Source organism: Pomacea canaliculata, linkage group LG4 (genome assembly GCF_003073045.1).
Source record: "Pomacea canaliculata isolate SZHN2017 linkage group LG4, ASM307304v1, whole genome shotgun sequence".
NCBI lineage: Eukaryota > Metazoa > Mollusca > Gastropoda > Architaenioglossa > Ampullariidae > Pomacea > Pomacea canaliculata.
In genome coordinates, this window is record NC_037593.1 from 16649876 (window position 1) to 16902595 (window position 252720).

Consider the following 252720-nt stretch of genomic DNA (forward strand, 5'->3'; position numbering starts at 1 on the left):
TTAACTAAAATTGTGTAAAGAAAACAATGTGAAAAGGTATAAAACCATGACTCGAAGTGTGCGATGAGAAAGTGTGAAATCATGTTCGGAGCGAAATATCGACAGCATTACTTTGCACGGAGGGCAATCAGCAATCACAAGACTCATGATGACGATTGGCGAGAACGAAACTTTAAATCGTCTGTCAAGACGAAAGGACGCCATGTTATGTGTGCATTTTCATTACTGTATTTTATTGGCAAGAATGTTTGTATTCGCGAAAACAGTTTCATTTGCACTGATCAGCCTGCCCGACTTGTTTCGCACATCTCCCTCCCTCGCTCTCTTCTTTTTTCCTCCCAACCAGTACCGTGCGTGCAAGCAATACAGTATTCTTCTACCTGTGTGTACATTAGACAGAAGCTTTATATCCTTATTCAGCCACCACCCAATGTTTACCAACAGTTTCAACGCAACTTTCTGAAGGCGGGTGTTAGGCCCCGTGTTTTGATCCGTGGAAATACAATACTCTTGACGATTCCTTTCACCCTTCCCCCACACCTCATCTCCCTCCTTCCCCCCACACATTACTTACTCCTGTTAGCAAGTTAGGACACGATGGCCTCCCCGGAACTCAAATGTTTAGCACTTGGAGTGCCATCTGCAGATGACTGTTAAGTGTTCACTGAGAGAAAACAAGTTTGCTTCGGCGTTAGTCGATGAAAAGAACCCCCTACCTCCCCAAGCAATTTACTGCACTTATTTCTAAGACAGAGTCATGGCTGTTCCATTCTGTGTTCTTCCATGTGTGAACATTTGCATAAAAACTGAAAAGTTCTATTTATTTGGTTCGCCCTCCTTTTACCTTTCCCTCCGCCCTCCCATTTCATCGTTCATTTATACTTTCAGTTAAGTTTAAATATCAACAAATGTTATTTTACGCTTTATACTTGCGCTTCTCACTAATCTCAGCAAGGCTGTTTACTGCCGCATGACATTCTCTTCAGTTGAGCGAGCTCCAGACTAGGGATTTCAGTTAATAATGCCCTACGGGAGGTGAGGGTGGGGCGAAAGAGGGTGTAACTCTGAATTACGAAGTTGAATTAATTGAGAAGTTCCAAACAATCCTTACTCTCAGAAATATACCTGTCTGTTTCATTTCCGAAGAAAACCTTTCAATAATTTTAAGTTTTCCTAATAAAGGTTATGCAAATCTAACCTTTTAAATATATCCCCCGGTCTTTTGTGTTATGGTTACTGGCATCCTGTTGGCAATATTCATCCAAGCACTTAAAACACTGCAGAAAGACATTAAGATGTCTTTTGAAAGTTCGCCAAAGAAATTTATAACTGGTGCAATTTGACATCCTGCCAAAGCACACAGTTGGGTTGTAAATGACATGCCAAATAGATGTCAATAAAAAAAAAGTATTATCAGCAGAAGATGTTCATTCAATCCAAGAGCTTCCTAAGTACTGTTTAACAAACTTCATAAGAGTGGTGTCGTGTGATGAGAATCAGTTTACCTTTATTTACATATTTACAATCTCATTTCATAGATGTCACACACACACACTACTATGTGTTCAATAGTATTATTTTCAGTCTTCCTAATCCTCGGAACATGCTGCTGCTTGATCATTGATCAGCAGGTCAGCACTCACACTATCAAGATGTATAAAAGATTTATTGCCTAGACCTTGAAATCCCCTGTGTCAAATATGTCACAATAGCTGGCACTGTCGTTGATGATTTTATTGATCCATGTGAGGACCCCCAGTAAACGTAGGTGAAAGTATAAAGCTTGGAAATCATTATTTATTCCCCACTGCTATTTTTTAACTGAAATTGAAAGAACTGTATGTTTTTATTTTGTATCTTATTTCAAGATTTTTATGGTCTCTGTTCTAAATTATCTCTTGCATTTAGAATTAGAAAACACTCACATGTGTAGCTCATACTTACATACCACAAGAAACGTGGTATATCACTACCTGCCTCTGTTCCCTTTCAACCTCAACAGGTGTCCAGTTTGTGCACAAGCCCATCATAAAACAAACACTACAGCTTGGTCTGCATGGATAATGATCTTCGTGAACGGTTACCTGGTAAAAAATTTCTTACTGCAGAACTTGTATCCCAAAGCAAGACCAAATACCTTCCGAAAAAAAAATAATACTTAAAAAACACCAAAAAACTACTAAACTGATGTTCATATCTCTCAAAGCTTTCCACACTTTCTTAATCTTATAAAACTTGATCTGCTCAGCAGATTCACTGAAATATCACTGATAGGATTATAAGTTTTAAAATAAAACACACTTATACAAAGTTTTAACTAATTACAGCATCCTTTTTCTTCATTTTCTTTTTGATTCCAGTGCGTCTGTACTCGGAACGCTCTTCCAGGTACTCCTCTTTACATTTCTCCTTAAACGCTGGATCCTTGTAACTGCAATATAAGAGTTGATTCTCAGTGAAGCAGCATGAAAACAGGGACAAATGATGACAATGAAATCTGACAATACTGTGACAGAATCTTTGTATTACTAGTAGTGACAATGATTATCAAGTTAACAGTTCATAAAATGCCTCACCTAAGTTTCAACTACTACAAGCTGCATTAGAACACTCAAAAAAACAAAAAAAAAAAAGGACTGAAAACAAAAATGCTAATGATGATATTTACTTAATCTTCTTTGCACTTAAGGTGGTACATAAGGCATCCACTAGAAGCATCCAGCAAGTTTAGCCATGCTGGTTTCTTTTGACTGACCAAACTTCCTCTTGCCAACAGCTGTCCAATGAAGGACTATTTTGAGTGATGCCTCTAGTTTCATTCTGCACACATGCCCTAGTCATTTCCATCTTCTTTTGGGGATTATGGTTGTCATATTGTGCAGCTGGCTCTTGTAAGGATTTCTTCATTAGTAATTGTGTTAGGCCAGAATATTTTGAAGATTTTCCTCAGACATTTTTTGGTTTGACTGAGGTCATTGTGGCTAGTTTCTGCCTGATTCTTTTACAGCAACCAATAGTAATGACAGCAGGTCAGCTGTCAGGTTGGGAACGTCCTTTCAGCTTTGGTCCCCAGCAGTTATAATTCCAGTTACCTTGTCTGCCTATCCACTGTAGCCATTTGATGAGCTGTCTCTTGTTTCAGTTTCCATAACTGTATCTTTTGTGCAGGAATGAACTCTTAGTCCATTACCCAACCCCCGGAAACCTGGAGGACCAGTGAACCTGCCAGCAACTCATGCATCTGTCGGTATAGTTGTAAGGGTCATCGAGACATGCATGCTCTATGACCACGGCAAAGTGGTGGTTCAACAGGGGGTGATGATAAGATACCTAATAGAAATATGTTTTGTTATAGTACTACTTGTGCTTGTTGTTCACCCTCTTTGTCTCACACATGTACAAACACACAGGCCTAGTTAGGTGTACAGGCACACATATTTCCCCACCCCAACAATCCCTCCCACATATATTGAAAATATATATGTGTGTGTATGCAATTGTGTGTAGAACAAGTTGTTAAGTAAATATCTGTTGTAAATGGAAACAATAACAGATAGCAACATAATTCTTACCCCAAAAAACACTTCTGAATTTCAAGGGAGATGCATTAAAACTATTTGCAATGATTGTCGTTGACAATAAGAAAATGCCACTTCAGTCAATTTTCATCAAATTAATATTTGGTACTTTCCATTAAATCTAAACGTCATTCATCATCAACACCACACCTTAATTACACTACTCGACCATTACCATTAGTGCCAAAAAAAAAGGACAAATAGTTTTAACATTTTGAGCAGCAAATACAAGCTCATTCAGTGTTCTAACACACTGAATGCAATGACAGGGAAGCAATATTCAAACAAATAGTAGTTGAAGCAGTCACAAATGCAACAATCTTATTAAAAGGGTCTGATGAGGCACAGTAAAATGCTAAAAAATATGTTCATGCTCCTTTTTAGTGACTATGTAGAGTCTGCACGCATAACATAACATAATTTTCTTCAAAATGTTCTTAAATTCATGGAAAGAAAGCATAGAGGCTTTTTTTTAATTAAAAAAGTTTGAATTAGCCACAGAATCAATTCATCTTGGTCCTAAACTTACGATGCTGTAAGGCACTGCTCAAGATGCTTGGCAACAGCTCGACACATGAACGGTAAAAGAACTCCTTGGTCCTTGGCACAGTCTCCAAAATCTGAAACATTTGATTTTATCTGTGATAGTCAATTTAAGTGAAATACATTTAATGACTGTTGTAAAATGCCACCACCATTTCTTACACTGGCCTGGAATATAACTGTAAATTAACCCATTAACAAAATTAACTCCTACAGAAACAGCATCAAAAGACAATTTGTTCTGTTTTCCGATTCTTTAGAGATCTAGGTATCTTCAACAAACATTTAATAAGAGGCCCATAAAAATTCTTTAAATCGATGTTCTTACATGAAATGATATGACTTCAAATTCACATATTATAAGTTTTTTTAAATAAAGTATTTCTCAAAGCTACACAACACAAAGTTATAAACATAAATTCCAAAATGTTTAAAAAAAACTAATTGAAGAAAAAAAACATTTTAGCTGTTTAAGCTCTTCGTATACTTTAAACCCACACCGACTGAAAAAATCAAGTGCATTGTGATGCATGGTTTTCTGTGGTGTTTGTATCTGGCTTGGAATAAAATAAAAGAGAACATAAGAACAAAAAAAAAAAATTTAATTTATTTTACTGCACAGAATATGGTGTAAAAGTAGGGCATCATCAATACTTTCAGCATGTTCTTTCACATAAGTTATCATCTTCCTGTAAAATTTTGTTAAGTATAAAATGAAATATTCTTCTGTCTACATTAAATGTTTGTGCTGTTTGACTCTTCAGCCTACTTATTGTTTCATATAGATGAAGCAAGAGTAAATCTAACTAGTACCTGTGCACGTGTACAAACTAGGACTAACCTTTGACTTCTTTGGCACACCTTTCTTTTTTTGCCTTTTCTTTCATTTTTTGAGGAATCAATATTTCCGTCTCGACATGCCTCAAAGATTTGTCATCAGGATCACCTGATAAAGAGCACAAAGCAAAATACATGATTTACATTTTGTTTAAAATAATGGAAACACCCATTTGCATTTCAAATGTAAAATTATGGTAAAATAACGGAATTAACCAGCTGTACAATATCTGAGATCTATGTGTGGGGTGCAATAGCTTATCAATCTTGATTATTTTTTTTAAAAGATTTAACGATTTTTAAAGATATGCAAATAAACAGATGAAAGAATATATTCAAGAATTTATATGTTGACAATATGCAGGCTTCCCTCATATGTATATATGATTCATTCTGTAACATCAAGCCTACAAATATTACCAATTCATAAAGCTTTTATACTATCAGAATAAAAATAATTAGTAGTGCTTACTGACATCTAAAGATGCATTATTCAAGGACTATCTTCATTTATAGTAACTTCAAGTGTACTTGTTGCTAGATTTTGATTCAAATTATGTTGCAAAAGTTAAACAATAGTTTTGAATTATAACTGCATTACTAATTCTGATAAGTTTGTAACTTCTTATTAAAGTTGCTGATATATTTTTGCTTCTGAGTGACCTTGGTCAAACACATAAACAAAACAAGATGGTGAAAATAAAATCGTTCATAGCATTCGTCTTCAGATTATCGTTACTGTGTTGATAATTGTTTCTGTTTTGTTTAGATTTTATTAGTGATTCTTGGTGGCCACAACTTTGCAGAATTTGTACATATTTTTGGAATGTAATGAGTCATGAGGATGGTCAGCTGCTCGCATCACTTTTTTCAACAGAAAATAAAAATAACTCCCCTTTACTCCTATGGACATTCTTTCATTACTCATCTCTCAACCTTTCTTTTTTTTTTTTGCCTATCAATACGCAGTCATCCAGGCATGTCCCGCAGAATCTGATGTGGATACTAACATCGTCGACATCAGCTGCATCTTACTCTAACTGGACGCCAACCTTGTATGTAATATTAAATCAGTTAGCCAACAAACGCCGTAAAACTACGCAAACAATGCATAAATCTATGACAAATTTTCCAATTGAAGTTACCAAGCCCATGTGGTCCACCACCCATAGTCCCAGGCAGCACGACATTCTCCTTGGCAAGCGAAGCCATCTTTGCTTGCGTGACTTACGTCCCTTTAAAAGCACATATGTAAAGGTGGTTCCAGACTTGAAAAGCATGGATAAAAGTTTGACAAAGTCTTATAAATTTGGAAAAAAAAAACTTTTTCATCGATATATCTTATATGTTCAGTGGAAAGAATGGTGGGGAGGGGACGAGGGCTTGAGAGAGACCGATGTTATATTATGCATCTGTTGACTATCACAAGAGTTAATTCCCTTCCCATGGAGAATAAACAGCTGCTCACCCAAGATGGCTAAGATGCCCGCTTGTCATTACTGTGGAGAAGGGGTAATGATTCAGACCTCGTATCAGGACCCTTATTGCATATGACACTTGTTTCGAAGGGCTGGCTGTCAGGGTTTTCTCCGGGTATTCGGTTTTCTTCACTATTCCCAACGTAGTGCGGAATAATCGCATGGTGGAGGGGTATATTGTAGTAACATTGTAACAATAATAATAAATCAACCATGCAACCTAAGATCATTCGTCTGTGCGATTGTGTTTCTCTGAGTGCCTCAATGCTAGACAGTAATTTGTAATATGTGTTTGTGAGAGAGAATTTTGTTGAAGATAAAAACTACACACATAGATCGACTTATATTTTACTATGACTTTCGTGCACATTTTCTATTAAACGTTCGTCTCTTATTTATAACTTTATAATGTTTTTTGGATTTCAATTATTATATTGCAGAATTTAAAATTGTTGTTAACATGTTTTCTCTAATTCATAACAATGGTTATAGCACGAACATGTTTTAATAGATTGCTGGCAGGCCGGAAAACTTCGCATGAGGCTAAGCGTTGGTCTCGGCAGACAGACAGCAATTAATCCACCTATACACGTCCATGGTTAAATATATAAACCACATCAAATACATGCTGTATAATATATTCTTCCACATCCTTAATAAAAATTAACTTTCTCTCTCTCAGAGTTAAATGATGATCACGCGCACACTTTGATGGAATGAACGAACGAAAAATAATACTGTACAATGAAAAATAATAATAATAAAAAAAAGGTAATGTCGGGGAGAAGAAACAGAAGGAAATAAAAGAAATAGAAGAGGAAAAACATGTCACCGAAAAAGACGAGATGGGAGATAAAGTCATAATGAATGAAAACTGACCGTAAACGATTTACGTCAAGGTCGACAAAAAAATCTGATCTCTTCGACCCTAGAATTGGACACCTCTAGAACTAATCCACAAATAACATGACTCGTGCTGTTTACAGCTGCTATCAGCATCTTCGTCAAGGATGGCATAGCCTTTCTCGCTGACGTCCAGTGTTCTAATAGACTTCATTCAACATGATAAGATTAATGGGCATCTTTTCGTTCTTCTTTTTCTTCGTTATTTTCGTCGTCAACGTACGTTTGTTTGGTGGGCGGGATTCAGCGACTTGCTACAGTATGACTATAGGATTAATGTCTAGAGGATAAGATATAACCTTTGGAGAGTCAAATTTTTATGAAATTATGGATTTTTTCAAGAAAATGATTAACTCTAAGCGGTTTTGTTATGTTATAAACGCAATGGCACTGTTTTGACTATTCATGTAACATCTGAAATGAAAAAAAGCGGAAGATTATTTTTACTGGATATTTTAAATTGTTTGCTCAAAATGCACTATTTTCAGCAAAAAGTTTTGGAAAGCAAAACAAAATACCCACAAAAATATTTGGTAATGTGTATTAATTTTGGTCCTGAAGTAGATCAAGGTACATAACTTATGTCCGTCATTGATAAATTGTAGGTTTGTTAATTACCTCCCCTTTCTTTCCATTACAACAGTTCAATTTCATACATTTCATACTTTTGAGAAAACACAAATAACTTTCACACAGAAAAGAACTTATTTAGTACATTAAAACTTTACTGAGCTATTGTCTTCTAGAAGGTAAACGTATGCACTTTTTTTAAAAAAGATTTTTGTATTTGCATGGACACATAGAAAACTCCAAATAAAAGCATTCTTTCCCCTTGGTTTCGTTAACGCTGGATGAATGACGCACGGGAAAGTGAGTCTCTGAATGATAGAACGGATCTGATTCTCGTCAATCAGTTATTTACTTATTGTGACCCTTCTCGGTTAAAGCAAATGATGGATTAGGTTTCGGCTTGACCTGATCTATCAACTAGGTCACCCACATGCAGATTTCTTAGGGATTGGTGTCAACAACCTTTGACCCTTCTTGCCTCTTCTGAAGTATTTTTCTTTACGGACAGGAGATTGATAGAAACTAATGAATGAGCCTAACAATATTTTAAGTTTATATTTGTGTGACGACGGAGACGATAATAATGGCGATTTGGAGAATTGGGGGTAAAACTACTGGTGGATAAGAAACACTAAATTTGGCATTTCCTCTTCGAATGTTATTAGGCTGTCACAAATTAAAATCTTTTTGTAAAGGAAAAACGATATAAAGAAATATTTATATTACATGAGTGAGCAGTTTATCAAATTATCTGAATTAACGGAAATCTGTGCAAATCTTTGTCATGAAAATGCTGTAACATAAATCCTTCAGCAGACAATCACGGAATCATATGATTTCTTTTTTCACGGAAATTAAAAAAACACACAACAAAATTCTTGTGTAAAAGCAAAGAAACAAAATAAAAAGCGAAAATACAATAACGTTACTAAAATCTTGACACTATATCAAATTACACTAGGCAGGAATAAATACTGGAAAGAGTAAAGAAGTTACTATTTCTGATCTCATGCCTTTATTAATGGTTTAGAGACACGTAGCGGTAGGTTTCTTCTACTAGCCATTCTCAGGACTAGTTACTGACCTACTTCACTGATGCCTACGTGTGAGTTGGACATGAACCTAATTAACAGACTGTTGTCCACCTAGGCCGTTTAGCGGTTGCACGTGGTGATCTGCCACGTATACACGTGCGACTGACGGCAACAGTTTTTTTTTTTTTTTGTGGAAGGACCAAAAGATGCTGACAACCTGGTGCAGTCACCAAAAAGTCCTTCTAACCTGGCGGTTTTTACATGCATTCCGTATAACTATGACATTATGCTAGGCTAAAGAAAAAGGGAAACAAGCGAAATGGTGTACATTTTCTTCAAGACTAATTAATTTCTCAAATCTACAAAAGCATCTTCGTCTTATTACAATTTTTTTTTACTGATTAACAATTGTTTATGCAATCTTACAATTCTGTTGACTCTTGCACCCACTTAAAATTACGTGCTCAGCACAATATTTCATCGATGACAATCAAATATTTTATTTTATTTACTGAACAGATAAACTAAACATTCTGGTCGTACACCAACCAGTCCAAATAACAGTCATTTTACAACATATGAAATGCAGATCAAAGTGAGAAAAGTGCTCATAGAAAGAGGAAACAGAAAAAAGTAGGATCAAGAGAAAGAACACATTTTATCATATGTCAAAATGTTGTGGACTTCATGTGGCTTACATGTAACTTAGAATATCTGAACATGAATATATATACATATACAAACACATACACACTCTCTTGTTCACACATATATTTACGTATGCACGCGCGCATCGTCAAAAAAACAAAACAAAACACACACACTCATACAGACACATCCCTTCTATCGTCCAAAGTCACTTAACATCGAAGTAAAAAAGGTCAAATGTCATACCATCATGGTTACTATCACAGTCCCTCCCCCTCCCCCTATCCCTACCCCTACCCACTCTTGAACCGCGTGATGGGCCAGTCCTCCGTCTTTCGTATCAAGGTCAGGTGTTGTGTTACACTGGCGAATGGGTATAAATGCCGGACAGTCTGGAGGGTCTGGCAAGCTCTTCCAGCTCCGGAAGACTGCTTTCCACTGTTCCCTGTAGCGGTGGTCTGCCATCGTCAAGATGACGTCCCTACGACAGGCGCTGCTGCTGCTAGCACTTAGTGTGCAGGTGAGCTCTTCATTCCTACTCTGTGTTTTTCTGTCTTCCAATCTTCATTTCCAGGTCTGCATTATTGTTCATGTCCACTTCCATATCAATATATGTCAATATTCATTTGCTTACCCAAATCTGCAGATGTTCGTCTCAGTCTGTGAGGTTTGCCCACGTTTCTTCGTTGCCATCTCGTAGTCAGAGTTTTTGCCGTCAGTTTTATATTTCTTTAGCTACTCGCTTGCGACATGAACCATGCACATATATTCTGACAGTATTTCGTTTTGTTATGTTTTCGTTTTTGATAAATCTACCTCGGGCAGCGCAGGACAAAACATGTGCTAAAACATTCTTTGTCTTCATTATCGGGAAGTTTGACACGTTCCCTTGCTTTACTTGTACCACTCTTTGTTCTTCCCCTGCAGCCGACTGATAGAAATGTTGCTTTCGGAAAGTAAAGAAAACTATCTACACGTTTCATAAAATAGTGAGGTAAAGCAGAAGTAGACAGCGGTGAACCATGTTCAATGCAAAATGTGGCGGCAGTGAACAGGACTTGAGTGCAGAGTTACTCTCCCTTAAAATCGATTCATCAAATCTCTTTGTTCATCTTTGTATTTGTTCCTCCTTTTCTACTCTGGTGATTCATATTTTACTTGCTAACACGTTTTTGTTTTATTTTATTCCTTGCAGATTGTTTTGCTATCAGGTATGTATTAATTCATGTTTTATTTCTTCCATTCTTGTGTTCGATTATTTTTGGGCCCAACCCACTTCATAGCAGTTTAAGCCCTTGATGGTTTTCTTCATATCGTTTTATAGCAAATCTATCCTTCTAATAAACTTTGTACATATCATGTAAATATTCCCTCTTCAAACTGAGACCGGACGTTATGTGATTGCACGAAAAGTCGTTAAAGATGGCAGCTTTAAAAAAAAAGTACGTAAGCAACGACAGTTTCGACATTCGTTGACACATTGTCAAATAGTCTGTGGACATCACTGAAACATTTATTTCCATTTCTAGATACTACTTTATTTTTACTAATAACTTTATGCAATAAACGCTATGAACTATCAATTTTTAGACTTATTTTCAACAGATATTTTCTGTCTCACCAGACTTTCATAATGGAATTGTTAGACGGAATTTGGTAATTTCTTTTTAGAAAACAATATGCTTGAATGATGTTTTATAACTTTGTTTCAATGTGTTTAAGCTTGCTAGAGGCAAACTAAATAAATAAATAAATAAATAAAAAACACAACCAAAAAAACAAAACAAAACAAAAATCCAAGACATTTTTCCTGTCTGAAAAAGGCTATTGCAGTATTTGTTCTTTCTCCCTATATAACCCTAGCTGTTGACCGTGGTGAAAAATTCCAACAAACGCATGATTAAACAACAAAAAAAAAAAACTCTCGAAAGTTTACAGGTGTAACTGGTTTAGTAGTAAGGACCTTTTCTGACCACAGCTTCCCTGGTGCGTAAGAATGTAGACCTTTGTCGGACCAAGAAGTGTTGAGCCTGGAGACCTACCTGCGAGAGCTTGAAGATGACAGCTCGGTGAACGGTTATCAGAGTCTGGCCGCCTTCCATGGCGAGCCTTCCATGTGCACGGACGACGAAGGACACCCGGTGGCCTGCTGTGTGCACGGTATGGCCACCTTCCCCCAGTGGCACCGACTGTATGTCGTGCAGCTGGAGCAGACCCTGGCCAAGAGGGGCCTGGCCGATATCGGTGTGCCCTACTGGGACTGGACAAAGCCCATCACGGCCTTGCCGCGCCTCGTGCAGGTCAGATCTTATTTTCTTTCTTTAATTATTTTACATATCTTCATTTATTTGTTTAAGAAAGAAAGACAATAATAAAAGAAAAAAAAAGCTAGAAGTGAGAGAAAACTTCTTCAATTAAGAATTGAACATGAAAGAAATGGCAGGCATTTGTTCTTGCAGGAGCCTATCTTTAAAGACCCTAAAGGAGGTATCGGCCAGAAAAACTCTTGGTTCTCCGGTGAAATCAACGTGGACAGCCTGCACACGAGCACTGCTCGCGCCGTGGACGATCGCCTTTTCCAGAGCGTGGCGCCCGGCGAGAATACCCAGCTGTTCGAGATGATTCTCGACGCCCTAGAGGAGGACGACTACTGTCACTTCGAGGTACAGTTCGAGGTGGCCCACAACCACATCCACTACCTAGTGGGAGGCCGTCACGACCACTCCCTGTCCACGCTGGAGTGGAGCGCCTACGATCCCCTCTTCTTCCTGCACCACTCCAATGTTGACCGTATCTTCGTCATCTGGCAGGAGCTGCAGAAAAAGCGCGGCAAGACATACGACCATGCTGACTGCAGCGTGGAGCTCTTCTCCCACAAGCTGGAGCCTTTCGACAGGGACACGAACCCTATTGAGCTGACCCGCACTTACAGCGCGGCCAAACATCTCTTCAGGTGACGATTTCGTGCCCACTCCTCTTCATTATTTTTTTCTGTGACCGTATTTATGAACCAGAGGTAACCCGTTCCCGAGAATTTCCTTTCTTTCAGCTCTCGCAAGCCCTCTGTAATTAGTAGCATACGGACGAGAAGATATATTATTATCTATGTATCCGCTAGTACCAAACACTAGGTACCCCTAAAGTGGTGAACTGGATAGCTGAATAGTCAGAGCGCTGGCGTTCAAACCAAGCCAAGAGGCGCGCAGAATTTATACCAGTGTGGTGCAGAAAACATCCTTCCCCAGTCGACTCCACTGAATTGGGGAATGTTAAAGCATCGAGAAGGCTAGGAAATGGCCACCATATCGCAAAAAACTGACCCCTAGAAAAGCGTGGTCTCGAACACCCACCCTCCCCCACCTCCTCCTCCAACCTTTACTTTTTTACCTTTAATACCGAGGACAAAAATTACCTCTGCTTCTTAACTTGGGCCCTGGAGAGTAATTAGCTCTAATTAATTTTTAAAGACATTATGGTGATCATTTCCAGACATTAATAGGAGACAGACCTAATTTCTGTCCTTAAATTAAAATGTAGGAGATAACAGCAGATTAATATTAAAGAAGACGTATTTAGTACTGACATTACCCACATTGTTTGAGGCTACTGCCATGAAATGCATGCAGCGCAGTTTAACTGTTGATGTTGTGGTTGTGTGTAGCTACCGACAGCTGGGCTACGTGTACGACGATCTGTCGCTGAACGGCCTTGAACATCGAGCAGCTGTACAACCTGCTGGAACAGCGCCGCGCACGAGAACGAGCTCTGGCCAGCTTCACCCTGCACGGCCTTGGCTTCTCCGCCAATGTCCGGGTCAAGGTCGGTAATGATGCTACAGTAGAAACTTTGATTCTTTTCATAAACAAAGCACTTACATCTTAAGCATTAGCAAATGTTTAATAATGTGAGAAGAACTATAGTGAGAAATTATTTCATCTTAATGCGTGTCTGACTGGGACAGAAAAAAATGGTCAAACCGTTTACCCTTTCTTCTTTGACAGGTGTGTGACCACGATGAGGAGGACGACTCTCACGATCATTGCGAGTTCGCAGGTGACATCTTCATCCTGGGCGGCGCCAACGAGATGCCGTGGGAGTTCAACCTGCCCTACCACTTCGACATCAGCAAGGCCGTTGAGCGCCTGGGCAAGAAGCTAGGAGGTGACTACATCGTGACGGCAGAGCTGTACAGCGTCAATGGCACCTCACTCGACCCCAGCCTCCTGCCCAGACCAGTGGGTGTTCACAGACCTCCGCTGGGTTACACTGACCGTAAGTAAATCTGCGTCTGCTACATTTATAGCAAGGAACATATGCCGTGTGATCTTACCTATTCTTCAGCTAGGAGTTCATCGTTTTCCAGAATACTTCATCCGTAAGCCACTCAGTACTTATAAGTATGTCAGCTAGCCAATATATTGGTCTGTCAGAGGTTTCTTAGCTACAATCCAATAAACGTGCCTCTGACAATTTGTCTCTGTATCTATGTTTTTCAGTCATTGTTCTTCTTTCTTTTCTTTTATTTGACCTCCTCGCTCCTCATAACCCGGACTTTTTTTCTTCAGCCAAGCCGAGCGAATCGGACGTGCAGAGTGCCAATGTCGTCATCCGCAAGGACGTCGACACGCTGACGGACGAGGAGGTGTACGAGCTGCGGCAGGCGCTGTCCCGCTTCCAGAACGACTCGTCTGTAGACGGCTACCAGTCTGTGGCCGAGTTCCACGGGTTGCCTGCCCGCTGTCCTCGCCCTGACGCCAGGGTGCGCTACGCTTGCTGCGTCCACGGCATGGCCACCTTCCCGCACTGGCATCGACTTTTCGTTGTGCAGGTCAGTTTACTAGCGACGAACTTAGAGAAAGGAACGAGAATGGGTTGGAGATAATCAAAAGTCATGCTTATTGCTTAGGCAGACACTGCCTCAACTTTTCTTGTTCGTATTTGATAGCTGCTAGGAAACAAAAAAACTAACTCCACAGATAACAATCGAAAGAATCAGGGTGTTGCATAATTTCATTAACTGCGCTATTCGTTTTGCAGAAAAGTATTTTGACGAATTAATTATAGTTCGTCAAACTTGACATATTGAGGAAAGTCTCAAAAAAGAAGAATTTATCCAAAAATGAATAAGTTTGGTCCTGTTTCATGTGCAGGTGGAGGATGCTCTCAAGAGGAGAGGCTTGCATTTCGGTATCCCTTACTGGGACTGGACGCGGCCCGGAACCACTGTACCCGCCATCGCTAGTAAAGAGACTTACGTAGATCCTAACAGCGACAGCTCGGTGCACAACCCCTTCTTTAACGCACCTGTGGCTTTTCTTGGAGAGACTACCTCCAGACAGGTAAATCGGCATAGTAATGGAATAGCAGTGCATTATTAGGAACGAACACACCTGCTGTTAAGAACAACTGTCTGCTAAGCATCTATGTCTATATTGAAGTATATCTTGTTGGCATAATCTCTATATCTGAGTGTGCTCCTTACAGGTCCAGGCTGAATTGTCGACAAAGCCAGCATACGGAGACCACACGGCCCTGTTTGACGGCATGCTGCTGGCCTTTGAGCAAAGAGACTTTTGCGACTTCGAGGTACAGTTTGAGGTTGTACACAATCTCCCGCATTTCCTGGTGGGTGGCTTTGCACCTTACTCCCTGTCCACCCTCCACTACAGCGCCTTTGACCCCATCTTCATCCTGCACCACTCCAACGTGGACCGTTTGTGGGCCATCTGGCAGGCGCTGCAGATCAAGAGAGGTCTTCCCTACAAGGCCCACTGTGCCCACACCATGACCCACGAACTCCTCAAACCGTTTGGTTTTGCTCCTCCTCTCAACAGCAACGAGAAGACACACTCGCACGCGCGCCCTTCCGCCGTCTATGACTACGAACACGAACTGGGCTACGCGTACGATAGTCTGCAGTTCGGTGGCATGACCATCGACCAACTGGACCACTACATTGATGAGCGACGTGCTCGGGACCGAACCTTTGTGGGTATTCACCTCCAGAATATCGGTGTGTCTGCCCGCGTGGAACTCTTTGTCAAAGGACCAACAGGTAAGAGTTTTCATCTTTACGACTTTTTTCTGACAAATAAATGCACAACTTCCACACCAAGACGGTCTGAAATCTCAAACATCATAATTCAATTCGTCTGTCATGTGTTTGAAAGGACGAACAAATCCTTTCGTCTAGATGGCGATGTTAACTAGAGCTTATATCGCAAGTATCCTGAAAAATCCCCTAGGTTTATTTTCTGATTAGGTCTTATTTTTGGGGAGACACAGTATATCGTATGTTTAACGAAGAATTGAAAACTTAATGTGCGGGCTTTTATTTACTTATTGCGCAGGGGATCCTACAAAGCAGCCACGTTGGCTGTCCTTGGTGGCGAGAAGGAGATGCCCTGGAACTTCGATCGTCTCTTCAAGGTAGAGATAACTGACGCTCTCAGTGCCCTGAGTTTGAATTATGATGACAATTACAAAATCAGCCTGGCTATCAAAGATGTCAATGGAAAGGACTGGCCTGAGAACACTTTTAGTCACTCCACAATCATTCACGAGGAAGGAACAGGTAAGAATCAAATACCTCCAATGTCTGTCTGTCCGTCTCTCAATACTCTTACTCCTACGCGTGCGTGTGCGATTCTCTGTGTGTGTGTGAGAGAGAGAGGGTTGGAGACATAAAGAGAAAGATAAAAATACCAGGGAGATCTGCAAACCTGGTTTCATTGCAAAACGGTTTTTAAATATGTTTAAATCTAGATTTTCTTTGTTTATTTGGGCTCCCTTTATTTTAAATTTATTTTTGTTATGCTGTCCTTTTACAGAAACAGAAATGGCACTTGATATAAGCTAGTAGACAGTTCCTCATGCAATCATAAAAATAACACATTTTAAAATACATCGCATAATTTCTTTTTACCAGTTTCTAGGAAAACTTTTTCACCCCAATATAGCGCATTTATGCAATAAATCACATGTTAACTGTTCTTTTTTGAATCCGGAAAGAAAATGAGCCAATCAAAACGCGCTGACAATTTCTGTGCTAGTATTTTTATGCCACTTAAACAGGAGGTTGCGTTTTTCTAATAAAAACAATTATAAACCACTTCATAACAAACACTATATAGAAAAATTGTTTTAAAAATGTTTAATGGATAACGAAACCCTCAAAGCAAAATTTCCAAGTAACGCATTTAAGAAAAATTACAGTTCATGCGGAGGACGGCGAGCACCAAGAGCTGCACGTGCGCAGTGATGTCAGCAGCCTGACACGTGAGCAGGTGCAGAACCTGCGCGAGGCTCTACATTCTCTAGAGGAAGACACGTCTGTCAACGGTTTCGGCGCACATCGCGGCTTTCCACGGCCAGCCCAACTGGTGCCCGTCCCCGGACGCCGAGAAGAAGTTCGCCTGCTGCGCCCACGGCATGGCGGTCTTCCCCCACTGGCATCGTCTGCTCACCGTGCAGGCCGAGAACGCGCTCAGAGCTAGAGGCTTCCAGGTGAGTCAGCGAAGAACACTTGACACATAACTATACCTCGACAGGAGAGGAAAACAATCATGCAGACGGCTAAAGATTTCCATAGGAAGATGTCGTTTGAATGTAAATAAGCAGGTTTTCCAACAAGATATCTAAAAAAAAAAACCAAACAACAACAAAAACAAAAAAACAAAAACAGACACCTCTATTTAACTAAACTGATTCAAAACATGCGACTAAATAAAAAGGTTTCGACTATTGTTTCAGGATGGTTTACCATACTGGGACTGGACACTGCCGATGACAGCCCTGCCAGAGATCGTTGTGGGCGAAACGTACGTCAACCCTGAGACGAGTTTATCTGAGGACAACCCGTTTCACCACGGCATCGTCAATGGCCACAAAACGACCCGCAGCGTGCGAGACGAGCTCTTCGAGCAGCCCAAGTTTGGCCGCCTGACCAAGATCGCCGAGATGGTGCTTCTGGCCTTCGAGCAGACAGACTTCTGCACGTTCGAGGTGCAGTACGAGATCGCCCACAACTACATCCACGCACTGGTGGGCGGCAACGAGTCCTACTCCATGGCCTCCTCCGGTACACAGCTTACGATCCAATCTTCTTCCTGCACCACTCTAACACTGACCGCATCTGGGCCATCTGGCAGGCTCTGCAGCACTACCGGGGACTGCCGTACAACTCTGCAAACTGCGCTATTGCCTCCCTGCGCAAGCCGTTGCAGCCTTTCGCTCAGACCAGCACCATCAATCCCGACCGCATCACGCGCGATCACTCTGTACCCTTCGAGGTCTTCGACTACGAGCGCAGCTTCCAGTACCGTACGACAACCTCGAGTTCAACGGCTTCTCCATCCCGCAGCTGCAACGCGAGATCCTGCATCGCCAACACGACGAGCGAGTCTTCGCCGGCTTCATGCTGCACGGCATCGGCCAGTCGGCGCTCGTCACTCTCGACGTGTGCGAACCCAGCGGCCCGTGCCACCCTGCGGGTGAGTTCTACATCTTGGGTGACGAGTACGAGATCCCTTGGCAGTACGACCGTCTGTTCCAGTACGAGATCACAGACGTATTGGCGAAGTACAAGCTGGAGGCCAACGACCGTTACAGCGTGCAATACTCCGTCATCGACCTGGACGGCAAGAAAATCAGTAGTGACATCTTCGGCAAGGTCACTGTTGTCGTTCGACCTGGATCAGGTGAGATACCAATGGGTTGATGCTCATGAGAACTTTAGACCATTGCTTTCTCCTATAATTTGTCAAGAGAATTTTTCATGGATAATTTGATCACTTTAGTCTTTCCTTCCATGTATTATTTTCCCCAAGCTGTTGCCGTTCTCTTCTTCTCTCTACCTCTGTTATTTATCTTTTTTCTTTAAATTCAAGAAAAAAGAGAATATTGTCATTTTAGTGCAGATTAACGTACAGATTGATTAACGATTATAACCGCAAAGACGTGGCAAATTCTGTTGTATTTCTCTGAACAGAAACCAAGAAGGGTGAAGTTGACAAGAACATTGTGGCCGCTTCTCACATCCGCCGTAACCTGGAGGATCTGAGTAAGGGAGAGGTGGAAAGCTTAAAGAGCGCGCTTAAGCGCATGCAAGACGATGGAACCTTCGGGAAGATCGCCTCGTTCCACGGCTACCCCGGCCTGTGCACGCACGAAGGCCGCAAGGTGGCTTGCTGCGTGCACATGGTTCGGCCACCTTCCCCCACTGGCACCGGCTGTATGTTGATCAGGTGGAGAACGAGCTTTTGGCCCACGGCTCCGCTGTCTCCGTGCCTTACTGGGACTGGACACAACCCATCCGACAGCTGCCCGCACTCATCAACGAGGCCTCCTACTTCAATTCTCGCACCCAAAAACGTTGGAGCCCAACCCTTTCTTCCAGGTCAAGATCCCCGGCATCAATCAGGTGACCACCAGAGACCCTCAACCGAGCTCTTTAACAGCGACTACCTCCTCAACAACGTCCTGCTGGCCTTGGAGCAAACCAGCTTCTGCGACTTCGAGATCCAGTTCGAGATCGTGCACAACGCCTTGCACTCTTTGGTGGGTGGTCGAGGCTTGTACTCCCTCAGCTCACTGGACTACTCGGCCTTTGACCCCGTCTTCTTCTTGCACCACGCCAACGTGGACCGCATCTGGGCCATCTGGCAGGCCCTGCAGCAATACCGGGGGCTGCCGGACGACAAGTCAGACTGCGCCCTCAATGTCATGCGACAGCCGCTCCGTCCCTTCGATGACAAGGGCCAGAACGACTACGACCTCACTAACCGCTACAGCAGACCCATCGACATCTTTGACTACAGCAACCATTTTGACTACCACTACGACACCCTCAACTTCAACTCGTGGACCATCCCTCAGTTGGAGGAGGTGCTGAAGAGACAGAGAGCGCAGGACAGGCTCTTTGCCGGATTCCTTCTGCACAACATCGGCACCTCCGCCGATGTCCAGCTCTTCATTTGCGTCGCCACTGGCAACGGGGAGCGGAACTGCAACCACCCTGCAGGATCGTTTTCTGTCCTCGGCGGTGAGACAGAGATGCCTTTCATCTTTGATCGTCTTTACAAGTAAGTCTCCCTTTTTATAGATATATTTCAATATTTGAATATTTTCTCTTTTTTTTTTCTTACATAATACTAAATTTTCAACGCAAGTAAGGTAGTCTCGTTTGTTGCTGTGGTTACATGAGTGGCTTTGTGTGCTGGATGATATAATCACACTGCATTATTGACGCAGGTTTGTCCAGTAGGAAATACAGTGACTCAGTAGATCAAGTGTTAATCACAGTACTCTGTTGACATAGGTACGACATCAGTGACCCAGTACGAAAGCTGGGCCTGAAACTGGACAGCGCTGGCGACATTGATCTTGAGATCAAGATCAGGGCGTACAACGGCTCCTACCTGGAATCCAGCGCTCTTCGGAGACCTTCTCTGATCTTCGTACCTGGCGAAGGTAGGAATCGGAGACCTTAGTGGCCTTAAACATACGTGGTTTTCCCTGTCCTCAGTGCCGTTATCTTCCCCGATTAAGTTGATACATATTTCTGCCGGACAGTTCCTGGACGGTCGTTGGAAGTTTTCTAGTCCAGCTCAGGACTGAAATGATCAAGTCTAGGCTCCACAGCCACAGCGATGACAAGACATCAGCTATCCTTAATATTCTCAATGATTAGCAAGAATATCTCTCCACACTGTCATCTTTTTTTACGTAGAATTCACTAACCGTGTATGTTACTTGTTACAGACAACAGCCAAGACCAGACAGGCAAAACCGAAAGACGATTGATCAGAAAGAGCGTGACGTCACTGACCATCGGCGAGCGGCGGTCCCTTGTGCTGGCCCTCCAGAGCCTGGAGGAAGACAGCTCCGCCACTGGTTTCCAGGCGCTGGCCTCCTTCCACGCGGTGCCACCCCTCTGCCCGTACCCTGAGGCCAACCAGCGTTACGCCTGCTGCGTGCACGGCATGGCCACCTTCCCGCAGTGGCACCGACTCTACACCGTGCAGTTTGAAGACGCACTCCGACGACGAGGGGCCCTCGTTGGCATCCCCTACTGGGACACCGTCAACCCGCAAGAGTCAGTTTGGGCACCACTTTCACTAATGCTATTTAATATTCAAACAAATTCTTCAGTCTTTCATGCTACATTTTTCTCTACATATATATTAAATAAAGGAGTAACGTTCATAGTTCTTGCATTTTGTAGCCAGTGATTTCAAAACACTGCAAAATAAATAAGAATTACCATTGTTCTCAGTTCTCTACCCGCGTTTTTCAACGACGATCTACCATGACCCAGTGCTCGACGTGGACATCCCCAACCCATGGGCTGGAGCTGCCATCACGTTCGAGAACACTAAGGTTGAGCGTGATTTCCAGTTGGACCGTCTGTCTGATCACGGCGAACACGGCTACGACAACTGGCTGTGGAAGCAATTCCTCTTAGCCCTCGAGCAGGAGAACTACTGCGACTTTGAGGTACAGTTTGAGATCGCCCACAACGCCATCCACGCCTGGGTGGGCGGCAGCAAAGAGCACAGCATGGCTCACCTGCACTACGCCTCCTACGACCCCATCTTCCTTCTGCACCACTCCAGCACTGACCGCATCTACGCCCTCTGGCAGGAGTTGCAGCGCCTGAGAGGTCATGACCCCAATGAAGCCAACTGCGCGCTGGAACTCATGCGGGAGCCGCTCAAGCCTTTCAGTTTCGGTGCACCGTACAACCTTGACCCCATCACAAGAGAGTACTCCAAGCCAGAGGACGTCTTCGACTACAAGAGCCACTTCAACTACGAGTACGACACCCTGGAGCTTGCGGGCATCAACGCGGAACTGCTGCTTAGCATCATCAACAAACAAAAGGTGCAAACGTCTGCTGTTAGCCTTTTTTAGCATACAAGTATACAATATATCGTTCACATCCAAACCTTTTAAATTGCAGAGGCAGAACTTTTCCTTCGTTCCTTTAAGATGATCACGAAAGCAAGCTTTGAATAGCGGTTACGTGTCATCACGGCAAATATTTGCGTTACTTATATATGTTGACTTCCTATGTTTCAGGAAAAGTCGCGAGCATTCGCTGGCTTCCTTCTCGGAGGAATTAAAACTTCTGCCCACGTGGACATCTTGGTGTGTACATCTGAGGACGTGTGCACGGAGGCCGGCGACTTTGACGTCCTGGGCGGCACGGCTGAGATGCCCTGGTCATTCGACCGTCTCTACCGCTATGAGATCACAGAGGTGGGTGCAGGTGTGGTGTTGAGTGCATGTGTTTTCAATCACTAGATTCATTTAGTAGTTGCTCTTGTTTGTTGTTTTGACATCATACCATAATTCAGTTGTCCACCACTGTAACAGAACTCTTGATGCTTGCATACATACTCTGTAACAACACTATCGGTACATGTTCACCCATTGTAACAGGTGCTGGAGAAGAAGGCTTGAGCGTTGACGACGCCTTCACAGTTAAAGTGCAGCTCCGAGCTCTCAACGGCTCTGAGTTGAGCTCCAGCCTCATCCCCACTCCCTCCGTACTCTACGAGCCTAAGTCACGTGAGTACCAACACCCTGTATAAAGACACACGTGTCGCGCCATTGCACATGGCGAGCGTGATGGGATTGAGATGCTAGTTGTATGAGCAACTTAATTGTTACAGTTACTGGCTGTTACCTTAGGCGGAAGAAAGTTAAAATATGGGTGACAGCTGCACACTCACCGAAAAAGAACACAACGGGTAAAATAACGGACATAATCTTTTGATGACTGGTCCATATAGACAATTGCAAGATCTGTGGACCAAACAGACATGCACGTGCTTTCACATAATGAACTTACCGACTATGTTTGTGTGTGTGGTTGCAGGAGTAACATCGATTTACGAGCTACCCCCGAACCGAGTGCGTCACGAAATCTCACACCTTGATGCTCGCGGCATCATGAGCCTGAAGGCTGCACTCAGTGATCTTGAACATGACGAGGGCAAGAGCGGCTGGCAGGTAACTATGACAATTTATGGCTCTATAGCTTATAAACAATAAATAAAATGATCAAGTTTATGAGGTGACATGAACACAGGGTCTAACACTCAATACTGCTTGAAAATTATTCGTCCATGTTAGAAGATTTTGAAACTTTGAAAAATAGAACCCTGAGAATTCGATATCAGAAGACTTGAGCCATACTCTCGGTTGAAAAGGGTTCTACGCATTACACGGGTGTTAATCGTTAACTGTTTATTGTAAACATTGCACAAAAAATCTGTTAGACACACACACACACACACAGAGAAAAACCGCTTGAAGAAGAAGTAATTAAGCGGATATTTGAATATTTCTTTGGATGGCATGTCATTGTCATTGCCATTTCCATTGCTGGACTGGACAGCTGCAATATGTTGTTCGAGAATGTCAGATAAATATCCAACCACTTAAAAACTCCTTGGAGTAATCTGTTTAATAGACACCTTCTTCTTTAGTTTTTTTAACACAATGGTACATAAATTTGTACACGTGTTGAAAGGAAACATGTTAGAATGGTTGTTATTCTGTACAGGCACTAGCAGCTTTCCACGGAGTGCCCGCCCTGTGTCCTTCACCTGATGCGCCCAAGTACGCCTGCTGTCTGCACGGTGTGCCCACCTTCCCCCACTGGCACCGTCTGTACACCCTGCAGGTCAGTGACCTCGCTGTCAGCAGCTTTGTTTGCATCTGGTTGCCATAAACAAACACGTGATCGCTGAAATTTCACTGGTTGTTTAGTGACAATTTGGTAGTCTTAATTCGCATTACACAAACATTTTTCGTACTGCTAGTGCTACTTATAATTAGAACTGGAAACTTTCAATTGTAAAAGAGCATGACATGTTTTCTGGAAAAAACACTTTAAAATTTACTGAAATAATTATTCCAGAGATTTAAATTACATAATATAAATTGTGTCCATACATTAGATTAATTTTTTTTAATATAATTTATATTTTTTCTAAAACATTTTCAGATACGAGTCTGCAATAAAAAATAAGAAAGATAATTATTTTAAGAACAGCTTAATTACAAGTTAGCACCTGTATCTCATTACGGGTAGGTTTGCGGATATTGCGCTGCTGAGCATGTCATCACTGTCGTGACTGTTTGCAGGTGGAGCAGGCGCTCTTGAAGCACGGTAGCACCGTGGCTCTGCCCTACTGGGACTGGACGCTGCCCATCAGCCAGCTGCCCTCACTCTTCACCGAGCAGACCTTCTACGATGCCTGGAAGGACGAGGTATTGGAGAACCCCTTCGCACGTGGCTACATCAAGGAGTCTAAGGGTTACACCGTCCGCGACCCCCAACCCGAGCTCTTCAAGCTCTCAGCTGACGGCAAGCACTCCGTCCTCTTTGATGAGGTTTGTATGCATGTAATAACAATGGTTCAATACATGCATTTTGCTTGATGTAGTGGTGGAGAGGTATGCCTAAAGAGACATGATCGCGTTTGTAAGTTTAAGACCCGTAGCTGGGCAAAACCCGGCAACGACCATCAGTCTAACGGACTCCGTCGTGTGTTACTGACTAGGTGCTGCTGGTGCTGGAGCAAACCGACTACTGTGATTTCGAAGTGCAATTTGAGGTGACCCACAATGCCATCCACTACCTGGTGGGCGGCCATCAGTCCTACTCCCTGTCGTCGCTGCATTACTCCTCCTACGACCCCATCTTCTTCACCCACCACACCTTCGTGGACAAGATCTGGGCCGTGTGGCAAGAGCTGCAGAAGCGTCGAGGCCTTCCTTACGACCGGGCTGACTGCGCCGTCAACTACATGAGCGATGCCATGCAGCCCTTCAACTCCGAGGACCTCAACGAGAACGCCTTCACGCGCGCTCACGCTCTGCCGAAGGATGTCTTCAACTACCAGGACCTCAACTTCCGCTACGACGACATGAAGCTGGGAGGTCTTAACCTGGACGAGCTTGAGGAGGAGATCCGCCAGCATCAGAGCAAGGCGCGAGTCTTCGCTGGCTTCCTGCTGCACGGCATAGGCACGTCGGCGGAAGTGAGGTTCTCTGTGTGTCAAGAGAATGGCAAGTGCACGCGCGCCGGCGCCATCTTCGTCCTCGGCGGTTCTCTGGAGATGCCTTGGGCCTTCGATCGTCTGTACAAGTAAGTCTCGGCTGTCAGACCACTCTTAGAGTATGTTATCGCCATTGAATATGTCCAGAGACGATTATTTCAATAGTCAGAATGTTTTTAGACGAATGCTGCTGTAGCTCAAACATTGAAACCTTTGTAAGTGGACTGTATTTGTGATATCGTTGGCGCAGACACTTTCTAATCACGGGAGTTTGATTCTGTCCTTTAAAGGTATGACATCACCGACACTCTGAATGAGCTGCATATTCGTCCCGAGGATGTCTTTAATGCCGAGGCACCCTTCTCCCTCCGCTATGAGATCATCGCTGTTAACGGCACCGCACTGCCACGTTCTTCGCTGTCCAAACCCACCATCATCTTCAAACCGGCCGTCGGTACGTGAGCGTGATACTGTCATTCTGCAGCAGATTTGATTCAGTCTTACTACCGTGTCCATGGTATGATTTGCCTGAGAACAGGTGAAGCACTCGTTGGTGTGTAAACTATGTCAATCGTTTTGTTTTTTGTTTTTACAGGAGCTCAGGCTGAAGAAGCTTCCTATTCCGTGTCCGGCATTGGTGTCCGTAAGAACATCAACACTCTGACTGTGGCCGAGACAGAGAGCCTGAAGAAGGCCCTGAGAGCTGTTCAGCAGCAGAGCGGCCCTAGAGGTTACCAGGAGATCGCCGCTGCTCACGGCTACCCTGGCTTGTGCAAGAACAACGGTCACAAGGTGGCCTGCTGTCACCATGGAGCAGCCAGCTTCCCGCAGTGGCATCGTCTCTTTGTCGTCACCCTGGAGCGCGCGCTGACTCTGCAGGGCGCACGCGTGGGCATCCCGTACTGGGACTGGACGGAGTCCTTCACTTCACTACCGAATCTCCTTACCGACAAGGACGACAACCCCTTCGAACATGGCGAGATCGCTTCTCTAAACGAAAAGACAACTCGTTCACCTCGGCCTCAGCTCTTCAGTGACCCCGAGCGAGGCGAGGAATCCTTCTTCTACCGCCAGATCCTCCTGGCCTTCGAGCAGCGCGACTACTGCGACTTCGAGGTGCAGTACGAGGTCACCCACAACGCCATCCACTCCTGGATCGGAGGCACAGTCCTTACGGCATGTCCACCCTCGAGTACTCGGCCTACGACCCATCTTCTTTATCCATCACTCCAACGTCGACCGGCAGTTTGCCATCTGGCAGGCCCTGCAGCGCTACCGTGGCCTGGACTACAACAGCGCCAACTGCAACATCCAGGAGCTGCGTCAGCCACTGGAGCCCTTCAACTGGGACAGCAATCCCAACGACTTCATCCGCGAGAACGCGCACGCTGTCGATGCTTTCGACTACGATCAGTTCAACTACCAGTACGATGACCTCAACTTCCACGGACTGACTATCCCTCAACTGGAGGAGGTCATCGAGAAGAGAAGAAGCGAGGACCGTGTATTCGCCAACTTCATGCTTCAGGTAAGTGTCCATGATGATTTATTCTCTTTCTTTTATCAACAGGTAATTGTGGTGATTTATTGCGTAATGCTCTCATAACAACATATACAACTTTATGCTTTGGTTAAGTGTTTATTATTTTCTCATTTATGTTATGAATCTTGCTCACTTTTTTATTGCTGGACGTATACATTGGGTCTCAGTATTTGTTATTTTAAAAAAATATTTTTGCCTTATTAACTTCTTTCTTATCGTCAATCCTCAAACCTAACTGACCACTGGTAAACGAAAGAAGAAGAAATTTTTAGACCTGATTGTCAAATAACCTATAAATAGATTGCTTTACACGGTAATTAAATGAAATATGTTACTTCTTCACAAAGACAACCGTGAAGGGGAGAAATAATTATTTTTTAGATCGTGACCTAGAAAGTCTTCAAAATTGATTCTCGTCTCTCCATAGTGATCAATAGTCTGTCTGCATCTTACATATATTCCTTTACATGGAATATTTTCAAAGCTTTAAAAAAAAGTCACAGATAAATTACAAATGACATATCTCTGTCAGGGTTTCAAAGCCAGCGCTGATGTGACCTTTGACCTGTGTGACGCCGACAACCACTGCAGCTTCGCCGGCACCTTCGCCGTGTTGGGCGGGCCTCTTGAGATGGACTGGCACTTCGATCGCCTCTTCCAGTATGACGTCACTTCCGTCTTCAACCAGATGCACCTGCGTCGGACTCTGTCTACCACTTCGATGTGCACATCACGGCTATCAACGGCACTCAACTGGCTCGTCGCTGCTGGAGTCTCCATCCGTCAGCTTCGTGCCGGGCAAAGGTCAGACTAATGTCTTGCTGCATGTTACACGTGTTGTGTCTATCGTGCTGCTGTACTGCTCGTACCTATCACCTGCAAGGTGTTGATTAACCTGCTCATCTTACAAATCAGCGTAGGTTAGAAGATTTTCAAGACTCGGGTCAAGACGGCGATGTCCTTTGTGTCTGTGCAGGTAAGACTGGCAGCCGGGCTGTGGCCAAAGAAGACCCGCAACCCACGAAGACCAAAGATGTCGTGCGATATGAGGTGTCCGCCCTTAGCTTGGAGCAGGTACGATACCTCGGGTTTGGCATCTATCTGGATTCTATATTTGAGTAGATAGTGCTCCATCTAACTGTAATTTTACTGTGTTGTATGGCTATCAACACGGGTCTGTACACTAAGTATGTTCCTTTCAACTGCCTTGGATGATTATATAAGAATATAATTTATTTTTTCTGGATGTTTGTTTACCCGATATTCCGCATATAAACATGTCGAAATCATAACACAATAAGAAATTAAACAGTTTTGTCAGAGTTTTAATTATTTTCTTTTCCACCCATTTATCACTGGAAAATGTATCGTACACATACTGACCAAAAGCTACAGACTGAAGACTAGTGCAGAAAAGCCGTCACTGTATGTTGACCTCACTGACCTGTCTGTTTGTGTCCGTCAGGTGAGCAACCTAAAGAACGCGCTGTACAAGCTGCAGAACGACGACGGTCCCAACGGCTACGAGGCCATCGCCAGCTTCCACGGCGCACCCAAGCTGTGTCCGGAGAACGCCACCGACCGCTACGCCTGCTGCACGCACGCATGCCCGTCTTCCGCACTGGCACCGCCTCCTGACGTGCAGTTCGAGATGGCGCTGAGGGACAAGGGCGCTCTGATCGGCATTCCTTACTGGGACTGGACTCGCCCGTCCAAGGCTCTGCCTTCGCTCCTCACCAGCACCGACAACAACCCCTTCTCCACGTGAGTAGCCCGCACTGGATCCTTCGGGATCTTTCCTGCGACTGGGATCGTCAAATGCTTGCATACTGTGTCGAGAGTGTCAGAGGTAGCAACACTCACTGATGTCTTGTCACTGACGTGAATGAAGTCTTTCTTATGCAACATAGAAAATTGATATACGGATGCGTACTTACAGTTACCAGATCAAGTTCGCACAGCACGAGGTGACAAGGGACGTGCAACCAGGCTTGTACAACCGCCGGCAGCAAAGTGGTCTCGACTCCTTGTTCTACCAGACGCTGGAGACGCTGGAGGAGACCAACTACTGCGACTTCGAGGTGCAGTTCGAGATGCTTCACAACACCATCCACGCGCTGGTAGGCGGCCACGGCACATACTCCATGTCGACATTGGAGTACTCGGCCTTTGACCCCTTCTTCATGATCCACCACTCCAGCATCGACCGCATCTGGCAGATCTGGCAGACCCTACAGAAGCTGCGCAACGCTCCTTCAACTATGCTCGCTTGCCTCAGAAACCTCTACCGCCTCTGGAGCCTTCAACTACGAAAGCAAAAACCCCAACCCCGTCACCCGCGCCAACTCCCGACTGTCCAGATCTTCGACGCTTCTAAGTCCACTATAACTTCGACAACCTCAATCTAAACGGCACAGCGTGTCCGAGATCAACACCATCATCGAGAACCTTCGCGACCGCGACCGCGTGTACGCCGGCTTCGTCTTGTCCGGAATCGGGTCAGCGCCACGGCCAACGTAAAACTCGTGCGCAAGGTGGCGACCCTGTGACGTGGGGTCTTTCTACATCCTGGGCGGCGACGGCGAGATGCCTTGGGCCTACGAACGTGCGTGTACAAGTATGACGTCACTGATGCCTTGGAGAAGCTGGGCCTTAACGCCTACTCCAACTTCGGTTTCCAGGTGACGCTGACCAAGTATAACGGCGAGCAGCTGGACGCCAACCTGGCCACCCCTGTTGTCATTTCTCGCCCCGCCCATGCCGACTACGACGTCCTGATTGTGCCATTATTCCCAGAAAACCAACTGCCTCCTAAGGTAAGCATCCTGCGTGACCAACGGATCTCTGCTCTTTAAAAGTACTAGTGTGAAAATATTATTGTGGAAGGTATTTTTGAGAACGACTTAGACAGCTAATGTAAAACGAAAGATTCTTTTCATGCGACAGGTGGACCTACCACCGTCTTTTTCTCCTGACCAGGTGTTGGACAGGTAACGTGCAGGTGGACATTGTGACTTTGTGTCTTTCATGCTACAGGTGATCGTCAGCCGCGGCACTCGCGTCCGCTTCCACTACACGGTCTCCGACCTCAACGCAACGTTAAGGAGGTAGGCAGCTACACCAGCCTGTCCCTGTGCTCCATCCCCCCTGGCGACGCCAACTCTTACCAGTCTGACGTCAACTACAGCTGGAGCTGGAGACTACTTTTTCGTCTCCTCCAACAAGACTCGGTGTCAGCAGGGCAAGCGCGTGCAGATCAGCATCGACGATGAGTAGATGGCCTCGGGTCTTCTTTCGACAGGTCAGCAACAATACTGAAAATTTACTTTATTCTCTTTCTCATTCTTCGTCTGGTTGTGTGTGTGTGAGAGAGAGAGAAAGTGCATGAGAGAGAGAGAGAGAGGTGTAAAGGAAAGCGTGTTTCTGAGATGTGTGTTAAAGGGATAAAAAGTGTGCGTGTGTGTCTGGTTGTGTGTCCTTGTGTACGTGTGACACAGAAAGGATGACCCCTTCACTAACCTTGTTTTTTCCTGTGGGCAGGTCAAAGGGTAATTCGCCGTGTCATTGTCAACGATTGGCCAAATTACTCCTCTTGACGTCACTGTCGTTTTACTGTAGTTTTCTGTTAGCAATGCTGACAGTGTCTAAGTGACTGTTATCGTCACCTGTAACGTGTTTAGTCTTGCTAGAAATGTGAATAATAATGAAGGCAATAAAATGTTGGAAATTGTCAAATGTCTTGCTTTGTTGTGATTCTTGATGCATGCTCTTGAATGTTTATGCTGAAACCAGTGTTCAATAAATTTCCTGACGATGAAAGAAAGAAAGGAAATAAATATATTGTGTTTATTGTGGGCTGGACTGAGCAAGCACAACATTGATTGCATGTCCGATGACTTAGTTATCCACGAAAAACCGGTTTTACACGCACGCTTGCACACAGAGCAAAGAGAGCAAGCAGTCAATATATATATACACACAGCCTTAAACATATGTTCCTGTGTGTACAACTTTCTTGTGCTAAATATTGAATTTTTCCCTTTACCTACAATCAGAGCAGTTGCTGTTATAGGTCGTGTTAATTAAAAAAAAACCTTTTTAGCCAAACAAAATTTAGATAGATAAAATCTCTCGTTTATGCATTTCGTACAAACTTTGAGTGTTGATCCTCACCTGTAAGCAATCGTTCTTAACCTGTAAGCTTTCTAACACAGTTTAAATGGGCGGATGACTTAGTTCCCCTCTCCTCGAAAAAAAGGTCGAGCATCTTTCTACGCCACTGGTCTGGTCAGGTGAACATGCAAATGTAACATTACCTGATGGTGTAGGAGTTCCTTGGTGGCCTTTGATCGGAAACTGTATCTGTATCTAAAATTCAGGACAGGTACATGTGAAAATTACTTTACGGTATCAGGTCAGGTCAGGTGGGCATTGACTATGCTCAATACAAATGTTGACAGGTAAAAACAGGTAATTATCTGGAACTTGTACGCTTCCTTCAGTATTTCGTTTATCCATCTTCTCGTGATTTATTTCCTTACACTTCAGTACCCAATGTTCTTCCATCAAAGAAGTCAATAGTTTATGTTGTATCTTTCAATCTTTTTGAAAGTAGTGTGTCTGAGGTAGTAGGGGAGAGAGGGTACGCTCCTGGATTCGTGTTTTAACCCTGGCTGTCTCTGACCCTTCTCCTCCAACTGTTGTAACAGGTTGAGTCAAATCGACCATTGCTGAACTTTCTCTGCTCAGCACCTCTACTCTCCTTTCATAAAGATTCAATCTAGTCCTGTAACCACAACATGCGCAAAAAATAGCTAGCACTGAACCTAATCCATAAACCTAAGAGAAAAATTCATAGTGAAGTTAGTCATCACTTGGCAACGCGTGCCTGAAATGGAAGTGATCAAGAATTGCGATAATGCGAAGAAGTAACAGTTCGTCACATATGCCGGCTGCTCAAACCGGTTTTTTTTTTCCCTTTTTCTTCGGTTTAAGAGAGAAAAAGTAGCCTGCACTAGATGTTGCTCCTGCCACGAAGGCTTTCACCCAACTGCTGTTCTTGACGGTCGTGGTGGGAAAGTACATCATACACCGAGTTGTGATTTTCCGCTACAGGTGGTGGTGGTGGTGGGGGGGAATGAGAGGGATGGTCGCAGGAGGGGGTTGAGGGAGGCAGCAGATGGTGATCATAGGTGTTGGGGCCCTCCTCACCTCGTAGCTCGATCGTGAGTCTTGGAGGACTATATACCCAGTCCAGGTTGGATGATATGTGTGTGTGTGGATTGGTGGTGTCATGTGGTAAAAGCAACCCAAGGTCCAGCCACGTCGATAAGACAGAGATCCCCTTACGTAATGAAACGGATCGGGTGTACCGGTTCAGAGAGGAGTTACATGAGGTAGATGGCTATCAGGTACTAGAGCAAGCCAAGCGTGAACGGCTGCCCATCCCAGGTGCTAATGACGTCTGTGGCCGATCGAGCGTCTAGAGGGATTTGTTTGCACCTAAATGGCAGAACTTAAGGCCCTCGCTTAAAAGCATCCCCACTTGGAGGCTGAAGCTAACTTTGGGAATAAAAAATTCTTTCAGCGTTCATTGCATTTATCATTATTTGTAAAGTGCCATGAGCTTGCCCATAGGGCTGGGATCTTATTATTGGTGAGAGTTCTGTCCCTTCGACTAACAGGCTGAGGGGATCTGTTATCCTTGATTTTGTTTATGCTTTGCGTTAATAATTGAAACACATGCAGTGTTAAAAAATGCAATTATCTTAGCTAATCGGATTAATATAAAAAGGAAATAATCAATAATAAGACATATTTTAATCATTTACAACATATTTTTCCCAAACAATTCAAATCAGCAATACAGTCATTTGATGCAAACAAAAAGATTTTAAAGCCCTGTTATAGCAATGTATAAGTACATGTGTGTGCAATAAAAGGGGTTTTACAAATTATATTGAGACAGGCTTTAATTTTGAACTGTGGCTTCTAATATTACTTGCAGGTTTATAACAGCTTTGCTCCATCGTTAGCAGAATTCTCACTTGAAAGATTTTTTTAAACACTGCCGTACTAAAGAAATATTTGTTTTCTTGTAAATCACAACATTTCAAATGAGAAAAAATCGAATTAAGTTTTAACATGAATAATATACCATAGCAGCAACTGTATTTTAAAGTATTGAAATATCTTTAAAATACTATTTATAGCAGCAACTGTATATTAAAGTATTGAAATATATTTAAAATACTATTTAGACCAGCAACTGTATATTAAAATATATTAAAAATACTATTTATAGCAGCAACTGTATATTGAAGTATTAAAATATTAAAAATATATTTATAGCGAGCAACTGTATATTTAAGTATTGAAATATATTTAAATACTATTATTAGAGCAGCAACTGTATATTCAAATATTAAAATATATTAAAATACTATTTATAGCAGCAACTGTTTATTGAAGTATTGAAATATATTTAAAATACTATTTAGAGCAGCAACTGTATATTAAAATATTAAAATATATTAAAAATACTATTTATAGCAGCAACTGTATATTGAAGTATTGAAATATATTTAAAATACTATTTAGAGCAGCAACTGTATATTAAAGTATTGAAATATATTTAAAATACTATTTAGAGCAGCAACTGTATATTAAAATATTAAAATATATTAAAAATACTATTTATAGCAGCAACTGTTTATTGAAGTATTGAAATATATTTAAAATACTATTTAGAGCAGCAACTGTATATTAAAGTATTAAAATATATTTAAAATACTATTTAGAGCAGCAACTGTATATTAAAGTATTGAAATATATTTAAAATACTATTTAGAGCAGCAACTGTATATTAAAATATTAAAATATATTAAAAATACTATTTATAGCAGCAACTGTATATTGAAGTATTGAATATATTTAAATACTATTTAGAGCAGCACTGTATATTAAGAATATTAAAATTATTTAAAAATACTATTTATAGCAGCAACTGTATATTAAAGTATTAAAATATATTAAAAATACTATTTATAAAAGCAACTGTATATTAAAAGTATTGAAATATATTAAAAATACTATTTATAGCAGCAACTGTATAGGGATAAGGTGTGTCAGTGACGTCAATTAAAGGTCAATGCGTGTATATGACGTCAACAAATTTTGACGTCAGAAAGCAGGAAAGGGGGAGTCGAGGAGCAGACATGTCTGTGTGAAGCTTAAAATAAAAGACGACCGGTCGAAAGTCATTTGTGAGTAACAACAAGTATTGATTGTTAGTATGGATTGTTAGTTGAATTTTGATGATACTTAATGCTATTTCTTATGCATGTGAAATGTTTAAAAAAAGGAAATCACCAATAGATCATTTGTTTTTAGTGTTGAAAAAAATCGCGTCCATGTTACAAGCCTGAGATGGTGAGGTTGAGACAGATCTGTCATTTTGTTTTATTGAAATTGAAATTCAAACAAATTCCTAGCAGATGTAAAATACAATTGAGCAAATGAGACTTTTAAAAATAGTAATAAGTGCAATCTTACTAATATAATGTGCACACAGCAAACACACATCCAAACTATACTAATCTACACGAAGATACAAAAACCAATAAAATTATTAAAATAAAAAAAAAAGAATGCTGTGTGAAAGCTGTCCAGGACTTGACTAACATCCAACAAGATATACCAAAACTTACACAACTTGAACTAAATCTGCTAGATCACTTTAGAAGAAGCAGGTCAGGTTGTTAAAATATGCGTAATGGGAAAAGCTCAGGGAGTGATGGACTTACTATGGAATTTTTGTACATGTTTTTTTTGAAACAGGTCCTTTCATTGTTAGATCTCTTAATAAGGGTTTTATTAAAGTTGAATTATCTTCTACACAAACAAGTGTAATCATATGTATTCCCAAAGCAGATAAACCTAGAGATCAAATTAAAAACGGGATTATATGTGTCGAACTTTAAGCTATTATGATTAGAAAAAAATACATATATAAAAGGCATAAAAATCCAAAATGTCGAAAGTAATTGTACAATATACAGACGATACAGAATTGACTTTGGAGGGCGAAAGACAGTCTTTTGGATAATCAATGAATACGTTATAATAGTTTGAAAAAACAGTGTTAAAACATAGCATTCCATAAACGTGTCCCAGCGGATCACACATTAACCAGCTTGTCCACAGAATAAGCATCGACATTGGCAGAAACAGTTCAAGAACACAGTTACACAGCTTACGTCCCGCCATAATGTCGAAAGCTGGAAAGAAATTGGATGCCTTGGTAACGCATGCATTCTTCTTTGAGGATTGAAACCTCCGATTTCGGTTTAATGTCATGATAACAGGTTCATCCTACCGCTTTGCTTGAGGACATGGCGGCCGACCTCCGCAATGAAGTCAGTCCCTTCCTTTAATGTCTTAGGCGTCTCCCATGACTTAGCCGGCTTTGGATAGGTCACGTGCACGGCGTGTACATCTGTGACGTTGAACGGCAGCGTCGATTTTCTGTCGTCCATGCCACGTCGGAAGTCCTTCTCCCATGTCGGGTGGCATATGTCGATGTAGCATATCACCTATGAACAGTTAAAAATACCCCACCCCAATGACTCGGTAATCCTAGAGTGTGAGCTATTACTTTACAGGCAAGTACCACGTTCAGTTTCAGGAATAAAGGTCTGCGACATCACTATGAGAGGATACACTTTGTGACACAAATTGTGTTTACACATACTTCTAAATAACATAATTATAGTCTCAGCTGATGTCTGTTTATTGCTGGCGTCTGTCAGTTTATGATACTGTTTGTGATCCTACTTATCAGCTGTCACCTTTAAGCAGCTGTGAACACAGTACAATCAGCTCTCACCTGTAAGCGGGTATAGACGTACATCTCGTCGGGGTAGTGTTCATACACCCGGTATGGCAACTGGATGGCTGTGAAAGCTGTATGTGACTGCCGGTAGTGACGAAACGTGGTCAGCCAATGACGTAACCAGGGAGCCTGAGGTCGGGCCATTATGACACCCAGGTTGAAGGAGTCAGGCCAGGAGTTATAGGCTGGCCAGTCGAACGTGGCCACGACCGGGTAGTGTAGCAGCCAGTCCGGCACCCGACTCGTCCACACGGCGTCAGTGTCCATGTAGGCTCCACCGTAATTCAAAAGAAAGATGGCCCTGCCCGCACGAGAGGGACAAGGGCAAATATGATGAGGGCGGCTTGGTGATAGTGGTAGTGAGCGGTGAGAATGATTATGCATATTACGTGAGACAGAGGGGGCAGAGAGAACAAGTTAGCGACGGAAAAAGACGAAAAACTGGCAAATGAATGAACACAAGCATACAGACAGACAAGTGGACAGACAGGTGTTAAGAGAAAGACTTCGGGGACAATTTCAATTATGTAAAATTAGTTGAATGAAAATTCATCAGTAAAGACAACATCCGTAAAAACATTTTGTTTCAATGCTTACAAATTTTACACCCTACATATAGATTCTTCTTCAAAGAGATGTTTCTAGAACCAGTGACGACATGTTTAAGAAAGCAGTTTCTAAAAGAAAGCTATGCTTACCTCGGGGAAAAATTGAGAATAAGACATGAGCTGCTAGTTGATGAATATTTAGGCAGACATACTCTTTTGTAGCTAAGTTTTTTCCTAAAATTGTTGAAAAGTTCTTTAAAAAGGAGATTTATACAGATAATTGGTCCAAATCTACTTTCCTTACTTTGTTTCAAAGGAAACATTTCGAATAACGTTCTTAACTATAGACTATAGAGATATTTTTCTTCGTGACATAATTAGTAAGGTGTCTATAGATTTATAATTAACAACAGATTAAAGGAATAGATAGCATAAAATAACATATAGTGCTATGAAAATGTAAGTCTTGTTTTAAGAGAGGCTATTTAAACCTTTATTTTATGTTTTTCTTTGCTATGGGGTGGGGTGGGGGGGGGGGGGGGGTTTTGTACAAAGCCAGGGTACAAACTACAAAACAAAATGTTCCATATATTGTCAACCTCTTTGCCACGTTAACATTTGAGTTTAGATGCTCATACATTAAATAATCCAGTCTATAATTAGATTCCTTGTGAAGTGCTGAATAAAAGTTACTGGTTTATTGAAATTTTTGAGAATGTGTGTGTGTGTCTCCTAACCATGAAGAGTTAAGTTACAGCTTTCTTGCCCTCTTGCCTAGGAATATAGGGGTACTCAGCAAGGGCAACGTGCAACACACATCTGATAGTACTTTTTTCGGTGTCATACCTCTGAGAGGTCGCTTTGGCCTGAAGAATAGGAAAGGTTCATCTGGAACATGGGAGTCGGCCTCTTCGGTTCTGAACGAAGGTAGGTGACATTCTCCGAGCGTATAAGCTGTTCTCGCATATTCGCCTTCAGGTTCCACGTGTGCCCATGGACATACACGTGTTCAAAGCCCCGACGTAGAGGGCGCTGATCATGCTCAGGACTTGGAGAAAGGCAGGTCACGGTCGCTGGCGTGAATTGGGTCAGCTTCAGCCCACACGTCTTAGTGCCCGCGATCGCGCGGGAATGGGTCGGATGGGGTCAGGAGGAAGGGCAAGTATCGGGGAAGCGCTGTTTTTTTGCCCGTTTTTTAAATACAGCCAAGGACGCCGCTGCCTGCGTAACGCCGGTCTCGCTTGCACACGTCACGGGCGGACTTGATACGCTCACTGTCGACTATGATGCTTGAATTCGTCAACAGGTTGCCGTGTACTGCGTTCCGCTTGTGACGCAAGAGGCTTGGGCTGTCTTGACGTCAGGAGATAGTCATGTGACTTTCGCCTGGTGTTGTTGGAAGCCACGCTGCCACCGCGATACAAGCACTCCACGAATGACGTCTTCGCCAGACAAGTGTCCCAGACCAAACGGCATGTTGTTGTACCTTCCTGTAGGCCAGACGAGCGAAACTACAGGGCTAGTTTTCGCCAGAATTCATTTCCTCCTCTCGGCTCGGCGCAAAGCTTCCATTTTCTTTCGGACACTCCTTCTAGCCTGTCTTTTCTCCCACATGTACCGAGATACTAATTGAAGCTAGTCTGGAATATATGTGGGACGGTAGTATTTGAACTCGTTCAAAGCCTTGAAGGTGTTGTGTAGAGGTTTTCAGAGCTCTTGCGCAGGGTGTGCAGAAAGATTGTATCTTCTGAGGCTCGAAGAATCCGTGATGAGGGGAGAACAAGGTAGTGTCGACAAGGGAACTGCTGTTACACACACAGATAGTGACACGTCCGAGGCAGCCTTAGCGAAACCGAGGGCTTAGGTCCACACTGGCCAGTGTCTTCGCACGAAACTGAGGGTCCCGGTAAAAGTGGGCATGGCGGAATTCCTTGTCAGGGCTTTTGAGGAGGAGCAGGAGTGATAGGATGCGGGTCCCGATGGAGGGAAATGTGAGGGCAAGGGGACCTCAGATTTTTGTCTTCTTTAGTCCAGACACAGGCCCGTGGTCTACTTGTCATTCTTTATTTCTATGTATTTCCTTTAAAACTTCACTCGCACCTGTCTGCTAGGCTAGGACTATATCTAGATTTTCGTGGAAGCCCACGAAACTGCGGCTATAGCCCAGCAAAATAACTCCGAACACCACTGCTCCCAAAAGTATTTTCCGGTAGTTCAGATGCATGCGAGCCATTGCTGTTGACCGGAGATCGGAACGTTGTCTCTGCCCACAAAAAAAGTCCTCTAAACTTTCCAAAACAACTTCTGTACTGATTTAGTACTGGAGACATGTTATTAGACTGCTGCCTAACTAACTAGAAGATGGTGTTTGTTACTTGCATAGTGTCAATTGATTTCAAAAATGGCGGCGAGCTTTCTTCACAGTTACAATTCTTACATTATCGTATTGCTCAATAATGTCATAGTTTGTATAACTCGAAGGATTTTACACTGTAACATTTTGTGATTTGCATGAACCTCTCCTTTAAATGCCGATGGGGTTTTACTTTGAGTCCGTCTAAGGGACTTTCACAACACATGCAACAAATACCTGCGGGTTATACGACCGAAGTGCCTTCGTGTTTAAAGACGGCCCGTTTGGCAAAGCTCTTTTAACGAAATTTGTGCGACATGTATTTACAGTAGTGGAGAGGATGTTTATCTTTTATGACACAAAGAACAGGTTACACATTAGGCCCTCCTCGGTACACCCCGAATATCTATACCCAAGGCCTTGCCCAGCCGCCCAGCACACATTCAGAGACGGTGACAAATATCTCAAGGATCGAGCGACAGTGCAAATTCATTCTCAGCGAACAACAACACGAAAGATAAAACAAATGACAGCGTATTCAAAACAAGTAAAAAGAGAAGAAAATAAATGCATACATATCGAACGGCCGAGCCACACACAGAAACAGCGCAAGAGTAGGCTTGATACCACACAAACACAACAAATAATTCTTAGCAACCCCTGATGACACTATCAACTAACGCTTCTCAATCAGATACCTCTCCCCTTCTCTCTTACTTCATTCTTAACTTACCTTGTTAACTTGATCTAGGTTTGAGGGAGTTTGAGACAGCTCACCAAGCGAGATTAGACGTCACAAAATTCAGACCATCTTTGAGTGCCTCACATTTAACTGTTTTGAAAATCTATTAAATACATTTTGACTTAATTACCTCCACCAAAACCTCACAAACAATTAGTTAATAACCGTAATTTTATTTACGTACTACACCTATTCTGCTTGATTATAAAAGGTAATATTGAGCTTAAGACAATAAGAAAGATACCGAACCAAAGATAACAAGTACTTCTATACTCTGGAAGGACACAGTATAGTCTGCATTTTACATAATAGTCTTGGGAGCAACTCAAGTTCTAATTCAGCGAAGAAATAATTTATTCTATTGCTGCTTGACAACCCTGGGCGATAAGTCATCTGTAGAAAAGATTTTAATTCCATACTGAATTCATGCAAGTCAAAGCGTGGATGTAACGGCCAACAATACTACATCACTGCGGCTGCTGAATGGTTGGCTTAACAATATAATTCTACTAATGACGATTGCGGATTACATGCATATAAGATTTGGAAGAGATTCCAGTTATGATTGAATATATTTATATATATATTTTTAAGAATGGCATAAAGTTTTTTTAGTCAGGACGAAAAAAACCGAAACACATTTTCTATTTATCTTTCCCTGTCATTCTGAATTTGCCGCAGAGAAGAAAGCTTAGCCCCCCCCCCCCCTAAATTTTTATGAGTATATTGATGGGCGGTCGACAAGACACGGTTCTGTCCTGTGCGAAGAATCCATGACTTATTTATCGCCCGAAGCAGGCGTAAGTGGCGGTCCTTGTCAGCTGCCGTGTTTATTCACGTGCTCTGAACCACAACGTACTGACACAACCCCAACGTACTCACATAACCACACCGTAAAACTGAACAATACCACAACGGTATTAGAACCAACCACAGCGTTACTTGACCAACACAACATAGCTGACCCAACCCAACGTACGTGAAGCAACCCAACACACCGTACTGACACAAACACAACATGATACTGACAGTCAGTAAACTACAGAATACTAGACACAACCACAACATTTACTGACACACCACAACCATACAGCAAACACAACCACAATGTACTGACACAACCACACCGTACTGACACAACCACAACGTACTGACACAACCACAACAAAGATACTGAAACCACAATGTCGTGAATGACACATCCAACACCGTAACACCGTACTGACACAACCACAACCGCAACACAAGATTACTGACAAAACACACACCGGACACACCACACCACGCAAGCCTGCTGCAGCTACGAGTTTTTTTCAGCACAGGACGAACGAAATGTTTGAAGTCTTTCGGGTTTGATTTTATTGCGATGCAACTCGTCAGTACCGGTATTACCCGATATCCACCACCCGAAATATGTGGGGTAGGCTCGGCCTGTCCAGAGCCGGCGTTAGGGGGATGCGGCGCCACTGGAAACTACTGATCAATGTATTAGGGGTTCTAATAATTATATTAAGAAATGTTTTCATAACAAACCAATAAATTTTTCCTACAATTCTGTTGTCTTCATCAGTTTCAGAACCATAAAGTAATGTGGGTTGCATTTGCAAACAAACATTTCAAAAACAGAGCTGAGCTGCAATTATTAAGGGCCAACAGTACCCAAAGAATTATTTACAATACCAAACCAAGCTTTAGAGGCAAGAGTATGTGTAAAAACAACGAGTGGATATAGTTATCTGAAGTTATCTGTACATATTAACGATCTTATGTTGTTTATCATCATAAATCCAGTTTACGTTTTTAGCAATAAAAGTCCAATTTCGAAAAAAAAAACCATTACATTTATCTATATTAACCACAAAGAGCTCCTCTTTAATCATTTTCTTTTTTTGTCCAGCTTTTATTCCTATTCGCTTTTTGGCAACAGGACACAAAAAACTGATTTTGCGGACCCTCTACTGTGTCAGACACTATATCATAAACAGTATAATAATTAACCGAATCACCTCAGACGAAAGCTGAATTTCCTATCGACCTTTTTGTGGAATTTTAATAAACTCATAGATAGACAAAGAAAGTGAAATAGGAATACAAATGTTCCCTTGTTTAAGACCTCTAGGACAGAAGTACTCCATATATATACTCTAATCCCCCCCCCCTTCTCCATCTCTTACTCTAGCCTTGACAGCATCATACATAGTTTTAATGGCTCTGTACATGTTTCCATGAATACCATTCTTTTGGAGTACATACCATAATTTCCAGCTAGTTACAGAGTCAAAGACTACATAGTTTTTTTTGTGCCTGACCAATTGCTTTTGTATGAGTGCCATTGGGGTAAATATGTGATCTATTGGACTATGCTTTTTCCTTTAACCGGCTTGTTCTTCGCCTATTTTATTCTTTTCCTAACAGGCTCTCCTTGATGTTTATGTTTCTGTGGTTGCTTCCATTGGGATAAAAGTGTTGGACCTTCGTGTTTACATGTGCTTCTGCTGCCTTCTTCCACCTCTAGTGTGCAACAGGTCTGTATATAATGTAAATAATGTATGTGGTGTATATAATGTGTATCATTTTATTTGAAGTGCGGACTGTTTGGAGCAGTTGGCTGAATTCCACTCCGCCATGTTTCACTCTCTTCAGCAGCAACCTTGAGCTGCATTGAAAAAAATTGAAGTGCTGATCTCCCTCTTGCAGTTTCCTATGATAACATTTGTTTATATTCTCAAGATTACTCAATATCTCCCCAGTATTCTTCTGATGTCACTAACCTTATTCGCTGGAGTCGTTACCGTTATATCTACAGTCATCGCTCTTTACTTCCGGAACGCAGCGAGTCCTCGTGTTGTTCTTCCTTCTACATCTTTGTGACTATTCTGTGATCTTGTTTTACATCTTTGTTACTATCTTGTGATCTTATTCAGCACAACGAGTCCGACTTTGGCTGAGATAATGTGCTTAAAAATTCCCAGTTATTATTATTATAGTTTTATTCTGTTATAAACTCTACATTTAGAACTAGTTACGTGAAAGAAAGATCTTTATTTTAATGCTTGGAAATAAGTAAAAACAACTTAGATATTCGTTATGACCTTTTTTGGTAAAATAGTAAGAAAAATAGAAAATAGTTTAAGAAAAATAGAAAATAGTTTAAGAAAAATAGAAAATAGTTTAAGAAAAATAGAAAATAGTTTAAGAAAAATAGAAAATAGTTTAAGAAAAATAGAAAATAGGTTAAGAAAAAAAAAGGATTAAAAATAGTGTACTAACCTGCTGGTTCTTTTAAATTAAAATGACTATAAAATGTTTAAATACAGATAAAGAAAGACTTAGGACTGTATTGCATGTCAACAGAAAGCTATAATATTTTAAAGTAAATAAGCTGTAACAACAACAGACTCACAAAACGAGAAGAAATGTTTAAGGCTAATTAATTCTGTTTCATTTAAGCCTATCAGCAAGTTGAGGTTTATAATGAAAATTATTCGTCAGTGACAAAATCAGAGTACAATGTTGCAAAAGTGTATGGCGAAAAGAAAAGAGCCCTAACATTCGTGATCATTTATTGCTTCGCTCGTTAAAACTGCTAAGAAAAGCATGATTAGTATTATTAAATTACAAAAAGCTCCATTGTCACTAATTACAAAGCAGGTGACACAGACATAATTTTATTTTCTTGCAAGCGAAACTAAAACGGAGTATCAATTGAGTGACCTCTTTTCAAATGTTCGTTCTTCCGTAAAAGTACATTCGAGAAACCTCGAGTGTATTCAAATGGCAATGTCCAGAAATTCTTCATTTTCACTAATTCTGAGTACAGCAAAAGCAAATTTGAAATCAGTCACTGTCTTAAGGGATGGTTTATGAAAAACCCTTTTGGAGAGTAGATAGAGGACACATTCGTAATACATATTAATCTCAAAATGGCTAACATTTAAGATTTTCGCGACATTTCATGGCCGTGTTTAGCCTTGAACAATCTCTCATGCTCTTTGTCTATCTTCGTTTATTATCAAGTTTCATAAAATTTCTCAGCTTCTGTGCTTAAGTCCGAAAAAAAAATTGTACCAGTCGCAGTACTTACGGTTTGGTTGAGTTCAACCTGTGTCTCCAGGCGCGGATGGATCCGTGATCGAAGCGGAAGGACACAAAAGACAAATTTGACATTTACAAGGTGGCCTGAGTACGAAGATACACATATACATACACAGTGACAATGTATCCCGAGTGTCCCCGTACAAAGATCAGGTACATATTTGGTGGGGAACTAAAACTTCCATCACAAGGTGATAGGAGGAGCCGTAACATCCAGTCAGGTGGTACAATCCACAGACCAAAGAGTCCTGCGCTGAAAACACCTGGCGGTAGTTACCTTTGGGTATGGGTGCACAATCCTCTCCCTCGCCTCGGTATCTAACAGAGGAGTTCACAAAGGTCGTACAATGATCACGTGATCCATTCGTTGAAACGGGAAAACTCAACAAGCGACACAAAGTCATGCTTGTTTGCAGAACTGTCGAGTTATGCACACACCACACAGTCATATCAAGAAAAACAAGTGTTTTCCAGGCTAAACCTGTAACTAATATGTCACATAAAATGCTAGCGCATTTAACCATCTTTCGTGAAAAATTACATCAAAATTAAAATGAATTATTTTTTTCTCCCTCGCATTCTTTAATGTCTATATTTAACACTATTTGTGTCAAATATTTTAAACAATGCGATCATCTAAAATTTATTTCAAAAGGCTTTCAACAGTAACATGTACATTGGTATTTCCCTGTAGGGGACATCTGCTGACAGGAACAGTTGCTTTGGCGTAATATAACCTCAGCTGCTGGCTCGGTGTTAAAACATCATTACCTACCCCACCCTACCCTCGTGTGGCGAGGATACCCTTGTCATTCGAAGCCAGCGGAAAGAAAATCTTTAATAGTTCGACACACGTATCGCTTTCAGTTTCTCGTTCATGGTCACATGTAAGGGGTTAAAATTATTTGTGGCACTGATTAGTCCATGACAATGTAACGATGTAATCCCCTTTATATACTGTCCTCGCATATGAGCGAATGGTCTTCTCGGAGTATCACATCGTTAAATACATGACACACACATGTATTTAACGATGTGATACTCCGAGAAGACCATTCGCTCATATGCGAGGACAGTATATAAATACAGTGAAGTAATATGCTGCGAGACTACCTTTCCCTCACATGCAAGGAGAAACATTATCTTTATGGACATGTCTCGTCACTTGGTGGACATAACCTGTTGTGCAATGGCTATCTCGGGGACAGGTTCAGATCATGACACCGCGACAGATTGCACCAGACCTGTCCTACAGGCTGTGGAGACCAGACAATGCACTCTCCTGTCCTGTCGTTGGCTCCACCCGCTACTGTCACTTCGAGGAAGGAGATTACCTGGCAAATCAGAGCTGACAGGGCTGGAGTACTACCCCTACCCCTACCCTTAAGGTCTAAGCCATCAACTATTCCAAGAGCAGCCTGACACTCGACTATAGGGATTATTTTTTTTTTACAGCAGTACTCAACTTTCAGAATGCAGCATTGCAGCACGACAGGTCCGTCAAGCTGGCAGCAGCAAAAAATATGGGTGCATAGTCTTTTGTTCGTGAGATCGTCTAGATTGTTCTGTTTACAGCTGTGGTTGAAAGGGTGCAGCGAGGTGTAACAGCATGTTTGGTGTGGACAAAGACCTCGAGTCTTCTAGAAAGTAGTGTTTGTTTCTGCGTGCTTGCGTGCGAGTGCAACTGCATCCGTATTTTAAACCAGGTCTGGCTCTGGTTTCCTTTTGTGTTTTTACAGGTTGAAGCAACTCGATCTTGACCAACTCTGTACCACCAATCTGTGATATAATCTTTGCACATTGTGTGCATGTCTCTTGCCTGTATTTTGTTATCAGACTGTTTAATTTTCTTTGATCTATATGCATTAGTTGCAGGAGTGTACCTATTTCTTACATTTGTGTCTTCAACCTGTATAATTTTCTTCATCCCAAGTGTGTATATTACACAGTGTACATAATTCTTTACATTTATATGTTGCTAACATGTATTGTTTCTCGTGTGAATATCGTGTTTTTCATGGTGTGTACATTTATATTTCTTTTGTTTATTATTTATATCCTCTTGAATATAATTTTTCCTTTTACCTAGAATAGAGAAATGTTTACTACATGTGACTGTACAGTTGTGATCGTGTTGCCTGCACACATTTAAACAGAACACATGAGTATAAAACATAACTGGTTTAAATGAGGCATGCTGTAAATGCCAGCCATTTTAATAAATTATCCAGAAGACATGCTTATGAGCTAAACCCTTGCTAAACAATAAGGTTAGTTGTAAAATAATAAAAGAACAGAAAAATTAGCCCCATAATCTTCTTCATTGACTCCACTATCTCAGAACCGAGTTTGATGTCATAGGTCACCATGTAAAACAAAATTATACACACACTAATTACATGATTTATGACAAATGGTTGTAAATTCTTTATTTACTATGACTTCATCCCCAAGAATCATATGTATTAAAAACTTACAAATGTGACAGCATCAAAGGTTTATTTGGCTTTTATATGTGGTGACTCTTCAGCAGTGAGAATAAGTCATGTTGTTAAATTTTTTATTAGCAGACTGCAGTCAAATGTATTCATAAACGATGAAGTAAATGTTTCTCAAGTTAGTTTTTAGAAAGAACTTGTAGCTAACAATTAATTTCACTCTGCAAACCTATCATCATTTGTTAATAAATATTTAATAATGACCTGCACACATTTTCCCGCATATCAAATGCGTAGCATGCATTTATTAACCTTATCTCAATTTTAATTCTTGTACAGTTGTTTAATTTTAGTTGCCTGTATTGTTATTTTAGTCATTTTAAACTGACTTAAACTAAAACAGTTTTCAAAAGTAAAACAGACCTACCAGCAGAGAAAAACAGAAAATACATTATGACTTTCCAACAACCTAATATTTTCTGACGCATTGGCAGCTTGTGATAATATTGTGGTCCATGCAGTGTAATAATGCTTGATCTCAAAGGTTTCCCCAGGAACATATCACATGACTTCACATACTTAAGAAATCACATCTTGATCCACCATTCTTTTTTTATTATTGAAATTAAAATAAAAATGCCTGAGAATGATGCGAAAAAGATGAGTAAATAAAGCTTTCCAAAATATTAATGTAGCCATGGTGAGATAATGTGCACATAGAAAACATACACCCACTTTTTCATCTTGTCATTTTAAAACAAAGTCAAAATATTAAAATTGAATTAGTAAAACATAGCATTCCATAAACATGTCCCAGCTGATCACCCATTACGAAACCTTTGCGCAGATGAAAAATTGACATTGATGCATGAATTGACAGATGCAGTTAAAGGACAGTTACACAGAATACGTCCCGCTACGTCGTTGAACGTTGGAAAGAAAGTGGCTGTAATAGTAACATATTCCAATCTTTGGAAAAAGGTTGGTACCCTCCTTATAGTTCTTGGACGCGTCAAATGACATGAAGTCTTAGAGGTCACGTGCTAGGCATGCAGTTCTGTAACGTTGAACAGATTTGTCGGTTTATTGTCTTTCAAATCTCATTGAAAAATCCTTACACGACGCGCGCATACTTTCTCAATTTATTTTACCTTCAAGTACTACCAATGTCCTTTCAGAGGTCTGTCATTGTAACAGGTGCATCCTGCCGCTTTGCTTGAGAACATTGAGACCGAACTCCGCAAAAAAGTCGGCCCCCTTCTTTAATGTCTTCGGCGTCTCCCATGACGCAGCGGGCTTTGGCTGGGTGACGTGCATGGCGTGTACATCTGTGACGTTAAACGGCAGCGTCGGTTGCTTGTCGTCTAAGTCTCGCATGAAGTCCTTCTCCCACGTCGGATGGCATATGTTGTGGTAGCAAATTACCTATGAACAGTTTGAATCCACTAGTCAAAGGTCTAAGGACTAAGTACTATTTCTTTTCTTATGACTATAAAAGCTCGGTGCCAAATATTATTTCGCGGAATATGCAGTAACCATCTTCCGTTTCCGACATACAGGTGTACACATCAGCGTGAAAACATGCGTCTAATTCACACGTGTCCCAACTGTCGAAATGCATCTAGCATTGACAATGTAAAGATATTACAATACACATTACATGTAACTAACTTCCTTCAGTTTATGATAATGTTTGTGGGTCTAATTATCAGATCTCACCTGTAATCGGCTGTAGACGTAAAGTTCATCGGGGTAGTGTTCATACACCCGGTAAGGCATGAGCGTAGCCGTGAAGCCAGAATCTGACAACCGGTAGTGACGAAACGTGGTCAACCAATGACGTAACCAGGGGGCCTGTGGTCGGGCTAGCAAGACGCCCAGGTTAAAGGTGTTAGGCCAGGGGCCACTTATTGGCCAATCGAAGGACGCGACGACAGGGTAGTGAAGCAGCCAGTCCGGCACCCGACTCGTCCACAAGGCGTCGGTGTCCATGTAGGCTCCGCCGTAATTCAAGAGCAAGATGGATCTGCCCGCACGAAAAGGAAGACTAAAGAATTTGATGAAGGTCGTTTGATGAAGAGAGATGATGTGGTAGTCAGTAGTTATAATGGTCTGAAGGTTATGCGAGACAGAGGGAGGAGAGAAGAATATGATTTTGAAGAAAAACGATAAACAGGCAACTGACTGGACACAGGCAGGAAGAAGGCAGACAGAGAAGGAGAGAGACAGATATTAAGGACCAAAAAAATTCTGAGAGTGAACGACATTTACATTCTTGCTTCCTCACTATCATATCTGCACAGCCCCCTTCCCCTATTCTTGGCTCGTACGCCACTGACACAGCAACAGACTTTTCTTAATACCTGAGGAAGTCGCTGCTGGCCTGGAGATTAGGAAAGTCCATCTGAAACATGGGAGTCGGCTTCTCGATTCTGACGAAGGTGACATTCTCAGAGCGTAGCTGTTGCCACCATTCGCCTTCAGGTTCCATGTTGCCATGGACATACACATGTTGAAAGCCCCCGACGTAGAGGGCGCTGATCATGCTCAGGAACTTTGAGAAGGGCAAGTCCAGGTCAGCGGCTGAGGGGTTCTTCTTCAGCCACACGTAGTGCGCGATACGCGGGATGGGTCGGCTGGGGTCAGGAAGGGCAAGTATCGGGGAGCGCCTGCCGTAATACAGCCAGCGAGCCAGCTCCGCGAACGGCGTCTGCCCTTGCCACAGTCACGGGGATGTACGTCACTGTCGACTATGATGCAATGAATGTCGTCAACAGGCGCCGTGTACTGCTCCGCTGTGACGCAAGAGGCTTTGGCTGACTTGACGTCACGGAGATAGTCATGTGACTTTGTGTTGTTGAAGCCACGCTGCGCGATCAGCACTCCACGACTAACGTCCTCGCCAGACAAGGCCAACCATAACGGCATGTGTTCTATTCCTGTAGGCAGACGAGGAATAAGGGCATTTTCGCCCAGAACAATTCCTCCTTCTGTCGGCAAGAGCTCCAACACAGCCTTCAGTGAGTCTTTTCTCCCACAAGTACCAGAGACCTGAAGCAGCTGGAAATTGGGGACGGAGTATTTGAACTCGTCAAACCAGGTGTTGTAGAGGTTGCCGTCGTTTTGGGGCAGATGGTCGTGCAGAAAGATTACCTTTGAGGCTCGAAGAATCCTGATGGAGGAGAGGAGAACAAGGTAGTGTCCAAAGAGGAACTGCTTGTCACCGCACCACAGATAGTACACTGTCCGAGGCAGGCCTCCCAGCGTGAGACCGAGGCTTAGATCCACACCTGGCCAGGTGTCTTGGACGAAGAAGTCACGGTATAGAGGCATAGCGGCACCTTTTGATCCCTGAGGGAGGTCTGCGGGGGATTCTGAGGGGAGGGGGCTTCTGAGGGGGAGGGACTTCAACTTTATTTTTATTCCTATGAAAAATCTCACTTTCGCTCTTTAATCGAGTGATTTCTTTTAAACTTTCCTCACAGTTCTGCAGGGCAAGACTAGATCGAAAATTTTTCTGATTTATCAAAAACTGCCCAGCTGCCAGCAAAGCAAGCACGAATATCGTCGCTTTGAACAATATTCTCCGGGTGTTTGGAAGCATACAAGCCATTGTTGTTGACTGGATCGATCCTTTGTCAATGTTTCTGCCCAAACAAAGCATACATTTCGTCAGAAAATTTTTGCAAACATTTCTTAAATGTAAAATCTGTTAAAAATCTTTAGACATATCTTATTCTTGTACTAATATGTCATATTTTCTAATTGCCTGAAGCAATCTTTTTTTCTGCATTGATATTTGCTATCTTTGCCCATAAAATTTTACTTTGAAATTGTCGAAGGGCCGTTAATAACAGGGATAATACCGACGGGTCAAACCCCCGTTGCACCAAACTATCGTTTTCAAGGTTTTTTCAAAGACTTTAATAAACTTGCTATATTGACCAAAGTTCTAAAACGTTTGCTCCATAACATTTGGTTTACCTCCATGCAAAACTTTGTGAAACTTAGTCGAACGTTCAACGACAATTACCCTCAACACCCCCTTTAAAGATGGGCGTGTACTCCTCTCGGGCTTCATTTCCAGGGCACTCTAACAGTCAACACATATAGTGGTCTCTCATCTACCCGAGATAAGTGACAAGACAAATTTATTCTCTGTGACGGATAACCGCACTTACTTATGGTCAATACAAGATAAAATTTAGTTAAGATAGGTAAAAAGAAAGAAGGCAAGATACATATACAAAATTAAAATGTTTTTTTAATATTCCCTTAGATGATGCATTAAAATCACTGATTTTATTAAGTGTTTAGGCTCTTGATCGTATTTTGCGAGTGCGAAAGCAACACAGGACAGAGACGTGATACCACAGGTAAACAGACACTAATGTATGGGACAATAAGTACATTCTAGAGAGACATGACAAGCATTGCATACAATCAGGCGTTTAACGGGAAATGTAGCAAGTAGCACACATTATCAAACATGGACGATTGTAACATTATAGATGATGGCCATGTAAACTACTTGCCACACGTAGTCGCAAAGTGTCCGGTTAAGAAAGTCCCTCAAAAAGCTGCTCCGCTGTAAGACGTGCACGTGAGACTCGCTTTCATCAGACTGATGCTGACGTGCACACGCCCCGCACCCCCCGCCTGTTACTAACCGTCAAACGTTCGCAGTCCGGCATTGCAGCGCTGCGCAGCCTCAACGTCCACTGACGCAGACTACGATGGGTCGCACGTTCTGCGCTCATGAGATCGTTCTCTTGGCAGCTGTGGTTACAAGGGTGCAGCTGTGTGTAGCATCATGTTTCGTGTCGATCAAGAGCTCGAATCTTTTTTTATAGTGCTCACTTGCGCGCGCACGTGTGTAGCTGTCACCTTAAAACAGTTTGCCTTTGTATGTTATCACAGATTGCATCCAATCGACCTACACTTTTTATTGCCACTCTCCCTTTAGGCTTTCCCTTTCATGGTGTGATCTTTATCCTGGTAACTGCACCTTGTGAGTTTTAAAGACCAACCCGAATGGTTCACTTTGTTTTTGTTGTTGTTGTTTTTTTTTGTTTTTTTTTTGTTTTGTTTGTTTGTTTTGCAAATTTCGATAGATATAGGCGACATAAAACTAACCTGTAAATTTTAGCATCTCCACCGTTCATTAATTATCCGGTAACAAAGTACGCGATTTGTACCTGCGATCAGCCATTTTAAAATAAAAATTTCTGTAACCTCATGAAGTTATGTTAACATAATATACACAAGTAATTAATAAAAATAAAACTACCTCTCGTTTCACATCGAACGTTGTACTAAGACTATCAGGAACAGCACCAGCATGGTAACTGACTCTGCCATGTTTGTGGCTGGTAGCAGACGATTAGCCCGACCACTAGCGCTACGTCACGTCCGGTATTTCGGCTGCTTCAAGTAAGCGATCGCATTTTTTATTAAATATATCGAAAATATATCTGTTTAGGATTTTGTGTTCAATGTGTTCATTTTTAACAGGAAGGAAGTGTTTTAAGTGCGATTAGTTCCAGCATTTGGGTTGGTCTTTAAAGGCCGATGTCGAAGTGGACGTGTTTTCAAATGGTTTATCCCGTGGGAGGGAAGGTAAGAGTACACAGTGGTGTACCAGCGGTCAGTTTTCCCCGAGGCAGGGTGGCGATCACAGGCGATAAACCAAGCAATAAAACGTCTTTGTCAGCAGAGTACTTGCTGTTGGCGTTTAAAAAGCTGGAGTGAAATGGTTTGCAACTGTCACAGTCAGGGTTAGGACCGACAATTGAATGTATTCTCCATCAAATAAAAAGAAAAATAAGGGAGAAAGAGATGAACAGCGGAAATGACACAAATACAAAGACAACTGAATATTAAAACTTCATTTTTAATGCTTTCGTGTATCTGTTTTTAAAAACAAAATGTTCATAGCAACCGGAAAATAAAATAATAATACTTCAGTGTGAACACTAGCGTACATGCACGTCACACTCAAAACTTGGGTGGAATGCACACACAGACCGTACATGTCAGCACGGACTACAAGCCAAATATTGATATCCCCGCTTATGGGGAAAGAAAGATAAGAGATAAAGAGACAGACAAAAAAAGCAATAAAATTAAAGTTTGAAAATTCAGTTGTTTTTATGTTTGTGTCAGTTGTGCTCTTCATTCTTCCTTCCTTCATATATTCTAGTTTTGCTTGTTTGTGGAGAATACACTCAGTCCTAACCCTGACAGTATGTTCAGATAGAAGTCGTTTCGCATCAACGCTCAGACCCTACAGCAAGTACAATGGTCGGGTGAGGGAGACGTTTTATTGCCATGCTAGTCGGCGGTGCGTGTGATGTCCACCCGGCCTTTTGTCCGGGTAGTAATTGAAGACGACTGGCCGCTAGCATTCCGCACGGCGTGTACTCCTACCTTCCCTCGCATGGGCAATACCACTCATTTTCCCCAGGTGGGAAGATATCGGCCTTTAATACCTAGCTCTAAAAATAAGACAAAAACCTAATAGGAAAAAATCGTTTAGTGGCAATTTCTGTGGCTGAAATCGAAGTGACCAAGGACTGCGATAATGATGTAGAGAGGCAACAGTGCTTCCACTCACCTACGCCGGCTGTTCAAACCTTTTCTGGCCTTAAGCAAAAAGAAAAGAATTACCTGCACAAGTTGTTCCCCTTACACAGGGATGTCACTAAACTGTTGTTGTCGATGGTGATACTTGCATTATTCCTAGCTTCTGTGATTTTTAGTTTTTGTTATTTTTAGTAAGATTCTCAGATATCAGACAGTTTTTCGTATTATTCATAATTAATTCATAATTATGTGTGTAAATATAAATGTTAGCAATATAAAAAAGTGCAACATTGCTTAATTTTTTGATAAACAGTTGATTTATATGAATTAGACTGTTGAAAAGTATTTTATGTATGTTTTAAAATTTTTTACTTAAAATTTTTATTCATTTAACATTTGCGTTATTAACTTAAACATTTTAAAGCCAAACACAATACTATTTTTGTTTGAATGTCCGAGTTTACTTTTCTGTGGTATCATTGTGCAGATCAAGAAGTTGAGTGGATTAATTGTCATCTTTACAGCCAGCTGTGTCCGGTTAACATTTCATAGACAGCTTTCACTGTTTCTTGGTTTCAGGCGAAGCTAGAAACTCAAATGTTATTGGAAGTAAATGTTAAGCATGTGAAAAATCTGTTCAACGTTTTGCTGTAGCTTTTATTTTTAGTTACTCTTAATAAAGTTTTCTCTTTTATTTTACTTTTTTGGGGGTAAACGTCTCATTGAAGGGAAAAAAAAGCCTTCGGAAGAATGACGTTAGCGACCTTGACGGTCCGCGCTAAGTAAAACCTCCGTTTCAATCTTTGCCACATATGAAACCTTGTTGTTATGATGAATGATGTTATAAATGGCCAAATGACCCTTGGAGAGAAAAAAAAATGGTTCCTCACCCCAAAATTATCATTTTAAATAAAGGGAGATAGTCATACATTTCCCCAAGAGTGACAGGCCAGACGTGCAGTCCCTTTGCTCGCATATTTTTTTTTTATATAGATATTTGAGTGATGTCCCTTCGCCTAGCTGGCTGGACGGACCAGCTCTCAGTCGTTTTGTTTTGTCCATGAATCTACATCGAGTCTGAATGTCTCCTCCTGATCTGTGATGTTTGTTGCGCCGTCTTCTCTGTTCTGGGATTTTTTTCACTGCTTGTGCTGCGTCGTTTCTTACCATCGACAAGGGATGATGTACTGCTGTAACCAGTGTGGTGTCTTAGTTTGTAACTCTGTGCGTAAATGAATACATAAGGGAGGCAACACTGGATCCCTTAGGAATTGTTCCTGTTACTTCTCCTTAATTAAGGTTCTGCAGACTAATGAACCCTAAGGTAAAGTAAATGTCTTTTCAAATTGCGATAACAATCGCAACTATACAATATAAAAAGTAGAATTAGCTGGGCTATTCAAATGAATATTAAAAAGACATTATCATTGCTAAGAAATATGTAAAGCAATTATAAACGTTTAAGATATAACCATATAAACATTTCGAATTTAGACAGGTACACAGAACAACAAAATGTTAATAACTTGTTTTGGCAATATATAAGCAATTATATACAAGAAATGGAGTTTTATAAAGACAGACTTTAATTTTGAATTGTGGCTACTTGTAACATTATTGCATTATGGACAGGTTTATAATAGGTTTGTATATTTTTATCGTGATGAAGTTTCCTTAGAAAGATCATTGGGTTGTTTTTTTAAACTAAACACTGCCATAATGAAAAAAATGTTTGTTTTTTACAGAGTGGTAAATTATTGCAATGCATGACGCTTATTTCATTTGCACTGAATATTAACAAACATTTTCGATCATGAATAAGTGACAGAAAGGTGCATTTAAATATCAGATCAACAGACTTTATCAAACTTACGTGCTGCTTGTGATAATATTGCAGACTTTTAATTGTAATAATGCTTTATCTCAAAGATTACCTCAAGAAACAATCATGACAGAACAAATCGTATTGTTAAAGTATTAACATGTATGAGTAATACTATTTATAGCAGCAACTATGAACGATTTCAAAAGAAGTCAAACCCATAAATTGTAGTGAAGTTAACAAGCTGTGTAATTTTTAAAAAATCTTCCTTTATCAATGAAACTGTAAATACTAACATAAGCAGCCTTTTTTAAAAAATAGGATTGTTTGCCATGACAACCATTCAAACACCATGTTCACCGCCAACAACAGCCAGATCAAAGAGTAGTTTGTGTGAGGTTTGTCACTGTCACAAGTAAGCGTCAACAATTGTCTGTGTAAGTGACAGCATATCTTTAACAGTATTTTCGAATGCATAAATCATACAAAATCGGTCTTATTTTGCATTTAGAGTTTTATTTTGAAATAAAGTCCAACATTGTAGCAAATGTGTGGCCAACTCCACACTCTTGAAAGTTAAGCAGAGCATTGCTGATTATTCAATTGGTGAACACCATGAACAGTAATTAGAACAATAAATTTGCAGAGCATCCTGCAAAGAAAAACATTTCAACATTTCATCTACAACTGTCCATTTCAACTGGTGATACACTTTTTCTTTAAAGCAGATTCATGATTTTATTATTGACATGAGAATTTCAATTTGAATAAAAACCTTTTACTTAATCTCTTGTAGACAAATTAAGCCTCAAGTAAAGTAATTGTAACTAACCTAAAGCTAACCAATACGAATTAAAGTAGAACTTTTTGGAAATTTAACTGTTCTTCGCTTAGTGATTTATGTCAATGAAGTAAATAAAATCGTAGAGGAAACTATTGCACAATATGCGATTCAAATATACATAAATGAAAAGTTAAATCAAATACTTTGTAATAAAATACAGTTTAGTGTGTGAGATCAAACACTCATAGAAGTTCTGTTCATGTTAATAAGAGGACAGACAATATATGAAAGAATGAAACAAAACCACATCAGTGAGAGAAAGAATATTGGAAGAAAATACAAATTGAATTGAAATTAAAGCTTATTTATTATAATTCTGAAGAAGAAAAAAAGATGTGACAGATCTGCCATTCTGTTTCATTTAAATTGAAATATATATAAACAGATATAAAGAAATAAGTGTATCAAGCTTTTTCGAAATGTCAGTAAATTTATTCATACTGAGATGATGAGCACATTAAAAAAACCACACTCAAACAGTATACTAACCTACAGTAAGTCCTTCGTCTTGTAAGTTCTAAAAAATCAAACTATTAAATTTAAAATTATTGAAACATGGCATTCTACTGCAGGTTAAGCATTTACATTAATGTACCATTGAGAGAAGCAGTTCAAGGACAGTTACACAACCTAGGTCTCGCCACGAACGCTACAAAGAATGTCTGTCATTGTTACACGTGCTTTCTTCTTTTAGGATGATGTGGCAGATTTCGATTGAAACAAGTCAGTGTGTTATGACAACAGGTCCATCCTACCACATTGCTTGAGGACATGGCGGCCGACCTCCGCAATGAAGTCAGTCCCTTCTTTTAATTCCGTTGGCGTCTCCCATGACACAGCCGGCTTTGGAGCGGTCACGTGCACGGCGTGTACATCTGTGACGTTGAACGGCAGCGTCGATTTTCTGTCGCGCATGACACGTCGGAAGTCTTTCTCCCACGTCGGGTGGCATATGCCAAAGAAGCATATCACCTATGAACGATTACAAAATTACCCACCTCATTTTTTAGAGGTCTCAGGAAAGTACAGATTTTTTATGACTGGGTAATGCTAGAGTGTGAGCTAGTACATCACAGAATATGCAATAACCACCTTCCGTTTCCGGCATAGAGGTCTACAACATCACCATGAAAGATGATACTCCTTGTGACGTAATGTACACAACATGTAATTCACCGCTGATTTTACTATGTGATAATAATGGTGGGTCTATTTATCAGCTCTCACCTGTAAGCGCGTATAGACGTACATCTCGTCAGGGTAGTGTTCATACACCCGGTATGGCAACTGGATGGCCGTGAAAGCTGTATGTGACAACCGGTAGTGACGAAACGCGCTCAGCCAATGACGTAACCAGGGAGCCTGAGGTCGGGCCATTATGACACCCAGGTTGAAGGAGTCAGGCCAGGAGTTATAGGCTGGCCAGTCGAACGTGGCCACGACCGGGTACTGTAGCAGCCAGTCCGGCACCCGACTCGTCCACACGGCGTCAGTGTCCATGTAGGCTCCACCGTAATTCAAGAGAAGGATGGCCCTGCCCGCACGAGAGAGAGGCGGGCAAATGCGATGAGGGCAGGTTGATGATAGTGATAGTGAGCGGTAAGAATGATATGCATATTACATGAGAGAGGAGGAAGAGAGACTAAGTGACAGGCAAATGATTAAACATAAAAGGAAAAGAAGGCAAATAGACAATGGGACAGACAGATGTTAGGCTTGCCTTGGTAAATAATGAGATATCAGCTGTTTGTTGTAGATCAATTAGAGCAGTCCTGTTCTATTGTAGCTGAGCTGCTTCTGAAATTGTTTAATGGTATATTTAAAAAGGACATTAATCCAGGTAAATTATTTGTAAGTACTTTGTTTACCTTGCTTTAAAAGGGGTATTTCAAATGACGCTAAAGGGGAAGCAAGCTGTAGATTGACTCCATCCAGGCACACATTCACACAATACCTGAGGAGGTCGCTGTTGGCTGGAAGAATAGGAAAGTCCATCTGAACATGGAACTCGGCCTCTCAGTTCTGACGAAGGTGACATTCTCCGAGCGTAGCTGTCGCCACCATTCGCCTTCAGGTTCCACGTTGCCATGGACATACACGTGTTGAAAGCCCCCGACGTAGAGGGCGCTGATCATGCTCAGGAACTTTGAGAAGGGCAAGTCCAGGTCACCGGCTGAGGGGTCAGCCTTCAGCCACACGTAGTGCGCGATACGCGGGATGGGTCGGCTGGGGTCAGGAAGGGCAAGTATCGGGGAGCGCCTGCCGTAATACAGCCAGCGAGCCAGCTCCGCGAACGGCGTCTGCCCTTGCCACACGTCACGGGGATGTACGTCACTGTCGACTATGATGCAATGAATGTCGTCAACAGGCGCCGTGTACTGCTCCGCTGTGACGCAAGAGGCTTTATCTGTCTTGACGTCACAGAGATAGTCATCGGACTTTGTGTTGTTGAAGCCACGCTGCGCGATCAGCACTCCACGACTAACGTCCTCGCCAGACAAGGCCAACCATAACGGCATGTGTTCTATTCCTGTAGGCAGACGAGGAATAAGGGCATTTTCGCCCAGAACAATTCCTCCTTCTGTCGGCAAGAGCTCCAACACAGCCTTCAGCGAGTCTTTTCTCCCACAAGTACCAGAGACTTGAAACAGCTGGAAATTGGGGACTGAGTATTTGAACTCGTCAAACCAGATGTTGTAGAGGTTGCCGTCGCTCTGCGGCAGATGGTCGTGCACAAAGATTATCTTTGAGGCTCGAAGAATCCTGATGGAGGAGAGGAGAACAAGGTAGTGTCGAAAGAGGAACTGCTTCTCACCGCACCACAGATAGTACACTGTCCGAGGCAGGCCTCCTAGAGTGAGACCGAGGCTTAGATCCACACCTGGCCAGGTGTCTTGGACGAAGAGATCCCGGTAGAGAGGCATAGGCGGCTTCTTTTGATCCTTGGGGGAAGTCTGCAGGGGTTTCTGAGGGAAAGCGGCTTCAACTTTATTTTTATTACGATGAAATATCTCACTTTCGCTCTTTAATCTAGTGATTTCTTTTAAGCTTTCCTCACAGTTCTTTAGACTCGATCGAAAATTTTTCTGGTGAATCAAAAACTGCGCAGCTGCCAAAAAAATTACCCCAAACAGCGTCGCTCTGATCAATATTCTTCGGATGTTTGGAAACATAGCAGCCATTTTTTGACTGGATCGAACCCTTGTCATTGTCCCTGCCCAAATAAAACACATTTGGTCAGAAAATTTTTGCAAATTTTCTTAAATGTAGAATCTTTTAAAAATCTTCAAACACATATCTGATTCTTGTTTTCTGAAATGTCATATTTGCTAAATGCATGACACAATTTTTTTTCTGCATTGATCTTTGCTATGTTTGCCCATAAAATTATACTTTGATCCTATTGAACGGCAGTTAATAACAGGAAAATACTGAAGTGTCAAACCTCCGTTGCACCAAACTATCGTTTTCAAGGTTTTGGCAACGACAGAGACGGGACAGAGACCTGATACCACAGGCAAACAGACACCAATGTATGAGACACTAAGTACATTCTCGAGAGACATGACAAGCATTGCATACAAACAGGCGTTTAACGGGAAATGTAGCAAGTAGCACACATTATCAAACATGGACGATTGTAACATTATAGATGATGGCCATGTAAACTACTTGCCACAGATAGCCACGTATTTGACAATCTGTCCGGTTAAGAAAGTCCCTCGCGAAGCTGCTCCGCTGTAAGACGTGCACGTGAGACTCGCTGTCTTCAGACTGATGCTGATGTGCACGTGAGACTCGCTGTCGTGAGACTGATGCTGACGTGCACACTCCCAGCGCCCCCTCCCCCTGTTACTAACCGTCAAACGTTCGCAGTCCGGCATTGCAGCGCTGCACAGCGTCAACGTCTACTGACGCAGACTAAGATTACTGTACGTCTATTGTGAATGATGATGGGTCTAGTGTTGACCCCCTTACATCAGAAACGCTCGATATTACAAGTTCGTCTGAGAGTCAGATAGTTCAGACTCAATTGTTATGTGGCCTTCTCAACGCCCAGTCGGTCGTCAGGAAGGCTGTGGACATTCACGATATGATTATTGACAAGTCACTGGATTTGCTGTTGCTCACTGAGACGTGGCTTAGGGAGGCTGGAGATGAATTTGTTATTAGGCAAATCACTCCTGTGGGATATTCGTTCATTCACAATCCCAGGTCTGGAGATAGATGTGGTGGTGGGATTGCTGCTGTATACAAGAAATCCGTGCTTTTGAGGCCGTTGGTGTCAGAAACGTTCAAGACTTTTGAGTCACTCAGTTTTGCCCTCACTCGTGGTTCACTGACGTTTCATGTCTTGCTTCTATATCGCCCTCCTTACTCTAGAAACAACAAAGTGACTAATTCAGCGTTCTGTGAAGAGTTTATTCCCCTGGTCTCCAACCTAGCTGCTGCCAACAAATACTTGTTAATTCTTGGAGATGTGAATCTTCATTTTGATGTGCCATCTGACCCTGATACGAAGAGACTTTGTCAGCTGTTGGATTCCCTTGATCTTGTTCAACATGTCAACTCCCCTACCCACTGTAAGGGTCACACCTTGGACTGGGTTATTGCGAGACCCGGCCATCACACTGTTAGGTCTATTGTTGTGGAAGACCTGCAACTTTCGGATCATTTTCTTGTGTTTGTTTACTACCAGCATGTCAAGGCCTGGCTTACCGAGAAAGACTGTGTACACTAGAAATGTGCGGGCATGGACTCTGATTCTTTTCGTACTGAACTTCAGCGTTCTGCTCTCCTGGTCTCCCCTCCTGACAATGTGGATGAGCTTGTGGCTCTGTACAACAGCACCCTGACTGCTCTTCTTGACAAGTTTGCGCCTGTGAAAAAGAGGTGCATTACTGAGCGTCCTGATACTGCGTGGTTTACTCCAGAGGTACGCCGAGCCAAGAAGGTCAGGCGTCAGGCGGAGCGCAAATGGCGCAAGAGTAGATTGGAGGTGGATCGTCAGATTTATCGCCATACAAGGAGCCAGTGTTCAGCCATCATTGTCAAAGCTAGGTCGCGGTATGTTATGAATATTCTAAGCTCTGCAGTTTCTGATTCTCGCAAGATGTTCGCAGTTGTGAATGGTCTCCTGGGTAAAGATGTGACTCAGCCTGTTCTTCCAGAGATGGATGATCAGATCGCTGCCAGTACACTAAGTGCTTACTTTGAAGACAAGATAAAGACCATCATGGACAGCTTCAGTGACTCGGTTGCTACTGTGGAGCAAACCAGTGACTTGTTTTGTGGCACGCCCCTCTCTAACTTTCAACCAGTGACAGAGGATGAACTAATTGAAATTAGTTCGGCGTTGTCGCCCAACCACGTCTGTGGATGATCCTATCCCACTAGTGTTCTTCTCCAGCACCTTGACATTCTACTTCCTGTACTAGTTCGCATAGTCAATGCTAGCCTTTTCTCTGCCTCTGTACCCAGACAATTTAAAACAGCCGTGATCAAGCCTATCTTAAAGAAGCACAACTTGGACCCTAGCTTGTGTAAAAACTATAGACCTGTGTCGAATTTGCCTTTTGTTTCGAAACTTGTGGAGCGTGTCGTTGCTCAGCAGTTGACATTCCACCTGGACCGCTACAGCTTATTGGATAAATTCCAGTCGGCGTATAGACCCAAGCACAGCTGTGAGATAGCCCTTCTGCGTCTTATGAACGATCTTCTGTGCAGTGCGGATGCAGGGAAAGTGACTCTTGTGGTCCTCCTGGATCTGAGTGCGGCCTTCGATGTCATTGATCACACCACTCTACTAACTCGTCTCCAGATGGAGGTGGGCATTGGTGGTCCCGCCTTGCAGTGGTTCCATTCCTACCTCAGTGATCGCACACAAAGGGTGATGGTCAATCAAGCTTCTTCAGTGACAGTTCCACTGCTGTGCGGTGTCCCGCAGGGCTCTGTTTTGGGCCCGGTTCTATTTTCGATTTACACATCTCAGCTTGGTCCTCTCATTGAGAAGCATAATGTGAACCGTAAGATGTTTGCAGATGACACTGAACTCTATTTTTCATTTAGTACTGACAGTGAGGCGGTGCGTGAGGCAGTTTGTGCTGTAGAAGATTGTTGCTTAGAGGTCAAGTCATGGATGCTGAGGAATAAACTCAAGCTTAATGATGAGAAGACAGAGGCGATGCTATGTGGTTCCAAGCTTAGCCTTAGTAAAGTCTCTCTAGACTCCATCCAAGTGGGTCAAGCTAGAATTCCTCTCTCCAGCTCCGTACGGAACCTTGGACTCTATGTTGACAATCTTCTAACTATGTCTGATCATGTCAGTTCTGTAGTCAAGGCGTGTTATTTCCATATCCGCACTCTTGGACGACTCCGACCCAGTCTTAATAAGAAGACTGCAAATGCAGTTGCTGTGTCCCTCATCGGTTCTACATTAGACTATGCCAACAGCTGCCTCTGGGGGATTTCAAAGAGCGAGTTGTCGAGGCTACAGCGAGTGCAAAATACGGCTGCGAGGATAGTGGCAGGAAAGAAAACAACTGACCATATTACTCCTGTACTTCGTGACCTACATTGGCTTCCTGTGGAGAAGCGAATTGAGCATAAATTGTTAACCTTAACCTATGGCTGTCTTCATGACCTTGCGCCTGCCTATCTGCAAGAACTCATTCGCTGTTACCAACCCCAGCGGAACCTTCGTTCAGCAGCACACTTCAGACTTGAACGACCGAGTGTTCAGTCAGGGAATGCTAATAAGAAGACTGCGGGTTTCAGATCCTTCTCCAATGTAGCCCCGCTTTTGTGGAACTCGCTTCCCCTCTCGACCAAGGAGTCTGATAGTATTGGATCTTTCAAGAAAAATCTGAAGACTCACTTGTTTAAACTTTTTTGAAGTTTTCATTTGACCTGCAGTTTGGTGGCTGCTGGGATCACCGCGCATTGAGCGCATCTTTGTGATGCGGATACTGGCGCGCTATAAAACTACATCATCATCATCATCACGTTCTGTGCTCGTGAGATCGTTCTCTTGGCAGCTGTGGTTACAAGGGTGCAGCTGTGTGTAGCATCATGTTTGGTGTAGAGTCTTTTTCTATAATTGTCACTTGCGTGTGTGTGTGCGTAGCTGTCCCCTTAAAACGTTTGCCTCTGGGTGTTAACCTTGTGCTGTTTTCACAGTTTGCATACAATCGACCTACACTTTTATTGCCACTCTCCCGTCAGACTTTCCCTTTATGATGGAAACTACACTTGTTGGGTATTAAAGACCAACCCGGATGTTTCGCGTTTTTTTTATAGATGATTTCGATAGATTCAGGCGATTTAAAACTAACCTGTAAATTTCAGCATCTGAAACTCAACCGTTAATTAATTATCTGCTAACAAAGTACGTGATTTGTACCTGCTAAATCTCCCTTTTGTGTCCTACGTCACGATAGTGGTCACACCAATCACCGCAGTCAACAACAAACAGACACAGAGAATGAGCGACATGTCAGATTCTACGTAAACATTTTTCGTGGTATGTTAGCAACTTTTTGGAACAGTCTATTAAATTTCATTGGCACATGAAAAATACGTTTACAAAAATGTCACGAAATGCACAAAAGAAAAAAACGATTGGATGATGATAATGATGATGATGATGATGATGATGATAATTATAATAATAAAAGGAATTTATATAGTGATCTAGCAGAATGCTGAATCCACCTTGCAAGAGAAAGGCTAAACATTTTTATTAGAATTTGTAAGTGGTTTACCTACCCTTTTGTGTTCTCCTTTTACGTATGCTCCTCTCGTCTTTACACTGGGCAGTTGTTACAAGCTGGCTCTGGACACTAGTAGTGGTGTTGGTTAGCGTTGCCGATGTACACGTGACTGTGGTGTTGTTATGATGAATGATGTTATAAATGTCCAAATGACCCACATTAAAGTATGGTTTAAGTAAAGGGAGATAGTCCTACATTTCCCAAGAGTGATAGTCCAGTAGTGCAGTCCCTTTGCTCGCATAAAATTTGTGATTTTCATCATAATGAATTTTCCCTAGAAAGATCATTGGTTTTTTTTTAAACTAAACACTGCCATAATGAAAAAAATATTTGTTTTTTACAGAGTTGTAAATTATTGCAATGTTTGACGCTTATTTCATGTGCACTGAATATTAACAAACATTTTCTATGTGTAAATAAGTGACAGAAAAGTGCATTTAATTATCAGGGGAATAGATTTTACCTAACGTACGTGCTGCTTGTGATAATATTGTAGACTTTTAATTGTAATAATGCTTTATAGTAAAGATAACCTCAAGAAACAATCATGACAGGATTCCACGGAAGAAATCGTATTGTTAAGAACATAAACATGTATGAGTAATACTATTTATAGTAGCATTTGTAGCGGAACGAATGCGTGTCAATGACGTCAAATTAATAGCCTGAATGCATATGTATGACGTCAACAGATTCTTTACGTCAGAGAGTGGGGAGTACAGGAGCGGGACATGTCGACATGGAGCTAAAAATAGAAGACGACCATTTGAAATTTTTTTTTTGAGTAAACACCAACACTAACATTGTGATTCTGCTGTCCGATGGAGGAACGCGTTTAAAGAAAGTTGAGAAGAATAGAAAGTTTTATTCATTCAATGAAAGTCAACTGTGAGGTGATTGCGGAGTTTTATACGAGACCGTGTGACTGTGCTATTGGTTGGATTGTGTTCACGTGACCAATGACTGGACTTCGTGTACTTGAAAGACAGTGTGTGGCCGGTGACTGACTGAACTACACAAACCTTTCTGTGCAACTGAAGACGACGAGAGAACAATGCAGATAATTACTGTGCGCCAAGAGTGATGTTTATAAAGAGTTTAATTTGTAGGGAATTATTTTTACTGAGGTGATCAGCATCCTTGGTGATCTTCCCTGGGATGAGTTGGTAAATGATTTTAACTAGATATTTGTTTATTGTTATAATAACAGTTTTATAGAAAAGCACTGACAAATCTTTAATTTTTGTGTTAAAAGGCTGTAACAGATCTGTTATTCGGTTTCGTTAAAATTAAAAAATAGAAGCAGATACAAAAAAATGAGTACATAGGGTTTTATAAAAACGTGAGTAAATGTAATTGTACTGACATAATGTGCACATAGCAAACATACATATACTAAAACTGAATCTTTCATTTTTAAGTTTAAAACAAACAAAACAAATCAAATTATTAAAAAAAACCCAATTATTTAAAAGTAGCATCTCTTCGCAGATTAAACATTTACATTGATGTACACATCTAGAGAAGCAGTTCAAGGACAGTTACTTAGCCGACGTCCCACCACTTCGTCAAACGCTAGAAAGAAAGTAACTGTCAGGGTCACACATGCATTCTTCCTTTCAGGATGATGTGGTGGATTTCGGCATAAAAAAGGTTCAGTGTCTTATGATAACAGATCCATCCTACCAGATTGCTTGAGGACATGGCGGCCGACCTCCGCAGTGAAGTCAGTCCCTTCCTTTAATTTCTTAGGCGTCTCCCATGACTTAGCGGGCTTTGGATAGGTCACGTGCACGGCGTGTACATCTGTGACGTTGAACGGCAGCGTCGGTTTTCTGTCGTTCATGCCACGTCGGAAGTCTTTCTCCCACGTCGGGTGGCATATGTCGATGTAGCATATCACCTATGAATTATTACAAAAATACCCCACCCCATTTGTTAGAGGTCTTGGGAAAGTGCAATTTTCTTTTTATGACTGGGTAATGCTAGGGTGTGAGCTATTACATTACAGAATATGCAATAACCACCTTCCATTTCCGGAATAGAGGTCTACAACAGTATCATGAAAGAGGATACACCTTGTGAATTAACTTTTATCAGCACATACATCTAATTCACAAATAGTCTCAGCTGATGTCTGTTATTATTTTTTGTTTGTTTGGTTTTTTTTTGTTTTTTTTTTTGCTGTCTTCTTTAACTTTGTCATAATAATGTGGGTCTATTTATCAGCTCTCACCTGTAAGCGGGTATAGACGTACATCTCGTCGGGTAGTGTTCATACACCCGGTATGGCAACTGGATGGCCGTGAAAGCTGTATGTGACTGCCGGTAGTGACGAAACGCGCTCAGCCAATGACGTAACCAGGGAGCCTGAGGTCGGGCCATGATGACACCCAGGTTGAAGGAGTCAGGCCAGGAGTTATAGGCTGGCCAGTCGAACGTGGCCACGACCGGGTACTGTAGCAGCCAGTCCGGCACCCGACTCGTCCACACGGCGTCAGTGTCCATGTAGGCACCGCCGTAATTCAAAAGAAAGATGGCTCTGCCCGCACGAGAGGGAGACGATGTGATGAGAGCGGCTTCATGATAGTGGTAGTCAGCGGAGATAATGATAGGCATATTGTACGAGACATAAGGAGGAGAAAGACTAAGTGACGGAGAAAGAGGAAGAACAGACAAATGACTGAACACAGGCAGCAAGAAGGTAGATAGGCAAGAGGACTAACAAATGTTGAGGAGCAATTAAGTGATTATGAAATCATTGCGGAATCATTTGTTATTATTTTCATTTAACAACGTTGCTGGCAAGCTCACTGGATTAATGCCATGAACTATTTCCTAAAAAAAAGTACAACTGTGCAATTAGATTGCATATTTCGATACATTATTACCCATAACTGGAAACCTTCACTTGAATTCAGCACACTAAAGTTACCTATCTGCTCATCTGTTACAAAAATTGTGTTGCACGGTGGAATTACCAACAGATTCAAAAAGGTCATTGTTAAGAAACGTAAATCTCCTTTTGTTTTAAGAGAGGCTAGGTTTCCTTTGTTATACCAATTAACACTTAAAAAACAATTTGTAATTACCATATGTAATGTCAGTTTTTAATATCAACCTCTTAACCTCATATTTATTTGAGTTTAGACGCTAGTACAGTAAATCATCTAGTCAATACTCAAATACTTAGTAAAGTCCTCAATAGAGTGTACACATCCTAACCCTGATGAGCCAAGCTACAGTCACAAGGCCATTACATCTGTAAGAAAAATATAAGCGAGCACACACACACACACACTGAAAGACATTTTATGGACTGTCAATACCTGAGGAGGTCGCTGTTGGCTGGAAGAATAGGGAAGTTCATCTGGAACATGGAACTCGGCCTTTCAATTCTGACGAAGGTGACATTCTCAGAGCGTAGCAATCGCCACCATTCGCCTTCAGGTTCCACGTTGCCATGGACATACACGTGTTGAAAGCCCCCGACGTAGAGGGCGCTGATCATGCTCAGGAACTTGGAGAAGGGCAGGTCACGGTCAGCGGCTGCGGGGTCAGCCTTCAGCCACACGTAGTGCGCGATACGCGGGATGGGTCGGCTGGGGTCAGGAAGGGCAAGTATCGGGGAGCGCCTGCCGTAATACAGCCAGCGAGCCAGCTCCGCGAACGGCGTCTGCCCTTGCCACACGTCACGGGGATGTACGTCACTGTCGACTATGATGCAATGAATGTCGTCAACAGGCACCGTGTACTGCTCCGCTGTGACGCAAGAGGATTTGGCTGACTTGACGTCACTGAGGTAGTCATGTGACTTTGTGTTGTTGAAGCCACGCTGCACGATCAGCACTCCACGACTGACGTCCTCGCCAGACAAGGCCAACCATAACGGCATGTGTTCTATTCCTGTAGGCAGACGAGGAATAAGGGCATTTTCGCCCAGAACAATTCCTCCTTCTGTCGGCAAGAGCTCCAACACAGCCTTCAGTGAGTCTTTTCTCCCACAAGTACCAGAGACCTGAAGAAGCTGGAAATTGGGGACGGAGTATTTGAACTCGTCAAACCAGGTGTTGTAGAGGTTGCCGTCGCTCTGCGGCAGATGGTCGTGTAGAAAGATTATCTTTGAGGCTCGAAGAATCCTGATGGAGGAGAGGAGAACAAGGTAGTGTCGAAAGAGGAACTGCTTCTCACCGCACCACAGATAGTACACTGTCCGAGGCAGGCCTCCCATCGTCAGACCGACGCTTATATCCACACCTGGCCAGGTGTCTTGGACGAAGAGGTCCCGGTATAGAGGCATAGGCGGCCTTTTTTGATCCTGCGGGGGCTTGTTAGGGAGAAGGACCTCGATTTTGTTTTGAGTCAGACAAGCCTTCTCATTTTCGCTCTTTAATCTAGCGATTTCATTTAAACTATCCTGACAGTTCTGCAGAGAAAGACTCGATCGGGAATTTTTCTGGATAAACAGAAATTGCCCAACTGCCAGCAAAACAACTCCGAACACCGTTGCTCTCAACAGTATTTTCTTGTAGTTCAGATTCCAGCCAGCCATTGCTGTTGCCTGGTGATCGGACCCTTGTCAGCTCTGCAAAGAATTGATATTTTATTGCTAGCGTAGATCAAGCGGGAATGAGGAAGAAATTACATTCATCGCTAAATAAATCGAAATTGTTGTGGATTATATCCTCTGCTTAGGCTCAACATTTGACCTCATTTCAGAAAGGCATGTGGACAATAAGAACACGAACTAATATTAATCCCTGGACTGATGGCAGTTAGCTGATAAAATGACGACATAGCTTCCGGTTTATTCACATTTCAGATTAACTACATGTACTAAAACGAGGCATTAGACGACATAGCTTCCGGTTTATTCACATTCTTTGTTCCGGCTCGCCGAGACTAACAGCGGATCACTTCGCAAGAGGCCAAGAGTGAGTCTCGGCATACAGACATCAGTCCATCAATACACGTCCATGATCAGACTATTTCCGTATCGTTATCACAATATTCATGTACCGACTGTAGTATTACAATAGATAACACAATTAACTTAGAAGATGAGGTTTGGTATATATGGCAAGATCAACATGAAGCAGAATTTACTGAATATTTTAAAACAAAGGCAGAGACAGAACTCTCTACCTTTTTAGCCGCTCTTGATAACAGTGTTGAAGATGGGTCTCCCTGTTTTGTGAATTTTTTTTTCAGAAAGCGGCCTACCCATGAAGTCAAAGCACACTGCACGAAAATCTTGGGCCCATCTCCAGAAAGTGAAACACGGAATGTGCACGTGCACAGGAAGTAAAACTCAAGCAGTAAGAATATTTAGGATGAGCAATATCCGGTCTGACTTACAAAAATACCTCGACCTCAAAAAGTACGTGCCAACATAAGTGTTGGCAGTTATTTTAAAAATGATATAGCCTTAAACTAGGTTTAGTTATCAAGGGGCTCAGCTTCATATGTATTGTCATCTCTGGGATCTTCATGTCTAGAATTCACTTTCGCATTTTCCTTTCGAGTTTTGCGAGCATCAGCTAATGTAGCAGCATCAGCATCCCATCTTTCTGAGCTCATAAATGAAGAGTGATGGGATGAACATCAACGTATATTTTTTGTCATTAATGAGATCGGTTCAAAAGCTATTTCATTAATAACACAAATCGCACACAGAACTGAATCCTCAGGAAAGAAGTCTGGAGGCAGTGTGACCTATTCATGGAGTTTTGTGATATTTAGCTTGAGTAAAACAATCTAAGTCACACCCACCCAACCTTTGTTATTTAGACAGTTTGTGTTTAGGAGTATGGCCACATATTTGTGTGTTTGATTGATACAGTCTATTTTCTCCTTTACTTGCTGATTGTCAGGGTATAGGTTTGACTTATCGCAAGGGAAAGTTACCAGTACACAGCACTACCCGACAAATCTTCTCTGATTCAATATCCTTGAAAAAGACTCATCACATCAGTTGTTCGGAGCAGGCTCCTGTTTTAAGCTGCTATTTTATAATTAGCCACAGGTTTGTACAAGTTTACATGCTTGATAATAGTTGGGATAAATTTAAAAATAAACACGATCCCGTTATAATATTCAGGTCAACCACTTTAGGTTTCTGGGCTCCATCATCTCCAAAGATCTGAGTTGGGAAGTCAATATAGTTTCTACTGTCAAGAAGGTCCAGCAACGTTTTTACTTTCTTCTGCAGCTGACAAAACTTGGCATAAGAAGGAATTAAATTTCTGGACGGTGATACAGAGTGGACTGACATTCTCTGTCACCGTGTGGTATGGCAGTTCCACCCAAAAACAGAAAGTCCTACTCGACCTGGTGTTGTATTGGCGATAACCTAACCCTCTGTGGGTACAGTCTACATCCACCCCAGTCTCTGCACGAAGCACGATTGTGACAGATCCTTCCCACCCGGCCAATGACCTCTTTTCTCTCATGACCTCTGGGGTCAGGTAAAGACTTGTCCCGGCCAAAACTTCTCGGGTAAGACATAGTTTCTTTGCGTTTAGCCTTCGGAGTAATTAGTAGAAATAAAAATTAGATTAATTAAGAACACGGCAATAAACACAAAGAATAGTTAGAATATGTACAAACATGGTGGTTGATATCTGAATTAACAGGTTTTTTTAAAAAAATAATTGTATTATATTGTGGCTAAAGCACTATCAACATGTGGTACATGTTTGTTTTTTCGGCATGCTTAAGATGAGTAGTACGCCTCTGTAGGTAATCAAAGGGTTTTGAACAGGTTTTATAGGAAGACTGAATGCCTTTCTTTGGAGATCTGAGGTAAGGTTGTTTGAAAGAACACTGCGATAATATTTCAGGTTTGTCTTGAGTATGAATATAAATATAAAAGCAAGGAAATAAGCGGAAAACATCACTGTCGTGTTATAAAACCACTCAACCCCTCCCGACCACTTCCTCTCACTGTAGAAGAAAATGTTGACAATAATGGCAGCCGATAAATCTTCTCTCTGCCAGCACACAGTAAAGGTGGAAGAGCCAGACACTAAAACACCGTGCCGGACTCTTTCACCTATGTAGGCTTAGTCATAATTTTGTCGTGTTTCTGCAACTCAATATCTACAATTATTACTTCACTAACGGCAGACAACTGTAAAGTGACTTTGTCATACTTACAACTTTTCCTTGATTCCAATCGCTCGTTATCCACGTTAATGAAGCTGGAATGGTGTAGTATAGTCTGTAGAGGACGCTCACAGTCACAGAAAGAAAGGAAGAAACTAAACCGCTCACATACCTTCGACCTTCTTTTCTGATTTGCGCACGGCACTAAGTGAACTGTGAAATGCTGTTTGGACGTTGCCATAGGAAACGAAAGACTCTTATTAGTGAGACTAGCAGAATTCAAATCTTCTTTTTTTTTCTAAACGCTTACACAGAATCGGCGGTGATTTCGACCGCAGAAGTCCGTTCACTAAGTTAAATCATCATTCTTTAATTTTTTTCTGTTGCAACGGCCACAGAATGGAAAGTAGTTCTCCTCCCTCCGCAAGTGACATGTTGAGAAGAAACCAGTGTCTGATAGTCACATTTACTAGTTCATTAAAATATGATCCTGGGCGATGAAACCATAATAAATGAGGAATTTGCAACCATTTTTTCTGAAATAATCTAACTTCACTCTAAGGGTAATTTTTTTGTTGTTGGTGTCTTATGGCATCAAACCTGTTTCAGGAGACAGGTGAGTCATTGCAGAAGACCCTGGAATAGTTTTTTTTTTCTTTATTATTCTACAACTAACCTTAGTGTATAACAAGGCAACTAGAATGTGAAAGAAACTCCTTTTTCTTACCTGTGTTGTTTTGAAAGTTTCTGCTCGCACACTCCAAGTTTCACATTTATTTACGTGTCAAATTAAAAATTACAAATATAATATGCTGGCATGTAATATAAAATTTTATCAGGTAAATATTGGTTAAATGGTGGTTAAATAATGGTAGAATCTTATGTCTCTCTACATAGCTTTAGCAGGAATATATGAATACCACAAATGCTGCTAATACATTTGCATATGGTAAATATTGGTCTTAACTGTAATAGTCAAATAAAAGTAATGATGCTTTAATTGTAAAAGTATCTTTGGTTTTGCTTTTGATATTGGTTTTCTAAAGTTCTTACAACGGGTGCAATTTACAAAATGCAACATGTAAACCAGTAATGTTTTTATACCAGTGTGTTCCTTAAAAATGTCTGCAGACAACCTAATCACAACTGTTAGGTTTGACATAATTAAAATTTCTTTTTCTGATGGTTTGAGAGAAGAGACTTGAAAACCATGAAAATGAAAACTATGAATGTACACACCTTGCAATGCATTCATTTGAGGAACATCAAGTTATTCAGGTAGGTGACACACAAATGAGTTATATACAAACTCTGTAGTATCTACATTTTAGACAAAGCACATTATACAGGTTAGAGAGAAATGCACACTACTGCAATACAAGCACATGCGAACATCTATATATATATATACAAATGTTATCTTGCAAGCGATACATGGTTTATAAAAGAAATCCCTTAGAGAGTGGATAGAAGACACAATAAAAATTCATAATATTTTTCTTCATCTGAAACTGTTTCAAAGATTTTTGTGACATTTCAGGGCCGTGTTTGGCCTGAAACAATCGCTAACTCTCTTTATCTGTTTTTTTTTTTTCACTATTCATACTAAAATTCCTTGAAAGTTCTCAGCATCTGTGCAAACGAAACGAGAGAAAAAAACAAAAAACGAAACAAAACAAAACAAAACAAACTTGTACCAGTCTCAGTACTTACGGTTTTTGGTAAAGTTTATCCTGTGTGTCGAGGCGCGGATGGATCACTGTTCGAAGCGGAAGGAAAGAAAAGACATTCACAAGGTACCCCGAGTATGAAGATCAGGTACACATATTTGGTGGGGAACTAAAACTTCCAGCACGAGGTGATAGTGAGGAGGAGTCGCAACATCAAGTCAGGTGGTACAATAACAGACCACAGCGTCCTGCGCTGAGAACACTTGGCGAGGCAGTACCCAGTAGTAACCCTTGGGTAGGGGTGCAATAGTCCCCTTCAATAAATCCTCAGATGACACAAAGGTCGTACAAGGATCCCGAGACGCACTAGTTGAACTCAAAAAAACAAAAAAAAACAAAACAAAAAAAACAACCTCAGTGTCACCAGAATCATAAAGGAGTTTCCATGTTTTGCCCGTAAAACTGTCGAGTACCCACAGCTTGTATAAAGCCAATGCATGTTCTCCAGGATAAACCTGTAATTAGTTTAGTTTAGTCCTTATTACTCCTCGAGGAGCATAGGGCCGCAACAACACCTCACCAGGGGACCCGGGTTTGGGCGGCGATCCTTAGTTGGGCCAGTGTAGCTCCGACGCCCTTTGATTCATTCTCTCACCTGTAATTAGTGCTTCACGTAAGATACCTGTCTTTTTCTTCTGCTTCCACATTCAACCATCTTTCTTTATAAAACTACATCAAATTAAAATAGATTATTTTGTTCGCCACTCCCATTTTCAAATGTCTACCTTGAACGCTAATTGTGTTAAACATTTTAAACATTATCTTTTTCAAAAGGCTGACACCGAAATGTTTTATGTTATACGGGCGCTGACATATTTAGATATTACAAGCACCATAATTTTACATAATACGAGAACTAAGTTTTCTTTCTTCTGGGCGAGGTCGGTCCGGTGTGGCAACGGTTAGCGCCTTTCACCAGTACGGTGAAGATTGACAGTCGTAAGTTCAGATCTCGTCTCGAGCACGCGGTCCTCTCTCTGTAGGTGGCATCTGTTTACAGGAGCAGTTGCTTTGACATAACACACCCTCAGTTGCTGGCTCGGTGTAAAACACCATTCCTCACCCCACCCTACCCTAGTGATACCCTTGTCATTCGAAGCCAGCGGCGGGAAAGTTTTTTTCTTTATAAGAGTTTGTCCGGATGAACACTACGCTTAGTCATTTTGGCACATTCTTTGACATTCAATCAACTAACACACGCATAGCTTTCAGTTTCTCACTCATGGTCAGTGGTTAAAATTATCTGTGGCACGGACTGGATATATGCTAGGACAGTACACAGCGAAGTAATATGCTGTGAGACCACCTTTCCCTCAAATGCGAGGAGAAACTTTATCTTTATGGACATGTCTCGTCACGTGGTGGACATAACCCGCTACCCTATATGTGTAGCAAATGGCTATCTCGGGCAAAGGTCATATAGACCGTGGAGACCAGCAAACACCCTTTTCTACCCTATCGTAGAGTGCACCCGCTAGTCGACCCCGAGGAAGGAGCTCACCCGGCAAATCCTTTCCTGTTATTCTATGGGTCGGCATGAGTCTCACCGGATATTAAAAATTCTCCTGACGCCTACTGACGTCTTAAATAAAAACGATATTCAGGGCAATACTTTCTCTCAAAGAATGGCACGAGGTAACTTTTCCGATTAATAGAATTTAGTTTAATAAAGCTGCCCCATACTTCGACCATTCAAGTGGCCTCCCTCATACCCTTTCAAGTTGCATGGTGTCACTACGCTCGGCCCCTGGTATGGACCCATTCATCGTTCCTCTCCCACTCAGCACCATCTGGTAATTTGCATATCAGAGGTGACAGGGCTTTGCTACTGCCCACACTGTAACACCAAAACATCGACTTTCCCAAAAGAGGCTGACACTAGACCAAAGGGATCTTTTTGAAAGTAGTGTTCGCTTGTGTGTGTGTGAGTGGGTGCGAAGGTTGCTGTCTCCGTGTTTTAAACTATTTCTTACTTGAGCTGCTTCTACAGGCGTTAGCTGAAGCAAATCACCTTTACCTACACTTTTTTTACCTCTACACCGGGGGTGGGCGAAGGTTTCTTTTTGGACAAAGTGTTAGACCTAATTATCTTGTTAGCAAAATATTACATTTATGTATGCAAATCAAAAAACAATATACCCTCTATACACGCCTTTTTTTGAAGATTGTAAAATACAGATATAATATAGAAAGATACCATAGTATTGTAGGTAATAAATTAGACCTATTTGAAGTTATGTGGAAACCATATCAAAAATTATTAATATAAGCACAATTAGTGGAAGCTGGGAAGTTCTCACTAGTTCTATCTTTCACTCCTTCTCCACATCTTTCCTCTCTACTCTTCCCCCCCCCCCTTCTATACTCAATGAATGTGTCTTGAGAATGAAAATGGACTTGTAATAATCAATGCAATAAATGTCATATATTTATGATGTGCTTATTGATAAAAAAAATCATACTATGATGATTGTAATCAGCAGATTAAAACAGTTCAACTTGTTGAACAATTATGATATACTGTGGGATGAACAACGATAGTTTCCATAACAGCTAGTAGGAAGCAGTATTGGTAATAAGACTGATACTTTCTCAAACGAGCTTTCATGAACACACTTCTCAAGAAAAATTATAAAAAAGCTCCCTTTTTGCCCTTTATAATTTATTTCTATGCACATTTATAGGATTAAAAAGGATAGCTCCATTAAAAGATGTATAAGCAACTTAAAAAAAGGAAATTATCACTGCAGTGGCATACTTCAAGCAATTATAAACTTAAAAAATATAAGTACCTCAGAACGAGGAATGTAGACAGTATACCCATACTACAGTCTTCTGATGTGAATAGCAAGATTTTAAAACCCTGTTCATGAGTAAATAAAGCTTATAAAAAATATCAGTAAATGTATCCATACTGAGAAAATGTGCGAATGACATAGTAAACATATACTCAGAGTAAACAGTATAAAAACTTAATGGACAGTCTTTAATCTTTTCTAAGTCTTTCTAAGCCCTACCCTTCTTCACCAAAAGATGCCCTTTCTGAGGTCTGTAACAGGTGCATCCTACCGCTTTGCTTGAGAACATGGCGGCCGACCTCCGCAAAAAAGTCGGTCCCCTTCTTTAATGTCTTCGGTGTCTCCCATGACGCAACGGGATTTGGATGGGTGACGTGTATGGCGTGTACACCTGTGACGTTAAACGTCGTCGGTTTCCAGTCGTATGACTCTTGCCAGGAGTCCTTCTCCCACGTCGGATGGCATTTTTCAAAGTAGCATATCACCTATGAACAGTTTGAATCCACTAGTCAAAGGTCTAACAAAAGATTGAGCAGTTTTCTCTTCTTATGACTATGTCTAAACTCGGTGCCAAATATTAGTTCCCATAATATGCAATGACGACTTTCCAATTCCAACATACAGGATTACAAACATCAGCGTAAAAGTTGATACACCTTTTGACATGTCTAGCATTGACAACGTAAAGATATTACAATACACATTACATGGAACTAACTTCCTTCAGTTTAGGGTAATGTTTATGGGTCTAATTATCAGATCTCACCTGTAATCGACTGTAGACGTAAAGTTCATCGGGGTAGTGTTCGTACACCCGGTATGGCAACATGATGGCCGTGAAGCCGGAATCTGACGACTGGTAGTGACGAAACGTGGTCAACCAATGACGTAACCATGGAGCCTGTGGTCGGGCTAGCAAGACGCCCAGGTTAAAGGCGTTGGGCCAGGGGTCCCAATTTTGCCAGTCGAACGTTGCCACGACCGGGTAGTGTAGCAACCAGTCCGGCACCCGACTCGTCCACACGGCGTCGGTGTCCATGTAGGCTCCACCGTAATTCAAGAGAAGGATTGCTCTGACAGCAAAAAAAGGAAGACTAAAGAATGTGATAAGGCCCATTTGATGAAGAGATAATGTGGTAGTCAGATGTGATAATGGTCGGCAGGCTACGTGAGACAGAGGAAGGAGATAAAAGTATTTTATTGGCAAAAAAAAAAAAGAAAAGATAAACAGGCAAAACTGAATAAACGCAGCAAGAAGGCGGACAGACAAGGAGAGACACAGATGTCAAGGATCAGAGTGAGCCAGGCAGTTACACATATCAGAACAGAGACAAACCTCCTCCGCAACACACACAGACAACAGTTGCGTAGGACGATATCTTTGTGGGGACAACCTCCATGCAGACAGAGAACGACTTTCACATTCTTGCCTCCTCAGTATAATTTTTGAGGCGGGCGCTGCACCCTTTGCCATCTGCTTTTTACGCCACTGACACAACAACAGACTTTTCTTAATACCTGAGGAAGTCGCTGTTGGCCATAGAATAGGAAAGTCCATCTGGAACATGGGAGTCGGCTTCTCGATTCTGACGAAGGTGACATTCTCCGAGCGTAGCTGTTGCCACCATTTGCCTTCAGGTTCCACGTTGCCATGGACATACACGTGTTGAAAGCCCCCGACGTAGAGGGCGCTGATCATGCTCAGGAACTTGGAGAAGGGCAGGTCACGGTCAGCAGCTGAGGGGTCAGCCTTCAGCCACACGTAGTGCGCGATACGCGGGATGGGTCGGCTGGGGTCAGGAAGGGCAAGTATCGGGGAGCGCCTGCCGTAATACAGCCAGCGAGCCAGCTCCGCGAACGGCGTCTGCCCTTGCCATACGTCACGAGGATGTACGTCACTGTCGACTATGATGCAATGAATGTCGTCAACAGGCACCGTGTACTGCTCCGCTGTGACGCAAGAGGATTTGACTGTCTTGACGTCACGGAGATAGTCATGTGACTTTGTGTTGTTGAAGCCACGCTGCGCGATCAGCACTCCACGACTGACGTCCTCGCCAGACAAGGCCAACCATAACGGCATGTGTTCTATTCCTGTAGGCAGACGAGGAATAAGGGCATTTTCGCCCAGAACAATTGCTCCTTCTGTCGGCAAGAGCTCCAACACAGCCTTCAGTGAGTCTTTTCTCCCACAAGTACCAGCGACTTGAAGCAGCTGGAAATTGGGGACGGAGTATTTGAACTCGTCAAACCAGGTGTTGTAGAGGTTGCCGTCGTTCTGCGGCAGATGGTCGTGCATAAAGATTATCTTTGAGGCTCGAAGAATCCTGATGGAGGAGAGGAGAACAAGGTAGTGTCGAAAGAGGAACTGCTTGTCACCGCACCACAGATAGTACACTGTCCGAGGCAGGCCTCCTAGCGACAGATCGAGGCTTAGATCCACACCTGGCCAGGTGTCTTGGACGAACAGGTCCCGGTAGAGAGGCATAGGTGGCACCTTTTGATCCTGCGGGGATGTCTGTGGTGGCTTCTGAGGGGTATGGAGATTTTCAGGTGTAGGGGGCTTCTGAGGAAAAGTGACTTTGACTTTATTTTTAGTCCGATTAAATATCTCACTTTCGCTTTTTAATCTAGTGATTTCTCTTAAGCTTTCCTCACAGTTCTGCAGAGAAAGGCTCGATCGGGAAATTTTCTGGATATACAGAAATTGCGCAACTGCCAGCAAAATAACCCCGAACAGCGTCGCTTTGAACAATAGTCTTCGGATGTTTGGAGGCAAGCCAACCATTGTTGTTCCCTTTGGATCGAACCCTTGTCAATGTCTCTGCCCACAAAAAAACCACACATATCGTCAAATGTCAAATTTGTTAAATATTTTGCGGCATATGTGATTCTTGACTGAAAAGTCATATCTGCTAAATGTCTAACTTAATTTTTTTTCATTGATTTCTGCTTATGTTCGCAAATTACCGACGTGTCAAACCTCCAGTGCACCAAAGTGTCATCGTTTTCAAAATTTGGACAATGCATTTAACGGACTAAGCATATTGACTAAAGTTCTAAAAGTTTTGCTCAGAAATATCTGGTTTATCTCCACGCACAACTTTGTGAAACTTAGTCGAATGTTCAACGCCCATTACCCCCAACCCCTTCTTGGTGGGACGTGTACAGGTCTCGGTCTGGACACAATTCATTTCCAGGCCACGCTAACAGTCAACACATATAGTGATCTCTCATCCACACTTGATGAGTGACAAGACAAATTTATCCTCAGTGACGGATAACAGCATTCACCTATTGGCAATACAAGATAAAATTTTGTTAAAATAGGCAAAAAGAGAGAAGGCAACATACAGACACAATTAAATTTTTTTGATAATCCCGTAGATGACGTATTAAAATCACTGATTTTATTAAGTATTTAGGCTTTTGACCATATTTTGCGCGTGCGAAAGCAACGCAGGACAGAGACGTGATACCACAGGTAAACAGACACCAATGTATGGGACACTAAGTACATTCTAGAGAGACATGTCAAGCATTGCATACGAACAGACGTTTAATGTAGCAAGTAGCACCCATTATCAAACATGGACGATTGTAACATTATAGATGATGGCCATGTAAAATACTTGCCACAGGTAGCCAGGTATTTGACAATGCCTCGGGTTAAGAAAGTCCCTGACGAAGCTGCTCCGCTGTAAGATGTGCACGTGAGACTCGCTCTCATCAGACTGATGCTGACGTGCGCACGCCCCGCGCCCCCCGCCTGTTACTAACCGTCAAACGTTCGCAGTCCGACATTGCAGCGCTGCACAGCGTCAACGTCCACTGACGCAGACGACGATGGGTCGCACGTTCTGCGCTCGTGAGATCGATCTCTTGGCAGCTGTGGTTACAAGAGTTCAGCCAGGGTTCATGTTTCGTGTGGATTAAGACCTCGAGTCTTTTTTATCGGAGCGCTTACTTGTGTGGTTGCGTGGCTGGCCCCTTATATCAGGTCTTACTGGGGTTGCATCTGGGTATTAACATTGTTATGTTTTCACAGAGTGCATCCAATCGACCTTTTCTACACTTTTTGTCGCCACTCCACGTGATGCTTTCCTTTGACGATTTTCTCTTGTAAGCTGGTAACTACACCTCCAGGGCATTAATAACTAGCTTTACAAACAAGCTACAAAAGTAACATGTGTGTGCCTCAAATCGAAGTGACCAAGGATTGCGATAAGAAGAGAAGCAAAAGTGAAGCCATTCACCTACGCCATCTGTTCAAACTGTTGATTTTGGCTTGTTTGTTTGTTTGTTTGTTTGTTTGTTTGTTTGTTTGTTTGTTTGTTTGTTTGTTTGTTTGGGTTTTTCTTTTTTTTAGCGAGAAGAATGGCCGGCACAAGTTGTCACCATCATCACAAGGGCCGTCACCGAACTGTCGTTGATGGGGGTAGTGGTGTTGTAGGGACAGGACATCATACACCGCGTTGTGATTTCTCACGTATTATTCACGTAATATGAATTTGTCGCTATGAAAAAAGGTCCTTTAGAAAGAATTTTGAATCCATTCGCTTCACATGGCAGTCACAAGTTGGCTAAAAACCACACAGTCGTCTCCAGGCAGGGAAGATCGACTATAGATATAACATACAGCAGGTATGATTCACCCAGAATCTACACAGTGACTGTCACTGCGCATGTCTGTCCTCTCTACCTTCACCAATGTGTCTCCCCTAACACTTCAAACTCACATGTTTTATACTATAACAGCCGAACATTCTACAGACCAAGTCTTTCCCACATTCTACTTACACTAGCACTTACACTTACGCCTTGCGTAGAAAGGTTTGACTGCTTCTTGATTTCAAGCATAGATAGAAACTCAAATTTCAGTGAAAGCAATAGCAAGAAAAATGATGGTTAAGATTGTGAAAACTCCTTTCGACTTTTCTGAGGTCTGTTTTTTTACTTAGTTACTTAGTTATAAAGTTTTCTGTTTTATCAAATCTGTGGGGTGGCAAACGACCGTTCTATAGCTACCAAGGCAGCTGCAGGTGGGATCCAAAGTTCTTTCTAAAGGACCTTTTTTTCATAGCTACAAATTTATATTACGTGAATAATAATAATATACATTTTAAGAGACAAGCAAGGAACGTCCATTATGGGATGGGCAGGACACATAGGAGCACGTGACGGGACAGACGCGGATGCTTCTCGTCATCTGCCGGCGGCGTGTGCGGTGACTCACAGGACAGTCAGGCAGGATGGCCGTCTATAGGTTGCAAAGGTGTCAACAAAACACAGGTAAAACTACGAATTGACCAAATATAGAACGCTAATTTTCCAGTTTATCATTTTGTATGGCCCGCGAATGATGCTACTCATGTTCAACTGTCCCTTGGAGGAAAAAGGAACCCCACCCCTGATACATTATTGATATACATACTAGCGTCGTAAAGGGAGATAATCCTACATTTTTCACAATGTAGTGAGCAGCCACTAGTGATGTCCCTTTGCTAGACAGCTGGTGTGATCGCGTTATTTCTATTTATAGGGAGGGGTTGGAGGTGTGGTTGTGGATGAAAAGGTGATCTGTTTTGAGACCATTATTTTTTTTTAATTCTACAATTCATGTACATACAACGCGTACAAATACATACACATATAATTCAATATCAATTTCAACTGAATATATGTAATAGAAATGGAAAGAGATAGCAGAAATAGCAAAGCAATCCATCTGCTAAAATATAAGCGAAAGTTTCATTAATCTGCCGTCTTCCCCTACTATGCGCAATAAAGAGGCAGGTGCCAAAGAAAGACCGGTTAAAGAGACCATTCTTATTATTATTCTATGGTTTTTCTTTTTCCTGTCATGAAGAAGAAGAAGGAGTTTTGTAACGCGCAAAATCCGAATCGTTGAGAAACGCTCAATGCGCCGAAAAATTGTACATAAAAGTACACAAAGAAAATCCACATTAGCAGCCATAGAAAACCAAAAGGAAAGTTCACACAGTGAAGTTGCACACAGTATCAAACGATCCGACGGCTAAAGAGGACCATAGTTGTGAGCGAACGATCTGCTGCTGCAAAGCGCATGACCACTACTCACAAACACAGGTCCACAAATCAGGAGAAGGATTGTGATCAACATCTACAAGCCACATGATGTAAGTGTCTTTGTGTTGCATTCTGCGAACTGACTGATCTACAGGCTGGATGTCGATATCTCGCGTGCTTCACTCACTGTCACAGCGAACTTGAGTTGTAGTAAAGAAAGTGAAGCGACGATCCCCTTTGTCATTGTATAATATGATAATATTCCTTCATAGTCTGAAGATGTTCTCAGTATATTCTCAAAATTTTTCCGATGTCATCGATCCTTGTTATCTGGAGTCGTCGCCGTGAGATCTACAGTGATCGCCCATATTAACCACAAATAACCACAAAACTACAAATAGTTTGCACTTCTTTCTCGTGGAACGGCTGAGACTCTCAGCTACCAGTGTTAGTAGCAACTGCGCAAAGGACGATTAGTGTCCGCCATAGAAGCAAACTCCGAGAAAAGCTCTTGTATCGGAAATATCGTGTGGCAACAGCCTGTCCTCAGTGTTCACAGAACAGGAAAACAGGGTCTTGTTATCTGCACAATGGTGGGGAGGTGATGTCGATGGTAAGGCTGACTGGCTGGTGTACAATCAACAGTTTAGCAAGTCGTCTGCCCTGGGCCCGTACTGGATCTCAACGGCCCTGAGTTCAGATCTACAGCTCGGAAAGCCATAGTGTCGTCATACAGTAGCAACGCAGAATAGAGCAATGATGAAATCACAAAGCAGAGGAAAACTGCATGAAAATTTTGAAAGCAAAGGACTGACTTGTGTGATCTTCAAGATCTTCAGAAAAAAACCGTTATGCAGAGAAGACCAGAAATCGACGGAAAATCCGAAATCGCAGAAGAAACCAAAGACAAATAGTCTTGCACAGCAACGACTAAACGAAAAAAAAAAAAAAGCACCGGGCTAACCAATGGGCACCAAAAACACAGCAAACTATTAAAAATGCAAAAATTGCGGAGAACCGCCTCCCTCAAAACCTGCCAGGCTAAGGGATGCTACTCTCTCAACACTGGTAACACACTGGTAAAACTACGGCTTGACCAAATAAACAATGCAAATTTTCCAGTTGATCATTTTGTATGGCCCGCGAATGATGCTACTCATGTTCAACTGTCCCTTGGAGGAAAAAGGAACCCCACCCCTGATACATAATTGATATACATATCAGCATCGTAAAGGGAGATAATCCTACATTTTTCACAATAGTGAGCATCCACTAGTGATGTCCCTTTGCTAGACAGCAGGTGTGATCGCGTTATTTCTATTTATAGGGAGGGGTGTGGATAGGTAGGTCGGTTATTGCATGCCTTTTTGCATGATCGCGTGATCTGTTTTGAGGCCATTTTTTAAAATTCTACAATTAACTTACATACAACACGTACAAATATATACACATATAATTCAATATCAATTTCAACTGTGTATATATATATAATAGAAATGGAAAGAGATAACAGAAATAGCAAAGCAATCCATCTGCTAAAATATAAGCGAAAGTTTCATTAATCTGCCATCTTCCCCTACTATGCGCAATAAAGAGTCAGGTGCCAAAGAAAGACCGGTTAAAGAGACCATTCTTCTTATTATTACTCTATAGTTTTTCTTTTTTCTGTCATGCCAACACTTTCAAAAATGGCGCAGTTTATGCAATTCGTATTGTGTACAAAAATGACTCAACTTTATCTTAATTTTTAACTTGGCCTGCTGCTTACAAGCTAACATTTGTAGAATAGGGAGAACTGTGAACTAAATTGCAAAAATGATTAGAAAAAAGTAGCTCAACAAAAAAAAAAAAAAAAAAAAAAAAAAAAAACAAAAAACCAAAACAAAAACCAAACAAACAAACAAACAAACAAAAACACTCCTAATCCAAACTCTATTGCCTTGATTGACAAACATTTAAAAGTCTGATAGGAATCTTGCTATATAACAGTGTCGCGTGTTGCTTGCTGCGGGGGTGGTCGAGGTATGGGGCAAGAGGGGGACGAACGGGGGAGTTGGTGCGATCGTCGTTTGCTCTGGTCAGGAGGTAGTAGATCCTCATCGGGGCACGCCATAAGTCAGGGGCGCCTACCTTATGGGGTCTTTTATTGCGGGTCCTGACTGAACAGGGGTGCGGGGATCCTATTAGAGTGGGAAGGGTGGATGTCAAACGTCGTACTAGTCCTATGCTGTTTATTTTCATTAAGACTTTGTAAGTTCCCATACGGGAACTAAAAAAGGGGAAACCAGACATAACTTAATATGAATCTTCAGTAGCTTGATGACGAAGTGTCTGCGCACTAACAATTTGTAGAACAAAGATCTTTGAAAGTAACAAAAAATGCCTCCAAAGAATCACACTTCTTGACAGCTAAAAGTTCAAGAGTGGTTTGTGTGAGACATGTCATTGTCACACAAGTAAACTTTAGCAATTGTCTATGCAAGGGACAGCATACATTCAACAGTTACTTTCAAATGCCTGGACAGATGTAAAAATGATGAGTAAATGAAGCTTTTAAAAAATATCAGTTAATGTATCCATACTGAAAAAAATGTGCCTATGACATAGTAAACATACACTCAGAGTAAACAGGATACAAACTTAATGGACAGTCCTTAATCTTGTCATTTTTATTAAAAAACAAAATTTTAAAATTAAATTAGTAAAACATAGCATTCCATAAGCGTGTCCAAACCTCCCATTACCAAGTCTTGCTCAGATTATTGACATTGATGTACACATTGACAGAAGGAGTTCAAAAACAGAATACGTCCCGCTACGTCGAAAGAAAGTGATTGTCATGGTAAACATACATTCTTCTTTCAGGGCCGATCTTGACCAAAAAAAGTTGATCACATCTTTTTAGTTCTTTCGACGCGTCAAATGACACGAGGTCTTATACAGGGTCACGTGCTAGGAATGTACATCTGTGACGATGAACAGATTTGTCAGTTCATTGTCTTTCAAATCTCGTCAGAAGTCATTACACGTTGCACGGAATACTTTTTCATTTATTTTACCATCAAGTGCTACCAATTACCCAACCTGTGCACAGTTGTAAACATAAGCAATCCAAGAACAGCGTTCTAATTCATGCCCTGTCGCTAAAGGTTAGACGTAGAAAATGTAAGTCTGTTTTCATGGCTGCCATAAACACACGTCCTATGTGATGCATATGGCCGGAGCTATCCCGTGAACATGCAATGCATGTTGTCATGGTACTAAACGTGTTCTCCCACGGGTTGGATAGATGTCCTACCCTACTTCACCAAAAGATGTCCTTTCAGAGGTCTGTCATGATAACAGGTGCATCCTACCGCTCTGCTTGAGAACATGGCGGCCGACCTCCGCAAAAATAGTCGGCCGCCATCTTTAATGTCTTCGGCGTCTGCCATGACGCAGCGGGCTTCGGCTGGGTGACGTGCATGGCGTGTACATCTGTGACGTTAAACGGCAGCGTCGGTTGCTTGTCGTATAAGCCTCGCTGGAAGTCCTTCTCCCACGTCGGATGGCATATGTCATAGAAGCATATCACCTATGAACAGTTTGAATCCACTAGTCAAAGCTCTAAAAAATGACTGAGTACAATTTTCTTTTCTTATGACTATGTCTATGACTATGTGCCAAATGTTAGTTCCCATAATATGCAATAATGACCTTCCGTTTCCGACATACAGGATTACAAACATCAGCGTGAAAGTTGATACACCTTCTGACGTACCTTTCGTCTACACATGCGTCTAATTCACACGTGGTCCCAGCTCTCGAAATGCATCTAGCATTGACAACGTAAAGATATTACAATACACATTACATGTAACTAACTTCCTTCAGTTTAGGGTAATGTTTGTGGTTCTAATTATCAGATCTCACCTGTAATCGATTGTAGACGTAAAGTTCATCAGGGTAGTGTTCGTACACCCGGTAAGGCAAGAGTGTGGCCGTGAAGCCAGAATCTGACAACCGGTAGTGACGAAACGTGGTCAACCAATGACGTAACCAGGGGGCCTGTGGTCGGGCCAGCAAGACGCCCAGGTTAAAGGTGTTAGGCCAGGGGCCACTTATTGGCCAGTCAAAAGACGCCACGACCGGGTAGTGTAGCAACCAGTCCGGCACCCGACTCGTCCACACGGCGTCGGTGTCCATGTAGGCTCCGCCGTAATTCAAGAGCAAGATGGATCTGCCCGCACGAAAAGGAAGACTAAAGAATGTGATAAGAGCCGTTTGATGAAGAGATGATGTGGTAGTCAGAGGTGATAATGGTCGGCAGGTTATATGAGACAGAGGGAGGAAATAAAAACATGTTATTGGCAAAAAAAGATAAACAGGCAATAAAACTGAATAAGCGCAGCAAGAAGGCTGACAGACAAGAAGGACGGAGAGGTGTCAAGGATCAGAGTGAGCCAGGCATATGAGAACAGAGACAAACCTCATCCTCAACACACATACACACACAACAGTTGTGTAGGACGATGTCTATGTCGGGGTGGGGACAAACTCCATGCTGACAGAGAACGACTTTCACATTCTGGCTCGTCAGTATCGTTCTTGAGGGGGCGCTGCCTCCCCTTGCCATCTGCTTTTTACGCCACTGACACAACAACAGACATTTCATAATACCTGAGAAAGTCGCTGTTGGCCTGGAGATTAGGAAAGTCCATCTGGAACATAGAACGCGGCCTCTCGATTCTGACGAAGGTGACATTCTCCGAGCGTAGCTGTCGCCACCATTCGCCTTCAGGTTCCACGTTGCCATGGACATACACGTGTTGAAAGCCCCCGACGTAGAGGGCGCTGATCATGCTCAGGAACTTGGAGAAGGGAAGGTCACGGTCAGCGGCTGAGGGGTCAGCCTTCAGCCACACGTAGTGCGCGATACGCGGGATGGGTCGGCTGGGGTCAGGAAGTGCAAGTATCGGGGAGCGCCTGCCGTAATACAGCCAGCGAGCCAGCTCCGCAAACGGCGTCTGCCCTTGCCACACGTCACGGGGATGTACGTCACTGTCGACTATGATGCAATGAATGTCGTCAACAGGCGCCGTGTACTGCTCCGCTGTGAGACAAGAGGCTTTGACTGTCTTGACGTCACGGAGATAGTCATGTGACTTTGTGTTGTTGAAGCCACGCTGCGCGATCAGCACTCCACGACTGACGTCCTCGCCAGACAAGGCCAACCATAACGGCATGTGTTCTATTCCTGTCGGCAGACGAGGAATAAGGGCATTTTCGCCCAGAACAATTCCTCCTTCTGTCGGCAAGAGCTCCAACACAGCCTTCAGCGCGTCTTTTCTCCCACAAGTACCAGAGACTTGAAGCAGCTGGAAATTGGGGACGAAGTATTTGAACTCGTCAAACCAGGTGTTGTAGAGGTTGCCGTCGCTCTGCGGCAGATGGTCGTGCAGAAAGATTATCTTTGAGGCTCGAAGAATCCTGATGGATGAGAGGAGAACAAGGTAGTGTCGAAAGAGGAACTGCTTCTCACCGCACCACAGATAATACACTGTCCGAGGCAGGCCTCCCAGCGACAGATCGAAGCTTAGATCCACACCTGGCCAGGTGTCTTGGACAAACAGGTCCCGGTATAGAGGCATAGGTGGCACCTTTTGATCCTGCGGGGATGTCTGTAGTGGCTTCTGAGGGGGGTGGAGATTTTCGGCTGTAGGGGGCTTCTGAGGAAAAGGGACTTCGACTTTATTTTTAGTCCGATGAAATATCTCACTTTCGCTTTTTAATCTAGTGATTTCTCTTAAGCTTTCCTCACAGTTCTGCACGGAAAGACTCGACCGGGAAATTTTCTGGATAAAGAGAAATTGCGCAACTGAAAGCAAAATAACCCCGAACAGCGTCACTTTGAACAATAGTCTTCGGATGTTTGGAGGCAAGCCAACCATTGTTGTTCCCTTTGGATCGAACCCTTGTCAATGTCTCTGCCCACAGAAAGCCACACATATCGTCAAATGTCGGATTTGTTAAATATTATGCGGCATATCTGATTCTTGATTAAAAAGTCATCTCTGCTAAATGCCTAAAGTAATCTTTTTTTTTTTCATTGATTTCTGCTTACGTTCGCAAAGTACCGAGATGTCTAACCTCCAGTGCACCAAAATGTCATCGTTTTCAAAATTTGGACAATGCGCTTTAACGGACTTAGCATATTGACCAAAGTTCTAAAACTTTTGCTCAGAAATATTTGGTTTATCTCCACGCACAACTTTGTGAAACGTAGTCGAACGTTCAACGACAATTACCCCCAACCCCCCCTTCTTGGTGGGACGTGTACAGGTCTCGGTCTGTACGCAATTCATTTCCAGGCCAAGCTAACAGTCAACACATATAGTGATCTCTCATCCACACGTAATGAGCGACAAGACAAATTTATCCTCAGTGATGGGTAACAACATTCACGTATGGTCAATACAAGATACAATTTTGTTAAAATAGGCAAAAAAAGTGAAGGCAAGATACACGTGTACACAATTAAATTTTTTTGATAATCCCGTAGATGACGTATAAAAATCACTGATTTTATTAAGTATTTAGGCTTTTGACCGTATTTTGCGCGTGCGAAAGCAACACAGGACAGAGACGTGATACCACAAGTAAACAGACACCAATGTATGAGACAATCAGTACATTCTAGAGAGACATGACAAGCATTTCATACAAACAGACGTTTAACGGGAAATGTAGCAAGTAGCACACATTATCAAACATAGACGATTGTAACAATTTAGATGATGGCCATGTAAACTACTTGCCACATGTAGCCACGTATTTGACAAAGTGTCCGGTTAAGAAAGTCCCTCAAAAAGCTGCTCCGCTGTAAGACGTGCACGTGAGACTCGCTCTCATGTTTCATGTGGATTAAGACCTCGAGTCTTTTTTATCGTAGCGCTTACTTGTGTGTGTGTGTGTGCGCTCGCGCGTGTGGTTGCGTGGCTGGCCCCTTATATCAGGTCTTACTGGGGTTGCATCTGGGTACTAACCTTGTGATCACAGAGTGCATCCAATCGACCTTTTTACATTTTCTGTCTCCACTCCCCGTCAGGCTTTCCTTTGACGATTTGCTCTTGTACGCTGGTAACTACACCTCCGGGGCATTAATAACTAGCTTTACAAATAAGCTACAAAAGTAACACGTGTGTGCCCGAAATCGAAGTGACCAAGGACTGCGATAATAAAGAGAGGCAAAAATGAAGCCAATCACCTACGCCGGCTGTTGAAACTGTTGATTTTGGTTTGGTTTTTTGGGTTTTTTATTCTTTTTCAGCGAGAAGAATGGCCGACACAAGTTGACACCATCATCACAAGGGTCGTCACCGAACTGTCGTTGATGGTGGTAGTGGTGTTGTCGGGACAGGACATCATACACCAAGTTCTCACGTATTATTCACGTAATATAAATTTATAGCTATGAAAGAAGGTCCTTTAGAAAGAATTTTAAATCTAGTCGCTTCACATGGCAGTCACAAGTTGGCTAAAAACCACACGTACAGTCGCCCCCAGGCAGGGAAGATCGACTATAGATATAACATACAGCAGGGATGATTCACCCAGAATCTACACAGTGACTGTCACTGCGCATGTCTGTCCTCTCTACCTTCACCAATGTGTCTCCCCTAACACTTCAAACTCACATGTTTTATACTATAACAGCCGAACATTCTACAGACCAAGTCTTTCCCACATTCTACTTACACTAGCACTTACTCTTACGCCTTGCATAGAAAGGTTTAAAATTCACTGCTTCTTGATTTCAAGCATAGATAGAAACTCAAATTTCAGTGAAAGCAATAGCAAGAAAAATGATGGTTAAGTTTGTGAAAACTCCTTTCGACTTTTCTGAGGTCTGTTTTTTTTTTTCTTAGTTACTTTTAATAAAGTTTTCTGTTTTATCAAATCTAGGGGGTGGCAAACGACCGTTCTATAGCATCCATGGCAGCTGCAGGTGGGATCCAAAATTCTTTCTAAAGGATCTTTTTTTCATAGCTACAAATTTACATTATATGAATAATAATAATATACATTTTAAGAGACAAGCAAGGAACGTCCATTACGGGATGGGTAGGACAGATAGGAGCACGTGACGGGACAGACGCGGATGCTTCTCGTCAGCTGCCGGCGCCGTGTGCGGTGACTCATAGGACAGTCAGGCAGGATGGCCGTCTATAGGTCGCACAGGTGTCAACAAAACACACAGGTAAAACTACGGCTTGACCAAATATACAATGCTTATTTTCCAGTTGATCATTTTGTATGGCCTGAGAATGATGTTATACATGTTCAACTGTCCCTTGGAGGAAAAAGGAACCCCACCCCTGATACATAATTGATATACATATTAGCGTCGTAAAGGGAGATAATCCTACATTTTTCACAATAGTGAGCAGCCACTAGTGATGTCCCTTTGCTAGACAGCTGTTGTGATCGCGTTATTTCTAATTATATTGAGGGGTTGGAGGTGTGGTCGTGGATGAAAAGGTGATCTGTTTTGAGACCATTATTATTTTTTAATTCTACAATACATGTACGAACAACACGTACATACATATAATTCAATATCAATTTCAGCTGTATACACATAATAGAAATAGAAAGAGATAATAGAAATAACAAAGCAATCCATCTGCTAAAATATAAGCACAAGTTTCATTAACCTGCCATCTTCCCCTACTATGCGCAGTAAAGAGGCAGGTGCCAAAGAAAGGTCGGTTAAAGAGACCATTCTTATTATTATTGTCTTTGTGTTTATATTGTATATAAACGGTATATTGTATCCGAAGTTGATGAAAACTTGTATAATATTTACCTTCATTTAAAGAATGTTCGTGCTTTTAACAGAGTCTTCTGGTCTCTGCTCTGCACTCGCCTCATAACGGACATAAATCTCTGGTCTGCTTGAAGATAAACATTCCCTTGTGTGAACTTCTAGAACGAGGCTAAAGCACAAATTCGCTTCCGGATTAGATATCAACACCAAGAAGAAGAGTAGAGGAAATGTTGATGGAGGTACTGAAGTTCAAGGTGTATGGTCTGTTGCGTTTTCAGTTTATTTAGTCGTCTGAAGTCGATGTCGAGAGTTTTGGTGAAAAAAAGAAAGAATTAAAAATTAACTAAGTAGTAAATTTATTGTAAGTATATTGTTGACTTTAAGAATTTTATCGCGGTTCCAGATACTAAACTGTTAAATGGTTCGCCGAGTTCGCGAAAGGAGACAGAAAACAGTTTATATATACATATCTCCGTGGCCTGACTTAACCCGGGTACACGTCTATAATTATGTGTCCTGAGCAGGTCTGACTCGAGGGTTGCAGGGGGAGTTGTTGTGAAGGGGGCCCGGCCTTGGTTAGTGGATTTTTCCTCTTCGTTTCCTTTTCTTCTTCTCACCAGGGGCCAAAAGAAGTCGTCTACCCCGGGGATCGTGCTGGGTGGCGGCGACCCTGCTCCTCAGTTACGTTATAACCGTTTTGTCAGAGTGGATAAAACATTCTTTTCATAAAGTTAACTTCTATAGTACGGGACTTGATGGCTTCGCTATGATTCCACAACGGAAGACACCAAAGAGATTCTCTTGACCCATGACCCCTTCGCTGTAATTTCACGAAATCCCTAGATAACCAGTGGGTGTGAAAGATAACAGTGTGTAGTAGCTGTTTTCCAACAAACTCTATAACTCATAGAGAGGAAAAAATCTGTGTTACTTGCAGCACTTGTTGAATTACTTGAGGCGTTGATTACTGAAGTAGGGAAGTTTAATTATCACAGTTCTGAATTCCCCACGGGGAGATTTATGCTTATTGAATATCCTCCTTGAATGTTTAGACAGTGTTATCTTTTGTGTGTGTGTGTGTGTGTGTGTTTACAATTTACATGTTCAAGAAAGCACATCTAGGTCTGTCATTCTGTTTTACTGAAATTGAAATAAAACGACGTCTGGGCAGATGTAAAAGAGATGAAGAAATAAATAATAATAATTAACATTATTAAACGTAACAGTACTGAGACGATGTGCCCACAACAAACATACACTTACAGTAAACAGACAATATACAAAACTGAACTGAACTGAAATGTTGGAGCTACATTCTGTGTGGCACACTAACATGAAAAAAAATAAAATAAAAAAAATTACAAAAAAATAACAACAACAACAACAACAACAACAACAACAACAACAACAACAACAACAAAACACAACCTTTTCCACAAACATCGCATGCAAACATTACATGTACACACTGTTTGTTACAGGTTAGTTTTTTGTCCAGTATCCCAGTGCATTCAAAATATTATCTGCCTCGAAGTTACACCTCGATAATATTCATCGATTGTAACAGGATGCAATCATCACAGGCCTCATAAAAAACCGAACCCTCTGGTCGTATTAAAGTGATAAAGTGTTCTTCCTGCTCCCTGCTACTTTTTTTTCTTAACTTATTGCAGTTAAAAAGTGAGCTTGATAGCCCGCTATTAGGGATCGGTTGTGAGACAGGACAGCCGGCAGAACATCGTGTTGTACACAAGGGAGCCTCTCACCCGTAGCAACCGGTGACATCAAATGAAGACAATGGACACAGCAATTTATATACCACCTACCCCCAGAACCAAAGCCGGGTTCAAAGCGCTTTACCCACATACAGGCTCACGAGTTCATTTTTTTTTAAAGATGAACATCAAACGCACCTTCATCTACAAACACGCATGCAAAGTACACAACAAGCGGAAAACAAACAAACAAACAAACAAACCCCGGGGTGAATGGAAAAGACAGCAACGGTTAGCCAGAGAGAGGTCAGCCGAGATTCAGATCCATGACATACAATTATCATAAACGCTTTAGTAACTGTGCCATTCATGATTATTATGATTGTGATTATTATGACTTAATATTATCATTAAAAAACACACTACTCTATAAATATATCAAAATATTATAGTTATCTACACAAATGACAAAGTAGACAAAGGTAGATAACATCAGATTTGCAAATATACATACGTCCTCGCTCCCTATATACTCCACATAGTTTTCGTATTTTCCACTTAAAGGGACACAAGGAAGTCCCAAGATGGAGTAGATACACAATTTCAGCTGTCCTGCAACAACTAAACGGGTGAAGAGGAAGAGTATTGAAGCTGAACTAGATGGCCAAACCTAGCGGACGGAAATGTACACCAGTAGGGTTGTACAATTAAATGCTACTGGCTTGCTGATGCAGATAGAGCCACTACAGATAATTCACTCGAGTGCTTCTCATCCTCCAGTTGACAACAAACGGCATTGCTGACGGCAAGAAACTGCAAAGATGATTGTACAGCTACGGGTACATTCAACTGCTTCTCATTATCCAGACAACAACCCCTTGGTGTTACAATAATATCACAAACGGGTAATCTTTCTGCACAATGGTCCGTTTGCGGGACCCATTTCCAGATCCATTTTGTTAATTTTTTTAAAATATGTCAGATAAGGTTGTTGGTTACAAAAACAAACTGTTGCCCTGTCTCATGTTACTGCTGTAAAGCCCATTTAGTTTAACTGGCGTCTAAGCTGAGTACAAACTGTGAGTAAAACTTCACTAACATCATCCTTCCATCTTAAAACACAATCAAAATCACATAAACCAATTTAAAAGGATTGTTCTTTAAGTAAAAAATGTTTGCAAGTCATTCTCCCTCTTCGATCGGAAAGTTAATTACTCTCAAACAAATCATTCTCCACTGTTTATATAATATTACCTAGGCAGGTTTTCCAATACTGATGCACCTTCACACTCTTCTGCCAAGACAAAGACGATTCTTAAGTTCTCCGCAGTCGCAAAGAAGGCTGGTCATCGGGAACAGTGGGTGGTGCACATACCCGGGTAAGGTGGAGGATTTGGCTTTCTTCCACGCAGTCACGTGCACGCCTGGCTAGTACCCTGCAAAATTAGCATGCTCCAAATCAAACACTTGCTAATTGCGACTAATTAGACTCCTTTCCTATTTATATATATAACAAACTTATGTCAGTTATACGACAACAGTGCTCTCTGCATGTGACACATACTTGTATGTCAGTGACACCAGAAGTGTGCTCCATGCCCAAGTTGAAATAGTGCAGTCAATACTGAAAAGCAAGCAACATCTACATAATGCTTCTCCATTGTGACTCTTCCTGGTAGGACAGCTCATCGAAACTAATTCTCTTCGTCATGACACTGAAGGAAAAAAAATGTGTATGAGCTTCTGATTCAAAGGTCCAAAAAAGACAGTGTAGGAGTCAGCTGCACAACATCTAATTTTAAACATTTTTAGGCCTTAGATAATTTAGTATAAAAGCAGTGTTAGAGATAAGTATTACCCTAGATGGTAAATATTATTATGCAGAAATACCACGGTAATGCATATAAGAACATAATGCGTTAAAATATATTTTGTAATATTTAATACAAGACTGTCAATCAAGACCACTCAAAGTGTATCCAACTACAATTTTTTAAAATCGAAATCTTGAGCACCACGCTTTCGGTAATCGATTTATCGAACTGCCAGTCGTTGAAAGAATTTGTCCTTTAATTTCCTCATAGGATCATTTGTTCCATTATATGAGTCTCTAGTTCTTTCCCAAAGCTATTTGTGATCGTAGTTAAAACTGTTTTAGCCAGTTTAGAATAGTTCTGAGCAATTTTAATGTTAAATGAGAAATTGGCTTCTAAAACCTTGCTATAACACTCGCTCATCTCATCTAAATAACTTAGGAGCTATGTTTACAAAAATTATATATTTGTTTCTTCAGAACAGCATTTAGTTTTCAAAACATGCATCTGGCTCCAGAACGTTTGCCAAATAACAGAGCTGGAATCTGGCAAGATCGCATTTCGCTCAGTTTGAGTAAACAGCACATCTACCTTCTCCAGATAAAAGTTTGTCAACACTACCATCTACAGAAAAAAGTCAGACACTCTGACGTAACCATTGTCCACCGATACCCTAACGTAGTAAAGGCTGCAGCCAATGGGAGAGCTGGGGCCAGCCGTTAATTAGAGCTAATAGAGGGAAATCCGTCTTTCTGTGGTTGGTATTTTTTTAAGCTTGTATCTCGGAAAGGATGGGCTGTCTAAATTTTTTTTAAATACTGTGTCGTGCAAAGCTCAGGTCAGCCATTGAAATTAGGTTTTGCGCTGTGATAGACTTTTAAATTGTGTGTGTGTGTGTTGTCCTCAAACTTATTTTTGTCTCCATTCAGGTAAGCCAGTCAACGCTACCTTCCGGGACCTCACTGCACATCCAGTCTACCGCAATATTGTTTACATTACAATTTGACCCCAAAAGGAAAGGGATTTTCCATTTTACGTGTGTTTAAATACATAGATTTTATAGGCTGGGCGCTGTGCAGTGATTAATGTAAGCTCAGCATAGTTCTCTGTAATGGTCAGATAAAGGAATAGAAATCATAGAAAGAGATCGTTTTGAAATGTAACTTCCCTCCTTGCTCAGCAAGAAAATCTCTGGGAAATATCGGTGAACCGCTTAATTCATTTGCTAAACTATTACTATCGTTTCCTTATCCATTTTCCAATTATCCACCAATCATACTACAGGACATAACTAAACTGAATAACATCATATCGTCCTCCTCCTGTGACAGTGCTATACTTTGTCACCTGCAATTAACCTATTAGTCCCCTATTCTGTCATGTTTCATTCCCAACCACTGCTGTGTCACCTCTTGCTAACTCTTCCTTCTTCTGTCTTCAATCTGAAGCTCGAGTATCTCATAAATAAGGTTTGTTGCTATGACAGCGTCACAGTCACCGCTACTCTCCCTTAGCTGTGCAAGACCCAACCTGATGGACTTGTTATCTGATCTTATTGATGATCTATAACCACCACTAGAAGTAGCGAGGGTCGCTATCTAGGCTCACACCACTTAGGCGCGTAGACATCCAAGTCATCGATCTCTTACTTGCCGTCGTCGTTCGAAGTATGGGGGATGATCGTGGGGTACTTAGCTACCGGAAGTGCGTGATTTATCTCCCCTTCGACGTCACCATTCTGCTATTAAACATTTCATTCGTGGCGGGGCGGCCTTAGAATAATGTGCAAAGTTCTCGAGACGTGCACTATCAGTATCACACAAATGTTATCGACACAGCGGCAAAACCAACATCGATATCAACTCATGGTCACCTAGCAGCTGAGTTGAAAGAAAGCTCGTGGAGATAAACGCGAAACACCCGCATGAAACTTGTTATGATGAATGGCTCGTCTATTAGACATCAATATCACATCATATCCCACGCACGAATCATCGTAAAAGCATCCCACTACATCGCATCCTAGTCTCATTGTCCTACTATATCCTTTCCTTCAACAAATCAACATCAAAAGAATTTTCATGGAAAGGAAAACTATTCCTCAATCACATAAGCACACAGATTTTCAGCCTCTGGACATCTGGAAACTCCTAGATGACGCGTTGCAGTCTACAATATCTGTCCTCAAAAGATTAAACAAACAAAAATAAAAATAGATAACAATTAGCCATGTAGGGACTCTGATGCAGGCGAGGTTATTCGAGTTATGTGATGTTGGCACTAAATCGGACTATCTAATGTGATTATTGACGAGGAAAAAGATGAACAGTATAACCATGAGAGTGTTGACCATAAAACGCATTGGATCAATGTGCATACCGAGAGCCGGTATGAACCCGGTGCAGATGACCTTTTCGGCCCCTTTGCATTTAAATTGTAATCGTGAATAATTTTTTTCCACTATACATATAAAATATTGGGTTGTCGAAAAAGTCAAAACTTTTCTTTGATAACCTTTTACTATCTCACAGGGATGCTGTGAGATTCAGATGAGATGGCTGATGTTGGTCCCTGTCATTACTATGTACAGTGCAAAGACAATAAGGCCAACGACAACGTACCTGTGATGACAGGTAAATGTATCAAGCTTATGACGATGTTAGAGAGCAGTAAGAGGCAAACGGTTATTACATCTGCATTATTTTATGTTTGCAGTGTTGCTACAGAGTTCATGCGTAGCCTCTTGCGACTGAGAGCTTAGACTAAGCCTCGCCAGATTAAAGTGCAGCACTGCAATAATCGTTTACACCAAGAAAGAAGTCAACACCTCCACAGCCCTACTGCTCCCACCCTGCTTTTCTGCCGGCCCCGAGAAAAGCATATTGCAGTCAAGTCGACATCTCTAAGCATAATGACTAGATAGTCTACTTCCTAAACATTTGTTAAAAAAAAAAAGTATACGCACAAAGGGCAGGTCAACCCCGCCAAATGTCGGTCCCAAGTGTACGAGCACGTACGTATCACTCTGCCCTCATTAACTCTCACGTCAGACCTAAGTGGTACATCTAACGAGGGGCACTGAGTATAGGAGGAAAGAATGAGTAATGGAGAAGTGGGCGAAGAGAGATCAAAACAACACAAAATTAGTAAGATTAGAGCTTTTTAAAAAAAGAGAGAAAATGCAACATGAACTACAGCGAGTTTCAAAATAAATGCACGATAAAAGGACTATAAATCATGACGACGAAAAAAAAAAAATAAAAATAAAGAGATCACATAATCTGTTTGTGTGTGTGTATTACTATGTCTGCGTTTATATATATATACTGAATTTTTATATTTATCTATAATATATGTTGTCTGCTTTCGTTGGTGTTTGTGCGTTGCATATAATTGTCGTGTCACTGTTAACATTTGTACGTGCTACCAAAATACTAAAAGGTCGCCAAGCGAATTCAAGTGTCAAAAACACCCGTTGCAAGCACCAATGTGAAGTCAAAAACGAAGAAGAAAATTAAATCAACGAAGCTCTGATTACCCAAGAGCAAGTAGAGACGAAAAATGGAAAAATAAAACAACATACAATTTTTTTTTAAAAAAAAAAAAATCCTACATTTAAAAAAATAACGGAAATTTCTCGATGACAATCAGTCTAGCAACAGATAATAAATATTAAATGCTCAATAACTCCTACGCTGCTATGTGATATGAGGAGAGCTGCGTTTTGTTTGCTTTCCTTCAGAAAAACTTTAATCTCAAGTTAGTAAACAAGACGAAAGGGCTTTTTCTGTCGAAATTGTCTGCCCATGTCATTGAGAAGGTGACACGAGTTGTCTTTTCACATGCCATCGGTGTCTGCTGGGATATCCACTAGCCTCGTTATGGAGACTTTTCGACGTGAAGGAATGACGTCAGAGATCGTGTGCTTCGAAGAGAGAAATCCCCATGTCTAGTCGAGGATCCCCCTATTCTGAGCGCATATTTTCACTTCAGCAGCCAAAAATCAGCAAAAGGGTCATATTACACGTTTTGTGATGTCTCATAGAAACGGTTTGCTCAGTCATCAGGTGACAGGGAACGTAAAATTTCCTTGATAGTCGTTGAATCCGGTTATGCCACGTCGAAAATCTACCCAGAGTTCGCCTCTAAAGCGTGAGTAATCTTTTATGATAATTTCATTAATCTTGTTAAAGTGATGGACATATACCATTCTCAGGACTAATCATTACATTTTGATATGCACAATGGCAAAGCTAATTGAATATTTGCAGTCGCAGGACTGGATAGGTGTTGCACGGCGGGGAAACACCTCTTTCCTGGGAGGGGTTGCCCTATTATGTGAACTGTGCTATCCGCCTCGGTGTAAACCTCGTATTTTTGTGCGTTATGTGTACATTGTGAGCTTTTGCATGGATGCTTCGCTTCTCGCTTGTTCAATAGTAGCTTGTTCGTCTTATAATCAGGAGGAATTCCGATTCATTTGATTTCGTAGCTTTTTATCGGTTGTGTTTGAAGGTCTCTGCGTTTGGAAACATAATGGCGTTATGTTGAAGGAGAGTCCATTCCGAAGTTTTAGGGAAGAAAGGATAAAATATTTTGCGCATGATAACAAAAGTGAAATATTTTAACAAATAGGAGTGGTTTTACAAACAAAATAAGAAACAACAACAGTTCTTCACTCTAGCATACTACAAAATTAACAGCCGATTTTGTTATTTATTTACTCAATGTTTAACCCATTATTGTAGTGTAGCTGATAGTTTTGCTTATTTAACATTTTTCTGTGGAGGGTTTCTTAGTACTCACCCAAGGCCTATGAGCTGTAGACACCAGCAGGTAAATACAGTAAACGAAAATGCCATATTAACATTAGCATATTATTCTACGCGAAGCACCGGATGACATTTTAATTTCAAATGTCAGATTTTGTCATTGCAAGCAATTCCTTTACTATAGTATATTTAGTTTGCATTAGTGGGTATTACAAAACAAGTGAGAGCAAAGTAGACAATTTTAATTCTTTGTATGACACCAACATAAGGACAGAAATTCACATTACTGAATTATTGTATATAAGCTAATATTTTTCATTCAAAATATACAACTTCAAGGTTAAATGCTGATTTGATACCGTTGTAGGCAGTTTGCTTATTGACTATTTTCTTCAAATACTGCACACTAAAAGTATCTAACAATCCTCTGTAGTATAGTAGTAAAAAGTGTTCAGCCCTCGCAACCTATGCCAGTCTCAAAGTTAGTATACAATTTGTTCATACCAATTGAGTAATATTTTGTAATTTTAATTTTGTAAATATTCTTTGAGAATCATTATATTTGGTAATGGTTAAATATGTTACGCATAGTCAACAAACATTAAAATATAAAGTGCTTTTTATTTTAGTGTCCCATTACATGACGTTAAATTTTGTAGATGCTTTTTCATAAAGGAAATGTTGAAACCCATTGTCAGTAAATAAGGTATTGCTTACATATTTTTGTCATTCTGCTCTGATTGTCAGAATACTGTTGCAATATACTTTAATTGTCTTAAACTTTAATTTAAAAGCTTTGTGTTACTGTAAAGATGCACATTTATTTGATGCACTTTAAGTCCTTACATTTAGATTTTTCTTCAGTGAAGAAAATGATGATTGTTGCAGTCTACCTTTAACTTTTTTTTTTTTTTTGTTGAGGCCTGATGTAACTGAACAGCTTGTTGTCATGTGTGCTATCCATCATTCATCTGTTGTCTGACTAAAAGGAAAGCAGGGAATAATTCTGTGTACTAATGGTAAAGTGTGTGTCACATTGGATAGGACTGGCTTAAAAGACTATTTGAAACGCAACATTTTTCTTTTCTTATGATTGGATAAAGCTCAGTGCAAGGTACTGTTTTAAATCTCAGTGAATACCCTTCTTCCATTCTACAAATTTCATGCACAGGCCTTTAATATGTCTTGAATACAGGACCTGTGGTTCATGTAGAAAAATATAATCGAAAAAAAAAAAATAGAACTTAAAAAATAACGTGATAGTTTATTTTTATAACTTAAGGCTCATTTAAAAATTGCAGTTTGGAGTGGAAACTAAACACGAGAAAAAAAGAAGTGTACATTTAATAGCTTGTATTATTGCTGAAGTATAAACTAATTTTTGATTATATTTTTTTCTTGACTGTTCTGGATTTCAGTGGTTTCATGATTCATCCATGTAATATCTGTGTACCTATTATCTATTTACATTCATGTCTTCATGTGCATAGATGTACATTTGAAAGAGTTATTTTTCCAAACTGTATATATGGTAATGTAGTCTCCTATTTTTATGATTATCTCTTACCATATACCTTTAAATTTCACTGAGAAAGATTTGCTGAACTGTTGTTAAATACGGTTGATGGGGAACAATAGTTTGGGCAGAATAGGGCTATCTTGGCTTCTTGCTAGGCTTGAAATGAAAGTGCTTGCACTGTGTGATGATTTGGCATTAATAAATGTCATGTAAAAAAATAATACTTCCTTCAGACAGGTCTCATACCATTTATCTGAACTGTTTGGCAAAGAAAGGAAAGCTGTTTTTACATAGGAAACATTTTACTATAGGAAATAATAATATTTATTCATAATTTTTGTTTTGAAGCAGAATCTGTCAAAATAATCATTGACATGTATTGTTTTGGCAATGGCTATTTGTTAATTTTAGGTATACCGGTGCAAAAGCTGATATTTGGTTTTGAGGAAGGTAAACTATCTGCTTCCAACATATATACTTGAAGCTTGCTTTGAAAAGGCACGTTTATGTTCCAGTCATTTAATCTTACTTATTTTCCTGTTATGCACAACTTTGTTTCAATGCTAATTGATTTCCTTATCTTCTTTGACATCTTTCTGTTGTGATATTGGACATAGTTTGGGCAACCATATTCATGATGTGAATGCTGTTTTAACATGGTTTAAGGAAATATACCATCTGTAAACACACTGAATGTTGCATTTTATGATGAACAAATAAGTAAAGAGACGTGTATAAGCTCCTCGTGCTATTTGATCATGCTTACTAGCTTCTCCTGTAATATAGCCTCTGTTGCTGACACCTCGTTCTGCACCAATAGCTGACATTAGGTCACCCTGCCTTCCTCTTCCCTACCAACATATGCACAAAAAACAGTCATTTGCTTAAGGCATGTTTTGATAATGTGCTTAGAAAAATTTTCCAATGTAAAGGTGCTTAATCGGTCATTCCAGTCTTAACATAGGCCTTTTCGCAATGATGTTCTGTTGGTTGGAAACCCATCACGCCAAAGAACAACAACGGAGTTGTGCAGCTGGAAGGTCAAGGCCTGCATGGACCTTTCTAGGCAGAACGAATAATTGATGTGCTTGTGTTCATGCAAGTATGTACGTATCTACATATAGGTAGTTACATGGATGATTTATGCAGAAAAGAAACATGGAAGAAGGTCGTCAAAGAATGTCGAGGTTTCAACAAGAACTCTCCTGCGGCTGCAGAAGGGACGGCGGACCAGCAGCAAGGTGACGGAGGCAGTGCAGGTTTTTACCTGCATCAGAGATCGATGGCAGGTGCATCAGGCACTGCCCTGTCGCGGTTTGTAAATCGGTGCCTGCTGCAGCAACTTGTCTCACGCCTGTCCGGTGCAACCCGCCCTCGTGTTTCCTACCCACCACGTTTAAAGCAGGCGTTTCCGGGTTTTACATAAAAAAAAATAGTTGGGATGGTGGGAGGAAGGTCAGGTCACACGCTTCAACCTACAGCTTCCAGCACATTAATCATCTAATGCCATTCTTCGAAAACAAATTTCGAACCAGTCCAATCGTGTTCGTGAGGCTGATACCTGAAGCGATGTTTTCTTCTCGCAGCTGGATGGAGCAGCAGGGAGAAGGAAAGGGATGGTGGCGGGGAGTGATGGACGCAGGACGCATAGAATTTTCCAGCGAAGCCACAATCTTGGCATCCCGTCTGCCTGTTGACTCCAGTGGAAGGGACATGTTATATTATTAGATTAATGACCATCTCGGAACGGAACGACGCATAACCCTTCTCCGAACTAGTAGGTAACCAAGTTTGCATTAGCCTAGATTTGTCCTCACCTTCTAACCAGGAACCTGTCCTCCTTGTCCATCACTCATACAATTCAACCTGTACACTAAGCTGATTACAGGCCTAATGGGGAGGTTAGCTGAAGTGTCACATGGTAGCACTGACTCTGTCAGTCGTTTGTGTTTGTGCAGTGGAATGTGAAGTGTCTTTTTGTTTTGGTTGGTCCGCACATTGAACATGAAGTTTAAGTGCTACCTGGGTAATCAGGAGCTGAGACAGTTTACATTGTTGTGACCTGCGTATTACAATTACACTTTTAAATGGATAGGGTGATGTTGGGGGATCTAGATCACCGTTTAATATAATTATGGTCCCATCTTAAACACCAAACCTTTAGTGTTTGTTACCTGCTCATCACGTCTGTGAATTGTGGTGATTATATAACAGGTAATGTTTTATCCTTTGAATGAATGCTTGCAAAACAGCAGGAATGGTGTTGAGCAGAGAAAATTGTAATTTTGTTTGTTTACAGTCGCGTGCACAGGACAGTTCACTTAGCTGGCATTGTTTACACACTTGTTCATTTGCCTGTTCTCTCGCTCTGTTAATTTATAGGGTGTTGACGAGAAATAATAATAACACTAGCTCTTGCATAACACGGCTGTGGTGACCTGGTGATGTGCTTCGCATGTAAATGTTTTGTGGCACATTTTAAAAATGGTGTGAAGGCCATCGATTTTGACATATTGCATCGCGACATCGTTCTGCTAGCGAATCAACAGCGCGAGCTTTATGCGCATCGGCGGGTTGCCGCTGCTGCATGTACAAGTTCGCCAGCTCCCCCCCATCGACAAACTATGGACTCGTCCGTCGAAAACTTCCACTCGGTGTTTCGTCTGTCCTGCTGAGCGAGGGCGAGCTAGCATGGCGCTATATTTAGCTCCACGGAATGGTGGTAAACAGACGCGCGGAGCTAGCAGCCACCGCAGGGCTTTTCAGGTCTAGTCGTGATGGAAGCGTGATTGATTATGCTGGACACAGAGCTCGTCACTGGGTTACGGCTAAATAAATTGCGCGGGAGGCGTGCAATGTACAGGAAACCCACTTTTGAAGAGGGGTGGAATGTGTGTGGGTGTGTGGAGGGGGATATATGGTAGAAACACGTGGGCGTTTGCAGAGATCCATTTACACCGAAAACTGATGGTAATGCAAAATCTGATAAAACGTGTTGGTTTTCGCAGGAAACCGGATAATCCAACCGTTTCCGCGCGTGTGTGGAGTCCTCATATCGGACTCTCGAGCGCTCACGTGCTGCTTGACGTACTGAAAGGGGAAGGTCACAGTACGCAGGGGGCACACCACCGAGCTTGAATGGAAGCCCAGTGTTCGGGACCATGACGTCATTGTTGCCATGGCTCCGATAGTCACATGGGTGTTTCCCAAGGCTGTATCCGCATGGGTTGTGCAATTTACAGGATACCAACCCTGTCATGACTTGTCGGCTAAAGAGTGTGCTTGTCAGCAGTGTTTTAGAAGTGGTCTGGCTGTTTGCATTGGAGAGCTGATAGTAAGCGGAATCGCTGACCTGTGTTTTACAACAGTTTGTCCGGCGCCAGTAATTTGAGCCATGCTGATAGCAACATTTTCATATTGATTTTGTGTGTGTTCGCGCGCCCATACACAAGTAGTGATTGATTGATGCGAAAGATAATAAATTAAAAATGGAACAGAATTTACATACTTTTCCAACCATTTTGCATGGTCACATACGATTTTGCTAAACGTTAGCTCACATCAGCTTCACGTAGATTACATAATACCATGAACATCTTCAGTCGATAGAACACCAGCGCGTATCGTTTCATTGATCAAGCGACCCCTAGCTTTCTGACGTCACTTCCCGTCCTTCCATTATCTCTCCCGCCTCCCTGCAGTGACCGAAACAAAAAAGGGAAGGTCAAAATGTGTCATTAACCGATTCGCGGGGTCGAACTCGAGTGGAAACATTTCAACTAAAAAGTAAAACACGTTGTATCGATTCTGCGGAGTGCTTTGGACGTACTGATCTTTGGCAAATGTGCTTGTTGGTAAATGTCACTGGAGTCTCGGTGCTTCGCGGAAAGCCGAGGTCCCTATCGATTGTTTCTCCCAGAAGGCCATGGCGCGTTCTCGCAGACCCCTCCCCATCACCAGCGACCGCTCGCCACCAACACTTCCTGTGAGCTGTATTCATCCTGAGCAGCAAGCCCGTGTCATGTTTATCAGCTTACGTTCCAGTGGTGTACTTTTCAGTTTAAGGTTTCATCTGCGCTTGTGGGAGGGAGAGTGTGCTAGAACTTGCGTCGACTGTAGAACAATAAAATAAAAGCTTGTCATTGCTGTCCCCTTGCATCCTTGGTTACAGTGGATATAACTGTCCTCCAAAGTACTTGTAATGAAAGAAAGAAAAAAAGGAGGTGGTGGTGGAGTGGGAGAGATGGGAGCAAAACAAATTTTTCTTACACTCGAGAACCCTGGATGCTGCATGGGAATGTCAACATCAGAATAGGTTTTAAAAAAATGTCGATCCAGGCGGTGGTGCCCTGCCTGCAAGCACCAAGCAACAAACGAAATAACCTTGAGACATATCAGTCAAACGACTTGCAACACGTTTTCGAGCAGCAGATGGCATTGATAAGATATGGGGAGGTCTGTCTTAGAGACAGATTTTAAATGACTGGAAATCTACTGAGATGTCAGTGACAAGATTTCTAAAAAGAATGATTTGTGCACACGTATCCTAAAACCAAACAGTTGTGACCTAGACTTGTCTAAGTGGCTGATGAACAAAGATTGTACACTAGGTAAGGTTTTCCCGGGTCATTCGAGGTTGGTGTTGACCCCACTATTCTGTGCCATGGGAACAATGCAACTTGTACACTGCGAGGAGGTGCTGACGCCCCCCTCCACCCAGTTCAACAACAACAACAACAACAACAACAACAACGCTGATGTCACTGATATCGACAGGTCACTTCTGCATAGCATTCATCCGCCTTGATTTCCCCTCCCCCTGTATCCGGAACACTAAAAATCGTTTGCAGATGATACTTTTTGATTAAAATCCATTTCCTTAATTTCGTAACGTCTATAGGCAGCAGTGATGTGGCCTACACTAGATGGACACTCGTAAACACACTTGATCAAAGGTATGTGTTTTTGGAGAGCTGAACTATTGAGATGACCATTCAATGTACAAACTCCTTTTGAGTTTAGAGACATACTTGGAGGACTCTCAAGATGCCCCGTCCCCTAGCTGTGTAAGCTTCGATGTCTGAAAGAGGTGACGAGTTTTGTTGTTTTTAAAGCAGCAGGACAACAGAAAGACTTTTTGGGTTATTGCGTAACAGTTTAAAAATACATCCCACAGCCACGAGAACATGTCTTGCTGAGCTACTTCCTGCTTTGCTATCACGGGAAACCCCTGTGGTGAAAATTCTACTGATGTACATTTACAGTTGGTTGTGTGTGTTTGGGGAGAAAAGACTAGCGCTGTCACCGAAGGGACTCGGATACCTTTGCATTAAGGTCACAGTGACTGTCCGTTAAGATGTTTGCTGTCGAGACATCGTCGGTTTGCTTAATGAATTCATCTTTGGTTGGTTCAAAGAATTTCATGAGGTCCTGACCGTCAGAAAAAGGTCGACTGCATCAACAGCCTCTTATTTGAGGTCACACTCCCCTCTGTTGATATTACGGTTGTCATTGCTAGTGTGTGGCAGCTGCACTGTTTCCATTTTTGGTGAGTCAGCATTGATGGGGCATGAGCAAACAAATTATCTGTCAGGATGGGGAAGAGAGACAGAGATATACGAAGACAATCCTCAATCACCAGCGCGTTCACTCCTGACATTGTTTGCTGAATCGTATCACACAGTACAGTTAGCACCTTCAACATCAGCGTTCATTCTCATTTTATGAACTGTTCGGGTTTTTTTTTTTATATAATTTTTACCTAGTTTTAAGCAACGATTTTGTACTGATATTGTGCATGCGAGCTTTGAGTCTTTTCTTACGTTTAGCTTGAACACTTCGTGTTTCTCGTGTGGGAGCGGGAGAATTAGTCTGCTTGTGCACGCGGTCGTTGTGCAGTTGTGGGTCCCCCCGTGATCCGGTCGTAAATGTCAGGCTTGTGACTCACGTAGGTCCCGCTGCCTGACAGGTTGTCTGCCCTCCGCTCGTTTGTTGCGTACCGGCACGAGCTTTACCTACGCGGTCCCCTTCTGCCCCCTGAGGCAGCACCGTTGCTCGCCCTCTGACCTGGCAGCGCAGCAGCACCACCACGGAGAGCAGCGCTTCTCGTGCAGGGGTCACAGGTCAGATCGACGTGTCGCCAGGACTGGTCAGGTAAAATTGGAGAGGTCACATGCTCTCCGAGAGTGAGAGTGCAAATCTTGGAACTGTGCACGCGAACATGGTGTGGGTGTCGCTCCTGCTTTCTATACTTACCTTCACACCTTTACGATCACTCGATAACATTCCTGTGACCGCACTGAGGTTGTTTCGGTATCAGGAACTGTCACTGGCGCAAATTTCCATGTGACAATAAACATCACCCGTGTGTCACTGTCATCAAAAGAGCATTGCCGTTCGAGATGTTTCAGCACAATGTATATAGTTTGAAAGGTCTTGACTGCATCAAACACCTTCCCCATCTTGGTGGTGCAGGTCTCGGAAATATGCGATGAACAATGCTTATGAGATATGTTTACGGTTGTTGCCAAATATTTTCATTATCTAAACTCATCAGGGGAAGAAATACCTGAACGAGGAGTTTTGTTAGCTGACTCAGCGGGTCTATTAAGATACTGTATCGTTCTGTCTCACCCACAACATTCTCTTGGCTTTGGTGAGCAAACACTGTAACGACCGAAACCCTGCTGTCTCGTTAGGACAGATTAGGAAAGATCGCGTGGCTGTCGTCTCTGCGTTCGTTTGCCTTGTTCTAAATGACGACCGAAGCATGCAAAAGAAGGACAGAGCAAGCCTGTTACCTTGGTGACTGGAGATGACAGGTAATGATGGAGGCGGCTGGCCTCTAGGCACGCTGGTGGTTGAAGATGGCGGATGATGCAAGACAACAGGGACGAAACGCTGGTTACTGACGAGAAGGGATGACAAAGAGCTGGAAGCTAGTTGCACATCATAATTCTTAGACTTAAACCTGTTCTGAAGAAGTAAATTTAGAAACTTAAAAAAAAAAAATCGTTCCTATGCTGGTTAGATGTTTTTTTCCTAAGCACATATGTACTGACAGGAACGAAAGTCAAGTTTATCTGTTCACAACAATTTTAGTTATTAAAAATTTTTAAAATGTTGTACATGTTTAGGGGCGCTCAGTAGTGTAGCGGTTAAATCCCTCATTTGTCACCTGCAGTGAGCGGCTCCGGGTTCAGATCTCGTTTCGGGACGCTCTTTGTATAGGACACCTGTTCGAAAGGCTGAGCGTCGGGGTTTTCTCCAGGTTTCCTTCTCCCTCCCTCCTCCCCATAGTACGAAATCGCCGCAAGGTGGAAGCACTTTCCTACTAATTAAACCAACCAAATAAACCAACTTTGTACGTTTTCTGATAACCTAAATAGACTTAATTCGTAAATGAGTTTTAAAATTAGAAAAATGTTATGCAACTGGCACCTGCTAGGGACTTAACTTTGGATGCTGGTGATGCGGTAGGGGAGAAGTGATAAAAGGCAGTTAGAGTGGGTGGTCTGATAGCGCAGTGGTAAAACGCACCTGTCACCCCGACGGTAAAAGATCCAAGAATCCTGTCTCAGATCATCATGTCTCTCTTTTTTTCTGGATGCGATACCCATTCACAGAGTTGGCCGTGGGAAGATTTTCACAACTTAAGACTGAAAAATCATCACTATAGTTGGAAGCACTTACCTGTTAGATAAACTAACCATCCAACTTGTATGATTTCTACAGTGGCAGAAGATTTTTTTAAAAAGCAGACTCGGTTAGCAAAGAGAGAGATCATTTTCAAGAGTAGTTTGTAGGACAGGTCAAACTTACACGACCCATAGTCCCTTCCTTTCTGGTTTATATATATATAAGTCAAAGTACAGATGAACTGGCGTATTAGGCTTAAGAGCTGCGAGCGATACCACTCATTATGCTCATCGTACATTACTCCACTGGACCCTTACTTCCGTTTCGATCACAGGAAGTCACGTACCACGCACGCGCAGAAAAAAGGAATACGAACAGTCACATTCCAGATGAGTTCATCCCGTCATTGACCTCGAAAATGATATTTGAAAACCTCGAAAAGTCTGTCATTAAAATCCCACCCTCTCTCTCACCCTCTCTCTCTTGTGTGCTGTGTTATTGCGTAGTTGTTGAGAAACTAAACAGCAAATATTCTTTTGTGCCAAACCATCGGAGAGGCTTACATTCGGTCAGACTTCCCGGCAGGCAGTGCGTCATTCTCAAGTCAGAGGTCGCCGACACCAGTTTACGTTCCAGTCTGGCATGATCACTCCGGTGTGAAACTGAGCAAACTCTTGAGACTTTCTGTTTCTCCCTCCCTCCGTGCTTCTACTAGCGGCTGTGGCTACATTTGGTATTCGATACAACTCCAGGTAGCCATCTTACTGCGAGAACCATGTAACTTCCGGTCTTTTAGTTAGATGTCCTGCTGGAGGTCCTTAGGAAGAAGGTGGAAGAAAGACGACGACTAACTTGATGTTCTACGATAAAGACTTCTTGCATCGGTCGAATCACGGAATTTAAACAAACAAAAATACCCCCCTCCCTAAAAAAAAAATTTGTTGGACAAAATGCATTCAGAGAGGGTGCCAAGACTAAGAAAGCGTGAGTGTGAGTTGAAAGCTCGCAGACTAAGGTGACCAGTGGCGCTGTCAAGCGATTTGCTGTCATGAAATATTCACTAAGGCCAAACGATCCCCGTCAGCGGAGGTTTAAAGGTCAAGTGCTTGACAACTGTTTTGGTTCCGGAGTACGTGTCTGGACCAGCAATTCTGTACAATTAATAACTGCTGTGGTTTGAGGATACTTTACTGGACATGCAGACTGTACAGTTGATGCTGTAGCTGCAGATCATCAGAGGTCTACAAAGGGCAAAGGCTCTGCTGCATCAAATTGAAGCTGGCTTCACATATACTACATATTGTTTTAATACACGCATTGTTTACATTTCAAAATATCAAGGGCTTGTTTTTTTTTTTAAAATCAGGCACAGGATGCACTTGTGTTCTTCAAAGTCTGCTGGCATGTTATAGTTCTGCAGTAGGGCAAAACAACGTTTGGCTGATGTGTGTGTGTGGGCGGTTGCGCGTGTGGTCGGACATAACTGCGTGGGTGTGTAGCGGGGTGTGTGTGTGCACGTGCGCACTTGCATCATGCACATGCATAAGTCTTGTCTGTGCATACGCATGCACACGAACCTGCATGGGTGGATATTTTGCTGGCGTGTGTTTGTTTATTTGTTTGCTCGTGGCTGGTCGTGCACGCATGACGCCATCATATGGAGATGGTCGATAACACGTCAGGACCACGGCCGCGAGCTGGCCGGCCCCTGGGAGCTCGTGGACAGGTTCGGCGGGGGATGGCTGATGACGGAGGAAGGAGGTGGTGCTGGGAGATGGGGGAGGAAGTTGCACACGTCGTCGACTGGCGTCGGATTGATTTGCCGACTACCTCGATGCCGTTAGGCCTTCGCGATGGCGCAGCGTGTAAGCAGCCCACTATAGGTTCTCGTACCCCCGCCACTGGCACAAAGAGCTTAATGAATCCAAGAGAAGGTGCTTGGACAGCGACCAGTGTCATAGGTCATGGGCTGCTCCAGATACGCTTTCTTAGAGGCGCATGAACAAGACTTGTCATACTTTGTATGTTGTATTACCACCACCAACAACAGTTACAGCAGCAATATTAACATAAATACAAGACGAAGGCTAAACTAACAATAAACATATTACCCTTGCCTATGACAAGAGCAAACTCTTGACTTAGTTTCTCATATTATGTAAGCAGTGTTTGGTTCGTCTTCCACACACTATGAAAGTTGTCATTGGACTGTTTGGCTTATTGCTGGCAAGCCAAGATTTACCTGTTTTCACCGTAAAGTCTGCATAGAAAAGCGAATACTTTCGTTTTTTAATGAAAACTTTTAATAGATAGGAATAAAAGGGTCATTTGATTTGAACAGATTAAAAAAACATTGTAGATAGGCTTATTGTGTGAGAGTAGGATTGTTGTGCAAAGAGTGTTTAAGCTTCCTCAGTTTGTGGAAGACATTTGAAATGGTATTAGTAGAAAATGAATGAATCTTGGCATTAAGATAGACATGATGGTAGATGTGTCATGAGGGATGTCAAAGCTCTGAGATCTGAAAATATCAACATTTCAACATTAGTGGCTCAGTTTCTGACATTCTGGTTCTCTAAACAAAAAACATGTAAGAGCTGGTCAGGGATGGAGTGTGATTTTCAGTGTCTATCCAGTACTTGAAATGCAGCTCACCAGAAGTCAAACTTTTTGTTGCTATTATGCTTTTAATAGCTTTTCATCATCTTGTCATATAAGCAGTGTTCATTGACCATAGACACTTTTCTTTTAAAAAAATTGTCTTCACAGATGATGTTGTTACCTTTTCTCATACCTGTAATTTTCTTAACCATTTGTCACAGGACCATTGGATGAAGAGCTTACCTGTGAAACAGCTGCCAGCAAGCAGGCCAAAATTTCAGGTAAGCACCTGTTTCTTGGATTTCTTAGCCTGTAAACCAGAATACGGTAAAGAAAAAAAAATCCAGTTGGTGATGTAGGATGCCTGAAACAAACACTTCTTGAAAGTTTGACATGAGGGCAGGCTGTTCAGATTTTAAACTATAAACGTCTAAGTTTATATCTGTGACTGAACAGGCTGTCTTTAGTGTTTTTGGTGTCAGGCTTTCAACTTCAGCAATCCACAACACATTGTTTAAAAACTGTACTACACCAAAGAAGGAAGGAAAACATTTATTTGACAGGAGTGTTTTTAAGCACTTGTCATAAGCAGCCATTCAGCTAAGTGTTTCCACTTTATGTTCAGACAATGATGACCTCAACCAGACTAATAATTAGAGGTTTTTAGACACAAGTTCTTCCAAGGTGAAATGGAGCTTTATTGAGGAACAATTAAAAAAAACTTTTGTGATGAAAAAACAGGGGCATGTACATTTTGATCAGTTGACTCAAGTTGTAGAGATGTTTGTACAGATTGAATAACTTCTGACATACTTTGGAAGAAGGGCAATAACAGAATTTTCATGGAAAAAAAAGAAACTGTTATTATTTCTGTTTAGTGAGAGTATATTTTGAATCACATCTGTCATTTCAGATTCATTGGATGGACTCAGTGGATCAACAGTGCAAGAAACAGGGTTACCAAGACCTGTACCTGGAGCTGCCCAGGATGCAGGTAGTGTGCAGTCCTATTAATTTGGCATGGCACCTGCTTTACTTGTTTCACATTTTTTTCTATGGAGTTTGCATTTGTCCTATCTAGTATTGTTAGTTGATAATAATGATGATTATATTTCTTGCAATTTAGTTTCAACATGCTTTGGTAAGCTGGGGCTTTCTGGGTTTTCTCTCAAAACTCAATCTTTTTACAAATCATAATATTTTTAGTTATCCACTCAATGGTCTCTGTCATTACAATAGTATAATGGTTTATTTCTTTCTTAAAAACATTTCAGGCAGCAAGGCAGTACAGCTTAAAAAGGTTAAGGTCAAGATGGAGCTTATTAATGCTTCATCTCCAGCAAGCACACCTGAAAGTCCTGCAGTTGCCACCTGTACCCTAGGCAACGTCACTTCTGTGACAGGCTCTGGAGGAATTTATGGCAGGGAAGAGATGGTGGTAGTCACACGTACTTTGCCAGTTTCCAAAGCTGAGCAACTGCAGTCTGGCACAACCACCATCACCACCATCACCACCACCACCACCAGCAGCAACAACAGTGGCAGTGGCAAGCCAAACCGATCATTAGAGGCACTCTTTCAGGTAACTTTAAGAATCTCTTCATTTGCTTGTGGCTCTGCTGCTAGATTGCTGAGGGGCAGTCAGATGCTACTGTTATGTACATACATAGATGTAGAGTTGGGTGCATACTGCTCATGTGTTGAGGTCCACACTCTTTTACCAAATGACACTTTCATTAGTTCTTTTACTGTCACATTAACTAGCTCTTTCGCTGTTCCAATGCCACTTTCATCGGGTTTTTGTTTTTCCCAACTTCCTCTACCTCAACTGGTGTTATTGACAAATAACAGAAAGATTAACCAAACAAGAAGTTTTGTTAGTTAAAAGACATGGATATCTCTGGGTAAACATTCTTGAAAGAAATGCATGTTTTGTATTGTCATGGTACAGTCACAGCGATTATGTTTTGACATGGGAGTTAAAATAAACTATTCTGTTAGTTTCTGATTATTAAACTACTGCTTCAGATTAACTTTTTTTTTTAATAGATAGTTATTCAAAGGCTTAAGTCAGGGGTGGGCAACATACGGCCCGCGGGCCGGATCCGGCCCGCGACGGGATTTTGACTGGCCCGCAGACTGTTTCTGGTCGTACATGATAATGTGCCCCGCGGCCACAGTCTGCCGCAATCTCCCACTACATGTACTAATTACTAATTACTGCGTCGAATAATAGTGACTGTTAGTTATTTTTTGGTCCTTTGTTTTCTTTGTTTTTTGATTCTTTGTTTTCAGTTAGAATTAGATTTAGAAGTCGGCAAGAAAGCAGTATGTTTGTTGTGCAGTGAAAGTGTTGCCGTGATGACAGAGTACAACGTTAGCCGCCATTATATATAAAACACCAGGAAGCGCTATGTAACAGTGTGCTTGACATGAAACATGTTGTGGATGCAGTTGTGAAAATTGTTAATGTCATCAGGGCGAGAGGTCTAAATCACAGAGTTTATCACACTTCTGGAAGATTGCGGCTCGGATGACAGTGATGTTTTGTATCAGACCGATGTACGCCGGTTGAGTTTGGTGAAAGTTCTGAGACGTGTCTGGGGCCTGAAAACGGAAATTTTACTGTTTTGGAGATCAAAGGGAAAGATACAGAATATCCTCAACTCAGAGAATCCGAATGGCTATCAGACCTGGCGTTTGCACTTGATCTCTTTGAACATATGAATGAATTGAACACCAGACTTCAAGGGAAGGGCACTTTTGCTCACGAAATGTACTCAACAGTGAAGTCATTCAGGATCAAGCTAAAACTGTTTTCTCGCCAGCTCAGTAAGAATATCACAACACACTTTCCAACACTCGAGACTATGGCACCCCTGATGATGTCAGCTGAGAACTACACCAATATGATATCTACACTAGACAATGAATTTGCTCCAGAAACTTGCTGCTGAGTTTGATATCTTGTCATTCCCGTTTACAACTGACTTTGAAAAGGTGCCGGATGCTCTACAGCTGGAATTGACTGACCTGCAGTGTGACTCTACCCTGAAAGAGAAATTCCAATCTGAAAGCATTGACAAACTTTATGCATCACTGAATGAGTCCAAGTTTGCCAACCTGAGAAAGATGGCCATGAAACTACTTGTTCTGTTCGGGTCTACATACACTTGTGAGCAGACATTTTCGCCCATGAACATTAACAAGACAAATCTATGTTCCGATGTAACTGATGTTCACGTGCAGTCGTTACTGAGGATGTCTACGTGCGACATGCAGCCAGAGTTCAAGCAACTTGTTGACAACTTTGATCGACCGCAGCTGTCTCACTGACTTCAGCAGCTATTGAAGTACATTACCTTAACATCATTAAATACTGTTTTCGGTCTCTATGCTTTAAAATTAAAGTTTACAAGTTTACATTAAACACGATTTATTCCTTGCATAGGTAGATAAATACGCGATTAAGGTATTGATCCAGTAATCTGGCCCGCCAAGGACTTCATTTCCCCATATCCGGCCCGCCGACTGGAGAAGTTGCCCACCCCTGGCTTAAGTCATAATGAATGTATTTTTGTGCCCATGCTTTTTTTTTTTTTTTACATAGGTAACTGACTCTGAGCTTCAGAATATGCGTCAGGAGCCTCAAACAACTGTGCCTGTGCCGGTGACAAAGCCAAAGCCTTCACTTCCCAGTACCTGTGCACCAACCATCATTAACACCACAACGGCCACTACCACTGCCCCTACCACACACAACATTGTCGTTCTGAGCAACGTGGGTCCAAATATCATCTCCCAAGATGGTGTCCGCCTCATTATAACCGAAGATGTGTCCAGCACAGGTGTCCCAGTCAAGCCCTTACACCACCACAAGGCAGCCATCTTGCAGCATAACCATCAGCAACAGCAACAGCTACAGCAGCAGCAACAGCTGCAGCTGCAGTTGCCAGCACCACGGGGGGTCATAATGGCCCCAAACGTCGCTCTGACAGCTGCTGCTGGGCCTGCAAGGAAGCTGGTGTCCACTGAGGCATCAGCTCTGGAAAAGAAACACCCGGCATTAGGAAGCATGCTGCACAAACAGAAGATGAAGTTGGTCTACATGAAACAAGCTGTAGATTTTAACTCTGACAGCTCATCACTTGTCTCAATGTCTGCACCGCTGAATAACACCATTAGTTTAGACAACAGTGATGAAGGGAGCCTGGCCATCTCTGGCCAGTCCAGTGTGGATTCCAACAGCAGCAGCACCTTGATGCTATCAGCTCTGGGCTTGGCAGGGCGTAAGAGAAAGCACCCTCAAAAGCCTGGTCGCCATGTCTGCAACTACTGTGGGAGAGGGTGTGCCAAGCCCAGCGTTCTACAAAAACACTTGCGAGCCCACACCGGCGAGCGTCCATACCCCTGCCACCCATGCGGCTTTTCTTTTAAGACCAAAAGCAACTTGTACAAACACCAGAAGTCCCTGGCACATGCTGTAAGAGTGGGGCAGATTGCAAAGGGACAGCTAGTGTCCTCTGTGGAAGAAGGGTCAGAAAAGCATGTAGCTGAAGGAGATGTTTCTGTGAAGGAAGGAAGTACCCTGGAGGAGGAATCTGGAGCAGATTCGGAAAGGACTGATTCTGATGCAGAGGCTAGCATTGATAATGAGGAGGATGTAGTTGTGTTGAGGGAAGATGCAGGGATTAAGGACATGATGATAAAGCTGATGCCAAGGGCTGTTTCTCCCTCCCTAACGTTCAAAGAAGCAATGGCAAGCCAAGCCAGTAGTAGTGGTGAGGCTTTCACAGGCGGAAAGAACAGCATCAGCCACACACAGGAACATGCAGGTAGGGAATTCACCTTTGACAAGCCAGTCCGAGAAGAGTCTATTCTGGAAAACATTCGACAGAAGATTGACAAGAAGAAACTAATGGAGTGGAGCAGACAGATGGACAGGATTAAGCACAAAGAGCATGTTGATCTCCTACAAGTGCACAGCAATTTTCCTACTCGCATTGCACCCAAAGCAGGTAGCAGCACAGAGACCAGTGTTTCAGTGCATGGTGAGCTTGATAGTTTGAGTTCAGATGCCAACTTGGCTTTCCAAGACTCTTTACATCCCTTAGTTACACTGAGATCTGACTCAGAGCCGGTAACATCAGCAGTGTCTCATCATGAGGCTCAGTTTTGCCGACAAGTTTCAGCCCCAGCAGATCTTTCAGTGGCTTCTTCTGCCTCTTCATTGCCATCCCAACCTTTCAGGTTTTTATCCCAGCAACAGTCTGAGTGTACTAAGGAAGAAACAGACGTTAAGGAGGACACAGGTTCTGTCAGCTGCTTAAACCAGGCAACCAAAGCTTTACAGAAACTGGAAGCCTTGAGAGAAAAGTTCCCAGACACAGCTGGCTGTACGTACACTTTCAAAACCCTTCCTGACAATGCCATACAGGTTACCATTCACATGGCCAAAGATGAGAAAGAAGAGACAGCTAAAGACAAGAGCGAAGAAGGAAGTAAAAATGTGCCAGCCATTCAGATTCATAGTGATAAGTCAGCCTTGAAAGAGCCGGTACTCACCAAGTCTGTCTCAATGACTGGCAGTCTGGAGAGTGTCGGGTGTGTCTCAGGGAGTAACAATGCTGGTGCAGCTGGCACCAGCCAGCATGTTAAGCTTGCTCCACGAATGCCTCCATTGTTGAGCCGCTCCATTTCTGCTGACTGCAAGCTTACAACATCAGAGATTCTGAAAGAAAGGATTCAAAAACTCATATCAGCTAATGCAGCCATCGTGGACATGCCCATGGTCGACCCTCCTCGGTCAAAGGGAAGATTTTCTCGTCAGAACAGTGACTCTTGCTTCCAGTCATGGAAGATCAATGATCAGCCAATCAAAGGAGCAAGTGGAGATGACCAATTGCAATCATCATCAGCAATTTCTTCCTCCTCCTCTGCCTGTCCAAGAATTGCCATTCCAACCATTTCTTCAGTTCCATTGCACCCAATACCACTTGAAGGGGAAGTTCAGAGTAGAGCAATTCTCTCTTCCTCTGCTTCACTGGACATCAGCCAGGACAGATCCAGTGCCAGTAGAGACTTGAGACGCTCTGTCTCTGTGTCCAGCGTTCGTTCAAGTGACCAGCCTTGCATCTTCAAGCCATCTGAAGGTTTGGACAAAACAAAAGGGAGCGGGAAAGAGGTGGACAAGCTGTACTTAATAACTTCTCCTCCCTCTGTGGTTGTGAGCAGTGCAGAAAGACCATCTGAGGTGGCTTTTGTCTCATCCGATGGAAAGCTCTCCATTCCCACTTTACTTCCTGCGGAGGTGCTTAGTGCATTAAGTTCTGCATCAGCATTATCAGGGAATGCAGCTGGTGAAATAAAAATCCAATTCAAACTTGGGAAGTCCAGTTCAGAACAAACCTTTTCCTTGGCACAAGCATCCCCAGCACCAGCAGAAAAGATTTCCTTCCCAGTTGTAAACACTTCACCTTCAGTTCCCATGATTGGCCAAGGGGTGAAGTTTTCCTCAGTTGGAATGGGCAGTGAGGGGAATATTCAACCATCAAAACAAGTTTCACACAATGCCGTCATCAAGGACCTTCTTAAAAAGGGCAGTGTTTCAAAGTCCCCATCAACCTTAATGCCACCGTCTGCACTTCACGAAATATCATTTTGCCGCCCACCCAAATTGAAGTCTGATACAAAAGTGAAGAGTGCTGATGCAGCTTTGGGCAGCATGCTGCGGCATCCTAGCCACATCACCAAGCCAGGATATGGCCCACAGCAAGTTGTGCTCACAGTGAAAGATGTGCACTCCAAGTCCATGGATGCTGCATCCACGTCTGATAGCTTAGATCAGACAAGAGTTTTCACAGTGCGCGATGCCATTTTAGGTGTCAGCAGTGTCGGTCAACCGTGCATGCCATTATCTTCAGAGAGTCAGCAGCTGGGTTCAGCCTTGCCTGGAGAATCTTTGAAAGACAAAACTGAGACCTCTGAGAAATTCTCTTGTAAATACTGTGGCGTCTTGTTTGACAAGAGCCAGTATCTAAACATGCATATGATGTTTTATTGCACGAAATCAAAGCAGATAACTGTGGACCCTTCTGTCATTGAAGCAGCCAATGCCAAAATTATCTCTTCCATTGCCTCTACACCTGTGTCGTCATCAACAGTGGAGAGGTTGAAACTGAAGTCTGGAAAGCTACAGTTCCATCACCATTCAGAGGAGGAGCTGAATGATAAGTTGAATGCTGGTAAAAAGGCTAGTAATCCAGCTTTCTTAAAGTCCCATTCAACAACAGAAGTTGAAGCCCGTTCTTGGGGGCAAAAAGATGACTATCCTCAGCTACGTTCACAGCTGACTTACGTCCATCCCAGTCAGTGGATGAAAATTGCCATAGGGGAGATGGGTTTCCCAGGCCACAGCAGAATTTCATCATTGAAAACATAGATCCTCTTGTGCCACCAAAGAAGGGGCGTCCTAAAGGATCAAAAAATAAACCAAGAGACCTTAATGTCATTCTGGCAAAAGCTAATGTCAAAATGGCTGCGAGTAAAGCACTATCAAGCTTACGTGTAACCAGTATCTCACCTGTTCTTCAGAAAATGCCACCATCAGTCACAGTTTCAACCTTGCTGTCGCCATCTGTAAGCACCCCAGCATGCCAAGCTCAGAGTCAGAGTTCAAAGGTGAAAATTGCCCCCAAACTAATCCTGCCACGATCTCAGTTTTTCACTCCACTTCTGACCATTGCCCAACCTACAACTCCTGTTGCTGGCCCCTCTTTGATTGGTCAGCCAATGATCTCGATTCATGCAGCAGAAGCAGTGCAAGCCATTGGTATTTCGGGAGTGACAGGAGCAGGACGGGATGAAGTTGTCACCTCTGGGGTAGTCATCACCCCACCTTCGACATCCATCCCACAGATATTTGCCTCCCAGCCAGAGATGCTGTCGTCTACAACAGGGTTTCCATTGGGCATTCCAAGCCTTGTGTCAACACCACAAGGCAGCACTGTTGTGACACCAGGCACACCTGGGACTCCTGGCACCCCAGGCACCCCTGGTACCCCAACCTCTGACCCTCAAGCATTGTGGAAGCTGAAGCTGAAAGGCAAACTTCTGATGAAACGTTCCATCAGCGAGCAACGCATGATGTCCCTTGAGGCAGAGAAACCAGCCTCGCCTGCCACACTTGGCCCAAATTCTACAGCTGCTGCAACACCTACAACACCCTCTACATCACAGTCCATTTTGTTGGCATCGTTAAACAAAGCCATTTCTTCACCTTTCACGCTACTAACCAGCAGTGTGGCAGGAGTGCATGGTATGTATCACCTTCTGTATGGAATATTTTCTATGCATAGTTACTCCAGTTTGCAAAGTGAGAAAATGTGGATTTGGTCTTGAATTGAGTACATTCTGTAAGGCAGTGCAAATGCCTTTAGAATGTCACCATTACTCAGCTTTATCTAATTTGGTGCTGCCAGAAAAGGTAATGCCTAAATGTTAAGAAACAAATGGTTAATTGGTTTTATTAACAATTTTGAATAATTGTTGCAAAAGCACTCTTTAAAACATGAATTGATGCCATTCATAACAAGACAATATTCTAGAGGGTGCAGGCGAAACAATACAGGTTTATAATTATTGTAAGAGGATTTATGTAGCACCTTTCCACAACACAAAGTCAAGTTCAGTGTGCTTTACAAGATACAAAGGGACAGTAGGTGCCATATGACACAGGAGGGCATCACAATAAGACAAACATACACACATGCACAGTGAACATTTCCAGAAACATGAAGGAATACAGAAAGAAGGCCTTTTCATTGTCATAAACCTGTTTAGTAAGGGTTATATACTGAATATATCAACACCATTCTTTAGTTTAATGAATTATACACTTTCTTTTGTTTGGCATGTTTCAGGGCACCCCTCCTCTGCAACACCAAGCAGGGAATCTCCACAAACAAACCAGCAAACACGGTCGATTCCTCCTAGCATTCATGCCTCCCTTGGGGGCCTAAAACTGAGCAAAGCTGCTTCAACAAGCAGCACTGAAAAGTCTAGTGGCAGTTTTCATGGAAACCCTTCTTTCTTCAGAACTCTCTCAGAACCTGTGACAAAGGACTCAGCCATCATCGCCAATATCCCTAAGCTTGAACTCCTCGCAGCTGTAAACAGAAGTTCTGGAGCTGCAGGCGTGCCCAAGGATGATGAGGAGGATTCATCAGCTGGCGACGATTCTTGCAAGGCCATTTCTTCTGCTGGCTTTGGCAACCTGGAAGATGTTATGCCCATAGCAGAAGCACACCAGGCAGAGCCCAATATGCCATCAACAGCAGAAAGCAGTGATACATTGGTTGTGCCAGCCTCAGTTCAGCCAGGAGCCACATCAATGTCTGTGCCAGTTGTTCTCGCACAGCCAGTCTTTGTCAACTCCCAGATTCAGAGCATAGCTTACAAGCCTATCATCAGTGTGAATATGTTGGCCCAAAGTCGCAGATGGGCAGAGGGCATCAACAATGAAGCCATGCAGCTAGGAACGGTGGTTATCGCTGGCTCAAAGATCACTTTACCTGCTATTCCACTCTCTTGTCTCTTGAACTCTAGCTTCTTGCCTCCATTTTCATCCATTCCAAGTGAAGGGACTTTATTGCCAAACCATGAGCAGAAAGATCATCCATCCCCTTCCATCTCACAAACTGTAGCTGCATCCTTCAATGATACATTTAGTGGAACAGACAAGCAGGATGTTGAAAGTGAGGGAGTAGATGAAAACTTAGAGGTTTTTGGAAAAGGCAAGGATCAGCGGGACATATCCACATTGTCCAGACAGATGTCGCTTAAAGAGGTGCAGGAAGGGAATGAGAAAAATCTAACCACATCACCAGGTAGACAAGCTGTGTCAGCCACAGCCATTCCGTATCACCTGCAAGGCCATTCTGTCCCAACACTCCACACGTCAACCTGCGTCACTTTCTGCTGTGTCAAACGTGCTCAGCCTATGTATGTACAAGTCCGAGGGAGTAACAGGCGTGTGTCCATGTACTCCAACTGGCGCCTTTCAAAGCACAACCCCAACCCTGTTGGTCTCACATCCGCATGCTTCTCTCTCTCTACTGTTCTCGCTACACCTCCAATCCAACTTATTCTACATGTGCAATGCTGCAGAACAGTGTCACTCATAGCTCCTACTGGCGGTACCACCATGGAAATAGTTGCAAGCAGGAAGTAGCCATGACACCATCGGTGTCCATGCAGCCAACCTCAGTTTTGTCCTCTGATTCCTCAGAAGGTGCAGCATCTTCCCAGGATGTGGAGATTGTGTCTTCATGCTCAGGTGAGAAGCAAGATGTAGCACATTGGACTGCATGCTTTTGTAAAATGAGGTACAGTGAGTTTTATTGGCTAATGATTATGGTCAGAAGGAAGGGTTAGGGTTAGGGTACTCCAAACAGTGGTCTGTATAATGTGTGTGCATAATGTGTGGGCATGTTTGTGCATGTGTGTGAATGTGCTCTTACACACATGGACGCACATTGCATGCATGTGTTCACACAACCATGGTTGCATGTGTTTGGAGCAACTTCAAAATGTGCATATTCTCTGGTAAACCATCAGGAAAACACCATCACAAACTGAAGGCAAACATTGTGAAACACTGAAAAGTAGTTAGGAAAGTTTGACAGTCATATTTGTAAGCCACATTGGTATATTTCTCAGAAACTACATTTTCCATCATTTGAAGACTGTTTCATTTCCAGGTACATCTAGTTCTTATATTTTCTAATTTTTTTTTGTGAAGAACCATAAGAATGAAAACATACATACATCAACTTCTCACTCTGCACTCTCTATTTTCTGCTGTACTTGTTGATTTGAGGTAAAACGCTGACAGTGACATAATTTGTGGGTGCAGAATCAACGAGAAGTCAGTCTATGTCATCTGAAGCCAAACTGACATCAGCACCAGGTGCTCATTCAAAAGACGAGTCTCCTGAGGGTCTTAAAAAGCAAGCAGTTGCAGCATTCCAGGGTGGATACAAAAGTGAAGACATTTATGAATATATTCGTGGGCGTGGCCGGGGCAAATATGTGTGCAAGACGTGCGGCATTCGATGCAAAAAGCCTAGTATGTTGAAGAAGCACCTTCGCACACATACCGACTTTCGGCCTTATCATTGTCGCCATTGCAAGTTTTCTTTCAAGACCAAGGGAAACCTTACCAAGCATATGAAGTCAAAGGTAAGACATGCTAAGAAGGTCATGTCAATTAGAGTTTGTTTTGTTTTCTTTGCTTGCCAAGGTAGAAAGGTGTGACTTTATATAAGGAATATCTCCAGATATATAACAGCACCTTCCCCTCAAACCTTGTCAAAAAATTAAAGAAAGAAATAAAGTGAAGGCCAAATAAAGTCTAACTTGCAAACAAATTGGAATCAACACTTTGGCAGGTTTTACACAAATTTGGAGCTGATTTCCCTTGTACAGATTAGAGCATGATTAAAATGATTGTAATATTTTTTCCCCATTTGCAGTAAAGAAATAAGGAATCAAATTTGTACTGTACACTATCTGATTTTTACTGAACATTATCTGAGAATCTAAAACATGTTTTTTTGTTACACAGGCTCACCAAAAGCGATGCCTAGAGCTGGGCATTTACCCTATTCCACTCACTGTAGAGGAAAGTCAGATTGATGAAGAAGCCCTTGCCAAGCAGTGTGCCATTGCTAAGGATGCCCGTATCATTGAGAACAGTTCTATGGATGCTGCAGTAGATGGTGATGGAGATGATGATGATAATGATGATGAGGATGACATGGAAGAAGATGACAATGATGATGAAGAAGGAGGCCAGCGTTCACTGGAAGGAGAAGAAGGGGATAGAGGAAGAAGTATGGACAGGTGAGGGGATAGTTCAGAACACAGTAGTGAATACATGCACTCTGGTCTCTGCCTAGTTATGCTGGGTACAAACAAGCACTAAGAGAAGCTGAGTTTCTTGGAGCTAATTTGCGCATTGTCACCTCAAGAGAGTATTAGAGAGAGATTGTGCAGGTGTGGGGGAGAGCTGGTGTTTTATGCAGAGCCAGCAATTAAGGCTATATTGCTTCAAGGCAGTCAGCCCTGTAAACAGATGCCATCTGCAGAGAAAGAACAGCTTGCCCAAGATGCGAACTGAATCCCAGAGAGCCAATCCTCACTGTATTGGTGACAGGCACCTACCATTGTGCCACTAGGCCGCCCGATGGATTGTGGGAAAGAAACAGGAAGATGACATGAAAAAAGAAGAGAGGGAGATATGGATAGAAAATTGCCAATTGCTGGCCCCAGAAACTGGCTAATCTCCATTTTTTTCTGTTGCAGTGAATTATCAGAACAGGATGGTAGCCTGTCAGCTATACTACCAGTAACCTCTGCCAATGTCAGTTTATCAGCCTCACTGCAGATTCTGGATAAAGAAAGGTATAACAACACAAGCATCATTGTTCCATATGTGGAGCATTACATCCAGGGGTGGACAGAATGTGTCTTTTTATTTGTATTTAACTTTTTAGTTGGGTCAGTGGATGATTTATAAATCTGTTAAAGACTTTTGTCTATGGAAAGGTGAAATAAATTCCTGTACAAAATACTCAGAAGTGGGAACATAAATACTAGAAAACTGGGAGTCCTATAAAGATCGTGAGAATTCATTAGATTAGGAAAAAGTAACATTTTTAATGATTTTAATTAAGTACAAGCTGAAGATTGTATTTTTCATCTCCATTCTTTGATTTAATCAAGTTTTTAAGGGATGTTTTACACATCATAGAATGCAGAATGAGCTTACAAGATCATCAGCTTTAACTTCATAAATAAAAACCTTTACTGCTGGACACTTTGTGACATACTTGGATTTATTTAGGAATTTTAATTTATGCTTTGTGCAGGTCCAAAGAGACAGCCACTATCTCATCATCGACTGCAGATAAGAGTAAGCAGATACCGAAACTAGTGCATGAAAAATATAGTTTTGATAGGGTCTCATGTTTCTTATGTTTTACATATTCTGAGATTTTTTGATGGAGACACAACCCCATATCTGAACTGTAAAAAATTCTTACAGGATAGTAAGAGGAGAATTTCACCGCTTCACCTACATAAAAAAAACAAAACAAAACAAAACAATATAAAAATCTAATTTCAATAGGTTTTTTTTTTACAGATAAATCACATCAGATTACATACAGTAGTTGTGATGAGTAATCGTAGAGCTTGGCAGTTACGTTACTTTGTCATTTCTTGTAACAGATCTGGCCAATAGTACTTACAACTTGGACACAGAGATTGCGCGCAGTTTGCTAGACTTGTCACGCAAAGTAGAAGCACAGGGGATTGGTGAGACAGCTACTAGGTCCTTGGAGACAGAGAATGGTGGGTTCTTTATTTTAATTACTTTTGGATGTTGATAGATTTCTGGAGCAATTAATTCCAGATCAAGTGTAGCTCATACTGGAAAAATATCAACAAAAAATGAAAAATAATTACACTGAGCACACTGAAAGCTAAACGCATATGCTAACAGCATTTGCTACATATTTTATAGAGAAAAGCAGTTTTTGTCAACTTTGTCTTTTTGAAATTAAGAGTAGAATAACAATGTATACAGCAAGACAGAAAATCATGCATGACAAATGTGAAACAAATTTCTACAGGCCAGATTGACAGCGCACAATAATCTTTTCATTTTCATTGCAGCTCTGTCACGTCTGGACTCTCTTATTGGTGCACTTATGTCAAGGACAAAACCTCTTTCTGGACTGAAATTAGGAATGGACAACTCTCCCATCGTTGTCTGCATCAAAGAGCTAGAGGGGGACAGCGTTGGGTTGATCATCTCGCAGGAGGGTCAGCCAGGCAAAGAGATGACAACTCCTGTCATAAGGGTTAGTAATTCTGCGATCACTGCTCTTTGGGCCTTGATGTTAAGTAAAGCCTTTTAAGATGCAAACACCAGCTGGGAATGGAAGGTTGCGATGTTTGTAGATTTTTCCTGTGAGACGTTGGCAGACAGAATTTCATTACATAGATAGGACCTGAAAACCTTTCAGCCCAAGTTGGCCAGTTAGAACAGAAAGTATGAATTTTTGAAAAAGCTCATTTTTAATTTTTTTACATGTGATGTGAATTAAACAAAACCCATGACATTTCAAAACCCTTACAACTTAAAGATTATATTTTTAATTGATGGGCTTAATAGATTTTATTCTGAAGTTGGCAACTATTGTCAAAAAATCTGATAGAAGATTAAATTTATGGAAAAATTCATAACTTTGTTTTAACACAACATATATCCATGTTTTATATATTGGTATGATAAGAAAGATGTGATCTTCAAAATATGTTGCAAATTAAATAAAAACAGTTTTTTTTAACAGTTTTAACATCTTCAGACACATCAAGACACATACACTTTATCAAAAACTATAAAAATATTGAAATGATTTTAATCAGTACTATTCAGCAAAGAAGGGAATGGTAAACAAATGTGACATGGATAAAATAAAAAACAATAAGACACATGAAAGTGCAGAGAGCCTTTTGTTATCAAACAGTTTCATTTGTTTTAGGCATAGGTTGACAAGCCATGACTGACTTACTAAAATGTAACTAAAGTGATTTTTTAAAAGTCAGTGTATATATATATAAAGAGTCACATGGAGAGTGGATAGGCACAGCATTGATTGAACATTTATTATTGTGGTAGAAAAACATGCCAAAAACAGCAGAAGTGCCTGATATTGAAAGCAGGGTATCAACAAAGAGTCAGACACACTTCATACCTTAGCAATAGGAACCAATTTTGCCCATTTTTGTGCACTTATCAAAAACATGGCTCATGAAAAATACCACTTACCCTTCAGCTAGTGACTATGATGTCACACACACTTTCTGAATTGGGATAGGGGAGATCAGCAATATACATTTCTGGCTGCTACCCCTGATGGAGTTATCTAATTTCCATTATGCATATATATTTTTTAATGCTGATTATTTTGTCATTATTTTGTAAATCTGACATTGTTATTTCATGGCATTCTTGATGCATGATTGAAATTTACTTTTATGGTTAGATTTTGAGTTTAGTCATACTTTAAAACAGGCAAAACTTAAAGTCACACCTTAGTCTTGCAAAGATTTGGACTACCTGGTAGATGTATTTAAAGGGTTTGTGGGGGAAGAAGTGAGACCAAAAGAAATAGAATATTATTGTGTCTGAGACAGAAAAGTATCATTTTCTAAGAAAACTGCAGCACAACATACCTACAATTGTTATAAATAGCCAAACTATCCAGCAGATGCACTAAAAACAGTATTTTACAGCTTAATGAAAAAAATTTTCCTGCGGTTTTCAGGAACCACTTTAAGGAATGCCAGGGACTGCATGAGATCATAACCATAGTTCGCAAATTTTTTTCAGATTAACTCTGTGTCTGATGATGAGCCTGAGCCAAAATCTCCCTCTCCACCATGGCTGACAACAACTGCTTCAACAACAGCAACCTCCCCTACTGTGACCTCTGTGTTTAGTGAGACAGGATTTTCAGCTCCTTCACAACCAGTTGCTGCTGTACCGTCGGGCTTGTATGCATCAGCACTAACACCTGGTAGCTCTTCACCATCAAACAATCTGGCCTCACGACCGCGGCACTTATCTCTTCTAAAACCACCCTCTCCTGGAGCTGTTGATGTTACGTCACCCAGTGCTGCATCGACAACAGCACGAGCACCAGCTACAGCATTGGCATTGGGTTTGAACACTAGGCCTCTCTTGGCCAATCCTCCAAGCCCATCGCTGATGAAGTTCTTGCCTGCCTATATGTCTGCCCATAAATTCCCTGGCTACACTCCAACAAGCCAAGGGCCCATAGTGGGGCAGCTCATTCTTAAGACTAACACAGTCACTGCTGCTGGGTCCTCCAGGGACAATGCTGGTAGTGGAAATAGCAGCAGCAGCGAGAGCATTGGAAATGTGCCAAGCATGCTGTCCACGCCAATGTCTGGCCAGCCATTCCAGTTCAACAATCCATTCCAGGAACTTTTCCAGCGCCAGAATAGCCAGCAACAAGAAAGTGCAGCCACCACTCCAGTGGTGCTAGCTGCGTCGTCTTTGTCATCAGAGCACAGACTTTCTCCCCATGCTGCCCCGTCATCTTTCTCTCCCTTGCTGAAGAGGTCGAGCTGGTTTTCTGACCAAAATGACACAAATGAGTTACGGGAGAAGACCTCCATTTCATCCAAAGAATCCACCACCCGAGCAGATCAAAGTCCATCCAGGACAGAAAATGTATCATCAGTTGCACTGGCTGAGAGAGCTAGGGTTCAGAGTTCACCAACCAAAGCAAGGTTATTTTCAGGAGTGAATTCCAGAGAATCCCCTAGCCCTCAGCAGGTAGCTTGTGCGATCAGTGAGGCTTCTGTTTCTAAGCAGGCACTGGGTACTTCTCAGAAACTTGGCCTTAACATCTCATGTGACATTTGCCAGGCTATGTTTTCAGGAAGCCAGCAAATGATGCGTCACCGCTGCACCCATTTTGATAAGGATAGACCCCAGCAGCAGCTGAAGTGCAACGTGTGTCACAAGACATTCCATTTGGAAGCACTGCTGAAGCGGCACCAAATGGCAGAAAGTCACTTAGCATCTGCCATGTTGAAGCCACCGATGCTTTCCAGCCAGAGATCAGAGGATGTCAGAGACAGAGAGGAAGAAGAAGTTCGAAAGAAAGAGCCAACCATGGTGACTCAGCTTGCATGCACATTTTGCACCATGTTATTCCAAGACCGGAGTGAGCTTGCCAACCACCTACGCTCAAAGAAGCATGTCAACGCATTGGAACAGCTTGGAATGCTACCTGTTGGCACCTACGAGAAACTGAGACAAGACTATGAAGAGGTAAATTCACCTTTGAAAGAAACATCTATCCAGCCAACTGGATATGGCCTTTCTTTTGGGGAGCAGAGTAGACATTCTTTTGCAATCACTGCACAGAAGGAATATGCCAAGTCAAGTGAATTGGTTTCTCATTTGGCCTCGGTGACTTCTTCAGTAAGCTCTCCTGAAAAGCTGGACAATGTGAGAAGAAATATGACAAATGTGGAGAACTTGAGAGTCTCGCAATCAGTAGCTGACTTTAAAACCACTCATCCTGGTTTCACAGAGTATAAGAGATCAAACTCAGGAGAAAGCAGCCATGACCATGCGCTGAAAGCAAAGAAACCTAGGTTGCAGCTTGTGACATTAAACTCTGTAGACTCTGACCCTGATGGGGACTGCCATCTTGTGATCGATGAAAGTCGAATTGAAATATCAGGGAAAAAATCACCAGATTTGATGCCAGAATCAGAATTCACTATCTGTGTCCAAAAGTCCTTGAAAACTTCATCTGCTTCACAGCTTGTGAGAAGTACTGCCCTCATAGAGAGACACAACTCTGACAAGTTGGAGGAGACATCTTGTGGCTTTGAGGCTGTGGATACCGAAGTCAGACAAGAAATGGAGGAGCGGGGTTAGTCATGTGGTTTTTCTTAGCTCTGCGCAATCTATAATTATAATTTTTAACTGCTGTCATTCATTCCTTGTCTCTTTTATAGGCTACATTTTGCTTTCTTTGTGATTTTTTTTTTTTTTTATTTTTTTTTTTTAGTTTCTTTTTGTTTGAGATGTTTGCAAGAATTGTGCTCATTAGTTTGACAGATATGGCAGCCTCCATCTTGAAGAAGCAATGACAGTCTTTCCATCATTTATGAGAATTTATTTCACACTGAAGTTAAATTTTCATCAGTATGTTATCAGAGCTAGAATACATTATATTCTTTACATACACAAAAAAAAAGAAAAAAAAAAGAAAGAAATACTTTTTGTTTCTGGTTTGCTGGTTCTTAATGGACTAATCTTGGAGGACATCATTTTGCATTTTTCCGTTTTGTTATTTATAGAAGTCCCCTTTCATATCCTTTCCTGCATTGTATAATTCCAACTCTGCATCAAATTATTGTTTATATTATGATAAGAATGCAGTTTTTTCTTATTAAAACTTTATGGTAAAGCTTTGTTTCACTATCATTGTTTGCATTATGATGTTCAGACCAAATGAAAAGTCTAAACCAAGATTAAAAAAACCCAAAATATATTAATATTTATTTCAGGCCTCAGAGTCAAAGAAACCATCAGTGACCGCATGAGAAGAAGTCCATTGTCAGTTGTGGTTGAAGAAGAGCCCAGTTTTGCAGCAGATGTAAAAGGAGCTGTGTGTGGCTTGTGTGGAGACAGCTTTCCAACAGTGGCTGAGATGAAGGTTAGTAATAGACCTGCTTCCTGGAGCCTGCAGCTGAAGATGTTGCAGTTATATGTTCTCACCGAATGCAAAGACCAAGCATTACTGTCTCGCTTCCCTCCTGTATATGTTGACCGCTCAAGCAGCAGAATTTTCAAGATGTTTTACTTTATCTGCCTTAAATTCAATCCAGGAATATGTTTGTCAGCTCATTGTTCAGTTATCAGTCTTCAAGGGGTGTAATTTTGAGTCTGTGTGATTTTAAAGGGAAAACTAATGAGACATGATCTGTGGGCATTAATTGTCTGTTCTTTGTTTTTATTTCCATGGCCTTATTGTTCTTGATAAAATACTAACTACTCCCTTTTTTCCCTTTCTTTCCTAGGCGCACATGCTGTGCCATCCTGAGCTTCGGCCACATGTATGTGAATACTGCGATGCAGGCTTCACAAATGCTCAGTCACTACGTACTCATCTTCACACACACAGACAGGTGTGTTCTTAGCAGAACTTTCTTTTCAGAAAAGAAATTGAGAGAGAGAACTAGAGAGTGTGTGTTATTGTTAGAAGTGTACTAAGGCTGTTTAAAACTACATCTGCACAGTGCGCATATTTGCATCCATGCATTCACACATACTCATGCATGCACATACTTGTGTTTACTTGCACTCATTCACTAATACTTTACACTGATTCAGATTAGGATAAAATCTCCACTTGTGCTGCTGCACCTAATATTAGACTATCTTTAATTAAGCAAAAAAAAGTGTGGAAAATGGTTGGGAATGGTTTGCGATGGGTTTGAAAAGTAAGCTCCCTAAAATCTTACAGCTGCTGTGGGGCAAGTTTGACTTTTATTTGTATCAAATGTCATAAATTTGTAAATCCATTTGAAATTGCTGATTTAAAAAAATCTAATTCAAGTTTTTTATACCACTGCATGCAGGAGCGGCCTTACATCTGTGGCATGTGTGGGGACACATTTGCCCTGTCTGATGACCTTCACATCCATACAGCTTCACACTCCAACACATCAATAATGCGACCTTCTTTTGACCACCCAGGCCCATCCTCACCCATCACTCAGTCAGCCCTTGGCACGTCCTCGCCATTACATTTACTGCGAGCACCTTCAGTCACCAGAATTCCCAGCATGACCAGGTCCAGTTCGACGCAGAGCTTAGCACCCTCATCCGCAGCAACGGCTCCTTCCTTTAGCTCTGGTGGAGGACAGAGCAAGCGCTCGAGGTCACCTGAGGCAGAACTATCTTCCTTGCCTGTCCACCATGTAAAGAGGCTTGCTGTGTCCCAGAATTCAGGTGGTTATGTGGCCCTGGCCAAATCCAAGTCTCTGACGGAGCTGCAAGGGCAGGACACTTTGTATGGTGAAGGGGCTCTGGACAGTGAAAAGTCAGCTGAGAGGTCTTCTACCTTGATGGTTCCCTCGGTATTCCAGCGTGCTCGCAGCTTAGAGGGAGCTGTCACAGGTGCATCTCTGATGGGAAACTTGTCACAGAGAAAAGAAATTTCTGCTTCTTCAGATCTCATGCGAAGCTCAGAAAGAACAGGGATAGTGTCCATGGAAAAGACTGACTCTGGCTCAATTTTGAAAGCAGCTTTGCAGTTTTCTCAGGGTAACTTCAGCATGATCAGGCCTGTGTCTCCATTGCCTACAGACAGTACAAAGGTCTGTGTGCAGGATCAGCCAAGGTCTCATCGCAGCAGAAACTATTTCAGCCAGTGAAGCAGCTTCCTCAAATCTTTATCGTGAAAAGCTCCAGCTTCCTACCTTGACTGTTAGCTCTCCTCAGATTCTTCAAGATGTAACGCAAGGCTATAGAAATCAGGTGGATCCTAGAGAACACAGATTGAGCGCCACAGAAAGGATGGGAGCAAATATTGTGCAGAATAACAACAGTAGAGTTAATTCACCCAATGCAGTCCCATCCAACATAAGGGAGCCTTTGACTGAGAGGAGACAGCAGTCATGTGAAAGAAAGGGTTCAGAGCGCACAGGTCATGAACGGCGGCCAACTATCTGTCGTCAAGAAGAGATTGAGCTTGGAGATCAGGAATTGGCAGCTGTGGACAGCATAGTAGATGGTGACAGCAATGATACTGATGATGACATATTTGATGATAGAACCAGGAGCCTTGAGGTTCAGAGTGAAAACCTTGCAACGGTGCCTCTCATGCTAGTGGTGAAGACTAATGCTGCGTCAGACAAAGTGACTGTGAATCATGGGGTAGATCAATGGCCAACTAAAAATGTACCAACAAAGGGTACAGTTGGAACTGAGGTTCAGCTGGTTCCTAGAAGCCAGGACTCAAGTTATCCTGAGAAAGCTTTGTCACCTTATCAGGCACCAGTGGTCAGTCCAACTGTCAGCGTCTACTGTAGTAACTCCATGGTGGTGTCAACATCAAGTCTCTCAGGCAGTAGTCAGCAGCAAGATTATGCATTTCCCAGATATCAGACTGTACCATCAGGTGTTGGTGTGGAGTACGAAAGAAGTTTAGGGTCCATGTACCATTCCTTGCACACTAGTCGCACCCCGTGTTCAAGTGCACATCCACAACTGGAAGAAGCAGCAGACACAGACTACCGTCACCAGCCATCTTCCCATCATGATCTGCCAGGTGCAGCTGATTTCAAATCACACCATCACCACAATCAGCCAGAGCACATCCTAGCCATGAGGCTGCAAGAGGAGGAGGAGATGGATTCCGAAGTCCAGAGCTACTTTTCCAACCACCTACATGGCAGCAGCTCACAGGACATTGCCTCAGCCATCCTCATGAATGATGGAGATTCTGATGATCCACAGTTGTTGGTGTGCGAAGAGGAGATGGGAGACAGTGGCAAGGACAACACCTCTGATGACATGGAGGATGGGGCCATGGCAGAAGGTGGGGAACAGAATCTGGGCAGCAAAAGTGGTGAATGGGATGACTGGACTCTCAGTGTGGAAATGCAGCCGGCTGAAACAGAAGCTGATCTTCTGACATCTCAGTGACAGATTAGTAAGTCATTTGTTTGGCATCTCTGTTACACATCAAAGGGGCATGCCAGCCAGTTGGTCTTGGCTTTGTCATGATAAACCAGCCAGACTTTTCAAATTGTCACCCCAGTGATAAAGCGACAAAGCAGTCAACTGTTATCTCCTTTTAGTGACAGGCTAAAGATTGGGACTAATGATGCATGTGTTGTGAAAAGCTGGATCTGCAAGTTGCCAAAAAGGACATTGATAGGAGCTGTGTAAAGCATAGTATTTTGCAGATTCCTGCAATGTGCTGTGAACAGCTAATTTTAACATTGAGAGCATGTGTTAAAATGTCAGGGTTCACTTTCAAGAGGGATATTTTTCCAGTTGAGGGCTTTCCTTAACAATTTTAGCAGTCTATAACCAAGATGGAGCATACAACTGTGCGTACTCCATGATGACATGTTCACACCCCGTTGGTCCATGTTGTAGCCCAGCAACATTGTAGGGTTAAATAATTTTCATACAGTCACTCTGTGACTGATATTCTCTGATATTCTTTTTCACACATCATTCCCAGCTGCCCACCTGCCTGTACACATTTAAATGTACAAGTGTAAAAGCAGGTGTGGTGGTGGGGGTGATGGGACAACTGTTTCATTACTCAAGGGGAGTACATCTTGAGACTTGTTTATCTCCTCACACTTGTACATTCCTGTCCAAACGTGAACTACAGCTAATGACCAGAACTTCTTGGCCTTTTGTTCACCCACGTGTGGGTGTAGTGTATCAGACTGTTTCCTCATCCACAGAACCTGCATTGTGAAAGCAGTTTTTGGAGTGTGACAGCAGTTAAGGTTGTGATAATTGTAAGTGTTATTCTTGTGCAAAAGAGAAGAACCAGAAACCTTCCAAACAGTGAATAAAATGGACAAATAAAGTCATGTTCAACAGATTTTCGGTGTGGGGAATTATGTCAAAAGGAGTACATGTACTGGCCCTTATCACTTCTCTGCCGTAAATAATTTGCCTTTTTCACATTATAGTGAAGAGGATGGAGCGGTTGATTCAACTAGCAGTGCATAGACCCATAAGCTTGGATTGAGTGCAAATATACAAACAGAAGCAGCACTTTGCCAGTCAGCATGGATACATTCACTGCTCTGATGACTGTATAGAGTTGTGCTGAAGATAATAAAAAGCATAAGCAAGCTGTTTAATGCAAATTTGTTTCTGACTGTTAGACATGGACAAAGTAACATTTTTGAAAACAAGAAATGGAGTTACTGGAAGTTTACAAAGCATTATTGAAGGATCTCAATATAGGTAAATAAAAATTTTCCTCAAATGTGCATTTTATGATGAAGGAATTTTGCCACAGCTTTGCTAGTTGCCTAAATGGATTTGTGCATGGTGTTTGAGATGTGCATAGAACTCATATTGCCCTCTCTAATCCAAAGAAATCTGTTGCTTTCATTACTGATGTTGATTAGAAATAACACACTCATTTGTGCATATAACACCTCATCTTGGTTTTAAAAGTAGTCAATCCTTTTCCTGAGGCACTTTATTATTGTCTACACTATTAAGGGAAATAAAAATAAGATAATAAGTAAACAATAAAACTGCAATATTACAACATCTCAGAGCCATAATTATGGACCAGAGATCTTGTCAAAGCAGGTATAGCTATGAGTCTTAACACTGGGTGTAGAGTATGGACTGTGGAAGCAAGCACAGAATGGGGGCGGCAAAACCAGTACAGAGTATTGACTGAACAAACAAAAACCAACTATGGAGCATGCAAACAAGCAGAGGATACAAACTGTGCAAAACAAGTACAGAGCTGGACATACAAACAAACAGAACATGGGCTGTGCAAACGAAAACACAGTATGTGCAACAAGCACAAAATATAGACTGTGCAGAGAAATGCAGAATATTGACTGTACAAATAAGGAAAGAATGTTGATTGTGAAGAATATTGACTGCGCAAATAAATGTAGAATGTGGAGTACTAAACAAGTACAGAGAATGAATGATCTGCACAAAGAATATGGACTGTGCAGACAACTGTGGAGGCTCATAATCCTTAGCTACACCCTCATGGGAGGGAGGTGCATGTAATGTGCAGAGTATTGCACACTTTTCCCTTATTTGTGATATGAAAATATTGGATTAAGGTTGCTGTGATGTTGTCGCTCAGACAATCTCACTTGATGCACCTCTTTTCTTACTTCGTGTGTATTGCATCTTCAATAATTCAATTCATTGCTTGATGTAATATAAGCTCTTAACTTTATAATTAAGCAATGGCCAAAAATGGAATACAGAATTTAATCAAAAGGTGTGAAAAAGGCAAAAATAAAATGTTATTTTAGGAGAAATTAAAAGCAGAAAAAAATCATTTTTCTAAAAGCCTTCCTACTAGTGTGATTTGTTTTTAAGAGGTCTCATCATGTTCAAGTTGCTGCTGTCCTGTCTGAAATGATTGTTAAAAACTTCTGGTATACAATATCCCAAATAAACATTATATTAAACATTTAGGTTTGATTTGTGTTAAAATGTTAATTGTCTAATACTTTCTTCCTGCCCTTGTTTCATATACCTTTCAGCCATCCTTTGCATTTCCATTATTAATTTATTAATTTCATTGTTCCTGAAATCTTCAAATTAACGTGCAGCTGAATACTTTAGATGTGGGAGTGATTGATCAGAATGGTTGAGGAGGTTGTTTGATATTTATTTCATTCAAGTATGTATCAGTGCACAGCTGATTTTAGTTTATCTGGTTGTCATGAGAAAAATAAATGGTGGGGGGGGGGGATTGTTTCATTAGTTTATAAAGCTTTTTTTTCACTCAAAGCGCATGAAGCTAAGTTATTCTCACTTTTGTAAGAGGTCTGTGCTGTACATTTAACATTTACCTTTGTTCGTAGCAAAGGCTTGATCTTGTAAATAAAAAACAATGAATTAAGCTTTCTGCTTTCATAACATCTTTCTGTGGCATTGGGTTGTCTTGTATGAGACACAAAAACACTGGGATATACCTAGCCATGGAGCTGCAATGACACCTCCTGTGGTAACAGCAGTGATCTGAACTCACTAGGCTTGGTGGCATGAACTGCAAGCAGTGACCATCAGTTTATCAACAGTATGGGATGTCTGTTTAGCTTTCATTATTAGTTTTAACAGTTACCTGCTTCACTGCATTCTAGTTGGTTTTTTTTGTCTGTTGTTTTCATGTCCCTTGTATGCTCATTTTTGCTAGTCATCTTGTCCCCAGGACAGTTTATGTTAGTGGTGTACGTGGAATCGACGCATCAAACATGGTTGCAACTGCACGCGGTGTCAGTGTTAGGTCGTAGAGTTTATAAACTGGTTTATTTAAAGTGGTCAGAACAGAGAGAAGGCAGGCATGAACCTGTTTTCTGCATTTGTAAAAATAAAAGTGTGATTTATATGATATATAATCACATTCACGAAGGAGTATGCTCTTGGCGCTTAACACGAATATAGGAGACATGGACAAAATACGAAGAACTGAAAGAGAAACAACTATGCAGACAATAAAAGACAAATATAGAAGACATAAAGAGGAATCAGAGAAGAAAGGGTTAGGATTGACAGTGTCATAAATCTGCAAAGACGAGCAAGCGTACTAGACTATCACCACAACCATTGACAACTGTGTTGACCTGTGAATGTCCGTGGAACAAATGTGTTATTAGTGCACGTTTAAAGGATTCAGTTGTGGTTAGGTGGCGGATATGGAAGAGTTCTAATGTTTGCAGCATAGTAACTAAAATTTTGGTGACCGCATGTGTTTGTTGTTCTGGTGACAGGGATAGAGGACCGCACGGTCATCAGACGAAGAGCGGATCGAGTAGTCTGGCTGGGACGTAGGGAAGAGAAGTTAAGAGAAAAAAGGACAGGAACCTGCAAAGAAATTAAAACATCACAGATAGTTTGTATTGAATGCAAATGACTGCAGACATCTAGTCAAATTACGTAAACCAAAGATAAGTACGAGGTTTTTTTTAATTTACTAAAAACAAAAGCTGTTTATCCGCCTCTATTCATACTTCGAAAAATTAAAAATTTGGAGAGTTTTGAAAGTTAGGGGCTGCCCTCCATCAACCACCTCACCTGGCATTCTCAACGTAAGAATGAATTATCGTTGGTAGACGACGGGTTGCTGGGAAAGCCACAGCTTGCATTACCACTGAGCAACTGCCTCTGCCTGCCTGCTCTTGGTGTCGTCTCTGGTCGAAGACGTGGACACCGACGAAACTTGATTTTATCTCAGCTTGTTTACCTCGCTCTCAACAGCAGCCATTCTACAATTAAAGCCTCTGTTGCTAGGCGACTTTTATTTAACGTTGAGATTACTTCTATAACTACTGTCGCGTGAAATAATAATTTGATGGTCACCAACCTATTCTCGCTTATAATAGAGAAATTTGCTGTCAGAGCATATTCTGCCGCTGGATTCTGTACCCACGAGGTTTTGAAAACAATTCTAATTGAAGACATACTAATAAAAGGTAAAAGTCGTCCCCTGATGTTTTTCAAGTAGTTGGGGAGGGAGATGTTAGAGACATCACTTTTCTCGGAGCCTGCTCCCTAACTTTCCCCAGTCCGCTAAGGAATCATTTACCCATTCCTGCAAACTGTGTCGACTGTAGAAGCACCAGAGGGTGTCCATGACGTCAAGAAAAGATGCCAGACTCCTTGTACCGTCCGAGGGCTGCGCTTTAAAAACGGTTGTTAGTAAACGATTCTTTTGCAACCCGAAAGGTTGAGAGGAATCAGTCCAGTCTCTCACAACCTAGTCATTCCAGCTGCCTTGTTCTTTAACTACAGAAAATTTGGGGGTGGAAATGAAACGTAAGCTGCATGAAGTGTTTTGAACGTTCGAAAAAAATTATTCAACAACAGATCCTGTTTTGTACGCATTTATTTTTTTACCTTCTGCCAAAAAAAAAAATAAATAAATAAAAAAAAATAAAAAAAAAAAATAAATAGAAGTTCACCTGCCTCGACTTTGAAGAAACCAAACTTAGTCTCTCATTACAAGCTGCTGCTGCAAGATACGGTGATTAGTTTTGGGAATAATGTGACCATACCAGTTCACCGTGGTGTTGAAAAATAGAAAACAATTTTTGATCTTTTCGATAAGAAAGGTTTTACAAAAAAAGAAAACTGCGCGGTTGATGTAGCAATTTTAGTCAATGCATATATATATATACACACCGAGCCGAGAGTTTTTTTTAATTTAAAGTAATAGGCATATGGAATATTTCAAAAAGACTATAAGCAGGAAGTTCCACAAGAGTAGGCTGCACTGGGCTGCGCAATTCTTGGCAGGTGGTGCTTTGGTCGGAGCAGGTGTGGGTGTGGGTGTGGGTGTGGGTGTAGGTGTGGGTGTGGGTTGTGCTGGGCCAGATTTGGCTTCTGAGAACTTAAACTGAAAAGTCGCTTTTAAATCGTTTAGAAACGTGGGGGCAAGTGGCATTGCGGCGAAATTTATTATTGGTATATCGGGTATTATAACATTCTCGCCAATTCCATCGTCGGCCTGGTACAGATGAAACTGGTAGCGGTGTGTTTCGCTTTTGGGCGGTGTAGGGGGGACGATAATGTCCACCTGTCAGATAAAATGAAAAAATGTGTCGTACATCGACAAATTGAGCTGGAATTCATCTTGTTTGTAATTTGTAAACAGCATCTCATGCGTGTCATTTGAAATACGTGTGTGTGAGAGAGAGACAGGATGTAAACAGACCTGTCTTCATTAGCATTGAGATGGTCAGGTGATAAAAATAGAGCCAAATAAGGAAACAGACAAACGAGAAAGAAAGTGTCACGCATGCGTCGAAAAGATGGCTATCTTAATGACAATGACAATGACAATTCTTTATTTACGAGAGGTAAAATAAGCAAGAAAATGCTTTTTTCCATTTAGCCTTCGCCCTTTACATGGAAGAAAATTAACTACATAAATGAAGTAATTAAGAATTAGAGAAAAAAATTGTAGTAAACACAAAGGAAGATGGATATGTACAAAAGTGATGGTTAAGAAAAAATATGTATACATTTATAAGGTTGCTTAATTAACGGTGAGATGAGTATTTTTAGACGAGGGTTCGCACATAGTATATGACACCTTCTGTCTAAAATTCAACGATGTAAATAACACCAAAAAATGAATGAACGAAAATTTCGAGTAAGTAAAACTTGATCCACTGTGAACCCGACTTTAACGACGGTTAGCCAAGACAACAATGAATAGATAAGTAAAACCAAATGTTGATAATTAGAAAATATCGTAACAACTGTCTCGTGCGAAAGTTAAGATCGTGACAGCGGCTAGCAGAACATAGTGCTGAGGATGTGGATGTATCAGCCACAGAACGAAGTGGGTAGGGATGGAGTCTGGTTAATAATAGTCTTTGTTTAAAAAGCCTGTTTATTTATTTTATTTTTTTTCATTGTTAGCTGGATGACAGAATTTAAAAGTGTGCGTGAGCGCGCGCACACCCCTGTATGCCTGCGTGAGTAGGTCATGGAAGATAGAAGTAGTCAGGGTTTTTAGGAGAAGAAAAGATATGTACAGATCAGTATTTTTTCAATATCAGTATCAAGTGTATTTTGTTTATATCGATGTGCGACTGACAGGTGGCCACCCTCAAATGAGTGCTCCTATTTAGGCATTCAATGATCTTGGGAAGGTGTATGAGTTTTAGTGTTTGTGATGATGTTAAATTTTACTGAAAAATATAACATGATGAAACTTTCGAGTATTGTTTCACTTTTGATTGGCTGATCGATTGATTTGGAAAAAGGAATGATTGATGAGCTTTATCTTTCGCAAAAGCTTAATGTTCGTAATTCCTCAGAAGCTGCTGGCCAGTGAAATGTAAGAATTCTCTAGAACAATCTAGACTGGATAATTAGAACAAACAAAATTATTGTTGAGCGTGTTAGCTGGTTTGGATTGAGATGAGAAAAAGAGAAGGGGGGCACTGAGTGTGTCTTAGGGCATAGAATAGCCCAGCACCTCCCATGGTGTCGGGGACACAAAGGTAAAATTCTTACGTGAATTGCATACTTACCCTTGGCTGTTTTCGTTATCTCCGCATTACCGTCAGCACTCTGTAAGACAAAAAACGGTTTTAGTAGCACAGTACATTTAAACGTCCGTTTCAATGAAGTATAAAGAATTATTAGCAACACGTCATTAGCATCGCCACACCATTGTAAACATTCCACAAGCAGTTGTGTTATGAGCGCACTATACACCTATAGTCAGTAAAGCACACACACATACAAAAGGAGAAATGGCAGCGAGGAAGAAAGTTCTAGATTTTAGGGTGTCAAAGTGCACTCACTGTGATTTTGAGCTCGACACACCAGTGTACATAGTACGTGGTACTCGACTGGCACGCATAAGATAGGTCAGGATCCAGCATTAACAGGGCGTAAGTATTGGTTGCCTTGAAATGCCAAAAGTGTTTTAATAAGCAAGCATTCTTCTACTTATAAACAATACAAAAATCTCAAAAACCCACTAATAAAATCGCAATATTCAGCAAATCAAACTTCCAGCTCATACCTCTTTTGCATGCAGGATGGAAGGAAAGTCAAAGAAAAACATCTTGACCACATCTTACGACGCATATTGGTCTAGACCCCACGGATATTGTTTACGTTATTTTTCTGCCAGGACATCTATGCCACTGATTAATAACTACGATCCCAGGGGTAACCAACATCCGCAAAGTCCGGACGCCGCTCTGTAACTACGGAGACAAGGTTTTTGTCCTTGGTTTCCTTCAGATGTTGTTATCAGCCGGATAATTAACTCTAACCTTAATCCTAGATCCTAATCCTAAGTACCCCGACCCCAGACACAAACTTATGCAAGTAACCTTAGATGTCTACGTGTCGACGTAATGAACTTACACAATAAAAAAGCACAAAATGTATCCAGAAGAAACAAACTTGGACACATAATGTAAAAACAAAATGATCGTAATAAAACTCTAGTCTATACAACATTAGAACTCAGTCAATCGCGTTTGTCATTGCGCTACGCACACACAGAACCAAGCAAACAAACAAAACAGAAAAACGGTTAAACCCTAGAATTATAAAGTTATCGGCAAGTCAATAGGAAAAGTAAGTGGCTGGTAGAGGTGTGTGTGTGTGGAGGTTGGGTGAGGATGAGAAGGCTGCACACATTCCATCAGTGCCCAGCAGTCATGTTTGTGCTTCAACTCTTCGTGCACGTGTGCTTGTGTGCCTTTCGATCTCAAGAAAAAAATAAAAAAATAAAAAAAAGAAACATTTACAAAGAACGTGACATGAAATCCTAAGATTAAGACCTCTGAAAAAGACGGCAGATTTTGTAAACCAACAGCGTCCCATTGCATTTTGCTTTCCAATCAAGCTGAATTCTCAGTAACCAAATAAATTACGGGACGGGTATGTTTTCGGGAAAAACTTATCTTTTTTTTCACGAATCGGAATAGAAGCATAAAATAACATACAAAGCTTTACCAGACACATACAGTTGACTACGTGACTACGATAATGAAACAAAACACCAAAAAAACAATGGATGTTCACATTTTCGACTTTACAAAACCGGCTAGAAAGATCCTTCCAGTGGTTTTTGCAATAGCAGTTAGTCTACGTACGGTGCTGGACCAACCGGGCCATTTGATGGCTGGAGGTTTGCCAGATTCATATCCGGAACCTGATTGCAGGAAACGTCCTTGCCCTCGTACAGGATCTTTAACGTGCATTCGACGTCCTTTTTGTCGGGACAAACCACATCTCCTGCACCATCAACTGACGAGACGGCGACAAAGACCACGAACAACAGCAATCCATTTCTCACCTGGAAAATTGAGGACAGTTTCACCGTCAAACAGTCGTTATATCTGCGGGGGTTTTTTGTTTTTTTCTCTTTTTTTGGACAGAAGAGCACCTGCTCGCTACATTATCATTTTCAACGCGACAGCAGGTCTGGAAACGTGTATGAATGAGAGAATGACACGAAAAGCATCTGTTACCAGACGACATCGCTGAAGCGCATAGATCCAGAATCTTATCTACAGAAAAAGTAGCAAAGTATATGGTTCACAAATTAATAAATGGAAAACAGCATTGTCTACAATGTCATTGAAGAAGCTGGTAGATCCTGTAAAGTCAAAATCCCAAAGCAAGATGGCAAAGCGAAGATGAGTAGAAGACGCCAAAAGTCGACGTAGATCCATGGACGAGACGAAAACAACAGAGATATGCCCTGCGTACCGTAACGCGGGCGCTCACCGCGGATGCCCGCGGGCGCTCACTCACGCCCTAAAGAGCTTGTGATACCCTTCGCCCACCGTGGGCGCCTGTTAAAATGGCGGCTGACAGCGAAGTCGAGACTATAATTTTGTTGATGGATCTATTTGACAACGACGACGAATTAATAGAAGCAATCTATTGCAGCGCCAAACAATAAACTTCTAGTGGCATTCATTTGGGAACTAAAAGAGGAAAAAAAGTCCATAAGAATTAAAGATTATGTGGAAAGAGCAATGCGGTAGTCAAGTATATCACGTAAACACAAACGACGAGTAGACTTTCTGTTGTTATGGTTCCGATTCGGAGTTTCAAGATCGAAGGCAAATTCATCTACCATCTCTAGAAAGACATGACGATGAAATCTGAACTTTTAATACACTTCTTTGTCGTCGTATATATCTATCTGTTGCAAAATACTTATTTATTAGAAGATCCACCGTGAATATCATCGACACGCCTAAACTCGACAACCATGGCGGCCATCTTTGCGCCCGTGGCGTAGTACCTCTAAAGCTAGTACGCGTGCGCCCGCGGGCGCTCACTCAAATTTCCCTGCGATACGGCCCGCACGTCATAGGCGCCCGCGGGCGCACGCGTGCGCCCGCGTTGCGGTACGCAGGGCTGGTCCTGCTCGCCCCACCCACAAACAGCGACCGTTACGACAAATGAACCAATGAATGAGGGAGCTGTATGGTGTTTATTTAACGTGTGACTTTGGTAAGAAATAAAGAAATATGTATTGTGTTCTGTCTCATTGGCAATAGTTAATACTCAAATACCAAAGCAAAACTATAGTTACTGTGTCAGCCATGGTGTCAGCTGACGGATTGCAGACTCGCTGGCTTGAGACGCTGGTTTCTGCCCTTCCGAAACATCCAGGCTGTAGTCTCAGAAGAAAAGAAGGATGGGCCTTGGCATTTCTTCGATGAAGTGCTGGAAGAACTTGTCTTCCACACTGCACCGAATGACAAGGTGAAAGTCTTAAGGAGATGAAAACAGAGGCACGGATGGGATGTAGAAATGGCGGACCGGACACACTCCCCGTAACGCGTTTAAAACAAATGACGTCATCTATGTCATCATTCATTTTTGACGAAGCATCATGAAAACTAAGGGAGGAAAGATCAAGATTTTTCTGTCAATGTATTTTATGTTGTCGAAAACGACCTTTTGTACCGAGAAAGAAGAGTGCAGAAAGGTTAATGTCAAGTTAAGTAAAAGTAAATATTTTGTAAAGGAACTTTTTTTTTTTATCGAGAGTAAACTGGTGCGGAATATGAACCATATATGACGAACAATTTTGTGCTGTTGCTTTTGAAAAAAAAAAGATGTTTCCCAGTGTTAATAAAGAACGCATCTAGAACTTACTACTTTACAGTTCATAAACGACAATAAACATTACAAACAATTAAAGCTGTGCATATTCCTTTACCTTTAGACCATGGAGTTTTACTTACATCGATTATGTTTACTCAATTTTATTTTTCTCTACACATTTTCAAAAGGGATTGATGTTAATGCTCGCTGACTTATTATTTTCAATACATATTTATCCGGTTTTGTTGATGCATGACCATGCTAACGTGCAGTGAGTTGTAGAGTCATCTCACCATTGAGTTTGAAATTCTAAACTCATTCTGAACATGGGCAAAATATCGAAGCGTCAAACCTCGATCTGCCTTAAGTCCCATTATATTTGCAAATGTAATATTAATGTACAGGTAGTCCTCGACTTACGACGGGGATCCGTTCTTAACGCGGCGTCGTAAACCGAATTTCGACGTAAGTCGGAACAAACGTTCATACAGCACTGTACCATAATAACAATACAGTACTGCAAACACTTAGCCTATCCAAACACCTATCCTAGCACAGTACCCTACATAACTATCAATAAACATAAGTACAGTACAATATTGTGCAGTACAGTAAGTTTAATAATGAAATACTGTACTGTAAGTGCTGTAAACAGTGTACGACGCTAAAACTCGTACGTCGGAATGAGCGTCGTATCATGAACCTATCTACGTCCATGGTCGTATAAAGCGTCGTAACCACGAAACGACGTAACTCGAGACCGTCGTAACCCGAGGACTACCTGTATTGGCAAACAAGTTTGAACATTGTGACCGATAATTCAAGGTTCTGAACCCTTGGTTTCGCGTGATCTTCACACACAACTTTGCCAAACATTCGACAAGGGCTTTTTGTCGCATCAGAAATGGTTGCTTCCCTTTAACCATGGAATTACTATGAACATTGCATTAAAAAAAGATATGATGACCACATCCTTAAGTTTTCTCTCCCTAACAGCGTCATTTCGTTGGATGTAAAAAAGACTAAAATTGCTGTCGGCGAGCACGGCGCTCCGGTTTCATACATATACTCCAGAAGCGCTTATTAAGAAAAGTTTTACCCTTGAAAGATGAAAAATACTATTTTGTTGCAATACTTACAATTAAAACTTTGGGGGTAATTCTTTGTTTAAAAACATCTGTTTACTTCCAAAACACAGACACACAGCAGGTAGAGAGACCGCACATACATGACAAATCTGCTTTCTTGCAAGTTTATTTTCACAGAGATTTGACGAATTCATTACTGAATGTCTCAAAAGGCTCTCAGATATCCAATTAAAAATAAAAATAATGTTTGTATTTTTATGATAAATATTAACACAATCGCTGGTCCTCGCTTATAGCGCGTGACCAGCGAACCTCAAACAAACTTGCGGAGGTCGTCTGCCCTGGGAAAGTTCGCCAAGTCTAAGGCTCGTACAGGAACTGGAAGCTTGCATCTGGGTTTTCTTGAAGACCCACACTTGCCCTGAAGTCTTCCAAACTGAAACCAGACCGCTTGTCAGGCACAGCTCCGGTCGGCAGAGAACTCGAAGACAGTCTGTACATCAGCAGCTGGTAGCGGTGTGTCCCTTGTGGAGGAGTTGGTGGAACGTAATCTGCATTTTAGGAAACAAAAAAAAAAAAATCAAAAAAATAAATCAAAAAATAAATATTAAAAAAAAAATTAATTCTTACAAAACACATCACGATTATCTGTCTCATTTCGCTTTTGTGTTTTCATATCTCCATAATGTATTTTATATAATGTTAATTATAATTATAATGTTAATTCGATTAATCGAGCGGGTGAGGAACACAACGTGCGTGTGTGTGTTTTGAGTGGAACCTGATCTAACCCTGAGAGACCAGAGGCTTGGCTATTTACAATAAGTACAGACTGTATCATTAGATTAATGAATATAAAGACTTCTGTCTTCGTTAATGTCAGCCATACTGTAAATCTACATCACCCTGAGGTACAAGTGTATGTGACTAGAAACATCGTAAATCTCATTATTACTTTTGCTGTATTTAGCAAACAGAGATCTTGCTCTGTATCAACGATAACATTAGCGGATTTTCTGTGGTTCTTCTTCTCCTTTTCTTTTTCTTTTTTTTTATTTATACGCATATTATACTTAATTACTCCACATAAAAGTGTCAAATTTTCAGGTGAAAAAATACTTACTGACATACGTGCGGGTTGTCTTAACGACTCCTACGTTCTGTAAGAAAAATAACGCATTCATCATCATATTCGCAACTTGTTTACTCATACTGAAGCATAATCATAATCATAATCAAAATCAGTTTATCAAGCCATCATCATCATCATTATCATCATCTATCCATCCATCCATCCATACATACATCATCCATCATCCATCCATCATCCATCATCATCATCATCACTGCGCAGCGACTAACCATCGCTTCCTAACTCACTCAGAAGCACAACTCCGACAACACACAACACGTTAGATTATTTGCTTACTGTGACAGTGACCACCGCAAGCCAGTGTAGATAGTAGCCAGAAGGCGCCGGACATGGTCTCGGAGCATCAGGGTCCACCATGAGGAGAACAAAGAACTTTCCCTTCAAACCACAAAACATCCATTTTTAAGCATTCGGCTCGCAGACAGAATATCTAGACACATTCGCACGCTTTTTTGTTAAATAGATCATATCCTTCCACCCGTCATACATACCTCAATAAATATCCAAAAATCCAAGTACGAAAGAAAATGTTTCAGAAAAATAACCTAATAAAAGTACAAATCTAGGACAGAACGAAAGGTCGTGGATGATATACACACAGCAGTCTTCCTACATACCGAGTGAGCTAGCGGACTGTGACATTCGATGGTTGGTGCTGACGCCACAGACGAAGTCGGAATCTGATTACAGAAAGCCTCCACGTCCTCGAAGCTGACGTCTAGGTTGCAGCCGACGTCAGGTCTACGGTTCGGGCAATTGTCGTCTGCACCAAAGGCTGACTTGAAGGCGACAAAGGCCGTCAGTAGTAGGACAGGGTGTCTCGTCTGAACACACAGGTTAGTGCATTTTCACAGTTTTTGTCAAGAGTTTAAAAAAATAAAAAAAAAAAAAAAAACTGGACAATTTCTACATCTGTTTAAACTTCGTTAAGTTTTAACGGACACGTTCATTGTCATTAAAAAACTTACCCGGACTAATACCCAATTTTGAGGTGGTCAATCTGCTTAAAAGCACTTAAATAAATAGTAAACCATATAAGAAAAATAAGCTTCAACTAATTGTTGATGCCATAACAAACGTGAGGGAAGTACATGAAGAGTGAAAACTGAGGAGTGAGCGCTTGAGATATAGTTTATAAAATATCATTTCATGTAGTTACTTGCCATTAGGACAGAATTTGTTCGTCAAACCGCTGAAATGAATGTCGTCTGCGTTTTAAAAAAACAGTCGTCTTTACTAAATGCGAGGCACGACAGTACGTATACGTCAAGCGTGACGTAAAAATCTACCTGACATAGTTTCTCCTGCTTGCAAAGAATGACGTAATCCATAACGTCATTAGTTTGAGAGACGCACACACACATGATGTCAGTGTCACGCATGCGCAAAAGACAGTGTCCCAATAAGCTATTCAAAATGGCAGAAGTGCGTCAAAAGTACAGTGGAACCTCGATTGTCTAGCTTGGTGACATGCACCTGTCGTCCAGATAATATAAAAAAAAAAATCACGGATAATTGATAATGTTTCTTAAGTCGTAAATGCTGCTACAGTTATTGCGCAGTCCTTTCGAGGTGTTGTTTAAAGAGGTTTCTTGAAAAAAAAAATCCGACAGGAGACGTAGCCTTGTGTTCTTATTCTATGTGCCAATAGTTTTGTCTGCGTGGCGTCCATCCACGTCTTCGGCCTTGCTATTGCGGTTTATCTGGCGGTCACCTGCATCCTGCTGAACGAGTAGCTGTAGGTTGTAGCTCGTGTGTGTCCGGTGATGTTACACAATCTTTTCCAAGAAAAGCGTTGAGACAAATGCCGAGACTGGTTGACGAAAAGGGAAGGAGAATGTTCTACACGGATGCAAGTCTAATGGGCGCCCCTTGGCTTGTGTGTTACTTGATGGATTTACAACCGGTTACAGAATTTAAACCTTTAATCCTTCAATCCTTTTGCCTTTTGTCAACAAATTCTCGGAAACCATCGTCTAACAAAATCCAAGCTATGACATACAAGTAGATTGCTGTCGCCCGAATTCTTGGCGGCTTTGTCGATTAGTACCAAAGACATGCACACAATTTTTTTTTTCCATTTGCTGAAAATCCCGTTGAATCATGGCACTGTAGAGCAGCGGGCTTTTGTGTTGTTTTGGGTTTTTGTTTTTGGAAGAGAAAAGGGGCAATCCCAGATAACCCAATGCACGGTTTAGCTGAAGTCTGGATAACTGAGGTTCCACTATAAATAAACAACGATGACGTAGGTGAGGCTTCATCAATCAACCAACCAAACACCAAATCCTCTTCTATCAAATTCACGCGTCTGATCTTTGTTTTGTTGTTGTGCAGGTAGACTGAACAATTATACGAGATTATATGAGTCAGTTGTGTTGAACAGCAAGATTTATCTTCTCAGCAATACGTAACCATAATTGAATTAACACCCAAAACCTTTCACAAAGACTGCCGTGACCTTTAACTATGGTAATAAACATGTAATAAACAAATCCCTTGGACATTATCGTCGTGGTTTGGATAGTTTACCTTTGCGTCAACTGCATTTTGTACGACATATGTAGCAACATGAATTATTGACCAACACACAGACAGTAAGAGTACACTGTACCTCTCAGCCTCCACTCGATCAGTGTTATAGGGTTGTATTTTATTTTTTGTTTGCTTTGCTCTGTATTTATACTACCATAAAGTATATCTTGAAACTCGTCAAAGGACACACACACACAACCACGCAACCTTTATCCTTTCTTCTTGTGAAAACCTTATTGCACTTGTTCACATTCTGCGTCATATTTTGCAGATAATCTGCACAGCTGCATATTGTTTACTGTTCTACCCGTTTAATGACAGAACATCTGCTGAATACTGATAGTCGTTTCAAGAGACAGAGGCAGACACTTGCGGAAGTCTGCGGTGCTCGGTTGCAGAAGGATCTCGTCCATATTTATCATGGAAAAGTAGAGGTGCGTAATATGTATGGAAAGTACAGTGGAACCTCGGTTAACGAACTTAATCCGTTCTGGAAAGCTGTTCGTTAACCGAAATGTTCGTTATCCGAAACAATTTTTTCCATAAGAAATAAAGGAAACAGATTTAATTGGTTCCCAGCCCCTGTTGACTCGCTATTTGAAAGTTACAGGCTATATATATAGATAGGTATTTGTTTTAATGAGAACAGTTATAATGCAATATAAATGGAGTTAAATAAACATAAAAACATTAACGAAAGCATTTAAACAGAAAACTTGTCGTTTTGACGACGTGGTTGGAAACAGGTGTGGGGAGGAAGGGGTGGAATTACTGCTTTGAATTCCCTCTCCATGAGCACACGTGACATTATAAAATCGGGGAGACTTCCCTTTTCTGTAGCTTTGAGGTTGAAGAAAAAAACTTGTCCAGTGTCTGTTCCTTCTGTCTTTTTTATAAAACTCTTCGGTAAAAAGACATCACACATCCGACAGACGCATGCCACCTTCATACTTTGAAATCATTTCCTTTTTCAATTCATTTGTTGGCCGCTTCCTTGTCATTACCTCACTACTATTAATTGCTCTTAATCTTTTTTGGAGCCATGATTGAGGATTATCTTATTAAAATAAAGCACAAAAATCACTAAATAAGAAGGATGCGCATAGATAAGGAACGACCGATCGTAACTGTGTCTCGAGCGCGAATGATTACATGCTGGTCGGTCGCGTGTGGTTCACGTGGCTGTTCGTTATCCGAAATTTTGTTCGCTATCGGAGACAAATTTTTAACGAAATTTTTGTTCGTTATCCGAAATTTTGTTCGCTATCCGAGACAAATTTTTAGCGAAATTTTTGTTCGTTAACCGAAAAATTCGCTATCCGAGGTGTTCGCTAACCGAGGTTCCACTGTACAGGCAGCCATGATGTAGTAGAAGCTATATTTAGCACATTGCCGGTCGTATCGAAAGCTGATATATTGTTGTTGTTTTTATTTCCTGAGTCAGTCTGCACAGGTCTATATTTAGTAAACAGAGAACACACACAGAACCTCACGCACATGAGAGCTGGCGAGCGGAAGAGAGAGAGATGGAATAATCATATCAACTGATGCACTCACCATCATCCTTGTCGGCAAAATTTATCCATTAATCATTGTAATGAGCTGGAAATGCCCGAGTGGAATGGCGGGGAATCCGTGAAAGAGCGCAAGACGAGAAGAAGGTGGCTACACCAACCTCTCACCCATCGACCACGCAACGAGGTCAGGGTCACGTGCAGCCTACGTCACGAGATGCGCGTGAAGCTGGTGCACGGAGGTGTGGCTCGTCACGTGCGCTGCATCCAGCGAACTCAGATCTCTTGTGTATGACTGTGCACGTGTGTGCTGGTGTGGAACGACTGTGCAAGTGTATGCTTGTGTGAACATCCGTGTGTGAGCGTGCGTGCGTGCGTGCGTGGTTGCAGACACACTTCTATCCTACCGTTGCATGTATACTCCGAGAATTCGCTCACCAAGAAATTTATTTCTTTATTAATTTTTATCGACCATCGGTGTTTTCGTGGCGTGGAAAGCCATTATCCAGGTCCGATAAAAGTCGTAGTATTTAGGACGCAGCTGTTGCCCTTGTACCATCCATAACCTAACGTTTGCATAGTTTTTGACAGATCACTCGATCCAATCAACACGTGAGCAAACTCAACGTTATGATACATTTCTTGATCCCATGTAAATGACAGGGAATTACGACACCATCATAACTAGGTACCACGGGGAAATACCTAGAAAACAGTAACTTGGTCATTGCGTAAGTCAGAGCGAGTGAGAATTCTGTTCTGAATTTCAGTATGAAGTCACCAGCATGTAAATAATAATAATAATAATAATAATAATAATAATAATAATAATAAAGCTGTTTAGTACACAATTTTGTGAAAGACCATTTAATATACTTGCGACACTAAACTCTCACACACACCCATGCACGACACAGCAAATAAACACACACCCACCCAACACATAAAACGCAACAAAGCAGAAACGTTTTTGTAGGTCGTCGGGGATTGATTTCACTTAAAGCATGTTTGAAGAAGAGGACCACCTGCCCAGTCAAGAAGCTAAATTTCACAAATGACGATCAGTTGACATGAACCAGTCGCGAACTCAGTCAAAAGCAGCGCCAAAAAATATTGCCATCAGTTTGCAAAAAACTTTCAATTTTTTTTTTCATAAAATGTTAGTCTTCTGGTAAACACGCACGAAACGAAAACACATTCTTAGGTTTCAACTGGCATAAACTCAAACGACTTTCGTTTTGAATTAATTGAAATTTAACACATTTAAATGTGAAATACAATTTTACTTAAGACCAATTTTGCAATTAAATTGTAAATGGTTAGGTAGGGCAAGAAAGTGCTCCAAATGTCGTCAATGTATATATCTCCTAAGAGAGGTAAGTGCTTCAATCAGCTTCGCATAAACAATAAAGGCATACTAATAAACTAATAAACTAATAAACGCGAAATCTGCATGAACAAGCCGATTGTCATTGAGCAAGTTCTTAATTGGACGAAGTTGCAAGAATAAAACAAGCTCAGCAAGAGCAAATTTTGAGGGGTAAATTATTTCATTTTTTTGCTCTTCCTTTCGACTGACTGCGTTGCACTTTAAGGAGGCCATCTTTGACTTCACTTTGCGCTTCGATAACTCTCTATGAGGAATAATAATAATAGAGCACTTTTAAAGTGCATTTTCCTGCCATCAGCAAGTTTAATGTGCTGTGACATAAGCGACCGGCTTTACAATATTTCTCTCTCTCTCTCACACACACACACGCACACACAAGTGCTTTCACAGAAGCGCCCCCACGCACACAAGGCGTGTATGGAAAAAAGTAGGAATCCATGAAAAGCTGGGTCGTAAGGTCAGATTTGAAAGTATCAAGAATTCTTTAGAAACATAAAGTCGTAGCCATTTAATAAAAACCACTTTAACGGAAGTGCGAAATCTTTTTGATTAACGTAAAATGAAGAAGTCGGTGAACTTTTCTTGACCACTGGAGAAAAAAGTTTCATCACTTAAATCTGAAGCCACGAAGTTCTGGTAACCACGGGGAAATTAAAGGGTAAGACGGAGAATCAAATGGTTAATTATGGCTAAACACTGTTAGTGAGAGCTCACCAGAGTCATTTTAACTTTTGTTTGCTATCAGCTATGCAGATGACTTGGCTAAACTCTGTCTCACCTTTCGTTTGACGATTGAGTTTTAAGGGTACGGTTCATGTAAAAAAAATCGTCCTAAATGTGTGTGTGCAGAAAAATGTAACTATCGCATAAAACTGCCAGCCCTGAAGGATGAGTTATCAAGTTTAGGAGAGGCTAACAATATAAAATTCTGGAAATTAAAAAAACATGGCGATTAACTAATCTTTATAATTGCTAGCTGCAGTAGCATTGTTTTAACGTCTTTTTTACAACATCGTAACTGGAGAAATCTGAAACTTTTATTGTATAACTTTAAACTCATTTTTTTTCAAACCGTGAAGTTGGAAACAAAAAAACGAGATCACTTCTAGTGCGTAACCCGATTTTGCAGGTGCATGAGTTGTACTTAAAATTCATGTTGACGTCCATTCAAGTACACAACAAATGCATCTATTCTTCGTCACTTTAAATAGATATAAAACTGTATCTTTTCTTGATTTCATGCGATGTTAGCTTTTTCCGGGCGTTGTGGAAGGGCAGGGTAAAGGTTGTGGGAAAATATAAAATTACAAGTGCTCTCTCTCTCTTCCTTCTTGGGTGAGAAAGGTTCACAACACGGAGAGGACGTAAATTTTGGGACATGCTGGAACATTGCAAAACTTCTTTAAATTATTTGCAATCTACAGCATATACTTATCCAGTTTCGAGCATCCCAGTGGATAAGCTCCAGTTATGTGCAAAAATAGAATTGTTTGGCCAGGTTTTAATAAACATTCTACAGAATAAGGCCGACATAGTGATCCGGCGAGTCAGGGGACTGGAGCCATGAAGCCATGTGTTTCGCTGTCTCCATCTCTCGCTCATTTCTCTCTCAAGAAGCATGGCAGCGTGCCATGATCACGCAGAAAGCACTTTCCATAATCAGTAAAATTGATGTTTTCGTGAAGAAGTTAATTACCCAAACAATGTCAGAAACACAGCTGCGTTTTCTCTCTTCCCCAACGGATCAAACTCTGTCTCTCTCAATCAAAATTTGGTCAGAACCCCTGGATGATTAAAGCATGTTGTATATTCTTTTTATCTCTATCTCTTCATCAGGGAGGAAAATGTCTTGTACATCTCGTTCTCTGGGAAGGAGTTCAAAGAAAAGTCGGAGGTTACCAAGAGTCAGAGGTCAAGTTCTCAGTGACACGGCTGCTGCTGTCAAGGCGTTGCAAAGAATAATTCATTTGTTTGGTGTGAATCCATGTCCTGAGGTTTTCAAGTCCATACACAAGGCTATTGTGTTTTACAACAGAACTTAGCCACTACCTACATCATAATGACATGTCGGCAAGTTTTATATCAGACTCTGCAGTCAGTAACTTGTCTTTCATATCCATCTGTTTCCTAGCTTTTGCAAGTTACACCCCATCTTCCTTCAGGGCCATACACAAACAACAAAACTGATACAGGAAATTTGTCATTGTCCATCGCGAAATTTTATTGTATAAATCGTTCGTTTGCGTGCTTGAGAGAGAAATGCTACATCCGTTGTCATTAGACAGTTAAATCTTAACTTCAGAGCATATCTTCACTCTCGATAACGAATACTCTTCTAAGCTTCAAATCAATCTTGCTGATAGCAGTTTGAAATGTAGGCCAACCGATTCAAACACACCCTTCACCGTGTAAGGGTTTGAAGACGGTCAAAAACGCCATCTAATTTCTCGTCCGTCGCCCATGCCCACATGAGATCATAATTATAGGTAGGCACACATATTTTTAAAATAATAAACACATATTAACGATTAACGATTGCGCAGTCATAACGATAATTAGCACTGACAGCAAAAGACTGAGAAATATCGTGTAAGTGTCCAGCAAAAAGAACTCCACTTCGCAGAACCACAGTCAGTCTTAAGGTAACCGAGTAGGTACATGACGGTCAAAATAATAAGAATAATAATAATACTCACACACAACATACAACATCCAAAAAAATCTCTTAAAATGTTATCTCCCCTGATGCATTCTTGCCGTTGTTTTTAGAGTTGATGAACTCTAATAACAACAGCAAGTGTCCATCAGGTACTGACTGGCCAAAACTTCAGATCTTGACTAAAGATGGATCAGAGTTTACGCTTGTCCGTTCCGGCATTGAGTTTTGTTTCTAAGTCATCCATAAGTTTACAGTATGTAAGCGTAGTTCACCTACTTCAGTTACGAAAAACTGTTTAATGTCGCTCGCCACCTTCTCATCAATTAATCGATCTAGAACAGAAGTAAATGGCTGTCAGCAGCGTCGTCGTTTGACGATAGAGCACACTGCGGGCGCCCACGGCATTTCCTCGTCACTAATACTTGCTTCCTTCTTTGCATGATGTCCCAGTGGTACCACACTATCACACGTTCTCAGTCTTTGATTAACTGTAATCTCTCTCAGGTTCTGTGACAAGAAGATTAACATATGTTGACATACACAGCAGAATGGGCGAGGAGACCCCACACACACACATACACGCACACACACCTTTCTTAAGGTCGTCTCTGAGACAATCTGGTTTATTCATGCGCAAGAAAGATCCTCTTTAGCAAAAGCTTGTAGGTAAAAAATTGCATTTTTTTTTCTTCGTGAATTCTAAATACGTGGTGTTCGCCAAAAACACATCATCGTTGAAAGGTCTCTTTGTCCATGTTCATTTTCCTGAATCGTTTTGCCGCACCCACGTTGCTGTCTAGAGCAGAATTTTTGTTCAATGTTCAAACCACGAAATCAGTCTAAGGTTACTCCAATGTTTTCGTTCTTTGGTATATACGGACTAGTACCTCAACGAGAAATAACACACTCAGTATTCAGAATGACATTGATGAGTGTGGTTATCAGTACAAGCCAATAGCTTGCAGGCCGTTGTAAGTACGGCAATGGTTTATCTTTAACACACACACACACACGAAGCGCTTCACGATCATCACGTGCGATAAGACTGCTGCGCCGGATTGCTGCGGCTGAAGCAGCCGAAGGTCCTTTTGACGATGACCTTACAGTGGTCCTTGAACTCCTTGTTCATGAAGCTGTAGACAAATACGTTGGCCACGGAGTTGACAAAGTAGGAGCGCAGGAAGATGTTGTAGGCCACGAGGCCGCTGGTGGACAGGCCGCTGTCGAAGTGCTGGATTGTGGTTCGTATCATGATCAAGCTCAGGTGCGGCAGGTAGGATAGGATGAAGACGAGTGTGACAGCCAGTGCCACGACAGTCATCTTCTGGGCCCTCAGCGACCTGCGGATGCGGGTGTACACTTCCGCCTGGGAGGAACTGCGGTCGCGGCCGCGATCGTCATCTGCCTCATCGGGCAGGTTGTCGTCTGGCGGCAAGTCACTGTCCCGGTCCCCGGTGGTGGGTGAGGAGGAGAGGGGGGCCATGGAGAAGGAGTGGCGTGCCAGGTACTGGCGGTGGCGACGCGTCTCGCACCAGATCCGCCCGTACATGACAACGAGGGAGGTGGCGTAGGAGACGAAAGCCACCCCGAAGATCATCTCGTACAGGAGCGGGTACAGGCGGCCTTGGTACTTGTCCTGAACGGAGCAGTCGAAACCGCTCACGCCATTGATCCTGGTGTCAATACTGCGCCGGCCATAGATGCTGAGTGCCGGCAGCGCGAACACGAGGGCTATCACTAGGGCGATGGCCACACCCACCTTGGCGTGCTGCATATGCAGCTGCACGTGCAGGGGCTTGCACACGCGGCGATAACGGTCCACGGCGATGACCAAAAGAACGCTGACAGAGGCTACCGGGGGCACTGTCAGACAGAAGCGCATGATCTTGCAGGCCACCACGTTCTCGTAGGCATAGTACAGGCAGATGTCGGCAATTTCTGACGGGATGCCCACGGTGCAGCTGATGAGGTCTAAGATGCCCAGCCAGGCGAAGAGGTAGTTCTGGTTGGTCACTTTCATGCGCCACACGAAGATGTAGACGACCAGCGCGTTCCCGACCGTGCCGATCACCATCAAGCTGCCGAGGACGACGAGGACCGGAAGGATACGCAGCGCCATCTCGTGGCTGAGCTGCAGGAGCAGGGTCATGTTGTGAGGGAGGGAGATGTTGCCTGGAGGCGAAGTAGACCCCTCCCAGTTCTCGGCTGAACATTGTTATGGTGGTCGTCGCCCTAACGCAGTAGAAAACTTTCTGTCTGGCAGCAACTCCACTATTCAGTGATCACGTCTCCCATCACTGTACCTCTTGGACTGGCAGCTTTCTGTCACGATCACATCGGCCATTTCCAGTCTAGTCCTCTAGGACCGGAAACTGAAAAGAGGAAGAACCCTGATTTAAAATTATACGCTTTAACAAAGTACTTATTTACCAATTGAACTACACTACTCAGTTAAATAATAATCCTGCCTTATGCACATTTTCACTGAATGCAACAACTTTCACTGAATGCCCGGCGAACAAATCGCACTAAAAACTATAATTAGGAGGTAGAAGTGCTTTCAAATGTAAGAGAAGGCTATTCAAATTTGAAAAGATTCTGGCCGTTCTGTAAAACTGTCATCATTATATATCTGTCTTTAAAAGATAAATTAGGGCGCCAAGTGTTATTCTAATGATTATTGGAAGTGTGCCCAAAAATGGAGTGAACATCTCACTTCCGTTTTCGCTAGATGCAAACCAGCAGGCACCATGCACTGAAGTAGGTCAGACATGTGACTTCATGTGCACCGAAACATCCCAGATTTCTCTTCCATTTGACAAAAGAATCCCCAAACCACGAATTTCGTGTTCGTGTTGTTGACCTTTCTTGTGTTGTGCATGATGATGTTGATCACGTGTTCGTCTCAAGAAGACAAAGAGAGGGTTGGCGGGGAGCTTTCACCTGGATATGGGGTTATAGAATCGAACTGAGCTTTATGCAGTCAATAAAAAAATAGTGCATCGTTTGTATGCCTATAACCGAACGTAAACATAATTAACCTGTACAAGGCGGATGTGGATGTGGCTACAGTCATCTTGGGAACAGTGCGATAAGCTGAGACTTCTCACTCTTCTTATTCCGCCAATGCCATCTGCGGTTCGAGTTCGTGTCCACCAGGCCACCTACGCAGGAAATGTCCCGCTTGTATGTGATGCCGAGCATGTGAACAATGTCGCCACTGTTGTATGCAGGGCCGTGCTTAGGGGCAGGCAGACGAGGCATCTGCCTAGGGCCCCGCACATTTCATTAAATAACAACCGTGGCGATCGTGGTGTCAAGGGCCCCGCACATACCCTATGCCTCGGGCCCCGCGGGGGGTAAGAACGGGCCTGGTTGTATGCAACAGTCTTTTCGCCAACAAGGCGAGATATAACAAGAGACTGAGTGGGCTGACCTCGCGCTTCTGCCTGTAATCAAAAGCTATTGACTATCTTTGCTGTAATCGTGGACTGGACTTCACGTGCTACATTCGTATCATTTCGAGTTTGAAAGTTCAGTTGTTACTCCATACCAACGTTTATCGAGCTCTTCGTGGCCGGAAAAGCGGTACAAATAGTTTTGGCAGCACATCCCAAAGCTGCTGACATTTTCTGAAAACATTAGGTCGACATTTCGCTGGCGTTCAGCTCCAATGCTCTTTTTCCGTTTTTTTTTTTTTTTTTTTTTTTTTTTTTTTTTTTAAAGCTTCATAATTGAAGCACAGTGCTACACAATTTATTTCACATTTTCTAGTTCCCAAGTTCTTCAAAAGTCTGCGATTAGTCCTATAATCCCGTAATACAACTGTTTTGTGTCGCAGCAGTTTTAGCCGTGATAGTCTGATATCATATTGCTTTCGCTCAGTTTTAAGATGCAAAAGAAGAATGACAGATGATAAGTTAATTTTTTAGGCGATAGTATTGGCAAATCTAGAGTTAACCTACCTAAAGAACTAAAAAAAAAAAAAAAAAAAAAAAAAAAAAAAAAAAAAAAAAAAAAAAAATAATAAAACAAAAATAAGCAATTTACAATTAGAAACACAACACATTTCGTGTTGAATCAAAGGTTAACAGAAATAGAAAGTCATTAACAGAGAGACTCCTAAATGCCGCTTAAACTTTATTAGTCGGGGCTGTTTTTTTTTTTTTTTTTTTGTTGTTTTTTTTTTTTTTTTTTTTTTCACAGAAAAATTCTGCTGTGACTGTGATGGGACATCTTTCTGGTCTGAGTTTGTCCCTGCGCTGTCCTTGACCTCCACATCGCGCGCTGCACCAACAGATTCTAGGTACGATACTAAATGTCAGTCTTGCATTGCCCAGTTTCCATCACCAGTTCCTGTTCCTCCCCCTGTGGGACCCCGGGGTATGCTTGTCTAGCAAGCATTGCAAGAATAGGGTCCCTGCCATCCAGCCAGGCATGTCGTAAGAGGCGACTAAGGTGGACACCTCCCCTAGAGGTAAAATAGGTTGTGGTAGGGCTAACAACCCCACCATGTAAAAAAAATCCTGTTACAGAAACTAAAACCAGAGAACTCGTCACAGATGGCGAAGGTAATGAAGCGCACCAGGAGACTGGACTAATGACGGACGACAGCCAAACCCGACAGGGAGCTGGCGCCCGACAGCGGATTACTGAAGCCGAAGGCAGAAGTTGAGGGTGGGGTGTGGAACGTCCAGACTTGTACCAGACTGGCAGGATGCTCCAATTAGTCAAGGAGTTTGACAACTACAACTTGGACATCCGGGAGTCAGTGAGGTCAGATGGACCGGCACGGGAAAGAGGAGACTAGCGTCAGGACATACCATCTTGTTCTCAGGAAGATCAGACGCTCAGCACTCTGAAGGAGTAGCTCTACTCCTCAACAAGAAAACGGAAAAGGCACTGCTGGAATGGAAGCCTTATGGACCCAGGCTTTTGAGAGCAAGATTCCATTCCAAGTACACCAAGCTGACAGTGCTAGCCTGCTATGCACCAACAAATGACTCTGAGGCAGAAGACAAGGATGCTTTTTACGATCAGCTCCAGGCAGCCTCAGAAAGCGTTCCAGCCCACGACATGTTGCTCATCATCGGCGATCTCAATGCCAAGGTGGGAAGTGACAACACCTGCAGGGAGCATGTCATGGGCAAACATGGAATCGGAACCATCAATGACAACGGAGAGAGACTGGCAGACTTTTGTGAAGAAAACAACCTACTGATTGGAGGCACTCTTCCCACACAAAGACATCCACAAGGCAACATGGACATCACCAGATGGGATCACAAAGAACCAGATAGACCATGTCATCATCAACCGAAAATGGAGGAGCTCACTTCAAGATGTAGAGCCTACAGAGGAGCAGACATTGCCAGTGACCACACTCTTGTGATAGCCACAGTTTCTCTGAAGCTGCGTCGATCACGAGGAAAACAGGCACGTCAGCAGAGAGTGGACTCCGGCAAACTAAAAATCCAGCCACCGAAAGGGCCTTTGCTATGGAAGTAAAGAACAGGTTCCAGGCACTAGGAGACCAACAAGAGATGACCTTAGACGACTTCAATCGAGTCTTACAGGAATCAGGAGAGAAAAATACTGGGCTTCCAACGGAAAAAGAAAGAACAGTGGATCAGAGAAGAGACATGGAGGAAGATAGAAGAGAGAAAGTTAGCCAAACAAAGAATCAACAGCACCAGATCTGAACGCCTGAAGGAACAACACAGACAAAGATATGCAAAACTGAACAAAAGAGGTAAAGAGGATGACAAGAACCGACAAAAGATATCACATAGAGAAACTGGCAGATGAAGCAGAAAATGCAGCAAGTAAAAATGACCTGAAGACACTGTACAAGATAAACAAACAGCTAAACAACGGGTTTAAGAACAGTGATGTGCAGTGAAAGACGTGAACGGTAATGTCGTTGAGGGAGAGGCAGGAAAACTACAGCGCTGGAGGGAGCATTTTGAGTCGGTTCTGAACAGACCAGATCCCCCTCAGCTTGCAGACATCCAGCCAGCAGCTATAGACCTTGAACATCTGCACAGACCCACCAAGCCTGGAAGAAGTGACAGCAGCAGTCAAGACAATGAAGAGCGGCAAAGCACCAGGGGCAGATGGAATAACAGCAGAGATGTTGAAAGCAGACGTGAATGTGACAGCTCCCAAGCTGACTGAAATCTTCAGGCAAATTTGGGAATCAGGGCAGGTCCCTGTTGCGTGGAAGACAGGGCTCATCTTCAAGTTACCCAAGAAAGGAGATCTTGGAGACTGCAATAAATTGGAGGGGCATAACACTTCTTTCCTCACCACAAGGTCTTCAGCAAGATTGTTTTGTCAAGACTGACGGCAACTCTTGAGAAAGACCTCCGACCACAGCAAGCAGGATTTCGCCCTGGGCGATCCTGCTCCGAACACATCTTCATTCTGCGACAGATTCTGGAGCAGAGCAACGAATGGAACACACCGCTGTACATCAATTTCATCGACCTGGAGAAGGCTTTTGACAGCATCCACCGCGAGTCCTTATGGAAGATCCTGAGGCATTACGGAGTCCCTGCAAAACTTGTTCAGGTCATTGCAATGCTGTACAGCGATTTCAAATCCCAGGTTTGTCTGTGACACGGAGCTCACAGACCCCTTCAACGTCAGTACCGGGTGAAGCAGGGCTGCATTCTGTCGCCGTTCCTCTTCATCCTGGCCATGGACTGGATCATGAAGACTTCCACCGACAGCGAGAGGAGAGGGCTCAGATGGACCATGACTATGACAAGCAACAACAGCACTGGAAGACTTGGACTTTGCTGATGACATTGCCCTGCTGTCACACCGCCACCAAGACATGCAGGAAAAAACAAAGGCCTTCTCAGAAACAGCTGGAAACCTTGGGTTGAAGGTCAGCACAAAAAAGACTAACAGTATGAGAGTGAACGCCAGAGTCCAAGACAGCATCAAACTAAATGGAGAGAGATTGAGGAAGTTGACAGTTTCACCTATCTTGGGTCCAAAATGTCAAACACCGGGATGCGGAGGTGGAGATTCGAGCCCGACTGGCGAAAGCAGTCAGGCTTTGCCTCACTCAGGAGCACATGGAAGCAAAAAACATCAGCCAGAAGATCAAGCTGAGAATCTTCAAGTCAAATGTGATCAGCACCCTCCTTTACGGATCAGAATCTTGGAAGATGACCAAAACCATCAGTAACAAGCTTGACGTCTTCCAAAACAGATGCCTCAGGCGCATACTTAACATCTTTTGGCCAAACACCATCACCAACGAAGAACTCCACCGAAGAAGTGAAACCGAGTCCATCACCACGCAGGTTCAACGAAGGCGTTGGCGATGGATTGGACATGTGCTCCGCCAGCAGACAGCAGACCTTTCCAGAGTCGCCCTACGATGGACTCCAGACGGCCGAAGAAAACGAGGCCGCCCAAAGGAAACTTGGAGAAGAACAGTGGAAAGGGAGATGAAAGGAAAGGGCTGGACATGGGGTCACCTAGAGCGGGTTTCAGCCGATCGACATCGGTGGCGGACTCTGGTTGAGGCCTTATGTGCAACCTGATGCACAAAGAGGAATAGATAGATAGATAGTTCCTGTTCCTCGTCACGTGTCTGTCCTGTTGGACCGCTGTTGGTGTGGTGACATACAGCACAACCTGCCAGTATTTGCACAATGGAAAGTGATGGGAGGGTACTAATAGAGGAAGAGGTTGGAGGGTAAGAAAAGCCTATCTACGTCCCTGCCTGCTTAACTACCCATCTGCTCTTTCAGTCTATCCTGGATGGGGACGCCAATGGAGCGACTTCAAAATTTTCATTTGTATATATATATAATGAAAGCCATATGTCAGTCCCACAAACGATGCAAAAGAAAAACAATGGAGCAGCCTCCACTTTCACTCAAACACAAGGCTGATTTCATTTTGAGTAAGTGCTTGTTTACACACACTATCTCACACACACGGTGGGAGACTTTGAGACTTCACACAGTTGGAGAGAAAGTAAGTTATCTTTAGAAGACCGTTAGAGAGAGAAAGTAAATCGTCTAGTTTCTACGATACCATTAACACCTACACATTTCCCTCAGGCAGCTATACTGGAAAGTGCGGTGTATGTTACACGTACATTAAACTCATAATGGACAGACTGGCGAAAGAAAGATTGACAGAGGCAGGAAGAAAGACAGAAAGTAGAACGCTGGCAGACAGAAGTGGAGATGAAGACACCCACGAACCCTTATCTCTAAGCAACAAATGCCACACGACAGACGATCTTAAGCTGTAAGTGGCTTACTTACGATATCTGTCAGCCACCCATCGGATGTTGCATGCTCACCGTTGTCACACTGTCGCTAGTCCTGAGGCCGGACTATCACACGTACGAGAAACGATCCTTGCGATGACTCAAAACGCACACCACTCCTTGTCCCTCTCGACCCAGGTGGGGGATATACCTCATTGCTGTTGTACGCTCTCAGGTCAACTGAGTGGAGGAAACGTATTGTTCCGGGTCATCATGAACACTGCAAACTCGATCACCTGTCGAAGTTTCGTTCCGTGACTCAGCTTGGAACGCCCGGACATTATTTAAAAAGCCGAATAGAATCAGTAAGGCACGTCTCTAGCGAAACTACTCTAGTTTAATTCTAAAATAAACAACCCCAGCTCCATTGTGTGCGAGGCTATGAACCTGCTCAGTCCATGAATGGCACTTGCTTGCTAGTAAAATACAAGGGTTTACTCAGCGTGTATGACAGCCAAACGTTATCACATTCACGTACCTTCGGCACGCACAGCAGTCTCTTGGCGTAATCACACAACGCCGGGAGTTCACGCACACCCAAGGCCGCTGTAGCAGACGACACTTCCCAAATGTTCGTCCCTCGCCCAGCTTTGTCAATTCATCAAATTTTCAAGGGAAGTAAGCCAAGAAGCAAGTTCTGGCCCTCTAAATAAATAAAATGAAATAATAAAAATCTCGTGGAGGGACCAGGGTGCTATAGAAACCCACGTCACCATGAATTTACTTGACTTAGAGACTACAGCTAGTTTTGGAAGGTTGCTACAGTGCTGTTTTAGATACTGACCTATTTTGTAAGAGGATTTCCTGCTCCCTTATTTTCGGGAAGGGTTTCGGGATTAAGCGTTTTATACGCCGTGACAGCAATAAAATCACGGCAAAACAGCCAGGCCCGTAAAGCAAGTGACATTAAGATAAAGAACAGCGTTCCCAAGGCGAGAGCTGGACCTAGGACTGCCGATCCTCAATTAATACTATCTTATATTAGTAGAATCAATTATATATTCTTAGAATTTATACTGATGACTAGAGGCAGAGCTTAACGTCTGCGCTGCCTATTCACCCAATCCTTTCAATTAAAGGCCTTGTTAAATTAACATATACACTGTACTTCAAATTTAACTTGCTCGGAAGCCTTATATGTCATTGACATAATGACAAGCATCGTCACATACCCCACAATGCGATTTCGGCAAGGTACTTTTATCTTGAATTTATACAAAGTCTAGGACATAAGATTAATGTAATAACACCTACTAATATCCTATTAGAAAAGCTCTGCTCTAAACTTGCGGTCGTGAGCTGTTCTGCAACTATTTCTAGGAATTGTGAAAGGGAGGTAACTTTGACCAGCGGGTAATTAACGCAGGAGTTACAGGCAAATTTAGTGAGTAAACATCAGCAGACAGCTATCGGCCACTAATAATAAAAGTCAAATAAGAAATTCCGAAAAATGACCACAAGCCCTATTTAAATAAATGCATTTTCGTAAATACAATTTCTAATAATGTAAGAAAAATCTTGTTATATTGGTTTAATGTGACACAAAATAATATTTATAAACATTTTTTATTTGCAAAACAATCTGAAATTTATAGAGACTGCCGTAAACAGGCACACAAACAGTAGTTTGTATATGTACCAAGTTGTGATTCTGTTCTTATGCATACATCATGCATGAATCATACATATATACATCCTTATGCAAGCACACACACATGATCACTAACAAACACATATAAAACTATATAGGAGCCCAAGTATGCATGCGGAGGCACTGAAACTTTGAGGATTTTTCATTTGTCAATGACAGGTGATAGTTTTGAAACAATAAAATGTTTCTGTTTTTTAGACTGACCCTATATAGCAAACTCATAATCAAAAACAGGAAATTTCAACAAATTCTATATCAGTATTAACCAACATTTTTTTAACCTTCCAGTCTCCTCACAAATGAACTTTCAGACACAAAGAAGGTAAATGCAAGTTATGTAATGCAGGCACGTCACAGCCCTAATGTATTTTTTATACTTTCAAAAATGCAATAATATCAGAGCCTTAAAAAGTTACATCACTATTTTTCTTATCTAAGTGCTCATCCAGCCATGTTACTGTTCATTGTATTTATTGCTACCCATTAATATAGGCACCAACTATCTTTCTCTCAAACGCTTCATGAAGGTCACTTCATCTTTGTTTCGTATTCCATACCTGTAACACAGGAACATTTGTAGTATGTTAGCCTTTTGGTAATAAAACATCCTATGAAAGCAAAGACCATTTTAAACAAGAAAAAAGTAACCACTGGTATGTATAAAAAGTGACAAAAACCCATGTCAATGCATCAAAATACTGCAAGTTCTACCAACCTGTAAACTTTAAATTGCTTGTTCAAATGAATAGCTTAAAAACAAAGCAACAAAATCTGACTCACTCTTTTAATGGCTTGTTGTCATCCATTAACTTTTCCCCTGCATAGTATAGCCAGTACCGCTTCCATATATACCTCCTGTAAATTGATGTTAAGAGCTGTTGTTTATATGATCATCAAAAACATTGCATTGACTAAGATGGTGGTATACCAAAATATTTCCAATACCTTATCTCATACCCCATCTCCTGCCAACATGAGTGTCAGGTTTGTTGAGAAAAAAAAGAGAAAGAAATGACTGTGACAAAGACACAAATACAAAAACCTGATTGCATACCCTGTCAGCATACCTCTAATAGGTAGCATCATCCAGCTCAAAAGTGAAACCTTTCTGATTTCCTAGATTCCTTGATATTAGCTTGCCAAGAAGCAACAGAGTGCAGGCACAGCAATTCAATCAAGATGTGGGCATTACTAAAGCACAAAGAATGTTGTAGGTCCACAAGCAAAGACAAAAAGACAAGGAGAGCAGTCACCCTTTTAGCCAGTCAGCCAACGCATCATCACTCTTTGGATATTGTTTTCTGCTGTTGATTTTCATGTATTTTCTTGTTAAGACTCAACCATAAAAACCATATTTGATATTAAAAAACACTGATTGCAACTTATTTAAACTTTATTACAGCTTACATTTTTTGCTAATTTATTTCATTTGCACCATTAATTAATATGGCATATTACTTTATTCATGATTTCATGTGACTATATTTTATTATTCATATAAAAATACCTGTATACTTTAATGCATCATCATTGCATAAGCAGCAATAACTGAAAGAGATAAGTGCATCTCCTGTAGTGTAGTAGCAAATATGCTTTAATCCTCTTACCAGCTAATGCCTATGGACCCTCCACTGCGAGTCAGTTTTAACATGATGTACCGTTTGATTCCATGTTTGAGATCCAGCACAGTAGCGTCCGGCTTAACAACCACTGCTGCAATCAGACAGAAATAATCCTTTCAAAGAAATATCTTTATCAATTCTGCTTAAAAATTAATACTGTACTTTTACATGATGAAGGTAGCAAATTAATATTGAAAGCTCATGGGGAAATCTCTCAAGAATTCTCAAAAAGTATATATATATTTCCATAATGCAAAAAAAACATGAGATTGGAAAAACAGGCAGAGAAGGAGGCAATGATGAAAGATCATAACACAAAGATTGTATACAAAGGTAAGGGCTTGTCTCTCTTGAGCTTTGCAACCATTGCTATCTTTTAAGGGCAAACTCCTACAAGGAAAAAAAATCGCTTGGTTCCAGTCAGGGAGGAAGGTGAGGTGCACATGTGGTGCTGGTTACTGTAGTGGTCATGCTTCAGTAATTGCTTTTTTCTGTGCCAACAAGTATTCTCATATTCCTTCCCTGGGTTGAACCATTTTTTTCATGCCAGATGGTGGAATTTCAGTTTTTCAGCTTACTACTGACATTTAAAAAAAATGGAGAAATGTAACTCTTCTTTAAGATTTGAAAAATTCACAATAATCCTTATTAAAATACTAACACATGACATCTCCATCAGCACGTCGTACGTTCACCACCATTGCTTGACCATACTCCAAGGCTATCATTGAGTTCACTTCCTCAAGGGTTACATAAGGATGAAGGTCTTTTAGAAGTGGGTCATTCTGAAAAATAAATTATTAGTAAAGAGACATATTTATTAATAAAGTAAGGTAGAGGAAGTGTACAATTACAATTAAAATCAATTCTTTGATATTTTATGATATGGTAGGTAATTTAATGATAACAATCAACATTTCACAAGCATTTATGCATTTTTGTATTATAAACATATATGACTGTAAAAACTTTTTCAATAATGGCTATAACCATTAACCATTGAAAATAAACCATATAAGTTCATCTAATATTATATAAGAAGTAAAACATTTTTGGTGGTCAATTTGTTTATATGACTTCTACAAATTTAGCTCTGATTATTTGCTAGATAATTAATGCCAAAAGAACAAAAATACTGACTAAAATGTTTAAAACAACATCTTTATAGTGATACATAATTAGCTCAGTACATTAATTGTAGCTTAGTGGCATTATTACTGGTTATAAAGTCATTCTAAATTCATTTTTCTAGAAGACTGATATTAAAATTGTTGACCTTCAGAATAATGGAGAAATGCTACAAGTATACACATCATTTGTATGTGCAGTTACTGATACATTTCGCAAACATTTTCAAGTCTACTGAGCAGAATATTTTTAAAAACATACAGTTTACAGCTAGAGCTAAATGGCAGCAACAGCTTTCTAGACCGTTTGACATTTGGCATTGTCACATATTATTCATCTTAATTTTTGTTATTTACCGATATAAGGCCAGCAACAGTATCTTGCACAACGTGCATAATCTCTCTGTGTGAAAGAACTTGTACATTTTCTTCCTTCACTTCTGTGATCTCTCTGTGTGAAAGAATCTGTTTATTTGCTTCTTTCACTTCTGCATTCTCTCCATGTGAAAGAATCTGTTGATTTTCTTCCTCTTCCTTTTTAACCTCTCTGTAGGAAGGCACACTTTCACTTCCTTCCTTCATATCTTTTCCATCACATATGAAGTCTGTTTCTTTTTCATAGTCTTCTTGGTTCTTCTCAACATTATCCGAAGACTTGCATGCTTGATCGTCCGTGTTTAAGGTTGGTTCCGACATTTATAATGTACTGAAAAGGTGATATTTTGTTATAAAAAAATCTCTGCATACATGAGAAATAAAGGAACAAAGATGATGGTGAATTTTTAATTTGAAAGACGTGGAAACTGATGCAAAAGATCCTGCTAATTTAACAATGAAACGTTACATCCACTTTTCATATATTACAACAAAATAAACACAAAACATAACTTCTAAAACCAAAAGCTCTTCAGCACCTTTTCCCTCGTTGGCGCTACAAAAACGTGTACTACCTGTAAGAGTAATGTCGACCAAAACAAATGGATGATGATCACATTGTTCAGTTCATAAAGTCTCCTAAAAAAAACGGCTATCTAAAGAAATGTGAGAAATTCTGTCTAAAATGTGCATTATTCAAGCGTGATTGAACTATACACCTTACAAACCAGCGCTGTGCATTGTTTACACTCTGTCTCGGACAGAAGTACGAACTATAATGACCACACACACCAGCAGCATTCTCCAGAGAAATTGACAGAACCTGCTTAATCACTAAAACGAAAACAAAAGTGTTTAGGACTGCTTGTAGTACAAGATGTACCTGCCCCAAAACTCTCAACTTCATCCTCCGCGGAAAGTTTCATACACAAGAGACAAAAGCCGTTTCACTAGGCAGAAGAGTTTGTAACAGATTTGTCCCCCTTTAAAGTGGTGTTGAAGGGTTTTGTGCACGGAGATTAGTGATATATTCATAATCAAAATGGAATATAAGACATAACACATTCTGCGGGCATGAGCACATTATACTGTATGTATTTATTTTGTGGTGTTTTGCAATGCATCTCTTGGCTTTTTGTTTTCGTCTTTACAATTTTGAGCTGTAGTAGTTGTACATCTGCATACACTCTGTGACTTACATTTTTGGATGAGTTAGAAGCATGAAATAATAAAACAATAATGAAGTGGTAAAATGAGTGTGATATAAAATACGTAATCTGTGGAAAAATATTTTCCATGAGCAAAACAGCTCGGAAAATCTTAACACATTATTTCAGTATGATAAGGGAGTAAGTCGAGGCCAATAGGCTTTGCAGCTTTTTAGTCGAGGTCGATCAAAGATACATGTATCTGGTTTAATTAATGCTAGAAGTTTAGCAGGTTATCAGCAGATCAGGTGGCCTGACAAGATACACAGTGCGTGGCATTAGTGTCGTCGTCGTAAAGTAAAGAAAAATAGATGATCAGATTTATTCAGCAGTGACCAGGAAGATTATCATTTAAAGCTGAGAAGTCAGTATATTTTCTTCACAAAAAAAAAGTTTACAAAATAGTACTGTTTTAGAGATAATGGGTAAAATAGCCCACTTTGTTCGCATGTGAGATACATTTTTTTTTATTTTTTCGAGTAAGACCTGCACGAAGTTAAAGATAATTATGAATGGATGTTTACATGTTAATATGGGTTCTATCTTTTTATATCAATGGTTTGAACTACTATATTATGAGGATCAGTGTTAATTCTGTTTAAACTCAGCTTGTAACTTAATTAACATAGTCAAGACTGGGTTTATTATGGTCATACCTATGAGTGAGATCCTTATTTAGTTTGTTCTATGCTACAATTTGTTTTATTAAATTTAATTTGAGTGATGGCATCTTAGAAGTAAAAGTAACGAACACAGGAAAGATCGATATTTTTAAACCAGATTTTAGAAACTTGATCTGAAATATGGCCTTGGTAATCTACAACCTACAGACAGTGAAAAAATCCAAATATGCAAATTCCATTATGGCAATGTTATTAAAGAAGGAGTGTGGTGGATAAGCTTCCTCAAACTTTTAAGACAGAAGTAGAGGTTGTTACTAACCAACTACACACTACTTTGTTATATCATGTTTTAGATGGTCTTCATTGTACAGATGGATAACCCATGATATGCTGTAGCAAAACCAATTAACTTGCTCATCACTTTTATGTTGCAGATTTAGATATCTTTTCATCATGAAGCTACAGGGCCTTTTAAACCACATCATGTTTATTCTGTTTGGGCTCCTTCATGTTCTACATTCAAGTTCATCCATTCCACTAAAGTTCAAGAGTATGATGGACATCGAGGCAGGCAATGTTCCTCAACATTCCAAACCTAACTACCTTGCTGACTTTTCCTCAAGGCAGCAGTATACAAAAAAAGAATCATATTCCTTCCAATCAGCTTATTCTATATTAAATCAGAAAAAATTGCTTTTAACCTCAGTGGAACCTCAACTGCAGGTGATGAAGGAACTCCAGGCAATGACATGTATTCTTTGCAAAGGGATAGTGTACCTTGTTCAGACCCAGGCAGCAAAAGGATCAACCAAAGAAGAGATTGCCAAGATTATAACAAAAGTCTGCATTTTTTTTCGAATAGAAGATGAGAGAGTGTGCATTGGTATTGTCAGTGTGTTCCAGGTAAATATTCATATTGATAGGACTGCTAGAGAACACTTAGTTATAGAACTGTTTAAATAAAGCTTGCTAGTTTGTGTAAATTGTTATCACATTTATAGTTGATTATGTATTATGATTATTGAATATATATTGAATAATTTGTTGAATACCATCATCACAGCAACAGTGACAGCAGAGATGATGTTAGTAATAATGGTAATGGGGGGTATGGATTCATTCATTTAAGGAAAGTGTATTTTTAGTTGGAAATAGGTGTTGACTGCTTCGTACCTGTTGATAATTATAACTTATAAACATCAGACATCAGTTCTGCTTATATCTGTAGAACTCATTGCTTTATAACTAACTGTTACTATATTATTTCTAAGAACAGTAAGATTTATTTTGAAATCAATCACTGTTTTTTTTCATTGTATTCCTTAGGATGAAGTGCTTACTGTTTTGGATGATTTGGCACTTAGCCCAGAGGAAGTGTGTGGAGTTTTGGTGGGAAAAGACTGTGGCATTCCATACAACCCTCTTAATAGCTGGAATATCTCTTTACCTAACACACCAAAGCCTCCTGTTGTGCCACACACATTACCAAAGGTGGGTGTAAGAGCAGAAGTTTATGAACTAACCACAGCTTGCCATAAATTTTGCATTGCACACTACAATGGTGCACGAATCACTGTGAATTCTCTTCGGCCTTTAACACTATCCAGCCACATATCCTAGCTCGAAGACTCCTCGACGAGTTTTCCCTTGATCATCAGCTAGTGTCATGGATAATTCACTTTTTGGTCGACAGGCAGCAACGAGTTCTTGTCAATGGCACTTTTTTCCGACTTAACCACCACATGCACCGGCTCACCTCAGGGATGTGTTCTATCCCCGCTTCTGTTATCCTGTATACCAACAGTTGTCGCAGTAGTCATGAGGGTCACTATCTTGTCAAATTCTCTGATGACACTGCACTGCTGTCTCTCCTTAGCGGGCCGGTGCACACTCACGGTGATGCTTTGGAAGAATTCATTGTTTGGTGCGATGACAACTTTCTAGAACTTAATGTGAGTAAGACGAAGGAGATTGTCTTTGATTTCCGTCGGAATTCTCCACCGTGTCCCGTCTGTGTCATCCATGACAAGGAGGTGGAAATTGTTTCTGCTTTTAAATACCTGGGCACCATCTTCGATAGGCGACTTTGCTGGGATGTCAACACTCAATCTGTCGTGAAGAAGGCTCAACAACGCCTCTTCTCCTACGGAAGCTGAAGTCTTTCTCTGTCTCCCCCAATTTCTTCAGCTTTTTCTACAGATCACATATTGAGAGCGTGCTGTCCTTCTCGTTCATCTGTTTCTATAATAGTTTATGGTGAAGGACAAGAGCAGCCTACATCGGGTGGTATCCACCTGCTCCAAAGTCGTTGGATCCACCAGAGTTCTCTTCAGGATCTGTATAACAGGAGGACTCTTCTGAAAGTGTCTGCCATCCTTCGTGATGACAGGCATGCTCTGTCGGGTGAACTTGTCCAGCTCCATCAGGTCGCCGATATAGTATGCCTGCATGCAGGACAAACCGACTGCGGCTGTCTTTTGTTGCTTCAGCCGTCAGACTTTTGAATGGATTATGAATGTGATGTGCATGCGATCATGTATGACTTTAATCAAGCTGGTATGATTGACTGCAACACGACTGCCTGTGGGTTGATATATATAATCGAGCTGCAACTGAATTGCCCTCTAGGGATTAATAAAGTATTATCTTATCTTATCTTATCTTATCAATAGGAAGCCATATAAAAGTTTTACAAATTCCTGTGTAAAATATAGTAGTACATTTACAATATTTTAGATCTCGTTTGTTTCGTAGTTAGCATCTTAAAAAGCTATTCAGTGGTCACATTAAATAGCATATGCTGCTAAATCAAGTATCTTATGATGTGTTTAGCCTGGCTCCCCATCTGTACGAGTCCTCCATCTGACAGACATTCATCTAGACAAGGTGTACCAACCTGGTTCAAATGCTGTCTGCAATGAACCACTCTGTTGCCATGTTGACGATGGCTTACCAGGTGAAGCTTGACATAATTTAGGATAATCTAAAATTTTCCAGTGTGGCATACATTTTCATGTTTATTGTCTCTGTGTGGTTTTGTGTGTGTTTGTGTGTGCATGCGTCCATGCTTTGTATAATGCGTGTTTATACATGATACTGCATGCTTGCTTCTGTAAGTGTACATCTCATGTATCAAAGCATTTGGTTTGGAAGGTAGCCTGGAAGGTCACTAATCAGAAATGAAACAGTAGTTCACATAACAGGTTAAAGAAAGGCTACACTGCTTTGATAAGACTTATTTCTTATTCCATATTAGCACCAGGAACACCTGGTGCTGGTCATTATGGAGACTACCGCAGTTGTGACACCCCACCATGGACATTGGAAGGACTTTTCAGTCATCTGGTGTCTAAGCAAGAGCAGGTAGCAAAAAATATACTGAAAGACTTGTCATTGCAGTCATCATAATCTCTTAAAATTTACCTTTCTGCTGACAGTTTCAAGTTGTATGTAGCAATACTAGCAACTAAAATTTTCTATACTGAATACTATTTTTCCAAGTCTCTTTCCAGACTCTAAGAAATTTTAAGCCATATGCATCATTGATCTGTTGTCTAAGGACTGATGTAATTTGATCTTAAGTTCTTCTCATGAGGTGTTGTTGGGAATGCACCTTTAACTAGGTATTTATGCAAATCTGCATCATTTACCTACTCATTATTATGAGATGTATGTGCAATGTACTAATGTGTATAGGTTTTGTTTAATGAACTTACTATAAAATATAAAAGAATTTAATTTCACACATATATGTGTATGTTTCTTTTTGCAGTTTGACTACATTATTTGGACTGGGGATCTGCCATCTCACACTGTATGGAACCAAACTCGAGCTGGTCAGACCTCCCTCCTAACGTCCCTCACAGACCTCCTTGTCAAGTACTTTCCAAATAAAAGGATTTTTCCTGCTCTTGGTAACCATGAGAGTGCCCCAGTCAACAGGTCTGATTTTCTGCTCTATAGTCTATATATCTTTAGTGTAAATCTCTGAATAGATATTATAGTTAGTACAAAAGACTTCTTGTATTTAAGTCTTAAAAATCTTACCTCAATGTTAGTTCCATTATATTGTATTATATCCAAAGCTCGCTGGAGTCAAACATTTTAAATATTGTGGAGCATGACCTTTTCAAGACTACAGTAATATTAAGAATATTAGTTGAAAGAGAAATTTCTTTTAACAGATTAGCTGAGCTCATGAGGGCTTCTGACACATGGTCATATATCTTTCTCTGGCCGGTGTATAAGAAAACTTGATGTTACATTATTTCTTTAGGTACTTTGCTGGAACACAATTTAAATGCATAAGTATAAATTACACTCGGACCTCGATAAGTCGAACTCAGAGGGACCCGAAAAAAAAAATCGACTTACGGAGTTTTCAAGTTAGGGAAAATGGCGTCATAGGCGCAAGTATTTGGCAGGGAACTAACAATTCGATATAGGGAGGTTTTTGACTTAGGGAAGGTCGACTTATCGAGGTCCGACTGTATATCTCTTTATGTACAAAGTATTTTTCTCATAGGTTCTTACAAGGAAACTATTTATTCAGGGTTGCAGATATTGGATTAAGGGTAGATAGCTTATGCCTCATGCCTCATGCATTTGTTTCAGCTTCCCTCCAAACTTTGTAACTGGAAACCAGTCCATTTCCTGGCTTTATGATTCTCTTGTTGAGTCCTGGAAAGCTTGGCTGCCTGAAGAGACTTATTCCACAATTAAACAGTATGTTACAAAGATATGGTAGTATTGTGGATTTATTATTTGTCTATATTGTGAATGTAATATGTATTTTTATACCATATATAATACTATATTAGATATTGACATTATTGCTTATTATTCTTTGAAAATCGCTTCCTTCAGCAGATTTAAAGCATTGATGAATAAAATACATCTGTTGTGTCTCAAACCTCATTACTTCAACACTTTATGATCTTTTGAAGGTCAGCTGTATTTGTATATTTGTGTTTGATATTTAAATTATTTTATTAACAGCAAGAAATAAGGCCTTCATTTTATATTAAAAAAAAAACAGTTAGCCTAAAATTTGGAGATTAATGAGAAAGTGAATATCTTTACTGTTAATCTAAACTTTGAAAGACTTCTCTAGGGATTCACTGAGCTTTTCAGCCGAGGGATTCACTGTTGTAACATGGGAAAATAGTAATTGTGGCAACTTTCACCAGAAAAATATGTAGGGTTGCATGTGAAGAGAAGCAGGAACTACTCAAATAAGTTTTAGTTTTCAGTCTTTTATGACTTTAAGGGTCATCATGTCTTATGAAAGTTAAAAAGTTATGCTGGCTTATGAAGGTGCGTGCATGAAAGTTAAAGGCTTATTCTAATTTATAAAGCCATTTTCTTACAGAGTAACAGATCAAAGGTAAAATTTATGTAGCTGTGTGTTTCAACTTTTTCAGAGGAGCTTTCTACACTATTAGTCCGTTTCCTGGTTTCCGAATAATTTCCCTCAACATGAATGACTGCAATAACCAGAACTGGTAGGTGTTGGTATGCTGATTCTTCTGTAAAATATATCTAAACTTAATGTAGTTATTTTGTCAGGTGCATGTATACTTTTGTTGTAATTTGCACCTGTACATGAAAGATCATGAGTATGAAAGTATGTTTATGAAGATAAATGGCTTCTGAATATGAAGAACATGTGGTCTGTTACAAGTAGTGGTGGATTTTACAGGTGGTTGTTGCTGAATACTACAGACCCCAATGGGCAGCTTGAATGGCTGGCACAGACATTGCAATTTGCTGAAGATAAAAAAGAAAAGGTAAATTGTTTCCCAGCAAAAGCTTAACTAGTAATGGAGAATGTTTTTGGATATAAAGTGTAATTATAACCTTCTATTGTCATTTTTTTTGTAAAGAATTCTGATGGGATTTATTTTTATTTTTTTTTTTTTTTTGGTATTATTTTCTGTAATCTGTTGAAGCAGTGCAGTTTGAAGTTTGATGGGGTTTTTTTCTTTCGCAAATTGGAGGTGTCCAGAAATGATTTGTTCTACTTACTATAGGCCTGTCTGCCAGGCACTCTATACATAAAATTAAGATGTTATTTTACACATTTTGTTATAGGTACATATCATTGGTCATATACCACCAGGTGTTTCTGATTGCCTGGAAGCCTGGAGCTACAATTATTACATGCTCATTGACAGGTTTGTAGACTAGTAATTTTTTTGTTGTTTGTTTGTTATATTTGTGGGCTTTTTTTCTTTTTTAAGAAGTAATTTTGTGTTAAATACTCTTAAAGTATAATCAGTTTTGATGGAGAAAAAGGTTTTATTTTGAATGGCACTAACCATTTGACTGTTTGGTAAGCCTGATCTTTTTGGGGGAATGTCACTGCAGATTGAGATTGAGAAAGTGGCCTTTAACATCAGCTAATTAATGTGAACATTTCCTTTTTCTTTAGGTATGAGAGTACAGTTACAGGCCAGTTCTTTGGCCACACACACTTTGATCATTTTGAAATTTTCTACGATCAAGCAACACTGAAGAGACCTACAAATGTGGCATACATCAGCCCCAGTGTTACACCCTTCTCTGACCTGAACATGGGTTACCGAATTTTTATTATTGATGGCAACTACACAGGCAGTTCTTGGGTGAGTAGGGTGCAGGCGGTGCATGTCAGTGATTGGATGGCATTTGAACTACAAACTTATGAGGAACATTACAGAAACACTGACATCTGTTTTCAGGAAGTACTTGATCATGCGACTTTCATACTGAACCTCACAGCTGCAAATGCACAGCCTTTAGCCAACCCAGAATGGCAGCTTGAGTATACAGCTAAGGTAAAACAAGATATTTTTTCTCCACAAGAATGTTTAGATTTGTAAGATTTTTTTTTATTTTATATGTAATTTACATGGGCCTCTTTTTTTTTCAATTGTTTAACATAAAGACAATTTTAGTGGACATTTTTCCTCATTCCTTCAGTCTATTTAAAGGACATCTGTTTCTTTTCCCTTACCCACAACTTTCTTTACCATAACTCATATAGTTCAGCCAGTCATGTTTGGCTTCAAGATTTGTCAGTGTTTCAGTTGTAAAAGTTTATGTGAAGGCTATCATTATGCAAGATCTCAGAAACAATTATAGCAGATGCTGATAACTACAATTACCTGTTACTGTTCTAGACCTGCTTATCAAGATAACTGAACATTAACTTACTGGAGAGAATGTTCCAGGTAGGGATCAAGCTGAGGAGCACACGTGGAGTTATGCTTTCACAAATTCCTTACATCAGCTTCACCAAGTACCTTCCCTTGGGATAAAATTATTCTTTCCTACCGAACAATGGAGGTTCAGCCTTAAATTCAGTCTGTGATTGTGTAAACATGCAAAGGTCACATCCTGGCTGAACTTACATGCAGGACCCGTCTGTTGATACTCAGTTCCCTTCAGAACTTCAGAATTTTGTTACCTACATTGTTCCCCAAGATTTGAAAGATGTTTCTTTCATGTAGTTTGAAGTCTTCCTTTCATGCTTTCATATTAGTTTTTTTTTTCAGGCAGCCTATAGCATGAAATCATTGTTTCCAGAAGACTGGGACAACCTAATCACAAAAATGAAGAACAATGACACACTTCTGCAAACTTTTAACAGGTCATTCTTATTATCTGTAAATTGCCATCAGCAGTGAAATCTTGAGTCGTTTAAAACTAAGTGAGGAGTTAAACGCGTTCTAAAAGCTTTCCTTCTCAGAATTTCTGAAAATTTCAATTTTATTTTTTCCCCTTTTTTTTTTATTTATTTCATCTGAAACTTTGAAATAATTTTAGAATAGTTTTAACTTACGGACATGTAACACAATCACATGTGTGCAGTATACAAAGTACTCTGTGCATTTTGAGTATTTCAAGTACAATATGTTAAAAATTCATATATATTTTATCATTTTTCTCATCATTCTGATTTTACAGGTATTACTACAAGTCTCATGCAGAAGACAGATGCGATGATACTTGTCGAAAATCTTTGCTGTGTGGCCTAAAAAGTGGACGCTCTCACAGTCCCGAACTGTGTTCAGACCTGGGCATAAGCAGCCTCCAAGAATTCCAATACCTGACTACACTGAAGAAAGTGTGCTGAGCATCATGCTTTGAGCTTTGTATTGTTTTCAGGCACACATACCTGCATCGTGTGTTAATACTCAGTCAATTTTTTTCTCAACATAACATTAAATTAAGAAAGCTTTTACTCAGTTTACATTATGGCTTTTTCAAAACACTTTTTATGAGCAGCAAGTATATATTTGCATTAATGAACCAACAGACTCATCAGAACTAGAGAATGGTTGTTAAATGTGAAAATGGGTGTTGCAAAGTGCTTGTTAAGGCCTTTTTACCCTCCTGAGAAATGTATTTTCTCCATGGCTTGCGTCAACATCCATTTCTGTATTTAACTGTGATATTGTAGTGTTGTATCAGAATGTCATTTTTGGAAGCATATAGCTGTTAATATGCTTAGATTGTTTTTACATATTTATCAATATGTAATTTGTATGATTCTTTGAAGGGACACCATAAACTGATTTCTTACCACATGAAATCGTTTATAACAAGCATATTTGGACCAGTATTATTTATGGTACAACTGAGAAGAATAACCGGTTATGATTGATCAGAATTGTTTGTATTATAAACTGTGAGGTAGATGAAGTTGTTTAAAAAAAAAACCAGATTAGAAAAATATTTGCTGTGGGTGATGGAATGCAGGACCTATACATGCTTGCTCATTACTAAGACAAATGTCAGCACAGAAATTACATCCCACTAACTACAAGGATGACATTTTTCGCCATTATTATACTAACAGATAGACTTCACCAATAGACTCAGGCTGGCAAAACAACATATTCAGACCATGTAACAATTTCAAAATGTGTGGACACTTTTCTAGAGTAAGTGTAATGGATTTTAAGACCCACATACAGTTCTGAAAAGATAGTGTAATGATTTAAAGACTTGAGGATATTTTAAAAGCGTGCAATAATTTAAGGTTTCGAGTGTATTTCTCAAGAGGATTGATATACAGTTAAAATATTCGTAGCAGCGTGCACAAGCTGATCAATTGCAATAACCGACAGGTGGCGGGCACAGCACTAGTGTTGCGTTCATTGGGATGCAGATGTCTGGAAGATTTGTGCATTTGAACACCATGTCGATGAGGTTGTCCTCACAAATGGGGGACGGTGTGGTCGTTTCTGCAAAAAGATGCCGCTTTTAAAAATTCAGCTCATCTGATCATAAGCACAGATGCCTGGTGTACATTCACATTAGGATGCATGTTCTAAAATACCTGCAGGCTTAGTTGACTGCTAAGCTTTAGCAGTGTGTCCCCTGACTGGCTGCTGAAGTGTACCAAAGGGTCAAACATACATTAACATAAGTGCAAACACGTGTGCCAAGCAAGCGGGAAGACGGAAAACTTCAAGCAGGCGGCACCACGTTTTGACTGCTGTTGACTCTCGAGAACAACACGATGTCGCCCGCTACATACCGTACGGTTTTCCCTCAAGTCAGTGACAGCAATTTTTTTTTAACTTAGTTTTTGACTTCGACCATTCATTCATTAGGTCCCAAGAAGTTCAAACAACCCTGTGACACATCTTAAGCTCTTTGATTACCTGCACTTTCGCAGCTATTGCAGGTTCGAGGGCAGTACACGTTGCCGAAGTTTATATCGCAGAGGCCGGGTACAGTGCAGTCGACAGAGCTGCTGTCCGTGCACAGCCACTGGTTGGTTGCGGGAGTCGTTGCAGTTGCAAGAGTAGTGGTAGTCTGGGTGGGAGTTGTGGTAGTTATTATTGGAGTGGTCATAGTAGTCGTCGGAGTAGTGGTAGTTTCAGTCGTAGTGATAGTAGTCTCAGTAGTGGTTATAGTAGTAGGAGTATGTAGTTCTCTCAGTCGTGATGAGATGTAAAAGTAGTATAGTCTAGCGGGTTGTAGTGGTCGTAGGAGTGTGGTAAAGTAGATGTCGTAGTATCTCAAACCCGTAAGAGGGTGGAGTGGATGTGGCCACAGTTCAGCATACGTCCAGCTTATCAACTTGGGTCTCGTCACTGGCGTTGTGTGGTGGTCGGTCAACCGCATGTGGATGCGTCTGCGGCGGTGGTGGTGTTGATGTAGAAGCGTCATCAGACCGTGCGTAGTGTTGGCAGCATCGGCACAGTAAGAGTTTGCTGTCAGCGATCCGGAGGCCTGGCAGTTGGATACCCCAGCTCTGGCTCTCATGAAGTCTGCAGAGCTATCAACACAAACGCAAAATAGTAATAAATAAAGAAAAATTTAGCAGCAAAATTTAAACTTTTTCTAGGTCAAAACAGATTTGTTAGGATGTGACAATAGGTGTATAGCTGTGTTCGATGTGGTCTTGATTCTCGCATACTAATGCATGTAAAAGCGATGATGGTAACGTTTCAGAATGATCCAAGAAAGGAAAAAAAACCAAAAACAAGTTGAAACTGGTAAAATATAAGTAAGCTTGATCGTGAAAGAGCTAATGTTGAAGCGCCAGAAAATAAATTCGAAAACTTTGTGGAGGGTAAAATTCATACGAAAGAACACAAAGCGTGCAAACTGATGCGAAAAAAACAAACTGATTGTCTGAAAGACTTACAAACACTAGCTTTCTCGCACCTCATATCACTTCGTTTCCAGTCCATTCCACGGAACACACCTGACAAGACAGATGAGAGATGCAAAATTTCCTACCGCACCGCGTTTAGCATGCAAAACAACGAAAACATTTTAACCATTAACAAGCACGCACCTACACACATTTAATAAACATAGTCAACATTACCTCATTTCTGTAAAGTATCAACCGATACAATAAATTGTGCGGATACCTGTATAACATCAAACTATGTGTTACACTCTTACATTCGTCATTACTATTCACAGATAAAGTATACTCACTGCAACTAGCACACACAAATAGTTCACTATGTTTGTCAATGTTGTGAACTGTATGAAACTCGATAAGTCATACGTTGCTAAAGACCTGTGAACAATGCACATGTTAGGTAGCTGAAACGTTTGTCAACACCGCTAAATAACAGATCAATTTAATTATAACTGCGGTTGCAGAGTAACATGACATTAGGTCCAGGTTCAGATTGCGGAACAGTCCATGTCTTTGTGAACGGAACAGTGGGGCAATGAGCATTATCGGCCGAGTTAACCCCTGTGCAGACAGTCAGCGGTGACGTTATTACGCGTAAGTGGTGGAAGTTGAGACAGTAGGGGACTGCGACAGACGATAACAAAGTGAGTTATTACTACAAACATTGATAAATGTATTAAAATTGAAACTATAAGTGTTTTTCTCAAAAGTGTCAAGGACAGCTTAAGCAATTATTACACATTTATGGCTTGTTATGGGAGGAGGGTGAGTGGTTACATGTTACTTTTAGCATGTTTGAACAAATCAGGTAACTGTCAGGTGCGGCAGAAGGAACATAATAATTACACTGTAGGCATTGGTATAACCTTTTACTTGTAAGCCCCACTTGACGAAACAAAGCGTAAGTCCCGCGCCCCTTGCGCCAGCATATGTAAGTCGTATATTCAATAAATACCGGGTATAAGAAGCTTAAAACAATGATCACTGCTTCGCGCCCCTTGTAAGCATGCGTCGCGCCTCCTTGTGGGCGCGCCCCACGTTGAGAACCGCCTAAGTGTCTGCCTTGCATATATAGGAACCTACTGCTGTTTACGTGTGTGTGTGTGTGTGCTTTCGAGCGCGCACATGCGTTGGGTTGAATTCAGACTGGCACGGCTGAGAGATTGTACCTGCTGCGGATTATTGATCATTTCTCTGATAAAAACTACAAAATCACAGCTGAATAGCACTTAGCTAAGACATGGAAATGAACGCTCGCGCAGAAAGGCTGCACGTGTAAATACCTTTTTGCACGAACTCCATCTGGCGGCGGCAGTCCTCAAGATCGGAGCAGCAAAAGTGACATTCGTCGTTTATGCCGAAAGAATCTCCACTTGTGCATCGATCAGATTCTCTTAGTACAGTAAGTTCGCAATTCTGAAATGACAATAAAGTATCAGAGAATTATGAGACTGTGAATACAATAATATGATAGGATAAGTACATCGCATTAGTTATATATATATACCGACAAGAACATTTTTAACTGCACACATATACAAACCAGACGACAGAAAAAAGAAATCCAAGGTTCATCGATCTGTTCCCGGTTAACGAACATCCGAGTGACATGCATCTGTACTTACCAACGATCAAGCTGCTACAATCAAGGCCTAATAATTTAGAAATGCGAGTTACAGACAAACTGTATTAACAAAGGCAGGAACTATAGATTGTTACTCTAGTATTGTTCTGTTTACAATGTATTTGGAATTGCTACAGAGAAAGGTAAAATATATGACTAGTTGATGCTAAAGTCACCGCATGTATATGTTCCCACTTACAAAATCAACTTCAAGATGGCCTCATGAACGTTCCGTTCGTAACCCGGAGGTCACTTGTACGTATTATCAATCAACAGAACACAAGAGGAGAATGTATAGCAAGGAAAAAACAATAACAGGAACTGTTATTGACATGAATTGGACTTATTTACCGGTTTGAGACACACTGACGATTTTCAAGCCAGCGCAGTGGTGCATAGCAACCTGTACACACATGACTATTCATGTCTGATTAATAAGATTCGAAGAGTCATTGTCAACCGCATTGTGTTGAGCATTAGAATATTCCGAGAGGACGGTGATGGATTATAAGCTTTATTACGTAGTACTTCCAACTGAGATATTTTATATATATAACTATATACTGCTTGTTTGAACTTTCTCCACTTTAACGGTCTTCTTGGAGAGGGAGGTGTTTATGAATCTATGATTTGTTGTTCCTGTATCTGGTGATTTATTTGTATCAACAAAATGCTAGGATTTTTTTTTCTTCATTTTGTTCGTTTCTTGGTCGATCTGCTCTAGCTATCTCAACCCTTACTGGTTGCTGAGCAGATCTTGTGTGCCAGGAACCTGCTCATGTCTCGCATATGTACTTCGCAACTTGAATGTAACTGCCTGTAAACAATACTTCCCATCCTCAAAGTAACACACACTGCCGCACCCTACACACACACACAGAGAGAATCGAGCTTAACATCAACACTAGATCAAAACAAGTAATCTCAGAGTGTAATATATCTACACAACTTTAGAACCACGAACAACTTCGATTCTGTCTGACGGCACAAAAAAAAGTTAATATAAAAAACGTTGTTTAAAAAAGTTGTTTAATAATAACATACTCATATAGACCTACCGACCTGTCGACCAAATAGTTGTCACAGCGATTACAGAGAAGAAGAGACTTCGAAAATGTAAGGACATTCTGGCTGCTCAGTTAGGTTGCCTATGGAACTATCAAGACGTATAGCCTCTATCACTGACGCTTTAGATGCCTGGTTTCTTAATCTTGCACCCTACCTGCTGTTGCGTGTGGTGGGTAGGTTTGAGAATCTTCACAATAATATTGTTATGTTCACGTGGTCATACAAAGAGTAACCGCATCGATCCATTTTCATTCGTAACTATATCACTGCAGTTTTCTTGCCAATGTTTATATTTCATTGGCATGCGACCAATTTAATCCGGTAAAAAAGCTCTAAAGCTGATCGAGTAACACATGCTGAGGACAGATTATGATAAATAGACCACCAGATGACTTAAACACCCAGAAAAATATAGACAGAAGGATAAACAGAAACCTATTGTGGGAGAAAGCTTTGGCAAGAATTATAGTAGGCTTGTCGCACTCTATAAGAAGGAATAACCATAAATTCAAGATTCTAAAAATGGAAGGACAGTTGCACAGTATTTGTAGTGCTCGACACTGCGGACAGATCGATAGTCGTGTCAACAAGGTGCATAAAATAAAGGCGATGATGCGGAGTGCACTGATCCCGTACTGATCGAACTGTTATAATCGATACGAGACTGTCACCTACATTCCTTTTCTTGTCGACATTTCTTGTGCTGTGTGGTTTTCAATGCCCTTCAGTAAATTTTTTCTGAAAAAAAAAAAAAAATAAAAAAAACAAAGCATTCCTACAAAGCAAAGGCTTTTCTCTGACTGCTACATTTTGGAGCCGTAAACAAGACAAGGCAAAAGAAGCTTTTGACTAAAAATAAAATAAATTTCGACGTTTGTGCTAACAACTAAAGGGATGTTACAATACTCTCAGCGTTAGCTCCCCTGGTGATTGTGATTAGGCTCCCTTAGATTCTGTCGCCTGCTACAGCGGGATCGTAATATTCAATCATTGCAAAGCACGTGTAAGAAAATTATACGTAGTATTTGTGTGTCAGTGTCATCATGAGCTCCCGTAAACGAAACATTGGGCGACCTTTAACCAAACCTTCAAAAATTAAGCCTCCGGAAGAAACAAGTAACACCAGTGATACGGTACAACAATTTTTTAAAATCATTTTTTTAAACTCGAACTCCCGAATGGACAGATTTTCATAACCAGATTATATTCGCTCGTGGTGACTACATCAATAGTTGTAATACCATAAAAAACTTCTGCATTAATATACGATGCTCTCTTTCTTGAAGAGATGGAAAAAGTTTTTTGTCAATCCGTTTATAAATTCCGTTAAAGTTAAGTCGCTTAAATACTACTTATATAATGTATTAACGTATTCTTCTCCTTAATAGACAACGAGTTCGGTTATAACACAAGTTTCCTTCAACGAGTGATGTGTGCATTAAAGTACTGTGTATTATCATCGTTCACCCTTTCATCATTTGCTCTCTTCAAGAAGAAGTCGCTTCAACCGTGAAGGTGCTATAGCAATTATATTCGTCTCGTTTTTTTTTTTGCACTGATTTCAACAATTTTCACCCAGATTAATAATTTAAACATTTCTAAACACTTGACATATCATCAAGAATGACAAATTTTCTAAAAATGATGTTGCAGCAGAGCAAAGTCAGCAAAAGCGATCAACACAGTTAAACACATTATATTGCTCATTTTGTCACTTTTTAATCCTATTACACTTAAATCGATTTTAAAGTGTTGTTGCCTTGCACATTTCAATTCTTTATTTTAGCTGCAAATCTATTTCTGCACTTTGGTAGTTATCATAATGGTAATATGACAGGAAGATAACTGCTACCCAAGTCTCTCACCACAATCAACAGCAACAACTTCTTGGATTTCAGCTACTTTACTCTCACGCGTTAATGATGTAGGCTAAAATGTGAAGCTTTCAACGGAATCTTAATCTCTTAATGGGTAATGCTCCCACCCTGACAGCTCTCTCTCAGAGGCTTGCCTTCCCGCTCACTTTATTCTATACCCTGAATGTTCTAGATCTGTCCTTACTACCTATGTCACCTCTCTTAAAACCCCGAAGTCATTGATGTCACTGGAAAACCAATGGGCATGCCTTACAATAAAAACCAGGACACAAATCACTGCATGGCTAGAAACATTGTGAGAGGCAGGGGATTGCTGGGTCATCTCCCTACTGTGCTGTTCTCATCCACACATGTTGCCATCGGTATGGTTCCCAGCTACCTCGACCACATTAACTTAAAAGGCTAAAGCAGTTTCTTGCAGTGGAACTCTACGATTGTAGATGGTAAATGTTTATGGCCAGTGGCAAACGCCCCAACAGTTTTCCCAGGCCCCTATTACAATGACAGCTACTGTCCTTTTTCTTTACATGATCAAATATTGGGAATAAAAACAGGAGTATCTTAATTTCTTATACTTAACTTAGCATCTCACGAACCAAGCTTCACTCCACTTTGTACTCTGATCTGGCGTTTGATATAATATTTCTATTATCTTTCTGTATTTTTGGAATTATTCATTGGTTCTTTCATAATCATTTGCATATTTTACTATAGATGGAAGTAAATTATAAATCATTAGCACAAAGGAAGTTATATCCCTACACTGTTACAGTCATAAGGAGTAAGGTAGAACTCTCACTGCTTTGGCCATCATTTGGTGTGAGGAGGGTCATATTCCTCTCCTCTAGGGTTCTGCCTACCTCCCACCCTCGACAGCAGGGTCTCAAACACGCGGCCCCGGTTCCGAATCGCGCGCGAAACTTTGTGCGCCCCCGCCACTCCCGGTGTATATTATGTTTGCTTGGTGATTAACTCCCGCCCAGTGAAATTCCCCCTTATAGAGACAGAGAAAACGTTCAATATTGAATAAAACTAAAACTGTGTCATTATAAATACACTAACCTGTAATAATAATTATAAAAACTTTTTAATTGCAATAACTGCAGTGACATAGTGTTCGTAAAATTTAAGAAAAACATTTCTTTTCGTGGTGCGACCCGCTGACTGTCGCTGTACTTTCCACTGAGGCCCACCATGCATAGAGTGAGACCCCTGCTCTACATACCCACTCTGATAGCTGGGGTAGCTGGGAAATACTCGTCCACAACAATCACATCTTAGTCCTGTTCCTTTGTGTCTCGGAGTCCATGCTTAACCACTAGGCTCTTGATGAAGACTGGTCTGTTTAACTGATCCAGATATGTGATTTCTGTTCATCATCCTGATGCTCCCAGGAATGACATCTAGTATCGGCCTTTGGCCCAAAATTAGCTTCTCATGACAAAGATTATTTATCATTGTTTAGATTAAAATATATGATGCTTCTTACATATGACTACATCTTAAACTGCCTGCTGAGTCTGTGGTTACGATCGAGGCTGGTTTAATTCATATGAACGACCTTCAACATTCAACTTTCTAAATGTGAGATGTTCACCAAGCATACTACGGTGCAACACTATCAGCAGAAACCACTTAGAAGTAACCTGCACATTGTCTAACATTTGAAAATAATATACCATTAGTTGTAAAATAGCATTAAGAACAGAAAAAAGGTATTAGTTCATATTACCAAATGGAATTAGACATGATCTCAATTCTTGCTAGGGTGAATTTCCTACTATGCACTTACAGAAATGTGTGCCTGAGTTCTCAAGGAAGGTGAATAGAATAAAAGAAAGGCTGTCTTCCTTCTACATTCGTGCCCTTGGACACTATCAGCTACTGATGCTCACTAGCTGTTGTTCATGGGATCTAAATCTTTTCGTTTTTAAGGCTCGTAGAGAAAGCGCTTCTGTTAGTGAGAAGAAGACATAATTTCTATAGCAGTGAAGCATAGAGGGTGCACAAACTTTCACAGAAAATGTTATGATGGCAATAAGATCAATATAACTACGTAACAATGGAATAACTTCAAAGTTAAGGAGTAGATATCATTTACTAGAGTGGTGAGTTTGCCTGATTTTGGAAGAAAATGTTTTGTTCATTATCTTGGAATGCGTTGTCTAGCATGGTTGAAGTCTTCCCTACTCACGCTACATCACAAACTCTTCCCTCATCCTGTAGAAGCTGAACTGGAGCCCTGTTCTTCAGTTTCTACACTCTATTTATGAAATTATGAACTCCTTGTTTGTGGTTGCCTGTACCAAACAATTAAATATTCTTCTTGCTTATAAGATAGAAGTATTAAATTCAAAAGGTACTTTACTCGTATTCACTCTTGGATCTCACAGGTTCCACATAATGATTCCAAATGAAAGTGTTACGACAAATAACAGCCAACATCTTTAATGGGTTGGAATTCTTTGCATTTGATTCAAGATGTCGTGTTTGTCCTCCTGAACCCATTGCCTGACAACCTCTTTCACCAGGATCGGCAAGTGTGGGCACAGTACTGGTAGGTCACTAGAGCATAGTATAATTTCTTTTTTGATGTTGTTTGGACTTCAAGATTTCCTAACAAGCAAGTTTTTTTTAACTATTCCCAACTTCTTGGTCTATATATCGCAATATCCTTACTGAAAAACTGTTACATGTTAAAATATATCTGTCCTTGATATTACTTACTTTTATAAACACGTTCACTTACATCTACTGATTTTTAAAAGGATTGCACTGGTACAGATTGCAGAGCATAAGTTTTAGCTTGTTGTCTGGCTGCTCTGTTAACATTTCTTGTCTGTTTCAGTTTTTATGAATCTTCTTTTAAAAAAGAATGCCTTTTAAGATATGTAGGTAAATGATTGCATCAGAATACTTGACAATCCATTAAATAGCTTTATTGCATAAGCATATGTGCTTTTTAATAGTGTTAGCTGTTATCATCTTAACTTGTTCAGTTTGTCGCTTGTCCCCACGACCAGTACTTCTGCAGCTGGGGACCCTGGCATGACCCGCATTGTCTGTTGGACTTGCTGAAAACGCCACTGAGGCTAAAGAGAGATGACAGATCATCAGCAGACAGTAAGCCTGCCTTTTCACTGAGAAGGAGAATGTGTATGTGTGTGCGGTTAATGCCTGCCATTTATGTCAGTTACTGAAATTGAGGCATTTTCACATTCAAGTTATTCAGGTCTCTGCTTGAATAGTTTACTGTTTTGATCACATTTTGTGCATGTTCATATTAACCTCGTCTACTGACTATATTTGACATGATGTTTGCTCTCTTTCTGTTGATGTCCTAGCAGTCATTGATATGCAGTAAATACTCCAGGTGCAAGTATCCATATCATGTTTATAATTGAGCCATTTCTTGGCTTATCTGTAACTATCTGCTATTTAGACTGCTGCATGCTGCTATATTCTTTGCTAAATGTTCACAATTTGTGCAGAAATATTTGCTGTGTCATCCCAGACATCTGAGCACTGTGGTAGATGAGCATCATTTCATCAACGACACTTTCTCTCAAATGAGGTTATAATTGCTATTTTCTCTTTCATTTGATAATCGTGTAGAAAGTATAAAGAAGGTGACAAACCCTTTTTTTTTTTTTTGTAGTATCTTGAGACAGGTTTAATATCAGCCAGATAACAGTGAGATGGATAAACTGAATGAAACCTATGTTGTTTAGTTCTTCTGATTTTCTTATAAGCATTCACTTGACCTTTGCAAAATTCTTTTCAGTTCAGTGCGTTATTTGGCTGAACCTGATAAATTCAGGACCTTCTTTCTTAGTCTGGTTTCGTTTTCTCATGAAGATCATTTCCTCCTGTTAGAACTGTGCAGATGCTGAGATCTTTGTCTGCCAACATTTCTGTGACTATCATGACAGGCAACTACTATGATGAGCAGCTCCCCAGTGCACTGAACAAGGTAACCCCTGCGTCTTTGTAATGTATTCTGTTGTTTTTAGTGTAGATGGTATTGTCATTGACGAATAACCTTCCGTTTGTGATTTTGTTGTTTTTTTGTTGGTTTTTTTGTCATTTTTATGTATGTTATTGAACCTTGACCTCAGCAGTCTTGCTCTGTTGTTAGGCCTGGGCCAAAGCTGAGCAAGAGCTTATCACCCGAGTGTTCCCTAGAGCACAGCACATTGTCGTCAATGCGGCTGACCGCCGCATGCCATACACTGCACCCCAGGCTGTCGTGGAGCAGGTGCTGAAAATTGTGAGACAGTTCAAGGCAAGAGAAGCCACTGTGACCGTCAGGGATAGATAACGTGGCATGAATATCTCACTGGGAATACAAAAAAGGGGGAATGGGGCTAGTCGCCAGTAGGATGGGAAAACGACTTCATTTAGTGTAGAAACTAAGGATTTATGTGTGCTGTCTGGTTATGCCATGTTGAACTTGTTGAAATGTGTGCTGGCGTTCAAAAAGTGTGTGTACATGTAGGTAATGTGGTCTGTGGGTGCATGTAGCAAGTGTTTAAGTCTATAGTTTTAAGGCAGGGAAAAGCAGTTCCAGAAAACACTGCATTGTTTATCAGAGATTATTTGAAAGCTCACATTCATAATTTTTTAAAATCCTGAAATACGTAATATCATTTGTCAGACATTTTAGCTCACATTATTTTTGTGTGTATCATACTCTGTCTACGACAATAAAACCCCTACCTGGTATAAGGTTTATGTCAAATGTCAGATTTGAAATTTTATGCTGGAGTGTCAGTAAAAAAGACTCATCTAAGATCTCATAAGGCCAGCATTATTGCTAATCATCATAACAGAAATATTATGTCTTATTTGCATCACAGGGTTCAGGACTCATTCCTTTTTTTCATTTACTAATAATATTTCTCAGGCAATCATTACTTCAAAAGATACCAAAAAAAAAATTATGTGGTCAGGATACGCTGAGGCAGGTGGGAACTGATGAAGAACAGCAGCATTCACACATTATAAATTATGCATAGATTCAGAGATGAAGGGTGTTGGAAGGACTGGTTTCCCAGGCAGCAACACAATCCAAACAAGTTGGAGGGCTCTGGCAGCCCTCAGGAGTGTTGTACGATTGTCACTCAAGTTCTTATTCTTCCTCTGTTGACTATGCCATTCTCTCTCACAATCTTTAATAAGTATTATTTAAGCATTTTTTTTTTCCTAAAAACGTTGCAGTCAGTCCTGGTCAGTTGAATATCTGTTTTTGATAGGCCCTGCATGTGCAGATGCCTTTATATTTTATGCGTATTTTCGTGGAGTTTTTTTTTTGAATGGTTGACGGCGCTTAGGTGTAACTTGAGAGTGTTTTTGTCTGACGCCGTGTGAGCTTTCACTCCAACGAATGTTGGCGACCCCGAAACTGTTTTAAACAGCTGGACTAGCTCACAAGTCTCAGTCACTGACCTTCAGACTACTAACATCAACCAGTCAACCAACTCCACCAATCTGATTCCTGATCTCCCTTCTGTGGACTATGGCCATGTCGAGCTGTCCCCTGGGGTGCGACGAGCTGTCATGGTAGACATCACATCGGCTGTTTGCCAGTAGCTAGCTATCAGTGTTCAGCCTAACTTCAGCAAGACGAAAACCGAAGTAGTGTCTCGAATACTCATATGCATTCCAAGCACTAACGCATTCATTATGACATTTGCGCGTTTTTTCGTTTCTACAAACTACACCTGTCTGTTACAAGCCATGTCTATTTTAATTACAGATTGTTATGACAGTAAGAAAGGCACACTCGCTGCAAAAGTGAAAGAAAAACCCCGCTCTCGTTCTCTTCCTCCTAATAAGGTGGCCTCTGACAAATTATGAAGTTCCAAGCATCCAAATGTTAATCAACACAGCCACACTGCCCTACTAAAGATGCCAATACACGTTTCGTCTCTACAATACTTAGCCGGAGCTAGAACAAGAACTGCTTTGTTCGTACTACACGGGAGAGAGTGAGGGGTCGACTGACTGAACAAGAAGCTCTTGTCACAATTGTAACGAAGGTTGCTGCGCTTACAAAGCGCAGAAAATTCACATTGACTTATACAGTGGTACAAATGAAAAAAGTGAACGCAGTCAATTGTTGTTGTCCACGAAAGCAGGTGCCTTCTGTCGGGATGGGCAACTTTGTGATGATTTTTACAGTTCTGACTCTTTGGCCAGCGGTCTTGCGCCCTTGACGTAACCCTCGTCGCTTGCTCCTCTCCAATGTTTGAAAAGTCTATGACTCAGAAGTGTCTACAAAAAAAAAAAAAGAATAAAAATTCTCAACGATTGGCAAAAGAGGTGATATACAGAGAACTGTGCTAAAAAAAAAAATAAAAAAAATAAGCACAACAAAACCTCGTGACTTGAAGACCTCTGCATCGATGCCATCATTTGGGAGGCTCTTGCCTTTAACTTCCTATCTTGGCTTAGAAAGCTTACGATAGGAGTCTTTGCAGCTGAGACACGACCATCCTTCTCCAACAGCACCACGCCATGTCCCACTTTGTGGGAGAAATTTGTGGACCTAACAACCACCTTCAGGAAACCCAGTCCTAGAAATAATAAACGCTTATTGTTCCGTCGCAAACCCTGAGTAGAGATGAAAGAAGGGCTGCTTATGTGTACAGCTTTGTCAACTGACATCGGGAATGTGCACAGGTACGATGTCGACTGCTGACTGTCAGGTAGAGGCGGTGGTAGTGTTATAGCAGGCCTGTGCACGGTCTACAATGGCCTTGTTACTGTCGTCTGTTTACAGGACAGACGTGGTGTTACCAGGACGGGAAGGACATTATTCAGGACTCGATGGATTGAATAGGAACCTTTTTTTTTCTTTTTACGATTACACGCTGTATAATGGAAGTTAATTAAATCCTCCAGTATGAAGGCCGCTATAACTCCGCCGCTGGTGGTGCTTTATGACACGTGTTCTTTACCAAATCACAACTTTTCAGTGCGCGGACTGCATTAGTCCAGCCAGGAGCTCAAAGAAAACAATTTGTTATTGCGGTTCATTCCCGGATCGAAGCATTTTCAGACCGCTAGGTGGCGTGGTAATCGACACGTGCTCGTCATGGGCTGGTGCGTGCACCGGCTCCACTCCATGATGATGGCGATGCAACCTCTTTTCTGTAACACGAGGAAAAGGAGGACATGAAGAAAATTCAAGTCCCCGGCCATTTCGGTTCTTTCTGCGTCAGGTGATGGTGGACGGTCTCATCATGCAATGTGAAAAAAACAACTGCATCGAAGACGGAGATCGCTTTCTGAGCAACATCAGTACTCAGTGCATTCCAGCGATTTCTGATGCAAGATTTGAGCAAATAGAAGGATGTGAAATCTGTTCTCTTTTCAACAACTCTGCCGAGGAACTATATCGAGGACAGTATTTTGACTTACACCGGTGACTTACATTTAACTTACATCGCCAAAAAGGTTTCAAGGAAAGTGTGTCCCGCATGTAAAGAAATTATTCTGGGACTAATAAGGAACTTGAGAAATATCCTGTTGTCAATGAACCGCATGCTAACGATAGGCTGGTCGTCGTAACATCTGGTGACGTTGGTGGAGGAACTTGAAACCTGACCAGCTGCACGTGGACCGAGTGAGAGCTCGATTTCTCCAACAGTTTGAAAAAAATCGAGTTCGCTCATGTGTCCCTTCATCAAATTTCAAACCATGCAGTCCTGTTGTTCACTTGTTATAAGATATATACGGCTGCATTTTGAAAGAAAACAACAGATACTTCACACAGCGTCCGCAAAGAAAAATAGAATGTCAAAACTGCAACACCTGTAGATGTGGACTTCGCAGTGGTTAAAGCGACTGTCACCACGAGAGTCCGATAACGTGGGTATCTCAGCTTCGACATATCATTCTCTGGATGTGACGCTTGTTGACAGAACCAACCGCCATCAATTTGAAATACGCTCACTCCACACGAGATCTGAACCGAGGGACTTTGCGTTACTGCAGCGACGGAGGTCTGCAAACCCTCGGACGCAGAGATATACCATCGTGCCTCGTACTCAGCGAACGGAAGATGAGCTGAACTCACAGCAGGATGGTGGAAGAGCTTCCGGTTAAACGTGCAGACTATCGATGTGCAGCTGAACGAACTTTATCCGTTTATCGGATCCCGGTGCGCTGCGCTTAAAACTAATGAACCAGGAGTGAACCAGGTGAGGGAGCCTGGAGTAGCCAGCAGACTCTTTAGACGTGTTTTCATCACGCGGGGGAGGGGGAGAGAGGTGGTGATGGAGGAGAAGCGGTGTCCGGCGGTGAGGATCAATGCAGCACGCGATGCGGCCTGTCGGCTGCGCTGTCTGCCGGTGACTTCGATCTACTTACCGGCTGACAGGTAATTGTTACCTGACGTAGTTGCCGGAAAAACCAGTCTGTGAAAGCTTTGTTGGAAGGGAACTGCTGGCATCGTATGGTACGCCTATAGTGCTCGCGAAACGGTTCTAGGCGTGGTCGAAGATAAGGGTGTGGTTCCCTGCGTGTGTGTGCGTGAGCGCGCGCGTGGACGAGAGAGAGAGAGATTGAGAGAAAGAGGGAGTAGGTGGCCTACATACTTCAACGGGCGTTCCCATACAGACCTAGGTAGAATTACATATTGCTTTGTCAGGGTTTAAGCACCACGTACCACACAGTCATCTTCCTTCGATCACGGCAGGACCTGAAGAGGCTGTTCAGACTCACTCGCCCCATCCTCCGACCCATCCATCCACTTCTTACCTCCGCGCGGCCAACATGTGAAGCGGTCTTTGATCACGTCAGTGTCGCTTGCAAGCTATAGGCTCGTGCCTCAGGTAAACAGGTGTGGCAGATAAACAAGTGTGCCAGGTAGGAGTCCTGGCAGTTAATGTTCAGTGGAGCCTGTTATTGAATCCTCACCTCTTCTTCACCGCCACCGACAGAAAGAATGTTCTGCTGTCAGTCCACGTGTGCCACAACGCTCACAGGTGATATATTTTATGTCCTTCACGGGAATTTCATATTCCACACGCTTTTGCTTCTAAGAATAGCTACAAAAGCCATGTGACTATTGTAAACTGGTGTAAAATGATCTGCAGTTTGCAATACAACCATGGAATTGATTACATTCATCAGTTAAAATATTTGTGTTGTTTTTTAAATAAACTTAAGGATTTCAATTTTCTTTCTTCAAATTGGGAGGTTCTGAGAAATTAAATGCAAATATTGGTTTGATTCTGACTAGATTTCTCGCATTTCTAATGCACTGTGTTTATAAGAGATTTCTTTAGTTTATCTAGAACTATATTATCAGTAAGCAGCTGAAAGCGGAAGCACTACAAAAGGAGCTAATGATGCAAAGTCCACAGTATGAGAATCAAGGCACAAGAGAGTCATTACGAGTTCCTTGTCAAAAACTTGCAAATTCTCGTCTTTTCTATTTTGTTTTCGGCGACTTCACATATATAGCCTGCAGTTTCATCCTACCACACACACACTCAGCTCAATCTTTGTCGTGTTATTATAAAATACAACACAAAAGATAAATATTGTCATGCGCCATGAGTGATGTTGAAACTAAATTAATAAATAATCCGCATTAATTTCAAAACAACTTTGCTCAGACAGTGCCAATGTGCTTTCCATTCCACCATTGGATTTCTAAAGACGTTGGGTTGACATTTAATTAATTGGAATTTAATTTAAAGCTAGATTTTGCAATTTGTCTTTGATAGTAAGCAGAGAGCGAACAAGTACATTTAGAGTGATTTTATTAAGGGTAAATATTAAGTTTGAGTGAGGGATTGATTAGAACACATTAGTTTTGTAACGGACTGATAGATGCTTATTGATGGGCATGTCACGAAATCGTGTAGTTTCTTTCAGGATATTTTTAAACCTGAATTTTTTTTTATATTTCCGACTTTGCGAGGGAAGAGGACGTACAAGGAAGAGATCGACAGAGCGGGGAGATGTGAATAGGGGAACATGAAAACTGGAAGACAAGGATGATTGATTATTCTGTTATGTCCTTACTTGTTATTATATCTTACAATAGCTCAATGGCTTGTTTGACATTATGCCTACATATGTTTATCGGATCGATTGCCAGTTCAGTACCTTTGTGATGCCACGTATGTCCACCCCCCAAGCTGACCCAGCTGTGGAATGGCTACCTGACTCCTTCGAGGGACGGGTAAGGTGTTGTAGGTCGAGTCAGCAGCTAAGGTTATATCTCGGCAAAGCAGTCAGCCTGTAAACAAATATCGCATGCAGAGAAAGAGCAGCGTGCCCGATATGAGAGCTGAACCCAGGACACCCAAGCTTTACTGTATTGGTGACCGGGGCTAACCAGACCCCCTTAGAGGGACGGGGAGGGTAAGGCAACGAATGACAGGAGATTGACACCAACCTCACATAAAGTTGGCCAGGGAAGACCTTAATGCCTCCCTACACTATGACTGTAGGGTCACATATGTACCTTACCTTCGGTTTTTTGTTTGTATGTTTTTTTGTGCTGGTATGTTTTCTGCTTCGTCTCACCTGTGGTAATCTGACGACTGCGTGCTCTCCGATGGGTGTGGCATCACAGATGTGTTTTACTCGTCTCCAAGCTGACACGTCCTCAGAACACTGACATTTCCAGGACAGCAGACTCAGAAGCTCGAGAAACGATCCACCAGATGCACGCAGAGCCAAAAATAGGTTTACTGTTGCGTTGGTCTTTGTCTACCTTTCTCTCTCTTGCTCTCTTTAAAGTTGTCCTTCCTTTCTCAGAACAGAGGATATTTTTTCAAGGTAATTTTTCCCAGACTTTTCCAACAGCCTTGCGACTCATGTTTTTTAACGGCAACATAATCAGTCATCATTGTCATCAAGGATTTTAAAGTAGAGTCGTTTTATCTCCCTTGACTGTCCTGGACATAATTTCATTTAGTGTGTGTAATTATTCATCCCTTGATCTTTTAATTTCATTAAGCGCTTAGACTTTGAGCTCGTCCAGTATGGTTCAGCTTTTGCTGACATAAGGGAGGTGAATAGCCAAGAACACTGACGTCTGAACCTAAAGGCGCACCTGTTCGATCCCTGCTTGGCATAGCGAGCTTTTTACACCTTATCCCAGTCGAACCAGTTATCGGGAATGGGCAACTGACCACATAGAAAGCTAGGAAAAGGTGAGGGAGGGTACATGGGCTCTGCCATTACAAAAAAAATTCTAACCCAGAGAAAAGTAGAGCATCTAACGCCTCAACCACCCAAACGACCTAACAAGAAAGGTCAGTAGATGTCCTTTGTTTTCTTTTGACACTTCCGTTGTTACAATTATTGTTGTTATTTTGTTGTCTAGACTCAAGAAGCTGCCTACCTCCACGTCAGTGCAACACGTAATCAGCGAAACAGCTAAAGAAAAATGAAGGTTTCTACAGAGAAGAGAGTGGACAAATAGCTGTGATGTGGCCGCCAGGTACTTTAACAAGACAAGACACGTCCAGTTCACATCTTGCCCACATGATCACCACAACCGGTGACGAGGCTGCCTGGTGAAAATCATCTGTCCCCCTTTGCCCCAGCGTGTTTGCGTGACATAAAAGCTGGTTTGCCAAATTTTGTTACCAAATGGTCGATTATCTGCAGCACTGGATGTAAGCGACACAGTCTCCCATACAGATGGATCCCAACGACAGCTGCGTGACGCCGGACGGTCTGGGGGAGGTAACTCCCAACAACGTGTCCAACGTGCACGATGACGGCGATGACAGAGGTTCGAACGACCTTCACGCCAACGCCGGCCTGCAGCTGGGGGAGAGGGAGGCGCCGCGGAAGGCCAGAACGAAGAAGCTGTCGTTTCGCGACTTCGTGATGAAAGAGGTCTTGACGACGGAGAACGAGAAAGGTGTCGCAGGCTCACGTCCTCACAAAAGCATCCTCAAGGTTCGCACTGACCCGCAGCGGTCCCACGACGACCACGATAAGGTAAGCAAAAGTCAAAGGTCTCATTAAAAAGTTGAAATGATAAATGGAAAGCAATTGGGGAAATTTAGGAAATATATTTTGGGAGGCTCCATAGGCTTGAGCCGTCTTCATGAAGCGTGGGTTAGTCGTTACCAATGGGGAACAATGGGGAATCAAGGAAAAATGTCTCCATAGTTACGACGCGCTCTCCAGAACCCGCGGATACTGTTGTTTGTCACTTTACTCCAGCGCATCTGTGCTGATTGATACTAATGATTGATAACTAGTCCCTGGGGTAAGGCAACATCGGTGGAGTCTGGACGCCGATTTCTGATAACAGAGACAAGACATCTTCCCTTGATTTACCCGGGACGACGACCTACCTTCACTTCGTGATTAGTGCCCCTGCTGGTTAGTGCGTTCGATTGTGTGACAGATGGTAGATGGTTTGAGGCCTGCTTGAGCCTGTGGGTGGGAAAATGTCCCCAGTCCCCGGCAGCTGTACGAAAGAGAAATTTACGGCCACAAAAGAAATTGTACTTTTTACCTTTCGTTAGCTATCAGGATTATAATCTACAGTAGTAGTTTTAGAAAGTAAGTTTCACAATCACAATTTAAAATGTTCTTCGGTATTGATGTCGGTAAAACATTCTCTTGAACAGACAGATGTACCACAAGCGAGCATACCTTTAATAGCCATTTATGCCTAAATGTGGTAAATAAAAAGGAGGCGGGATTCAAACAAAAGAGGTTCATGCAGTCGTTATTGTCTACAGTCGAGAATGATTGTCTACAGTTGTTCATATTAGTCTACATTCACTGCTTGTCTACAGTCTTTACTAATTGTTGTCGTTGTTGTTAACTAACTACAATCGAGGCTGAGGCTACAGGCAAGGTCCTCCTCAGAATGAAGTGAATCTTGCCCGTCATGCCACTCACTCCGACATCATGCGTGCAGTCATAACGATTGCTTAATCAACCTTTCTTGAAGGGCACATAGACACTTCTGTATTTATGTTGATAAGAATCTCATCCCGCCATCACACACACACACACGCCAGAGCGTGCACACACACACAAACATTGTCTTCACGCCTGACATATTAACAAACTGCACATAGACTACCAGGCGTCAAACAGAAGACGATCATTAGTTGCTGTTGAAAGTTTTACAGTCGACGTTGCCATGGATACTAGACGATAGCTCTGCTTGACATAAACCTGCTTGACAACTGTTATATTCAGCCTGTATCTTGTCTGCAGATTAAAAAACAGTTTTGTGTGTGTGTGCGCGCGCGCGCGAGTGACAGAGGACACAATTTTATATTTTTCTGTTTTTCGTGACTGAGACCAATCCGGGTACTTTGTTCGCAGACAGGCTATTAGAGACGCTGGTCATATATTTGGTTTATATACACCATGCTGTCTAGATTACCATTTACTAAACTCATTTATCCAAGCGGATAACCAAGTGGTCAAAACACTGTCAACCGAACCAAGGTACGCACCGGTTCGCTACCCATGGACCGCAACAAACTCTTCTCCCAGTCGACCCAGCCGTCGAAAGTGGGTACCTGACTACATAGAGGGTTGGGAAAGGTAAGGCTGGGAACAAGATGGACTCAAGGTGCTTACACACATGAAGTGGCACGACCACACGGCACATATCAGTAGGCATTACAATGCGCATTACAAATTTATTTACCGCTTGGTGAAGGTCCACTGGATACCGATGTTGTTGTCTTGGGTCGTCTTGCGCATAATCCATCATGGTCACTGTGTGAAAACAATGATTTTACATTATGCAAAGATACATTTAAGCATTTCGCCATCTACTCTTGCTCTGTATGCGTGCACGCACCCAAGAAACCTTTGTCTTTGTCCTGGCGATGACATGGTCTAGTGGAATTGTTTGTCATCAAATTTTATTAACAAATCTGTTCTTTCCATTTACAACGAAAGATATTTTCCTATGTCCACAAAGATCAAGCAATTGGTGTCTATTCCAGCAGGACCACTGGAAATTAGTTTTCATCATGCATTTTTCATGTTGTTTTCACATCGACGGCATTGCACCTGCTCTTGAAGGTTGTGGATATGACCAAGGTTTTTTTCCGATTTCTTTCTAATTCATTCTCATACTCTTTCTCTATCTGGATCGGTCTACCAGTCTGTATCTCTGTGTGTCTCTATTCTGTGCTACTCCCTCCCTTAAAACAGCCCCTCCCTCTTCTCTCCTTCACATTTCCTTCTTTGTTTCCGCCTATCGCTGTCGACGAGAGATTACAAGATATTAAAATCGCGGTATATAAAGCCAGAACACTGTAACGGCAATGGCTATTGATCAGTCTCAGCAACACCAGAATTAACCTTGTTTTTTTCTTCCGATTTTAACAACGATCTCACAGGTAGAACTCAGAAAGAAGTAGTGCGGTCAGTTTCCATGGTTACTAAGCCTCCAGTTCAAGGCGGGTTTGATGTGGACGTCAGACGAGTGGACGTACTGTTCCTTTTAACGGTCGGGGTCGTCGAGGCCAGCCTAGATACGCAATTTCTTTTTCCCCTGTAAAGTACCCGAGGTGATTTAACTGCTCAGGTAATGTGAGCCAGGTATAGTCTACTCTGAGCTTGCTTGAAGCTGGCTGATAACGTTTCCTTTCATCTCTAAAAGCTTTGAACTATCCGTCTTTGCAAAGAGGTATTTTTTTTAAATCAATCAATCCGTCAGTAAGTCGTTAGAGAACAAATGAAATAGAGAAACTTTTGATTGGGAGAGAGAGAGAGAACAAGGAAGGACGGAGAGAGGATTAGAGAAAAAAGAGAGTGAGATGAGAACGGATACTTTCGATATATTTAGCTTCTATAAAATTAGAGTAAGATTATATTATAGTGTCTCGATGGAGAAGATTGCAAAAAATGATATATATAACCAATAAATCATCTAGCATTTTGTTTTATGATTATATAATCTCTAATATTTTAAGAAGAAGTTTTTACGGAGAAAGAGAGACAATAGAAGCTACATCCGATAGCTAATAGCTAACCACACTGTTGTGAGGTGACCACGAGCCTCTGCAATCTTCCATCTGGTACAAGTGGTCGATACTAATGATTGGCTGGCCTGGTACTGAGTCTGCTTTGTCTTTGTCTTTGTCGTTGTTTTTGTCCTTGTCTTTCCGCTTTCCTAGCTTACTCCACATTCACGGTCTTTGTGAGATTGGCCAATAGACTGCTTTGGAGGAACTTCCGTGTGTGTGTGTGTGAGTGCGTGAGAGGGAGGGATGTTTCGGGACATAGAAGCACGTAAGTTCGATTTGAAAGCAGTTCGTGGTCTGACCATCAGTCAGTGACGTCAGCTATTGTAGACACCGATGTGGTACTACTACTCCTCTCACATCTACCCAAACCACCACCACGACCATCACCACCAGCAATAACACCACCAATACCATCAGTAAAGAAGCAGATTTTTTTAAAAGTTCTGTCGTAGTTTTTGCTGTAATTGTTCTGTCTGAGATGTTTATTTTCCGAGTTGTTAACCCGGGGAGCGAACCCCTTCCTTGAACAGTAATCATTATAAACAAATACCACGCTGCTATCACTATCACTGTTCCAGATAACAGACTCTAAACGCCTTTTATTCTGCAGTAAACCTCTCGAAGTGGCAGTCGCTGGTAAGAAGAGAATGTCATTGGCTTATATGTCTCTTGTTTTAGTATCAAGTTGCGGTGTTGTGGGATCCTGATCACACCAGCGCACGTGTTTATCTGGTTTTTGCACGAGACACTCCGTCGTTCTTGAACGAAAGACATCCTTGTGGGAAGCCGACACGCAATTGTGTGCTGTCTGGTTCAGTTCCAGCCATACCCAGAATGATATCTCTATTAGGGTTTGATCTCTGTGAAGGAAACGGCTTCTCATTTTAGTCCAAGGCTTACCGTGTGTCTGCGCAATCATCAACTGTAATGGCGTACAAGACTATTACACTCGCGAACATTTAACAAAGTGCTTACTACGGCTTTGGCAAGACGGTTTAAAATCAATAATTTATATTTTTAAAGATTATTTTAATCAGTCTTGGTGTTTCATCAGCCTTCGTCACGGTGGTAGAAGATCAATGACATACGCTGGCACTCCTGTGGAAGTTGTCGCAATGTTTGCGAGGTCTTCTGTCATTGACCGATGACATGGCCACCTGATGAATGAACAGCGGCTGTTTGGATGTCCCCACGTTCCACTTGATCCTGTTATGGGTGAACTTCTGTTAGCTTGTTGCTGTCATTCATTAATAGATCGTGGTAGTTCCAGAGGTGGGTCTCTTACTTAAAGAAGCTAACTTTATTTGACCGCTGGTGTGCAAAGAGATATAAGGAGCGGAGAGAGAAACATCGTTATACAAAGCGATTGTTGACATTTATTTATTATTATTGGAATGTACTTATCCATTACTAGCCGGAATATAAAGCTTCAAAGGTTGATTTCTGCTTCTTATTCCTTCAGCTTTAATGTTATTGTTGGCTATCGGTCTCTGGCTTCGTCATGCGGTGGATCATTGTAGCAAAATAGTGAAACACGTGTATCATTGTTGCCCCTTCCTTAATTTTACAGATCATGTTTGGTAATGAGTTGTTTACTTTCTTTGAGCTTATTTCTTCTCTCTCTATCATTGGAACCGTCTGAAATGACGACATTCTCCACACTCGGTATTCACATTAGAGGTATTTCGAAATTTCTTCTGAGCTGCAATTTGGAACTCACGGTTATATAAGGAATAAAATAAGTACTAAAATAAACAGACTAGGAGTAAAAACAAAACTGCCACAGCTCGTGACTAAGTCGTAATCGAAAGGAATATTCCTGCCAGGCTGGTTGAGGATCGAACTCACGGTAAGGATTTGCTCAGACCTCAATGGCCTCCACACACATACACTTGCTCTCTCTTTCACACACACACATATCACCACACTGCTTTTTAAGACATTAGAGAGCATCCATTTACATGAGTAAATAAGTAGGGCAAAGACAATTGCATGTAATTAGTGTTATCGAAAAAAAACCCAGTAAGAAATCAACGAGGAGTTTCAAAAGCGCTTATAGATAAACGAAAGAGTTCCCCTGATTGCGTACGAATTAATAACAGGTCTGTTCATGCCATCTACATTCACAAATTATGAGAAAATGGCGATTGCTAGTTTATCCTTTAAAGGCATGTAGGAAGTTTACACACACTCTCTCTCTTGTGTGAGAGAGAGGGGGGTTTATATAAGAGAGAATATGTATGTTTGTGCATATGTGTATGCATGTGTGTCACAGTATGTGGTATAAGTCTTCATGTCTGCCGGTTTCATATTTCATGTCTGTGTATCTTTCTCCCTGTCCTGATGTCTGTCCGTCACACCTCGCCTCAGCAACCACTCTCTCACCACAGTATCTCCCCCACCACCATCACCACCACTCATACACCTCTCCCCTCATTGTCAGCGCCCGGGGCGCCGTGTGCTCGACGCAGCGTGACAGGGACACGGGCTGTGAGTGGTCGCGAAGATTAGATACGTGAAGCACATCATGGCGGGAAAACAAGAACAATAACTCTCTTCTCCACTTCCTGTCCACCGTAACAGAATAAACGGGGCTTTCGTGCATCGACCGCTCAGATCACCTGCAGATTGTGAACAACTCGATTATCTTTAACAGGCTCGAGGGAGACTGGTGTTTTTTTTTGTTTTTGTTTTTTTTTTTAAATGAAATAAAGTGGGACTGGCGGAAATCAAAAAGCAGACAAGAAATAATTGAATACAGTATATGAAGGAGCCGAGGAAAACATTTAAAAAAATCTGAAATGTTTGAAAACATGAATAATGCAATAAATGCTAACCATACCTTACCTCAATCACAAAAATGCTGACAGACATTGACAACAAAAGCAAACATTCAAGGAAGTTACTCGATTCTTGTTTCTAGCTACTGTCCATAATGGTTACGACCTGTCTCCGCGTCTGGAAACAACAGCCATTAGTTCGTAGTGTATTGCAGGACATCCGGTTGACAACTGGTTTGCCGAGGAGATGCGCGGCAAAGCAAACGCCGTGCGTTCAATACTTCGGTGCGCCATCAGCTAACGAGAGGAGAAATGATGTTTAATATGTACGTCAGGATATATTGACCTCGATGAACCAAAGGCAATGAGTACGGTTGGCGAAACTAAGTGCTGTGATTGGCTTACCGCTCCCGCAGACTTTCAGCATTTTTGTGTGCGCATGCTCTCGGAGATTGAGAGTCAGGAACCGCTGGAACAAAAGCTCGGTGATTGAATGTTTAGTTTTTTTTTAAACGTACTCTCACATGACTAAGGTCGCCGTTGCCCAAGAAGGTGTTTCCTTGCCGTCGTTGTCAAAATGAGCGTGAGTATACAGATGTTTCCACGTTTATTGCATAGAGAAGTGAAAATGAATAACGAATGATAATTGGGTCAGGTGATGGTTTCAAACTATGTGACATGTGCAAGAACACGGCAATCTTTATTATCAGCAATCCGCTGATATCGCGATGTCCTCCGTGTTTGTAATCAGTCGCTCCACTCGAGAGAACACTACTTTGATTTTGAATGAAAAAAAAAAATTTTTTTTGTATGAACTGGAAAGGACGAACCGATTCCAAGAAGTTTGCCGGCATTTCTGACAGTTTTACTGTTTTAGTATTAAAAACAACCAAGAGCGCTCCTGCGGAAATATTCCTCGCAAGATACATTTATTCTGAAAAGAGGAAGATAAAGTGCATACACTTGAACAGTCATAGTCTTGGACTTACATTCCAAGTGAACAGGGAGCTCTGGAAGTCTTGAATAATCGCTTTGTCCTTTCATGAGACTAATACATTGTCAAATACGAACGTCAACAACAAACTCCTGTATTGGCACTTGAAGGATTTTTAAAAAAGTGAAACCACGCAGAAAAAAAGGCTATTGGAAAAAAAAATCAAAGCGTGTCGGACATAGGTAGTACGTGTAAGGGGCAGAGAAGTTGCTTGTGTGTCGTGAATACCATGGCTCTAGCTAAACTGTCACGATGACAACGCGGATCCTCGTGCGATGGATTTGTTTACCATGACGATTTTTATTTTTTAATTTTTTTTTTTATTATTTACTACGTGTACAGTGTTGTGAGGTACTTTTAATGTTTGTCCAGCTGTTAGTGAGGATGTTTCCGAACTACAGGTGTTATACAGGAGCCGAACGGAACTCAACATTCCAAATCCTACGCAGTGAGAAGAACCCCGCTTGTGAAAGACTGGATCGACCCCACCCTCCCTTATTCGTCTCTCATTGTCCTTCTGTTTGCTTCTGTGTGCACCTGTGAACCTGATACACATATATGTTCACATTGCTTTTAAAGGCCACTGACATTTTGTTTTAAAACTCTAATACTATTACCTTTGTCAGATGCATATCTTGATGTCATCAGTACTCGGACGGATATCCCCAGGTTATAGATGAACGTTCATCGTTAAAACCCTATTCTTGCGGCTGCTAACACTTTGTTTCTACGATTTCGTGTCACGCCAGTCTGAATTTTATTTATTTATTTATTTATTTATTTATTTATTGGCTCGTTTCAGCAACCCTTGAGTTTCGTCAACAAAGCTTACCTCGGTGACGAGGATGAGCAGGCAGAGGACACGACGTCCAACGAAACCACACTCACCACCATCTCCACGACCAAGACGCCGGCCAGGCGGGTGTGGTCCACGGACTCCGGCAGCGGGGGGAGAGCAGGCTTCGCCGACCTCGTGGACTTCCTCATGCAGCGCACCGGCAGCTTCATCGACGGCCGCGACACGCACCCCTTTGGACGGGACTGCTCCATCGAGGGCATCCTGCAGAGCAGCCGACCCAAGAGCCACAGCAAGAACAGTGCTTTCGGCAAACTCGTCGTCTGGCTCATGATGTTCTCCATCCTCGTCGGCTGCGCGCTGGGGGTCATCTATCTCTCAGGTCAGAGGGCAATTCACAACTAAAGGCCTTTTACAGGAGCAAGAGCAAGATTTGTTAACTGGGAGTGGCTAGACAGGGCAGATACTCGAATAATTACTAAATTTAGCCCTCTTTTTTGTATACCGATTCATCAAAATTATTCAAATGCTATGACGACACAGAATCAAGATGAATGTTTCCGACTTACCGCAATAAACCATTAGAATGTCTTTCGCTAGTATTTTTATTTTTCAAAAACGTAATCAAAATATATATTGATATTTAAAAGAACAATTTAATTTTAACATAAATACAATAACTTTAAAAATAAAATCTAGAGCTATAACTAAGATACAATGCAATTTAAGACAAAGGATTAATTACCCAAATGTATTTAGAGATGTTAAATGCTAGTTGTTTTTAATTGCAGAAACATACAATGACACACAGGAGGCACAGGCGAGGTTGGCGGAACAGCTTGCCAACAAGACAAAGGCAGCAAACTCTAAATAAAGTCAGCTTTGTCAGAAGCAGAACTCAAAAAGATTATCTTATGATCAGGTCTTACAACCGGATGTTGTCCAGCCTACAGACGAGGAGAATGTCACCACCTTTAGAATACTACACGTACGTCGAATCACTGGGCTTACCGACGACTTTCACAATGAGAGGAAACAGAAGTTTTTGTTTGAACACAGCAACAAATATTAGGTTTCTCATAGAGATTCCATCCAACCTTCAAACTGATAAGAAGTTTACTTGTTATTTGGATGCTTACATGTTTTAATATGGGAGTCTTTATTTTTTTTTTCTCAAGAAGTAGACATCAGCTCTGGTTTAAACAAAGAATCAAGATTTCAATGAAAGACATGATGAACTTTACAGGTCTAGAAGAGGGTTCACATCGGAATAGACTAGCGAAGCTGCTTGTGAGAAAGAAGACATCTGGGCAAGGGCAAGTCGTTGCCCCAGGAAATAATTACAAAACAATCTTCAGACACCGAGCTTGATTTTACTTTAGAGCATCATTTTAACGGCTTCATAACCAGGATTAAAAAAATTCCAGAGATCTCCATAACTAAAAGGACAAGATATTTCGCATCAATTTCTAATGTTTCCCTGGGTCAACAACCAACCCTCGATTCATAGCCCAGAGTCTTAGGTTGTCTTTATACTTTATTAGTACAGCAGTCCTCGGGTCTGCGCCAATAGAAGTACAAACAGATGTCATAGGATCTGGTGTAACTTGGAAGACAGAGGCTTGAAGACAGTGCTTCTTATTGTGCATAACATAAGCAAACAGTAAACGTAGACTTTGGACACAAACGAAGAAAAGGAAAAGCACACTTGCGTGACACAGTTTAGTTCACAACATTGCAAGTGTTAATGGCAAGTTATCTACACACGCTCAAACTTTTTGTGTTTGTTTTAAGCTCACGCAGCTTTTTGTACATTGTCCTGTATTTGTACACTACACGTTGCAGCAAACACTAAACTGTTAATCTGGAGGGTTTTGTTTTGTTTTTGGTTTTATGTGCCCCACAGAGTCGCCTCAAGCACGTGCACTCGACAGTGTCTTCTACATAACATCACAGAAGCACAATTTTAACATCATCCTGCACACCACGGTGTCCTGTGAACAACACCATCTTACCAGTCCGTGATTGCACACACCACAGTTTCCAATGTGCTTCATCATCTTGAAAACTTCAGAATCAATTATTGTGTCTTCGTGCGCCTTGCAGACTTTACCATCCTGCGGTGCCGTGACAGACATGAACGTGAACGTGAAGCAACGTGACAAAGCAAAGGTGAAAGAGAGAATGGTACGTGACTAGAGTAATACTCATGTGTTTGCAGTCAATACTGTGAGACTATATCAGACAGTGCATTTTGTTTCTCTCCACCTATAATTGTACGAGTTCGGGGTACGTGAATGTCGCCTGGTACCCGTTCATGACGCTCACGGACACGAGCGCCCTTGTCTGGAATTGCGTGATGGTTGTTACTCTGTCGTCATTGACAACTGAGAGGCGGCGAGTCCCATGGAGGACAACTTAGGTCTGCTTCACACGATCAGACATGACCACCACTTCTGGTTAATTGTCGAGGGTGGTGGCATTGGAGAACGCTTTTCATAATTTTGTGACGTCATCCACTCCTGGACGAGAGTTCACGAGATCAGATTCAGAAGAACTCAAGGACGGACAACTGTCTCACACTACTTAAGAGAATGAAGTAGTTAATGGTGGCGATACAAGATTTTAAAAACTTGTGAAAATGTGTTAATCATCATTTTAACAGTACACAAAGGGCAAGAAATCGTGCACGATTGTGATTGTGAAGTGTCAATCTTACCTTCTCATGAAATACAAAATCCCTGGCAAGATTCGCTTATATTTTATTAATATACAATCGATATATCCAGACTGGTAATATACAATCGACATATGTAGACTTGTAAGTGCAATCAAATGTAGTTTTAAGCTTGCCACCATTGTTCTTCATTTTGCTAGTGTGACCGATTAGAGAAATACTCAATACCAACGTTGGCTGTTAGTAACCAGTGATGAGAATTACTTCAGTGAGCGACTTCACTGCCTCATCGCCTCCATGTGCATATCGTCAGGAAACGTTTCTCTCAAAAATACTCCAAATACTTTATCAGTTTCATGCTTCCATAAAGATCTTGTGCAAATATTTCTAGAACGTTCGGCAGTGCGTGCTCATCTTTGCAGGAGAGCAAGTTGTCAGGCTTCCACTATCTTTTTTCTGGCTTTCTCCGAATGGAAGGCCATCTCCAAAGAGGCTTATGTCTACAAATAGGAGACGTCTCCGACGAAAAGCAAGGCAAGGCGTATACTGTCATACAGAAGTCTCTAAATTCCGTTCTTAACCGGCCAAATTGCCAAAGTGTCGAATCTCCGAAGTACCCCAAAGTTTATGTGTTGAAAATTGGCAAAACAAGATTTTAGCTCAGTTTGTTGACCAAAGCTTCAATGTTCTACACGTTCTTCACCAAAACCTGTTGGTGTCCAACATGCAATTTTGCCAAACTTGGTCAAATGTTCGACGGCAATTTGTCTGGTTAAGAATGGCTTGAAGCTTTGAGATTATGGTTCGGTTGTTATTGTGATATAACTATTTTTGGAAAATCACCTTTAGAATATAAGCTGTCTCTTGAAGCGATGTTTGAATCATAGTAAGTGTGCGTGTATGGTGTGTGTGTGAATGTGAGTGTGTGTGTGATTCTTGAAGAAAGCAAACGCTCTTGAGCAATAGAAGTGAATGTTTGCACTGGGATGTGTTTATGATCTTTTATTTATCTCCTGTGTGGGTGCTCGTAAAACAAAAATATATACTCTGATGTGCATGTGTAATGTTAATCCAGTAACCTGTTGTTGAACTTTAGACATCTCTCAGTACAGCTCTTAGTCTACACAAGAATGTCTCACCCTAAAATAGCTTTTGTCTGGAAATTTTTTTATCTCAACAACCTGCAACACATATTGTTAATTAATATGTACCATGTACTCGGATCATTGAGAATTAGCATCATGCTCTAAGGTGCAGACTGATTTGTAGAATGAGAGAGATGTTCTGATAAATAATGTGAGAGATGGAGTGATAAGCAGAATATGAATTATATACTGAAATGTAAAAAAACTGCATTAGCGCTCACATTTAAAGGAAAAAACTTGTGTACATAGGTAAACGGTAACTGTGGTGAAGTGTTTGTTGATGACAACTTTCTTTTTAAGGAAGACAGACACTGAAGCGTGCCTTTTGTAAGATTAAGGACCTGTCACATGTAACAGTCTGTATTAACCAGTGTGCAGAAGCACAAAGTCTTTGCTATTTAAGTCTGGAAATACTTGAATGCACCACACAGTCACCTGGGAAACGTCCTGATGCTGTGCCTTAACCGGCCAAGTGGATAGTTCTCCAAGATGCATACCAAATACATTTATTATCATCATTACTTCATGTTTAAGTAGAAAAACACAGCAAATAAAATGAATTTTCAGCACCGTGTCCTTGCCTTATATTCTATTTTTTATACCTTTATTCTTGATACTCTCCTTCTTTGTGCTGTGCTTCTTTTTACTTTCTTCTTTATACCCCACTTCTTGTTACTCTACTTTTCATTTGTCTTTTAATACTCTGATTCTTGATACTCTGTTTCTTTCATTCTGTATTGAGCTGAGCTCTCGCCGATTGCCGATGCTGCTTGTATACAACATATATTTAGTTAAACCCTGCAACCACGTTCACCATAATTATATTATTGGAAGCCCTGCATGTGGCCGTGTAATACATTTCACTACAAAACTCTGGGTTTTGCTGGGTTCTGTAGCACATCACAGGAAAACCGGCTGAATCTTGGTGTCAATTAATAATTTAAAGAATAAAGCTGGACTAAGGTCTCTAAAGAACTTTTAAAATGTGAATAATCCCTGTGGCGACAGAGTAGACATCGCTTGTCTTCCTTGCTGTGGTCCGAGGGACCCTCGATAACTTTTCTCGCTGCACTTCCATTGATTTCACTAACTGAAACACGTGCATTAACAGCCTCACTGTCATGTTTACTGTAACACGTGAACAGGTAAACAATGCGTGCGAGTGATGTTGCTTGTCTTGCGCAGCTGCTCTTGCTGAAGGGCAGACACATTTACTTTCCTCCTCTGATGAAGTGGGAGGGAACAGGTAATCTCAGGTCCAGCAAGGTGTTGAGCTCGAGCAACACGGTGAAATAGAAAGTTGCCTCAGCTCCTTGCAAATTCACGTAAGCAAACACTTCATTGTTTTCTCTAAGTTTAAGAGGAGAGAAAACTGGAGTTTGACAATTGTTTCATTCGATGTCCTACTAATAGATCATACCAATATATTCCTGTTTATATATTTATAGGTGTCTAAGATAAACTGGTCGGATAAATGATTTTTTTAAATCTAATTTATATTTTTCGATAAAAATTCTTCCGTATTATGGCTTCCCATGTCTGATTTTTATGTTTTAATGTATCTTAACCAAATAACACACATTAAAAATGCTAAGTATTTATTTTTCGACATCGAGATTCTTAGACCGTTCCATGCAAAGACCTTTTTATAATTTTTCGACCTTTTAACTTCACTACTTTGTAGCTTTTACGACTTTTCAATTTACAGTGCGAGAAAAGATCTTGAGTAGTTTCTATTTTCATTATTAAGCGTCCTTGCATCATTTTTTATTCCCATATAATAATTAAAGTTTTTGTTCTCATATCATGTAAATAGCTTTACACTGAAGCCATTTTAGCTTGATTTTTACAAAAAGAAAAAAACACGAAAAGCAGATTAAGCCAATGTCCAGCATTATATTTGAAATTACATTCACGTGGTTCTAAATTTTTTAAAGCTGTCCGTAACACGCTAATAATCTACTTAGATAAAGAAAAAAAAAAGAAAAAATCCAGAAGAAGAAGCGACCGAGAGGCAAGGCTGACATCGTCAGCAGTTAAAGGGACGTAACCACATTCCGGAGCCATGACCGAGGACGTTACAAGTGACTAAATGTAGCCGAGGACAAATAAATATCTGCAGTTTCGGGTTGCTTTTCTTTAGACTTCCACAACGTGCTTGAAGTCTACGGAACTCGTGCGATTCAGTCATCTTAATCCATACAAAATCTTGTGGTTGGGATAATTTTTGTTGTGAATCTGGTTCAAGAGGATCAACGATCAACGTCTATCCTTGTTTCTCTGGGCACGTTAGTTTGACCACGATCGTGAACTAGGTTCAGGATTTAAAAAAAAAAATTGATCACAAAACCTGCTACAGGAACTTATATTTGGTTCGTAGATCATTGAGGTTGTTGAAGAAAAGGAAGAAAGTATTCAAACTGACACGACGAATGACATAGCGCCGCATCTGATTGAGTTGTTGGAGTCGCATCAATGTCTATGGGATCTCTCGCACGTGAGCTGTTGGGGAATGATTACACGTGAGACTTCATCCATCTAACTTTTTAAGGCGAAATGTTCTTAAAATTAACACGAAACAGAAAAGCTGCTTTGTAGGTAAAGTGCAAAACAAGAATGTTTAGCACAAGACTATTGTGATACAATAAATTATGATTGGAGTTGTCTATTGTTTTCCATGTGATGCGTGCGTGCTCGCGCGAAACCGATTGTTCGTCATAGATTGATTCAGCACACTTTTAACATCACAAAATATTATCTTTCTTTTCTTCCTTTCTTTCTTTCTTTCTTTCTTTCTTTCTTTCTTTCATCGTCAATCAATTTATTCAATGCTGATTTCAACATAAGCATTTTAAGAGCATTCATCAAGAATCACAACAAAGACATTTGGTAATTTCCGAACCTTTTAATTTCCTTCGTTATCATGTGCATTTCTAATAAGACTAAACACAGTGCAGGTGACAATAACAACAGTCACTTAGACACTGTCAGAAGTAGTAACAGAAAGACAGCGAAACGACAGTGACGTCATAGGAGCAATTTGGCAAATCCTTGACAGTGACATGGCAAATTACCCTTGACCTGCAGAAAGAAAAACAAGGTTAGTGCGGGGGACATCCTGTTTGTGTAAAGTGCACACACACACACACAAACACACACGCACACACAACCAATCAGATGAAGAATGAGAGCGAGTGAGGAAAAGATGAAGAATGAGAGTGAGGAAAAAATTGGGTATCGTTGCTGACCTGAGGCCATCTACTCATCGTCGATGCTGATCTGCACACGCGTGCCCTGCTCACATCGAGCCTTGTTGGAGGAGACGAAAAAGTAGTCGCCAGGCTCCAAGCTGTAGTTGACGTCGGGGTCGTAAGAGTTGGCGTCGCCAGGGGGGATGGAGCACAGGGACAGGCTGGTGTAGCTGCCTACCTCCTTAACGGCGGCGGTGAGGCTGGAGACCGGGTAGTGGAAGCGGACGCGAGTGCCACGGCTAACGATCACCTGTAGCATGAAAACACAAAGTCACAATGTCCACCTTCACGTTACCTATCCAACAGCTGGTCATGAGAAAAAAAAGACGGTGGTAGGTCCACCTGACGCATAAATAAAAAAAAACTTTTGTTTAACATTAGCTGTCTGTAAGTCGTTATCAAAAACATTACCTGTCCACAATAACATATTCACAACTCTATCCGTTAACAGGTCATGCAGGATGTTTACCTTGGGAGGCAGCTTGTTTTCCTCGAGCAGTGGCAGAATCAGGACGTCGTAGTCGGCATTGGCGGGGCGAGAAATGACAACAGGGGTGGCCAGGCTGGCGTCCAGCTGCTCGCCGTTATACTTGGTCAGCGTCACCTGGAAGCCGAAGTTGGAGTAGGCGTTAAGGCCCAGCTTCTCCAAGGCATCAGTGACGTCATACTTGTACACGCGTTCGTAGGCCCAAGGCATCTCGCCGTCGCCGCCCAGGATGTAGAAAGACCCCACGTCAACAGGGTCGCCACCTTGCGGCACGAGTTTTACGTTGGCCGTGGCGCTGACCCCGATTCCGGACAAGACGAAGCCGGCGTACACGCGGTCGTGGTCGCGAAGGTTCTCGATGATGGTGTTGATCTCGGACACGCTGTGGCCGTTTAGGTTGAGGTTGTCGAAGTTATAGTGGAACTTAGAAGCGTCGAAGATCTGGACAGGTCGGGAGTTGGCGCGGGTGACGGGGTTGGGGTTTTTGCTTTCGTAGTTGAAGGGCTCCAGAGGGCGGTAGAGGTTTCTGAGGGCGCAGCGAGCATAGTTGAAGGAGCGGTGTCGCAGCTTCTGCAGGGTCTGCCAGATCTGCCAGATGCGGTCGATGCTGGAGTGGTGGATCATGAAGAAGGGGTCAAAGGCCGAGTACTCCAGCGTCGACATGGAGTATGTGCCCTGTCCGCCGACCAAAGCGTGGATGGTGTTGTGAAGCATCTCGAACTGCACCTCGAAGTCGCAGTAGTTGGTCTCCTCCAGCGTCTCAGGTCTGGTAGAACAAGGAGTCGAGACCACTTTGCTTTCGGCGGTTGTACAAGCCTGGTTGCACGTCCCTTGTCACCTGGTGCTGTGCGAACTTGATCTGGTATCTGTAAGCACATCCGTATATCAATTTTCTATGTTGCATAAGACTTCACTCACGTCAGTTAACTCTGTAACCACCCAAAATACCTTCTTTTAAAATCTAAGTGGCAGAAAAAAGAAAAAAAGCAAGAAGTATGAGTTCTCATCTGGAAGAATCTTAAAGGTTTTTAGAGGATGTAGAGTGAGAACGCGGATGACTTGAATAGGACAGTAGAGATTGATTTTTAGCTAAGACTAGTGGTTGCAAATAAATTGTATGCCATTATCTGAAGAACATTTGGACATTCTCCCTAACCCTAACATGTCAACGAACGAGATTTAATTAAATAGGATATAAATCACGGATTAAAATTAGCCTTTTAATGCATCAGTTACTGTCTAAAATGTGTTTTAAAATTTAAATTTCACCTTTTTACCTGTCCTAAAACCGCCGTCATCTGAGAATGGGAAAGCTCCCTTCGTACGATGTGATAATTAACTTAAACTGACGAAATGACGATGGGAAAAACAAGGACATCAGTGAGTGTTGCTACCTCTGACACTCTCGACACAGTGTCCAAGCATTTGACGTTCCAGTCGCAGGAAAGATCCCGAAGGATCAGTGTGCGGCTACTCACGTGGAGAAGGGGTTGTTGTCGGTGCTGGTGAGGAGCGAAGGCAGAGCCTTGGACGGGCGGGTCCAGTCCCAGTAAGGAATGCCGATCAGAGCGCCCTTGTCCCTCAGCGCCATCTCGAACTGCACGGTCAGGAGGCGGTGCCAGTGCGGGAAGACGGGCATGCCGTGCGTGCAGCAGGCGTAGCGGTCGGTGGCGTTCTCCGGACACAGCTTGGGTGCGCCGTGGAAGCTGGCGATGGCCTCGTAGCCGTTGGGACCGTCGTCGTTCTGCAGCTTGTACAGCGCGTTCCTTAGGTTGCTCACCTGACGGACACCGAGCAGACAGGTCAGTGAGGTCAACATACAGTGACGGCTTTTCTGCACTAGTCTTCAGTCTGTACCTTTTGGTAAGTATGTGTACGATATATTTTCCAGTGATAAATGTGGGGATAAAACAAATAATCAAAACTCAGATAAAACTGTTTAATTTCTTGTGGTCTGTTTTGATTGCGACATGTTTATATGTGGAATGTAGGGTAAACAAACATCCAAAAAAATAAATTATATTCTTATATAATCATCCAAGGCAGTTGAAAGGAACATACTTAGTGTACAGACCTGTGTTGATAACCATACAACACAGTAAAATTACAGTTAATGGAGCACTATCTATTCAAATATAGAATCCAGATAGATGCCAAACCCGAGGTATCTTACCTGCTCCAGGCTAAGGGCGGACACCTCATATCGCACGACATCTTTGGTCTTCGTGGGTTGCGGGTCTTCTTTGGCCACAGCACGGCTGCCAGTCTTACCTGCACAGACACAAAGAACATCGCCGTCTTGACCCGAGTCTTGAAAATCTTCTAACCTACGCTGATTTGTAAGATGAGCAGGTTAGTCAACACCTTGCAAGTGATAGGTACGAGCAGGACAGCAGCACGATAGACACAACACGTGTAACATGCAGCAAGACATTAGTCTGACCTTTGCCCGGCACGAAGCTGACGGATGGAGACTCCAGCAGCGACGAGGCCAGTTGAGTGCCGTTGATAGCCGTGATGTGCACATCGAAGTGGTAGACAGAGTCCGGACGCAGGTGCATCTGGTTGAAGACGGAAGTGACGTCATACTGGAAGAGGCGATCGAAGTGCCAGTCCATCTCAAGAGGCCCGCCCAACACGGCGAAGGTGCCGGCGAAGCTGCAGTGGTTGTCGGCGTCACACAGGTCAAAGGTCACATCAGCGCTGGCTTTGAAACCCTGAGAGAGAGAGAGGTCTTGTGTGATTCCTTTGATTTTAAAAAAAGACTTTTTTGAGAATATTCCGTATAAAGGAATATAAGGTAAGATGCACAAAGATGGAGAGATGAGTGGTTACTTTAAATGCTTCCTAGGTCGCGTATTGATCCCTGCGTATTTTATCCCTAATTGATAGTCTTTCCTTGCTGTCTTTATTAAGAAGTAATATACTTCATTTAATTGCCAAGCAAACTGTTTCATAAGTCCTTTGACAGTCAGATTTAGACGAGTTTTTTCTTCTTTTGGTTGACAATTTTCGGAGAGTTATGACGATCGACGAGGCAGAAGCTAAAGTGAATAAAAGAAAAGAATTGTTTTAAAATACTGAGACTGAGGTGGAATTTGAATAAGAAACAACCTTTAAGACACAAGGTGATGCGACCAGACGAGAAAAACGAAGAGTTTGAGAAAATTTTTAGGAAAAAAAGCAAGAAAATATCGTGTGACCACACTACAGGAATGATACTTGAAATAGTAATGAGACATATAAAAAGGGCAATAACACACCATGTATACGCACCGAACGAAAAAAAAGCGAGTAATATTCGTAGCACAAACTAGAGAAAAATAAAACACCTTTCTGCACCGAAGCATACTAGTAAAATATAATCACGCAATAAACCACCTTGTAAAGTTACCTAAAACTCCGACTGGAAACCCACCGGGAAACCTGTCGGTCCCAAGCCCAGATGAAGAGGAGGGTTAAGCGCGGGGCTAGCAACCCCACCCTGTAGAACAACACCTGCTACAGAAACTTCAACTACAACAAGTTGGGACCCTGTAATCCACTGGGGTCGAAAAGGAATAATAAGAAGACACTTACCTGAAGCATGAAGTTGGCGAATACACGGTCCTCGCTTCTTCTCTTCTCGATGGCCTCCTCCAGTTGAGGGATAGTCAGTCCGTGGAAGTTGAGGTCATCGTACTGGTAGTTGAACTGATCGTAGTCGAAAGCATCGACAGCGCGCGCGTTCTCGCGGATGAAGTCGTTGGGATTGCTGTCCCAGTTGAAGGGCTCCAGTGGCTGACGCAGCTCCTGGATGTTGCAGTTGGCGCTGTTGTAGTCCAGGCCACGGTAGCGCTGCAGGGCCTGCCAGATGGCAAACTGCCGGTCGACGTTGGAGTGATGGATAAAGAAGATGGGGTCGTAGGCCGAGTACTCGAGGGTGGACATGCCGTAAGGACTGGTGCCTCCGATCCAGGAGTGGATGGCGTTGTGGGTGACCTCGTACTGCACCTCGAAGTCGCAGTAGTCGCGCTGCTCGAAGGCCAGGAGGATCTGGCGGTAGAAGAAGGACTCCTCGCCGCGCTCGGGGTCACTGAAGAGCTGAGGCCGAGGTGAGCGAGTTGTCTTTTCATTTAGAGAAGCGATCTCGCCATGTTCGAAGGGGTTGTCGTCCTTGTCGGTAAGGAGGGTCGGTAGTGAAGTGAAGGACTCCGTCCAGTCCCAGTACGGGATGCCCACGCGTGCGCCCTGCAGGGTCAGCGCGCGCTCCAGGGTGACGACAAAGAGACGATGCCACTGCGGGAAGCTGGCTGATCCGTGGTGACAGCAGGCCACCTTGTGACCGTTGTCCTTGCACAAGCCAGGGTAGCCGTGAGCAGCGGCGATCTCCTGGTAACCTCTAGGGCCGCTCTGCTGCTGAACAGCTCTCAGGGCCTTCTTCAGGCTCTCTGTCTCGGCCACAGTCAGAGTGTTGATGTTCTTACGGACACCAATGCCGGACACGGAATAGGAAGCTTCCTCAGTCCGGGCTCCTGCAACAAGACGGTGACATAGTTTACACACCAGCGAATGTTGTACCTATTCTCCACCTCGTCGTACCATGGAGATGGTAGTGAAAGCATCTGAAATCAAATCTGCTGCAGAATGACAGTATCACGCGCACGTACCGACGGCGGGTTTGAAGATGATGGTGGGTTTGGACAGCGAAGAACGTGGCAGTGCGGTGCCGTTAACAGCGATGATCTCATAGCGGAGGGAGAAGGGCGCATCGGCGTTAAAGACATCCTCGGGACGAATATGCAGTTCATTCAAAGTGTCGGTGATGTCATACCTTTAAAGGACAGAAGGAAACTTGTGTGATTAGAAAGTGTCGGCGTCAGCGATATCACAAATACAGTCCACTTACAAATGTTTAAATATTTGAGCTACTGCAGCATTCGTGTAAAAACATTCTGACTATTGAAATAATAGTTCTCTGGACATATTCAATGGCGAAAATACTCTAAGAGTGGTCTGACAGCCGAGACTTACTTGTACAGACGATCGAAGGCCCAAGGCATCTCCAGAGAACCGCCGAGGACGAAGATGGCGCCGGCGCGCGTGCACTTGCCATTCTCTTGACACACAGAAAACCTCACTTCCGCCGACGTGCCTATGCCGTGCAGCAGGAAGCCAGCGAAGACTCGCGCCTTGCTCTGATGCTGGCGGATCTCCTCCTCCAGCTCGTCCAGGTTTAGGCCTCCCAGCTTCATGTCGTCGTAGCGGAAGTTGAGGTCCTGGTAGTTGAAGACTTCCTTCGGCAGAGCGTGAGTGCGCGTGAAGGCGTTCTCGTTGAGGACCACGGAGTTGAAGGGCTCCATGGGATCGTTCATGTAGTTGACGGCGCAGTCAGCTCGGTCGTAAGGAAGGCCTCGACGCTTCTGCAGCTCTTGCCACACGGCCCAGATCTTGTCCACGAAGGTGTGGTGGGTGAAGAAGATGGGGTCGTACGAGGAGTAATGTAGCGACGACAGGGAGTAGGACTGATGGCCGCCGACTAGGTAGTGGATGGCATTGTGGGTTACCTCAAACTGCACTTCGAAATCACAGTAGTCGGTTTGCTCCAGCACCAGCAGCACCTAGCCAGTAAACACACGACGGAGTCCGTTAGACTGATGGTCGTTGCCGGGTTTTGCCCAGCTACGGGTCTTAAACTTACAAACGCGATCATGTCTCTTTAGGCAACCTCTCCACCACTACATCAAGCAAAATGCGTGTATTGAACCATTGTTATTACATGCAAACAAACCTCATCAAAGAGGACGGAGTGCTTGCCGTCAGCTGAGAGCTTGAAGAGCTCGGGTTGCGGGTCGCGGACGGTGTAACCCTTAGACTCCTTGATGTAGCCGCGCGCGAAGGGGTTCTCCAACACCTCGTCCTTCCAGGCATCGTAGAAGGTCTGCTCGGTGAAGAGTGAGGGCAGATGGCTGATTGGGCAGCGTCCAGTCCCAGTAGGGCAGAGCCACGGTGCTACCGTGCTTCAAGAGCGCCTGCTCCACCTGCAAACAGTCACGACAGTGATGACATGCTCAGCAGCACAATATCGCACACCTACCCGTAATAAGATACAGGTGCTAACTTGTAATTAAGCTGTTCTTATAATAATTTTCTTTCCTATTTTTTATTGCAGAAATTATATAAAAAATTAATCTAATGTATGGACACAATTTATATTATGTATTTAAATCTCTGGAATAATTATTTCAGTAAATTTTAAAGTGTTTTTTCCAGAAAACATGTCATGCTCTTTTATAATTGAAAGTTTCCAGTTCTGATTATAAGTAGCACTAGCAGTACGAAAAATGTTTGTGTAATGCGAATTAAGACTACCAAATTGTCACTAAGCAACCTGTAAAATTTCAGCGATCACGTGTTTGTTTATGGCAACCAGATGCAAACAAAGCTGCTGACAGCGAGGTCACTGACCTGCAGGGTGTACAGACGGTGCCAGTGGGGGAAGGTGGGCACACCGTGCAGACAGCAGGCGTACTTGGGCGCCTCAGGTGAAGGACACAGGGCAGGCACTCCGTGGAAAGCTGCCAGTGCCTGTACAGAATAACAACCATTCTAACATGTTTCCTTGCCGCGCGAGACTGAACGTGAACAAAACAACGACCCATCAAACATATCCGGTAACCCACGTGACTAGAACTCAAATCGCTTTCAAGGGATTTGAGTAACTGAAAGTTTACCTTACACTGTCGAAGGACACATCGCAGCTATTCTCTTTGGAGACAAAGGTCAGATTATATGAAGATATAAAATTGTAAATAAAAGTTTGTCCCATTTGTTTCTCTAGAGCTTCTGTCACTGGACTGACACAATCTTATTTAACAATAATGACATTAGAAGAAAAACATTTCAACTTCTACTCCAAGAAAGACATTAGTTGCCTTCTTTTGTTTCGATTGGAAACTGCTTTTTAATGCGGACCATCTATTGTCTTATGACACACAGAACATCCCATACTTCTAAAAGGGTCCAGTGTTCAAGTCTCTTAAAATCTGAAGGTTGAATAATGCAAATTTCTAGTATAGATGCAAAGCAGGAGGAAAAGGTCTGACTTGTGGCAGCATCTCGTCAATGATCTGAGCCAGTCATTTCATTCAGAACGAGGAATTTTTAACTGAAGACAACAGCAACTGTTGCACCTCACTGTATTTATAGTTTTATTTAAAGTGGAAACGATCTTTATTCCAGAAGACAGTAGGCGTTGTCATGGTTACCTGCCAGCCGCTCTTGGTTCGTCTTTTTGGAGGTCACTGAGTGCGGCCTTTAGGCTCATGGTGGCGCGGGCGTCCAGGTGCGAGATTTCGTGACGCACTCGGTTCGGGGGCAGTTCCTGGATCGATGTTACTCCTGCACATGCACTTATTATGTCAATGTATGTGTTGATGATGTAAGATCACTCTGTCGAAGCATATTCGTGTATTTTCGATCTACAGAAACTTCTGATTTTTCTTGTGATAGCCCTAATATTCGAATTCGTTTTTATCAGTTACATCAATGCTCATCGATTTTGCTTTGGGAAAATAAAACCTGACATCTGCAGTCAACATTTTAATTTCCATCAGCCTTACACTATCGGTCAGTAACAATTAAACTCGCCCACATTCGTGTGACCTGAAGATGTAATGAGATATGTCATGACATGAGACATGTGTCTTTAGACAGGGTGTTGGCACTCACGTGACTTAGGCTCGTAGAGTACGGAGGGAGTGGGGATGAGGCTGGAGCTAAGCTCAGAGCCGTTGAGAGCTCGGAGCTGCACTTTAACTGTGAAGGCGTCGTCAACGCTCAAGCTCTTCTTCTCCAGGACCTGTCACACAAGTGCCAATAGCGTTACTGTACTGAGTATGCAAGCATGAGAGTACGGTTACAGTTTGTGGACGATCGAATAATGGTATGCGATAAAAATTATTAAAACATTAAAATTAAGAAAATTAAGAGAAAATTAAAAAGACATGTGCACTCAACCCCACACCTGCACCCACCTCTGTGATCTCATAGCGGTAGAGACGGTCGAATGACCAGGGCATCTCAGCCGTGCCGCCCAGGACGTCAAAGTCGCCGGCCTCCGTGCACACGTTCTCAGTTGTACACACCCAAATGTCCACGTGGGCAGAAGTTTTAATTCCACCGAGAAGGAAGCCAGCGAATGCTCGTGACTTTTCCTGAAACATAGGAAGTCAACATATATAAGTAACGCAAATACTTGCCGTGTAAACGCTTTAATAACTTGCAACTATGTCACGCTGATGACACGTAACCGCTACTCAAAGCTTGCTTTCGGGATCATCTTAAAGAAACAAAGGAAAAGTTCTACCTCTGTAATTTATAAAGGGTTGGATAACCGCGGACGTTTGCACCTTTTGTTTGTTGATGAGGCTAAGCAGCAGTTCCGCGTTGATGCCCGCAAGCTCCAGGGTGTCGTACTCGTAGTTGAAGTGGCTCTTGTAGTCGAAGACGTCCTCTGGCTTAGAGTACTCTTTTGTGATGGGGTCAAGGTTGTACGGTGCACCGAAACTGAAAGGTTTGAGCGGCTCCCGCATGAGTTCCAGAGCGCAGTTGGCTTCGTTGGGGTCATGACCTCTCAGGCGCTGTAGCTCCTGCCAGAGGGCGTAGATGCGGTCAGTGCTGGAGTGGTGCAGAAGGAAGATGGGGTCGTACGAGGCGTAGTGCAGGTGAGCCATGCTGTGCTCCTTGCTGCCGCCCACCCAGGCGTGGATGGCGTTGTGGGCGATCTCAAACTGTACCTCAAAGTCGCAGTAGTTCTCCTGCTCGAGGGCAAAGAGGAATTGCTTCCACAGCCAGTTGTCGTAGCCGTGTTCGCCGTCATCAGACAGACGGTCCAACTTGAAATCACGCTCCACCTTAGTGTTCTCGAACGCGATGGCAGCACCAGCCCATGGGTTGGGGATGTCAACGTCGAGCACTGGGTCATGGTAGATAGCGTCGTTGAAAAACGCGGGTAGAGAACTGAGAACAATAGACATGGTACACTTAAAACGGAAATCTGAAAGTAATGGTCAGAATACCAGGTGTAAAACAAATGTCTGAGGACTATCTTGGTAAAGTTCATAAATGAACAAGAGATCAGTGGTTAGAGACGACAGTCGACAGGTGTTAAATAGTAATCCATTGCTTATTTTCTTGCCTGTTTATAGCTTAATTCTGATTTATTTATCGTGTTTTAAAATCACTGGCCTCCAAATGCAATAATTATAAGGCTACTCCTTTATTTATTATATTAGGTTGAGAAAAAATGTAGCATTGGACATAAAAGTGGAAGCATACAGCTGATGGAAGAAATTTAGAAGCCCCTAAACTGACTTTTGCGGGTTGACGGTGTCCCAGTAGGGGATGCCAACGAGGGCCCCTCGTCGTCGGAGTGCGTCTTCAAACTGTACGGTGTAGAGTCGGTGCCACTGCGGGAAGGTGGCCATGCCGTGCACGCAGCAGGCGTAACGCTGGTTGGCCTCGGGGTACGGGCAGAGGGGTGGCACTGCGTGGAAGGAGGCCAGCGCCTGGAAACCCGTGGCGGAGCTGTCTTCCTGCAGGCTCTGGAGGGCCAGCACCAGGGACCGCCGCTCGCCGATGGTCAGTGACGTCACACTCTTTCTGATCAACCGTCTTTCGGTTTTGCCCGTCTGGTCTTGGCTGTTGTCTGTAATAAGTAACATACACGGTTAGTGTATTCTACGTAAAACCAGATGGCAGTGTGGAGAGATATTCTTGCTAATCATTGAGAATATTAAGAAATAGCTGATGCCTTGTCATCGCTGTGACTGTAGAGCCTAGACTTGCTCATTTCAGTCCTGAGCCGGACTGGAAAACTTCCCATGACCGCCCAGGAACTCTCCGGCAGAAATAAGCATCATATCAGAAATAAACAGAAATTAATCAACTTAATTGGGGAAGATAACGGCACTGGAGGACACGGAGAACCACTTATGTTCAAAGCCACTAAGATCTCAGATTACTACCTTCGCCAGGTACGAAGATCAGAGAAGGTCTCCGAAGAACGCTGGATTCCAGGTAGGAGCCGTTGTACGCCCTGATCTTGATCTCAAGATCAATGTCGCCAGCGCTGTCCAGTTTCAGGCCCAGCTTTCGCACTGGGTCACTGATGTCGTACCTATGTCAACAGAGTACTGTGATGAACACTTGATCTACTGAGTCACTGTATTTCCTACTGGACAAACCTGCGTCAATAATGCAGTGTGATTATATCATTCAACACACAATCAGTAACCACAACAGCAAACGAGACTAGCTTACTTGCGTTGAAAATTTAGTACTATGGATGAAAAAATGAATACAATGTTTAAATATTGGAATATATATAGAGAGAGACTTACTTGTAAAGACGATCAAAGATGAAAGACATCTCTGTCTCACCGCCGAGGACAGAAAACGATCCTGCAGGGTGGTTGCAGTTCCGCTCCCCGTTGCCAGTGGCTACGCAAATGAAGAGCTGGACATCGGCCGAAGTGCCGATGTTATGCAGAAGGAATCCAGCGAAGAGCCTGTCCTGCGCTCTCTGTCTCTTCAGCACCTCCTCCAACTGAGGGATGGTCCACGAGTTGAAGTTGAGGGTGTCGTAGTGGTAGTCAAAGTGGTTGCTGTAGTCAAAGACATCGATGGGTCTGCTGTAGCGGTTAGTGAGGTCGAATTCGTTCTGGCCCTTGTCATCAAAGGGATGGAGCGGCTTTCGCATGATGTTGAGGGCGCAGTCTGACTTGTCGTCCGGCAGCCCCCGGTATTGCTGCAGGGCCTGCCAGATTGCCCAGATGCGGTCCACGTTGGCGTGGTGCAGGAAGAAAAGGGGATCAAAGGCCGCGTAGTCTAGAGAGCTTAGGGAGTACAAGCCTCGGCCACCCACCAAAGAGTGCAAGGCGTTGTGCACGATCTCGAACTGGATCTCGAAGTCGCAGAAGCTGGTTTGCTCCAAGGCCAACAGGACGTTGTTGAGGAGGTAGTCGCTGTTAAAGAGCTCGGGTTGGGGGTCTCTGGTGGTCACCTTTCCTGTGTCAAGGATCTTGACCTGGAAGAAGGGGTTAGATTCTTCTGTCTGCGAGCGCGAATCGAAGTAGGAGGCCTCGTTGATGAGCGCGGGTAGCTGTCGGATGGGTTGGGTCCAGTCCCAGTAAGGCACGGAGACAGCGGAGCCGTGGGCCAAGAGTGCGTTCTCCACCTGATCAACATACAGCCGGTGCCAGTGGGGGAAGGTGGCCGAACCATGCACGCAGCAAGCCACCTTGCGGCCTTCGTGCGTGCACAGGCCAGGGTAGCCGTGGAACGAGGCGATCTTCCCGAAGGTTCCATCGTCTTCCAAGCTTCTAAGCGCGCTCTTTAAGCTTTCCACCTCTCCCTCGCTCAGGTCCTGCAGGTTACGGCGGATGTGGGAAGAAGCCACAATGTTCTTGTCGATTTCACCCTTCTTGGTTTCTGTCATAGAAAACAACCCAAAGTTTATCATCATTTATCAGAATCATTTAACATAAAAGGAAAGCTATCGATTATGGATCTCTTCTTTTTAAGAGATTTACTGAGAGGGATATAATTGTGCCTCTCATGAACAATAACTTACCATTCAGGAAAAAGTGACTAGAATTTCCCGTTTAAATATCAAGTACGATACAGACAAAAATAATCAGAAATGCATTGCTGCTTTCTTATTTCTTTTGAAAATAGGATAGTAATCCCTATTTTTAATAGACCTGCTACTTGAGTGACTTAGCTAATTAATTTTTACTAGATTTATTGAGTAATAAGTGTTAAAGGTGTTCTTCTGTTATAAATTATATCAACAGGAACGACAAGTACAGCAGACAGGCAGACGTGACTGGTTGAAAGATTCTGAGAGAAAACAACCCACTGGCGTCTCACCTGATCCAGGTCGAACGACAACAGTGACCTTGCCGAAGACGTCACTACTGATTTGGTGCCGTCCAGGTCGATGACGGAGTACTGCACGCTGTAACGGTCGTTGGCCTCCAGCTTGAACTCCTCCAATACGTCTGTGATCTCGTACTTGAACAGACGGTCGTACTGCCAAGGGATCTCGTACTCGTCGCCCAAGATGTAGAACTCGCCCGCAGGGTGGCACGTGCCGCTGGGTTCGCATACCTCGAGAGTGACGAGCGCCGACTTGCCGATGCCGCGCAGCATGAAGCCGGCGAAGACTCGCTCGTCGTGTTGGCGATGCAGGATCTCGCGTTGCAGCTGCGGGATGGAGAAGCCGTTGAACTCGAGGTCGTCGTAGTGGTACTGGAAGCTGCGCTCGTAGTCGAAGACCTCGAAGGGTACAGAGTGATCTCGCGTGATGCGGTCGGGATTGATGGTGCTGGTCTGAGCGAAAGGCTGCAACGGCTTGCGCAGGGAGGCAATAGCGCAGTTTGCAGAGTTGTACGGCAGTCCCCGGTAGTGCTGCAGAGCCTGCCAGATGGCCCAGATGCGGTCAGTGTTAGAGTGGTGCAGGAAGAAAATTGGATCGTAAGCTGTGTACCGGAGCGAGGCCATGGAGTAGGACTCGTTGCCGCCCACCAGTGCGTGGATGTAGTTGTGGGCGATCTCGTACTGCACCTCGAACGTGCAGAAGTCTGTCTGCTCGAAGGCCAGAAGCACCATCTTGGCGATCTTGGTCAGGCTGCCGAACTTAGGCTGCTCGAAGAGCTTGTCTCGCACGCTGCGGGTCGTTGTTTTCCCCTCGACGATGCCGTGGTGAAACGGGTTGGGCTCAGGTGAATTCGTCTTAGGGTTGACGTACGTTTCACCCACAACGATCTCTGGCAGGGATGTCATCGGCAGCGTCCAGTCCCAGTATGGTAAACCATCCTGAAATAAAACTAATCCTAATCATTGCATCACAAGCTATGAATGACACCTTCGTTTATTCTATCAGAGACGTCTGTTTTCAACGTAAATCTCATCCACAGCATATCAAAGCTTTTCGTCTGTTTGTTTCTGTCCCTGAAGAATATTGCTTACTTTGATCTCTTGAGCAACTATTAGGTAAACGGATAAATCATTTTTTCTTGTCCTGTCTAGGTAGTCAATATACATTCTTCTTCCGGTGCTATCGAGATATGGTTGTATAGCAAGCGCTTCTCGCTGACTCACCTGGAAGCCTTTAGCTCTGAGCGCGTTCTCGGCCTGCACGGTGAGCAGACGATGCCAGTGGGGGAAGACCGCCATGCCGTGCGCGCAGCAGGCGAACTTCTTCTCGGCGTCCGGGGACGGGCACCAGTTGGGCTGGCCGTGGAAAGCCGCGATGTGCTCGAAACCATTGATCGACGTGTCTTCCTCTAGAGAGTGTAGGGCCTCGCGCAGGTTCTGCACCTGCTCACTTGTCAGGCTGCTGACGTCACTGCGCACGTGCAGCTCTTGGTGCTCTTCCTCTTCGTGAGCTGCAAATTTTAAGAATACGATTCCTTTGCTTGGTCCATTGACTCCCTACAATATTTAACTCTTCAGTTTCGACTATACTGGCGTCAATAAATAAATTCAATCAGCTTGAGACAAAGGAAGCTGCAGTTGATAATATGACAATAGAGTGACAGCTGGAAAGCTAGTGCGAAAAATTAATTCGGGAAAGCCTGTTACCAGTGCTAGATTTTTTATTAGGCTGAGGTACGGTAATGAGACGATATTTCTAAGACCAAGATCCTGTCTTTGCTTTTTTGCTGAAGATATTCAAGCTGTTGCTGTTGTGTCACGCAAACACTACAAAAATAACAGACAGACAGAGACAGAGACAGACAGACAGAATGAAAAATAATCGACGGTCAAAGCGAAAGAGAAAGTCGAGAGACGAATTATTTTTTTTCTCACTGGTTCCTTCTTCATGAATGATGGTTGTGTGGCTGAATGTGTCTTCAGGCCAGTCCTTTCCATTGACATCTTTGATAGAGAGGACAACATCGTATTCGTCGTCATATTTCAAACCCCTGTTATTTCAGAGCGTCAGTTATTCTCCACCTTGACGAGACGGTCGAAATTCCAGGGCATCTCCTTCTCTCCACCAAGGACTGCAAGCGTGGCTACCTCATAAGAGTCACCTGTCACAAAATAATCAATCAATTAATCGTTCAATAAATTAATGAAGTAATGAACTAGTCAAAACGTTCATACATCTGAAGCTTTATGCTATGGGCACTGTTCTTTAGCCCTTTACGTAAAAGTAGAAAGAAAAGAGAATGAAAAAAAGTATAACACTGTGACTGACCATCTTTTGGTTTGATAGAAAGGATCACTCGGGCTGACGTCCCGATGTTTTGAAGGTGAAGACCCACAAAGGTTCGGTCCTTAGTACGTCGTTCATCGATGTAGTGGTCCAGCTGGTCGATGGTCATGCCACCGAACTGCAGGTTATCGTACGCGTACTCTAGTTCGTGTTCGTAGTCGTAGATATTGGTTGGGCGCGCGTGCGAGTATGTCTTCTCGTTGCTGTTGAGAGGAGGAGCAAAACCAAACGGTTTGAGGAGTTCGTGGGTCATGGTGTGGGCACAGTGGGCCTTGTAGGGAAGACCTCTCTTGATCTGCAGCGCCTGCCAGATGGCCCACAAACGGTCCACGTTGGAGTGGTGCAGGATGAAGATGGGGTCAAAGGCGCTGTAGTGGAGGGTGGACAAGGAGTAAGGTGCAAAGCCACCCACCAGGAAATGCGGGAGATTGTGTACTACCTCAAACTGTACCTCGAAGTCGCAAAAGTCTCTTTGCTCAAGGGCCAGCAGTATGCCGTCAAACAGGGCCGTGTGGTCTCCGTATTCTGGCTTTGCCGACAATTCAGGCTGGACCTGTAAGGAGCACACTCAGATATAGAGATTATGCCAACAAGATATACATCAATATAGACATAGATGCTTAGCAGACCGTTGTTCTTAACAGCAGGTGTGCTCGTTCCTAATAATGCGCTGCTATTCCATTACTATGCCGATTTACCTGTCTAGAGGTAGTCTCTCCAAGGAAAGCCACAGGTGCGTTAAAGAAGGGGTTGTGCACCGAGCTGCCGCTGTTAGGATCTTCGTAAGTCTCTTGACTAGCGATGGCGGGTACAGTGGTGCCGGGCCGCGTCCAGTCCCAGTAAGGGATACCGAAGTGCAAGCCTCTACTCTTGAGAGCATCCTCCACCTGCGCATGAAACAAGACCAAAATTTCAATTACCCGCTTAACCAATTCTTCAACATTAGACTGACCGCTTCCTTTTGAGACACTCCTTTATCAATCCAGTTCGTCAAACAAATTCTGTTATTGTTACTGAAACTACTTAATACCCTAATTATTACAATTGTTACCTGCTGTTTGTTTGGGTTTTTTTTCATAGCAGATCAACTACAAAACGTATAGAGTGCCTACCTAATCAATTAACACGACTTTAATTTTGCTTCAAGTTCGTCGCTAGTAAACTGACCTGCACAACGAAAAGTCGATGCCAGTGAGGGAATGTGGCCATGCCGTGGACGCAGCAAGCGTAGCGCACCCTGGCGTCGGGGCGAGGACAGCGGGCAGGCAACCCGTGGAACTCGGCCACAGACTGGTAGCCGTTGACAGACGTGTCGTTCTGGAAGCGGGACAGCGCCTGCCGCAGCTCGTACACCTCCTCGTCCGTCAGCGTGTCCACGTCCTTGCGGATGACGACATTTGCACTCTGCACGTCCGATTCGCTCGGCTTGGCTGAAGGAAAGGAAGTCAATGTCAATGAAGTGAGATACGTGACCAGAAAAACAACAGACTACAACGGTAGCATAAGTAACATTAGCAGCAGTTGTAGGGGTGATTGTAATTAAGAATTGAGTACTTACGGTCAGTGAAGCCCTTGGCAGGTCTGTAAACACCCACTGGTCTGGGCAGGAGGTTGGGGTTGAGTGACGTGCCATTGACACTGTACAGCTCTGCCGTCACGACGTAGTCACCGTTCAGCTTCTTGCCCAGGTGCTCCACGGCCTTGCTGATGTCGAAGTGGTAGGGCAGGTTGAACTCCCACGGCATCTCGTTGGCGCCTCCCAGGATAAAGATATCACCTGCAAACTCGCAGTGGCTGTGAGATTGGTCGTCGTCGTCATCGTGGTCACATACCTGCGAAAATGAAAGATTTTTCGTAACAGCCGACAGACGGACACTATTTTACGTGCGTACATGGGTACGTTAATTCGCCCGTGAAATCTGCTGGTGGTTCGTTAATCATCTTAGTGAATACAAAGTGCTCCAAATTTTAGAATAGCGATCAAATTCCTTACTGGGTAAAGGCCTTCTACAGTGCCGTTATACAAATTATGTAGTCATATCTTAGGTATGGGGAAACCAAAGAGGACTGAGAAGGAACTGTTGTCACAAAGCACTCGGTGACGATGACGTCATTACCGACCTTGATCCGGACATTGGCGGAGAAGCCAAGGCCGTGCAGGGTGAAGCTGGCCAGAGCTCGCTCTCGTGCGTGGCGCTGTTCCAGCAGGTTGTACAGCTGCTCGATGTTCAGGCCGTTCAGCGACAGATCGTCGTACACGTAGCCCAGCTGTCGGTAGCTACACACAACCACAACATCAACAGTTAAACTGCGCTGCATGCAATTCATGGCAGTAGCCTCAAACAATGTGGGTAATGTCAGTACTAAATACGTTTGCTTAATATTAATCTGCTGTTATCTCCTACCAAACTGTTAGTAAATACTTGTTATACACAAATTGTCTCCACGTCTCGAGTACTCTTTTGACGTTCGTTGACATTTTAATTTATGGACAGAAATTAAGTCTGTCTCCTATTAATTTATGGAAATGATCCCTATAATGTCTTAAAAATTAATTAGAGCTAATTACTCTTCATGGGTCAACTTAAGAAGCAGAGGCAATTTTTTTCTCGGTGTTAAAGGTAAAGATTATCATAGGGTGGAGGGGGAGTGAAGCCTTCGAGACCACACTTTTCTGCTGTAACTTTCCTCAACCCAATGGATTCGTAGCGGGATTGACTGGGGAAGGATGTTTTCTGCACCACACTAGTGTCAATCCTGCGCGCCTCTTGGCTTAGTTTGAAGGCCAGCGCTCTGACTATTCGGCTATCCACTTCGTCACTTTTGGGGTAGCTAGTGTTTGGTACTAGCGGATAAATAGTTTAAAATATATCTTCTCTTTCGTATGCTCCTTATTACAGAGGACTTGCGAGAGCTGAGATAAAGGAAATTCTCAGGAACGGGTTACCTCTGGTTCATTAGTAATGATACAAAAAAAAAAAATAAAAAAATAAAAAAAAATAATGATGAGGAGTGGGCAAGAAATCGTCACCTGAAGAGACTCTTGGCCGTGCTGTAAGTGCGGGTCAGCTCAATAGGGTTCGTGTCCCTGTCGAAAGGCTCCAGCTTTTTGCGGAAGAGCTCCACGCTGCAGTCAGCATGGTCGTATGCCTTGCCGCGCTTTTTCTGCAGCTCCTGCCAGATGACGAAGATGCGGTCAACATTGGAGTGGTGCAGGAAGAAGAGGGGATCGTAGGAGCTCCACTCCAGCGTGGACAGGGAGTGGTCGTGACGGCCTCCCACTAGGTAGTGGATGTGGTTGTGGGCCACCTCGAACTGTACCTCGAAGTGACAGTAGTCGTCCTCCTCTAGGGCGTCGAGAACCATCTCGAACAGCTGAGTATTCTCGCCGGGCGCGACGCTCTGGAAAAGGCGATCGTCCACGGCGCGAGCAGTGCTCGTGTGCAGGTTCAGGCTGTCCACGTTGATTTCACCGGAGAACCAAGAGTTTTTCTGGCCGAGACCTCCTTTAGGGTCTTTAAAGATAGGCTCCTGCAAGAACAAATGCCTGCAATTTCTTTCGTGTTCAATTCTTGATTAATGTTAATGCTAGCGCCCTTCCTGTCTTTCTTTCACTATTTCGTAATCGTTCTTTATTAAGTAAACAGTCATGACATAAATTAATTTACTAAATAAGTAAATAATACCGCGTTCTCTCGAAAAAAAGACCCAACCCAAAAAATAAGCCCTACAATGACCTTTTTCCAGTATCTCGTGATGTAAGCCCTACCTAAAATGTATACCCTAGTTAAGCTCTTCAGCCACGCGGACAGATTTCATTTGTCCATTGAAACACACGATTCACATAGTGAATTTATTAATACACAAAATAGAATGTTATGAGTTATGACTATGTTCCAGAAGATGATATGACTGTGTTAGAATAAATAAAAATTTGGTACTTGAATAAATGTAGATTTTTGTACATGAAAAAAATTAGACACCACTAAAAATAAGCCTTAATGTCTCTTTTGAGGCAAATATTAAAATAAGACCCCGCTTTATTTGGGGGGAAACGTGGTATGCAATAAATAGATTATGTCTTTAAAAAGAGAAAGAAAGAAAGAAAGAGAGAGAGAGAGAACGAAAGGAAGAAAGAGAGAAGTGTGATCTGACCTGCACGAGGCGTGGCAAGGCCGTGATGGGCTTTGTCCAGTCCCAGTAGGGCACACCGATATCAGCCAGGCCCCTGTCGTGCAGTTCCTGCTCCAGCTGCACGACGTACAGTCGGTGCCACTGGGGGAAGGTGGCCATACCGTGCACACAGCAGGCCACCGGGTGTCCGTCGTCGTCCGTGCACATGGAAGGCTCGCCATGGAAGGCGGCCAGACTCTGATAACCGTTCACCGTTTTGTCATCTTCAAGCTCTCTCAGGTAGGACTCCAGGCTCAACACTTCTTGGTCCGACAATAAGTCCACATTCTTACGCACCAGGGAAGCTGAGGTCAGAAAAGGTCGTTACGAAACACGTACTGGCAAGATATTTGTACTGGAGGAGTTTACAATGACATAGCTTACATATGTTATTTGGATTGTGCTATACATAATATATACATTTTTAGTTGTGTATTCAAAAGGGTTTTGTGAAAAGAAGACATTTTAAAAAATAGCTTACATAAGGTCATGACTTATTTCAAATGATGATGTCTTTATTGTACTGTTATTCAACGTAGATAACTAAAGATGAGTTATGTTTCAACGCGGACGACTTTCTACAATCGTAATCTTGCCTGTTTCCGCTAGAACAGTGTCTGAGATTGGTGATGGTGTTGTAAAGACAGAAATAGAAGAAGTGAGCAATGTGCCGAGGAAAAGAATCGCGACTATTATAGAGGAACAATGAGAAACATAGTGGGTACATACCTGATAACAATGCAATCTGTGAGGAAGAACAAAATCATTAGAAGATTACAGTTTTATGAAATAATATCCACAAATCAATCAACACACAAATCAACAAAATTGCGAAAGCATGGAAAGTAAAAGAGAGAACACCCCTCGGGGTGCGCATGGTGACAATATGGCCATGCTTTTGAAAGAGTGATGGAAATCCTTGCTGTCCCTAATTTCAACATAAAAAAATTGTTGGTGACTCAGTAAAAGGAGCGACTAATGGTGACAGAATTGAAAAGCAAGAACAGAAGAGGAGACCAGAGCAAAGGACATACAGACAGAAAGGCGACATACCTGCACACTCAGTGCCAGCAGCACCAGTGCCTGTCGTAGCGACATCATCTTGGCGAGAGGTACCACTGCTAGGGACAACAGTGGAGACAAGTCTTCCGGAGCTGGAAGATCGTGCTGGACCTTGCAGACTGCCCAGCATTTATACTCATTCGCCGGTGTAAGGCAACACCTGACCCCGATGATAGGCGAAGGACTGGTCCATCCATCCAGGGAACCAAGGGGTGACTGTGATAGTCTTCAATGATCACGTGCTGTTCAGCATTACTTTTTTTTATGAATGGACTTAGCGGGCTAAAATGGATTCTTAGCAGATGTGTGTATGTTTGTATGTCCTGATATATGTGCAGCAACTCAAGCATGAGCATGTGATACAGTAAGATGCAGTAAGTGCTAATAAAATTTAAATTAAAACATGACTGGAAAGTACGGACGAACATTAAAGGTATTAATTGGTCTGCGTAGCTAAATTATTTGGCAAAACATGGTTGAATGTTGCATCGATGTATTTACCAGAAAAAAAAGCACTGCTTCTATAGAATTAATTTTCATATGTTACACAACATTTACTGGTAATGGAAATTTTTTATATATTTTAATTGAAAAATAATTGTTTATATACAGAACTATAGACGACTTAAAATGACGACTTAGTGTCTAAGTTCCGACCTATAAAAGGATTTATTCTCGTCCAGATACATCTAAATTTAACAGGATGATTTAATATAAGACGACTACCAAAACACGATGGGTAACCGATTGAAGATTTTTAGCTAGAAGATTCTTTCGTGTTTCAAGTTATGAAATGTTCTTCAAAAAACAAAAAAACAAAAAAAACAAGGAGAATAAGGGAATATGAGGTGTGCATACACTTAAAAGTTTTACTGAAGGCGATGCAAAGTTTGCAAAAAATGGATTTCCAATAACACCAAGGCCCCTTTACGAATAATGGACTTATCCTAATTTATAATTGTTTCATATGATACTTAGGTCTAATAAGAAACACATGGGCGCAGACCCCTAACAAACCTGCTGACTGCACACAAAAAAATATTGCGTTGTTCGAGAGATGAAGGTCAGTCCAACCCTATCACACGAGGTTAATGAGAAGAACGCTTTAGCCATAAATTAATTAGCTAACACAGATATGGATTTCTCGAACGAAGAAGATTCTAGAAACGTACCTTGACCTGAGACACAAAAAATACAGACAACGGCATATGTTTCTCTCCCTTTTTGATCCTATTTCATCTACGCACTTGTATAGCTGAATTCCAGTCTAACAACACTCGGCAGATACTGAAAGCACAATTTATCCAGTAAACATTTCCTGCAGAATATGTATTTACTGCGATAATTCAGTTCGTCAGACCCCAACTTGATAAACATGTTGAAAAAACTAAACATACGTGACTCGTCAAAAACAGCAATTGTATGGCATGTGCCTCTATACCTGCTGATATCTTAGTTTTTAAAGCATTTTTTTAAATTTAGTTTTGAACTACATGGATATAAAGGAAATAAGTTTGGAGTGAAAACAAAAGCATGTGCACAACGTTGTGAGGGAAATAGATGTGTATGCATTTTTATTTTACTATAGAACCAACTGAATATATGTATCTGTGGGGCTTAATGACTTTTTCTTACAGTTTTTTTTTATTAAGTTACATATGCTGTTGTGATATGGGGTCTCTCCTCCTCTCCACGTGCAGGGGTACCTAATGTTCTCGGGATTGATTTCTCCGGCAAACTCTTGCAGCTGAGGCTGAACCGCAAAATGACTGTTACGCTGTCAGTCTACCCACTTGGGAGACAAAATGAACCAAACAGTCTGTAGCAAAATGAACCAAACAGTTTGTCCCATCCTAATCAAACACATACATAATTTGTCATCCTCCCCCCTCTTTCTCCTTTCTCATCCCTCTAAGGTACTACAGAATAAACGCCTTGGTCAGCTGCAGGATGCATGCAAGTCAATGCCTTCAATGGGTAGGATTTGGTGGGCATCATAGTTTTTTCCATTTTTCAGTTCACCATCTGTTACCACTAAAGGAGACCTTGTCCTACATTGACTTAATTAGAGAAGAGTTGCCTACGTGGTGGAAAAACAGAAAGGTATATATCTTACGCACTTGATAGTATAGTCTCACGTGACGACGATGACATTTGATGTTATGTGTCAATATACATAATGTATATAGTATCTGTTGATGTGATGTGTTAGTGTACCTAACATGTACGTATGTAATGTGTGTATACAACTTTTGTATTCTAATATACATTATTTATTCTCTCTAAAATACTTCTGCTTTGTACGTCGATCCGCCATGGGCTGCCACTGAGCAAGATGGGAGGAGAATTGGCAGTCACGTGATGTAAGAACGAAGGGCCTGTGCCCCTCCTCCCTCTGGTAGGAAAATTGAGGACGCGGACGTGCGAATCTGCATCCTCCCTGTCTCTTTTACCACTTATCCCCACGAAGAGGGCACAACATCTTTTATCGGCAGTGCTAATAGAACAGCATCAGATGGCAACAATTAATGGAAGTGATAATTAGTTTACAAGCCTGTGTCGTCTCTGGCGCTGATGATGTCGATAACAGGAAAGATCAGCTGAATGAGCAGAAGTCATGTGAGGCGAAATATTTTTTTTCTCACACGTTATATTTTGTTGTTTTCATTCATTGTTTAACTACTTCTTTGCTTATTTAATCTTCGTTTCTTCATTTTTTTTCTTCAGTTTACTTCATTTATTTTTACGGAGGTACCCCAAAACGCATGAATATTCATTTATTATCTTTCAGGGCTGAATTGCGTTAGTTCATCTGCGTGATCATTCGTTTTTTTAAGCTTCTCCTATTGTGCTCTCTTTTCTCATTTTCGCCACAAGTCCCATTCGTGCCCCTAAGATGCTGACTGGTTGTAATTAAAGTGTCACTTGATCAACCTAATCACGTAGTAGATTAGTGTATACTGCCCTACATCTCCCCAAAACAGATTTTGACTCTCAGCCATTGAGGGAATCTTGTGAGAACATAACTGCCCTTTCCACTTCTAACATTGTAAGCTGTTAATCGAATTTAACACAGCAGCAAGGAAAGGGACATCATTCAGTCCTTTTAGTTTCGTATACACACTGTATATCGAGTTAAAAAGAAGATATCCAACAATGACATCAACTATATGCATACACGGATATCCATGGTATAAGAGAGTCGTGACGTTCTTTGCTGCTAGATAACCAGCCCCAGCAAGGAACCGACTTGCACAAACCACATGAAGCTGCCTCACATGAGTCCGTGGCACAAGCTTGCAGAACCTGGAAAAAAAAAACAACCTCATGCAATAACAGAGAGCACATCACTATTTTACACAAACACATATATTTATTCACTGTTTTATTTGCACATAACAATCCTTTGTCGTATTTAGCGTTTATTCATGTCACATCAAGAAACGAGTAAATCCTCACTTTGAAATGATACCCAACGCTGGATATTCGTTTCATGCGTACATACAGCTAGTGCATATGCGCGGGGCTAGCCGAAATGCGCATCCTAGGACGGTTCAGTCCACTAAGATTGACCTTTGTCACCGGTGCTGTTTAATATCTACCTGGGGAGATTCATGCGAGATACGCTTAATGAACCATTCCATCGTGTCTTAGCAGCTTTTGCTTTGCTGATAACATCGATCTGATGGCGGGTGGCAATGATGAGATGCAGGATCTCACGGATAGACTCGCCACCAGGGCAAGCGAATACAGGATAGGCATCAGCACGGACAAAAACAAAACAATAGCGAACACTATTGTATAGGGAGATCCCACTCAATGGCGTGCATCTTGACGAAGCACAGTGTCAAGTGCCTGGGAGCCAGCTAGTTCTCAAAGGACGGCAGTTGCGTGGAGGACATTCGATCGTCAGAGAATCACTGAACTGAACAATATATGGGACACCGCGACTAATTTAACTTCGAGACCAAATTCAAACTATACAAGTCCCTGGTCGCTCCCTGTTGACCGATTCAGAGAGAAAGATCTAGGCTTTCGTGATTAAATGCGTTCGAAGACAGCTTCACATCTCATATAGGGTACAGAACACAACGATCATAGAAATGTATCACTTAAAAGAATACTAAGATGGGTCAGAGATATTATTTTTAAATTATAATAAATTATACAAACATGTATTTATCAACATATATTTACTAACCAACTTTTGCATTTTTATACTCTAGCCGTCTGCCTCGCTTTCACTCCGGAAGCTCACGTTGCTAGGCAAAATTAATCATGGCTGACAGCGACATTAAAACCCATAAGTTTTAACAGATAATCTCAGATATCAGCGAGATATGGCTGTGAGCATCGATTTTTTCCCCCTTCTTTTAGTCATATAAAATATATACATTTCTTGATTATTTTTCTTATTTTGTTGTTCTTGATTGTGCTGCTAGCATATGACGGTCGCATTTCTTTTGCATAATAATCATGCATTTACTATGACTTTAGTTTCATTTGCATTGGAGAAAGTAACAAACTTTTTCTTCTAATAAATAAGAAGCGTTTCTTAAAATATGTATAAAGATAATAGTGTGTCTGTGAAATCTTTAACCCATGTAATATATTTCTATTATTTTTATTCTGTCTTTCTGGAGGTCTCTCGATCTCTCTGAAAGTCGTTTACCTTAGCATTTTTTGTAATTATTGCCTTACAGCTTTTTCTGTAAATCTAAATGTAGCATAAAATGCCCCTTTTCTATTTTTGATGTTAATTATACTGTTTCGATAGAATGGAAAAAAAAAAAAAAAAAAAAGAAGCTGCGGGTGGGGTTACAGCTGGTTTGTTCGTAAAGGGGAAGCAGTTGCAGAAAAAGGTCTTAGTGTTTACACATTTTCAAGTAGCCTCCCTTGGTCTACGAGACGGTTTTCTTACAGAAGGTAGAGTCTATTCAAAGAGACATTGGAGATGGAGGAGATGAAAAGTTCAGGCCACAAAATCGAAAAAAGATTAATCCCAATGACTTAAAGAAGCTGACGCCGCTGCAAAGAAGCAGATACATGGCTGTAAGCTTATTTTCATATTTCTTCTCAGGACTGAACATGTTAGATCAGCATATCATTACGGGAGTTACTGATTTAATTCGCTGGAAATTACCTTTTGTACGAGATTTCCTTATGATTTTTTAACACAGTTTTATTCTTTTATTAAGATTACATTGATGTTAGACATTATTGAATATTATCATTACTTGATCAACTGCTATATTTATCGATATACCTATATATCCTATACATATACTTATATATCCTAGTCAAAACTACTAACTCATACATGCAAGGATTACTTTCTAATAATAAAATCACTGCCATTTGACTTGACGGGTGAACATTTTTATTTCCTAAAGCTGAAATCATGTTATATTTCATGGACTCTGGCAGTATGAAGATCCACCTAAGCATGTGCAAGAAGCGCAGATGCAGACAAAGAAACGGCTTCTAGAACTTAGGAAACAGCAATCCAGGTGAGCAGAACAGCATGGTCTTCTCATCTGTGATAGTCCTTATGATCTGTTTGACTTATCCTCATGCCAATTTTTTCAAATAAGCATGCACAATGAAAAATACAGAGTAAAACTGTATGTAATATAGTCAGCCCTTCATAGTCACAGGTTCCGCATCTGCAGATTCAGCTAACTGGGAATCTAAAATATTTTTTAAAAGTCCAGAAAGTTCCAGAAGGTAGTACTTGAATTTACCATATGCCATGCACTAAGATAGATCCATGTTAAAGTGATGCTTAGGTGAACACTTCTGTAGTCTCCTATTATTTCAAACATCCTCAGTCTCTAAGCACATGTTGCTGACATGTACTGTAGAGGTGGGCCTATAATGTATACATCTGTACTTAACACAAACTACTATTTTATTTTGATTGCTTACTAAGCAATGCAGTATTAAAAAAACTGTTGACATTGTATCAGGTATTATAAACAATCTAAAGATGATTTTAAGTATATGGATATGTGCGGGTTACACACACACATATGCCATGCTTTTTCAAATAAGACATTTGATTATCCTTGGATTCGGGCACCTGTGTGATGTCTTGAAACCAACCCCCTGCAAATACCAAGGGACGACAAAACTGAAAGAAAGGGACACAACTGTTTTTGTTTGTTCTGGGACAGGTGCAATAGAATTTTAGAGCATGAGAAGATTTTTTTTTTTTTTAAAGCCTTTTCAAAGGCCTGTTGTGAAATGGCTAAGAAATTAGGAAATAAATAGAACTTATTAGGTCATCATATTTAACACAGTGCAGATTCCTTGATCAGGATTGATGGTGCAACTTTTGTTCACTCACCTTAATACAATAGCAGTCAGATTTTCTGTAAATAACCCAATCCAGTAAGTTAAACTATGCAAATAAAGGTGGAAGCATGATCCTGGTGTTTGTAAAATGGATGCTTTTAAATGTCTTAATGACACACACTCTAGGTTGTATTCATGTGTATGAATATTTTTATCAATATAACTGACAAGCTGGGATAGTCAATCACTCCTCTGGCTATCAGATTCCACAGTCTTGTATTGGGCTGTATCTTGGCTTAACTCTGTTTTAAATTACCTCAAGCTGTTCTTGTGCTTTACACTAACTTTGAGCATAGCCAGCCAGTTACATTTTTCTCTGTGTACTGGTTGATGAGATAAAATTTGAATAAAAATTTCATATAACACACGCTGCTGATTTTCACATTTTTTGAAGGAGTGTAAAAACATCTTTGCACCAGCCTAATTCAGCACTAAAAAACAGAAAGCTGGAGGAAGCTTACTCAACAAGTCTCAGAATTACACAGTGTAACTGATGTAATTATAAGGTCATCCCTGATGCCATTTCTTTGTTATATCATAATAATGATGCCACTTCATTGTCAGTAACATAATGGGGAACTTTATTATCAGGATATTAAAAAGTTCTTATTCTGATCTTCTTGGTTTGAAACAAAATGAGAAAAAACTCAATCTTTTTATTTCTTTATGTATTAATGTTTTCTTTTTTATCTAAGAGAGATATTATTCTTCACTAAATAAAGTTTGCAATACCTCAGTATGATGACATATAACCGCAATAAACAGGACCTTTTTGATATTCTATCTCCTGCCATTTTGAGGTCTGCATTTAAATTGAGTCATGGGTTTGGTAACTGTTGTTCCTTTGTTCTATAGTCAAATCAAAACATAGCCACGTTCAAAGCAAGATTTAGATACGTTTCTTGGACAGTTCTTAACAGTTTTCTGTCAGCTTGACAAGGGGAAGGAGGAGTTTAATGTATAATGTATACAAGTCCAGTCTAAATGTAATCTTACATTTCTGTTTGAAGGAACAGCACAACCAGACCACTAGAAGAGGAAGCTGAATGGCACAAGCATATTCGCCTTATTGGACAATTGAAGTATGTAAAGTTATGCTTTAAAATATGCTGGATGTTACTTACAGCATACGTATTCTACTAAGAAGCTGAAATGAGCATTGTAATTGTGAAAACAGATATGTCTTTCTATTGCATTGGTAGTTAACGTGTACATGGCTCACTTGTGTTGTTTTGTTAACTAATTCACTGTGCCATGTGAATTAAGGTTTTTATAGGACTCAAGTGTGCATTGTAATTGTCTAAATGGTGGTCAGTTGTTGATATAATAGAAGCCAAAAAAAATTCAGTGACATGTCTTGTAAGGAGATTATTACTTGTTTATGTAATATACAAATATTATGTAATATACAAATATATCAATTATGAAATTTCTGTACTGAAAGTGTTTCATTTAATTATTCTCAGAGCAGCAGAAGCAAGAAATCGCCTTAGGATAATGCGGCTTCGGTATCAAGCAAACAAAGTAACTTACTCTCTTTTTTTCCCCTTTTTTTGGGCATTTCACTCTCTTAAGTCTCCATAGCTTTCAGCTTCCAGTTTTTGCTGTTGGATTCTTTTTTTCTTGCTTTAAAGTTATCACTGTGGATAAATGGAAATAAGTGGGCTTGTGGTCTTTGCACTGTTAATGAATTTTTTTAATTCAATCTTGAATGCTAGAAAAGGATATGTTTTACCCAACCTGTACGGAGTATTGCAAAATATTTTAGATTTTTCATAATGATTTTGTGTTGTCAGGCTCAAGAAATTGGTCACCTGATTGCATGCCAGCCAGTGGCTCTCAAAGCAGTGAGACTGCAGGCTCTCTTACCTCACTGCCCAGAAAAAAAAAGCAGACCTGATGATCTAACCAAATCTGAAGTGAGTGCTAAATTTAGGTTTGACCCTGTTACTCATTTTGCAACTTTGTGAGTTACTGGATATCATGACATGTCTCCTTTTTATTTCATGTTTTCATTGAGACTTAATTTTCTTTTTTTCTCCCATCTAGATCTAAAAAATAAATGTTTATTTGTATAGTGCTCTACCACAGAATTGTGTCATGCTCTGAATGCTAATCAAGCACATGAACAATATGAATGGTAGAAATTGTAATGAAAAAAAACGAAAGCTACAGATGATATGGAACACTGGTAAATGAAGAATATGGTGTCAAGTCTCATAATGCCTATTACATTATCTGTTTCAAAATATTATTCTAACATTTTTCTTAGATTATGTGAGAAATCCTTCATTTATTTTTTTTCCTCAGTTTTTATCCCTGATTTGATGGATCACTTCAGTTGTCAAGTGTTGTGGTCATTCGCTTTGTAAAAAATCCTTTTATCTCTTTTGCTTCCATCTTCGCATTTGGTATTTTTATCTCTTTCTAATCACAGTTTATTTTGTTTGGTGTCATTCACAGAGACACCGTGTGGAGTCACTGGTAGAAGATGGAGCAGGACTTCTTACCAACAGAGCCTTTTAGAGACTCACCTGCCCATCTCTCTTCATCTTGGCCTGTTGCATATTGAGATCAGCATCTTAAGATTGCACGTGCTTTTTCTTCAAAATGGCTTTGAGGTCATAGCACCCTTTTTTACGTTCTTTGCACTCTTTGCTTATGCCACACCTATATTTACATACAGGCAGACTGTCTCTGAACAGTTCTCATTTCTAACAAATCATCTTGATGTTTCTTATCAGTGCAAGGACAACCATGCAATTTTTCAGCTTCATCATTAAGGGTGCACATGAACTACGAACACTGCAAGATTTGATTAAAAGGTATAAATGAAATTTCAGTTAGTGTGAAAAATGTTTGCTTTAAGGCACATTTGCATTTATACATTTATCTGTTTTGGGAAGAGGGCTAATTATTGCTTCAGAGACACAGTGCACTCCCTTCTGTTGATTCAGTGCATTGACTTCACAGATTTTGTGCTCTGTATACAATTTTTTTTTAAAATTGAGATTGAATTGGTCTAGCTACTTTCAAATTAGATAAAAAGGTATTATTTCCATAGAAAAATTAAGCTGACAAGATGAATATGTGGAATATTTCTTTGGTGGTAGCTTAAATGGGTGAGCACATCTCTTAAAACTTATTACAAACTGACATATGGAAGAAAGTGGATGGTTAACTGCGAGCACTATATTGAAATGAACTGCATGGATTGCTGAAGATGTGTAAGTGCATGTGTATGAATGCATGAGTGAGCGGGTGAGGGGTTAAGTCAGTGAGGGAACAAGTGAAAGAATGAAGAAATTAATGAATGAATGTGGTCAAAAAAGGGAGAGGTGAAACACAGAGATCGTCTGTCATTTATTATACTATGTAAACATGTTATATCAGACATTTGTAATTGCTGATTTAATTTTTACTGGTTATAATGCTGCCACTTTGAATGTGTTTATTCTGAGATATCTGGAAAGTTTGTGTTGGCCTGAGCTAGATATTAAAAAAAAAGAAACTGAAATCCATCGATCAGTCCTTTTTTCATTTTTCATGGAAATTATGTATTTACCCCAAATTTGAATCACCCTCATAAACTGGAGGCTTAAATTTCTTGTTAGCGCATGAAGAAAAGTGTGTGTGTGGGTGTGAGAGAGGGAGAAAGAAGCTTGGAAAATCTAGCTCTTTAATATTCTCTTGCATAAATTTTAGATATACTAAATGTCAACATAAATTAAGAACCTGAGCTAAAATATAGATATCTTTCTTATATTTTAGCAGAGGTAATATTTTAGCAGAGGTAATAAGTTAGCTTAAAACAAATTACAGTTAAAAGAAGATGTCAAAAAAAAAAACAAAAAAAAAAAAGGAAGAAAGCCTAAGTCTGTAATCTATACTTATATCCAATGAAGTATTAAATCTATTGAATATTATAAGCATATAATGAGAAGTATATACTTCCTTCAATCAACAATCAATTAAACTCTTTAGCTCTAACGCCAGTTGTGGTGTGTAGAAAAGGACCTTGAAGAAAATATGTAGATCGCCATATGCAAGATGTAAAATAAATTTCTCTTATTTACCTGAACCCCCACTCAACAAAGCAGGCTATATTTAATCTGAGATCCCTTTCTTGAGAGCTTGGGCGTGCCCACATGCACCGCCTGGCAGATGGATATTGTCGCGTGCCATTTCTTGCCTTGGATTCCACCAGCGTTTCGTCTGCGGAAGTGCCTCATTAATTGCAGGCTCAGTTCTCTGGTCGAGACCTTAGATAATTGTGACTTCAAATGCATCCGGCGTCTGGGGTCGCTGCAGCATGCAGCGCCAAGAAATTGTAGCAGATGCAGAAGCCTATATATATATATCTTCAAAACTGGTGTCTTCTGCGTCATTCAAATAGAAAAAAGGAAATAAAAATATAGAAATCTACCTAATCATTTTGATTATTATTTTTTTCTGGTTCCCTTAAATACATGCATTTTATTTATTATTTTCTTGAGCCTGGAATGTGTTGTTCGCCAACAATCCATGATTGTTCTCGTTGAGTTTTACTGAGGCTTACTTGTAGGTTTCGAGGAGACATTTTCTCTGTGATTATCAACGTCCTCCGTGGGAGCTCTGGGATAAGTCCCATCCTGTGCCTTCTTTATAGCCTGCACACTCGGCTGTAATCAACAGTTTTGTGGAAATCTGAATGTTTTCTGCGGACTCTTGACCTTAAAATCATAGAATTCGTTATTAATCCTGCTTTCTTTATCCTCCAGGTTGACGATAAATGTCTTGGAGAGAGACGTGGAACCGGCACGCCTGCAGTTTTACACGTTTTAAAAACCTCCCTTCGATGCTCACTTCCATCTTCTCCCAAAGCATTCGTGAATTTTCGTCCTCCTCATATCACTGCTGTGCAGAAAGGTTCAATAGATGCATAGGACTATGGCCGCATATACTTCGTGCGATATGTGTTCTTTGACTATCGTGAAATACATCTTCAAATGATGTGTCATGCGAGAGCTCGTAAACTGCCACTCGTCTGTTCACTTGTTCACTTCCGGTTATTTTACGCCCCAGGGACATTTGTCTTCCATTACCGCGATAGACCGTAGCGTGACCAAGCCCCTTTTGTCTTAAACAGGGATGTAAACAGGGATGTAAACAAGTTCAGGAGATCGCAGTCTGACAAAGAGACCGCTCGCTATCAGTGGTTTCCGTGCCGATGAAATATAGATGGTAGGAAGTTAGGCGAAAAAAATGTTACGCCGAAAAAAATGCATCTATTCACATGCACTGTTGGAGAAGAAAGCAGCCCTTAGCAGTTTCATTAAAAATTCTAAAAATAACTTTTTTGGGTTTTGGGGCTATTAAAAATGTTGAGAAAGAAAGCACACATTAAACAGACGTGCGTGCACACACGCACACCGCCAGTTCCCTATCATCCCCCCAACGCACACACATGTCATTGCACGAGTTCATGGAAATCTGGCCGTACCCACCCATTTCCTTGCCAAACCGAAAAAGTTGAAATATTGTCTTTAAGAGCAAAAGTTAGTTTAAATCTCTTTCACAGTTGAAGGATAAGAATTGTATGTAAACTGCAATTATTCTAGAAATGTTTCCATTAGTCCAAGAAGACACTTTACCCAAATAAAGTTTCTATCTCATCTTCTTCGCACACACACACGCATACTATACATATTCACACGTACAGCACAGAGGTTAACTGCAAGCGAATAGAGCAGACCTGGGCAAGGGCGGCCCGCGGGCCGCATCCGGCCCTCTTCCTGTCTCTGACCGGCCTGCCCGCCAGTATATCTACTATATATACAGTATTGGGTAAAACTGAATTAACTATATTAGTCCGGCCCTCTAAAACCATCCCAATTTCTCATGCGGCCCCTTGGGAAAATTGCCCACCCCTGGAATAGAGGCTCGGCTACTTTATAACTCAGTCGCACCTGCAGTTCAGTGCTAAGCATAATCAGTACTAATTAACTTAAAACGAGAGAGAGAATCGTCTCAGTATACAGTGATCCTATGCATAATAAACGAGCTTACCACTCAAGGTAAAACAAACAAACAAACAAGCAGCTTTCAGAATCGGATCTGGCAACAGCAAGTTGCCCGCCATTCCGGATAGGCACGGGCTGTGCTTCATATCATTCTACTTTTAGCGAATGTCATATTTTTTGGTGAGAAAGAGATGAACATCGCTAAAAATATCTTCAGTTCCAACGACACGACAGTCTATATGCATTCTGATAAAATATCTGTAAATTACAGGAACTGGTAGAGGCCGACTCGTCTTTTTTATTCACCCTGCTGTGATCTTCATGCTCATTCTCTCCTTCCAAGTCATCCATCAATACCTGACGCGACGTCTGTCGAGGAGTGACGAGAATGATAACAGCCATACCTGCGACTTGTGCTTATCAACGGTTGGCTCTTGAAAGTCTTACCTTGAAGCTCCGAGGTTATCTGACTTCCCTGCTCCGGATGTAGATGTAGCATCCACAGCATCCACAGCATCCACAGACTGGAGCATTCTTTCTCGGACTTCTTTCTTCATGCGCACAAGCTTGCATCTGAAGTTACTCATTCTTATTTTCGTCTCTACTTTCATTCGTCCTGTCATGCTTTCAGCGTTAATCGAAGTTGACACTACAGGAAATCATCCAACAATGCACGGAAAGAAGAGAATTAAATTTTAAAAAATCAGGAAGGGGAGGGACTGAAGCTTTAGGGAGCAAGGACAAGAGCAAGATAAGATGTGCCAAGAGGGAACTAAGGCAGCAGTCTGCAGAGCGCTGGGTCATCTGGAGGTGAGAGTGGCCCAGGCAAGTGCAGATGGGTCAAATGTTAATATTAGAAATCCACGAAAACAAAACAAAGTCTTGCCAAAAGCTCCAGTCTAAAACAAACAGACGAAGTTGAAATTGATGATGTTTTGCAGTCAAAGAGGACAGCAATGCATCATGGAATGTTATACCTCTCACTTATTTTTAAGAGTTATAACATGTCAAATGTTCAAATGTCATTCAAAATTAGCTCAGTTTTATTGGTTTGTCACAAACTGAGTTTTTGTTTATTTTTGTTATTTTCCCTCTTGCAAGGTATAAGTGGGATAACCCAAATTCCAACTTCTGACATCAGCTAACGCCCTTGCCAATGTGAGAGTATGTTGGTGTAGATATGTCGGTGGCTTCTGGCATATTTTAATGAGTCGTTGCCATGACAACAAGTCTGCTTTTTTGACGTTACAACAAATCGGGCATTAACCGCCTGGCAACACAGTAAGAATTCCGGTGCTGAAAGGCCTCCCGAAGAGAACAGAAAGATGTCTTTGTATTTGTCAATGAGCTCCGGTTAGCGATCGCCAGTCGACACTTTCCTAATTCATTTTTCATTTTAAAAACACTTTAACAAGCGAGGTAGCCTTTAAATAGTGAAATGAAGGCATGAAAAACGAATGAAAGGCAAAGTAGAGAGGATTGCACTGTGCTCACGTGCATGCTCTCCAGCGTTCAGAGCACAGATCGTTACTTGAGAATGGGTTGATGCGGTCAGTTTGCGGACAAAGGAAGGAAAATGGGAGAAGATCCAGCACCTGGGTTTTTTTGGAAAGAAGACAAGACCAAAGACTTCACAGACCGTTCATTCAGCCGCCATTGAAAATCTCTGCTGGCTTCCGGTACAGGCAGAAAGCATTTTAGTGATGCTAACACTGGGGTCATATAATCCTGAATTGGAGTGGTGACCCTTCGACTAGCAGGTTTGAGCGAGGAGGCTCTCCGCCATGTTCTGTAATTGTATTAGTTTGTTGTGTTTTTGGTGCCCATTGCGTAGGCCGGTGCTTTATTTTTTTTTTTTTTCTTCTTTGCTTTGTTGTTGGGCAGGGCTGTTTAACTTTTGTTTTCTTCTACGACTTTCGGATATTTTCTGTTGGCTTTGGGACCTGCTACAGCTGAACTCAGAGCCGTTGAGAGCCAGCACGGGGCCCGGGGCAGACGACTTGCTAAAACAAGCAGCTGGTCAAGTTTATAGATTCAAGAGCGACAAAATTCACCATTCTTACAAATGATATGCTCGAGTACTGGCTATGTAAACACACATACACTCCGAGCTCTTTTTTCCTGTAGCTGAAGTCCCCCTTGCTCCCGAGGACATCTTTTGTCTAGAGATGACAGAAGTCTGTGTCAAGACCTCATCTCCAGTGACTTCACACCTCGGTCGCTGGCTGGGCAACGGCTCATTAACCTTTGCTCCTTCATTGACTGCTGTCGTCAGTGACATCAATCGCACGAATTTAGGTTACTACACACGTGCCGTGCTTTTGTTTAATTAATACAAATATATTACTGGACATCTTTGTAACAGCTCTCTAATCTGTTCATTAGGTACCAGCTTGGAGCTTCATTTCATGTTTAAATCAAAAGCTTTTAACACTGTGATGATAATTTTTTTGTTGTTCTGTTGAATAAGTACATTATTCTTTGTTGTAATTTACAGTTTGTATGCGTTGTATATAGACATAAGCCTCTACTATACTGTGCTAACCCTCGCAGACAGCGCTTTGCTAACATACAGATGGTGAGATGCCGTGTGCACGCGGCCGATGGCTATCACATCACAGATGGAGATTTGTGTGTCGAGGGCTCGGAGGTTGGTGCCGTTAGTTTCTGCCAGTCAGGAGGACACAGACTGGTGCAATGAATGGTCTTGGAATAGCAGGGAGTCCAGGCTCATTTGCCTCGTTCTCAGCGTCTGTCGAGTTTCGTTATTCGTTGGAGTCAGTCCAGAAAATGTTTACAATATGGCTCTATGCTCTTTAACCAGAAGATACGATTGTGGATGAAGCTGTAATGAGGGTTTGTAGATAAGGAAAATGCAGTAATACGTGCGTGGTTTTAAGAAGAATCTTCGAATGTTTATCGGTTGTGTTGCTATATGTTTCGTAGTATATAATTTATTCTCATAAAAAAGAAGGTTTTTAATGAAATCCATTTTTAGTCTTATCATTGATGTGTATAGGTGGACTGCTGTCTGTCTGCCAAGACCAGCGCTTGCGAAGTTCTCCGCTGTTAGTCTCGGCGAGCCTAAACAATAAATGTGACTAAACCGGAAGCTTTGTAGTCTCATGCCTCGTTTTAGTAGTTAACTGGAAAAAAATCGTCTGCCAGCAGTCCAGTAATACAAGTTCGTGGTCTAATCTCTTTCATATACATTTCTGTCTTGCAAACTCTGCCCCTCCTGTCTCTAATAAACATCCAATGTACACAAACACAATCTTTTGCGTCTTCTGTCTGCAGGTGGCACTTCATTCACTGCCGCCTGCGTTGTCGGAGCTTGTGGTGGTGATAACAGCTGAATGTGACAGATCGGAAGGCGTGCAGGTTCTGAAATACTTCCAGAAACACTAGCAAGTCGTTGACTGCTGCTTGTTCATTCATGAGACTGCAGAGATAATCTCAAGGTGGTATGCAAACCATGGCGGACATGGTGCACTACAAAAACAAGACTGACAGACAATTAGGGACTCAGTGGGACAATAGGATTTCATGCTGCAAGAAAGTGAAGGGTTCCAACCCGCAGGGCAATGTAGAGAATGTGACAGCCGTACAACCTATATCAGGATGGGGTCCTGGCGTGTACTGTATCTCTTTTTCAAACGATGAGTAGTGTCGGACTACCAACATTGAGAACCTAGTAAGGTGAGATGAGTGTCGCCCTACTGACGCAGTGGGCCATGGATACCCGGGGGTCAGTTTCATCAGAAACATAAAAAGCGACACCCGAGCGATTTAGTCCTCCCGTCACTGTGATCTCTGCCAAGAAGCAATCGGGGTAGCAATCAGGGTAAGAGATATGAGGGCAGCAGGGTGACGAAAGAGTCGGTACAGAGGATTAAGTTTTCAAACACTTCAGAAGCTTCTGTGAAACTTGTATCCTTGTATGTGTTCATATATGTAACATTATCGCTTTATTTTCTTTTATTAACACTGAATTGGGTTAGTGACCTGTTCTATGTATAGGTGAACGGCCAGAGGTGGTTGGCAGCTTGACAAACCTTCAATTGCTCCGTCAGTCTGTCTCAAATGAAAGAATATGTCGAAATGTTAACCTCAACTCTAACCCTTACCCTAATCCTAATCTGTTTTAATCATAGATGTCGCCTTGAAACATACGCACCCACAAAAGGCCACAAGCCCTCCCGAACAACAATTTAAAGAAATAAAGGAAAAGTAAAAGATCCATCAAAAAGGAGAAAACCCACTGAAACCAATTTTACTCACTAGCGTATATATACGCTATAGCATCGACAAAAATGACCGGTGAAATCATATTTGAAGTTCTGAATTTTCACTGGATGTTACCATGCAAGGACACAGTGAAAAGAAACCCATCCTCAGCAGTACTGTTGATGAAGTTCTGTGTTGCTTTCAACATCCTAGGGTGGATGATTATGCTTATTCTTCTCTAGTTCTGGCACTGTTTGCTGTTTCTTTTGTATGGGAGCGACATGAACAGTGAATGCGTCCATTCTTTGGGCCATTCTTTGCATTCCAAGATCTTTGGCACAGAGTAATGAGCGCCTTTGTTATTTCATCCCCACTTTGCTTGAGCTGCTCACCTGGGACGTTGACAACACCTGGTGACTTTCCTCCCTTCAGACTGCCTACAGCTTTCAACCTCTCCCCTTAGCACCTGTAGGTCTGAAGGTTTGCTGGTTCTAGTCTGGCTACTTTTGTCCCTCTCGAGTAAACTCGTTGCTATCTACTAATTATCTACAATCCACCAAACATAACTGACACAACTTTATGCAAACGTATATGAATGTGTTTAAGTATGCATGTGTATATGAGTACACTATACACTAGACAAGACAAATGAATGGATTAATGGCAGTCAGACCGCATTTTTTGACTGGTCGTTGTTAGCCAGTACAATATCAAGATACTATTTCCTGAACTCAAGGTGAATAAACCTTTTTTCCCTCTCCAGACCTAGAGTTGTGATGTCACGAACTGCCCCTGATACGCCCCCTAATAAAACATTGTCGCAGCTCTCACTGGCCTTGAAGACATAAACAGAGCAATATAAACAGACCCGTGATATTATGCTTCTTCCCCTTTCTCGGGCATTTCATCTTTCCAACTGATAACGGCAATGAATGTCACAGGAAACTGTCCTTATAGAAACGGTATACCAGCGCGTGTTTAGGTTCGTGTAGTGACGTCACACTGGTGCCACCTGCTGGCAACGCATCCGGATCTCGACAAATGTCGAGCATTAAGAGTGTGCAAGCCTATCCGGCATCAGTTTATCAACCACTGGAAACTTCTCACCACCAAAATGTCTCATCTGGCATATGGAAATCAACGTCAATAATGAATAATACAGGCGCCGTTGCTAGGCGACTGTTGCTGGGCCGTTCATGGCAACGCTGGTTCTTCCGCAAGAGCACCAGAAGATTTTCTTGTCTGGCGGATGTACGTTGTGTGATGAAGGCCACCTCCTGGTGCGTTGTTTTGTTTGTTTGTTTGTTTGTTTGTTTGCTTGTTTGTTTGCTTGTTTGTTTGTTTGTTTGTTTGTTTGGCTGGCTGGTTTTAATGTCTGGCCTTACAGTTGTTACCATCACTGCCATAACAGCCATACCGCCATATCTGTCACTATCATTACAGAAGTCCCACCCCGCGACTGGTGTTACAGTCGTTTATTCACTGGTGCCATCCATAAAAGGTCCAGAACCTTTAGAAGACATACAAGCTCCACGGATGTTTCATGAATGGAAAAGGAGGAGAGAACTCCTCAGCAATTACCTTCTCCTTGTATCGGTGTCCATCAAAAGTCAGAGATAACTCAGGATGGAGGCAAACGCTGGGAAGTTAAGGTCCAAACAGCGGCTGACTTCGAGGGTTAGCGAAAAAAGAAAACTTGGGTGACTTTGCGTTCAATATATAGATATACTATGTAAATGAAGATACTTTGGAGAAACCTATAGAGACCATGTCTCATGCAGACCTCAGACTGGCTCTCCCTGGGGTTGTAGATTTATATTTCAGAGGTTAAAAGAAAGAAAGAAAAACTTCAGGTTTAATAGCAGTATACCTCTCCCCTGCTACGGCTGTGAATGCTTTTTCCAGTCAGCGAACAGTCAGAAGGATATGAAGAGGCTCGTTCTACTCTCTCCTAACAGCAGCAACATTATTCCTTCTGCCACGGCTGCTGAAAAAGCGAGTAAGATACGAGAGTAATGCACGGGACAGACAACTCCAGACGGGACCCCCCCCCTCCAACCTCCATTACCCTCCTCAGTTCTGTTAGTGCGCAGGGTCTGTGGGGGGAAGAGGGAGGGATGAAATGTAGAAATTTGCAATACATAGGACTTCGATCTGCCTTCGACACCGCTGTCGAGGGCCATGACGCTCATTCAAGTCCAAACGTTCATGAATATTCACGCGGACTGGAGGAAATCATGACCGAATTCCCTCCTACCACCCAAAATGTCTAGAGAGCATTGATGTACAGTTAGATTCTCTACTCTTGTTCAGACTGAAGCAGGTCACAACTTTATAAGCAGAGTCGCGGCAAGGTGATTGACCTCGATCCCTCCCGAGTCCGATTCGTGTTTCTAGACCTGACTGAAGTTGTTTTTGTTTAAAGTGCGCGTGACATTCAATACCTGCGGTTTTCGTACACACCTGTGCACCCAGATCTCCCTTCCAATCTCTTCGCGCGCCATTACCCTCCCTAGTTCTCTTTACGGGTGGCTCGGTCAGGTAATAATACTCAACCGGCGCCAGCTGCGGCAGTCTCGTCCTTTCGTCCACCCTTCCTCCATTTAATCATTTATATATATAGACCCACCCCCACTTCTCCGTGAACCGGTACCAGAGCAGTACACGTGCATTTCTGTCTCTAGTCTAGCTGGTACTGGTTTCAACTGGCGTGAGGGAGGGTGAGGAAACTGGAGCACGTGTTTGGGTAGACGTTGATGGGTGGGGATGACATCGTGCCCCACGTGTGCAGTGGTCGCAATTAAGTATGAGTGATGAAGCTCTGTGGTACAGCCATTTCTTTCTTTGCTTTACGTCCGACCAGAGTCTTTGTATGTTGTGTTCATTCATCCTCTTCCAACCTTTCTACCCGTGGTGCATCACGAAGTTGGCAGAAAGCAAATAACTTTGAAATGAAAACTCAGTGTGGAGAGTTGAGTGTAAAAAAAGTAGAATTACTAAGGAACTTCCATCATGTAGCCAAGCTACAAGTTGACCAAGTAGAACAGGCACATTTTGTACGGCCCTCTAAGGATGTTATAAATATCAAAATGGTCTTTGGGGGTTAAAAGGTTCCCCTACCCTCCTCCAGTCGGGTGGAACTCGAAGTCATCACACGTCGGACAGAGCTGTGATAATTTCAACCTCATCTTGTTTATGTTGTCAACATTTTGTGGAGAAGCAAATGATTTTTTTTTTTCTGTTCCGGTGCGTTCGTTTTTTCTTTCGTCGGTTGGTTGGTAAATGTCAATTAGAAAGGTTTCTGGGTAATTTATTCGAAAACCTGATGCATTTTCTCGTTCAGTGGTTGGTGGCTCCCCCAGACACGCTACAGCAGAACAAATGACTCGCTTGTCTCCATCTGGCTTCGACCAGGGAAACTTTATCTGAGGCTGAGTCGGCAAAACCATAGCACCCGTCATTTTTCATGGTCTCAATGAACTTGTATTACTGGACTGCTGGCAGACGTTTTTTTCCAGTTAACGACTAAAACGAGGCACGAGACTACAAAACTTCCGGTTTAGTCCTAGTCTTTGTTAATGCATGGCAGTAAACAGCCTGACCTTACATCATGTTGTCATATCGCCACGAGTGTATTTCGACCATCTCCGGCTCTATGTTATTGAAAAAGGTTTACAAATGTCAGGTATTTTAACAGATTTTTTTTTTTCTTCTTCTTTCGCTCCTTTTTTTCCATCTGACACGTTTGGCATTGCGTGTTCTTCCAAACCTTGAGCCTCGAACATTGGCCGCCGTCCTGAATTCTGCCAGGCCAACACTGCCAGCTGAATGTGCATATTTTTGTTTAAAACATACCTCCAACGGAAAAGGATAGAAAAAAAAAGAAAAAAAAAATTCCTCCTAGAGTAAAATGTCATCTACGACCGCCTTTGTTGATGACATTTTACTCTTCGTCTGTCTCTCTCTCTCTCTTCTACAAATGAGTTGGGAACCAGGCCACTTATCAACCCTTCTGCTTGTCTTGGAGTCGATCTAACAAGTGGCAGCGACGATTGATGTGAAGGTGGGACTGTGAAAAGGGTGGCAGCTGGGGTAGGAGTAGGGGTAGGTGTGTGGGGCCGAGGAATGCGTGCACAGAAGGGATCTCTTGCGCAAGAGATTAATAAAGCTCTCCGGTGGGCGGCCAGCTTATCGTCCTTTTGACATGCACACCGTGCCCCCCCTCTGCCTGCCCGACATCTTTTTTTGTTATTTTGTTTTTTTGTTATGAGATGTTTACTCGCTTTTAGTACGTGGGCGAGCTGCAGTGGGATAGGTGAGCTTACATGAGATCTGCTCTTAGAGAGGATGCAGTTCAGTATGTCCACCTGCAGCATCTCACAGTATTTGTCTCTTTGTTCATCTCTCTTTCTGTATGGATCTCACCCATCTACGTGGTCTCTACATGGATCTTAGATATCGATGTCGTCTCTGTGTGTGGGTCCCACGGGTCTGAGTGGTCTCCTTCAGTGGATCTGGTGTATCTGATTGATCCCTATCGACTTCTAATAAACACATGTTAACGCTTAGCACCTTTGTGCATACCACACAGTATTCTGAAATCTCACTATCATCAGGATGCTAAAATTTGCAAGGATACCTTAAAATGCAGCCTTCTCCAGCTGCTGGAAGCTGGTCATTCATACTTGCTAGCAGTGGGATTAGCAGCAGCATGCCAATCATGCGAAGTGTGTCGAAAATTCTCTGACCAGTGGAAGCGGATACTGTGGACGTGGAATAAAAACTGGGTGTGGAGGTTGTTTTTTTATATGCAAATTTTTCTGTATATCTTTGTGAGAGTTCAAAACAAGTTGTCACTTCCTACCAACAGTTGACGGCTGTGAGGCGAATGAAATGTTTGGACTCCCATTGAATGGGTGTGTTGCACCAAATCAGCTGTTATAAGGCTGTACTTGCGGCAATACTCGTTGCTAGAGAAACAGAGAAAAAAAGACGAAGCAGTCCTCGGTCACGAATAGGTTTTAAATTACTGTGATCAATGGACAGCCTAGAGGAAAGGGAAAAAAAATCCGAAGCAAATGAAAGTTTGCTGGTCTTCCGGACCTTCTGTGTGTCTGTCAAACTTTCCGTCCACTTGCCAAAGTGTTTTTAAGTTGTTGACATCAGCTCTGGTTGTGTCGCAGCAACAGCTGGTTGTCAGCATGCAGTCACCTCTCGTTCAAGGACCAGTGGAGAGCAAAACCTCTTTACTGATGCTTGGTTAAAGCGCAGTGCTGATGCCACTTCTCCTTCCATCCTGTTGATACATACTATTTTTCTCTACTACACCATCATCATGCATAAAAATCGAATTCAAGTCCGAAAGTCACTTATACAGTCCCTATATCCATTTATACCTTTATCCATTCAATTAAATTCTACTCTTGTACTTCATCTTTATTTTGTTCTACGTCCATTGTCTGTTACCTAATGTTCATTCATCTATGGTCAGCGCAGAGTGCGACCGATATTATTATTATTAGTGCCGGTTCTCGCATTAATTGAGGTCTTCACAGCGTTCCCGATGTCCCTGTACAATCCTGACGTCAGTGTTGTTCATCTTGACCTATGTATACCTATGAGATCGGAAGAGAGGACATTCTCCCGACTTAACGAAAATACTATATTTCTTTGAACTTTACCCAATCATTAGAAATAAAATTTCACACCGACCCCTCTAGCCCTTTAAAGAGAAACTATAAACAGAAATCTCGGAACTGCTCTCGTGGACAGGCGCTGCTGTGAGGAAGCAGGCTCTTGTATATGACCAGCAGAGGGCAGGGTCACGCTGACACCAGCCTTGACTACAACAGGTGCTGACGTTGCCTGTGACCTAGTTTTTTAAATTAATATCTTCTAGGTCAAAGGTGAGTGCATGGAGTTAACGCCCCTTTCTTGCAAGCAGATAACGAGTCTTGGGTGGATGTAAATGTTGTCTGTTGTTCTTCGGCGCGGTGTTACATCAGAGTGTCAGGATGCTGCGAAAGGAGGTATAGGGGGCTTGAAGGAGGTAGATAGGGAAGGTAGCTGTTCAAATTGTAATTGGGATGGGTAGGTCATTTTCTGGTTCGGTGACTGCTCGAAGGAAGGAAGGACTCGTCCGCTATATCGTAACTCAAACTTGATATCAAGGCTTGATATTCCGCAGGTGGTGACCATTAGCAGCTGTATGTCACAGTGACAACGGGGGGAATCACGACGGACGGCACGTGAACCGCCTTCTCTGCTCTTATGCTCCTACCTCCACTCTTCCCCACCCCCATCCCATCGCTACTCCTTTCCATCCATCAGGTACACTTCACCATACGTGCGACCTGCAGAAAATGCACCGACTGTACCTACAGACCCGGATGAGGACGAAACACTTACAGCCAACTCTCGTCATTCAGCAATCCTCTTGCTCTGGGGGATTTTTTTTTTCTTCTCATTTTTCAAAATGTAACAGATAAAGGTAGTTCCTGGATCTCACGGTCGTTGGGGAAATGAAGTGCTAGAGAACGAACTTTTGTGAGGCCCAGCTTTTGTGTTCAGTGGGCAATGCGCATCCCCTCCCCCTCACTGCCTTACTTTTTTCGAAACTCTGCGGAGTCATGTACCCACCAGGTCTTTGCTCCTCATTTCTCACTCCTTATTCCTGAGAGATGGTGATCATTAGGGTACACTGGTCACACATTCACACTGGAAATGGGGATCGAGAAGACGGTTGGCAATGGCTGGTCAGTGGTTCTGAGGCTGGAACAAGTCGGCTTATCACATGCTCTCCTGTGGTTGTAATTGCGGTTTATGTGTGGGCAATATCGATAGCTGCAAGCAGCAAAAATTAGGTTTGTCCTACCATCATGAAAACCTTGCATGACGACAGGCCATTGCTTGGGAAGACATATGAGCCTGTCGCTTGCTGCACTGCCTGATACACACGCACGCGCGCGCGCGCACACACACACAGACACACTTTATTGCAATTTTGCAGCATTCTTCAGAACAAAATTGATCATCATGGTAACAATATCGTCTACAGAAACCACGAGAAGTGATAGACTTCTTTTAAAAAAATAATACAGCACAGCGAGGGGTTTGACACATCACTCTGCACGAGCCAGAAAGCTTTGATTAGATATTTTGGAAACTTAAAAATGGCTAGCAGTAACCATAGCAACCGGTAGTGTAGTGGCTAAACCACTACCTTATCACCACACTGTGGGGCACTCTCTGTGTATGACACCTGAGCTTACCGTCGGGGGGTTTCCCACGGGTGCTCTGGTTTTCTCCCTCTTACCTCTCCTCTCATAAATCACCTCCGGGTGGAAGCACTTTATTTCCAACCGACCAACCATGTCTTTATTAGCATGATGGTCTTTGTGTCTGCATGGTTGTCTGTCTACCTGTCTATTTGTCAGTTCCCCTTTCAATCTGTGATTACTTTTTTTGGGCCCAGTTGGTTTTTTTCTGACAAACTACTATTTATCAAACTCACGAGTGATTAAAGCCTACAGGTGTTGTCCTTAATCCTCAGCTGTTAATTGGGAACAGCAAAGCTTCGAGAAGTCCTCGGGACTAATTAAAAAAAAAAATTGGCGGGGGGGGGTGGGGACGTCAGGTTTGATGAGTTTGATGAGAAATTTCTCGAAAATGTGGATTCTGTTTGTTCTGAACTGTGGTAAATATGATACTTTGATAACAAGGGGCTCTGTGGATGACGAAAAACATCGGTCCTGCTGGTGGCACTGTTGCAATGGCAGTCCTAAAGTCTCGTTTCAGCCAACTGCTACTGGATAAATAAAGTTCTGACATACCTCTCCCACACATTCTCTCTCTCTTTCACACACACCGACACACACTCACTTTCTGTGACATTCTGTCTCCTCATTGGTCTCCTACCTCTGCCTTCCTCTGCCGCTCGCTTGTCTAATAAAGACATTTCCTGTGCTTTATCTCCAGTCAGATCCAAATACCAGGTTAATGGTGAAAGGACTAAAGTCAGCTTTAGAAAGCTCGATGTGGTCAGCACCACACACACTCTCCATCCCACTCTCGTACTCTCCATCCACTCCCACTCCCATCCCACTCAGCTACACATAAACACGAGAGTCACCAATAGCTACTATGGCTTTTTATGAACGCCTTCCTTTCCCTGTCTGTCTATCCCTATTAACATCTTTTGTC

At 41.9% G+C, this 252720-nt stretch overlaps 19 protein-coding genes, 1 long non-coding RNA gene and 1 pseudogene across 43 annotated transcripts; 8 read left to right on the forward strand and 13 right to left on the reverse strand.

Moving 5' to 3' along the window:
* Positions 1–1482: 1482 nt before the first annotated feature.
* Positions 1483–6223, reverse strand: LOC112563040 (COX assembly mitochondrial protein homolog). The gene is made up of 4 exons (XM_025236736.1): positions 6104–6223; positions 4963–5067; positions 4108–4198; positions 1483–2431 (listed from the first exon to the last, which is right to left on the reverse strand). Exons 1-4 carry the CDS (start codon positions 6168–6170, stop codon positions 2314–2316), a joined length of 381 nt encoding a protein of 126 aa, XP_025092521.1. The 5' UTR covers positions 6171–6223; the 3' UTR covers positions 1483–2313.
* Positions 6224–10048: 3825 nt separating this feature from the next.
* Positions 10049–29509, forward strand: LOC112561611 (annotated as a pseudogene).
* Positions 29510–33332: 3823 nt separating this feature from the next.
* LOC112561140 lies at positions 33333–35403 on the reverse strand. The gene is made up of 2 exons (XM_025233426.1): positions 35096–35403; positions 33333–34802 (listed from the first exon to the last, which is right to left on the reverse strand). Exons 1-2 carry the CDS (start codon positions 35366–35368, stop codon positions 34563–34565), a joined length of 513 nt encoding a protein of 170 aa, XP_025089211.1. The 5' UTR covers positions 35369–35403; the 3' UTR covers positions 33333–34562.
* Positions 35404–45545: 10142 nt separating this feature from the next.
* Positions 45546–50117, reverse strand: LOC112561139. The gene is made up of 4 exons (XM_025233425.1): positions 49948–50117; positions 47641–48924; positions 46997–47303; positions 45546–46702 (listed from the first exon to the last, which is right to left on the reverse strand). The coding sequence occupies exons 2-4, from the start codon at positions 47820–47822 to the stop codon at positions 46463–46465; spliced, it is 729 nt and encodes a 242-aa protein (XP_025089210.1). The 5' UTR covers positions 47823–48924; positions 49948–50117; the 3' UTR covers positions 45546–46462.
* A 4078-nt stretch (positions 50118–54195) lies between these two features.
* On the reverse strand, positions 54196–58431 carry LOC112561136. Of its 2 annotated transcripts, XM_025233422.1 has the most exons (5): positions 58205–58431; positions 57654–57742; positions 56483–57494; positions 56184–56191; positions 55931–56054 (listed from the first exon to the last, which is right to left on the reverse strand). In XM_025233422.1, the coding sequence occupies exons 1-5, from the start codon at positions 58410–58412 to the stop codon at positions 56046–56048; spliced, it is 1326 nt and encodes a 441-aa protein (XP_025089207.1). In that variant the 5' UTR covers positions 58413–58431; the 3' UTR covers positions 55931–56045. The 2 variants fall into 2 exon arrangements, with proteins under 2 accessions (XP_025089208.1, XP_025089207.1); XM_025233423.1 differs by lacking the exon at positions 56184–56191 and adding an exon at positions 54196–55500 and having other exon boundaries at positions 55756–56062; positions 56483–58318.
* Positions 58432–63057: 4626 nt separating this feature from the next.
* Positions 63058–71438, reverse strand: LOC112561135. 3 transcript variants are annotated; one of them, XM_025233421.1, is made up of 4 exons: positions 71121–71438; positions 65630–66885; positions 64537–64842; positions 63058–64203 (listed from the first exon to the last, which is right to left on the reverse strand). In XM_025233421.1, exons 2-4 carry the CDS (start codon positions 66850–66852, stop codon positions 64200–64202), a joined length of 1533 nt encoding a protein of 510 aa, XP_025089206.1. In that variant the 5' UTR covers positions 66853–66885; positions 71121–71438; the 3' UTR covers positions 63058–64199. The 3 variants fall into 3 exon arrangements, with proteins under 3 accessions (XP_025089206.1, XP_025089205.1, XP_025089204.1); XM_025233420.1 differs by lacking the exon at positions 71121–71438 and adding an exon at positions 69459–69932; XM_025233419.1 differs by lacking the exon at positions 71121–71438 and adding an exon at positions 68684–68864.
* Positions 71439–73790: 2352 nt separating this feature from the next.
* LOC112561138 lies at positions 73791–77665 on the reverse strand. Its single transcript, XM_025233424.1, has 4 exons — positions 77572–77665; positions 75454–76759; positions 74702–75008; positions 73791–74420 (listed from the first exon to the last, which is right to left on the reverse strand). The coding sequence occupies exons 2-3, from the start codon at positions 76721–76723 to the stop codon at positions 74992–74994; spliced, it is 1287 nt and encodes a 428-aa protein (XP_025089209.1). The 5' UTR covers positions 76724–76759; positions 77572–77665; the 3' UTR covers positions 73791–74420; positions 74702–74991.
* Positions 77666–82539: 4874 nt separating this feature from the next.
* Positions 82540–92158, reverse strand: LOC112561134. Of its 7 annotated transcripts, XM_025233415.1 has the most exons (7): positions 92072–92158; positions 91762–91943; positions 91022–91128; positions 88832–88916; positions 84643–85949; positions 83896–84202; positions 82540–83557 (listed from the first exon to the last, which is right to left on the reverse strand). In XM_025233415.1, the coding sequence occupies exons 5-7, from the start codon at positions 85911–85913 to the stop codon at positions 83336–83338; spliced, it is 1800 nt and encodes a 599-aa protein (XP_025089200.1). In that variant the 5' UTR covers positions 85914–85949; positions 88832–88916; positions 91022–91128; positions 91762–91943; positions 92072–92158; the 3' UTR covers positions 82540–83335. The 7 variants fall into 7 exon arrangements, with proteins under 7 accessions (XP_025089200.1, XP_025089195.1, XP_025089202.1 ...); XM_025233410.1 differs by lacking the exon at positions 88832–88916; XM_025233417.1 differs by lacking the exons at positions 88832–88916; positions 91022–91128.
* LOC112561141 lies at positions 86581–91011 on the forward strand. Its single transcript, XR_003098655.1, has 3 exons — positions 86581–88222; positions 88864–89031; positions 89413–91011. It is a non-coding gene; the product is annotated as an uncharacterized LOC112561141 (long non-coding RNA).
* Positions 92159–95992: 3834 nt separating the features above from the next.
* On the forward strand, positions 95993–116322 carry LOC112562686. The gene is made up of 5 exons (XM_025236088.1): positions 95993–96473; positions 109073–109132; positions 109765–109845; positions 110126–110433; positions 112462–116322. The coding sequence occupies exons 1-5, from the start codon at positions 96434–96436 to the stop codon at positions 116290–116292; spliced, it is 4320 nt and encodes a 1439-aa protein (XP_025091873.1). The 5' UTR covers positions 95993–96433; the 3' UTR covers positions 116293–116322.
* A 62-nt stretch (positions 116323–116384) lies between these two features.
* Positions 116385–118877, forward strand: LOC112561612 (sialidase-like). The gene is made up of 3 exons (XM_025234192.1): positions 116385–117168; positions 117773–118738; positions 118849–118877. Exons 1-3 carry the CDS (start codon positions 116385–116387, stop codon positions 118875–118877), a joined length of 1779 nt encoding a protein of 592 aa, XP_025089977.1.
* Positions 117754–128951, forward strand: LOC112562065. The gene is made up of 11 exons (XM_025235057.1): positions 117754–119187; positions 119767–120092; positions 120478–120755; positions 121218–121316; positions 121784–121827; positions 122145–122267; positions 122592–122779; positions 124315–126400; positions 127041–127189; positions 127554–127661; positions 128115–128951. The coding sequence occupies exons 1-11, from the start codon at positions 118950–118952 to the stop codon at positions 128910–128912; spliced, it is 4437 nt and encodes a 1478-aa protein (XP_025090842.1). The 5' UTR covers positions 117754–118949; the 3' UTR covers positions 128913–128951.
* A 5540-nt stretch (positions 128952–134491) lies between these two features.
* On the reverse strand, positions 134492–140574 carry LOC112562066. Its single transcript, XM_025235058.1, has 5 exons — positions 140315–140574; positions 138858–139060; positions 137547–137651; positions 137271–137310; positions 134492–135802 (listed from the first exon to the last, which is right to left on the reverse strand). Exons 2-5 carry the CDS (start codon positions 138963–138965, stop codon positions 135618–135620), a joined length of 438 nt encoding a protein of 145 aa, XP_025090843.1. The 5' UTR covers positions 138966–139060; positions 140315–140574; the 3' UTR covers positions 134492–135617.
* Positions 140575–142068: 1494 nt separating this feature from the next.
* On the reverse strand, positions 142069–147328 carry LOC112563093 (phosphatidylethanolamine-binding protein 4-like). 2 transcript variants are annotated; one of them, XM_025236823.1, is made up of 5 exons: positions 147163–147328; positions 143691–143897; positions 143350–143451; positions 143044–143080; positions 142069–142471 (listed from the first exon to the last, which is right to left on the reverse strand). In XM_025236823.1, exons 1-5 carry the CDS (start codon positions 147166–147168, stop codon positions 142281–142283), a joined length of 543 nt encoding a protein of 180 aa, XP_025092608.1. In that variant the 5' UTR covers positions 147169–147328; the 3' UTR covers positions 142069–142280. The 2 variants fall into 2 exon arrangements, with proteins under 2 accessions (XP_025092608.1, XP_025092610.1); XM_025236825.1 differs by lacking the exon at positions 147163–147328 and adding an exon at positions 144237–144372.
* Positions 147329–150705: 3377 nt separating this feature from the next.
* Positions 150706–160081, reverse strand: LOC112562908 (orexin receptor type 2-like). 6 transcript variants are annotated; one of them, XM_025236512.1, is made up of 2 exons: positions 159949–160081; positions 150706–153540 (listed from the first exon to the last, which is right to left on the reverse strand). In XM_025236512.1, the coding sequence occupies exon 2, from the start codon at positions 153315–153317 to the stop codon at positions 152199–152201; it is 1119 nt and encodes a 372-aa protein (XP_025092297.1). In that variant the 5' UTR covers positions 153318–153540; positions 159949–160081; the 3' UTR covers positions 150706–152198. The 6 variants fall into 6 exon arrangements, with proteins under 6 accessions (XP_025092297.1, XP_025092294.1, XP_025092292.1 ...); XM_025236509.1 differs by having other exon boundaries at positions 159504–160057; XM_025236507.1 differs by having other exon boundaries at positions 159466–160057.
* A 941-nt stretch (positions 160082–161022) lies between these two features.
* Positions 161023–165209, reverse strand: LOC112562701 (U11/U12 small nuclear ribonucleoprotein 25 kDa protein-like). 3 transcript variants are annotated; one of them, XM_025236124.1, is made up of 6 exons: positions 165133–165209; positions 164228–164576; positions 163405–163528; positions 162729–162834; positions 161902–161976; positions 161023–161678 (listed from the first exon to the last, which is right to left on the reverse strand). In XM_025236124.1, the coding sequence occupies exons 2-6, from the start codon at positions 164564–164566 to the stop codon at positions 161621–161623; spliced, it is 702 nt and encodes a 233-aa protein (XP_025091909.1). In that variant the 5' UTR covers positions 164567–164576; positions 165133–165209; the 3' UTR covers positions 161023–161620. The 3 variants fall into 3 exon arrangements, with proteins under 3 accessions (XP_025091909.1, XP_025091907.1, XP_025091908.1); XM_025236122.1 differs by having other exon boundaries at positions 165129–165196; XM_025236123.1 differs by having other exon boundaries at positions 164228–164584; positions 165141–165190.
* Positions 165203–174670, forward strand: LOC112562700 (sphingomyelin phosphodiesterase-like). 2 transcript variants are annotated; one of them, XM_025236120.1, is made up of 14 exons: positions 165203–165335; positions 166511–166979; positions 167403–167567; positions 168909–169032; positions 169333–169439; positions 169849–170018; positions 170691–170801; positions 171500–171580; positions 171778–171865; positions 172170–172252; positions 172510–172702; positions 172799–172894; positions 173615–173709; positions 174027–174670. In XM_025236120.1, exons 2-14 carry the CDS (start codon positions 166530–166532, stop codon positions 174193–174195), a joined length of 1932 nt encoding a protein of 643 aa, XP_025091905.1. In that variant the 5' UTR covers positions 165203–165335; positions 166511–166529; the 3' UTR covers positions 174196–174670. The 2 variants fall into 2 exon arrangements, with proteins under 2 accessions (XP_025091905.1, XP_025091906.1); XM_025236121.1 differs by lacking the exon at positions 165203–165335 and adding an exon at positions 165611–165817.
* A 502-nt stretch (positions 174671–175172) lies between these two features.
* Positions 175173–176021, reverse strand: LOC112561618. The gene is made up of 2 exons (XM_025234200.1): positions 175733–176021; positions 175173–175309 (listed from the first exon to the last, which is right to left on the reverse strand). Exons 1-2 carry the CDS (start codon positions 175923–175925, stop codon positions 175173–175175), a joined length of 330 nt encoding a protein of 109 aa, XP_025089985.1. The 5' UTR covers positions 175926–176021.
* Positions 176022–187970: 11949 nt separating this feature from the next.
* On the forward strand, positions 187971–205264 carry LOC112562752. Of its 6 annotated transcripts, none has more exons than XM_025236218.1 (5): positions 187971–190295; positions 191900–192012; positions 192656–193281; positions 200875–201250; positions 201660–205264. In XM_025236218.1, the coding sequence occupies exons 3-5, from the start codon at positions 192976–192978 to the stop codon at positions 201740–201742; spliced, it is 765 nt and encodes a 254-aa protein (XP_025092003.1). In that variant the 5' UTR covers positions 187971–190295; positions 191900–192012; positions 192656–192975; the 3' UTR covers positions 201743–205264. The 6 variants fall into 6 exon arrangements, with proteins under 6 accessions (XP_025092003.1, XP_025092004.1, XP_025092005.1 ...); XM_025236219.1 differs by lacking the exon at positions 191900–192012 and having other exon boundaries at positions 187971–189688; positions 189959–190295; XM_025236220.1 differs by lacking the exon at positions 191900–192012 and having other exon boundaries at positions 187971–189688; positions 190007–190295.
* A 2316-nt stretch (positions 205265–207580) lies between these two features.
* Positions 207581–228061, reverse strand: LOC112561353 (hemocyanin G-type, units Oda to Odg-like). The gene is given in 36 exon segments (XM_025233779.1): positions 207581–207771; positions 207939–208191; positions 208411–209191; positions 209193–209294; positions 209907–210208; positions 210602–210699; positions 210872–211145; positions 212008–212942; positions 213078–213241; positions 213442–214028; positions 214199–214384; positions 214386–214448; positions 214876–214995; positions 215676–215692; positions 215695–215808; positions 216139–216268; positions 216444–216623; positions 216819–217428; positions 217783–218116; positions 218436–218587; positions 218811–219892; positions 220331–220395; positions 220398–221289; positions 221575–221861; positions 222286–222406; positions 222408–222425; positions 222427–222512; positions 222680–223250; positions 223396–223584; positions 223865–224127; positions 224256–224529; positions 224819–224975; positions 225729–226228; positions 226853–227175; positions 227600–227615; positions 227924–228061. Coding segments are annotated over 35 exon segments (10284 nt in total). The 5' UTR covers positions 227972–228061; the 3' UTR covers positions 207581–207771; positions 207939–207948.
* Positions 228062–232176: 4115 nt separating this feature from the next.
* LOC112563053 (protein LKAAEAR1-like) lies at positions 232177–237811 on the forward strand. Its single transcript, XM_025236755.1, has 7 exons — positions 232177–232278; positions 232856–232984; positions 233360–233442; positions 235300–235371; positions 235756–235813; positions 236086–236208; positions 236753–237811. Exons 1-7 carry the CDS (start codon positions 232273–232275, stop codon positions 236813–236815), a joined length of 534 nt encoding a protein of 177 aa, XP_025092540.1. The 5' UTR covers positions 232177–232272; the 3' UTR covers positions 236816–237811.
* Positions 237812–252720: the final 14909 nt, after the last annotated feature.

Coding starts and splice junctions, on each gene's coding strand:
- LOC112563040 (XM_025236736.1), bottom strand. CDS start 6,170: ATGGCTTCGCTTGCCAAGGAGAATGTCGTGCTGCCTGGGACTATGGGT. Junction 5,068..6,103: donor TGGTGGACCACATGGGCTTG/GTAACTTCAATT, acceptor GCTCTTTATCAG/GTGATCCTGATGACAAATCT. Junction 2,432..4,107: donor GAGCAGTGCCTTACAGCATC/GTAAGTTTAGGA, acceptor CTTATATTGCAG/TTACAAGGATCCAGCGTTTA.
- LOC112561140 (XM_025233426.1), bottom strand. CDS start 35,368: ATGGACACTGACGCCGTGTGGACGAGTCGGGTGCCGGACTGGCTGCTA. Junction 34,803..35,095: donor ACGTCTATACCCGCTTACAG/GTGAGAGCTGAT, acceptor AACTGTTCATAG/GTGATATGCTACATCGACAT.
- LOC112561139 (XM_025233425.1), bottom strand. CDS start 47,822: ATGATCAGCGCCCTCTACGTCGGGGGCTTTCAACATGTGTATGTCCAT. Junction 47,304..47,640: donor GCCAGCAGCGACTTCCTCAG/GTATTAAGAAAA, acceptor TCGTGCGGGCAG/ATCCATCTTGCTCTTGAATT. Junction 46,703..46,996: donor ACGTCTACAGCCGATTACAG/GTGAGATCTGAT, acceptor AACTGTTCATAG/GTAATTTGCTACCACAACAT.
- LOC112561136 (XM_025233422.1), bottom strand. CDS start 58,412: ATGCCGGACTGCGAACGTTTGACGGTTAGTAACAGGGGGAGGGGGCGC. Junction 57,743..58,204: donor CAAATACGTGGCTATCTGTG/GCAAGTAGTTTA, acceptor TTATTTGGGCAG/GGACAATGACAAGGGTTCGA. Junction 57,495..57,653: donor TCAGAGCGACGCTGTTTGGG/GTAATTTTTTTG, acceptor GCTTTCCCTCAG/AAACCCCTGCAGACTTCCCC.
- LOC112561135 (XM_025233421.1), bottom strand. CDS start 66,852: ATGGCTGGCTGGAATCTGAACTACAAGAAAATACTGTTGAGAGCAACG. Junction 64,843..65,629: donor GCCAACAGCGACCTCCTCAG/GTATTGACAGTC, acceptor TCGTGCGGGCAG/AGCCATCTTTCTTTTGAATT.
- LOC112561138 (XM_025233424.1), bottom strand. CDS start 76,723: ATGGTTGGCTTGCCTCCAAACATCCGAAGACTATTGTTCAAAGCGACG.
- LOC112561134 (XM_025233417.1), bottom strand. CDS start 85,913: ATGGTTGGCTTGCCTCCAAACATCCGAAGACTATTGTTCAAAGTGACG. Junction 84,203..84,642: donor GCCAACAGCGACTTTCTCAG/GTATTATGAAAT, acceptor TCGTGCGGGCAG/ATCCATCTTGCTCTTGAATT. Junction 83,558..83,895: donor ACGTCTACAATCGATTACAG/GTGAGATCTGAT, acceptor AACTGTTCATAG/GTGATATGCTTCTATGACAT.
- LOC112562686 (XM_025236088.1), top strand. CDS start 96,434: ATGCCACGTCGAAAATCTACCCAGAGTTCGCCTCTAAAGC. Junction 109,133..109,764: donor CAAGCAGGCCAAAATTTCAG/GTAAGCACCTGT, acceptor CTGTCATTTCAG/ATTCATTGGATGGACTCAGT. Junction 109,846..110,125: donor TGGAGCTGCCCAGGATGCAG/GTAGTGTGCAGT, acceptor AAAACATTTCAG/GCAGCAAGGCAGTACAGCTT.
- LOC112561612 (XM_025234192.1), top strand. CDS start 116,385: ATGGCTGCGAGTAAAGCACTATCAAGCTTACGTGTAACCAGTATCTCA. Junction 117,169..117,772: donor CAGTGTGGCAGGAGTGCATG/GTATGTATCACC, acceptor GGCATGTTTCAG/GGCACCCCTCCTCTGCAACA. Junction 118,739..118,848: donor AAATCTAACCACATCACCAG/GTAGACAAGCTG, acceptor AAACGTGCTCAG/CCTATGTATGTACAAGTCCG.
- LOC112562065 (XM_025235057.1), top strand. CDS start 118,950: ATGCTTCTCTCTCTCTACTGTTCTCGCTACACCTCCAATCCAACTTAT. Junction 121,317..121,783: donor CAGATTCTGGATAAAGAAAG/GTATAACAACAC, acceptor TGCTTTGTGCAG/GTCCAAAGAGACAGCCACTA. Junction 122,780..124,314: donor TGACAACTCCTGTCATAAGG/GTTAGTAATTCT, acceptor AATTTTTTTCAG/ATTAACTCTGTGTCTGATGA.
- LOC112562066 (XM_025235058.1), bottom strand. CDS start 138,965: ATGCACGTTAAAGATCCTGTACGAGGGCAAGGACGTTTCCTGCAATCA. Junction 137,311..137,546: donor GTGTCGAGCTCAAAATCACA/GTGAGTGCACTT, acceptor TTTGTCTTACAG/AGTGCTGACGGTAATGCGGA. Junction 135,803..137,270: donor GATAACGAAAACAGCCAAGG/GTAAGTATGCAA, acceptor TTTATCTGACAG/GTGGACATTATCGTCCCCCC.
- LOC112563093 (XM_025236823.1), bottom strand. Junction 143,452..143,690: donor ACAGTCCGCTAGCTCACTCG/GTATGTAGGAAG, acceptor TGTGGTTTGAAG/GGAAAGTTCTTTGTTCTCCT. Junction 142,472..143,043: donor GACAACCCGCACGTATGTCA/GTAAGTATTTTT, acceptor CCTAAAATGCAG/ATTACGTTCCACCAACTCCT.
- LOC112562908 (XM_025236512.1), bottom strand. CDS start 153,317: ATGACCCTGCTCCTGCAGCTCAGCCACGAGATGGCGCTGCGTATCCTT.
- LOC112562701 (XM_025236124.1), bottom strand. CDS start 164,566: ATGTCGGAACCAACCTTAAACACGGACGATCAAGCATGCAAGTCTTCG. Junction 161,977..162,728: donor GGGTCCATAGGCATTAGCTG/GTAAGAGGATTA, acceptor ATCAATTTACAG/GAGGTATATATGGAAGCGGT. Junction 161,679..161,901: donor GACAACAAGCCATTAAAAGA/GTGAGTCAGATT, acceptor CCTGTGTTACAG/GTATGGAATACGAAACAAAG.
- LOC112562700 (XM_025236120.1), top strand. CDS start 166,530: ATGAAGCTACAGGGCCTTTTAAACCACATCATGTTTATTCTGTTTGGG. Junction 166,980..167,402: donor GTATTGTCAGTGTGTTCCAG/GTAAATATTCAT, acceptor TGTATTCCTTAG/GATGAAGTGCTTACTGTTTT. Junction 172,703..172,798: donor ACTACACAGGCAGTTCTTGG/GTGAGTAGGGTG, acceptor ATCTGTTTTCAG/GAAGTACTTGATCATGCGAC.
- LOC112561618 (XM_025234200.1), bottom strand. CDS start 175,925: ATGACCACTCCAATAATAACTACCACAACTCCCACCCAGACTACCACT. Junction 175,310..175,732: donor CAATAGCTGCGAAAGTGCAG/GTAATCAAAGAG, acceptor ATCTTTTTGCAG/AAACGACCACACCGTCCCCC.
- LOC112562752 (XM_025236218.1), top strand. CDS start 192,976: ATGGATCCCAACGACAGCTGCGTGACGCCGGACGGTCTGGGGGAGGTA. Junction 193,282..200,874: donor CCCACGACGACCACGATAAG/GTAAGCAAAAGT, acceptor GGCTCGTTTCAG/CAACCCTTGAGTTTCGTCAA. Junction 201,251..201,659: donor GGGGGTCATCTATCTCTCAG/GTCAGAGGGCAA, acceptor TTTTAATTGCAG/AAACATACAATGACACACAG.
- LOC112563053 (XM_025236755.1), top strand. Junction 232,985..233,359: donor AAAGAAGCAGATACATGGCT/GTAAGCTTATTT, acceptor GGACTCTGGCAG/TATGAAGATCCACCTAAGCA. Junction 233,443..235,299: donor CTTAGGAAACAGCAATCCAG/GTGAGCAGAACA, acceptor TTCTGTTTGAAG/GAACAGCACAACCAGACCAC.